At 52.2% G+C, this 271,791-nt stretch overlaps 16 protein-coding genes and 1 long non-coding RNA gene across 35 annotated transcripts; 5 read left to right on the plus strand and 12 right to left on the minus strand.

The window, feature by feature from the left end:
• The first annotated feature begins 1,686 nt into the window (after nt 1-1,686).
• On the plus strand, nt 1,687-31,085 carry EXOC3L2 (exocyst complex component 3 like 2). 3 transcript variants are annotated; one of them, XM_056796354.1, is made up of 12 exons: nt 1,687-1,946; nt 15,039-15,608; nt 17,872-18,508; nt 19,050-19,161; nt 21,488-21,589; nt 22,908-23,008; nt 25,623-25,733; nt 26,788-26,923; nt 27,331-27,453; nt 28,719-28,874; nt 29,459-29,580; nt 30,228-31,085. In XM_056796354.1, exons 2-12 carry the CDS (start codon nt 15,053-15,055, stop codon nt 30,514-30,516), a joined length of 2,445 nt encoding a protein of 814 aa, XP_056652332.1. In that variant the 5' UTR covers nt 1,687-1,946; nt 15,039-15,052; the 3' UTR covers nt 30,517-31,085. The 3 variants fall into 3 exon arrangements, with proteins under 3 accessions (XP_056652332.1, XP_056652331.1, XP_056652333.1); XM_056796353.1 differs by having other exon boundaries at nt 1,688-1,880; XM_056796355.1 differs by lacking the exon at nt 1,687-1,946 and having other exon boundaries at nt 15,152-15,262.
• A 907-nt stretch (nt 31,086-31,992) lies between these two features.
• LOC103102202 (very-long-chain 3-oxoacyl-CoA reductase-like) lies at nt 31,993-44,862 on the minus strand. Its single transcript, XM_056796363.1, has 11 exons — nt 44,555-44,862; nt 43,981-44,027; nt 43,563-43,638; nt 43,062-43,172; nt 42,916-42,983; nt 42,754-42,798; nt 42,635-42,669; nt 42,460-42,541; nt 32,926-32,991; nt 32,693-32,842; nt 31,993-32,235 (listed from the first exon to the last, which is right to left on the minus strand). The coding sequence occupies exons 1-11, from the start codon at nt 44,730-44,732 to the stop codon at nt 32,128-32,130; spliced, it is 966 nt and encodes a 321-aa protein (XP_056652341.1). The 5' UTR covers nt 44,733-44,862; the 3' UTR covers nt 31,993-32,127.
• Nucleotides 44,863-44,981: 119 nt separating this feature from the next.
• BLOC1S3 (biogenesis of lysosomal organelles complex 1 subunit 3) lies at nt 44,982-46,721 on the minus strand. The gene is made up of 2 exons (XM_056796364.1): nt 46,586-46,721; nt 44,982-45,667 (listed from the first exon to the last, which is right to left on the minus strand). Exon 2 carries the CDS (start codon nt 45,661-45,663, stop codon nt 45,073-45,075), a length of 591 nt encoding a protein of 196 aa, XP_056652342.1. The 5' UTR covers nt 45,664-45,667; nt 46,586-46,721; the 3' UTR covers nt 44,982-45,072.
• Nucleotides 46,722-46,723: 2 nt separating this feature from the next.
• Nucleotides 46,724-54,480, plus strand: TRAPPC6A (trafficking protein particle complex subunit 6A). 2 transcript variants are annotated; one of them, XR_008911632.1, is made up of 6 exons: nt 46,724-47,197; nt 51,296-51,363; nt 51,582-51,699; nt 52,114-52,301; nt 52,959-53,042; nt 53,273-53,299. XR_008911632.1 is itself a non-coding variant. In XM_056796365.1 (6 exons), exons 1-6 carry the CDS (start codon nt 47,114-47,116, stop codon nt 53,902-53,904), a joined length of 480 nt encoding a protein of 159 aa, XP_056652343.1. In that variant the 5' UTR covers nt 46,724-47,113; the 3' UTR covers nt 53,905-54,480. The 2 variants fall into 2 exon arrangements, 1 of the variants encoding a protein (XP_056652343.1); XM_056796365.1 differs by lacking the exon at nt 52,114-52,301 and adding an exon at nt 53,873-54,480 and having other exon boundaries at nt 53,273-53,366.
• Nucleotides 54,481-55,849: 1,369 nt separating this feature from the next.
• Nucleotides 55,850-62,767, plus strand: NKPD1 (NTPase KAP family P-loop domain containing 1). Of its 3 annotated transcripts, XM_056796356.1 has the most exons (5): nt 55,850-56,438; nt 56,761-56,879; nt 57,762-58,184; nt 59,799-59,930; nt 60,706-62,767. In XM_056796356.1, the coding sequence occupies exons 2-5, from the start codon at nt 56,810-56,812 to the stop codon at nt 62,454-62,456; spliced, it is 2,376 nt and encodes a 791-aa protein (XP_056652334.1). In that variant the 5' UTR covers nt 55,850-56,438; nt 56,761-56,809; the 3' UTR covers nt 62,457-62,767. The 3 variants fall into 3 exon arrangements, with proteins under 3 accessions (XP_056652334.1, XP_056652336.1, XP_056652335.1); XM_056796358.1 differs by lacking the exon at nt 57,762-58,184; XM_056796357.1 differs by lacking the exon at nt 55,850-56,438 and having other exon boundaries at nt 56,458-56,879; nt 57,762-57,837.
• Nucleotides 62,768-63,094: 327 nt separating this feature from the next.
• PPP1R37 (protein phosphatase 1 regulatory subunit 37) lies at nt 63,095-103,965 on the minus strand. Its single transcript, XM_056796361.1, has 13 exons — nt 103,508-103,965; nt 74,899-74,996; nt 74,097-74,142; nt 73,089-73,189; nt 72,659-72,778; nt 71,837-71,987; nt 71,162-71,317; nt 70,694-70,806; nt 66,206-66,347; nt 65,730-65,896; nt 64,935-65,625; nt 64,374-64,464; nt 63,095-64,293 (listed from the first exon to the last, which is right to left on the minus strand). Exons 1-12 carry the CDS (start codon nt 103,707-103,709, stop codon nt 64,382-64,384), a joined length of 2,070 nt encoding a protein of 689 aa, XP_056652339.1. The 5' UTR covers nt 103,710-103,965; the 3' UTR covers nt 63,095-64,293; nt 64,374-64,381.
• A 1,817-nt stretch (nt 103,966-105,782) lies between these two features.
• GEMIN7 (gem nuclear organelle associated protein 7) lies at nt 105,783-112,227 on the minus strand. Its single transcript, XM_001375319.3, has 2 exons — nt 111,444-112,227; nt 105,783-106,481 (listed from the first exon to the last, which is right to left on the minus strand). The coding sequence occupies exons 1-2, from the start codon at nt 111,526-111,528 to the stop codon at nt 106,123-106,125; spliced, it is 444 nt and encodes a 147-aa protein (XP_001375356.1). The 5' UTR covers nt 111,529-112,227; the 3' UTR covers nt 105,783-106,122.
• A 78-nt stretch (nt 112,228-112,305) lies between these two features.
• On the plus strand, nt 112,306-114,627 carry ZNF296 (zinc finger protein 296). Its single transcript, XM_007491578.3, has 2 exons — nt 112,306-113,157; nt 113,742-114,627. The coding sequence occupies exons 1-2, from the start codon at nt 112,536-112,538 to the stop codon at nt 114,590-114,592; spliced, it is 1,473 nt and encodes a 490-aa protein (XP_007491640.1). The 5' UTR covers nt 112,306-112,535; the 3' UTR covers nt 114,593-114,627.
• A 712-nt stretch (nt 114,628-115,339) lies between these two features.
• On the minus strand, nt 115,340-138,347 carry CLASRP (CLK4 associating serine/arginine rich protein). 3 transcript variants are annotated; one of them, XM_001375266.4, is made up of 21 exons: nt 134,489-138,347; nt 127,440-127,552; nt 125,683-125,780; nt 125,150-125,251; nt 124,985-125,064; nt 124,669-124,753; nt 124,433-124,581; nt 123,812-123,908; nt 122,207-122,285; nt 122,032-122,105; nt 121,422-121,463; nt 120,970-121,200; nt 120,501-120,752; nt 117,084-117,287; nt 116,939-116,978; nt 116,507-116,567; nt 116,336-116,394; nt 115,941-115,987; nt 115,765-115,847; nt 115,655-115,679; nt 115,340-115,484 (listed from the first exon to the last, which is right to left on the minus strand). In XM_001375266.4, the coding sequence occupies exons 2-21, from the start codon at nt 127,536-127,538 to the stop codon at nt 115,442-115,444; spliced, it is 1,950 nt and encodes a 649-aa protein (XP_001375303.1). In that variant the 5' UTR covers nt 127,539-127,552; nt 134,489-138,347; the 3' UTR covers nt 115,340-115,441. The 3 variants fall into 3 exon arrangements, 2 of the variants coding, with proteins under 2 accessions (XP_001375303.1, XP_056652340.1); XM_056796362.1 differs by lacking the exon at nt 134,489-138,347 and adding an exon at nt 131,367-133,549; XR_008911631.1 differs by lacking the exons at nt 115,340-115,484; nt 115,655-115,679 and having other exon boundaries at nt 116,935-116,978.
• Nucleotides 138,348-144,122: 5,775 nt separating this feature from the next.
• RELB (RELB proto-oncogene, NF-kB subunit) lies at nt 144,123-159,396 on the minus strand (the record flags this gene model as incomplete). The annotated part of the gene is made up of 11 exons (XM_056826214.1): nt 144,123-145,040; nt 149,524-149,601; nt 150,272-150,340; nt 151,188-151,403; nt 152,940-153,044; nt 154,799-154,930; nt 155,127-155,218; nt 156,239-156,396; nt 156,471-156,769; nt 158,432-158,483; nt 159,094-159,396. Coding segments are annotated over 11 exons (1,878 nt in total), but the record flags the coding sequence as incomplete, so codon positions are not given.
• Nucleotides 159,397-160,522: 1,126 nt separating this feature from the next.
• On the minus strand, nt 160,523-188,049 carry CLPTM1 (CLPTM1 regulator of GABA type A receptor forward trafficking). Of its 2 annotated transcripts, none has more exons than XM_001375220.5 (14): nt 186,022-188,049; nt 180,942-181,054; nt 173,895-174,018; nt 172,852-173,010; nt 172,007-172,124; nt 170,929-171,014; nt 166,216-166,336; nt 165,222-165,466; nt 164,343-164,436; nt 163,664-163,854; nt 162,950-163,045; nt 162,610-162,745; nt 161,646-161,813; nt 160,523-161,145 (listed from the first exon to the last, which is right to left on the minus strand). In XM_001375220.5, exons 1-14 carry the CDS (start codon nt 186,100-186,102, stop codon nt 160,943-160,945), a joined length of 1,935 nt encoding a protein of 644 aa, XP_001375257.2. In that variant the 5' UTR covers nt 186,103-188,049; the 3' UTR covers nt 160,523-160,942. The 2 variants fall into 2 exon arrangements, with proteins under 2 accessions (XP_001375257.2, XP_007491636.3); XM_007491574.3 differs by lacking the exon at nt 186,022-188,049 and adding an exon at nt 181,569-183,803.
• On the plus strand, nt 186,817-188,636 carry LOC130453956 (uncharacterized). The gene is made up of 2 exons (XR_008911633.1): nt 186,817-186,955; nt 187,505-188,636. It is a non-coding gene; the product is annotated as an uncharacterized LOC130453956 (long non-coding RNA).
• An 18,944-nt stretch (nt 188,637-207,580) lies between these two features.
• On the minus strand, nt 207,581-209,433 carry APOC2 (apolipoprotein C2). Of its 4 annotated transcripts, none has more exons than XM_056796373.1 (4): nt 209,288-209,433; nt 208,631-208,708; nt 208,083-208,236; nt 207,581-207,783 (listed from the first exon to the last, which is right to left on the minus strand). In XM_056796373.1, the coding sequence occupies exons 1-4, from the start codon at nt 209,313-209,315 to the stop codon at nt 207,693-207,695; spliced, it is 351 nt and encodes a 116-aa protein (XP_056652351.1). In that variant the 5' UTR covers nt 209,316-209,433; the 3' UTR covers nt 207,581-207,692. The 4 variants fall into 4 exon arrangements, with proteins under 4 accessions (XP_056652351.1, XP_007491646.2, XP_056652352.1 ...); XM_007491584.3 differs by having other exon boundaries at nt 208,083-208,239; XM_056796374.1 differs by having other exon boundaries at nt 208,083-208,239; nt 208,631-208,764; nt 209,288-209,369.
• Nucleotides 209,434-227,639: 18,206 nt separating this feature from the next.
• On the minus strand, nt 227,640-231,885 carry LOC103100706 (apolipoprotein C-I). 6 transcript variants are annotated; one of them, XR_008911635.1, is made up of 5 exons: nt 231,355-231,885; nt 229,573-229,646; nt 229,197-229,270; nt 228,738-228,888; nt 227,640-227,855 (listed from the first exon to the last, which is right to left on the minus strand). XR_008911635.1 is itself a non-coding variant. In XM_056796371.1 (5 exons), exons 1-5 carry the CDS (start codon nt 231,247-231,249, stop codon nt 227,789-227,791), a joined length of 405 nt encoding a protein of 134 aa, XP_056652349.1. In that variant the 5' UTR covers nt 231,250-231,264; the 3' UTR covers nt 227,640-227,788. The 6 variants fall into 6 exon arrangements, 4 of the variants coding, with proteins under 4 accessions (XP_056652349.1, XP_056652348.1, XP_056652347.1 ...); XR_008911636.1 differs by lacking the exon at nt 231,355-231,885 and adding an exon at nt 231,169-231,236; XM_056796371.1 differs by lacking the exon at nt 231,355-231,885 and adding an exon at nt 231,191-231,264 and having other exon boundaries at nt 228,738-228,885; nt 229,573-229,629.
• A 269-nt stretch (nt 231,886-232,154) lies between these two features.
• On the minus strand, nt 232,155-234,909 carry APOE (apolipoprotein E). 2 transcript variants are annotated; one of them, XM_007491572.2, is made up of 4 exons: nt 234,355-234,909; nt 233,428-233,499; nt 233,092-233,281; nt 232,155-232,934 (listed from the first exon to the last, which is right to left on the minus strand). In XM_007491572.2, the coding sequence occupies exons 2-4, from the start codon at nt 233,468-233,470 to the stop codon at nt 232,268-232,270; spliced, it is 900 nt and encodes a 299-aa protein (XP_007491634.1). In that variant the 5' UTR covers nt 233,471-233,499; nt 234,355-234,909; the 3' UTR covers nt 232,155-232,267. The 2 variants fall into 2 exon arrangements, with proteins under 2 accessions (XP_007491634.1, XP_007491633.1); XM_007491571.2 differs by having other exon boundaries at nt 233,428-233,503; nt 234,355-234,850.
• A 995-nt stretch (nt 234,910-235,904) lies between these two features.
• On the minus strand, nt 235,905-240,618 carry TOMM40 (translocase of outer mitochondrial membrane 40). Its single transcript, XM_001365508.4, has 10 exons — nt 240,491-240,618; nt 240,103-240,376; nt 238,514-238,581; nt 238,279-238,371; nt 237,995-238,096; nt 237,782-237,887; nt 237,285-237,407; nt 237,119-237,195; nt 236,935-237,037; nt 235,905-236,789 (listed from the first exon to the last, which is right to left on the minus strand). Exons 2-10 carry the CDS (start codon nt 240,368-240,370, stop codon nt 236,650-236,652), a joined length of 1,080 nt encoding a protein of 359 aa, XP_001365545.1. The 5' UTR covers nt 240,371-240,376; nt 240,491-240,618; the 3' UTR covers nt 235,905-236,649.
• Nucleotides 240,619-241,726: 1,108 nt separating this feature from the next.
• On the minus strand, nt 241,727-268,275 carry NECTIN2 (nectin cell adhesion molecule 2). 2 transcript variants are annotated; one of them, XM_007491570.3, is made up of 4 exons: nt 266,400-268,275; nt 242,911-242,974; nt 242,656-242,742; nt 241,727-242,491 (listed from the first exon to the last, which is right to left on the minus strand). In XM_007491570.3, the coding sequence occupies exons 2-4, from the start codon at nt 242,932-242,934 to the stop codon at nt 242,267-242,269; spliced, it is 336 nt and encodes a 111-aa protein (XP_007491632.1). In that variant the 5' UTR covers nt 242,935-242,974; nt 266,400-268,275; the 3' UTR covers nt 241,727-242,266. The 2 variants fall into 2 exon arrangements, with proteins under 2 accessions (XP_007491632.1, XP_007491631.1); XM_007491569.3 differs by having other exon boundaries at nt 242,656-242,796; nt 266,400-267,318.
• Nucleotides 268,276-271,791: the final 3,516 nt, after the last annotated feature.

Genomic DNA, 271,791 nt, shown 5'->3' on the forward strand with positions numbered 1-271,791 from the left:
GGTGTCAAGCCTCCACTCCCGGCTCTGGGATCCGAATTCTCGTACAATCCACCAGGGGGCAGCAGAAAATGAGAGAACGGAGAGCACACCGCAGCCGCCCCCCAGCCCCCTTCTAGAGGACACCCTCTCTTCTTCCCTCCACAGCCTGGTTTTTTAAAGCCCCTACGGGCTGGCTAAGTTTCAAAACTGTGTATTGGTTCCCAGGCAGGAGATCGGTAAGGGCTAGGCAGTGGGGGTTAAGTGACTTGGCCAGGGGCATCCAGCCAAAAGGCATCTGAGGTCACACTTGAACCCAGGTCCTCCCATTTCTGGACCTGATACTCTACCCACTGAGCCACCTGACTGCCTTTCCTCTCTTGTTAATCCTTTTTACTTCCCCATTCTTTCCTTTAGATTAAGACCTTGTCTCAGAAACTTTAAAAGTTCTACTGAAGTCATAGGCTGAGAACGAAGAACCTCAAGTTCCCAAGATAATAGAATATGGATTACAGAGAATATCAGAGCTAGGAGAACTCCTTGAACAGGGAATATCAGAGCTGGCAGGGCCTTAGAACAGGGAATGTCAGAGCTGGGAGGGATCTTAGATGTCCAGCCTAGGACAGACCAGAGGCCTGAAAAGATCGGACCTGGGAGGGGCCTTAGAACAGGGAATGTCAGAGCCGGACCACACCTCAGCCAACGGTAGGAACAGGAAAGTCACCAGGAAGCATCTCGTTCATTTTACAGAAGGGGACACTGAGGCACAACAAAGGGAATGGGAAGTCACCCATCTCAGTGAGTCAGTGGCAGACCTAGGCTTGTGCATCAGAAAAACAGTGAGGAAAAGAGAGGGGGGCGTGGGGTCTCTGGCTCTTCCGGCACCAGGCCATTGTCTCAGGATGGGAACCCTGACCTCTGGCCTCCTGAGAAATGTGCCCTTTAACCCAACCTCAGCTGCCCACAGGACTGGCCAGGCTGGAGCCAGGGAAGAGTCGGCATACACACAAAGGCATCTCTAAGCCTGTGTCTGAGCTCTGTCTGCCCCCAGCCTCCACCTCCATTCCATCCACTACAAAGATTTAGAAACATTTGAATTTTAATACTGAAGTTCCTGCACTTTTGAAGTCTGAAAAAGGCTTTAAACAAACCATTTCCCACAGCTGCAGACTCTATTCTGCCCATTTTCTAGGGAAGGAAATTGAGGTTACTCCTCCCCTTCATCACAGCGGTATGAAGACTGAATCTGGAGCTGGAGGACCTGGGCAAATCACTTCCCCTCAGCAGGCCTCAGTTTCCCCATCAGTAAAATGAGGGTGTTGTCTCTCAGCTGGTTCTGAAATTGAAAATCATGGATCCTGTGAGATCTCTCAGTCCCTTGATGTTTGGGGCCCCCAGGCTACAGAGAAGGCTCTGAGGGGCAGCAGGAGCCAGTCCCTTCATTTTACAGGAAAGCCAAAGCTCCCAGAAGACTACATGATTTGTCCCTTGTCACTCAGAGGGCTGGTGGCAGATCCAGGAATAGAACTCAGAGCTCTGGACACCAAGCCCAGAGTTCTCTCTTCACTAAGTAGAGCCAGGGGGAGGTGTCTGTGAACTGGAGGGAAAGGGATGTGGCTGGAAAAGACCCTTAAGGGGGAGCATGGCCAAGAAGGGGGTGGGGGCCAGCCCCAGGCCAGATCTCAGGCAGGGAGGAGCCAGGTTCTAATCACAGCTCAGCCTTGGAGGGCAGACAGATAATGAGTCCCTCCCGGCCCCCCTGGCCCCAGAGAGGGAGGGGTTTCCTGACAGGAAATTGACCCAGATCCGTCCCCCCACCCCGGTGGGGCTCCACTCCCCTCAGCCAGCAGTGCCCACTTGGAGCTTCCAGACCGAGGCTGGGACCAGCGGTCAGAGGGACTCAGGTGAGGGCCCTTCCCCTAGGGACCCCGGCTTCCCAGGCCCCAGCTCCTGGAAAGGGTTGGCAGGAGGTAGGATGGCCATAAGGAGTGGGGGGTCTTTTCTGTCCAACAACCTGGGAAAGCCCGGGGCTAGGAAGGAGTCGGGCATGGGATCTTCCATCTTTGGGAAGCCTGGGGCAGGAAGGAGACATCATGGGAACCAGAGGGAGGGAGTTCTAAGGAGAAGGGGCCAGGGACCCTCCAAGTCATTGGCTCATTGTCCAGAGGGTAAAACTGAGTCCCAGAGTTAGTCCTTGCCAAAGGCGCCCACCCGGTGAGGCAGAGATTACAAATCCAGCGTTCTGCTTCGGATTTTTTAGATGAGGGATGGAGGGATGGGGAGATGGAGGGATGGGGGGGAGGGAGGCCAGAGGGCAAAGTGAGAAGGCACAGGGTGGAGGGAGGGATGAAGAAATGAAGGGTGAAAAGAAGACCTGGAGGGGTGGGAGAGGGAGAGCTGGAGGCAGGATAGAGAGATGGGAGGCAGGAGAAGTGCCCCTTGGGAAAGAGGGAGGGATGGGCCATCTGCCAGTCCGAATTCAGGTAGGGAGGACAGCTGAGACCAGGGAGAGCCTGAGGATAATGGCTAAAGTGAGAAGGAGGAAGAAGAGGCAGAAGAGAAGGGCAAAGGGGGAAGGGCAGACCCTAGGGAAGAAAAAAGCTCTGGCAGACACATCCTGCAGGAGAGGGCAAGAGAGACGTCTGGGAAGTGAGTCAGGCTGGGACCTGGAGCAGTGGGCGCCTGGTGGGGGCAGTGGGGGGGGTTGTCTGACGAGGAGGTGGGAAGGGGTGGGATTAGGAATCTGGGAAAAATAGGTTCGGTGATACTCGAGCTGGGCAGAGCTTGGGAACAGGTAATGAGTCCTGTTATGAAACCAAAAACTCAATTGATTCTAATTTGTCTTCTACCCCTTCCTCACTGTGGGACCTTATATAAGCTCCTTCCCCTTCCTGCGCCTCAGTTTCTCCATTTAGAAATGAAGGGATTGTGTTCAAAGAGTCTCTAAGGATGAGCTCTGACGCTCTGTGGTCTGAGGACCATTTCCTGATCTCAGGGCTCTGCCATTCTGTGTTTGAAGCCCCCCTGCACGGTCTACGTTCTCTGTTCTAAGGCCCCTCCCAGCTCTGCCCCTCTGCACTCTAAGATGCCTTTTAGCTTTGAACATCTTCTGTCCGGATGGTTTTCCCAGCTCTCGTGTTCTTGGCTCTAATGGTTTTCACAGCTCTTAATCTTGGTGATTTTGACTGAGGAGACCTTAGGGATTTGGGGGAGTTTGGCTCTCCCCTCCCCCCACCATGATGGATCTCCAGGTTAAGAAGAGCCCCCCCCCCCCCAACCTCCAAGGATGAAAGACATCCGAAGGACTAGGCTACTGGAAGAATTAGCAAATCTAAGATCACCTGACTCCTTATCCCTTAAGGATAGGAGATAGGCATCCTAGCTGTGTGACCCTGGCCAAGTCACTTAACCTTCATTGCTTAGCCCTAACCACTCTTCTGCCTTAGAGCCAATACACAATATTGATTCTAGGGCAGAAGGTGAAGGTTTAAAAAAAGGAAAGGAAAGGAGATAGGAGGGGCAGATGGGATTCGTCCTTCATCTTGAATCCACAGGAGAGAGGGAGTATAGAAAGGGAGAGGGAGGACCAAATGCCTGGAGTGGGGGCTCTGAGTTGAGAACTAAAAGCTAAGCTCAGTGGTCTTGAGGGTGGTACTATCTATCAGTGGTTCCTTTAGAAGTAGACCTTCAGAGGCAAATGGAGGGATGATGGATTAGACAATGAATGAGAGGGCCAGATGGGCTCAGAGAAGGAGGTCTCCAGAGCTCTTCCACATTTTGATCAGTGACTTAGATAAAGGTGTTGACAGGAGGCTCCTGCAGTTCACAGGTGAGAGCGAGCTGAGAGGGCCATCAGGAGCAGGCCAATGGAGTTGTGGGTGAGGTTAATGACAGCCAACAGTCGTGAATGTTAAGTCTTGTGCTTGGGTACAAAAAATCAACATTACACTTATAAAATGATGGCGGCCCAGCTAGGCAGTGATCTTTTTGGGGTGCTTTAATGCATGTCAAGCTCATTTTGAGGCAGAAGGGTGATATGGCAGCAGACAAACGGGATATGGTCTGTCTCAGGAAGAAGGGCATGGCTTCCAGGAATAGGGACATGATTAGTCTTCCATGGACTCTGGTTGCCCTTGTCAGAGCTCATCTGGATGTTGTGTTCAGTTCTGGGCACCAGGAAGGACAGTGATGAGCTAGAGAGTGTCCAAAGAAGGGCAGCCAGGATGGTGAAAAACTCTGGGTCTGTGGCACAGGAGGAATGGTTGAAAGAATTAAGAGAGGTAACTAATTCCAGGCCTGGAGACTCAAGGTCCTGGGTTCAAATTTGACCTTAAACACTTCCTCCATGTATGACCCTGGGCAATTCACTTAACCCCAATTATTTAGCCCTTACCACTCTTTGGCTTTGGGACTCGATGTTTAGAATTGATTCTAAGACAAAAGATAAGGAAGGAAGGAAGGAAGGAAGGAAGGAAGGAAGGAAGGAAGGAAGGAAGGAAGGAAGGAAGGAAGGAAGGAAGGAAGGAAGGAAGGAGAGAGAACTAGTTAGTCTAAATAAAAGAAGGCTGGAGGAAAGAAGTGGAGTGGGTGGGGTGTCTGTTGTGAGCTGTCTTCAAAGATTCGAAAGACTGCCTCTGGCAGAGATATTAGATTTATTTGGCTCCAGACTGCAGAACCACCAGCACTGGGTAGAAGATAGGAAGATGCCAACTGATACTGGGAAAACTTCCTTACAAAGCTGTCTCAAAGTGGAATGAGATGTCTGGAGAAGTAGCAGGTGGATGAATATTGTCTAGTCCAGCTTCTTTTTGGGTATGGGTTGGATTAGATGGACTATTGATTGGTCCCTTCTTTGCTGCTCTCACATTCAGTGACTCTGAGTTGGTTTTTTCCTCCATTGGCACCATGACTACGGTCACAGACTTGGTAAGCTCTACCCCAAAATTGGGGAGCAGTACAGTCAGTCAGACAACAGGTTTTAATTCCCTATTGTAAGCCAGCTTGTGTGCTAATAGATAAGCTTACATCTAGTATGCGTAATTAGAGAACAGGTTTAGCTCGAAGCCCCCACTCACTCATTTTGGGCAGCTAGTTGATACAGTAGCTATAAAATGTTGGATGTGGAGTCAGTAAGACTCAAGTTTAAATCCTGCCTTATAGAGATACTGTGTGATCCTGGACAAGTCACTTATTCTCTGCCTTGGTTTCCTAACCCGTATGTAAAATGGAGATAATTAAGAGTACTTCTTTCTCTCGCTGTGTTCTAGCTATTATTATTGTTTTGTATAAAAATACAATAATTAAATAATGCATAAAAGGGGGGCAATTCAAGCATGTGCAGTGGACTGGGAATTAAGAGAAATGCATGTGAGCCTCAGTTTTCCAGAGCTCCCATTCCAGGTTCTGTCCCCTATTAGACCTAGAGCTTCTAGAGAGCTTTTCTTTGTGTCCTCAGAACTTAGCATAGTGGGGGGAGGGGGGGAGGTAACAACTGATTTATTAAGCATCTCTATGTTCTAGGCACTGGGGATACAAAAAAAAAAAAAAGAGGCAAAAGACAGTCTTTGCCCTAAAGAGGCTTCCAATCTAATGGAGGAAACCACAACAGAAATATACAAAGCAAGCTATATCAATCAATGGGATCAATAGGGACTAATGCAGAGGGAAGAAATCAGAAGAGGAGTGATTCAGTGGATAGAGAGAGCTGGGCCTAGAGACAAGAGGTCCTGGGTTCAAATGTGACCTCAGACACTTCTCAGCTGAGTGACCCTGGGCAAGTCACTTAACCCCTATTGCCTAGCCCTTACCACTCCTCTGCCTTGGAACCAATACATAATATTGACTCCAAGACAGAAGTTAAGGGTTTAAATTAAAAATAAAATAAAATAAAATGGAAGGGAAGAGTTGAAAGAAAGAAAGAAAAGGAGGAAGAGGAGGAATTGGGGGAAGGCTTCCTGTAGAAGATGGGAACAAGCAATTATGAAGTACCTGTTATGTGTCTGGCACTGAGCTAATTGCCTGGCTATAATAATAAATGTTTATTTTTTTTATCTTAAAATAAAATGTTTATTGACTGACTCAAGATTAGGGTAAACCAAGATAGGAGATCGCTAATGGTTAATTAGTCAAAAAAGCATCAAATCCTGTTTAGATTTTGATCCCTTTAAGTCTTTATCTAAATGGTTCAGCTTCCAAGCAATATAAATGCAAATTGAGCTAACTGGGAATGACCTTATCTTGGGGAGACAGTTCCCCGGCGGGGGCTGCGGTTTCCTTATCTTGTTTATGCTTCTCTGTGAAAGTGTCTTTATCCCTGGGAGAAAGGAAGCTTCTTGAGGGCAGACACTTTCACTTCCATTTGAGCACAGCACCATGTGCCTGCTTCTAAGGCATTTGATAAATATTCTTTCATTCATTCATTCATTCATTCCCTGGAGTCAGAAGATTTAAGTTCGAATCTCTGCTCTGCCACTTATCAAGTATATAACCTCGGGCCTCAGTTTCCCCTTTTGTACAGTGAAGGGGTAGACTTGATTATGCCAGAAGCTGAAAGTCGCCTTTTGCTCTGAAACCTACATCACTATTAGCATTTCTCATTCTCTCTCTTTCGTTTTCTCTTTCTCTCTTTTCTTTCTTTTTCTCTTTCTCTGTCTTTCTAATCTTTCTTTTTTTTTCTTTTTAAACCCTTTACCTAATAAATGTCCCCCCCCCCCTCCTCCAACCCTGGACAGCTATAATGTGTGGCCCTGAGGTGGTCTCATGCATTGAAATTTACCCTCTTCAAAGTTATGATTATGGAAAACAGAGAAATTTGTTCCAGCCCAATGGAAGCCCGCTGTGTGAATTTCAATACTGTGGCCACCTGAGGGGCGCTGCATTATTGGCAGTTAAGTGGGACCCATCAGTGGCTTTTTTGTTCACTAAAAACCTATTATTCACTGTAATTGGGGCAGCTCACAGAGAGACATAGAAAGCATTGGCCTTCTCCGAATGGAGCTGGAAGGAATGTTGGAGGTCATTTAGTCCTCCACTTCCTCATTTTACAGATGGGGAAACTGAGGTGCAGAGGTGAAATGACTTGTCTAAGATCATCTATGCAGCTTCTTTCTAGACAAGCCAAGGTGCCAGATTCAGAGCTGAGAGTGTCCAGCTTAGCTCCAAGCCTTCCCTTGGTTGGGCTGACTAGCTTTCTCCCTCTTCCTGAGTTGTGTCCTGCCTATTATGGGACCAAAGATTTAGAACTAGAAGGAAACTTCCTGGCCACCATTTTACAAGAGGAGGAAACAGGTCTCAGAAGTTTTCTCAAGACCACACAGGGAACAAGCAACAGAGCCACTGAGTCCCATGGGAACATCAGAGAAACTAGGGCTGAGAGAGGTGAGAAGCAGGAAAGCAGAGAATGCTAGAGTACTAATTAGTAGGCAGAAGGGGAGGATGATGATGGAGTGAGGAGTGGAATGTTGGGAATGAAGATGATAGCATGGTATAGTGGGGATAGTGATGGGGGGGGGGTTCGATAGGTAGAATGCTGGAGTCAAGGAGACCTGAGTTCAAATCCAGCCTCCAACAGGTATTTGCTATGTGACCTGGGGCAAGTCACTTAACCCTGTTTGCCTCAGTTTCCTCATCAGTAAAACGAACTAGAGAAAGAAATAGCAAACCATTCCAATATCTTTGCCAAGAAAAATCCAAATGGGATCATGAAGAATCTAGCACGACTGAACAACAACAAAAGTGTATAGTGAATAGAGCTTCTAATCAGAATGATCTGAGTTCAAATCCCACCTCAAACACATTAGCTGTGACTCTGGGCAAGTAATTTGGCCTCTCATAGACCCAGTTTCTTCATGTGTACAACAGTACAAATGCCTGCAAAATCAACCTTATTGCTTGTTTTCCTATTATGATTCTCTCCTTATCAAGTGGATTTCTCCTAAAGTAAGTAATACAAATATTGTTGACTGTTTCATAGCTAAAGAATCTGGGGCTCAGAAAGGGGAAGTTATTTGCCCAACTAGGAAGTGGCAGGAGCTGGAGCTTAAAACTGAGGCCCTTTCTTTGGCATCATGCCAGCTCTCATGATGGTGAGATCCTTAAAGCAGGACTCTTTGCCGTTGGCTTTTTTTATATGTGTAATTTATATCAGGATTCCAAGAAACACAAACGCCTTGATACATTTATGTGCCTTCGTGAATAAACGTCTGTTGTCACTCCCAGCTTGACTTAATCCTAGCTTTACTTGCTTTTATGATTTTCTGATATCCCTAAACCTCCAATATTCACTTGTTTACTATGCCCTTATAGTTGGCAAGCCACAAATGAATCTACCCTGGGACCTGGTTATGTTCAGTCCCAGGAAATCTAAATAGATTAAATCCTAAAGAACAGCCTAAGACAGGGGGCAGCTGGGGAGCTCAGGGGATTGAGAGCCAGGGCCAGAGATGGGAGGTCCTGGGTTCAAATCTAACCTCAGACACTTCCCAGCTATGTGACCCTGGACAAGTCACTTACCCCCATTGTCTAGTCATTACCTCTCTTCTGTCTTAGAACCAATACATAGTATTGATTCTAAGGCAGGAGGTAAGGGTTTAAAAAAACAAAACAAAACATCCTGACACCCTGTGCTCCTGGCTCAGGAGAGAAGAATGTTCCAATCCACATTGATCTCTCTCCTCAGTGTAGCTCTTTAGTAGCTGGCAATAGAGGAATGGTCATAATGACAGCTCTAATTCCTCTAGCACTAAGGTGGTGGTAGTGGGTGGTTTGTCCTTTTTATTTTGTTTTTGGCATTTCATAAGTGTTTTTTGACTGGCTAGGAAATGATTGCACCATAAAAAATCATAGAAATAATTAATAGAAACTTTAGAAGATTTCTATAAACCGATACAGAGCAAAGAAAACAGAACCAAGAACACAATTTATACAATGACCACAATGTAAAGGAAAATAATTTTTGTAAGCCATCAGAACTCTGATCAATGCAATGGTCAATAATTTTACTACCACCACTACCACCACCACCACCACCACTACTACTACTACTACTACTACTACTACTCTACTACTACTACTACTATTTTTTCTTCCTTCCTCTTCCTCCTCCTCCTTCTCTTCTTCTCCTTCTTTCTTCTTCCTTCTCCTTTCTCCTTTCTCCTTCTCCTCCTCCTCCTCTTCCTCCTCCTCCTCTTCTCCTTCTTTCTTCTTCTTCCTTCTCCTTTCTCCTTCTCCTCCTCCTCCTCCTCCTCCTTCTCCTCCTCCTCCTCTTTCTCCTCCTCCTCCTCCTCCTTCTTCTTCTTCTCTTCTTCTTCTTCTTCTTCTTCTTCTTCTTCTTCTTCTTCTTCTTCTTCTTCTTCTTCTTCTTCTTCTTCTTCTTCTTCTTCTTCTTCTTCTTCTTCTTCTTCTTCTTCTTCTTCTTCTTCTTCTTCTTCTTCTTCTTCTTCTTCTTCTTCTTCTTCTTCTTCTTCTTCTTCTTCTTCTTCTTCTTCCTCTCCTCCTCTTTCTTCCCATATCCTCATGCCACAGCACTATGGTTTTAAATTCATTTCACTAATGACTTATGAGTTGCCTACTCTGTACTAGGCACTCTATTAGGTTCTGGGAATACCAAGACAAAACTATAATAGTTGCTGCCCTCAAGGAGCTCACATTCTATTTGGCTATATGTACATGGATTCGCATGTACAAAAAATTATCCACAAATACAGAAAAGTACTTGGGAAGGGTCCCTAACAACTGGCACGATCAGGAAAGGCTGCTTACAGCAGGTGGCACTTGAGTTGAACCATGAAGGGAGTTCGAGGCTCTAAGAAGGAGGTAAAGAAAGAAGGTTTTCTAGGAAGAGATCCTAGCTTGTTTGAAGGCTATGCAAAAGGTAGATGTGATGTTGTTAGCAAAAACAGTGGCTAGAGTGCCTGAATGGGGAATAAAAGTGTGATCCTCCTAGAGTCAGATCATGGTTGGACTTTAAATGTAAACATACCTTTCCAGTGAGGCATGATACTCCTCTTTTTTAGAGAGGGAAACTGAGGCTCATCTAGGGGAAAGGATCCTAGGGAATCAATGGGTGATCGAACAAAGTAAATATACGGAAGCTCTTTGCAAAGCTTGCTGTATAATGGTGTGTGTTCTTTTTATGATTATTAAGAAGTTAGATGGGCATTTAGGTGACTCATTGTGCCTGGAGTCAGAAAGACCTGAGTTCAAATCCAACTTTAAACACTAGTTTTATAACCCTAGGCAAGTCACTTCACCCTGCTTGCCTCAGTTTCCTCATCTGTAAAATGAACTGGAGAAGGAAATGGCAGACCATTCCAGTATCTCTGCCAAGAAAACCAGCTGGGCCACAAAGAGTTGGACACAATGGAACAGCAATAAAAGTTTTGGAGAGGGAATTTGAACCCAGGTCTTCAGTCTCTAAGATCAATAATCCTCCTTGTCTCTCAGAGTTGGAGAAGTCAGATGTTTGGCAGTGCTGGTCTCCTTGCTTCTGCCTAATTCCTTGCCCTTGGAAGCCAATCAGTGGCCAGCAGTAGCTCAACCCCTGTATGTCAGCCATCAGTGCTTAGATGTTAAAGACCAGAGGCCAGCTTAATGTACACTAACTTCAAGGGTTCTCACAGCTTTCTCCATTGGCCTCTGCAGCTAGCTTGTTCTTAATTCAATCTCCAGAACCAGAGGGGACCTCAGAGGCTCTCTAGTCCACCTTTTTCATTTTGCACATGACAAAACTGAGAGCCAGGAAGTAGGTAAGTGGGAAGGGCAGGATTTGAACTCAGGTCCTTTGACTGCACAGCTAGTGATTTTTCTTCTGTACCCATGGACCCCGCCCTCAAAGGGGGACCGGATCATATAGTGTGATTAGTGGTGGTATCCGAGGGGAGGGGAAGGATGAGTGATGAGTGAAGGAACGCTGGTGTCAAGCCGCAACGGCTCAGAAGAGGGATGGAGTCATATCTGACTTGGTGGAGAGAGAGAGGAGAAAAAAATGCCCATTGCCTCAGCTCATAATAAGCAGAGGCTAGCCAAGAAAATTAAGGACAACAAAAAGGAGGGTTTTTAAAGCCATTGAGTTAAGGAGAAGATCAAAGAAGGAAGAGTCAGGGAAAGCTAGGAGCCTCAGTGGATAGAGAGCCAGGCCTGGAGATGGGAAGCTCTGGGTTCAAATTTGGTATCAGATACTTCCTAGCTGTGTGACCCTGGAGAAGTCACTTAGCTCCCATGGCCTAGCCCTTCCTGCTCTTCTGCCTTGGAATCAATACATGGCATTGATTCTAAGTCGGAAGGTGAGGGTTTTAAAAAAAATGAACAGTTCCATTGCCTCAGTTTATCTTGTTTGTGTCTTCTTGACCAAAGAGAATGATTTTTTTAAAATTCTTACCTTCCATCTTGGAGTCAATACTGTGTATTGATTCTAAGGCAGAAGAATGGTAAGGGCTAGGCAATGGGGGTCAAGTGACTTGCCCAGGGTCACACAGCTGGGAAGTATCTGAGGCCAGATTTGAACCCAGGACCTCCCATTTCTAGGTCTGGCTCTCCATCCATTGAGCCACCCAGCTGCCCCCCAAAGAGAATGATTTTTAAACTGAAGACAAAACCAGAATGGTTACTAGAGAGTCCATATCCAGGCTAAGAGGGCATAGAACTGTTTGGGTGGTCCAGATGAGCTCTATTCCAGAGTCCTGGAAAACTAGCTGGTGTGACTGTTGATCATAGAGAATGGAAAAGGGGCCCAAGGAGTGGAGAAGGGAAAAGGAAGAAAGTGGTGCCTGCAAACCATAGTCCAGTGAGCCTCACTTGCATTCCTAGTAAAATTCCAGAATGTATCATCAGGTAGCTGGTGAGTGAATATCCCTAAAAGGAATCCATGAGCACAAAAGGTTACCGTGGCTCTGTCAAAAACAAGTCACGCCAGCTTAACCTTATTTCCTTCTCTGAGAGGGTTACTAGACTGGTCAATCAGGGAAGGCGGTGGGTATAATTTACCTAGATTATATCAAAGAAATTGAAAAAAAAAAGTCTCCCAAACTATGCTTGTAGACAAGATGGAGAGGTGTGTCTAGACTCTCACAAGCTATGTTTTGGGACAAGATAGAGAGGTGGGTCTAGAGGACGAGACAAATAAATGGTTTTGGAATAGATTGAATGGCCACACCCAAAGAATAGACAGGAAATATTCTACACAGTTTATTTATTATGTTTGTTTATTAATTTTAAACCCTCACCTTCTGTCTTGGAATCAATACTGTGTATTGGTTCCAAGGCAGAAAAATGGTAAGGGCTAGGCAATGGGGGTTAAGTGACTTGTCCAGGGTCACACAGCTGGGAAGTGTCTGAGGCCAGATTTGAACCCAGCTTCTCCCATCTCTAGGCCTGGCTCTCAGTCTACTGAGTCACCTATCCACTCTCTCTTTTAAACCGTCTCTTTCCTTCTTAGACTCCATACTGTATATGGTTCCAAGGCAGAAAAATAGAAAAGGCTAGTCAATGGGGGTTAAGTGACTTGCCCAGGGTCACACAGCTGGGAAGTGTCTGAGGCCAGATTTGAACCTAGGACCTCCCATCTCTAGGCCTGACTCTCAATCCACTGCCCTCTACACAGTTTAAAGAAGGGCTTTCTAATGGAGTTACCAATGGATTTGCACTCAGCCCTATGATGTTGAATATTTTCTCAAAGACTTGGACAAAGGCGTAAATGGCACATGGCAAGGGGTCAGAGGAATAGCCACAATGGTGGAAGACATTTGGAATTCATGAGAACCTCACACTGCCCTGAAAGACCTGGATTCAAAAACTCAACTTGATAATTCAAGATGGCGGAAGCCTGGTTCTATGGAAGTTTGTCTGAGAAGATCTGGGGGTGGGAAGGTCTTAGTGTACCAGAAGTTGAATAGGAATCTAGCTGCAGTCAAGAAAGAAATACAATTTTTGGTCATGATCAGAGTGCATCTGGATTATCGAGCTCAGTTCTGGGTGCCATATTTTAGAAAGAACACAGACATTGGAGAGCATCCAGGAAATGGGCAAGCAGATGGCTGAAGGGTCTCGAGCTGGTCTGGGTAGGCGGGTATGGTTAGCCTGGAGAAGAGAGGGCTTGAGGGAGACCTGAGAACTGCCCCCAAGCCACCGAAGGACCATTCTGGGAAGGAGAGAATAGTGTCGTTCTGCTGCCCCCACCCCTACCCCGAAGGGCAAAACCAGGAGCAAGGGGGGGAGCTAGAGTTAGAGCTGCCCCAAAGTAGTGGGTTCTCCCTCCCTGGAGGGGGGTTCATGGGAAGTTGCCCTCTTGCCAAGTGTAGGAGAAAGGATTCTTGTTTGGGGACAGAGTAGAGTAGATGACCCCAACGGTCACTAGTCAATCAACAAGCATATATTAAATGCTTACTGCATGCACCGTGGGAAGGGCTGGGGGTGGGGGAGGGATGGCAAAGACAGAAAGCAAAAACAGTGTCTGCTCTCAAGAGGCTCCTGGTCTCATTCGGAAATCCCTTTCAACCCTGAGATGCTGTGAGTCATGTACTCAGGATGAGCTGTTGAAAGGAGGCACCACTTGAGAGAGGCCTTGAAGGCTGATTTTTGGGAGGGGATGGGGCCTGGGCAGGCCGGCTGGCTTCTCCTTTGGTCAGAACCAGACAAAGTGCAGGGGGCTGAGGTGGGGCTCGTCTGGGGCCAGTTCCACAGCCCCACCCAAAATGGCGCATCACTCTGGGAGCAATATTCTAGACAGGTCCCTGCAAGAAATGCAGAGTTCCAAGAGGCCCTGAGTGTGGGAGCCCAGGGGCCCACGGGAATGATTCAGGGAGTCTCTGAGCCTGGGGTTCGAAGAATCAAGGCTTCTTGAATTCAGTCAGGATTCCCAGAATTCTGAAATACTGAGATTCCGGGAGTCCAAGGGTTTGGTCTAAGACTCTAGAATGCTGCATCTGGGAGCTGAGGAGGAGGAGGAGGAGGAGGAAGAGGAGGAAGAGGAGGAGGAGGAAGAGGAGGAGGAAGAGGAAAAGGAGGAGAAGGAGGAGGAGGAGGAGGAGGAAGAGGAGGAGGAAGAGGAGGAGGAGGAAGGGGAGGAGGAAGAGGAAAAGGAGGAGAAGGAGGAGGAGGAAGAGGAGGAGGAGGAAGAGGAGAAGGAAGAGGAAGAGGAGGAGGAAGAGGAGGAGGAGGAAGAGGAGGAAGAGGAGAAGGAAGAGGAGGAGGAAGAGGAGGAGGAAGAGGAAAAGGAGGAGAAGGAGGAGGAAGAGGAGGAGGAAGAGGAGGAGGAAGAGGAAAAGGAGGAGAAGGAGGAGGAAGAGGAGGAGGAGGAGGAATAATGACCACTTATGCCACACAAACTGTGTGCTTGACAAATAGTATCTCACTTGAGACTCACAACAATGCTGGGAAGTAGATGCTTTTATCATCCCCATTTTACAGTTGAGGAAACGGAGGCAGGCAGTGGTGAAGTGACTTGCCCAGGGTTACACAACTATTAAGTGTCTAAGGCTAGATTTGAACTCGGGTCTTTCTGACCTAGCATTCTATCCATTGCACCAACTAGCTGTCTAAGATGAGATTGCGATCCTGAAACTCTACAAGTTAAGGATTTTCTAAATGCAGAATTCTAGGGGTCTGTGATTCAAGAATTCAAATATTCTAAGATTCCGTGAACCAAAAATTCCTGAAAGAATATAAGCCTGGGGGCAGCAGGGTGGCTCAGTGGATGGAGAGCCAGGCCCAGAGACGGGAGGTCCTGGGTTCAAATCTGGCTTCAGACACTTCCCAGCTGTGTGACCCTGGGCAAGTCACTTGACCCCCATGGCCTAGCCCTGACCACTCTTCTGCCTTGGAGCCAATACCCAGTATTGAGTCTGAGACAGAAGGTGAGGGTTTAAAGAAGAAGGGAAAAAAGGATGTAAGCCTGAGGTTTGAGGATTCTCCCAGGTTCTTCGAGTCTGAGATTTCGGGGCTCCGGAGCCCCAAGCTTTGGCTTCCCCGAGACGAGGCACGAAGAGTCCAAGAGATCCGGGACTGGAAAGGGGGCCAGGACGCTCAGTGTCCGATGTGCGGTGTTAAGACGCTGGTTCTGCTTGTAGGTCCCGGCGCCACAATGCCTATCCTGAAGAGCCTTCGCATGCCAGACCCAAAGGGGAGCCGCGCCAACACCCTGCCCCTGACGCCTTCCAGGAACCCCTTTGAGTCCTCGTCGGGGGCAGAGGACGAGGAGGAGAAGGGGGGGCTGGATGCCTTCCGCAGGGAGTCAGCCCCTACCCTGCCCAATGGGGCCTCGTGCCACCGCCGGGCCACCCTGGAGAAGCTGGTGGGCCTGTCACCCTTCAGGCTGGGCAGGGGAGGGGGCCGAAGGGTGGGCAGCCCTGGAGACGGGGAGTCGCGCTCCTTCCTGGGCCGGGTGCTGGGCCCTGGGGTCCGGCGGAGCTCTGCCGACTTTGGCCTCTTGGCCAGGCTCAACGGGGCCCGACAGGGTGGATCAGGGGATGCTGAGGCTGCAGGAGAGGCAGCCCGGAGGCTGGCCTTCTTGAGGCTGGGACGAGGGCCAAAGCCCCGGCGGGGCTCCCTGGCAGAAAGGCTGATGCCCTCAGGGGAGCCAGCCCTGGGGACGCCACCCCCAGCCCCAGCGCCACCCAAGGCGAAGGAGCCGCTGTCTGGTGAGTGGGGCGGGTAAAGAAATGTGAGATGGCCATGAGCCAGGGAGAGAGGGAGCCCGCCAGGGCCTCGACGCTAAGCCCTTTGGCCCCCCACTCTAATCCCAAAGCCAGCCGAGGCCCCAGGCTCATCCTAACCCCAACGCTGGCCCTGACCCCAAATGGAACCCCGCCTCAGACCCTGGCTCTGATCCGACTCCAACCCCACCCCCGAGCCCAGGCCCAAGAGCTCTGGAGGCAGTAAACCCCACCTCCCCTGCTTGCTGTCTCCGTGACCTTGGACAAGTCATCTACCCGTCCTGGGCCTGCATCCTTTCATCGTAGGAGAGGGTTGGCCTCCAGGGATTCTGAAATCCCTTCCAGCTTTCATTCTGGGATCTGCCGTCTTGGGACTCCAAGCCTAACTCGGGACTCAGCCCCAAGCCCGGTTCTGACCCAGCTCTACCTCCCGTTCTGACCCTCTGGTCCCAGGCTGCTCTGGGGCCCCAGGTCCGTCCCCAACCTCAGCTCTGGGTCTCGAGGTGGCCCCCAGAGGCAAAGGCAGCATTTGTTCCAAGCTCAACTCCAAACCCAAGTCCAAACTCAGCTCTAGCCCGACCCTGGCCTGTGAGTTTAGCCCCTTAACTCTGACCATGGAGGCCACTGGGTGGCTCAGTGGATGGAGAGCCAGGCCTAGAAATGGGCGGTCCTGGGTTCAAATGTGACCTCAGCCACTTTCTAGCTTTGTGACCCTGGGCAAGTCACTCCACCCCATTGCCCAGCCCATAGGGCTCTTCTGCCTTGGAACCAATACACGATATTGAATCTAAGATGGAAGGGAAGGGCTCAAAAAGAACAAAAACACTCGAACCCTGACCCTGAGAGTCATTCCAACCTGGATTCCGACCCTCACTCCATTATTCCTTCTCTCCCCCAGCCCTGGCCCCATTCCCCAGCCTGATCCCCACTCTAGCTCCGGCCCCTAGTACTGACCCTGCTCCAACCCCAGAGCTCTGCTCAGCTCAGAGGCCACAATGGAGCCAGGGCCTGGCCCAGACCCCGAGGGAGGGGGCCAGGAGGGAGAGGGAGGAGAGTGCTGGGAGCTGGGGGAACCCACCTCCCCTCCCCACCTTCTGGAAGCGGATGGGCAGAAATAGCTCCTGGACAGGAAACGGCTTATCTGCAAGTAGGAAGCAGAAGCGGGGGAGGGTCAAGGGGAGCCCCTGGGCCCCTAGAGGGCTTCAACCACCCCCTGGGCCTTTTCCAGCTATCCCCCGCTGACCTCTGTCCCTACCCCAAATGGCCCTCTCTATCCCCTCACTGCTGGAGCCCATGACCTGCTCTGTACATCCTAGACAGTTTCCCCAAATCCTTCCAACCGCTTCCTCCCAACAGCCTCTGTGCCCCTCATCCCACCCCTATTCTCACCTCCCCTGACCCCTTTCTCTCTCCCCCTCTCCTTCTCTCTCTCTCCTCCCTCTCTCTCTGTCTGTCTCTCTGCCTCTCTCTCCTCCCCCTCTCTTCTCCTCCCTCCTTTTCTCTCTCTCCCTCTTTCTCTCCTCTGTCTCTGTCTGCCTCTCTGTCTTTCTCTTTGTCTGTCTCTCTCTCTCTCTGTTGATTTGCCTCTCTCTCCTCCCTCTCTTCTCCTCCCTCCTTTTCTCTCTCTCCCTCTTTCTCTCCTTTTCTCTCTGCCTCTCTCTCTCCCCCTCTCCTCCCTCTATCTGTCTCTCTGCCTCTCTCTCTCCCTCTCCTCCCTCTATCTGTCTCTCTGCATCTCTCTCCTTCCTCTCTTCTCCCTCCTTTTCTCTCTCTCCCTCTTTCTCTCCTCTCTCTGTCTCTCTGTCTCTGTCTCTCTCTGTCTCTCTCTCGCCTCTCTCTCTGTCTCTCTCCCCCTCTCCTCCCTCTATCTGTCTCTCTGCCTCTCTCTCCTTCCTCTCTTCTCCCTCCTTTTCTTTCTCTCCCTCTTTCTCTCCGCTCTCTCTTCCCCTCTCCTCCCTCTCTCCCCCTCTCCTCCCTCTATCTGTCTCTCTGCCTCTCTCTCCTTCCTCTCTTCTCCCTCCTTTTCTCTCTCTCCCTCTCTCTCTCTCTGTCTGTCTCTCTGTCTCTCTGTCTCTCTCTCTCTCTCGCTCTCTTTCTCTCTCCTCTCTGTCTCTCTCCCTCTCTTTCTCCTTCTCTCTCTTGCCTCTCCTGCCCCACTCTTCTCCCTCCACCTCCATCTCTGCTCTGTCCGGCCTCCCACCTCCCGGCCCCCTGTGACCCTGGTCCCCCACGGTGTTTGTCCCCATAGTCCTAGAGATCCTCAGTTTGATCCAGAAGCGGGAATTGGCACGGGCAGATGAGCACATCCTGGAGTTGGAGGCTGAAGAGAAGCTGATGACCTCGGGCTCCAGCCCTAGCAGCCTAGAGGGTGGCCGGGGTCTCCCTGAGGGTCGCCGGGCCCGAGATGTGACCCTCCTCTATGAGGCCCTGCAGCGAGAGCTCTGGGCACTGGTCAGGGAGACCCTGGCAGACCCTGGGGCCACTGGGGGGCCTGGAGGGGCTCCCCTGACCCAGCTGGGCCAGGTCCTGGCCCAGGAAGAGGAGGCCGATGGGCGCCGGGGACCAGGAGCAGCCCGAAGGTTCCGGGCTCGCTGGGCTGAGGCTGTGGCCCAGGTGGCTGGGGAGCGACTGGAGGAGGCTGCCAGGACAGAGGCCGAGGCCATGGCCGGGAGGCTGGAAGCCCTGAGATCTAGGCTTCGAGAAGACATGGGAGCTGTTCGGACCCGCCTGGCACCCGCTTACCCACCGAGCCTGGGAGCCTTCGGAGTCTATCTTCGAGGCTATCATGGGGCGCTCTCTGACTGGCTGAGGAAGGCCACCTACCACTGGCTCCCTCTGGCTGACCGCTATGCCCTTCTGTATTGGCACAACCAAGTTTATCCAAGGTGAGATCCCGAAGGGGACAGAGACTAAGGGGTTGGGGTCATGGAGCAGGTCCCTCCTTCCCTCCTCTGAGCCTCAGTATCCACCCTATAAAATGAGAGAGTCTGAGGTCCCCTTTCAGCTCTGGCCACCTTCTTACCGACACTTAAAGGGTTAACGTCCGAGGTCCCAAGTCCCCGTTTTGCTTTAACAATCTACTTTGTATGTTCTTAGGGCCCTTCTGGCCCTGACATTCTATAAGTTGCTAAACTCCCCTGCTCAAGAGCCTCCCATGACTCCCCAGAGCCCATTAATAAAGATGAGACACTTCAGCCTGGCACTTGCAGCCCTGACAATCTTCCCCACCCTGCACCCTCTGCTTGCTCTGCCTCCAGGAAGGTCGAGGCTGGGGACTCTGTAGTTGATCCTCTAAGGGAGGAGGCCTGGAGGGGCTGCTCAGTGTCTCAGAAGAGCTGGGCTGGGGGAGAAGGACTTTGTCTGCTTTTCCTGGGGCGTTCCCTTCTTTGCCGCGGCCTCACCAGCGCCTTCCTTTCTCTCTCTCAGGGAGATCTCGGGCCTGGTGAACATGGTGGCCCTGGAGAATGGCCAGCTGGGGCCCCTGCTTCCCGCTGAAACTGTTCGGAGCCTAGAGGATGAATGCGTGACTGACGTCAAGGTGAGGGGAGGAAGGGGGCAGGGTCCAAGGAAGTCATCGGAGGTTTTGGGGGTCCCCTGGCCCCCCTGCCTTGGACAGTCCTGTCGTTCCCCAGACTGTGGCTCTGAGAACGATCTTTAGACCAGGAGGGCCACAACAAAAATGGCCAAAGGAGGATCCAGCCCAAGCCTGAAGGGAGACAGGGGGCAGACAGCTGGCAGCATCAGGACCATTATGACTGGTTAGAAGGGGCCCGATCCCCCCTCTGTGCCAAGGGGCCAGAGAGACAGGGGACCCCACTTGGGCAGGAAGTCGGGGGGCAGGGATCAGAGGACTCTGTTCCTGTCCCTCTTCTGCCCCCACCCCAACCATCTGAGCTGGGAGAGCACCCCAACCATGGGGAACCAGGAAAGGAGGAGGAGGTGCCTCACTTTACCCTGGAGGGAAGCTTACCTCGCTTCCCCACGGAGCCTGAAGTCTTCAGAGTACCTTTGAGGCTATCCTAGAGCCCTCTGGGGCTTAGAAAGGGCATGGATGAGGAGTGAGTGCATTCCAGGCACAAAGCGCACAGCCTGGAGAAAGGCAGAGGTGGGACGCTCATTTCTTTCTTTTTAAGTGAAAAATTGGACATTTTCCCAATGACGGGTCATGACAACTTGGACACTCCTCTTTAAACTCTTTGAGTTCCAACTTCTCTCCCTCCCTCCCTCCCCACTTCCCTCTTAGAGAAAGCCAGCCATTGCATATCGATTGTGTATGTGGAGTCAGTCAGGCAAAACCTAAGGGATGCTAATCTCGGGGAAGGACAAGCAGACTGGTCAGGCTAGAATGTAGAGGGCCCAAAGAGGAATCATGGGAAACGAGTGTGGAGGGGAGCTGAGTCACGCCACGTTGTGCCAGCTAGCTGATGTACATCTGTCATTTGTGGGGCTGCCTCTCCATCCATCCACTCTCTCTCTCCATCCACATCTATCTATCGGCTGTGGAGCCATCTGTCTCTTTCTCTTTGTCTATCTGCTGAGTACTTCAGACACTAGGGAGCTACTAATGGTTCTTGAGGTGGGCAGTGACATACTCTTGTGAGAGAATTTTGGGGAATGGACACTGAGCCATTCTAGGAGAAGGGAGAATAAGAAAGGTCACTCACCTGGAGGTGGCCATTGATTTCTTGTTGCTTGGCCAATGAGTCCGGGCTTCTCTTTTAATTACTGCCCTGAAGAAGGTGTATTTGGAAGGGTTCTTGACAGAGTTGGAAGTTAATAGCCCTCAGGGAGAGCTGATATGAAACAGATTCGGATTCTTCCTAGAAATTCTGAGCTGGGGCATGAGCCACGAAGAGTGCCGCTGGTCTTGTTCATTATTCATAAACCCCCAAGATTCATTTGGGGCTCTGCCTAGGCAGAGTGCTTCCCCCGGACTACAGGAGACAGCTGCAAAATCCTAGCATGAGCATTAAAGGGATGGCGGGATCTTGAAGGGGTTAGTATAGAGTCACCAGACAGCTCGTGGAGGTCAGTCAGGCAGTGCAGTAGGTAGTTCTGGCCTCACAATTAGAGAGACCTGGGTTCAAATCTTCCCTGGGCAAATCACCGAACCCTTCCTTGTGCCAGGTAATTCTCCTAGTCCTGAGGGTGTCTATTAGCTGTGACTCTTTTGGTAGTGAGACTCTCCTTACCAGGAGTTCCCTACACAAAGGAACCTGAGATCTAGACCAACCAGGCAACATAGCCCGGTACAGGTGGTTCCAAGACGACCTGGAAGGGCCTGGAAGGAAGCAGGAGGTGCTGTGGAAGGTAGCAGGGGGGTCAGCGTCTCAAGCCATATTAGGATGAGCTGAAGGAACGAGTCAAGAGAAGACTCAGGGAGCATGGAAGTTGTCGTGGAGGGGAAGAATCAAGCTGCTTCTTCTCAGTCTCCCAAGGGGAGAAGTGGGAGCAATGGCAGCCAGGGTGGGAGGAACACCTCCTGCCACTACAGAGGCAGATTTGGGCCTGACGTCCAGGCAAAATTCCGACATTTCGAGTTATTCAGAAGGGGAGGACTTCAGTTAACGTTGGCTACCCATTTGGTCAAGGATATCGTAGACCATTCTCGTTCACTCCCACTCCCAGAGGCCTCAGGGACCACTGAGATCCCTTTGAACTTGATCCCCTAATGGGCTCCCACTAAATCAGTCGAACTCTATAGGTCTCTGGTCCCAAGGCCTGTAGGTCTGTCTAAGGCTCTGCTGGGTGCAGGATGTGGTGCAGGGAGTGAAGGGAATTGTGGGGAAGAGAAGAATTCTTTCTCCCCACCTTGCTGAACTTCTTCTCTAGGTATCACATCATGCCTCCTTCTGTTTTCCCAGGCGCAGACTAGAGCTGCTCTACTCCAAACCCTGCAGGAAGAGGAAGAGCAATGGATCGGGGCTGAGGACCAGCCCAGCAGCCTGGCTCAAGATGTCTGTGAGGTGGGTCCATATGTCTATGTGGCTGGGGAAGAAAAAGGGGGGTGAAGAGACAGAGACAGAGGGAGGGAGGAGGAGAAAGAGAGAAACAGAGACAGAGAGGGAGGGAGGAAGGAGAAAGAGAGAAACAGAGACAGAGAGGGAGGGAGGGAAGAGAAACAGAGACAGACAGACAGACAGACAGACCAACACAGAGAGAGAGATTGTGTGTGTGTGTGTGTGGTCCAGGGGAGGAGGCAATAGTATCAGCTCCCATGAGGAGAGACAAGGCTGGAGGAGAGAGGGATCCTGGGATGCTGGGATACTTCTTGGAGTCCATAATTCTAAGATGAGCAAAGTAGGTATGTTTCCAAGAGCCTCCAGACTCAAAGACTCTTTGGACCCAATTCTCTGATTCTAAGATTCTAATTGAGAGAAGTCCAAGATTCAGCATTTCCAAGATTGAAGAATTCGATGAGACTGCAAGTTAGGAATTCTATGATTCTACAATTATATCATTCTAAGAGTCTAAATTATACACATATTTTATTTTACAATAATATAATAAATAATACAACATAGAATTTATTTTCTAATAAACATGAGGCAACTAGGTAACATAGTGGATAGAGTCCTGGATGAACCTAGAGTCAAGAAGTCCTGAGTTCAAATTTAGAATCAGACTTCAGGGAGGTTCTAGGTTTAAATCTGGCCTCAGACACTTCCCAGCTGTGTGACCCTGGGCAAGTCACTTGACCCCCATGGCCTAGCCCTTACCACTCTTCTGCCTTGGAACCAATACACAGTATTGACTCCAAGAAGGAAGGTAAGGGTTTAAAAAAAAAAGAATCAGACATTTATTAGCTGTGTGGCTCTAAGCAAGTCACCTCATTTCTGCCTGCCTCAGTTTCCTCATATGTAAAATGGAGATAATAATAGTACCTACTTCCCCAGGCTGCTTTGAGGATTAAATGTAATAGCACATGAATAGTGCCTGTCACTGCTTAAAGCCCCAGGTAAGCATTAGCTATAGTTCATCTGATAGTTTATCACTCTAAAACAAAATCATTTTCCAATCTAAGATGTTATAATCCAAGTCCAAGATCCTGTAATGGCAAGAATTAAATTTCTGATTTAATCTAAATTCTAAATCTAACTCTAAAATCTAAATTCTAAGAATTAAAATTCTACACATCCAAAGTTCTACAATTTTAAAGATTTCAAATTCAAAATCTCTAGGGTTCTCTGGGGTTGTGGGGAAGACAAGGAGGAAATATCTCTCGGGTCCCGACAGCGCTGCAAGGGAGGAAAGGGCTCTCACTTCTCCTTGTCTGTCCCACAGCTGCTGGAGGAGCACACAGACCAGGCCCCTCGCATCAGCCAGGAATTTGGGGAACGGATGGCACACTGCTGCCTGGGAGGACTGGCCGAATTCCTGCAGAGGTATGGCATGTGTGGCCTGGGGTCAGCAGGAGAAGGAAGAAGCACCCCTCTACCTTTGGGGGATTGCCCCCCCCCCCGCCAGATTAGAGGAAGCCCAAGTTGGGTGGCTAGGTGGCGAAGTGGTTAGAGAACCGGATGTCCTGGGTTCAAGTTTGACCTCAGACACATGTTAGCTGTGTGATGATCTTGGGCAAATCACTTAACAATTGCTTTACTGGCTGAGAGAGAGAGGAAGGAAGGAAGAGAGGAAGGAAGGAAGGAAGGAAGGAAGGAAGGAAGGAAGGAAGGAAGGAAGGAAGGAAGGAAGGAAGGAAGGAAGGAAGGAAGGAAGGAAGGAAGGAAGAAGAAGAAAGAAAGAAAGAAAGAAAGAAAGAAAGAAAGAAAGAAAGAAAGAAAGAAAGAAAGAAAGAAAGAAAGAAAGAAAAAGGAAGGAAGGAAGGAAGGAAGGAAGGAAGGAAGGAAGGAAGGAAGGAAGGAAGGAAGGGAGAGAAAGAAAGAAAGAGAAAGAGAAAGGGAGAAATAAAGAAAGAAAAAGATAGAGAAAGAAAGAAAGAAAAAAGAGAGAGAAAGAAAAAGAAAGAAGAAAGAAAGAAAGAGAAAGGAAGGAAGGAAGGAAGGAAGGAAGGAAGGAAGGAAGGAAGGAAGGAAGGAAGGAAGGAAGGAAGGAAGGAAGAAAGGAAGGAAGGAAGGAAGGAAGGAAGGAAGGGAGGGAGAGAAAGAGAAAGAAAGGGAGAAAGAAGGAAAGAGAGAAAGAGAAAGGGAGAAAGGAAAGAAAGAAAGAAAGAAAGAAAGAAAGAAAGAAAGAAAGAAAGAAAGAAAGAAAGAAAGAAAGAAAGAAAGAAAGAAAGAAAGAAAGAAAGAAAGAAAGAAAGAAAGAAAGAAAGAAAGAAAGAAAGAAAGAAAGAAAGAAAGAAAGAAGTGAGTGTGGAGGGATTGACTAAAGTGCAAATACTATTTCCTCCAAAAGCATGGAAGCTCCTTGAGGGCAGAGACTATTTGAGCCTTTGGACCCCCCCAGGCTCAGCTCCGTACCCTCCCCAGGACACAGATCATCTCCTATCAACAACTTACTCTATGATTCAATTCATCCCAGCATTGATTAAGCTCCTGCTATTTCAGTCAGTACAGGGGCAGTTAGATGGCACAATGCCTCCGAGTCAGGAAGACCTGAGTTCCAATGTGACCTCAGACTCTCACTCACTGTGTGACCTTGGACTAGTCACTTCACCCCACTGGTCTCAGTTTCCTCATCTGTCAAATGAACCGGAGAAGGCAATGGCTAAGCCACTCCAGTATATTTGCCCCCAAACCCCAAACCCAAATGGAGTCACAAAGTGTCAGACAGGACTGAAAAAATGACTGAACGAGGAAACAAAGTTTCAGCGCGTCAGGCAGTAAGTGTTGCCAAGGGTCTGTGCGGGGCAGGGAAGCTGAAGCTCTCTTAGAGTCCGGGAGCCGTACAAGCCGTGTCCCGAGCAGATGGAAGGCGTGTGTCTTCCTGGGAAGCTGGCAGGATGGGGAGGAGCCTGCGAAGGGCCGCAGGGTGCAGGTCCTCCCCGCAGGCGGTCTCCACTCTGCGAGCTGGCGGTCGAGGATGTCATTTCCGAGTCACTTGAGGAGGGAGAGAGACTGGCCGAGGGAAAGGTCTGTGCTAGGAGGAGGCTCTGAAGGGGGCAGCCCCGGCGTGGGGGAGAGTGGGAAGAGCCAGCGTGGAAGAGGGCCCGAGAGGCCCAGCCGGAAGCCCAAGTCGAGGACGCCGATCTTTCTTTTCTGGGCACTTTGATCTTCCTTTTCTTCTTTGACGCACAAACTTCCTGACAAGCAGTTCCGCTGGGTTGTGGTGTTTGGTGGTTGGGCAATAGAGAGCCACAGAAGGCTGCTGAGCAGTGACAGTCAGGCGTGGCCTTTAAGAGTATTGCTCGGGCAGGCGAGTTGCCTGGCACCGGGGAGATCAGAAGGGAGGCCGGGCGGCCGGACGCTAGGAATAGGGAGAATCGCGAGGCTGGCTGATGGAGCTTACAGCCCGGGGCAGCCAGAAAGATGGAGGCAGGCCTGAGAGAATCGGGAGCTTTGGAGGTGCAAAGTGGGCTCGTGGGCCATCCACGGGGAGATGCCCGGCACGGCAAACGTGGGCTGGATGTGGCAGACGTCTGGGCCGGGAGAGGATCCTGGAACCCTGGCCCTGGGGCAATTGTCTAGAGAGGACCCGGGTCAGAGCCCCGGAGGCCCCCTGCCCACGGGGAGGAACCAGCCAGGGGTCAGGCCAAAGGAGAACCAGAAGGGAGCCCCAGAGGAAGGAGGACTGGGGGAGAGGGGTTTGGACTGGGCCAAAGGCGCGCAGTTGAGGAGGAGGAGGAGGGAGGAAAGGCCCCTGGATTTAGCAATCAGAAGATCCTGGTACCCTGAAGAGGGCGGTTTCAGTCAGGTGGTAAAGATGGAAACCAGATTACCAGGGAGCCGAGAAGTAAGTGGGAGGTGAGAAAGAGATAAGACAGGAGGGTCAGTGAATCCTGGAGGGCTTTCTGGAGGAGGTGAGCTCAGCCTGGTCAGAAAGGAGTTAGGCTGCAAAGGGACATCTGACCTGGCCTCTCCTTAACCTCTCTTGAACTTTCAGCTTCCAGCAGCGGGTAGAGCGCTTCCATGAGAACCCAAGCGTCCGGGAGCTGCCGCCTGACAGCTATATCAGCCGGACAATTACCCTGGTGAACTGTGGTCCCCCTCTCCGGTAAGCCAGACCCTCGAGAGGGGCTCGGGGGAGGCTCCCCGACCAGCTAAGCTTCTCTGCCTCCCCTTGCTGAGTTGGCCCAGTTCTGCAGCTGCTTTTCTCCTGGGTGTTCTGAGGTCCTCTCATTCCTCCTCCAACGTCAGCCCTCTGGGAAAGGGCCACAGAGGGGGCCCCTCTGTGCTTCCTGGGGACACACGAAAAGGAACTCCCATCTGGGCCCCAAGAGAAAATCCTTCCCAGAGACACAGAGATACCACTTGAGACATAGATTAAAAAAAGGCATAGACTTCGTGGAGATCTCCCCCTCCAGAGAGAGTGGCACCCTCAGAGAGGCAAAGATAACTCCAGAGACCACGGGAAATGCCACTAGAAAGACTCTCCAGAAAATGCCAGGCCTAGAGGCGGGAGGTCCTGGGTTCAAATCTGGCCTCTGACACTTCCTAACTGGGTGACCCTGAGCAAGTCACTGGACCTCCATTGCCTAGCCCTTACTGTTCTGCCTTGGAACTGATAGTTAGTATAGATTCTAAGGAGAAGGTAAAGGGTTTAAAAAGAAAAAATGAAGGAAGGAAGGAAAGAAAGATTAGAAAGACAGAGAAAAAAAGAGAAAAAGAAAGAGAGAAAAAAGAAAGAGAAAGAAAAAGAGAGAAAGAAAGAAAGAGAGAAAAGAAAGAAAGAAAGAAAGAAAGAAAGAAAGAAAGAAAGAAAGAAAGAAAGAAAGAAAGAAAGAAAGAAAGAAAGAAAGAAAGAAAGAAAGAAAGAAAGAAAGAAAGAAAGGGAGGAAGGGAGGGAGGGAGGGAGGAAGGGAGGAAGGGAGGGGAGGGAGGAAGACTACCCAGAGATATAGGGGGATCCCTCCAAGAGGCAGAGACGTTCCCCCACCCCCATCAGAGAGGCTTCTCACAGACAGCCCACAGCCATGCCCCCACCCGTCACCCCAGACAGAAACCGACCCTCCCCCGGTCGCCCCTGCCCTCCCTGGTGTGGGGTGAGCCAGTTGGGCCCCAGGCCAGCTGATGGTGATCCGGGTCGTCCCCCCCCCCCCCCCCCGCAGGGCCCTGGCTGAGCGTCTGGCCCGGGTGGGGCCCCCGGAGAGTGAGCCAGCTCGAGAGGCTGCCGCCAACGCTCTGGACCGAGTTACCCGCCTCTGCCACCGGGTCCTGGCCGACCTGCTCTTCCAGGAGCTGCAGGTGGGTCCCCGGAGCATCTGGGCCCTTCCCAAAGGGACCAGGAAGTGGGGGTCTGTGACAAGAGCTGGGCTAGGCCTAGGCCGAGGCCTCAGAGGATTGGACTGAGACAGGGTTTGAGGCAGGGACAGCTGGCTCCACTGGGGGGGGGGCTGGGTCTAAGGCCCCCCCAGCTGCCTTGGCCTGTGGTCGCCGGACCTGTGGTCACCCGGGGAGGGGGCCACATGTGACGTGGCACGTGCTTGTGTCTGGGCCTCTGGGGAATGGCGGGACATTGATTAGGTGCTGCTCTGGGCCTCCCTGTGCTCCCCACCCTGGAGGGCTCCCGGCATGAAGGCGGGCTCAGTGGCCTCTGGGGAGGCGGGGGTCTTGCGGCCTCTGACAGCCTCTCCTTTCTCCCCACCAACCAGCCCCACTTCTCCAAACTGATGCGGCGGAAATGGCTAACCAGCTCCGAGGCCCTGGATGGCATCGTGGGGACCCTGGGGGCTCAGGCCCTGGCCCTGCGAAGAATGCACGACCAGCCTTACCAGGTAGCAGAGGGCACGCCCACAGGTGGAAAGGAGGGCGTCCTTTAGGGAGAGGGAAGGGGGCTGCCGGCCTCCATCCCTGCTCCTTTGTCCTTCCCCAAGCCCCAGCCTCTCTGTCTCCCTCTGTCTCTGTCTCTGTCTCTGTCTGTCTCTCTGTCTGTCTCTGTCTGTCTCTGTCTCTCTCTGTCTGTCTGTCTCTCCCTCTCTGTCTCTCTCTCTCCCTCTCTCTGTCTCTCTGTCTCTCTCTCTCTGTCTCTCTGTCTCTCTCTCTCCCTCTCTGTCTCTCTCTCTCTTCCTCTCTCTGTCTCTGTCTCTGTCTCCCTCTCTCTGTCTCTCTCTGTCCCTCTCTGTCTCTCTCTGTCTCTCTCACTCTCTCTGTCTCTCTGTCTCTCTCTTCCTCTCTCTGTCTCTCTCTCTCTCTGTCTCTCTCTCTGTCTCTCTCTCTCCCTCTCTGTCTCTCTCTCTCTTCCTCTCTCTGTCTCTGTCTCTGTCTCCCTCTCTCTGTCTCTCTCTGTCCCTCTCTGTCTCTCTCTGTCTCTCTCACTCTCTCTGTCTCTCTGTCTGTCTCTCTCTCTTCCTCTCTCTGTCTCTGTCTCTGTCTCCCTCTCTGTGTCTCTCTCTGTCTCTGTCTGTCTGTCTGTCTCTCTCTGTGTCTCTCTCTCTTCCTCTCTGTCTCTCTGTCTCTCTCCCTCTCTGTGTCTCTCTGTGTCTCTCTGTCTCTCTCTCTGTCTCTCTCCCTCTCTCTGTCTCTCTCACTCTGTCTCTGTCTCTGTCTGTCTCTCTCTCTGTCTCTCCCTCTCTCTGTCTCTCTCACTCTGTCTCTGTCTGTCTCTCTCTCTTCCTCTCTCTGTCTCTGTCTCCCTCTCTGTGTCTCTCTCTGTCTCTCTCTCTGTCTCTCCCTCTCTCTGTCTCTCTCACTCTGTCTCTGTCTCTCTCTGTCTCTCCCTCTCTGTCTGTCTCTGTCTCTGTCTGTCTCTGTCTCTCTCTCTCTCTGTCTCTCTCCCTCCCTGTCTCTCTCTGTCCCTCTCTGTCTCTCTCTGTCTCTCTCACTCTCTCTGTCTCTCTCTTCCTCTCTCTCTGTCTCTCTCTCTCTGTCTCTCTGTCTCCCTCACTCTGTCTCTGTCTCTCTGCCTGTCTCTGTCTCACTCTGCGCCCCTCTACATCCCCTTCCTGGACCCTCCCGTGTCCCCTCCATCTTTCCCCTCTTCCATCCTGACGGTCTCTCTCTCCTCCCCGCCTCCCGGCATCTCCCTCTGACTCGCGCCTAGGCCCTGGTGGGGGAGCTGCACCGAAGGGCCCTGGTGGAATACGTGCGGCCCTTGCTGCGGGGACGTCTTCGATGCCGGTCAGCCCGCTCCAGGAGCCGTGTGGCCGGGAGGCTGAGGGATGAGGCTGCCCAGCTCCAGAGACTCTTCAGACGCCTGGTGAGTGCTGGGAAACGGCCTGGGGGCCCCAGAACCCGGGATTTGTAGCCTCTTCTTGGGCCCTGCACAGAACGTGCATCTTCCGGACTCTGAGAATTTTGGAACCTCAGACCCAGGTGGAATGGGCTGCTGGGGAGGTTCGGGGGTCCCCCTTGTTTGAACCCTGTCCTACCCCAGGCGGGCTGGTTTAGAGGACCATCAAGGATGCCTCTAACTGGGACATTCAGACGTGGATTCTAACCTATTGGGATCTTAGAATGCGAGCCCCTTGGGGGCAGCTGGCTGGCTCAGTGGTTAGAGAGCCAGGCCTAGAGATGGGAGGTCCTGGGTTCAAATCTGTCCTCAGACACTTCCTAGCTGGGTGACCCTGGGCAAGTCACTTCACCCCCATGGCCTAGCCCTTGCCGCTCTTCTGCCTTGGAGCCAATACTTGGCCCTGATCAGCCAGAAGACAAAGATGGCTTGAAATGGGTTCGAGCTCCCTTGCTCTGTGCCCAGAGTCCCCCTTCTTCGGGGGGGAGCCTTAGAGGCAGGCCTGGATGTCCCTGGGATCCGGGGCTCAGGGGCTGCTCTGCCGCCCCCAGGAGTCTCAGGCCTCCTGGCTGGATGCTGTGGTGCCACATCTGGCCGAGGTGCTGCATCTGGAGGACACGCCGAGCATCCAGGTGGAAGTTGGGGTCTTGGTGCGGGACTACCCGGACATCAGGTGAGGGGAGGGGGGGTGGGGGGCTGCCACTGGAACCCAGGGCCGGCCTGCTTCCTCCCCGAGGTGCCCTGGGCCCCCGCCAGCTCGGCCCGGCTGCCTGGCCTTCTGGGGCTTTGGCTCAGCTTTCCCCTGTTTCCTGCCCCCGGGGGTGGAGTGAGCGTGTCTGACGGCCGTTTCCTGCCCTGCCGGCCGGGCATTATTATTATTTTCCTCCCGCTCACGGGGCCGCGCCGTGGGCACAGGGGAGGCAAACAGGAGGCCACAGGAAGGGCCTGGAGGTGGAGGGGGGAAGGAGGAGGGAGAGGAAGAGGAGGCGGGAAGGGCCGCAGGGCTCAGGACACGGGCACACGCACAGAGCTGAGTCCGGACCCAGGAAACGGGGCTGGATCAAGGCCTGGGCTGGCCCCCCATTTGGCCCAAGGGGGGCCCTTTCTGGGGCCGATCAGAGCTCGGGTCCCAGGTCTGCGTTGGGGGGCTAAAGGTGCGAGGGAGGAGGGAAGCCGAGGGCCCTGGCTCTGGCCTTGGGGCCCGGCGAGGGCTTTGATGGGCTCCAGATCGGGGGACGAGGGTGGTTCTAGAGCAGGCTGGGGGCGGTGTGGGGAGCGTGGAGGGCACTCCGGCCCACCGACGCCCTCCTCTGGCCCTAGGCGGAAGCACGTGGCCGCCCTCTTGGATGTCCGGGGACTTCGGAGCGCGGCGGCCCGCCACGAGATCCTGGCCGTGGCGCGGGACCTGGAGCAGAGCGCGGAAGGGGCCCCCGCCCCGCCCAGGGACCGAGCCTTTTTCGCCGACATTCCCGTCCCTCGGCCCCCTTTCTGCCTGGGCCTCCCCCTCCCACTTGCCCGACTGCCCCTCGACCGACTGGCCAGGCCCCATCTGGCGTGCCTGCCCCGACCGCGGCCCCGATCCCCGGCGCGGCCCCGGGCCCAGCCCTGAGGGACCAGGACGCCTAGAACCCGCCCTGCGATGCTGCCAGTCTGCTCTGTCCCCACCTCTGCTGCGGCCGGGGAGGGTTCTGGCCCGGCTTGCAAACCGGGTCCTAGACCAGGGGGTGTCAGAGCCGGGAGAGGCCTCGGACCAGAAGGGCCCAGAAGCCCAGGATCGGGACTGGGAGAAGCTCTAGAACCCGGAACGTCGGCGCCAGGACAGAGTGTTGGCGCTGGGAGGGACCTCCAGACCGAAAAGGAAGCTAGGCTGTAGAGCAAGAATCGATCAATCAGCCCATCCGCATTTATTAGGCGCCCACTGTGTGCCAGGCATCGGACCACGAGCCTAGACTGTCCCGGTGGGAAGAGGCTTAGTTCATTTAGTAGTTTCATCCCCGTTTTATGGCTCCCCAGTGGAGGAAGGGACTTGCCCAAGGTCATGCGGGGAGCTGGGGTCCCACAGAAATAAGGGAGGCTGCCCACCCCCCCTCCATCCCTCTTCCCTCTAAATGTCTTCTGGGGCGGCTCCTCGTGTAATAAAGAATGTATGATTATAAAATAAAGATTTCTATTTAACAAGTGGCCGAGTCCTGCCTGGGGAGGCGCCGAGGGCGGGGAGCCCAGACCAGAACCCCCTGCAAGAGAGAGAAGGTCCGCCCCCCAGCCTCGGTGGTACCTGAAGAAGGATAGAGGAAACGAGGGGGGCCCCTCCGTCTCCAGGGTTTGAGAAGCTCTGAGGCTGCAGGATGGACCCGAAGACACGGAACCCCTTTTGACAGATGGGCAAAACAGGGTTCCAGGAGGCTGACCCGAGGTCGCAGAGAATAGGATTTGAACTCGGAGCTCAGAGCTCTTCCCATAAAGGGATTTAATCCCCCCCCACACACACACATCCTTCCGCCGCTTCCGAGAAGCCTTCCTGGGCTGACCTTGCGGGGCGCCGGGTTCAGTGGGCCCTGGGGAGCTGGGGAGCTGCGGCTTTTGGGGTGACGCCCGGCTAGCTCGGCCTCGGGTTCCCGGCCAGCAAGAGGCTCTTGGACAAGGTGACCTCTGCGGCCCCTTCCGGCCTGACACTTCTGGGATTGGCGGCTCCCTCCTGGGTCCCCAGAGGCCCAGCGCGGAGACAGGAATTTGATTTGTTTCTTTGTTTTTCTTCCTCCAGGGGAGGGGGAGGGGAGCCAGCGAAAGGCAGCCAAGGGTGAGGGCCGAATGCTGCCCTCTGGGAGCCACCCTCCCCGCTCCGGGGCCTCTGCTCGTTCCCAGGGAGCGGCCTTGGGCTGCTGGCCACGCTGGGACAGAGAGGGTGCAAAGGCCGACTTTGAACCCAGGACCGCGGGGGAGGGCGCGCCTCCTGCCTCCCCTCGGCCCTCTGGAGGTCCCCTCGGACAAGGCCGCGTGGCTGTGGCTTCACACCAAGCGGGGGTGGGGTGGGGTGGGGGCGGGGAGGCGCTCGGCCGTCCGGTCGTTGACAAGCCGGAGATGGGAATGGCATTAACCCTTTATTAGAGCGAGCAGTGGCCGCGCACCGGAGGCGGGGACGAGCCCGCCAGCTTCTCGCCTTTTAAGCCCACCGGCGCCCCTCCCCCATCACAGCTGGCCCCGCCCCCCGCTCCGGGCTTCTTCAGGCTCTTCCGCATGCCCGGCGGAGGGGCGCCAGCCGAGCCCTCCAGAACGAGGCGGCTTTGATCAGAAAGAGGTAGTGAGCGCAGATGGGCTGCAGCAGCAAGCTCTGCAAAAGGGGGGAGAGGGGCGGCCAGGAGGCGGCCTGAGTGGGGCGGTTTCTTCATTTCACGAAGCCTTCCTCCATGGCCCCGCGTCCCTTCGAAGACAGGCCCGCGGCAAGGCCCGGCTGGTTCTCCGCCCCATGGGGTGTGACACGCTGGGCCTGAAACGCCCCCTGAGGCTCCTCCGCCCCCCCCCCCCAAGCTGCCTCCATTTTTCCTGCCCGTCCATCCAAAAAGCAGAGGTCCCTGCCCTAATGGGGAGGGCCAGGCAGGGCAGAGAGGCTCCAGCCTCCGACACTGACGAGCCGGGTGACTCTGGCCAAGTCATTTAACCGCCGCCGCCGGCCTCACTTTCCCCAACTGGAAAATGGAACCAATAACAGCACTTGCTTTCCCAGAGCCATCTGAGGCTCGAGGGCAGAGCCATGACGGTCTGGATCCCGGCAGCCCCGAGTCACTCACCTGGACAAAGTGCAGGAGGCACCCCGAGGTGTAGTCCCAGACGCCCACGGTGTCCAAGGCCTCCCGGACAAAGTCGTCAGACGACTTGATCAGGAATCTCCTGGGGGGGACGTCACACATGTTGGAGGAGATGGCCAGAGGGGTGATAGTCTGGAAGACGAAGCAGGCCACTCATCTCAGTCCTCGCCACCCCGGGGCCTCCCCCGCCAGCCCCACCAACCCGCTGGCCGCACCTGCACGGTGACTCCCGAAGTCTGATATTCTGCCGCCAGAGCCTGGGAGAAGCAGTTCATGAAGGCCTGCAGGAAGAGGCGGCCCCAGGCTGAGCAGGGAAGAGGATCTCAGGCCACACTGGCCTCCCGGGCTGACCCCTTGGGAGAGCGGCCATCCCCACCCCCTGGACGCTCTCCTCCAAAGAACTCCTGGGAAACCCCCTCTTAGAGCTCAGCCTCGGGCCCAGGCTCCGAGGGGAGAGCCGTCCCCTTCCCTTCCCTCTTAGAATCAATCCTGTGTAACAGTTCCAGAGCAGAAGAGGGCTGGGCAAAGGGGTGAAGTGACTTGCCCAGGGTCACCCAGCTAGGAAGTGTCCCAGGCCACATTTGAACCCAGGACCTCCCGTCTCTAAGGCCTCTTCACACCTTCCACCCACCACCCTCGCATGGGGCAGATTGGGCCTCAGGGAGCTGCCACTCTGGGCCCCTCGGGCCTGTCGGGTTTCACTTTCCTTCCTTCCTGTGTCTGCTGTGTGACTACCAGCCCATCGCTCAAGGCGGAGCCCAGAACTTGGGGAGCAAATATATTGATTATGGATGCATCCCGACGTCATTAGTAGTCACGTGATTACCCATAGTTCCTCCCCATCATACATGTGACCAGAATCACATAGAACCAGCGCTAATTGCATCGATGGGAACTCCATAATGGGCGCCATCAACTACATTGCATTTATCATTGATGATGTTTGTTGTGATATAATTATGCACGCAATTAATGGAATTAGGACCAAGAATCAGCTTATTATGCAATATCTCCTTAATATAATAATAATGACGGGATGCCCCGTTATAACAGAATTATTAGGCATGCTCTAATGGCTCAGAATAATATTCCTGTGATGTATGCTTATGATTGTGTTCATAGTAACCATAGTAACACGTATGGTTGTCATTTATCATATAATTAACCTGAATGTTATGGCTAATAGTTCTTATGATTATTGTGTATTATCATAATATTACTATATAATATTAATTATAATATAAACAATATATAATAAGTAATATCAGTGATTGTATTTCTTGTACTATAATTATATGCTATTATATGGCTAATATTAATAACTTGTATTCTATGTAGATATCATGATTATATATTAATAACTATTATTATAATGTTAATACTTTTATATTAAAATTCTATTTAAATATTTTATTAAAAAGAAACAAGGAGCTTCCATTCCATCCAGAAACCTGTGACTTCCCAGGATACCGCTGGCTGGCACCGGGAGTAGGCAGGACTTGGCTTCCAAGGAATCTGAGCTCCTATAGGGGCCTTAGTCACGCGCTGGCAGTGTGACTCTGGGTAAGTCCCTGAACCTCTGCCTCCAATTCCACATCTGTAAAATGGGCGCACTAAGAGCCCCTACCTGGCAAGACTGTTAGGAGGATTCTGGGGATCTGTGGGAAGCACTTGACCAACCTCTGAGTGTTTGTACTAAATTCCAGCTCACTGACTGGGGAAGTGCTGGTCTGGGGCAGGGGCTAGTCAGAGAAGGCTTCCTGGAGGCGATGACTTTTAGAAGAACAACAATCCTTCCTTCCTGTCTCAGTGTTGGCTCTAAGACAGAAGGCCAGGAAGAGCAGGGTGACCAGGGTTAGGGGACTCACCCAGGGTCACACAGCTAGGAGGGGTGAAGCCAAAAGGAGTCGACGGCGGTGCTGCTGGAAGGGTTTGGGAGGCGCCTGTCTGAGAGCATCCGGCGTCCCCTCAGCTCCCCTCAGCACCTTCTCCAGCTTGCTGGCATCCCCCCAAACCAGGGCTCAGCCTCTGATGAGCCTCTCCTTCGGGAAGGATTCCAAGAAGGAGGAATTTTTCATCCGCCCCTGAGCATTTCCTGTGTCATTCAAAGCCCAGGTCAGGGTTCTCCCTTCCAGGAAGCCCTTCCAGATCACCCAGGCCCCTCATTCATCTCCGGGCTTCATCTTCTTGGACTCCACCCAGCGCTCCCGCCTGCCAAGACCAGCTCCCCACTGCCCCCTTCCCTGCCCCCATCCAGTGTCATGAAGGGGGCACTGGCTGAGAGAGAACCAGCCTGGAGGCAGGGAAACCTCCCCGCTGCCTGCCTCAGTTTCCTCATCTGTAAAATAGGCGTCCTGAGAGACCCATCTCTGAGCTTGTGGTGAGAGATGAATCGGGATCATATTTGTAGGGTGTTTAACGTGGCACCCAGAGCTCGCCCAGACAAATCCGGGCCTCCTTTCCTGCCCCTCCCAGCTTTGGGCCAACCATATGTTTATAGCAACATTTCATCGGGGGCCTCTATCCAAATGGAGGATAACAGGCACGAGGCAAGGCCCCCTCCAAGCGGCCATCAAGCCATAAGTACTTCGCTCTGATTCTGGCCCATTTATGTCACACCTACTGTGTGTCAGGCACAGTGCCAAACACTTTACCATCTCATTGGATCCTGAAGACAACCCTTGGAGGAAGATCTATTATTAGGCCCATTTTACAGATGAGGAAACCCAGCAAGATGGAGATGAAGTGATTCGCCCAGGGTCACACGGTCAATAAGACTGCGAGGCTGCATTTGAAATGAGTCCTCCTTTCATCCATCCATCCATCCATCCTTCCTTCCATCCATCCATCTATCCTACCATCCTTCCATGTATCTCTCCATCCATCCATCCATCCATCCTTCCATCTATCTATCCATCTATCCATCCTTCCTTCCATCCATCCATCCTTCCTTCAACCCATCCATCCTTCCATCCATTCAACCATCCATCCATCCAACCATCCATCCATCTATCCATCCTTCCTTCCATCCATCTATCCATCCTTCCTTCCATCCATCCTTCCTTCAACCCATCCATCCTTCCATCCATTCAGCCATCCATCCACCCATCCATCCATTCATCTATCCATCCTTCCTTCTATCCATCCTTCCTTCCATCCATCCATCCTTCCTTCTATCCATCCTTCCTTCCATCCATCCATCCTTCCATCTATCTAGTCACCCATCCATCCTTTCATCCATCCATTCATCCATCCATCTATCCATCCAATCTATTGACAGAACAATTGAATACCCTCAGTGGACAAAGTACCAGGCTTGGAATCAGAAAGAACTGAATTCAAATCTGACCTCAGTCACAGATTAGCTGTGTGACTCTGGGCAAGTCACTTAACTCCGCTTCAGTTTTGTCTTCTATAAAACGAGCTGGCAAAGGAAACAGCAAAGCCACTCTAGTATCTTTGCCAAGAAAACCCCAGATGGGGTCACAAACAGTTGGAAATGACTGAAACGAATGAACATGATCACCAACCCAAAAAGGAAATAAAGGTTATTTTGGCAAGACCTGGCCTCGTTGAGTTCCTGCTGGCTCTCCGGGAATAATAGGCTGCTGCTTCTGGGCTCACCTTCTCTTAAATCACAGATTCTAGGAATCTGCCTTCTCTGAATCCCCCAAAGCTTGGAGCCTTGGGACAAGCCTAGCCATGCGTTCCAGCTTCCTTCCCTCCCAGGACCCATTTCCCTTTTCCTGGAGTGACAAGCAAGGCTTTTAGGCAAAGGAATTGTGGAACCGGAGGATATGCTAGAGTGGGCGGTCTCGGGGGGCCAGGTCAGAGCTCGGAACTGAAAGGATCAGAGCTGGGCACCACTTTGGAGCAGAACAGGTCAGGGATAAGAAGGGCCTTAAAGCACAGAACGTCAGAACTAGGAAGGTGGAGGCTGGACTCTCCCAACGCTCCCCTCCAAACAGCTGAAAGTAATGCCTCAAATCAAAGTCTTGAGCAGCAAAGCAGAAAGAAGGCCAGAAGGAGGCATTTCCCCTCCACAGACACCCCAGGAGGTCAGCAGGAACCGTCTGTAAGCCTGGGGTGGCCACAGCCCTGGAGCGGGGCAGGAGCCCCAGCAGTGCGCCTTGGAGGCAGCTGCGATGACAGCAATGGTGGCGGCTTCGGTAGCTCTCAGCCTTGACAGGGCGGGGGGATCCGCCGACTGGGCAGACCCTTGGCTGGCACTCCCTGACCACCCTACGGCCCATGAGCCGTTCTGGGTCCCGCAGAGGAGCAGGGGATCTGGTCAGAATTTCAGAGTCAAAAGGAAGAGTCAGCCCTTCCTAGGTAAAGGCCAGCGCGCTGACCAGGAGAGCAGCGGTCACTCCCCTCCCTGGATCACATGTTAGAAGCACCAAAAACTTGTAGATTCCCAGAACTAGCTCTGAAAACATTAGCCCCCAAAAGCCTGAAGGTTGGGACAGTGACCCCTCACCTCAAGGTAAGGAGAGCTCAACTTTAAATAAAGTTCAAGAGGGGCCGCAGGGTGGCTCAGTGGATTAAGAGCCTGGCCTCAGACACTTCCTAGCTGGGTGACCCTGGGCCAGTCACTTAACTCCGATTGCCTAGACCTTACCACTCTTCTGCCTTGGAACCAATACATAGTTTTTATTCTAAGAGGGAAGGAAAGGGCTTTTTAAAAATAAATAAAGTTCAAAGTCAAGAAACAGCCTAGGAGAATGAACAAACAACAATAACCCCCCAAAAGACTAAAAATCTGTTACAGTGGCAGGGAAGACCAAGATACAAACTCAGAGGCAGACAATATAAAAATAGCTACAAGCAAAGCCTCAAAGAAAAATGTTCATTGAATCCAAGGCCAGAAAGAATTCCTAGAAGAGTTAAAGAAAAAGATGAGTGGTAGAGAAAAAATTGGGGGGAAAATGAGTGATGCAAGAAAATAATGTAAAGAGAGTCAATAGCTTGGTAAAAGGCACAAAAAATATTGAAGAAAATAATATCTTTTTTTTTTTAAACCCTCACCTTCTGTCTTATAGTCAATACTGTGTATTGGCTCCAAGGCAGAAGAGTGGTCAGGGCGAGGCAATGGGGGTCAAGTGACTTGCCCAGGGTCACACAGCTGGCAAGTGTCTGAGGCCAGATTTGAACCTAGGACTTCCCATCTCTAGGACTGGCTCTCAATCCACTGAGCCACCCAGCTGCCCCCTTAAGTATTAAAAAAAAAAAAACTACTTGAAGATCCTAGAAACAGAGGGTAAAATAGAAATGGAAAGAATCTGTTGATCACCTCCTGCAGGAGATCTCAAAATAAAAATTCCCAGGAATATTGTAGTCAAATTTCAGAGTTCCTAAGTCAAGGAGAAAATATCGCTAACAGCCAGAAAGAAAGAATTCAAATATTGCAGAGCTGCAATCAGGATCTCATAAGATTTAGCAGTTACCACAGTAAAGGAGTGGAGAGCTTGGAATATGATATTCTGGAAGGCAAAAGAGGTAGGAGTAAAATAAAAAACAACCTACTCAGCAAAAAGGGAGTATAAGCCTTTTGGGGGCGGGGGGAGGGGGGGAGAAATGGATATTTAATGAAATTGAAGACTTCCAAGCGTTCCTGATGAAAAGGCCACAATCAAACAAAAATATAGGGCAAGAACAGAATCTATTATGTTTCTCCTGAAGCAAAAAAAAAGGCAGAGGTTGCATTCATGAAGTCAGGCAAAACAAGAGTAAAAATAGACCTAATTAAAAGAGAGAAGCAAGGAAACCACATTTTGCCAAAAAGTACCACAATGAAATAATATCAAAAATTTTACAGCAAATTTCTCTGATAAAGGCCTTGTTTCTCAAACATATATAGGGATCTGAATCAAATTTGTAAAAACATTAGATTTTCCCAAATAGATATAGTCAAATAGATAGAGTCCCAAATAGTCAAGGGATGTGAAAAGGACAGACGGCACCATGGATAGAGCTCTGGGCCTGGAGTCATCTTCCCGAGTTCAAATCTGGCCTCAGACACTTACTGGCTATGGGACCCTGGGCAAGTCACTTAACCATGTTGGTCTCAGTTTCTTTATCTGTAAAGTGTGCTGGAAAAGGAAATGGCAGACCAGTCTAGTGTCTTAGTCAAGAAAATCCCAGATGAGGTCACGAAGAGTCAGATGTGACTGAACAACACCAAAGGACAGGACTAGGTAGTTTTCAGAAGAACCCAAAGCCATCTGTAGTCATTTGAAAAAATCCACTTCACTATTGATTAGAGGCAGGCAAATGAAAACAACTCTGAGGCACCACCTCACACCTATTTAAAATGACAAATGTTTGAAAGAGATCTATTCGTGAGCTGCTGGTCAAGTAGTGGATGGGTCCAACCATTTTGAAGAATAATCTGGAACTACATCCAAAGAGTTATAAAACTGTGCATATCCTCTGGTCCAGAATATCACTCCAAAGTGACCCAAGGTGGGGTGGGAAAGGACCTCTCTGTTTGGCAAGCTTTAGAGCAGCTCTTTTTATGGTGGCAAAGAATTGAGCACTGAAGGGATGGATCTCATCAGTTGAGCGGTATGTGGTTGTAGTGGAACACGACGGCGCAAGAAAAGACAAGGGGATGGTTCCAGAAAAGCATGGTCGGGCCTATATAAAGTGAAGGAAGAAGAACCAGGACAGGAGATCATTGCAACACAATGATCCAAGACAATTGCAAAGGACTCATGATGAAATAAAATAACTTTATCCACCTCCAGAGAAATATTTGACAAACTCTGAGTGCAGCTTAAAGTACAATTCGCTCTTCTTTCTTTCTTTCCCTCTGTGATAGCTATCACACCTCCTTCCTTCCTTTCTTGCTTTCTTTCTCTCTCTTTTTCTTTCTTTCTCTCTCTTTTTCTCCTTCCTTCCTTCCTTCCTTCCTTCCTTCCTTCCTTCCTTCCTTCCTTCCTTCCTTCCTTCCTTCCTTTCTTTTCTTTCTCCCTTTCTCTTTCTCTCTTTCCTTCTTTCTCCCTTTCTTTCTCTTTTTCTCTCTTCCTTCCTTCCTTCCTTCCTTCCTTCCTTTCTCTTTCTTTCTTTCTTCTTTCTTTTTCTTTCTCTCTCTTTTTTCTTTCTTTCTTTCTCTATCTTTTTCTTTCTCTTTCTTTCTCCCTTTCTCTTTCTCTCTTTCTTCCTTCCTTTCTTTCTTTCTCTCCCTCCCTCCCTCCCTCCCTTCCTTCCTTCCTGCCTTCCTTCCTTCCTTTTTCTTTCTGTCTTTTTTCTTTCTCTCTTTCTTTCCTCTCTTTTTCTTTTTCTTTCTTTCTCCCTTTCCCTTTCTCTCTTTCTTTTTTCTCCCTTCCTTCCTTCCTCTCTTCCTTCCTCTCTTCTTTCTTTCTTTCTTTCTTTTTTGTTCTTTCTTTCTCTCTCTTTCTTTCTTTTTCTTTCTCTCTACCTTTTTCTTTCTCCCTTTCTTTCTCTCCCTTCCTTCCTTCCTTCCTTCCTTCTTTCCTTCCTTTCTCTTTCTCTCTTTTCTTTCTTCTTTCTTTTTCTTTCTCTCTCTTTTTTCTTTCTTTCTCTATCTCTTTCTTTCTCTCTCTTTCTTTTTCTCTCTTTCTCTCTTTCACTTTCTTTCTTTCTTTCTTTCTTTTTCTTTCTTTCCCTTCCCTCCTTCTTCTCTTCCCTCCTTCCTCTCTTCCCTCCTTCCTCCCTTCCTCCCTCCCTTCCTTCCTTCCTTCCTCTCTTCCTTTCTTCCTTCCTTCCTTTCTTTCTTTCTTTCTTTCTTTCTTTCTTTCTTTCTTTCTTTCTTTCTTTCTTTCTTTCTTTCTTTCTTTCTTTCTTTTTTTCTCTCTCTCTTTCTTTTTTCTCTCTCTCTTTCTCTCTCTCTCTTTCTCTTTCTTTCTCCCTTTCTCTTTCTCTCTTTCTTTCTCCCTTTCTTTCTCTTTCTCTCTCTCCCTTCCTTCCTTCCTCCCTTCCTCCCTTCCTTCCTTCCTTCCTTCCTTCCTTCCTTCCTTCCTTCCTTCTTCCCTTCCTTCCTTCCTTCCTGCTTTCTTGGAGTAATATAAATAATATGGAAATATGTTTTACATGATTTCACTGGATAATTGACATTATAATGTTTGCCTTTTCAGTGGGTGAGGAAGGCTGGGAGGGAGAGATAGAATCTGGAACTTAGAATTTAAAAAGAAAAGAATGCCATAAATAAATGAATTTTAAAAAATAAAAAGTCACCAAAATATACCATCAGTTCAATATACAAGAACAGGAATAATGATTATATTTGAATGGTGAATTTTCTTTCTCTACAGTTTTTTAAAAAGCATCTATGCTAAATCTGACAAAGGGGAAAACAAAGACTAGGAGGGGCTTTAGCGCATGCAAAGTCAGGGCCTGAGGACCTTGGAACACAGAATGTCAGGGCTTAGAATAGAAGGACAGAAAATCTCAGTACTAGAAGGATGCTTAGAAGAGAGAATAGCAGACCAGGGAGAGGCCTGGGAACAGAAAGGATCTGGGATGAGAGGCCTCAGGACACAGCAAGTCTGAAAGCGGGAGAGTCTTCAGAGAAGGGAATGCCAAGTTGGATGGGGAGAGCGCAGGGGCCTCAGAGGGCCAAACGTCTGAGCTGGGTGTGTTTGGGGGTCTTCGAACCGAGAATGTCAGAGCCGGCTATGTCTAAGCGGAGCGAACGCCTCTTCCGCATGACCCGCTTCTACGTGTGTGAAGACGCCGGATGTGCCCCTTCTGCCAACCTGCCAAGACTTTCCCAGCATCCCCCAGTTCCTTCCAGGAATCCACAGGCTCCCAGAGTGTCTCCCTCCCTTCCTCGCCCTGTTCCTAAGCTTCTGGACTTGGAAAGCTTGCCTCGACTCGCTGCCTCCTCTGAGACGCTCCTCAGCCTGGGGCCTCCTTCCGCCCCTCTCTCCAGCTGGAGCCTCCATTTGGTGAGGCTGTCTAGGCCGAGTTGCCTCTGTTTCACTCGCGGCCCTTTTCAGGACCGTCTGCAAGCCGAGGCGATGGCCCTGAGCCTGGGGCAAAGGCCGCCCGGGTGTTCCTGGGGCACGGCTAGTAACCGCACGTGCCCTGCCCTTTCAGGTGAGCTGGCGATGCCAAGAGAGGCCCAGAGTTCTCTGGCGGAGTGTGTCGGGAATTCTCACAGCAGCTCCCGACCTCGGAGAGCCCAGGCAAGGCGGGGAGGCCCCGTTCCTCCCCACAGCCTCCAACGCACACCTGGGGAGCCCCGGGGGTGGCAGATGCCCCTCCTCCCCCAACTGCCCCCAGAAGACCCTTGTCCGGCTGGCTTGTTCATCCTTCTCAAAGTTATGGTTGGCCCCTCGGCCCGGCCCTCTCCTCCAAGCTGCCAACAGGGCACCCAAACCTGGATTGGCTTCAGGTTACTCCACAAGGCTTTCAAGGAAATGAGTGCTGGGCCTATAGGGGAGTGGGCGGATGAGAATGAAGGGCACGGCTCTCAGAAAGGAACCTTAAGGGGGCTTCAGTGGATGGAGAGCCAGGCCTGGCAACGGGAGGTCCTGGGTTCAAATCTGACCTCAGACACTTCCTATCTGCGTGACCCTGGGCCAGTCACTTGACCCCCATTGCCTAGCCCTGACCACTCTTTGGCCTCAGAACCAATTCCCAGTATGGATTCCAAGACGGAAGGGAAAGGTTTAAAAGGAAAAGGGCTTTGGGGGGATCTCTGGGGCAGCCCGGGGCTCTCCGCTCTCCGGCCCTCCTCGAGGTCCGGTCTGGCCTGGGCGGTTGAGGAAGGCCGCACTTACCTTGGTGGCCCCGTAGAGAGCCAGGGCTGGGAATGGCTGTTTGCCGGCCTCCGAGGAGACGTTGATGATCACTCCGCGGCCCCTGCAGCGTGCGAGAAGGAACCGAGGACAGGGAAGTGCAAGGCTGCGGAGCGCGGGCCGTGCGCAGAGGGGACGAGGGGCGACGGGCCCTCACCTGGCCACCATGGGAGGCAGGACGATGCGGGTCATCTGAGGACAGAGGCAGGCCTGACGCTCGGCTCCCGGCCCTCTCTGCCCGCCTCTCCAGCCCTCCCTTCCGCCCGCCCGCCTCACCTGCAGCATCGACAGCACGTTACAGTTCAGCATGTCCGTCAAGTCCTGGGGAGACCGAAAGCGCGCCTTATGTGCTGCCCCCCCGCCAGCGGGCAGCTAGGGAGGAGGATGGCGGCTGGGGAGAGCGGAGGGCCCGGGTGCCACGAGCCTGCCCTGCCCTACCTTGCTCAGGTTCTCCGAAATCAGGAGCTTCCCCATGGTCTTTTGGTAAAATCTGCCCACGTTGTTGACTGCAAGAAAGCAAGCGAGTCCTGAAAGCGGGGTCACTGGGGGATTCTGGGGTGAGCTGGGGAGGGAAGAGGGGCTACCTAGGACGCCGACATCTAGGCCCTCCAGGGCAGTCTCGACGGCCTCGTAGATCTCTGGGCCTCCACTGAAGTCCACCTGGACGATCCTTGTTTCCTGACCGTGGCATCTCTCTAGAGGAAAACGCGGGCCCTTTGGACGTGGAATCACCCAGACCCCCTCCTCGTTTTACAAATGAGGGCAGGCTCGGAGAAGGCATAGCACGGACTGGTCACCCAGCCACAGTGGTAAGAGGCCAAGTTGTGGCTCCGTGGATGGAGAGCCAGGAGGTCCTGGGTTCAAATGTGGCCTCACACTTAGCTGGGTGACCCTGGGCAAGTCCCTTAACTGCCTTTGCCTAGCCCTTCCTGCTCGTCTGCCTCGGGACCAATAAATAGTATCTAAGAGAGAAGGGAAGGGTTAAAGAAAAGAGGCCACGTGGAGTTCTGCCCAGGCCGGGTTCCCAATGCCATCATGGCGCCTTGCCCAACCCCGGGGGTGCCCTGTGCCTCTCGTGCCCTCACCGATCTCCTCTGCCTCCCGACGTAACTTGTTCAGGTCCCTGCTGACTAGTACGATGTTGAGGCCTCTCCGGGCCAGCTGTGGCAGGAGAAAGGGGAATCGGAGGGAATGGGCACTGGCCCCACCCACAGGAGGTTCCAGGGGACCCACCCAAAAAAGCAGAGGCCTATGGGGCAAAGGGCGATATGGGGGAGGTCAGAGGAAGCCAGTGCAAAAATGGGTGTCTCCACACACTTTAATCATTACATTTTTAGATGTTTACTTGGAAATCCCTGTGCAAACGTATGGCCCGAGGGGCCAGGACATGAGCAGGACACACATACGGAGGTGGGAAATGCCAAATGCAGGGGGCCACACATGTGGATGGAACCCGCCTACAGGCGGGCCACGGCCAGGGACCTCAGAGCAGACCCTCCTTACCTCATGAGCATAGCTTCGGCCGATTCCACTTGTAGCCCCGGTGACCACTGTGGGAGGACAGAGGCTGGGAGTGGGGACTTCTGGGGGATCCGTCAAATTAGAGGCCCCAGGAAGGGAGCCTGTACTCTCCCCCTCCCCTGGACCAGGAATTGGAAAGGCCCTGGCACGATCCAGGGGGGCCCGGGGAGGAAATGGCGTCCTGCCCACGGGTGCGAGGGGCCATGCCGACCACTCGGGCACCCACGTACAGCACGCAGCCTCAGAAAGCAGAAAGCTCGGGAGCGAATGCTTGAAAGGACTTTGGAGTCATCGTCCAGGCCCAGCCCCCTTTCCACCCACCAAAAACCCGCCTGTGGCCCAGAGAGTGGAGGAGCTCCTTGGGGTCACCCTGGGGATTGGGGCGGCCAGCCGGGGGAACCCAGGGTGCACCAGTAACTTGCCCGGGGGTCACAAAGTCAGCAGAATGACAGCTTCCAATCCCGTCCTCCACGTGGGGTCCAGGACTCTTCGGAGGCAGCCCCTTGAGCCCTGTGTGCAAACCCCATCCCTTCCCCTCCCTCCCTTCCCCACATACCAGCCCAAGCCCCTTGCTTCCTGAGGGAGATCCCAAGGCCCAGGCCAAGCCGGGGCAGCCCATAGACTAGGAGGACGTGGCCGAGCCACAAGGTCCCCCGCAGGAGCCACCAGGCTGCGGCGAGGGCACCCAGCACTTCCAGGGCAGAGCCCCCTGGCACCTGCTCCCAGGGCACCATCTTCAACTGGCAGGACTGCAGAACCCAGAGGGAGGTCACCTGAACACCTGGGTCCTAAGGTCCTTCTGAGATGGGAGGCTTCCGGCCCACAGATATTGTGGCCCCGCAAATGGGCTAGTAAGCCAAAAGCAGGGCTCAGATGGGTGGTGGAAACCGGCGGAGAAGAGCCACAGCGCCCCCTGGCGACTAGAACAGGTCGGGCAGGTCGTCCCTCCCTCTCATGCCCCAGACCCAGGACACTGAGCCAGCTTTGCGCAAACACACTTTATTGAACCCTGGTGATGCGGCTCCCGGCTCCCCGCCCTCAAAGCCCGAATCCCCAGCGCCCTTTGGCCAGAACCTAGGCCCGAGGGCTGGGGCCCGGCTCGACGGGAGCTCTAATGTCAGGCAGCAGGCGGCAGCCAGCCACGATGTCCAGGCGCTCAGCCAGGGTGCATAGGTCACTTCGGGCCAAGCGGATGCTGTGTGCTGCCGCCATGCCCACAGCCTGCGCAGCGGCCAGGCGAGTGGCCAGGCCGGCCACATCGCGGCTGGCCCGCCGGTACACCCCACGCACGGCGGAGCTCACGTCGTGGCCCAGGCGGGCCTGGCTCTCAGCCAGCCGGTGCTGCAGCAGGGAGGCCCGTGATGAGAGCGCAGGGGCTGCGGGAGTCTCCTCTGCTGCCCACTCTGGGCCCCGGAGCACCACGAGTGGGGGAAGATCTGCGTGGGCCACTAGGGTCGCAGGCTCCTCCTCATCCTCTGAGTCTGTCTCGGCTGCCTCCCCGGCCACGCGCAGCCCGGTGGGGCGACCCCGGCAGAGCGGAGCTGAGCCCAGGTATAGCTCCTCTTCTTCTGACGACGATGCCCCCGAGTCTGTCTCAATCGCCTCCCCAGGCACCATGGTCCCTGGGCGCCGACCCCTCGATCCCCCGACCTTCCGTGTAGCCATTGTGCTGTTGGGGAGAGGGAGCATGGAGCGTCACTCCAGGAGGGAGTCATGGGGGAAAGGAGGGGAGGGGTCAGGCCAGGGGCCCCACTAGAGAAGAGACATAGGGTGGGCTGGGGGGACGGGCCAGGCTGAGGGGGTCTCTGGAGGGCCCTGGTGGAAGGCACTCCAGCAAGCACAAGGACATCGACACACTGGCACAGAAGTCATGTGGGGAGACCTCTAAGGAGGGAGGTCCCCAGCCCCCATCCAGGAACCAGAAAGGGGCTCTGCACCAAAGGGGAGAAAGCAAAGGAGTCACCCAACTAGTGCAGCTCCTAGCATCTAAGGAGGCTTTGGAGCAGAAGGCTGGGTAGCAGTGGCCGAGTCACTGCAAAAAGTGACCAAGGGAGACTGTGGTGGGAGGAGAGATGGAACTGCAGCGTTCCCAGAGGAGGAAGGTCCCTAAAGAAGGAGAGGTGGGATGTACCAGGGCCCATAAAGAATGGGAGGGGGAAACGGAGGGTGGGGGTGGGGAATGGCAAAAGGGAGGCTCATGGGAGAGCGAGAGGTAAAGAAACAGATGGGTGAATAGGGAGAACGGTAAGGGGAGACTCGGAGCCGGGAGCTTTATAGAGGGAAGGGAAAGAATCAGAGATAGGGCGAGGAATTAGGAAGGGGATGTCATAGGGGGAGAATCAGGGGCGGGGTGTCTTGGGGAAGAAAATCAGGGAAGGGGTGACGGGGGTGGGGGTGGGAAGAATCCAAGGGTGGGTATGGGGAGGCGAGCGTCCTGGGAGGACGAACAGAATTAGGTAAGGAGATGGTTTTGGGGTGGGGGAGCCCTTTCTCCCTCCCCCCACAGAGGTTTATAGACAGAGAAGGGTGGGTGCACAAGAGACTGGTTTCTGGCAGAATCCCGTCAATCTCCGCGAGAGGTAGGTACCGGGAAACTGGAGCTCCAAGCCGGCGTTTTCCCCACTTGCAGCCTTCCGGGATTGGAAGGGAGGGGCAGTCACGTGGGGGCAGGTCGGGAAGGGACTTTTCGGATTCTGCCAATGAACAAGGCGGAACTGCCGCTTCAGTTAATGACGTGTAAAGGATTGGTGGATGGAAATCCAATTGACCAATAGGGACACAGAGAGGAGCCATTTAACCCCGCCCAGCATCGGCCATGTGACGATAGTGGAACAGTGGAACAGTTGCTAACGATCACGTGGGAGATGACTTGTCCTATGAGCATTAGCTGGGCAGGCCGGAAGGGAGGAAGACGAGGCCGGGATTCACGTGGAAATCGCCCTGGACCAATAGAAGCGTGTAGAGGGCTCTGAACCTGGAGCAAAAGAGTTGCGTATGTCACGTGGTTCTGTCTTGAACCAATGGAAGCATAGGATGCTGCTACGGTGGGCGTGACCTGAGCAACCGCAAGGGGGGGTGGAGCTATCAGTGACAGCTGGAAACGGAAGCGCTGGCGATGGCGGACGAGATTCTTTTCCAGCTCTTGCACACTGAAGTGGTAGCGGCCGCGTATGGCGGGGGCCGCGGCTCGGGAGACGAGGTGAAGCCAGGAGGGCCTCTCTCTCTCGTGTCCTCTCCACCTTCGCTCCCCTTCCCTTTTCTTCCTTTCCTTTCTCCCCCTTCTCTCTTCCCTTTCCTCTCCTCCTTCCCTCTCGCCTCCTCTCTCCTCCAAGTTTCTCTTCTCTTCTCACCCTTTCTTTCCCTTTTGCCCTTCTTCCCTCCCTCCGCGTCCCCCCTCCTTCATTTTTTACACTTCCCTCTTTCCCCTTTTATTTTCCTCCTCCCCCTTCTCCCTCCTTTTATCCTGCTTCCAGTCTCCCTCCCCTCCTTCACATCTCCCCCTCTTCCTAATTCTTCCTCCCTCTTACCCTTTCCCAGCATACCCTGTTCTCTCTCTTCTTCCAATCTATCAGTCAGCCAGTGCATTTTTTATTAAGATCTCTTGAACACTTGATGTTAGAGATAGGTGTCATGGAGGTTGGGAAAAAGAAAGCATGCACATAGAGCACATTGTGTCCGATGAACATATATATGCATATAGCAGCAAGGTAGCAAAGTAGATAGAGAGCCAGGCCTGGAGTCAGAAGATCCTGGATTCAAATACAACCTCAGATACTTCCTAGCTGTGTGACCCTGGGCAAGTCACTTCACCCTGTTGGCCTCAGTTTGCTCATCTGTCAAATGAGCTGGAGAAGTTTGTAACAAACCACTCTAGGATCTTTGCCAAGAAAACCTCAAAAGAGACCCCTGAAAAGTCAGACAGACTGATAAAAATAACAACAATATGAAGAAAGGCTCTAGAAAGGAAAGGCATTTGAGCTTGGGAAGTTAGGGGTGAGGAAAGAGTCACCTGCAGTCTTTGAGGGGTCAGCCTGTACAGGAACAGGAGATGGTCTGTCTTGGGCAGGTCACTAAGCAGGCCAGTTGAGCTGAAGTGCAGAGTGCTTGAAGAGAGGAGCAAAGTGTAAGCATCCTGGAAGGAGGTGGGACCTGGCTTGTGAAGAAGGGCTTTCATTGCCAAAATGCGGTTTCTGTTTCATCCTGAGATAGCAGGCCATGTGACACCCAGCAGAGGGAAGCTTTGGGGACAGAACAGTGACCTAGTCTTGTGCTTAGAGTATCTGCTTGACAACTGTGTGGAGGAAGAGGGATAGAAAGATGTAGAGAGACCAATGAGAAGAGTTCAGACAAGAGGTGAAAAGAAGCTGGCCTAGGGTGCTTGGAGTTGGGGAGATGTCCATGTAGAATCTAAGGCTTGGCAGCTGCTTGGCCAGAAGGGAGGTAGGAGAGATCAGGAAGCCTGGTTGACTCCCAGATTGTGAACTTGGCTTGATGGTGCCTTTCACAGAAATAGGGAAGTGAGGATGAAGGGTAAGGTTAGGGAGAAAGGCTGAATTCGGTTTGGCATATTTGGGGTTCCAGATGGCTATGGGTCGAGATGTCCAGTAGACATTTTGGAGAGATAGGAGTTGGCCAAGAGATAAGGACTGGCAATGGAGACTTAGAAATCTGGTTTACAGGTGATAGTGGTGTCTGTGGGAGCTAATGACATTCCCAGGATTAGAGAAAAGGCCCAGGATAAAACCTAAGGACCCTGGCTGGCCCAAAATCAGGAAGGAGGGGAGTACCCAGGAGGTGGTCAGCAGTGCCTCCTGTGCAAAGGATTGAGGGCTAAGAAAAGACCAGTGGATTGCTACTGAAGAGATCACTGATGATCATTATTTACATGTTAGAAACAAATTAAGAGGAATTGAGTCGCCAGAACTTCTCCATCAAGTGTCCATTTTGAATATGCTTGGGTAGGCCCATGTGCTCTCCCCTGTTTAGACCATGAGCTTCTTGAAGGCAGAGACTGTTTTAACTTTACCTTTGTAGCCCTCCTCCCCAGTGCCTGGCACATAATAAGAGACTGAATGCTTGCTGATAGACTGAGGCCAGTATTCAGAAGCACCAAAAGCAGGTAGATCACTGTTTCCAGAGTTCGGCTGGAAAAGGGCAGGCAGATCTATTGGACAGTAGCTTCACGGAGCAGTGGGCCTAGTGAGGGATGAAGTATGGAGGAGATGGAGAAGCGTTTGTAAGAAACAAAGAAGGAACAAGGAGAAGAGATTGAAAATTAGAGGTGGGGGAGGTGGACCTGCTGGAAGAGATGAAGGGAGGTGGGATCAGGGCAGGAGTGGAAGGGGCAGTGGGAAAGAAAGAAGGCCTGACAGCCTCTGAATGTGGAGCAAAGGTTGTTGAATGAACCAGAGGGGATTGGAAAGATTTGGAACAGACACTGGGTGTTTTAGCAGGGCAGAGTCTGAGGCCTGAACGTGGCAGGAGATCTGAGGGTCGAAGTTTTGTAACAAGCTAAAGAGGAAATGATTGAGGAAACAAAGGTTCGATCTTTGGAGCATAGCAATTTATTAAGTAGCGCATACCAATTGCCCAACCAATCAAGCCCAGGCCCCTTCCTCAGCTTAGGACCAGACTCAAAATACAGGGGGAGACAGAACTTTAATACAGGTGAAACAGTTAATCAAATAAAGCCAATCGGCCTTAAGTAATCTGATTTCTACTTGGATGAAAGAACTTTGCAAGTTGGGAAGGGGAAGAGTGGACAGATGCAATTCCCTGAATTCAGGGAAAGAAGTGTCATGCCTCCCCAAGTGTCAGTGACCAGGCAAAGGAACACAGAAGCAGTAACTGGTCAGTTTGGGGCCAGTTTTCAGGTAAGACATGGATTGCTTGAGACTTGAGATTCATTGTGAGAAAAGTCCTCGCGCGGTCTTGGGCTGTGTCTCTGGTCAGCAGCAGCCGGGTTCTTGGTGAAGGGTCTCTCAGCAGCAGGCACAAGCAGTCCAGCTTCCCAGCCACAAAGGGCTGCAGTGCTCAAACGCTGCAATCAGCTTTTCTCCCAATTCCCACAACTGAGTAAACTTTTCTCACAGGACAGAATTTGGATCAGGCTCACAATTGACTAGGAAAGAGACCTGAGCTAGTTGCAGAATTGAGTCACAAGATGGAGTCAGTGGAGGTCACCCCATGCTGTCCCGATCCCCTCCATTTTCTCAGCCTGGAATGACTCCAGCTGCCCAGCAGGTTCTGCCCACTCCTTCCAGGCCTTCCAACTTCCCTCGGCTGGGGGCCGCATGGCCCGGTGGCAGGTCCCTGCAAGGGAATAAAAGAGGAAGGTAAGCCAGCTGAGCTGGAAGGCCCCCTCCAGCTCTGGCTCCTCTCTCTCAAATGGAAGCTTCCTCCTAGGAGGATGTGTTTGGATGCCCAGGGTGCACTGCCACCCACTGGATGGGCTTGATGGCTGCTGCTTCTTCCTTCCTCCTCTTCCCCTCCGTCCTGACCTGCCATCCTTCCCTTTCTCCTGGGCTCCTGCTTCTCCCCTCCACCTGACCCTATTTTCCTCAGACCCTGGCCCTTGCCTTTTCTTGTCCCACCTCTGTCTGCCCCTTCCCGATTTGGGCATTCACCGCTAAGAGGGTGCCAGAGATGGGTGGGATGATCTGAGCCCAGGCGAGCACATCCCTGATAGGTGGGGAGAGGAAGCCTGTTCCTGCCCCTGGTACCTTCCCAGGCCCACTCAAAGTACACTGAGCTCTAGGGTGTCACCAACAGCCCTGCAGTTAGCTGGGTGCTGCCTAGTATCCAGCCGGGGCCACCCCCTGCATCTCAGGACTGACTAGTGTGTTTGGGGATTGGATTGGGTGCCTGTGAAGGGTTTATGGGAGGAAGGAAGGGTTGGCAGAGAGAGGAGTCCAGGGTCCAGCTGAGGGTGGACTTACCAGCCTGTGTCTCCCCGATTTGACTCCCTCACAGAACACTGGGAGCCCCTAGAGCAGAGCAAGAGGGCAGGGATTATCAGCCAAGCCTTTTTCTGGGAGGTGAGAGTCTTGGATTCTCCCTCTGGCCTGCTGTGTGACCTCTGGTGCCTCCCTTGCCCTCTCTGGCAGTTTGCCAGTCTGTGAAATGAGGGGGTGGAATTAAAGGTGCCTCAAGGCCCTTCCAGCTCTAGGCGAGTCCTTTTCCTTTCTTCACTCATCCTTCATTTCTTCTTTTGGGGGGTGGGAGGAACAGTGGGGAGGGGAGGCGCCCAGAGTTGGTGGCTCCAACTGAGCCCCCTTCTCCCCACTCCCTCTCCTAGGGACAGAGGACAGGCCTGACAGTCCTAGAGGGCATGGGCTTCCGCGTGGGCCAGGGCCTGGCTGAGAGGTGAGAGTCAGGGCTGGCTTTGAGAGGTTTGGGGCTCCTTCTCCCGTGTGTTTCTCCTTCTACAAGGGTAAAGCTCCCCAATTAGTGGTTACTGGCAGCCCCCAGGGGACGAGGAGCCAAAGTGGGTGGTGGAATGAGGCCTCCTTTCCCCTCCCTGAAAACTCCGGGGGCTGGGCTGGATTCCCATTCCAGAATCAGAAAGCCTGTATTTCACCCAGGCTGCCCCGAGGGGCCCTGGCCTTCAGGGAGGAGCTAGATACCATCAAATTCCTTTGCCGGGACCTGTGGGGGGCCGTGTTCCGGAAGCAGACGGACAACCTCCGGACCAACCACCAGGTAGGTGCTGGGCAGTCAGAGGTGCGCCTCAGCTCCGGCCTTTCCCTGTTCTTCATTGCCTTCAAGAACTATCCGTCCCAGCATACTATCTCGAAAGGTTCTCGGCTTCAAATGGAGACCCTGAATGAGTCCTTTTCCATCTGAGGCAGTGGAGAAAGTGCTGGGCTGGCAGCCAGGGTGGGCCCAAGTCCAAATCTAGTCTCAGACACTTCCTGGCTATATGACCTTGGACAAGTCCCTTAGTCATCCCTTTAGTTTTTTCTTCTTTAAATGGGAATAATAACAGCACCTGCCTCTCCGGATTTGCTGTGAACATAAATGAAATCACATTGGAAAAGTGCCTAGCACAGAGCCTAGAGCATAGTAGGGGCTTAATAAATTCTTATGTCTTCCCTTTCCTTCCTTCTTTGTCAGCTTCTCCTTTGTAAAGTCGGGATAACAGCCTCTTCTGTGCCCCCGCATGGGGCGCCTTCCCTGCCCCAGCCCCAGCTCCAGGACCAGGGGGCATCACGAGCGCCCTGGGGCCAGGCAGGGCCCGAGGACCACCTGGGAAGGGTTCCGTGGGCGTATTGATGCCAGGCCGGCCTGGATTGCTCGTTTTGGTGATTGTCTAGATCCAGAAAGGGGCGAGGGAAATGCGAATGGCCCTCACGGCGTCGGGCAGCTGGCTTAGACACGCGGTGGCAGGGGGGCAGTCTGCTGCCCATTAGAGGCCTGGGCTGCCAGCCTGTGCCCCACCGGAGGAGGGAGGGGAGCCGGGACGCCAGATCTAGCGAGAGGGAAGTCATTTGTAGTCACCAGATGGGAGGAACGAGGCGGGCTGGGCCTGGGGTTGCTTCTTCCAAGAGCCGATGTCCCTCTGCACTGACTGGGGTCATCCCCTGGAAGCCTGGCGAGTGTGCGGCGGGGTGGGGGAGTGACAAGCCTTACTTGGAGGGCTTGGGGGAGGCGGCGGCAGCAGGAACTCTGGGTGACACAAGGTGGGCACCTCAAGGCGGCAGGTGGCCTTTATCGGGGCGATGGAAGAGCAGGATCTGAGGCGGCCTGGGGGGCCTCTGAGGGCACTACGTGCCCGGCGTCTGGGATTCCGGATCACGGCCTAAATGGGCAAATGGGGTCCCAGGGGGCTGGCTGAGAACTGGGACTCAGTGAGGAAAGTTCTCCCAACGACCCTTGCCACTGCCCGCCATTAGGGTTGGGGATGGGCAGAGGAAGGCGGGAGGAGGAGCCCAACTCCAGCCCCATTTCCTCCCCTCCAGGGGACCTATGTCTTGCAGGACAACAACTTTCCCCTGCTCACGCAGATGGCCTGGGGCCAGCAGTATTTGGAAGAAACACCCAAGGTTAGGAGGGCTGGGGTGGCGGGGAGCTTGGGCCCCCCTTCCCTTCTCTGCCTCCTCTCTCGCTACCCCATGGACCTCAGTGGCTTTCCCTTTTCACCGATGGCAGGCCTGGCCTCCACGAGACAAGAGTGGAGCGCCAGGGGCATCCCCCTGCCCCACTGAGTCACTTGGAGTGCCAGGAGGCCCCTGGGCTTCCCGCAGGGCTCCTAGCCATCTGTCTCCCCCTTCAGTTTCTCGCCTTCACCTGTGGCCTTCTTCGGGGTACCCTCAGCGCCCTGGGCATCGAGAGCTCCGTCACGGCCAGCGTGGCCTCCCTGCCTGCCTGTGAGTCTCGTGGGGAGGATGAGGAGGATGGGGACAGATGGGAAGCAGGCAGAGAGTCCGCCAGCCTGGAGCGGGTTTGGGACAGGGCCCCAGGGCGCTCCTGAAGCCGCCAAGAGCTCCGAGCGCCCAGCCTCTGGTTTCCTGCTTTCCAAGTCAGGCTGAATTGTCATTGGGCCACAGAGGCCCGACTCCGGGCTCCCTCCACTGCCCAGAAGGGAAGCAGGGCCGGGCCAAGGCCGCCCCACTTCCCGGGCGTAGGGCTTCAAGGCATCGTTTTGAGATGAAACCAGAGCCCAGAGAGGTTCAGTCACCTGGGAAGGAGTCAGTGGGCACAAGGACTCGAACCCCAGGCCTCTGAGGGCACATCCAGGGCTGCTGCTCCTGGGCCAGACTGGGCAGCCCCTTGACCCCCCAGCATCAGAGATGGGAAATGGCTTGGCTCATCCCCCACCCCCCAGTCACCCCTTCTGCCTCCCCTCCTGACCAGCTGCCTTTCTTCGTTCTAGGTAAGTTCCAGGTGGTGATTCAGAAGGCTTGAAAGGCCCCAGGCCCGAGCATCGGCCCTTCCCCACCTGCCGAGGCAGGTTCTGGGTCCCGGCTCAGGGCCGGAAGAGCGGGGTTAGGGTTAGCGGGAGTCACCCCGTCTTCAGTGCTTCCTGTTTCAAATAGAGAGTTTACAGGGCTTTCCCTGGATGCACAACAGCTCTGGAAATCAGTTAGGCAAATGCACTTCTCCCCATTATACGGAGAAAAAACCGAGGCTAATGGAAGGGGAAGGGTTCTGCTGCCAGGAAATGTCGCGGGTCAGAGCCAGGGAAGAAGACGGTGAAAGGGGGAGAGCTGGGCGCAGTCTTGAGGAGGTTGGGGGGGGCTCGAGGCCTCCGTCGCAGCCTGCGTCCCTCCCAAGTGGGCCTCCACAAGGAGGTCGGGGCCTTCCTGCCTCCTGGAGCGGCCCAGCTGTCGGAGAGTCGGTTTTTAGGATCTCCTCCTTCGGGGACCAAGTGGAACAGCTCCGCGTGAGCCGGGGTGTGATCTGCGGCCTCTGCCCCCTTCTGAGGGAGGGGGCAACGGCCTCCCCCAGCGAATAAAGCCAGAGCTTCGGCCTGCCTCGGGACCTTTTTCCGGCCTGGTTTTTCACGCGCTGGGAGGGGCCGCGGGCGAGGGCAGAGCCGCCCCCACCCACAGACACAATAGGGAGCCAGCTGGGTGTCACCAGAACAATGGGACAGAGTGTGACCCAGCAGGTGGCCCCACGCAGGCCAGGCTGGGGTGGCCAGTTTCTGGGCCAGGGAGGCGGCGGAGGATCTGGGGAGCCCCTCGGGAGCCCAGGGGTCGGCGGCCAGAGCCGAGGGGCCGAGGAGGGAGAGCCCGCCTGGCTCCTTATCTGAGGGGCACCACGGGCGGGCGGCGGGCTCGGGAGGAAGGGACGCTCCCCGGGGCCGGGGCGGCCTGCTCTGGGCACGCGCGGGCACTCGATGCTTTTTGCCCGTGTGCTGAGCAGTCCGGAGGGGTCCCTTGGCAAGGGGGGGAGCGCAGGGGTGCCCGTCGGAGGTTTTGTGGGAAGGGGGGACACAGGGCTGGGAGGAGCCTGGAGCATGTCCTCCCTGGGCGTTCTGGGGAGTCGGGGAGGGCCTCCTGGAGGAGGCGAGACCCCAGGCCGGCTCCACTCCTGAAGGGTGGGGAGGAATGTTAAAATTAGTCATTGTGGGGCGGATGGGGGGCTCCGTGGATGGAGAGCCAAGCCCGGACGTGGGGGAAGTCCTGGGTTCAAATGTGGCCGCAGACCCTTCCTAGCTGGGTGACCCTGGGCCAGTCCCTTCCCGCTCTTCTTCCTGGGGGCTGTGACCCAGGAGTGATGCTAGAACAAGAGGAGGGTTTGAAAAGGCTGGTTTCAAGGCCCCCCTTGGCTACACAGGGACCCCTCCCACTGCGGCCAGGAAGAAAGCTTCCAGGCGAGGGATGTGGGGCCGGGCGGCCCGGGAAGGTGGGCGCTTCACCCAAAGGGAGGGCTTCGGCGAGGAGGCAGCACCCCTCTTGGGGCCAAGACAGGACCCCCAAGGCCTCAGCCTACGGCCTGAGCACCCGCTGTAAGGAGGAGCCTCTGGGAGCAATCTTGCGCCCATCACCCAGGACGGCCTATTCCCCCTTGCTGGGGAGCGGCCCCAGGAGTGGGAGTCCGGAGAAGGAAGTGAATCAGGGAAGTCTTCCTGGAGGTGGTGTCGCCTAGAGCCAGGTGGAAATAGAGATTGGGAAACTCGGGCATCAGAGATGGGCCAGGGCAAGGCGGGGGCTGAGGGTGGCCTGAATTCAAGGAACGGTGAGTCAGCCTGACTGGCTGTCCCAAGGCTGACCGAGGGGGCATCGGAGAGGAACGGAGCCCGGCCGTGGGGGATCCGGCCCCCGAGAAGGGTCGGGCTTTCGTCCTGCCCAGCCGCGGAGGGACGAAGGAGGCTTCGTGCAGTCCTGACCGCGTGCCGAGCCCCACGGGGGGCCGAGTCACGGGCAGGACCTCGAGGTGCCCTCGCCAGCCTCGGGGCCCCGGGCCAAAGAGCGGCTTCTTTCCCGTCCCCTTCACCCACCGTCCTCCCCTGGGAAGGCAGAGCGAATCCCTGCCGGCCTCGGCTCTCCCGGGCCCTCCGCGGCTCCTTCCCTCTCCCCGAGCGAGGCCACTCGGAGCCGCAAAAGAAAGGCCGAAAGCGGCCCTGGAGGGGCTCCGAAGGGGCCGGAGGGTCCCAGGGCGGCCCGACCCTTCCCGGCGGCCTCCTCGCAGAAGAGGTGCCACACAGAGGCTGCCCCGCGGCCCAAGGGGGCAGCCCAGCCTCCGTCTCCCGCTCTGGGGCGCCCCGGCCGGCTTGGTGCTCCCCAAGGAGAGGTGGGCGTGCCCAGGACGGCCTGGCTCGGGGCAGGGGCGGGAAGGAAACATCCCGGTCGGGAGGCGGAGGTGGAGGCGGGCAGACCGGTCGGGTCGGGTTTTTTAGGGCTTCCCTGGGCCCAGCCGCAGTCCGGCGGGGCCCAGGAGGCGGCTGGCACCAGGAGGGAGCGGAGGGCCCTGCTGAAGCTGCCCACCACCAGGTACGGCCAGGGCCCGGGGGAGGGGAAGGAGGGCCCCCAGCCTCAATCACCGTCCTTAGCCTCCGCCCGGGGGAGCCGGGAGGCGTCTCGTCTCCCCCCAGCGCCGAGGAGAAGGTCCGTCTGTACGTTTCCCCCATTTTATAGACAGGAAAACCAAGGCTCAGCGGGGGAATGATTTGCCTGGCGTCGGTCCGCTGCAGCGAGGGCTCCAGACTGACACCCTTAGGGGAGCCCCCCCCTCCCCCGCCCTCTCGGGGCCCCCAGACTGGGGGGGCAGGTCCCGCCTCCACGTCTTCACCTCCCCGCTCTGTCTCGTTCCCAGGGAGGGGGCCGACCGGACAAGGCCCTCGGCTGCGGGCGCTGCTGGGACGATGCCCTCCAAGGGCCACGCTCGCTTCCGGCCAGATCACTCTGTCGACCCCGAGACGTGTCCGGGGAAAGGTAGAGACGGTCCCCCTGGGGCCGTGCCCGCCTGGCCCCATCCTTCCCCGGGGGGCAGACTGGCTGGCCTCGCGGGGCCTGGGCCGGGGGCACCGTGTTAGCCTCCCTGGGAGGAGGGGTGCAGGGGGTGCTGGAAGGGGGAAAGGTGCAGCCCGCGGGGGTGGGGGGTGCTATGCACCTTCTGGGGGCCCCGGGGGCAAAAGAAAAGGGTGCTGGGGAGAGGGAGAGGGGAATGAGAAGGGCAAACAGCAGGTGGGAGGAGGGAGGAAGGGCTCTGGGGGGCCCTTTACTCCCCTAATTGTGCCTTCATTCCCCCAGCCCCTGGGGTGAGGGAGTGGGGGGCAGCTACCCCTCTTCACCGCCTCCCACCGTTCAGGCCTTCTTTGTGGCAGCCACGCCGGGGTGCCGGGCCTTCGTCCGAGGCCACACTCCTTCCTCGGCCCCCTCTTCCCGTAGGGAGTGGAGGGAAGGCTGCTCTGCCAAGCCAGCCCGTCAGGAGGGCCCGCGGAGGGGGTTAGCCACCTCTCCCCTAGCCCAGGCCCCCAGCTTCAGCCATTACCCCACCCCGGTTCTCCGCTTGGCGCTTCCCCCCCGTTGTCTAAACAGAAATCGGCTCAGGAGAGATGTGGCCGCCACGGCGACTCTCGCCTCCTTCCGTCCTCCAGTGTTTTATAGCTGAAAGGACCCCAGACAGAGGGACAACGGGGGGCTGAACCCTAAAAACAAGGCAGTCGGGGGGAGGCCTCCCAGCCCAGGCCCTCGTCTCCCTCCCAGATGTGGGAAACATCTCCGCCTCACCTACTGCCAGGTGCCCGGGCGCCCTGTGCCGCCCCTCCGGCCTGCGCTCCTGCCTGGTCATCCCACCCCCTTCCTTCTTTCTAGGAGTCCATCACCAGCGGCGCCAGGATGTCTCATCTTCTCGGCCTCCGGCTCCGGCCTCTGCCCATCATACCCACAGGTCATGCCCAGGGAATCCCCGGGCCAGGCCGCCTTCCTTCCAGGCCCCCAGAAATGGAGGCTATTGGCTTAGGCAGCCAAGTACCGCCTCCCCGCCCCCCAAGGCAGCGCCCCTGCGGCACCGGCACTGTCTGGGTGAAGACCGTGCCCAGGGCTGCCCGGTGGGCAAAGGCCACAAGACAGCACGCGGCCGTCCGCCACCGGAAAGCGCTCCCCCTCCTGCTGCCGTCTCGAACCCAGGCTTGCCCCCATATCCGAAGGCTGACGGCGTCCCAGAAGCCCCGGGGCCCAGCCTTGCCCGGCCCTTCCCGGCCCTCGGAGCCTGTAGCTCTGGCTCCTTCTCTGGTGGTAGTTCTCCCCCTTGGACGCTTCTCCTGGGCTCTTGGCTGTTTGTGCCTCTGGGAAGCTCTCGTCGGTCCTCTCGGGCAGGGGGTCTCCCTCCTCTAGCCCCCATCTTTGTCACGGCCCCTCCGGGCTCTGGGCACCGGCTCTCCCGTCCTTCCTTCTGGGGCCTCTCACTTCCCGAGTCCCTCCTCTCGGCCCAGGCCAGGCTGCAGCTCACTCCAAGGCAGCTGCTGGTTGGGCTCGGAACGTGGACGTGCACGTGGTTTCTTGACCTCCTGCCCACCCCGCCTGGCCTGGCGGTGCTCTATCCACCGGCCGACCCTGCCTCTCCTCGTGGTCTCCCGCCTGGGAGGAGAGCAGGGCGGCCGCGGCTGCCAGGCCCCTCATCCCTGCTTGTGGGCTGGCCTGGGTGGACGAGCGGGCAGCTCTGCCCGGAGTCCTAGTTGAGGCTCAAGTCTGGGGCAGGCAGGATTTGGGGAACCCGGTGGGAAGAAGAGGGGCTCTGGGTAGACTCTGCTTCCCCTCCACTCCCCTCGCACCCGGGCTCTCTGCTGGAGGGCCTCCCTAGCCGCTCCTCTGGGTAGATGGGGCCGCTCTTGTGCCCACGGTCTGGGGGCACAGGCTTGGCGTTGTGCCGAGCCCTCGAGGTCCTCCGCGACCTGGCATCACTCTCTGTTTCGTGCTTCTTCCACTTTCTCGGCTCCAGTCAAAATGGGCAGCTCTGGCCACAAACTCGTCCTCTGCTTGCCTACCTCGATGCCTTTGGGTACGCGGTGCCTAGACCTGGAGTGCCCTCCCTCGAGGTCCTGGCCGCTCTTTCCAACCCAACTCTTTGTTGGGTTGCTACTTTGTCCAGGAAGCCTGCCCCGACGTCCTGTTGGCACGTTCCCATAACGCTGTGCGAGTTACACGTTGGTGCTCGGCCCAGGCCTTGTGAGGGCTTGCTCTCCACTCAAGTGTCAGGGTCCGGGGACCCTCGGCCGCAATTCTCCTCACTTAAGCTTAGGCTCCGGTACGAGGAGAAATGGCCTGGCTCGCCTGCCATCCCAGAGGATATGATTAAGGCTTAAGCGGGGCAGCTCAGTGGATAGAGCACTGAGGTCCCGAGTTCAAATCTGCCTTCAGATACTTCCTGGCAGCCAGTCACTTATCCCCATTGCCTAGCCCTTGCCGCTCTCCTGCCTTGACACCAGTACTTAGTATCGATTCTAAGACAGAACACAAGGTTAAAAAAATGGAAACGATAATTTGGGTTCGAATCTGGCTTCAAACACTTCCCAACTGTGACTGGGCACGTCACTTCACCCGGTGCCTCAGGGATTTGTTACCCAGCAGTCAGGGAGGGCTTGGGTCGAGGAACTGGGGCGAAGGGTTCGGGGAAGAGTGGGGTCTCTGGGCTTCCTGGCACCATGGTTCTTCCACCTTCGCTGCATCTAGGGAACAGGGAAGGGTCCGGGTGTCGCCCACTCTTGGTAGCGTTTTCTAGGTTGCACACCGAGGACTGCTTCTGGGGGATGAGGGTCGCCTTCTTGCTCTGGTTGGTGGGAGGGGGTGTGGGGGGGCGGGGGAGGGGGAGAGCCTCAGCCCTGGCCTCACTGCCCACCATCTTGTTTGCAGACATAGTGACGGAGGATGACATCTACTGCAACTGCCTGTCAAAGACGCTGTGCCACGTGCCCACGCCTGTGACCGTGGGTTTCTACGCCCCCTTCGGCTGTCGGCTGCACATGATGCTGGATAAGATCACAGGTAGCCGGGACACACCCGAGGCCCCCACCCTGGAGCCTCTTTCCTTCTCCTGCGCCAGCCCCGACCCTAAAACTCTCAGGCCTAAATGCCGTCCTATCAGGTGGCCCAGGCTGCTGCCTCCAGGCAACGTAGTGGGCCTACAGGAGCCAGCCCTCCTCCTGGGGCGGATTCCACGCTGTGGCTAATCCAGCACCAGCTCCCCCTGCCCCAGCCCACTCCTCAGAAGCCTCACCGCAGAGCTGTTCATAACTCCCCTCTAACTCGAACCCTGACCGTCGGTCCCCAACAGCCCTCTCCCAAGTTCAAAATTCAAACCTCAATGGGACCCAAAGCCGACACCAGCCAACTCGAACCCAATTCTTTCCAAACTCACCTTCTGTCTTCGACTCAAGCCTGTGTATTAGTTCCAAGGTAGTACAGTAAAAGGCAGGCAATGGGGTGAAGTGACTTGCCCGGGGTCACACGGCCGGGAGGAGTCTGAGGCCAGATTGGAGGCCAGGCCTGGCTCTCCATCCATCCATTGAGCCACCTCTGCCCCCTGTAACCCAGTTCTTAGCAAAGGCTGGCACGGCTCCAGCTCTGCCCTTCAGCCCATATCCCTGCCCCAGCCCTAACCCAATTCCAAGCCCTAATCTGGAGCTCCAACCATTCATTTAACAAACATTTATTGAGCACGGGCTCCTCAGGCCGGGGTCGTGGGGCGGGGCGGGGCGGGGCAGCGGCCTGCCCCGCCCCTCCCGGCTGACTCCGCCCCGCCCCGCCCCGTGCCCCCAAGCTCTCATGCAGAAGGAGGCGGCCCAGCAGGAGGCGGAGCTGCTGCAGCAGGTGCAGTGGAAGCCGCGGCCGGTGCGGGGCTGGGGCTTCCCGCGCCTGCTCTGGTACCTGGTCTTCTACCAGCCCGTCATCACGGAGCTGCACCTGCGCCGGAAGAACGTGCAGTTCCTGTTCGTCCGCTTCAGCGCCTGGCAGTACGCGGGCACCGACAAGCTGTGGGCCGGGCTCGTGACCACCCTGTGCGAAGGCATCCGCACCCACTACGGGGCGCTGCCCTTCAGCCTCTACACGGTGCTGGGCAACAAGCCGGCCGTGGCCCCGGACTTCTGCCAGCGCGAGTGGCACTGCCGCCGCCGCGTGTGCCTCATCATCTTGGCGCTGGCGGCGGCGCTGGCGCTGGGCATCGGCCTCCTCTACCTGTCCTTCAGCGGCAGGGGCCCCGGGCGCGAGGCGGCCGCCCACGGCAGCCTGCTCAAGGCGTTCGGCGGGGCGGCCACCACGCTGTCGGGCTCCGGGCTGCTCATGGCGCTCTACCAGGTGGGCAAGCACGTGTTCGTGAGCCAGCGCAAGAAGATCGAGCGGCTGGTGAGCCGCGAGAAGTTCGGCAGCCAGCTGGGCTTCATGTGCGAGGTCAAGAAGGAGGTGGAGCTGCTCTGCGACTACCTGCGCTTCCTGGAGGTGTTCCAGCGGCGGCGCCTGCGCATCGTGCTCGAGGTCACGGGCCTGGACACGTGCTACCCCGAGCGCGTGGTGGGCGTGCTCAACGCCATCAACACGCTGCTGTCCGACAGCCACGCGCCCTTCATCTTCATCCTCGTCGTGGACCCGCACATCCTGGCCTCGTGCCTCGAGAGCGCGGGCTCCATGAAGGGCGTGGCCGACAACGGCTACCTCTTTCTCAACCGCACCGTCACGCTGCCCTTCTCGGTGCCCATCATGGGCCGCCGCACCAAGCTGCGCTTCCTGGAGGATGCCGTGCAGAGCCGTGACGACCTGCTCTACCGGGCCATCACCCGGCAGCTGAGGGGCAGCCAGAAGGGGCCTCCCGAGGCCGAGGCCATCGAACTGCTCGGGGTGGAGGTGGCGGCCGCGGGTGGGGCCGGGCCGGGAGCCGGGGGGCAGGAGCAGGGTGGCATCGAAGCCGAGGCCAGCCAGCGGATCCAGGAAGCCCTGTTCTGCCTGCACAATGAGCAGGACTGCCTGTACGAATACATCCCCGACAACGTGGTGTCCATGCGGCGCATCGTGAACACGGTGCCCATCACTGTGAGGCTGCTGCATGAGCACCAGGCCCGGGGTGGTGTCATGAGGCCCACGCCCAGGCAGGCTGTGGCCTGGGTGGTCCTGGCCAACCAGTGGCCCTGCAGGCTCAGCTGGGCCCTCCAGTGCTTGGAAGACAGGCAGCAGGTGGAGGGCGGGCCGGACCCACAGGCCCAGCTGTGGGGCATCTTCCAGGACAATTCCCGGGAGCTCCACACCATGACCAAGGCTTTGCAGAACGTGGTGGACCTGGACGGGGACCCAGAACTCTTTGCCCGCTTCCTGGGTGTAGACTTCCCTTTTACTGTGGCAGAGGCTCAAAGCCTGCTCTACTGTACGGTCAACCTGGACCACTCCATCCGGCGCCGGATGGGGCTCATCCGGAGTGTCCGGGCCCTCAACCCGCCAGGCGACCCTCACAACTCTGAGAAGCCGCCCTCCCACCCTCGGGACGGGGCCAACCACACTGGCAAGCCTAGTGCGGTCTCTTGAATTTGGGGAGGTGGAGGCAGGAGGAAGGTGGAAGGAGTGTCTCCAATGCTGCCAAGAACTGCAGTCAGGGCCCTTCAGCCACAGGCAGCGGTCGGGGACCCTCTGTCCCGCCTCCTTCCTGTGAGGGGCAGGCTCTGGCCGCCCCAGGCAATCGGAGTTTGGCCACAGGACTCGGGCAGCCACTGGGCTCCCATCCAAACCCTTGAAGCAGTGTTATCCCAATCCTAGCTCAGGCGAGGCAGCATGTGTGCATGCGCCTGTGCATCCCGGCAAGCGGCTAATCTCAGTGCAATAAAGACGTGTCCCAGTCAGCTTGCTCCCAGGGGCCAGCTTCCTTGTCGTGGGGCCCAGTCTGTGGTTGGGCAACGGGGCTTGTGGGGTGGGAGGTATGGGCTGACGCACGTGCACCCAGGCCCCACGCCCTCCTGTCTCACTCAGCCGGATCATCCCTTCCCAGGGCTAAGTTGGCATTTCCGGAGGATGCCCCTGCCCCAGTATGTGATGAGTTCACCTTGGCACCTCCCAGGCTGCCCCATCATGCTAATTAGGGCTCTGCCACCAAGCCCACCTCACCCAAGGGAGAGGAAATAACAGTTTTGGGGAGGGGAGAGGAGGGGGGCCCACTCATTACTCACAGCTCTGGGCCACCTGCCCAACCAGTTTTTTATTCAGTCTCAGAAAGGGCAGGGCATGTGGGGACAGGGCATGACAGGCGCCCAGCAAGTGAGGGGAAGACTGGGCCACCTATCACAGCCAGCCACTTCTGTGCAGCTTAGAGCTCCTGGGAAACCAGCTCCTCGACTTCCCTCAAATCGAATGGACTCTAGACTGGCTCAGCAATGAGTTCTTCCCGTCTGTCTGTCCCCATTCCCAGAGCTGTGGCCCAGAGAGCCTGGCATGATCACAGGTCAGCCGGCTCCCAGGAAGGGCCTGATGCTTCAGGACATGGCTGTCTCCCGCTGACCTCGGAGGGCTAACACACAGCTTCCTTGACCAGGTCCACAGGTCCAGGTTACCAGCAATGGCAAACTGGCCTTTGACAAATGGCAAACGTTTCCAATACCCCACTGGACAACAGAGGAAGTTAGGAATAAGAAGGACTCGGGGCTCCCCATGCTGGCGACGGAGGCATTTAATAGAAAAAGTCTGACCAGAGATGTGTGCCACAGGGAGAGAGGAGAGCCCCACTGGGGCCTGCTCCCTGCCCTTCACCCCATTCCCTCTCCCTCGGAGGCCTAGCTCCAGGTGGAGTGCCCAGGAGTGGGCTCCCTGCCTCTGCGAGGGTGCCCATCTGACCTGGGGGGGGGGGGGGGGGACACACCCGCCCGGACACCCCTTCGCTCCCTGATAAATGTATTGCACTTGGGTAGAGAGCTGACTTTTGGCCTCTCGGTCGCCCCCAAGCCCTCTGGTTGTCCCCCCTCCCAGCAGGGCTCTGTTCTGCAGCCCGTCTCCGATCTACTGCTGTCAGCCACATCCCAGATCAGTGCCACTCACCACCACCGCCCCGGGGCTCACCTCCCTCCCGTGCCTCCCTGAGAGAACCTGCCTCCTTCCACTCCCTGGGCCTGCCTGCCTGGCCTCTGGGCCTTCCTCAGAGAGGGGAGGGGGAAATAAATAGAGGTGCTTAGATGGGGATGGGGGGACCAGGGAAGGAAGGGGGCCTGATCCGCTTCCCCAGGGTCCCTCGGAGCGTTTCCTCAGGTGCCTGCTTCCCCCGGCCCCATGGGCCACACTGGCCCGGGACAGCCCCATCCTGGAGAGCTGGCATGGAGTTCAGTCTGGATCCAGGGCCCAGGCGGGGTCTCAGATCATTGAAGCCTGACCAGAGAGAGATCTGGGGAGAGGAAGAGGAGAGGCAGCCGGTCAGGCCTCGTTCCCACCCCCCACCCTGTCCCCCGCCTCAAGTCCTCTCACCTCAAGTGTCACAGTGTCTCCTGCCCCGAATCCTGACTGGCTTCCAGAAGTAGCTCTTCGAGCACCTTCTCATTCTTGGGGCAGCTGAGTTCTGTGGGTTCAGAAAGGAGAGGTGAGTGACCCCAGCATCCTGCCGGCAGGGAGGCTTCTGGGCTGAGAGATGGGCCTCCCCACCTCCTTGGCCCCTCCAGGCTCCCCTGGCAGCTTAACAGGGCAAGGGGCTGCCTTAGCCTAAGCTTCAGTCGGCTGGCCCTACCCCCGGCCCCTTCTCAATGTGCCAAGGAAGAGCAGATTCTCGAACGCCCACTGCAGCGCCTGAGACCGCACAGGGAGGCTCGTCAGAGCACTCTCAGAATCTGGCCCTGACTGGGCAAAGGTCTCGAGCTGGGCTTCAGGCTCTTTGTGGCAAACGAGGGGCCTGGGCCAGAGCTGTCAGACTCCTTCCCCCTCCCCCCTAAAGTCACTGTGTGCCTCTGGGGCCAGGGCTGGGGGGGGGGGGGGGGGAGAGAGTAGGAGAGCAGGGAACTCTTGCGGCCCCGCTGCCTCAGGGCCCAAGCTCACCATGCTCTAGGCCACAGCCTCCACCCTTGCCCTCTGGTCCTCCGTGTCCAGTGGGGGAATCAGGAAGTACACGAGCAAACTCTGGCTTCAGCCCATTGGGCAGTGGTGGGTCCGGAGCGCCAGGGCTGACCCCTGACCTGGTGGCCGGGGGCTCGCCCACCTTTTCTGGGGGGCTTTCTACCCGAGTTACCACGAACACTTTGTGTCCACGGCCAGGGCTGGACACGGAGATGCGCTTTTCGGCACCCGGCACCTCCTGCCTGGGCCCACTAGGGCTCTCGGGGGCAGCCTCTGGGGCTGAGGGGGCTGGACTGCCCGGAGGGGTCCTATCCCCGGAGCTCAGAGAGTTCCCAGGCACAGAGGAAAGCTGACCCTCGGGGCCACGCATTGTCTGAACCTCTCGGCCCCCATCGTCCTCGTCCTCGGTGTCAGAATCCGAGTCCTCGGCCGGCCCCGGGGCCTTGGGCCTGGCCCCTCCAACCTCCCCGTTCTCCTGGGCCTCGTCTGCCAGCTCTCCCAGCAACGTGGCCTCCTCCGGGGCTGGCTCAGTGACCGTGATCTCAGGCATGGAGGCTGAGAGCTGTAGTTGCTGTTCCTTTTCCTCCTCCTCTCGGGCCAGGACAAAGTTGCGCTTGCACCCATTCTGGATCTCGGCCAGGAGGGCTTTCTGGGTTTCAATGAAGCTCTTTACCTGCCAAGTGTGCAGAGAGAGCTGTTGCAGGAAGGGCCTTGGCCGGCCCCGCGCCCCCGCCTCCGCCTGGCCCCAGCTCAGGTCTAGGGGAGGCCCCCACTTACTGCCTCTTTCTTGGGCTCCCGGTCTAAGTCAAGGCGCAGCAGCGACTGGTTGACTTTGAGGGCCAAGGACAGGGCCATGAGGCCTCCAGTTTTGATCTCGTTCTCCCGAAGGTCCAGCCGAAGCAGGCGAGGGCTCTCGGCGATGAATTCTGCTACTGCCACAGCTCCTGGGGAGGAGGCCGAGCCCACCCAGGGCCCCCAGTGAGAAGAGAGGCCCCTGAGCCAGGCCGAAGGCCCAAAGAGACCATGGCACCAAAGCTCCCCAGGGTCTGTCCTGGCCTCTGCCCGTCCCTTGGGCCATCGGCTGCCTGTGCTCAGCACCCCTCCTCCAGCCCCCCACCCCCCAGCCTCAGGTTCCTTTTCTCCATCCTCTTCTTCCTCTCCCTCCTGGCCCCCAGGGCCTTCACTCCCCACTCCGCCTTGGACCTCTCCCAGCTTCCCTCCGAGGCTCAGCCCCACGCGGCCTGTCTTCTCACCCTCGCAGGTGAGTTTGGTGGATGCTAGTCCCAGGCGCAGCACACTGCGGTTCCCAATCAGTCCGTTTTTGAGGTTCCGGACACCTTCATTTCCAATAGGGTTGTGGCCCAGATTCAGTGTCTCCAGGCTCTGGGTATGGGGCTGAGGACAAGAGAAATTGGGGAGACACACCCAAGGGCAGGGGGAGTCCAGCTGAGAGAGGAGCTGGCGCTCCTGGCCTGGCCATCATCACGGGCGAAGCTAAGCCCAGGGAAACGCTTGAGAAACGGAGGGGTCTCCAAGCCCTGCGGTAGCGGCAGGAGACAAGAGAGCAACAAGAACCTCAGGCCTGCAGTCCAGGTCTGAGCTCCACCCCATCCCAGGAGCTCTGAGGGAGGCGACTTGGGAGGCCTTGGCTGGTCTCTCTCTCGTCCTTATCTTCTGACACCTCCTAACCATCCCTCCCCACCAGGAGGCAGGCCACAGCCAGACAAGAGGTCCATGGTCCATGGCCAATCCTAAACTGGCTTACAGGAGCCAATCCACAGGGGCCGAATCCAAGCAATAGGGCAGACCCTCTGGGCCTGGCTTCTTCAATTGCCTAATGAGGGCCTTGAACTAAATAATCTCCAAGGGGGTCTTCTATGATTTACTTCCTAGTAGTCAGATCTTGGGAAACGAGGGGGTTGGTGCCCTGGTGAAGGGAGCTCAATGAGGACTAAAGCCAACTCCTCCTCCAGCTTCCGTCTTCCCCATTCTACCTTCTGGGAGCTGAGAGATGTCTGATGTTGACTTATTAGACCTCAAGTAAGTCTCTTTCTTGGTTCCAAATTACTTCTCTATCTGTAAAATCCGAGGCTAGGGACAGGTCTGGATTTCCTGACACCCCAAGTTCTAAGCTCCTTTTTGATGCGAAATGAGCTAGCCTCAGAAATGCAAAGGCTCTATAGGGGATAGGCAGAGCCAAAATGGCACAGTAAAGGCAGGAGGGTCTGAATCTCTCTGAAAACTCCCTCCAACCAACCTCAAAATAAAGCTTCAGAATAAATATTAGAGGGCCAATAGCAAAAAGTGGAAGGTGTCAGACAATTTTCCTGCAAAAGATAATTTGGAAAGTGGGGACAGAAGGTCTCTTTCACTGGGGTAAGAGGGGAGCTCAGGTGAGGTTCCCTCCCCTCCCCTCAACTCCAAAGGTTCTGAACCCAGGTCTAAGCAAGCGAGACCCTTGCCTAATCCAACAGCAGAGCATCCTGACAGTTTGCCTGACTGACACAAGCCCACAGTGAGGCCCAGGGCCCAGAAAGTCCAGAAGGTATGCCTGGCCTCACAAACCCACAGGAGGCCTTAAGGGAGACTGAATCAGCAATGGGAGGCAGCTTCCAGAGCTCTCAGCTCACAAGCCTTCATACCACCTCAGAAGATCTGAAACTTGCAGACACCCAGAATTAGAGCTGAGAGGAGCTGCAAGAAAATACTGACATTCAAAAGAGTTTACCCTGGGAACAGAGCCCACCTTTAAAATAAAAATAAAAGTCAAGTAAAAGGCTAGGAAAATGAACAAACATAAAAACAAAAACAAACCAAAAAAACAAAAAACAAAAAAAAAAACCTAACCATTTCAAGAATTATTTCGGAGGGAAGCTAGGTAGGTGGATTGAGGGACAGACTTGGAGTCAGGAGATCCTGGGTTCAAATCTGACCCCAGACACTTCCTGGATGTGTGACCCTGGGCAAGTCACTTAAACTCAATTGCCTATCCCTTACTGCTCTTCTGCCTTGGAAGCGATATTTGGTATTGATTCTAAGACAGAAAGCAAGGGTTTTTTTGTTTTTAAAGAAAGAAAATTATTACTGAAACAAGGTAGAGCAAGGCACAAACTCAGAATAAGATCAAAGAAGCAAAACTAAGAAAACTGAGAATTGATCTCTAAGCTCTTTCTTTGATTTTTAAAAATCAAACAAGAGAGATAAAGGAAAAATAAGGAAAAGAAATGAAAATGATGCGAGAAGTAAAGTAACATATTTAAAAAAGAATTGACCAAATAGTAAAGGAGGCACAAAAATCCACTGAAGAGAAGAATTCTTTAAGAAGCAGAAATGGCCAAATGGAAAGAGGTTCAAGGGCCTAATAAAGAAAAAAACTCCTTAAAAACCAGAATTAGCAAATGGAAAAGGAGGTTCAAAAGATCATGGAAAAAAATTGTTCTTTAAAAATCAGAACTGGGAAAATGAAAGCTAATGACTTCATGAGACATCAGGAAATAATACAATAAAATCAAAAGCATGAAAAAAATACCAGAAAATATGAACGATCTCATTGGAAAAACAACGGACCTAGAAAACAGATCCAGAAAAATGATCATTTACAGAATTATTGGACTACCTGAATGCTATGATTTAAAAAAAGTCAGCATATCATATTACAAGAAATTATCAAAGAAAACTTCCCTGATATTCTTGAACCAGATGGTAAAATAGAAATTGAAAGAAACTACCTATCACTTCTTGAAAATGATCTTCAAAGTAAAACGCCTAGGAATATTATGGCCAACTTCCAGAGCTCCCAAGCCAAGGAGAAAATACTGCAAGCAGCCAGAAAGAAATAATCTAAATATCATCATAGAACCACAGTCAGGATTAAACAGGTCTTAGAAGTTTCTACATAAATGGATTAGAGCACTTAGAATATGATATTACAGACGGCAAAGAAACTAAGTCTTCAACCAAGAATCAACTACTCAGCAAAACTGAGCATATCCTATCAAGAGAAAAAATGATTATTTAATTAAATAGAAGATTTCCAAGTATTCCTCATGAAAATTCAGGTCTCAAGAGAAGCATAAAAAGGTAAATAGGAAAAAATTTAAAAGAGATTAATAAAGTCAAACTGTTTACATTGCTTTATGGGAAGATGATACTTGTAACTCAAAGAATTTTATCATTCTTAGGGCAGTTAGAAGGACTATACATAAAGATGTAGAAATAACTTGATTATGACATGATATCAAAAAATAAAATCTAAGAGTAAAAAAGAGGATTGTACTGAGAGAAGAGGGAGGGAAAAGGTTGGATGGGGTAAATGTTCTTACCTGAAAAGGTGTGAAAAAGCTATTATGGTGGAGGGGAAGATGAGTGCAACACTCCTGGGCAACACTTAAAACTTACTCTCATTGGAATTGGCTTAGAGAGAGAATAACATCCACACTCAGGTAGAGAAATCTAGCTTAGCCTATGGGGAAGTAGGAAGAGAATAAGATGCTAAGGGGAAAGGAAGACTAATTAGAAGAATAAGTTGGAGGAGGCAATGGTTAGAACTAAACTCTTGTGAGGGACAGACTGAAAGGAGAGAGAAAAAACAAGGGGAAAATGGAAAATAAGAGAGAATAAACAATACAAGATGTAACATTAATTACTCTGAATATATATTAAAAAGGTTTTGTACAAACTAAACTAATGCAACCAAGATAAGAGGGGAAACACCAACTGGGAAAAAAATTTTACAACAAATTTCTCTGGTAAAGGTCTCATTTCTCAAATCTATAGAGAACCAAGTCAAATTTATAAGGATACAAAAGTCATTCCCCAATTGACAAATTGTCAAAGGATATGAACAGTTTTCAGATGAAAAAAATCAGTTATCTATAGTCATGAAAAAAATGTAAATGAAAACAATTCTGAGGTACCATCTCCCACCTATCAGACTGGTTAATATGACAGAAAAGAACAAAGATAAATGTTAAGAGGGGATGGGGCAAAATTGGGACACTGCTGCATTGTTGGTAGTGTTGTGAATGGATGACAATTTGGATCTATGTTCAAAGGGCTATAAAACTGCACACCCTTTGGTCCAGTAATACCTATACTAAGTTTGTACACCAAAGAAATTTTTTAAAAAGGGAGAAGGACTCATCTGTACAAGGTTTATATAGCACCAGTTTTTGTGGCAAAGAATTGGAAACTGAGGGAATGGTCGTCACTCAGGGAATGGCTGAACAAATTGTGGTAGATGATAGTGATGGAACACTATGGGGTTTATAAGAAATGATGTACAGGATAATCTCAGAAAAACTTGGAAAGACTTTCATGGACTGATGCAAAGTAAAACAAGCTGAACCAGAGGAACATGTTACACAGCAACAGCTACTCTCAGCAATACAATGATCCAGGACAACCCTGAGGGATTTATGACAAAGAATACTATCCATCCTCTAGAGAAAGAAACTGTCAGAATCTGAATGCAGATTCTCTTTATTTATGCTTTTATTTTTGGATTTTGGTTATTCTTTCACTACGTGACCAATATGGAAGTATTTTTTTCATGATAAGACATGTATAATCCAGATCAAATTGCTTACATATCAGGGAGAGGAGAGGATTTCAGAAATAATTTCAGAAAACTCATGTAAAAGATTATATATAATTGGAAAAATAAAATATTAAATTAAAAAATAAACAAAAATAAAAATAAATAACTTCAAGGGCTTTTTGGGTTTCTGCATTTAACTCACCAGTGTCATTCCCAGGAAAGCCATGCCCGTGTGTGTCAGCTGATTGTTCCAAAGAACAAGGGTTGCCAACCCCTTCCTCTGCTCCTTCAGGCCCTCACAGATGTAGGCCAGACCTGGGGGAACAAGCTAGAAGCTGGTCTATGGGGTGCTCTTGGGCCCTCCCTCTCCCCAAGTGTCCTACTTACAGCCTGAAAAGCGAGAGGGGAGGGGGAAGGTCAGGCACTTGGGACCCTCTCACTGCCCTTCTTCACAGATGGAGAATCTGAGGGTAAGGCAGAGACAAGCCCAAGGTCTCACATCAAGCCAGGGAGTTCAGGTTACTGATCTCCTAATGATCTTCCCATCAAATTGGGCTAGGAAGCTTTCTTTTCACCTGGTTTCTGTCAAGGAAGACATGCTTCTCTCTCTCCAGTTTGGCTGAATCTACAACCCCCCACCCCCCCAGGGGAAATGGCTGCCCCTACCCACCTGAGTCCAGAACATGGTTGTTTCGAAGGTCCAGAATCTGGATGGAGCAGTTGAATTTGAGAAGGTTCCCAAGCTGGGCTGAGTCTTGTAGCCCATTGAGTTTATTGTCTGCCAGGTAGAGCTCCCGAAGATTCATGTTCATCTTGAGGGCTGTGGCTGCCAGGGACAGCCCAAGGGGATGGGTCAGCCCAGCCACCTTCTTTCTCCTCTCGTCTGCCACCCCTCTGGCCCTTCTACTGCAGAGCCCCATTTCTTTAGCAATGGAGGGGCCCCTGGACTATACCTCCCCAAGCAACCCTGCTATACGGGGTCATCGCTCTGAATGTGGAAGCCATTAAACCATGAATTATTGGCCTAGTAAATACCCAAGGAAGGGCTGTCTCCACCTTTTATCCACAAACACAGTGAGGAGTCAGTCTGTAAGACTGTGAGAACCCCAGAACACCAAAGCTTGAAAGGAACTAAGAAACCACCCAGCGGGTCCAAGTCTCCTTTTCGGAGAGGGCGGCTGAAGCCCCAAGCCACACTGCCTGTCGGGTAGAAGCAGAATCTGCTCCCAGAAGGCTTGGATTGATTGCCTCTATAGCCGATTCCTGCAGGACACTCAATGTCCCCCTAGGGTCACACAGGAAGGGAACGTGTCCTGGAAGTCTCTGGGTCCGAGTTGCTACTCACCCAGAAGCACAAGTGGGCGCCCTGACAGGCTGGCATTCTCCAAGTGCAGCACCGTGAGGCTGCTGCTTATCCGCAGGGCCCGCGCCACAAAGGGGGCAGAGTGATCGAGCAGGGGAGTGTTGTGGGCATCCAGGTACTGCAGGCAGTTCGTCTATGAGGGCCAGAGGAGCATCTGGTCAGATGGAAACCACCCTGGCTGGCAGGCATCATAGAGCCTCCTCTCCTCGGGACCTCCCTGGCCCGGGGCTTGCAGAAGTCTCCAGGCCCACCTCCGTGTTCCGAGCCTTCCTGAAATCTCCACCCATATAACACATCAAGCAAATCCTAAGAGTTCATATGGCCAATCCTCAGAGCCCTCTGCCCACTCTGTAACCCCACCCAAACCCCGGGCTTATGGCTGAGGGGAGGGATCCATCCCCTCTGCTCTGCTCTCCCAACAGACCGCCAGCTCCTGGCATGGGTCCCTCTCACTCAAGAGGCCTGCTGCTCCCCTGAGGGTTCTCAGATCTGTGGATGATTCCGTCCTCAAGTACTAGGGAGGCTGGGGGAAAGGCAGGCCCAGGTTTTCCATAGGTTCCATGGGAACATGCTATGCTTCTGAAGACTAGGGTGGGCCTGAAGGGGCATCCCGCCATTTCCCATGGGAGCAGGTCCCCTGCGTAGTCCTCTGGCCCCAAATCCACCTCCACGCTGGAGAGCTGGGCGGGAAGCCCAGGCCTTCTTCCCTCAGACACCTGACAGAAGGTGGACTGGGGCCTCCCAATGCCTGGAGGGGGGACCTGGGACCAAACAGGGGGAGATATAGCAGAGCTGGACACCGACCTTCCGCATCATGTGGGCAGCAGCCTGCCAGCCTCTCGTACCAATGTGCTTATTGAAGGAGATGTTGAGATGGGTGGCCGACTCGTAGTACTCTATCATGTCAAACAATGCAGAAGCCCCCTGAGGGAAGAAAGAAGAGAGAGCCCTTCCTCGTACAGCGAAGCCCTGGGCTAGGAGTCGTCAGGCCCGATTTGGCCCACTCCCCACCTCCAAGCCTCAGTCAACCACACACAGCTATAACTTCACTGGATCCTCTAACCCAATCCCTTGCCTGCCTGCCCAACCAATAAGCTTTTCTTCAGCAGCTACCCAGTACCAGGCACGGGCAGTGTCAAGACAAAGTGAGCCAGAGGTGGGCCCCAGAGCTCCTTCCCACCTCTGTTCCCTCCTGGAATGTTAGGCAGCTCCCTCAGGCTCAGGCCCCACTCACATCCTCATCCAGGCTCGTCTGCTCCAAGTCGACCACCTTGAACTGCAGCCTCTTGAAGATTTCCTCCAGAGCCTCGCAGGCCTTGTAGTCAAGCTTCTCTCCTGGAAGAAGAGGCAGCAGGAGATGAGGGTCTTGGGCCACGAGCAGAAAGACCTCCCTGGCTCTGCCTGGGGCTCAGACTTGTTACAAGATGGGGCCAGCCATCCCAAATGCTCATAGCCGCCATCTGTGCCCAACCCGAGGTACATGCCGAGCTCTACTGGTCTGAGCGGCCACCCTTGCACACGCTGGACGATGACCCTGATGTGGTGGCGTCATTTTGGCCCTCTTCAGGTACAAAGGACAACAATGAACCACTGGGGGGTGAATTCTGGCCCTTGCTGTGGGGCTGAGTCAGGGGTCTGTTTCAGGCTATGATGCAATCTTCCATCAGTCAGCAAGGATGTAAGACATTGTGGCCTGGTTTTGACAGAGCAGGGACCCTGACCCCCAAGGAGGATATTCCTCTGAAACAAAGAGGGCCCATGAGCCATGGCAGCCAGAGCGGTCAACGGCTTCCACGTCTCAGCTACGTTTTGTGTCCCGTCCTTGAGTCACTCCCGTTCTACTTTTTAGTTCTCCCAGGTTTTCCCTTGACCTCTCGCTCTGGCCTTCTGACTTCTAGGCTCCCTGGTCCAAACTATTGCTTGGTCTAACCTCTCTAGACCCCTGGACACCTAACTAGCCACGATTCCAGCAAACTTATACACTCTGGTCCACAGGTCCGGACTTCTCCTGGCCTCTTCTGATACCAAGATCTAGAGCTGGAAGGACCTCCGAGATCCCTGAGCCTTTTCCATAGATGAAATCATTGAGGTCCAGGGAGTTTCAACCACATTCCCAGTGCTGCCAGTGTGGGGGGCAAAACTAGGACCGGCACCTCGGCCTCTACCTGCCCCAACCCTCTTCTGTGCCAGCTCTCCCCCCTACCCCCACCTTGGTCCCTGCCCATCTAATCTGGACACCAACCTTTCAGATCAAGGCAGTCGATTCGGTGTGCCAAGTCAGTAAACTCCTGCAGAGAATAAAGGCAGGTGGTGAGAAGGCCCAGGGTTGGGAGAATCAGAGCCTCCTGGGACCTGGCCCAAGGAGATCCGTGGTCACAGCTAGTTGGGGGCTGAGGAGTCCCCTGCTGCCCTCATCTTACCAACAGGGATTGTGAGCCCTGCAGTGGGGAAAGGACATGCCATAGCATCAAGGAAGAGCAGAGATCTCAAACGTGGAGTCATAAGCGAGGAGCTCGAACCCCAGCCCTGTGATCCTGGGCCAGGACCTAACAATGTCTCAGAACTAGTTTCTGCCCTGAACAAAGAGGGGCCTCAAGCTCCAAGTTATGTGGCGTGAGCTGCAGAGTTGGTCTAATCCAGGCCTCCTGCATCATCGCTGTTGGAAACAAAGGACTCTTCGAGTCTGAACTCTTTCACAACTGGCACTGCAGCAGAGACAAGCTGCCCCACAAGGTTCAGGGGAGGAAACGGAGGAGAGCATTCTGAGGCTGCTCTGGACTCAGAAAGTAGGGCCAGACGCAGCAGGGAATCCTCATCTAGTGTGTGTCACACCTCCACGTTACCAGGGAAGAAAACAGAAATGAGTCAAGGCATGGCCTGACACGGGAAGAGTACTTTGTGGGCTTTACTAAAGAAAATCAGAGCCAGACGCATTGAAGAAGGCCCTGAGAACAGGGGACATCGGAGCTGGGAAGGGCCTTAGCCTGGAGCCTTCGGGAAGAACTAAAGTGGATCCTCGCCCTCCCCCGTAACTGCCCGGGTACCTGGATCTGCTTGATGAGCTTGGGGATCTGCTTGCAGTTCAGTTTCTGGCAGGCCTGCTGGTAGGCGCCAATGATCTCCTCCACTGTCACATTCTGGGCTGAGGTCAAGAGAAGGGTGAGTCAGGAGTGGAGAAAGGGGAAAGTGGGGGAGAGAAGGCGGCCAGGTTCATCTTTTCCCCAGCTGATCTTCAGCCTCTCAAAGCTAGTGCGGGCCAGGGGAGGCCGGCCTTTCACACCTCCAGGCCCAGGCAGGTAGGCAGCGCCTGGGAACTGTACTCATCTCTTCCTCTTGGTCCTAACAGCCTTGCTGCAGGCCTGCCAACCCCAAACGGCCCCCTTTGCTGCCAGTGGAGGGGCCCAGGGCACCCCCTAGAATCTGAGCCCACTCAACGTGGAAGAGAATTTCCGTGGTCTCAGCTTGTCTAAGTCTCCATTTTATAGAGGAAGAGATGTATCGGCAGGGGAGACGCTCGAGGCCACACGGTGGTTAGGCGCGTGGAAACTGCACAGAGACGACGGAACAGCTCCCGTACGTTTAAGAATCTCTTTATTCCCAAGACCGTGAGGCGGGCATTGCAAATGCAACGGGCAAACTAAGCCACAGGGGCACGACGCAGCTTGCCTCTGAGCTGAGGCGCAAACTTCAATCGGCCCCAAGGCTGGCCCCCGGGCCCCCGTTTCTCCTGTCCGGCTCTCTCCTCCTTGCCAGGGTCGGGGCTCCCAAGGAACCAGCGCTGTTCAGCCTGAGCAGGAGGCAAAGATGGCGGATCTCTATTTCCCCTCCAGCGAGTGTGGCCCAGCCCCTCCTCCCCCTCACTGAGCACTGCCGTGGCTCACACAAGGGCAGCCCAGGAGGACGCCACCTGGCCGTGCCACGCTGGCACTGGTCTGGGCACAGGCCAGGGGCTGCACTCCGTGCCGGCCCCTCTGGAGGGGAAGGGCAGAACGGACGGCCCTTCTGGGAAGTACTCTGAGGATTCCCCAAGATCGGAGGCGCCCAGAGCAGGCAGCGATTTGAGATGGGCCACGAGGCCTTCGTGTAGGGCTTGAGCTTTCCATTTGGTATCTCATCGCATCCTCAAGAGCTCTGTGAGGTAGCTGCTGACGGAATAGAAGGAAGTGTCCAGACGAAGATGCTGAAGCTTGGACAGGTTAACTGACTGGCCCAGGGTAAGCGGAGCCTGGACTGTCCTTTCACTGTCATCAGCACAGTGTAAGCCCCACACCTTGGGGGCGGGGGGAGCCTGAGCACCCAAAGGGGCAGGAGAGAGCCCACGGGGTGACGGGGTGGGCGGGCAGCGACGCTCCCGGCTCTGCCCCACGGAGTGCGCCGTGACACTGCGGGCCGCTGGGGCAGGGAAGCTGACCCCTGCCGGCGGGCTCCAAGGTACATCCGAAACCATCCTCGCACTCCGGCCGTCTAGGCCGGGGTAACCGGAGCTGGGCATCAGATTACTGAGGGCTCCGCAGGGTCAGGCCCTCCCCCGGCGGGGACGCTGGAGGCTGGCTCGGCCTCCTCTCTTCTCCAAAGCCGCTCCCTCTGCCTCTGGAGGTCTGGGCACGAGGGCCCCGGACCTGGTTCTGAACGTTCCCGTGCCTGGGAAGCGCCATTCTGCAGGGGGAGATGGGAACTACTTGGGGCGCACAGCCAAGGCCAGAATCCCCCAGCAGTCAGTCAGTTCTGTCTGTAATGGTGGGAAATGGGGGAAGACGGGACCAAAGATCTGACACTAGGTGGAGGGAAAGAGCACTGGCGTGGGAGGCTGGAGCCTGGATTCAGATCCTGGCTGTGACACTGGCTTGCTGGTGGCCTCGGGGGTCCCTCTCACACCATAGGGGAGGGTCCTTTCCAGGCCTCGGCCCCAGGGCTACGGGGAGGCTCCTGGTGGCAGGCCGGGTAGGAGCTCCCCATCTGGAGCTGGCCACAAGAGGGACATCTTGCCTGGATATGCACCAGCAGACGCCAGATGACTCCTAGTTGACAAGGCTGGGTGGTACCTGAGTTCATGGAGTCACAAACCCCGAGTTCAAATCCAGCTGGCTCTGCCCCTGGCATGCATAACTACTCATTTTGGCTCCTGAAGCCTCAATAAAAGGAGGGGCTCGGCCTGGATTCAGAGGATGAGGGTTCACATCCCAACTGAAACAGATCCTGAGAACGTCTCTTAAACCTCTGCTCCTGCCAAAGGGAGAAAAGGGGAGAGGAGGGAAGGTGTGCCACCAGGCTACCTCAGGGGAGGCTGGCAAGCAAGGGCACTGGGCCTCCGGAGGGCCGCCGGGCTTCCGGTCTGGACAATGTAGGGAGAGCCAGGCCGGACGAGCAGGAGGTCTGCCTCCAAGGTCACTTCTGGCTCTCCGGGTGGGCCCCCGCCGGCCATTCTAGGCGCCTGTGTGAGATGAGCCCCAGAGGGCTGCCTCCTCCACGGGGAGAAAGAGAAAGTTAGGGGGCGCTGGTCCCCAAGTCCTGGGCTGCCCTTCCCCTTGGGCGGTGAGTGCCCCGAACACCCTCCTGTCCTTTGGTCATCTTTCCAGCCTTTGCTTAATGGTCTTCACACAGAGCTCCCTGGGCTCCAGCCAGGCCACGGGCCCAGAAAGGCCTCGTCTCCTTCAGAAGCAGTTGGACCAGCTTCTTCCTGAAGGCTTCCCTGAGCTCTTCTCCCCGCCCCACGCGTCCCTCCCCCAAAGGGCCGCTGATTGTGGTGTGTGTCTGTCTGTATTTACACTATCTGTGCTCCGGTCCTTAATGAATGCACGTTGACTGCCTGGGTGACAGGAAGCAAGCCAGATTCCCCTTCTGCCCAGTGGGGCCTTACGGAGCCGTTTGTTCCCTCCCCTCCTCCGGGCATGCACGTCATGGACAAGCTGCCCTCACCAGGGACAGGAAAGGGGCCGCTCACATGACCCTGGGCAGGCTCGGTGGGGCTCTCTGCCTGCTCTGACAGCCTGGAGTGTCACTCAGCGACCCCATCCCTGCCTGTTTTGTCGGCGCCTCCCCAGGCCCGCCTGATTCCCAATCTATGACCTCATGACCCTCCCCTGCACTCCCCCCTGCTATGGGGTCAAACTGAGGGAGGAGCTCCAGGACAAGAGGGCCTTTACGGAGCCACAATGTGTCGAGGGCACGCAGAGCGTAGAATGGAATCCGATCACTAAGCACAGAAGAGGCCCAAGGCGTCCCAGAGGCAGTGCCTGCTGGGCCTTGAACGGAGAACAGAACGGCAACCAAAGCGGAGGGGAAGAAAGACGTGCCGGCCAGGGATGCCCGACTGCTCAGGAATGGTGAGGAGTCCAGTTAGGAAGGGGAGCCAGGGATAAAGACCTGAAAAGCCAGGCTGGGGCCAAAATGGAGAAGACTGAAAGCCAGGCTGGGGTCAGATTTTATTCTGTCGGAGAGGGGAAGCCGCTGACAAACTTCCAGGGGAGGAAGGGATAAGAGCAAAGAACAGCCCCTGCTGGGTTTGGGCAACATCCATCTGGCAGAAGGACGAAGTGGGGAGGGAGAAGAGGAAGAGAGCCTGTGTCAAGTGCCTACTGTGTGCCAGGCCCTGTGCTCTGCTCCAGGGGACCCTCCTCGTGTGGTCTGGCCCAAGTGTGGGCACTAGGTGCTAACAGGGACCTAGGGCCTGGGCCTCTGGCCATGGGGCTCCCACCAGGACCATTCTGGAAGGGTAACTAGACACCCCCCCCCACTCAGCTGCAGGTGACTGGCTCAATAAGACCAATTAATTTAATCAGTATTCGCTGCTGTCTGACACTGTGTCCAGCCCTAGGCTAAGATGTGTGGGGACAGAAAACCCAGAGAATATGGAAAGACAGCCAGAAGGAACTTTGGAGCATAGAAAATAAGAGCTCTACAGGCCTTAGAGATGGTGAGTCTGTCTACCTAAAACCCACAAGGGAAAAACAAAGCCCAGAGCCAGGAAAGAACCTGCCTAAGGTAAAATAAGTCGGTGACAAATGGGGGGGGGGGGGGGGACGGGACAGGAGGGGGACGATTCTGATTTTTCTACCTGTTGGATATGGGCAGTCAGGGAGGGAGAGAGGGAGGGAGGGAGGGGGGATAAAGAGCTCCTCCCAGGGCAAGCTGCTTGCTGTGTCTGTAACCAGAGACACAGAGCCAGTTGAAATCATCCTTTGTCACCAGGCCTCAGAGGAATGCTCCTAGGAACACTCCCTGCCTGCTGAACAATCAATGTATTCCTAACCTGGAAACTGCTTCACCTGGAAGGCAGTTTGTCAAACCCCATGGCTGGGAGAGAGTCAACACGTCTAAAACAGACCTCATCAGCTTTCCCCCTAAACTCCATCCACTCCTGCGTTCCCTGTTAGTGCAGGGAGAACGTGGCCTCGTCCTCCCGGGCCCTCAGGATTCTTTCTCATTGACTTTGTGTTTATCCTGTTTACATCTTGTTTCAATTCAATATGATGTTTGTACAAATGTGTTTGCTTGTTCTCTCCACCATTCGAGATTGTGAGCTCCTTGAGGGCAAGGAATGTCTTTTACATCGTTCTGGATCCCCAGGGCTTAGCACAGCGTCTGGCACAGAGAAGGCACTTAAACATGTTTACTGCCTGACTGACAAAGTAAGTGGAAAGTACTCCCAGGAGCAAATCATGCCACTTGCTTCCTCACTTAGAATTGGGCAACTGGGCCAGTTCCCAATAGTTTAAAGGAAAAAAGAAAAAAAAAGGTCCTTCCCAACCCATGGAAATGGCAGGACCACAAGCTGAGCAGGTCCAGATAGTGATCATCCTTGGCCACCTCCAAGTCTCCGGCATCTCCTTCAAGCAGCCACTGCAGCTAGGGCAAAGGAGGCCAAAGAGGAGAGATGATGAAATGGCCAAAGGCAGGCGACTTGGTGGCTGCTCCCTCCTGGTCTGTCTGGGTAGGATATCTTCCCAAGTAAGCAGTAAATGGATGATTTACTCTTCATAGTCCCATCCTTCGATCAAGATCAAAATATAGAAGTTGCCTCTAAGAAGCTGGAGAAACAGGAGAAAGAATTCTAGGAAGAGAGAGTATAAAGGAGGACCAAGATTACTATCAGGTCAAGGTTAAAGATGAAAGTTGACACCAGCAACAAATTAGAAGAGAAAAATAAGAAAAAGATTGTTTTCAATGACAACAGTTCTATCAAGTCATATTGAGACAAACTGAAAAATGGGAAACAGATAAAAGTAAAAATATTTATTGTGATGATCATGATTGTGTGGTGAATGTCAGTGGATGTCAGGCAGTCATCACAATGAGGAGGCTAAGGAGTCCAGAAACCACTTCAACCAAGTAAACCTACTCTGGAAGCAACACAATTTTAAAGCAACAAAGTTTCTAAGATAACTCCGATAGAAGATACTAAAAGGGTGGGAAAGGAAAAAATCACCAACATGTTTATTACCAAAAAAGCCAAGCCAGAAGACTTCCGCCATTACCAAGCCAAATGCTTATTTTTTCCATCTCCATACCATCTACGTACACACATCACCTTCATAAAAATGTGAAGGGAACAGAGAAGCTCACCAACAATTTCCTATAGCAGATGAGACATCCTTACAGCCATACAGATGACTAAAAGATGAAGAAAATGCAGGCTCCCCCTGTACTCCCTGTCTGCAGGTAACTAAAAAAAAACATAGAACACCACCAAGTACCTCTGCCAACAGAAGCAATTAAGTGGCCAAGTGGATGGACTACAATGGGCCTGAGGTCAAGAAGACCTGAGTTCAAATATGGCCTTAGGGATTTACTAGCTGTGAAAGTAACTGGGTCCAATTTGCCTCAATTTCCTCATTTGCAAAATGGAGACAACGGACCTACTTCCCAGGGTTGTCATGAGAACTTAGCATTGTATCTAGTATGTAATAGGCACCTACTAAACACTTGTTTTATTCCTTCCAACAAAGCCTTCCATGCAGAAATTAAGATTTCTCTAGATATGTGATAACAGAATTCAATGATGGCAATTTACCAAAATCAAACGAGGCATTTGATATGCTCCAAGTGTTCACCGTTGAAATGGAAGCTATCTTATAGAAAGTCCAGGTGAATAAGGGACTACCTTCCTGAAAGTGGGATTCCCAGATATTCTTGTTTGTGGATAATGCTATGTGAACTACAAGTTCCAGAATATGATCTCTAGACCTGCCTCTACTCAAAAGAGCTCAGGCAAACATTGCACCTGGGATTGTGCTTCATAGGTGAATGAATGAATGAATACAAACTCATCAATCTCTTGCTGGTCCCACAAATCCATCCACACTCTTGAGATACCTTGCTATTTGCCACAGTGGGTTCATGCCCCATTCCCCTTCTTGAGAAAAATACTCAATATCCCCAATGCTTCTGGGAAAGAGTATGATATTCAGTTGTCATTCCTATATTAAAAATCGCCTTACTTAGCCCTCACTCCTCTATTCCTTGTTGACTTTCCCCATTAAACCATAAGCTCCAAAAGGCAGGGATCGAATCCTGAGGGCTTAGAATAGTGCCTGGCATAAAGGCACCAAGATGCTTTTTCATTCATTCATCAATACACAGGAAAAATCAAGTGGAAGAGAAATGCATACTGTCTAGATGATGGCATGCAGCTGGATGTTCCCACCCACAAACAGAGAGGAACTACCTCCAGATGGAGCAATAAGCTGGGAGTGTGAGATGGACTGCATTTGGGAAACTACATCCAGTGATCCCCAAGTGCTCTGTGTACATGGAAATGCCTGTTTTATTTGGTGTCAAAACTTAAACTGATTAGAAATGTCTTAAGAAAGGCAAAGTGTTTATTATGGAGCAGGTGAGAGCCCCACATTCCGCAAAGAAGGGAGGAAGATGATCTGTTCATGTTTCCTTTCTTTTTGGGACCCCAAATTGTTCTCATGTTTCACACCCATTGTTTCTTTTACACTGCTGCTGCTGCCATGGCAACAGTTTTCCTACAGCTTACTTCACTTTGCTTCAGTTCGTGTAAGTCTTTCTATGCTTCTCTGAACTCATCACAACTGCTGACAGTAGAGTGATAGTTCCATTATCCACATACCATAATTTAGCTATTTCCCATTAATGGGCATCGACTTTGTTCCCAATCTTTGGCACCACAAAAAGTGCTGCTATTAACATTTTGGTGTATATGTATCTTCTGTGCATTTTTAAAGAAAACATTCAATGACCCTTTCTCTTTTTGGGAAGGCAAGGATGGCAAGCCCTGTCCCTGTCCCCTCTCTCCATCTCACACATCCCCATTGGAGAGGAAAAAAAAGAAAAGAAAAAAATTTTTGCAACAATATGCCTAATCGAGCATAACAAATTGTCCGTGACTAAAAATGTACCTTGCTCTGCAACTTGAGTCTGTCAATCTCTGGCACAAACTCTCACTCACCTTTTACCTCATCCTGTACTCAACTCAGACTTGGCTCCCTGTTGCTGATACTGCTTCTCTCCCCACTCTTATCAGCCACCACCCACACTCCCTACTCCCAGATGGAAGCTACCAATGCTCCGTTGTCACCTCTGGACTTTCTAGAAAACCTTCCTCAGGATCTCTCTTTGAGGTTCACACTCCCCTAACTTGATCCCCTGATCCTGATTTTAAAGGCCATTATGACTTACCTCCTCCCTGCTCTAATTCTTCAATCTACCTCCATTAATACCCCCAACCTAACCTCTGGCTTACTGTCAATATCCCTCTAATAGCTTTTTAATTGTTCTATGAGCAAAGGAGAATGGCAATGGCTCAAAAGAAACTGGAACTGCACAATTTAGAGCCATCTCCATCCCAAATATTCGCATGGCTATCTGTGCTAGATTTAGAGCCTTTTGTGCTCATATTGGTCTGATTAGCCACACTGTTGGACACAATGTACAAAGTGACACCATTTTGGTCTGAAGGACACTAACCAACATGCCCAAGTCTCTCCTATCCTTAAACTCTTCATTTGCTCCTATTAACCCGTGTTGCTTGTCTCCTTGCTAAAATCCAAGAGAAAGGGGTCTGCATTAGGTCCCTCTGCTTCCTCTACTTTCCCTCAATCTTAAATCCATGGCAATCAGACTTCTGACATCATTGTTCACCTGACACTGCTTCACAGTCAAATTTAATAACTTTGCTCAATCCTGGTCTTTCTTGACCTCCCTGCAGCATTTGACAATGTAGTTTACCTCCTTCTGGGTATCATCAGGCACTGTTTTCCTGGTTCTCCTCCACTCTGATGATTCTTTCTCAGTCTCTTTGGCTATTCTTCATGTATGCTATTCCTCACTTATCTTAAGGGTTTCCCCAACCCCTACCCCATGGCTCTTTAAGGGCCCTCTTCTTTTATTTGCTGATCTTATCAGCTTCCTTGGGATAATCATTTAGATGCAGATGACTTCCACAATATAGTTCTGGTCTCTCCCATGCTAGTCCTGAATCATCAAATGCCTTTTGGATATCTCCAACTATACTGCCTGCAGACATCTCAAAATCTATGTTAAAACCAAACTCATTATTTCTTCCCCCTAAACAGTCCTCCTATATTTTCCAAACTTGCCCATTTTTAATTAAAAAAAAAATTTACACAACCAAAATTGTCTTTTCTTTTTCCTTTCTATCCCCCACCCTTCACTGACAAAGAAGAAATCTCTTTGAAATATGTATGACCAAGCAAAACAAACTGCCTCACTGGCCATATTTTTTTTAAAAGAAGCATCAATCTACACAGTGATTCTACCACCCACCTCTCTCTCTCAGGAGGTGGGTGGAATTTTCATCATGAATCCTCTGGAATCCTGTTTGATCACTGTGTCAATCAGAGATCCTAAGTCTTTCAAAATTATTTGTCCTTTTTTTTTTTAAAAGCAATTCACCAAATAATGGGTACCACCTTCAGTTTCCAAACTTTGTCAATACAAAAAAAGCTAATATCAGCATTATAATTTATACATATGGGTCCCTTTGTTTTTTCTTCCTTCTTTTTTTAAATAATCCTTTGGCAATAAGGTGGTACAGTGGATAGACTGCAGTAAGGATAGCCTGAGTTCAAATCCAGTCTCAGATATTTACTGTGTGACCTTGGGCAAGTCACTTAACCTTGCCTGCCCTGGTTTCCCCATCTATAAAATGGGAATAACTATTCCTACCTTCTAGGGTTATGAAGGATCAAATGACATCATATATATAAAAAGCTCTGCAAATCTTAAAGTGCATATTAAAGTTAATTATTATTATTATGGGTATAGACTTAGTAGTGGTACCACCAGTCAAAAGTAGTTTAATGACTTTTGGGTCACATCTGCTTTCCATATTAGCTAGGCCACTTCACAGCTCCTCCAACAGGGCCACCTCTACTATTTGTGATTTTCTAGTTTTCTCAATTTGGTCAATCTGATGAGTATAAGGCAGATTCTTAGAGCTATTTTAATTTGTACTTCTCTAATTATCAGTGATTTTAGAGCATATTTTTTAAAATATGGCTGGGTATTGGTGGCTTCATTTTCTTCCTCTGGAAATGGGCCACTCACATTCTTTGACTGGTTTTTAAAGGTTTTTATTCTTATAATTTATGATGTTACCCTATGCCTAAACCATGTTTCCATTGGGAGTTTATATTGGTATATGGCATAAGATGCTGGTCTAATTCTAGTTTCTGCAAAGACCAAATTCCAGTTTTACTAATGAGTGAGTTCCTAGTGCAATAGCTGAGATCTTTGGATTTATCAGACACTAGGTTATCAGCCTCATTTGTTCCACTGACCAACTTCTCTATTTCTTAATGAGTATCAAATCATTTTGAGGACTACTGCTTCGTAATATTAGCACAGTGTCTGGGGACATTAAGTAGGTCTTTCAAGAAATATTTATAGATTGGCTGGTACTCCTAGGGTCCCTTCCTTCCCACCTGTAAACCTCAAAATTTCTTAGACTTATAAATGTTGGAAATTTCACCATTGGGAAATTTCATACTTGAAAAATTCCCTATTGATAGTGGGAACTCTATTGGAATGTGAATCCCATTGGCATGGGAGGTTCCTTCTCCTACCTTCTTAAGATTACTTTAGGACAGGAACCCTTTGCTGAACAATGGAAAGGACTTTGACCTATGCTTAAGCATAGAACAGGAATTTCTTTGAGTCATGATTGATTTTAGAATTGATACAATGGAGATACTTGGAATCAATCTCCACCCTATTCAGTCCTAACAGGATTGAGGAAGGGCTGCAGCCTAGATCAAAATTTAATTATTCCAATCTCTACCCTACTCAGGTTAACAGGATTTAGAAAGGGCTGTAGCAAAGGATCAAAGATTTAATTATTTGAAAATATGACCTTCAACAGACATGTGCAAAAGCCAGAGACCTCTGGGCGGTCCTGGGTTAAGCTAGAACCTCCATTGGCACAGGGAAATTGATGAACAGGTGATTGGTAGATGTGAGGACTGAGGGGAGGGAACTTGGATGGTTTCCTTAAGGATAGGGGGGTCTGAAGACTCGGGGGGTGGTTGAGGAGTTTGGTGGAGTGGTTGCGGTGTGCTCTGAGAAGCTTGCTCTGAAGGAAGCTGAAGGTGGGGGCCTCTGAGGCTGTTTCTCCATTTTGGTCACGTGAGTAATAGGGACTGATCTCTTTTCTTTGCCCCAGCTATCTAAGGGCTTGGGCCTTTTGGCCCAGCCTAAACAGAAGGGGTATTTAAGCCCTATTCCCTTCTCTCCCTTTTCTCTCTATCTCTAATTCCTTTCTTCCTCCTATTGTAATTAAACTCCATAAAAGATTGACTGCTGACTTGAGTTTTCATTAAGGAATTACATAGCTGAATTCCTTGGCGACCTTAAAAGTCTTTTAAAGTGACTTCCTTGTCACACACCAACCCCTATTCTTTCTTTCTTTTTTTTTTTTAAACCCTTACCTTCAATCTTAGAATCAATACTGTTGGTCCTAAGGCAGAGGAGTGGTAAGGGTTAGGCAATGGGGGTCAAGTGACTTGCCCAGTGTCACACAGCTGGGAAGTGTCTGAGTCCAGATTTGAACCCAGGACCTCCTGCCTCTGGGCCTGGTTCCACTGAGCCACCCAGCTGCCTCCCGCACCACCCCCCATTATTTCTGTTCATATTCTTGACCTCTTAATCCTATACATAAATTTTAATTTTAGTTCTATGAAGTAATCCTTTGATGGTTTGAATGGAATGGTCCTGGTTTAGGTAATATTTCTACCATATTGGTCTAGCCTACTCACAGGCAATTTGTATTTTTCCAATTATTAAGATAATGTCTTTATTTGCTCAGAATGTTTTGTAGTTGTATTCATTTTGGCCCTGTGTATGTATTGTGGCAAGCAGGCCCCCAAAGATTTTCGACTTTCTGTTGTTATTTTCAATGGAATTTATCCATTTTCCTGCTGGATTCTGACAGTAATATAAAGAAATGCTGGTGATTTATGTGGATTTATTTTATACATTCTACAACTCTGCCAATGTTAATGGTTTCAAAGAATTTTCTCGATCATCCTCTAGATTTCCTTAAGTAAGCTATTATAGCAATAATTTTGTTTCCTCTTATCTATGCTTATTTCCTCAATTTATTTTTTGTTTTCTTGGTAACACCAGCATTTCTAGTACTATATTGAACATTAATGGTGATAGCAGACATTCTTGCTTTATTTACCCCACTACAGAGAATGCTGGGTCTTAGCTTTAGAGATACTACTTGTAAAACTAAGGAAAGATCCACTTGTTCCTATGCCTTCTAGTGTTCATTTTTGTTTTTTACCAGAATGGTTGTCATATCTTGTCAAAAGCTTTTTCTGTGTCTACTGATAAACATGTGATTTTTGACATTCTTGTTATTAAATGATGTTTATAGTTAATCTAATGTTGAACCCACCCTGTACTCTTAGTACAAATCCAACGTGGCCATAGTACATGGTCCCTGTGATATAATGCTGCAGTCTCTTTGCTAATACTAAAATATTTTTGCATTGATAAGCAATACAGATATTGGTCTGTAGTCTTCTTTCTGTTTTTACTCCCTCAGTTTAGTTTTAAAACTATGTTTGCTTCATTGAAGAAATCTAGTAGGACTGTTTCAGTTTACGTAGAATTGGCATTAACTGGGCTTTAAATATTTACTAGAATTTGCTTGTAATTTTGGCTGATCTTAGGGCTTGTTTCCCTTTCATTAAGAGTTCAATTTCTTTTTCTGAGATTGAGTTCAGTATATTTCTTTTTCTGTTAATCTGGGCATTTTTACATTTTTGTAAATATTCACTAATCCAATTCATATTCCTAGTTTTTTTGCTACATACATCATAATTTCTTTTATTCCTTTATTGGCCGTAAATTCACCTTTTTCACTTTTGACAGTTGTAATTTGATTTTCTTTAGAAAAAAGTCAGTTAATGGTTTATTATTATTTTTAAAAATAATTTCCCCCACTTCAAGAAACTAGCTCCTGGCCAGACTTCCTTATCATTCTCTCTCTCATCCAGGCTAAAAACTTCATTATCCTGGAGTTCTCATGTTCTCTCTCTGCACATCCCAGCTGTTTAGATCATCTCTGTACTATGTCCCCTTCTCTCCCAGCCCTCATTGCCTCATCCTTGGATTTCTTTGACAGCCTCTGCACAGGTGCCAGAGTGATCTTCCTGACTGGTACCTCTCCTTACTCATGGAACTTCAGGGGCTGAAAAATGCATAGAAAACCTTCCCGGCTTTTCAAGTCCTTCACAACCTGGCACCTTGTTTCCTCCCTCCTCCCCTCTACAGGGTCTGTCTATCTGTCTGTCTCTCCAACCTTTACAATTCCCTCAGATGCTAATGCTCTCTACTCTGACAATTCCTTCCATCTAGTCTGTATCTCATATGGGCCTAGTTACTCCTGTGTTGTCTCCTCTGTTAGAGCATGAGCTTCATGAAGGCAGGGTCTGTTTGGTTTCTTTATCCTCGGTGCTATATCAGACACTGATGATTTTGTCAGTGGAAATGACATTTAAAGAGTCATTACCATCTGCTCACCTTATCATGAGCTGTATTCCAAGAGCTCAGGACGACACTTTACAATTAAGTGCTTAATAAACACTTGGTGCCTTCATTCATTCATTCGTTTGTTCAGAATGCCTAGCACACAACAAACATGCTTGCTAACTGGCTCAATGACTTTCCAAGGCAGGTCCATTGTGCTTTTAGACAACATGAATTTTAAGCATGTTCCACCCAGCTATTGGGCCCAACTCACCTCTTGGGCACTTCTACTCACTGCGTCTAGGACTGCTTTCTGGGGACAAATAGAACCTTCCAATGACAGCCCTTCTGATACTGACGTTGGCTCTCCTCATGTCCTTCCCGAGTCTTCTCCAGGCTCAACAACCCCAGGGACTTCAACCAATCCTCCTTATATAAACCAAAGGCTCTTCCTCAACCTAGCTCCTCTGCTTTGTACCAGCTTCCTGACATCCTTTTTAAAGCCTGGTGCCTCGAGCCACACTCAAGGAAGAGTGTGGAGGATGAGCACCTCCATCCACTCTGCCTGTACCTCAGGATTGGCTGTTGCATCCTACTAAAGGTCTAGATCTTCTTGAGAATAAAGAACTTCTATCTAATAACCAAGTGTCACCCCAACTGAGCATCATCTTACAAAATTCTGCCCAATCCTTGAGTGCCTGTCAATTATCATTCTGGATCCTGGCTCTGTCAGCCGATGTGCCAGCTAGCCCACCCAGTTTGGAGTCCTCTGCAGATGTGATGGGCATGTCATTTATACATCTATCCAAGCCAATGCTAAGAATGTTCAAAAGCACAAGGTCCAGCACAGATTGATGGAGCCCTCCAGCCCCAAAGATCCCCTGACAATAAGCCACCACCAGTTCCTCTCTGAGAAGGCCATCCACTCTTTCCGGAAGGCCTGGGTTTCCATACCAGCTTCACATGAGATACTTGATCAAAAGCTCTACTAACCCTCTAAATTGGACCTGTGCCCTCCCCTTCTCTATGTGATGGGAGCCTGTCACAAAAGGAAATAATATTTAGTCTCACCTGACCTGTACTGGAAGGAGCCACACTGGCTCTTTGTAAGCATGCTTCCTGTTCCAGAACACTGCCAACTTGAACTGTCTATTCTAGAACTTTCCCAGTAATGGAAATGGGGAGTCTACAGACCATTCTCTTCCCTTTCTTGAAAATTGGGCCATCTGCCCATCTTCTATCTCATAGGGCCTCTTCCATTTTCCATGATCTTCCAAATGTCAACAACTGTGGCCCCTTGATCCCATGAGCCAGTTCTTTCAGTCCCTAAGGACATAGTTCTTCAGAGCTGGGTGAGTAGAATTTAGCAAGGACAAGCCAGGTGCCTACTTTCTCTTATCTCTTATCATGGGCAGCTCCCTGCTAGTCATTTCTGTTCAGTCATTTCCAGCTAGGAAGGTCACTCCTCCTTTGCAGAGCAAACAGAAACAACTCAAAAACAGAGCAGCACTGTCTTCTCTCTGTGGTCATCACTGTAATCTCCTGTCACCCCCATCCCCAAAGAAAGGTCCAACCCCATCTCTGATATTCTTTTTTCTCCCAAAGGGTGTGGTGGTGGCTTCAAGTACATGACGGTATCTGTCCAATGAGTACTTGCTTAAAACAACATAAAAATGTTATCAAAGGAGTAATGGTCCCAGACCTCATAGGTCCTGATTCTCCCAGCTGCTAGTGCTCCCTGGCCCCCTCCCCCATTTCTTTTTGTGTTGACTTTACATACTTTGCACTGACTTACATATAAGATAGCACCAGAGGGCAGGGATTATTTTATGCATGTCCTTGTTCCTTGAGTGCCTAGTCCAGGGCCTGGAAAATAAATGCCTGTTGACTAATTAGGAGAGGAGTTATTCTGGAAGCAAGAATTAAAGATCCAGATGGGCTGACTGCTACTTCTCTGGGTTGGGCAGAAACCCTATGGAGAGCTGATGAGAAAATGAGTAAAACTCAGCCAGGATGAGAAGGGAGTGAAGGAGCCATGTCTGATATGAGGCAATACCCACCACTAGAACTACCAAAGTGCTAAAGGCAGGCAGTACTGAAGGAAGGCGACATCTCCCTGACCTGGCTAGTCAAGGAGGGTGTCCAGAAGTGGGCTAGGGGATGAGCCTTGGTCAGAGACCATCAGACTTGGCAGAAACAGAGACCCTCTGGTCCAGAAAAAAGACCCACCTGATATTTCATTTGGTTCTCACAAATTTATCAGAGACTGACTTGTACTCTCTACTTGACAAATGAGGAAATTGAGGCCTTGAGAAGTAAGGGCCTTGCCAAAAGTCACAAGTAGGATATGGATCTGGCCCAGGCCAGCTTCTTGGAGACCTCCTCTTGACCATGACAATAACAATGACAAGAACAGCCTTTAGAGTAGTGCTAGCAAACCTTTTAGAAACTGTCTGCCATACCTCCTCCCTTACCCCACACAGGGGAGGGAGAAAGCTCTCCCATTGGGCTGCTGGGCAGAGAGCTGGGTGATGTAAAAAAAAGTCCTCAGGCATAGTGGAGAGGGGAAAGGGAACAGCTCCACCAGAGTCCCTCTTTCTAGTAATGAACGGGAAGAGGGGAGCAGCAAGCATGTCCACAGAGGGTGCTCTGCATGTCATCTCTAGAACCTGTGCCAAAGTTTGCCATCACTGCTTTAGAAGATCACTGATTTTTAAAACCAGGAGGAGTCCCTTCATTTTATAGTTAGGAAACTCAGGCCCATAGAGGAAAGTGAATAGTAGTTCTGGCTTTCACCGGGGTTAAGAGGCAGAACTGGGATTCAAACTCAGGCCTCTGGCCTCCTCCAGGCAAGCTACCACAAAGCCTTTTACCTAAAATACTGTGTCTGATTCTCACAACAATCCTAGGAAGTAGAGAGAAAATGTTTTATAGATAAGGCCAGTGAGGCCCACAAGTCAAATAACTGAAAGTCATAAAGCTAATATGTAGGAAAGCTAGAATCTGGCCTAAAAATAATGAAAACGAGGCTTCTTTCGAAGCACCCCACTCACTGCCTCCATCATACCTGAATACCCATCAGGGACCTGCTGACTGGAGAAGGGTGGGCAGGAGGAGGAATGGGAGGGAGGTAGACCCGGTAAAAGGACAGGCCAAGCCCCAATCCAACTTTTGTCCTCTGGAGCCAAAGCAGAACAAGCCTATCTAATGCCTCTTCCAAAGGGAAGGGACCTTGGCAATCGACCAGTCTGACTCTCTCATCTGACAGAGAAGGAAACTGGCACAAAGAGAAGGGCCCAGCTGCCCTAAGTGACCCAGGCAAGAAGCAGAAGAGCTGGTATCTTAACCAGACCTCTGACTCCCTGATCCAGCATCTTGTCATCCCCTGACAATCCAAATCAAGTCCCTATTTCAGGCCCCTGCCTTAGGAACCAGCATCCATTCACTCCTAGAGAAGTGACTAGCCCTGGGTGGGTGTGATAGGGACCCATGTGCAGGGAAGGCTGGGTCAGGTCCCTCCACAGCATTGTATGGTCGCTAGTAAGTCAGTCAACTTGGAGTTAGGAGCCTGAATGTAGTTGTGGGAGGCCCGAGTGAGCCCTGCACTGTCTGCCTCACATGATTACCTTCTGCAGCAGCAAAGGCAAAGAGAGTTTGGGGTTTGGCATCTGTTTTGCTCAGATGAGAAAACAACTAGGGAGGAAAGACTTAGCCATGGTTCCAGGTGTTTAGGAGCAGAGGTGTGACTCAAAACTAGGTCTGACCCCAGAGTTGGGGCTTTTAACACTATCCCATACTTGAACTGAGAGTCAAAAGACCCAGACGCAGCTCTGTTTGGGCCTGGATCCTCCACTAGCCTCTCTATAAAATAAGGCTCCTCTCAGCCCTGGCATTCTATGTACTCTGACATCCCAAGTCCCAACATCTTTTCCAGCTCAGTCAGTCACTGCTGACTCTGGCCAACCCACCCAGCCAAAAGAACCAACTCCAGAAGAGCTAGTGGACAAGCCAGCAACCAGAGGGCGTGTGTCTGATTACAGAAGTCCCCGGAAACGCAGCCTGAAGCCCTGGCAGCCAGCTGGCACTTGGGAGTGGCTGTGCACACTCAGCAGAGGGAAATAGCTCAGTCTATTCTGAGGAAGTTGTTTATCCACAACAACGAGACCACTTGGAGTCCTAAGAGGTGAGGTGGAAGGGACTCCTAGAACACCGAGATACTTCTTAAGGACTTGAGAATAGAGAACACAGAATGGCCTTGATGAGGTGACCTTTGTCAGTCAATCAACCAGCATTTATTATCAATTATATGCCAGGTGCTAGATACAAAATGAGGTAAAAGACAGTCCCTGTCCTCAAGGAGCTTACAATCTAACAGCAGGTACAACAAGCAGGCAAATACATACAAATAAGCTAGAGGCAGGATAAATAGTAAATAATTAACAGAGGAAAGGCTTCCAATAAAAGATGTGATTTTAGTTGGGGCTTAAAGGGAAATCAGTAAATGGAGCAGAGGAGGGAGAGCATTCCAGTGTTCCAGGGGGCCAGACTCACTGGATTGAAGAGGATGTGGCAGGGGATAAGTAAGGTACAAGAAGACTCGAAAGTCAGGGTCTGGGAGAGGTTATGATGAGCTTTGAAAGAGAGAAACCTTAGAGCTCTCTCTCTCTGTGCATATTGATTCCTGACTGCAGAGGTACACAGGGATACCCTCCTTGTTGTTTGCCTGCCCTCGCTGTGTGGGTCTGTATCTCACACTCCCTCTCGGTTCTCTCTGAGCCCTCTCACAGCTCCCGTGCCTCTTCTGTCCTCCTCCTCCTCCTTTCTCACCTCCCAGCTCACTACCAGATTCTCTTCCCTTCCCACTCTCCCTCCCCCACCTCCCTTCTCACCTCTTCTCACACTAATGCTGCTGGCTTTGCTCCTCTGCTTTTGTTTTCATCCAATGCTCACCAGCCCCCTACTCTCCCAGGGCAGCAGAGCTAGGTCACAAGGGCAGGCCTTCTCCTCCTCTAGGCTGCTGGGATAGAAGCCCCTGCCTATCCTGGAGAGGCAGGCACGTGGCACCGCAGCTCTGCAAAAGTCGTGATGTGTCTCTCTAAAGAAGGCAGAAACTGCCAGAGGCAGAGAAAACAGAAGGAATCAGGAGTACCCAGTGTGAGGCCTGGCCCTGAGCCAAGTGTCTTCACTACAAGAGTTCCTGCAGATCCTCAGAAAAGTTTGAAATGTCTGCCTGCAGTGGAGAAATGTGGTGGAATGGGGGTTGGGAATGGGAAGAGCTGGCTTTGAAATCCTGGCTTTGCTACTTTTTAGCCATGTGGAACCTTAGACAAGTCACTTCCCTGCTGGGGCCTCAAGCTCTCCACCAGTGATTTCTAAGGTTCTTTTCAGCTCTGAACCCAGAATGTCAGCACCAAAGGTTATAGACTACAACATGTGCCGGCTAGAATGGACCAGAACCAACAAGGTCCACCAAGCCCTCATTTATCTCACCAATGAGAAAGGTGAGGCCCAAAAAGGAGTGAGTGACCTAATGCCAGAAACTAGTTAATGTCAGAGCTGGAGCCTCACAGGCCTCCTCCTACACTTTAGTCAAGGGCTCTGCTGTACCCAGCATTGAGGCAGCTGGTGGTGCCGTGGAGAGCTCACTGGACCTGGAGTCTGGGAGACCTGAGTTCAAATTCTGATTCTGTCCCTTACTAGCTCCTTGAGCCTGAGCAAGTGACTTACCTTCTGTTCGCCTTGGTTTCCTCAACTGCAAAATGGGGATAACCATCCCTACCTCACAAAGCTTTAGGAGACTCAAATGAGATAATGTGTGTAAAGTGCTTAGCACAGGGCCTAATACACAGTAGGCACGTAATCAATGCTTGTTTTTTCCCTGGCTCTCTCCAGTCTGGTTTGAATGCATATTTTCAACCTTCTTTTCTATTCACTGGCCATTCCTTGACTCCAGACTCCATCTCTCTCCTTGCACTCAAGCTGGTCCCTAGGCCAGTGCAATCCTTGGTCATCTCTACTTCCCAGACTTGCCTTGAAACTGAGAAGTGGAGGGGAGAGGGCCTCCCACCCCATTCACACAGTGGCTGGCTCTATCACAATCCTCCTAGTATTCTGTTTATCTGTGTATGCTGTGTGGTTTGCCTTTCTATCCCCAGGGGCCATGCCCGTGCTTTGCCCATGGCAATGATAATAAACAAGTAATAAATGCTTGTTGACTTGAATTGAATGTCCAAGTTCCTCAAAGAAGCCCAGTTTCCACAAAGCAGCGGTCGGAGGGCCAGGAGGCTGAGGAGCGACATGATGCCGGGACAGGCAGAGGAAGGACTGCCAGCTCAGAGAAAACCAAAAGCCCAGCAGCAGAGGCCTGGGGCCAGGGCCCACAGCCCCAACATCTGCCACCGAGGGAGCCGGGGCAGGTTTTTAAAATGAGGGGAGTGTGGACCATAAGATCTCTCTGGCCTCTTCTACTTCTACGTGTGAGGAGCCTCTGATTAGGTTACTCTCCTCTCGTTCTGGTGACATCTCAGCAGCGAGAGCTCCTGTGGCGCTGGGCCAGGCTCCCAAGGAAGGAGCCCCTCCAAGGGGTCGGCAGGCAGGCTCCGTCTAGCAGACTACAGGCTCCAAAAGGCTCTGCCTATTGTCAGGCAGGTGAGCTGGGCCCGAGCCAGAGGCAGAGTGCCGAGGGAGCTTTGGCTGCAGAGGCCCCTAGCCACGTGGCTCCCTTCTCATCTCTGCTCTGCAGCGTCTGGGACTCTGGACACAGACTCTGCCAAACCATACGGGCGCTGGGCTAGAGCTCTGAAGGCAGTTCCAGGGCTGACACCGGTTTCTGGATTCTCTAGAGACCGTGCCTGCTCTAAGTTCTAGGAGTTCCTATAAATGACGGAAAAGGTGGTCACGGCGGGGGTTGGCTAGGTCAGGGGCCAGCTCCTCTGTCCCTCAACTCCTCCAGGAAGGAGTCGCCAGGAGGGCAGAAACAGGTGGTAAAAAAGACAAAAGAATGCCACCATTTCCTAGGAGTCTTCCTCTTGACCTGATATCTCTCTCCTAGGGATTCAGGATCTTGGGATCTTTGCTGAGTTTTACCTCTGAAGCAGCACCTCCCCCCCCCCCCCCATCATCTCTATCACCCACTTGCCCCCATCCACCCCTGTAGCCTCCCACCAAACCTCACTCTCTGTCCCTGGGGCAGGAGTTTACCTAGAGGCTTTGATCCCATCCCTGCCCAGGCCCTTTCAGTGACTCTCACCTGCCAAGGATCAAATCCAACTTCCTTCCCTGGCCTTTATGTCCTGCACATTCTGCCTTCAACTCACTGTTCCAGCTTCTCCCACATGACTCTCTACCTCCTGGCTTCTTTCAGGTCCCAGCCAAAGCCCCACCTTCTACAGGAATGCTCACCCAAACCCCCTTAACTCCAGAACCTTCCCTGAGACTCTCTCCATCTACCACATGATTGCTTGTATGTCTTCTTTCCCATTACACTGTGAGCTCCTGAAGGGCAGGAACTGTCTTTTGCCCTTTTTGTATCTCCAGAGTGTACGTAACACAGAGCTTGGCAGCACATGGCAGGCTCTCTCGAGTTCTAGCCTTATATACGTTTCCTTCCTTGTCTCTGCTCTTCTTATTCTGTCCTTCAAACATCTTTCTAGATCCTACTTTGAACTGCCGACATTATATATATATATATATATATATATATATATATATATATTCAATTCTGTTTTCCTTTCTAAATTCTCTCCCTCCAACCTCCCTTCTCCACCCACTATGAAGGCAAGAAAAAACAAAACCTGTTAAAAATGTTCACTCAAGCTAAACAAATTCCTGCATGAGCCATGTCAAAAAATGTGAAAGAAAAGGAAGAAAATATGCTTCAATCTGTCACTCTCTATCTGGAATTGTGATGGGTCATTGTGTGGATCAGTCAATAAGTCTTTCAAAGTTGCTTGTTATTATTCTATGCAATGTTCTCCTGGTCCTGCTCACTTTCCTCCAATCAGTTACATACAATGTCTCTCCAGGTTTCTATGAAACCATCCACCTCACCATTTCTTAGGGCATAATAGCATTCCATTCCATACCTATACCACAACTTGTTCAGCCATTCTCTATTTGACGGCCATAGTTTCTTTGCCACTATGAAAAGAGCTGCTATAAATATTCTTGTACATGTGGATGCTTTTCCTATTTCTTTCATCTCTCTGGGGTTAAGATTTAGTGGGTTAAAAAGTATACATTTCAAAGCTTCTGAGGCACAGTTCTACCAACAATGCATCAATATGCCTTTTTCCTCACATTCCCTCCAGCATGTCATTTCCCTTTTGTCCACTTTGCCAACCTAGGGGAACAAACTGCAATTGGAGTTGTTTTAGTTTGCATTTCTCTAATTCTTAACAGAATTTAGAGCCTTTTTTTACTTGCTTATTGATAGCCTGGAGTTTCTGACCAAGAGTTGGTATAGTAAATAGTTGGAGGATTTGGCCTAGAGCCAAGAAGAACCGAGCTCAAATCTAGCCTCGGACACTTATTAGCTGTGTGACCCTAGGCAAGTCTATTCCTCTAACCTCTGTTTGTCTGTTTCCTCATCTGCAAAATGAGGATAACATTCCCAACAACTCACAGGGTTATCATGAGGATTGAGTGAGATACTATTTGTAAAGTGCCTGAAAAATTATAGGGATACTTGATAAATTATTATTCCCTTCCTTTCCCTCCCATCTTCCTCTGAAAATTGACTATATTCTGTGATCACTTATCACACTTATCACCTCTCATTCTGACAAGTTTGACTCAGTTTCTTAGAAATGAAACTTTTATCAGAAAAATTTGCTTCAAAGATTCCCCCACATTTCAACATTCTGCTTCTCTTCTAAACATTGCTGACCTGATTTTGTTTATGCATCCCCTTTTTAATTTGATGAAATGAAAATGTATTTATTTTACCTCCTGATCACAAATTCTTCCCCTACCCATAGAACTAAGAAGCAATTTCTTTGACACTCCACTAATTTGCTCATGATGTCACCCTTTATGTCTAAATAAATCATGTATCTACTTAAGGCTTATCTTGGTATACTATGTGAAATGCTGCTCTATGCCTAATTTCTGCTAGTTTATTTTCCAGCAATTTCTGTTAAATAGTGAGGTCTTGCCTGACAGCCAACAAACCTTGGATTTATCAAACATGAAGTTACTAAACTCATTCTTCTGCACACTGTGTACCTAATCTGTGGTGCTGGCCAACCTCTATTTTACCCTCTACTAAATTATTTTGATGACTATGGCTTTGTAGTATATTGTGAGATCCGATAATGCTAGATCCCATCCTTTCTACTTTGTTCCCTAAATTCCCTTGATATTCTTGACCTTTTGTTCCTTCAGAAGAATTCTACAGGGGGCATCTGGGTAGCTGAGTGGATTGAGAGCCAGGCCTAGAGATGGGAGGTCCTGGGTTCAAATCTGAACTCAGATACTTTCTAGCTATGTGACCCTGGGCAAGTCACTTCACCCCATTGCCTAGCCCTCACCACTCTTCTACCTTGGAACCAATACAGGGTATGGATTCCAAGACAGAAGGTAAAGGTTTAAAAAAAATCTATAATCTTTTACTTTATAAAGTACAATTATATATACCTACATACACATAAAACTATAGAGTTTGAAACATTACTATACGGTCTACATATATAGTATCATATAGTTTGGTATGGCACAGGATAAATACATTCAATTAGTTAGTATTATCATCTTGGGGCAGCTAGATGGCACAGTGGATAGAATGCTGGGCCTGGAATCAAGAAGAACCATCTTTCTGAGTTCAAATCTGGCCTTAGACACTTAATAGCTGTGTGATACTGGGCAAGTCACTTAAACCCTGTTTGCCTCAGTTTTCTCATCTGTCAAATGAGCTAGGGAAGAAAATGACAAACCAAATGTCAAAAAAGTGCCAAAAGAGGTCTAGAAGAATTGGATACAACCAAAACAATGATTATCATTTTTATTATACTGGCTCGGCCTACTCATGGACAATTAATATTTCTCCACTGTTCAGATCTGTCTTTGAGTCAAGAGTATTATGTAATTGTATCCTGTGTTTGTCTTAGCGGATAGATTCCCAAGTATTTCCTAGTTATTTTCAGTGAAATGTCTTTCTATCTCTTCCTGCTGAGTTCTGTTAGTGATATCAAAAACATAGATTATTTGTGTAGCTTTATTCCACACTTTACAGTTTTGTTGAAGTAGTTAATTGTTCTAACTAGTTTTTTATTGACTCTCTAAGGAATCTATGTCACCTGCAAAAGGTGATAGTTTTATCTCCTCTTCACCTCTGCTTGTTCCTGAAATTTCCTTTTTTTTTTCTTGTCTTATTGCCATAATTAGTGCATCTAGTACAACATAGTGATGATGGGCAAAGGGAGAAAGGGAAAAGGGGATGAGCATTTACATAGCACCTACTATGCCCTAGGCACTTTACAAACATTATTTCATTTGAGCCTCACAACAATCTTGAGAGACAGATGCTGTCATTATCCTCATTTTATAGCTGAGCAAACTCAGACAAAAAAGGTGGTATCATTTGCCCAGAATCACACTGCCGTTAAAACATCTGTGGCTGAATTTGAAGTCAGGTCTTCCTGACTCCTGGCCTGACTCTATCCACTGTGCCATCTAGCTGCCTCTGATGGCATCCTTGCTTTACCTCTATCTTCCTGGAAAGCTGTTACAGACAATGGTGCCTGCTGGTTTTAGATAAATGCTACTTATGATTTTAAAGAAAGCTCTGACTGTTCCTATAAACGGAATTGTTGTTGTTGTTGTTGTTTGTTTAGCAGGAAGGGGTGTCACATTTTGTCAAAAGCTTTTTATGCATCTAATGAAAGAATCATATAATTTTTGTTGTTTTTGTTATGAATATGGCCAATTATGCTGATAGTTTTCTTAATATTGAACCAGTCCTGCATTCTTGGTATAAATCCTATCTGATCATAACATATGAACTTTGTGCTATATTGCTGTAGTCTCCTGGTTAATATTTAAAATGTGTACATCAATATTTATTAGGGATATTGGTCTATGGTTTTCTTTCTCTATTTTAACTCCCTGAATTAGGTATCCAGACCCTTTTTGTTATAGGAGAAATTTGGAAGGATTCCTTTTTTTATTGTTTCAAACAGTTTATGTATGATTAGAATTTAATGTCCTTTAAACATATAGTAAAATTAACTTGTCAATCCATCTGGCATTGGAATTTTTTCCTTTGTAAGTCCATTTATGATTTATCCAATTTATTATTCTAAGATAGGTCAAGTGCCCCAGAAAAAAGAAAGCTCGGGGTCTCAAAGGCAGTACAGCAGAGCCAAAATTCAAAGCAAGGCCCAAGGACTCAAGGTCCTTTTCACCATGCCATTCATTCTTCAAAAGTGATCCCTCCCCCCTTTATGGTTCCATTATACACCTCGAACATTGTATTTGTTTTAGCCTATACCTTAACCCCCCTATTATACTGCAATTCCCTTGAGGACAGAATCCAGATCAAATTTTAGCCTGAATCTCCTCTAGGACCCAGAGCTGCAAACCTAGTCTCCAGTCTTTCACCACCTGAAACATACACCCCATTAAACTTCTTGGCTGGGAAGAGGCAAGGGCCTTGCAGTGAGGCCAAGAGAAGGAATCAGGTTACCATCAAGTCATGTTCCCCCTCCTATAAGGTTCTTCTTGGCCTCTCAACACTACCTGTGAATGGAGAGCCAGGTGTGGCTTCTGGCTCCCCTATCCATACCTTGGTCAAGTTAGTTCTGTTCTCTGAGTTTTAGCTTCCTCTTCTGTGGCCTAGAGGTTCCTTGCAGCTCTGCCATTCCTTGATTCTAGGAGCACTCAGTCTTGTGGAACCAAAGAGGAAAGTGTAGCTGAGCCCCCCAACTTGTATCCACTTGGAGTATGTGCATTATTGTGAGTGGAGGGACTGGATGGACTGTTAAGACACCTCATCTTGAGATAATGGATGTCCAAAGTTGTTTGATTCTATTCTTGGTTTTATAGAAGTGCAGGAACTAGCCCAAGATCAGACAGGAACTAAAGAATTGGAATCTTGGCCTGGGAGAAGCACAGGTTGCAGAAGGGGCAGGAGGTTCCTGAAGTTAAATATGACTCATGTTTTCAAACCAAAAAGTGAAGGAGTGAACAGAATCACACGAAGGGCTTCAAGACAGTCCTTCAGGCGCTAAGCCAAACAGGCCTTCATTAAGCAAGGAAAGGCTGACATATGGTGCTAAAGAGGAAGACATCTCAGGTTCCGTACTCCCCGGGCCACAGGTTCCCTTGTCCAAGAGTCATATCAATCAAAACTGACAAGCATTTATTGAGGTGCTACCACACACAGTCAAAGAATGGAATAATCCCTCCCAGGAAACTTACATTCTAGCCGTTGAGACAAGCACCATTACAAATCACAGACCACAATACACATATCACCGATATAAGGTGAAGATATATTCAGGTAATTTGGGAGGTCCAGGAAAGGCCGCCCACAGAGAAGAGTGCTTGAGCTGCTTCTTCAAGAGAGGACTCTAAAGGCATGAGGGAAAGGTATGGAAATGGAGTACTGAGTGTGAGGGGCAGAAAGGGCTAGAGATGGGGAGATGGCTCAGTGGGCTCAGGCCCCCTTATTCTTAGAGACAGAAGCAGATAGTATGGTAGGAGAAGGCCTAGAAATCAAGTTCACCTCCTAGTTCTGGCTCACCATGAGAACTGAACCCTTCGGGTAAATCCCCCTTTACTTTCTGAGCCTCAAGCGTGATTCTTCCATGCCGTTATGGGAACAGGTCTTTGGGAAAGGCGGATTGGGAAGCTCTGACCCCCTGCCTTTCAGCTCGGATATTCTCTTTTCTAAAAATGCTGTTGTTAAATTGTATCTTCTGTGTCATACTATGAAGTTGGTTTCAAGCAAAACAAACTCTCTGAAACATCACCCTAATGCTTCAATGGTTCCCTTGATTGCCTAAGGGAGCAATTCTTGTTCTAGTCTATTCCCTGACCATGGGCACTCCTGAGTCCACCTTTTCCATAAACTGAGGAAGATAAACTATTATCTTTTGACTCCCTTATTGCTGAGTCCTGGAGTCACTGGCAGGACCAAAGGAGGGGAGGAGCAGGGAAGCCTCTCCTGTCACAGCCCAGTGGCATCATATGCTCAGCATCATCACATGACCCTTGCTTCCTCTTGCTCACCCAGACAAACCAGCCATCCCTTTTCCCTAAAGTTTGCTGAAGTCTGGCCTCCCGCACTCTGCTTCTAGGGCCTTTCAAGTAAAAATACTCTTTAGGTTCCATGGGCCCATCCTGGCTTTTATTAAGGGCCTGCTATGTGCCCAACTGTGTCAAGCACCCCTGCCCTCTAGCAGTTCTCTTGCCTCCTTGTAAAATGTGGAGGTTGGATTAAGTTCTCTGAGCCCTGACTTCTCATACTATATAGAATGGCTATGTGAACCTCAGTCACTAGCTTGCCCTCTCTGGGGTTCACCCAGAATTAGGACCCAAGTCACCTCTCCTAAGGGAATCAGAATCCTGCCTAGAAAGCTCTCCTGTACCAAGCATGCTGGAGAGAAATGCCCAGAACATCCTGGCTGCAGAGAAGGGGGAGGCTGACATTGAGGTCATAGAAATGGGGACCTGTTTCCTAGAGAAAATAATCTGCATTTTGGCCTCCTCCATCTCTTACTTCCACTACCTTCTTTAGAGATCCCTTTAGTTCCTGAAGTTGACCCAGGTTTGCCAGTCTAGACACTTTGATGTCACCTCTAAATTCAATAAATTCCAGTGGCTCTGTATCACCTTCAAGATCAAATGTGACCCTCTCCTAACCTTACTCCCCAAAACGTCCTCTGCCATCCAGTGACACTGACCTTTTGGCCAATCCTCCCATCTCCCAATTCCAAGCATTCTCTCTGGCTGTCCCCCAATCCTGGGATGCTTTCGCTCCTCTGATCTCCCTTCTGACCTCCCTGGCTTCCATCTAAGTTCCAAATATACTCCCATCTTCTACAGGAAGTCAGTCTTTCCTCTGTTAATATAAACTATTTGTCCTCTATGGAGCTTGCTTGTACCTTGACATTTGCTTAGTGCCTCCCTTGTTGGAGTGTAAGCATCTTGAGGGCAGGCACTCTCTTCCACTTAGCAGTACAGTGCCTGGCAGACAGTGGGCACTTAATGGAAGCGTACTGGCTGACTGCTTGCTGGCTTCTGTTCCCCAGCTCACACCTTCTGCCAAACCGTCTCTGGTGACCCCTCTACATCCACTGAGTTCCTGTTGCTGCTTGTGTGACCACACCACCTCTGACCCCTAAAGCCTTCACTTACTCCATTGCTCTCAGCCACAGCCACAACAGGAAGACCCCCCCCCCCCCCAGCTTTCTTCTAGGCCCCATTCCAACTGACCTGCTTTCTTCACTCTTCCTTGATATCTCTTCCTCCTCCTCAGCCCCACCCCCCACATCAAGATTAATCTTTCCCCTGCTCCCTCCTTGGGACCATACCAAGCCCTGCCCCAGCCCCCAATCTCGGCACTGAGGGGGAGGTGGAAAACATGGGTGAATGGCAGCTCTACTACTTCTATCTGTTGGGTGACCTGAGGTCAGCCACTGACCCTCAGGTGCCCCACCCCCAAGCAATCTTCTACCTAAAGACTACCACCACCCTGGAGGTCCCCAAACCCAAAGAGCCAGTTCCTTCCTTCCTCTATCCATCCCCTAGTTACTGCAGGTCAATCCCTGGGGACTGCCCAGCTTCTCCCTCTTCCCCAGCAGAGTCAGGCCCTCCTGGCTGCCCCCCAAAAGTCCAAGGACCAGAGCTTCAGCTTCTCTCCCCTCTGTCCCTCAAGGTCCCCTCTGTGCCAGCAAGAACCAACTTTTCTTAACACCCCCCCACCCCAGGCACTCCTGCTGGCTTCTGCAGGTTCACTGACCCCTGCCCTGCAATCACTGCCCCATATACCAAAGCCTCAAGGCACCTCTAAGGCCACAGTCCAGCTTCCTACAGGGACCACTGATTTTCTCCACAAAGACACCCCACCCCTAGCTGCCCATCAGGCTCCCCCAACCCATTCTTCCCCCTTCTACCACTGCCTCCCCTAGAATGTCTCCTAGAATGAACCAACTTCCTTCAGAATGCACCCCACCTTGGGAGCAACTTCTCCCCCAACTCCCACAAGGACCCCCAAGTTCCCTCCTGCTATACTGCCCCAGAATTGACTTCAAGCCCCATTTCAGGCCCAGGCTGCTTTCCTGTTCTCCAGAGCTCCCTCCTGGTATACCCCAACCTACTTCTCTGGGGAGGCCCCTAGCAGCTCCTAAAGCGGAGCACCTGGACGAGCCAGGCTGGCCCATCAACCCCTCCTGGCTACAGCCTCCTCCGGGCAGTCTTCAGGAGCTGCCTTCGTGGTGGGACTGCAGCCTCCTCCTCCAGGAAGCTCTTTGAACTTATTTCTGCCTCCCCACTCCTTCAGAGTTCCAAGTACGTCCCCCTAGGAAGGCCTCCTCCAGGCTGCTGTCCGGGGCTGACCACCGTGAGTTCTTTTCTACTCTGGGACTGACCACTGTAATCCTTCCCTCCTCCGGGCTAACCACCACCACTTCTCCTCCTCCTCCGAGATGCCCCGGGCCGTGCTCCCGCTCCCTATCCCAGTCATGGTACCGTGTCTCCAGGGGTCCTTGGGCTCCACAGCTCCGGACACGATGTCCTCGTCCGAAGGGAAGGTGACGCGCTTGGCGGCGGCCTTAAGAACGGCGGCGGCGTCTCCCGCTCCGGACGGGGCCTGCTCCGGGACCGGCGCCTCCTCGTCGACCGGGCCCAGCGCAGCGCCGGCCGCCTCAGCACCCACGGGGACGTCCGCCATGGCCTGTTCGGCGCGGCTCGGGCTCAGCGGGGCCCCGGGCCCAGCCCCCGCCGGCCCATGGCCCCGGCCGCGACGCCGGTGCCTCTCGCGTCCCGAGCCTCCGACTTGGAGTCCGGCTACGCCGAGCCTGAGGCGGAGCCTGAGCGCGAGGGACCGACGTCGTCCCGCCGCCGCTGCTGCTGCTGCCGCCGCCGCCGCCACCACCTCCTCCTTCTCCTCCTCCTCCTCCTCCTCCGCCGCCGCCTCCTCCTCCTCGTTTGACGTTGACGTTGACGTCGACGTCGCCGCCCGGGAGCCCAACTGCGCGCCCCCGCCCCAGCGCGCGCTGCACGCACGCTGGCGCCCGACCGGCGGAGCGCGTCCGCAGTGGCACTTTCGCCATCGCCCCCACCCCCCCCCCCCCAACACCGAAAGCTATGGATGGCCGAGATGGCCGCAAAGATGGAAGAGGAAAAATAAAATACAAATAAATGCGGCAGAGGTTTTGGAAGCGGAAAGAAGCGGGAACTGTGATGAATTTGTCGGGGAGAAAAGGAAGATGGACAGAGGCATTGCCGCCGCCAGCACTACAAGGACACGCCCCCGTGCCATATTAGTCCCGCCCATGTGAAGGCGGATTCACTCGCACTTTGGTCAGAGCCGCTTTTGCTAGAATACTTTCCCTACAGATATCCTTTTAAATGCGAAGGGACAAGCTTTAGAAAAAATGCAGAACGAAGGAAAAAGTTGGATACACTGGAAATCAAGGAATACAAAGATAAAGCATAAACTTAATAGGAAGAAAAATAGTTTATGAGGCGAATGTGCAAATGCAGAGAAGCGGACAACTGAGGAGAGGGCGGGGCTGAAAAGCCGTAGCCAATCCAGCCCACGCTCCTGTTGTTGATACTGTATGGAATTGCCGCTCTGAGCTTAAAGGAAAGAAGAGACCGCCAAAACAAAACCGAGGAGACGCAAAATGCTGTGAATAGCACTTCATTTCTAGTGAACGGAATGAAATTTGTGAATGTGGGAATGAAAATACAACTGCGAATGTGCGGAATCGGAAGGCAAGCAGATGGCTGCATCAGTTCCTTCGCCACACCTCCCGTTATGTTTCTCCGCATTCGTGGCATCCGAATCCGCACTTTCGTCACAGTCGACTTGAAGGGATAGAATTGATCCTGTTAAAAAATACCCAGAGGGCGGAAACTCAGGATTCAGATGAACGACGAAGGGAAGGCCGGAGTCTTCTGAGGAAAAAGGAGGGGAAAGCAAGTCAAATGTGATGTTTTGTAGATAGATGAGAGGCCGAAGAAAAAAGAGCCGAGAAGCTGAGCCCCGCCCTCCTTGCGTTCGCTCTTTCAACAAGCACTACATTCGGGACTGGCCTTTCGTCGCAACCACTAAGCAGACTAACTTCGATCAAAAACGCCGGAGGCCACGGACCTTTATACTGGACAGAATGTAAACAAAAAGATCATAGAGGAAAAGAGAGCTCAGGAAGTTTAGGGAAAGTGCTGAAGCGAAAAGGTACCACCTAGACAAGCTTCTTCCGGGCGCAAGCCCCGCCCTCCGCCTTTGGGGGCTGAGCATTTTACGCCATTCGCCGGAGCACTTTCGCCACGATTGCCCCCAGTTCGGGGAAAAGACCCTACCAGAAGCCCTCCGTCTTTCTTACCTCACGGCATCGAGGGAACTGCGGGAATTCATGAAAAGCAAAAAGGGTGGGATGGAGGAAAGAGCGATTCCCGCTGTGCAGTCATAGATCTTGTTTCCAGAAAATACGCCCCGCCCCGGCTCCTCCTCCAGAGAGCTCCCCAGGACCCACCCCCAGAAACCGGCTAGACCTAAACTGCTAACTTCGGGAAGACATCCTCTCTGGCCCTCAAGGCGATGTCATTCCTCCCACAGCGCCTTGCTCCCTCTGGGCTTTCAGACTCCCTCGACTTTTTCCCTTCCTTTCTTCCACCTCTTGGCACAGTTCCTGGCACTAGATAAATGTTTAATGAATTAATGAATGAGGCTGCTGCCTTCCCATATTTGAGAAGAAACAAGGAGATCCCGGGTGAACATGCAAAGAATTAGGCAGTGTCAGTGGCTAGGGACGGCTTTATTGGTGGTCCCCTCAAAGGGGTGATGGACTCCAGTTCATTCCCCTGAAGCCTCAGTCCTGTCAAGGCCTCCTCCTCCTCCTCGCACCAGCGGGGGGGGGGGGGGGGGCGGGGCCTCGGAGCTGGGAAGATTCCTCCCAGTTGTCACTGGTATCCTCCAGTGTCTGAGCCATGGGGCTACTGCAGTCCTTGCATCCCAGGTTGGGACCAGCCTCCCTCTCTGGTCTTCAGGGTTCTTTGTTTACAAGAGAGGTCTGCAGTCAGAGGGCTCAGCTTGAGTGAGGGGATGCCAGGAAGGGGGGGGGGGGGGGGAAGGAGGCTCACAGCTGGAAAGAGTAAGAGATGATGTCAGCACAGCGTAGCAGGGCCTCCCCCTGCACCCCAAGGGGTGTCTGCAGCTGAGACACATGGAAGTTGGCCACGTCAAGGTCAGTGGCCCCAAACTGGGCATCCACCTGGACACGCTCATGCAGGGTAAAGTGGACAGGACGCCCCACCATGGCAAGGATGCTCCGGAGATAGCGCTCCCGAAGGGCAGCTCGTACCCGTTGCTCAGCCACCTCTGCCAATGAACCAGCCCTGTCCTGGCCCCGGACAGCACTGAAGCCCCGGCTGGTGCCATCTGGGCCTCGGGGAAGGCGGATCACAGGGACTGGAGTTGGGATCTGTCTGGTCTCACCTGGGAGAGGAGAGGGAGAGAGAAAGTAGAGGGAGAAAGGGGTAAAGAGAGAAAGAAAAAGGAAGGGAGGGGAGGGGAAGAAAGTACATGAGATGGAGAGGGAAAAGGGAAGAGGGAAAAGAGAGACAGAGAAAGGGAGGGAGGGAAAGAGAGGGAGAAAGAAAAATGAGAGGTCAGTGAGGGATAGGGAGGTAAAGAGGCCACTGTGGGTTAAAATCCTTGATTTCAGCTCTGTAATAAGCCCCTCAGTCTGCAAAAGAAGGATTGGATGAGTTTAGGGATGTATGAGAGGAGCCTAGAAGGAAACTGAGGCTTGGACTGAGCAGGAAGGCCAAGTTCTGACCAGATGTGACCTTGGGCAAGCCTCTTATGGCTGGACTCTAAGATCGTGAATTGTCATTGCCATATTTATAAAGCCCTTAGCATAATGCCCTGCACACAGGAGATGCTTAATGCTTGTTTTCCCACCTCTAAAAAATGTGAGGGATTTCATGGGCTTTTTTTTTTAACTCTTACCTTCCATCTTAGCATCAGCACTGGGTATTGGTTCCAAGGCAGAAAAACAGTGTAAGGGTTAGGCATTGTAAGTTAAGTGACTTGCCCAGAGTCACCTAGCTAGGAAGTGTCTAAGGCCACATTTGAACCCAGGACTTCCCATCTCTAGGCCTGACTCTCAATCCTCTAAGCCCCTCGGTTTTCATTGACTCATTTAAGGGTCAATCCTATGATCTGGTAACTGGCCCACAAGCCTTCACAAAATTCCTCTTAAGTTCTGAGTATAGGGGAGGCAGACAAAACTACAGGGGTCCCTCAGAACATCATACATACCAAAAGATACAAAGCATTCCAAAGCATCCCCAGCAAGGATGGCATGCTCTGACCCAGTGCCTACATGCCAAAGAAATGGAGGCGGGAAAGGAACCATGCCACAGGAACACAACTATTTCCAGCAGCTCTTTTCCTGGGGGCAAAAAAGCAGGATACTAAGGGCGTCGGGGAGGTGCCTACTTCTGAGGGAATGCCTGGATGAATCAGTAGAATATGAGTGTGAAAATTATGCCAGAATTGGCAGCTAGATGGCACAGTGAGCCTTGTTGAGTTCAAATTCTGACGGGAGGACCCTGGGCCAGTGGGACCCGTTTGTCTCAGTCTCAACTATAAAAAGGAGATCAAAACACCCTCAACCTCTCAGGGCCTGTTGTGAAGATCAAATGGACTTTCATCAAGCTTTAGCGCAGGGCCTGGCACCCAGTGGGCACTAGACAAATGCTTGTCAGCCTTGCCAGTAGGAAAGGAAGAAATGGGCTGTTTTGGAGGACAATGGAAAGATTCAGCATGAATCAACAGAGCAGGTCCAGAAGACAGCCAGATTCTGCTGGGCAGCACTCTGGCTTCCTCCCGGGGACTCTGAGCCTTGGGGAATTCAAAGAAGGAGGATTCCTAGAACTCCCCATTCAAGAAGTGGCAGCCATCTAGGCAGTCTTGGCTTCATCGGCCATAGGCCCTGCCAGCTTGGCCTCACTCCTCTTTAGGCCAGTCCACAAGGGTTATCCAAGTGTTAGTAAAGCCCCTCAGGCATACATACTGGGCTGGGGGATCAGACAGCCGTCCAGTTCTGGGCTAGGCCAGGGGATGGAAGGTTTCCCCCTCCGTGCTCTTCATCTGGCGGTTCAGGATCCTCAAGGGACAGCAAGGCAGTGGCCAAAGAGCTGGCCTCTCAGCCAGGATGGGTGGCCCTAGGCAAGCCACTTAATCTGAACCTACTTAATGCTAGCACCTTCCCTCTGGGAATTATCACCAAGTTATCCTGTCTATAGCGTGTTCACACCTGGCAGTTGGCACACGATCTCCTCTGTTGACTGGGAGCTCTTTGAGGGCAAAGACTAACACTTGGCACATGGGGCAGCTAGGTGGTGTCACAGTGTATAAAGCGCCAGGCCTAGAGTCAAGAAGACTCATCTTCTCGAGTTCAAATATGGCCTCAGACACACACTAGCTGGGTGACCCTGGGCAAGTCACTTCCTCTTTTGGCCTCAGTTTCCTCATTCGTAAAATGAGCCAGAGAAGGAAATGGCCAACCATTCTAGGATCTCTGCCAAGAAAGCTCCCAATGGGGTCACCAAGCTCAGACATGGCTGAAAAACAACTATACTATGTTTTTAATAAATGCTTAGTGAATCTTGACTTACTCTTAGGGTTCTATGCAACTGTGTATGGTGCAGAAAGTGGCTGCCAATCTACACTGGTTGTTCCTTTTCGCAAAAGTCTGCTCTAGTCCTTCTCCCTCTCTGCAGGACACCGTAGGACTCTCCTGGAGTGCCCCCCAAATCCCTGCTTGGTCGTATCCTGCTTCTCACTTCTGCCCCTGACTCGGATAAAGAGATGTTTTCCCCCAAAGAGACCCAACACGTTGGGGTCAGGGTAGGGTCAGAAACCAAGCAGGGCAAAGCTTCTTTGGATCAGCAGTGAGGCAGTCTGGGCCTGGGAGTTGGCCAATGAACTTCCAGGTGAGATAAGGGAAGAAGGAGGTAAGGCAAACGGGGGGAGAAGAATGGGAAAAGATCTGGTGTTCCTAGTGGCCTGCAAGCTACAGCAGTCCCAATGTCCTCTGCCCTCAGGAGATCATCCAAGAGAGAGTACTACATTCAGCTCTGGGCACCAACATGATCAGCCCAAGAGAATCCAGAGGAGAGCGAGGAGAAAAGTGAAGGGCCCCAAGTGCTGGAAAAGGGAAGGCTGACCTGAAGGGCTGTGAAGGAAGATGAGATTCAGCCGGGGAAGGAGGGGGTGAGCTGAGGTCACTGAGGGGGGCCAAGGAGCTCCCCTCCTATGTCCCATGGCCCTGCCAGAAAAGTGGCCGCTGTCACCAGACAACACTAGAGGTTCAGTATAAAGGGGGCTCGTCCCCCCTTCTAGGGGCCTCATGAAGCCAGCCTGAGAGGCGGTTAGTGGCGAGAAAAGACCCGGCACTGTTGCGCCCAGACACGAGGAGTTCTTCATGATAACAAAGACTCCAAACAAGGTTATGTGCGCAAAGGCGAGGCAACGGCCAAGCAGAGCAGAAGTGAGGAGGATGGACGCTGGGAAAGGAAGGAGAAACAGAAATGTGACCAATCAGAAACCCGGACGCGTGCCAGGGATCCAGCGCTCCTGGGGGCAGGGACTGTCTGCCTGAGGGCAAGGACTGGAGCCCGGACATCCACCTTCAAGCCCGGCAGGCCCCTCTGGGGTGTTTTTTCTCAGGAAACCTATTTGGCTCGATGGGGCACTGGCTGGTGAGTCTGTTGTCAAAAGACCAAAGTATCCGATTACCGTCTTCCAGCAGGGGAAGCAAAGATGCGGTGGGGAGCTTGTGAGCGCTGAGGGTTCTGGGTACCTTCCATCCCTTTAGAGGTGGCCCCCGGTGCCACAGGAGCGGCGATTCCCCCTTCCCCTCGGCCACCACTGAGCTTGGAAATGAGCCGGCCCGGTCGGAGGCACTTCCAGCCCTCAGAGTTCGGGGCATTTACTCATGGGCTCCTTTGGGCGCTCTCACGCCCCCAGGAGGGAGATGCCATTGCTATCCCCATTTTCCAGATGAGGAAAGGGGAGTGAAGTAGGGTTGGAAACCCCCAATATGAGGCAAGAACTAGCCTCACACACTGCCTAGCAGGGCCACAAATCACTCAATCTCTGCTTGCCTCAGTTTCCTCATCTGTAAAGTGAGCTGAAGGACAAGGCCAACCCCAAATGGGGTCACATGACTGAAAGCCAGCAGGGAAGAGGCTCCCACCCAGAGGAGGTGCTGAGGTGGGGAGACCTGAAAGCTCCTTTGGGCGAGGGACTGAGCATTAGGAGGGGCAAAGTACAGGCTTTAGGAACAAAAGGAGACATCCCCGCCCTCAATCAAGAGGCAAAGCCCAGAAGGGGAAGGGAGGGAGCAGCGGTCAGCGCCCTGATTATATTACCAGGCCTCCAGCTGGGCCCAGACTGAGCAGATACCTCCATGGGCCTCTCCGCCTCCCTTCTGGACTCTCCAGGCCTCGTGCCTGCCCGAGTTGGGGCCCAGCTCAGCCCTGGCCAGCTGGGGTCTCGTTCTGCAGGCCGAAGGGGCCTTTTCCTGCCTTTTCTGCCCAGGGTGGCTAATTTGGAAACAGGTTTTGGCCAATCCCGCCGGGATGATTCGTGTCCTCCGGAGGAGGGGCCAGAAAGAGGGACAGAATTTACAACTCAAAATGTTCTAAAAAGGATGTTGGAGCAAGTTTATTTTGAAAATAAAACAATTGTAACTAAAAAGACGAGCTCGTTGGATTCCTCGGAGACATTTCTAACTCCCCGGCCCCCCCCAACAGCCCCACTTTTGAGGGGGGGCTCCCATCCTTCCAGCCTGCCCCCCCCCCCCCCCCATTCAGGCTAGTTCAGGAATTCCTGACACTTGACCCTTGGCTCCAGAGCTGAAAAGAGGCTTTCACACTGCCTGGCTATGTGACCCTGGGCAAGTCACTTAACTCCCACTGCCGGCCCAGCCCTTGAGGCAGATACTGAAGGTAAGGGTGTGTCTGTTAGAAATTGTGTATGTGTGTGTCTGTGACTTGTCCCCTTCTCTGCTCCAAGAAGAAACTGAAGCTCGGAGGAGGCTAGACGCTGTTTGGGGTTTTCTTGGCAGAGATATTTCTTGGAGCGGTTGGCCAGATGGCCCTCTCCAGTATGTTCCCATTTTACAGAAGGGGAAACTGAAGCTAACAGGGTGAAGTGACTTGTCCAGAGTCACATAAGCAGGAAGGGTCTGAGACCAAATTTGAACTCAGGTCTCTGCCTACAGGCCCTGCGCTCTAGAAAAAAAACAAAACGAACCCCCCACCCCTACCCCAGTCCTCTAGGAGTTCCCAATCTAGTGAAGGGAGAGAAGACGATCTGGGGGTCGGAGAGAACCCCAGGGAGCCCTATTTCCTTAGCCCTTCCTTCCCCGCCCCCAGGGCTCACCAGCGAACGGCGGCGCCTCTCTCCGGTAGCCGGCGCCTCGAGTTTTGGAGGCGGGCTCGGGACCGGGTAATTCCTTCTCGGGCATGGTCCCAAAGCACGAAGAAGGCGAATGAGCAAGCACACGGAACAGCAGGTGAGCAGCGGCGAGAAGCTCAGGGCCGCAGGGTTCTGAACCGGGCGAGCATGCGCTGTTCGGGGACACTTGTTCGTGCGCGCCTGCGCCGTCTGGGACAGCCCGCCGGCCTCGTGTACGCCTGCGCCTTTCGAGGAAGCCCTTAGGGACGCGCGCACGCAGCCGAGTACTTGTAAAGCGCGCCTCGGGGTAGGGGACAGATATTTGTCTCCAGCCGACCGCTGAACCCTGGTCGCATTATGGAGCTCAAAACCTCCCCATCTCCTGGCGGTTCCCATCCAGGGCAGCCCTGTCTTTTCCCTTCAAGCCTTTTCCCCGTCTCTCCGTAACTTGTTGGCACCCATTTGTCCGCACTTCGTCTCCCCGCTGGCCTCTAAGCTCCTGGGGAGACGAGGACAGGCTTTTGTCCCTCTTCGGATGCCCAGTCTCCGCACAAGGCCCGGCACCCAGCATGCATCTAATAGAAGCTTCTTGGAGTAACTTGGCCTTCCCAATCACTGCCGGGGTCTCTACTATCCCCATTTGGCTGAAGGGAAAACTGAAGCCCCGAGGGACTCAAAGGCTTGCCCGGAGACCCTGTAGCCGGAGGCGAGATCCGAACTATAACGAACTAGACTAGGGGGCGGGAAGCGCCCGCCCCCGGACGTTTGGGCGCTAGGGAGTTAGGCGGGGCGGCAGCCAGACCCCAGAGGGAGGAACGCAGATATCCCGCCCATATCACGCCCCCAGGGGCGGGGCGCCGGGTCGCGAGCCCATCGACCCTCCCTGGGGGCGGGGATCTAGCTTGTTCCGCCTCTGTACCGCCCCTGGGGGCGGGGTCCGCTCCCGCCGCCGGCCCCCACGTGCGGCCGTCCCGCCCCGCCAGGTGGCCAGCCCGGGTCACTTCACCTGCAGCGTCTCTCGACCTCGCGGCGGTGGCGGCGGCGACTCCAGCTCGGCGTCCAGCTGCGGCGTGCGCCATGTCCCGGAGGAAGCTCGGCAGCGTTCCCCGCCGGGGACCCCGAGCCGATGAGGCGGAGCCGCGGGCCCTCGACGAGCACAATCTCGCGGGTGGCCCCGCGGCCTCTCCCTTACCCTCCTCGCCATCCCGGCTCCTGCCTCTGCCCCTGCCCGGGCCGGACTGCCCCGACGGTGGGCCGGCGCCGGCGCCGGCGCCCGCCACATCCCGGAGGAAGCTGGGCAGCGCACCCCGCCGCGGGCCCCGGAAAGAGGCCGAGGACCCCATCCAGCTCGGACTACCCCGTGGCCGGGCCTCGCCATTCTCCTCCTCCTCCTCGCCGTCTTCCTCCTCGCCTTCCTCCTCCTCGCCTTCCTCCTCCACGCCGCCCCTGCCCTTCCCGGTCTCCCCTAGCGCGGGCGGCGCCGGCGAGTGGCCTCCGGCCGCGGCCCCAGGTCGGCCAGCTCCCCCTCTCGGGGGCCGCCTCCTCCCCGCAGTCCTCCGGACGTGCCCCGACCTGCTGACGTGCGGCCGCTGCCTACTCACCTTCCCGCTGAGCCAGATCGTCGCCTTCATCGAGCACAAGAAGGGTCGCTGCCAGAGGCCCGCCTGGGGCCAGCGCCCAGACCCCGACGGGGATGCCGGTGAGTACAGCGGGGTCCGGCCGGCCGCGCCCCGGACTTCCCCTTTCGGCCTTGGCCCACACTTGGCCGCAAGGCTGGGGGAGGTGTCGGGGTGGCCCGGACTTGTGGGGAAGAGGGCGGGCGGCGGCGGCGGTAGCGAGGCCCGCCCTGGCTGGCTGGGTTTCACTTCTCTGTGGGCCCCTGGGTCCGCCAGGTGCTGGCCTGCCGGGGAGGGGGAGGGCGAGGGCGAGGGCGCGGGCTGGTTTCCCGGACGGGGCCCTCCACCCCACCCCGGCCTGCCTCTCCCCACCCGGCTTTGCTGCCTCGATGGGCTGGGAGAGGTGACCAGAGGCGCCTGGGGCGGGGGGAGGGATGCGGGCAAGGGGAGCAGCTCCTCCTGGAAACTCCCTTCTCAGTAGCCTGGGAAGCCCCTGGCTGAGCCCAGTGAGCCCGGGTGGGGGTGGATGGCAAGGAGTCCCCTGGCACACGCCTTCCCCGCGGTGGAAAGCAGGCCCGGCCTCGGCCCATTTGACAGATGGGCACCCTGGGCAGCTTCCGGCCGGGTTAACTGCCTCACCAGCGCTTCCTGCCTTCCTTCCACCTAGGGTCCCCCGAGCCCTCAGCCTTCTCCTGCAGCAGCTGTGGCAGCTGGTTCATGGGTGCCTGGGCCCTCCTGCGCCACGCCCAGGAGCACCACGGCCTGGCCATCTACCAGAGCCGGCCTGCCGCGGCAGCCCTAGACAGAGACCCCCCTGGGGCAGCGGCGGCGGCGGCTGCAGCGGCCACGGCCACAGTCCGGACCCGGAGTCACTCCTGCGATTTCTGCGGCAAAGCCTTCCGTTCCCACAGCAACCTGACGGTGCATCGACGCACGCACACGGGGGAGCGCCCCTACCGCTGCCCCCGCTGCCCCTACGCCTGTGCCCAGAGCAGCAAGCTGACCCGGCATCTGCGCACCCACCAACGGGTGGAGCCAGGCGCCGCCCCGGCCCCTCCGGAGCCAGCCGACCACGCTGCGGCCCCCTCGGGCCTAGTCCCACCCCCAGGGCCGGCCAGCGGCGGCAGTGGGGAGGAGGGGGGCGGTGGGGAGCCTGGCTCTCCGGGGGCACCGCCAGCTGGCCCGGGGGAAGATGCTGATGGAGGAGGCCGGCGAAGGGGAGACACATGCGAGTTCTGCGGCAAAGTCTTCCGAAACAGCAGCAACCTGACCGTCCATCGGCGCTCCCACACGGGGGAGCGGCCCTACGCCTGCCCCCTCTGCCCCTATGCCTGTGCCCAGAGCAGCAAGCTGACCCGGCACCTGCGCACCCACGGCCCTGCGCCCGGCCCCCCCCCTTTCCAGTGCCCCCACTGTCTGGTGCCCTTTGGCCTCCGGGCAACCCTGGACAAACACCTGAAGCGACAACACGGGGAGCCCGGCAGTGCTGGGGCACCCCAGCCCCCGCCCCACCCGTGACCCACTCTTTTTGGAATAAATGCTTTTAGTTTTTACCGCCAGCCTCTTTTGTCATGGCAGCCTGGCCAAGGGAGGTGGGCAGGGGCAGTTTCACCCCCCCCAACCATGGCTGGCCAGACCGGTTTGGGGGGGAGGCCAGTAGCGCTCCCACCACCACTGGCGCACCGCTGCCCGGGGCAGGGCCAGGCTGGCACGGAAAGCGGTGGGCCCGGTTCCGGCGTGGGCGAGGCTTGGGCAAGAGAAGAGGGAAGGGGCCTGGGCCTGCAAAGGGCCCCCAGGGCAGAGGTCCCCCTGGCTGCGCTCCCTGTTGTGGGGCTGGGGCAGGGGGGCTCCGGGGACCAGGCCAGCCGGCTAGCTGGAGGACCCACACAAGGGTCTGTTGGGTGGCCGCCTCCAGGGGAACACGGCCCAGACTCTGGGTGTGTGCGTAAGTGGCCCTGTTTGGGGAGGACACCTGGGGCAGCACCTGCCCGTGCCCAGAGAAGGGTAAACAGGCAGGCTCCGGGAGGGGAGGCTTCGGCTGGCCTCGTTCCCTGCTGCAGACCTGGGAGCCGGGCTCCCGTCGCAGGGCGGCCCGCGGGGCACAGCTCCCCCAGGGACAGGCACTGACCTGCCCGGGCCAGGGAGGACAGCGCTGTGAAGATCACGGACTGCAGACTGGGTTCCACTTACTGCTGTCCCAGTGGGCTCCATCCTGTGCCTCCCTCCCTCCCCGTCCAGCCCAGGACACAGAACAGCAAGGCCAGGGGAAGTAAATACCCTTCTAATTTATTCCACAAACAAGTGGTAAAACCAGCAGCACCGACCCCAACAGGGGCTCCAGCCCCTCCCCCAACCCCCCATCCCCAACTAGTGGCGGTAATGAGGGCTTCGAGACCGGGACCGTGAGCGCCTAGGACAGAGGAAGAGAGACATTGCGTGAGTGCCAAGGGGGGAGGCCCTGGCGACCTGCCCAGATGGCTGACGAGGGGGCAGGCTGAACCCTGGCCATGGCCATGCAGGGGAGACCAGGGAGGGGGGAAGGGGGGACGGGGGGACGGACAGACAGGGAGGGGAGCTTACCTCCTGGAAGAGCTGTATTCACGACCTGGAAGAGAAGGGCAGGGGGCTCAGTCCCCACCCCACAGAGAGCTTAAGCTGCCCCCTGCCCACCACCCAGCCAAGAGACTCACTGTATCGGGGGGACGGGGATCGGCTCTGTCGGCTGTACTGACGCTCCCATTCTTCTCTCTCCTTCTCTCTCCGTTCCCGCTCCCTAAGGGGGAAGGTGGGGGACACAAGTGAGGAAACCCAGGTGTGGCATTAGGCGAGGGGCAGGCAGGCTGTGGGCACAGAGGGGGGATCTTACTTCATTCGGATCTTGCGGGCCATGGCACGGAGTTCATCCTCGCGCTCCTGAAACACAGACCCCTCTCAGGGTGGTGCCCGCCTCCCGGATCCCCAACAACAGCCACTAGCCACATCCCCCTCTTCATCTCCCCCCTGGCTCGGGCTAAGTCCTCACACACAGGCGCTGAGAGCCCAAGCTATGCCCTCTGCCAGCAGGGCACTCCCTCTTATAACTACTGGGCCATCCTTTCCCCCTCAGCTGTCAACATCTCCCAAAGTCCATATATTTGCTACGGCCTTGGATGCGCACACGCACTGCTCCCCAGCGCTCCGGGCCCTGCCACTTGTCTGGGGAGCCCTGTGGCCAGCCATGGGGCCCACCCAAGGGGAAGAGGGCCATTTTCTCCCACTCACCTGCCGCTCATGCTCCTGCTGAATCATCTTCTCCTGAGCTGCCTTCTTATCCGCCTTGACTGCAGCAAAAAAGATACACAAGGAGGCCCGGGGGTCAGAGGCCGGTGGTCAGCCTCTTCCTCCCTGGTGGAGCCCCTCCACAAGGGTCGTAGTGCTAGGAACCTCACTTACACTGTCTGTTGAGGGCCTTCTGCATCCTCAGTTTTAACTTCTCTTGGGGGGTCAGTTTGGGCTGTGGGGAAATGAGAGAAGGGAGGGGTGGTGGGTGCTCCCGCCTCCTCCTCCAGCCTCATCATAGAGCTCCTGGCTTTTGAAGGAGGAAGAGAATGGGAGGGGGAGGCCCTCAGGAGAGGTTACCCCCCAAAGCGGGGCCAGGGCCCAAGGGTCTGCACCACCCCTTGTCCTAGAGGTACCTGAGCCAGGGGCTGGAAGCTTCCTTGGACTACCCCCAACACCCCTTTGGGTTCCTGCCCTAGGGGCACCCCCATCTTAGTCCCAGCCATCCCAAATGCTCTGCCCCCTCCCCAGTCCCACTGTAGGCGCTTGGCTCTGGGTGGTGCCGCCGCTGGGAATTAGACGGGCGAGTTCCAAATTCTTACTGACTTTGGCAGCTCCTGTCTCTTTACCCGAAGCTGTGTCGGCCCTGAGGGAGGAAAAGATGGGTTGTGGGTTCAGGCTCTCCCGGACACCCAGGCCCTTTGGGCCAGGGGCTTTGGGGACCCCCATCCCGCCCTGTTCCCAGGCTCACTTTTTCAACTTCTCCCCCACGGCCGGGGATGCCGCCGGCCTCGTCAGCTTCTCCCTCAGGGGAGATGGGGAGTGGGTGCGGCTACGGCTGTGGCTTCGACTTCGGCTGCGGGACAAGCTGGGCGACCAGCTACTGCGGCTGCTGCTCCGGTGCCGTGGGGCCCGGCCCCCTCGGCGGTACCGCTCCCCTGACCGAGAGCGGCTCCTGGGGGAGACAAAGCGCCTAGGTGCCATGGGGGCCTGGCCCAGCTTAGGCGCCCCGTGCCCACCTGGAAATGGGGGTGCTCGTGCTGGCTTTGAGAAGAAAGCATTTCTGGACGTGTATTATCAGCACGAGGTGCAGACTGAGCTGCTGCCCAGCCAGAGCCCCTCAGCCCCAAGGCCAGCTCCGTCCTTGACTTCCCTTCTTGGGCTCTTGTCATTTTGGATCAGTATTTCAGTATAACTGACTTCCTTTGTTATCCTACATCCTTTATTTACACATTTCAGCAGGATGGAAAGAAAGGTTCTAGGCTTCACCAAACCGACTGCCCCATGAACACAGAGTTCAGCTCCCCTGCTCAAGGCCAATTCTCTCATTCTGCAACCAGAAAAACCAAAATTATCCCAGGACCTTTGACTTGCTAACTCCTAAAATCCTAAGCTTGAGTGCTAGAAGGGGTCATCCGGTCCGGAACATCTAGGTCCCTCAAACAGGTGCTACACTACAGTGGTAGAATTTGAACCCAGGCACAGACTCCCAAGTGCCTCCCATCTTTTCCCTCTTTTGCATTCCAGCACATCTATGGCCTCATCGCTCCCAGCATCCTCTGCTCCCCAGGCACAAGCTGGGTTAGATGAGGAAGATCAGGGGCACAAAGCCGGCCACCGACTTGTACCCTAGCCTAAGGCCTCCACCCTAGCCTTAAGGCCTCCAGACAGAGCGAGCCCCACTTCCTCTCAGACCTCCTCCTTTTGGAGGACTAAACCTTAGCACTTGAGCATGCCTCAGGGGACAGAGAAGCAGACCCAGAGTCTGAAAGACCAGAGTTGGAATTCTGCCTCAGTTTCCTCAGCTATAAACCAGCTCTTGAGGGCCTTTGCTTCCCACAGTTTCTGTGAGAATCCATTTCAGTCATGCAAGTACTGACTCAGAGGTACCATCCAAATGCCATCTGTAATGCCCAGGGCCAGGCCTCCTGGCCACCTCCCCTCTCTGGCGCCAACCCCCTTGGGCCTGACCATCCTAACCTGTGGGTACTCCATCCACATCACCTACATCCTTGTGAGCAGGAGGGACAGAGACCCCGTTCCCCTCAGGCTGCTGTTGAGAGCCAAGCTCCAGGGGGCCCAGGAGCCCCCCACGCGGTCACCACGGTGTGGCTGTGGGCGTCCCATTCCACACGCATGCTCTGGAAGCCTACCCCAAAGGCTTTCTCTTGGCCAGACTGAAGGGCTTTTCAGTCTGGGAGATGCCGCCTGCCCAGATCTTCTGGGACACTAACGGGCACCCAGATAAAGAGCTTGTCTCGGCGTTGGGAACCTACAGTCCTACTCTGCCAGTGCGCGTGCATGTACACACACACTCACGCCATCTGTGCTGTTTTCACTGGGGCCAATGATCAGTCTCCCAGCAGAGGCCCAGGACAGAGGCCCCGGCCCTAGCCCAGAGACCCAGCACCAGTTGGCATCTCACATGGTCCTTCCTCTGGCACCCACAGACCCTCTCAGAGCCTGGACCTCTCACTTCCAAGCTAAGTTCTAAGGCAGCATATTTCCCTCCTCTCGTGCCCTGTCTCACTCAGTGAGACTACTGGGGGGCTGTCCTTGTATGGCGTGAACCTCCACAAGGACCCCTGGCTGCCTGGCGGGCTGCCTGGCTGTCCAGGAAAGGCCTAAGGCATGTCAGAGTCAGGATTGGTACATGGATCCTCCTGACTCTGAACGCAGTCAGAGGCTCTCGCAGAAACCCACCTGGTGACTGTCAAAAAGGAAACGAGGCTAATCTGGCAGGACCCACCCCAACGTGGCTGAGCGGTCATTAGCCATCTGTCCCTTCAGAGATGTTCTGGCCTAAAGGCTGCCCTGCCTTTCCTGGCCTCACGCTGGCCGGCTCAAAGTGCCCACTGCTCTTGGCCAAGCCTTCAGGGGAGCAGTTTCTCAGTGACCTTCCCAAGTGCCCCCCCTCCCCTGGGAAATGCCAGTGTGGGTCAGACCAACAGCACAAATCTCTACCCCACCACATGATGTTACAAGGAAACAGAAGCTAAAAGGAGAAAGGATTTGCCCTGGTCGCCCAAGAACTAAGGCCAGTCCTCTCTCTGTCAGCCTAAACCCTGCCTTCTTCCATGCTAAGCTAGCCCCTACCCAGCCACCCCTTGCTCAAAGACCTTGATTGGTCCCCCAAAGGCTAAGGATTCAGAGCTGGATAGGACCTCAGCTGGGGCTCCACTAGACCTTGCCCTATTATTCTGCAGATGGAGAGGAGGCCAACAGGGACGAAGAAACTTCGCCAGTTCATATTTCTGGCTGGGAGCAAAGCCAGGATCTGAACACAGGTCCTGTCCCACCCCCATCTCTGTATACCACTTCAACAATTCTCTCAGGGGTTGACAATGCTGACGGCCCACCAGCCAGTTCCCTCTAACACCACCTCTTCCTCTCCCTCTGTCTCCCCCCCGCCTCTGACGGTGTGTGTCTCTCTCTCCCTGTCTAGGGCCGGAGGCTTTCCCTTTCTCGAGCTCCCCTGAAAGCTGTCCTGGCTCCCCTCAGGCCCCACATTCGTCTACCCCGTACCCATGGGTCCTGTCTCTGCTTTCCTTTCTCTTCTGAGGTCCTGTTGGCCCTCCCGAATCCTGCAGAAGCGAGGTGTCTCTCTCATCTCTCCTCTTGGCATCCTCAGACCTACACCCTCCTGAGCCTGAAGCTCCTCTCCTCCCAACTGTCCTCGGTCCTCCCTCTCCTCTGTTTGGCCTCCTTCCTCTGAGTCACCCAAATATTAGCTTTCTTGGGGCCCCTGAAACCCGCTGTAGTCTCGAGCCTCTTCTCGAGTCCCAGATGCCGCCTTCTTCCTCCGTCCGGCCCTGAAGCCCTCTCCATGCTATCTTGCTCTGCCCCTCGGCCAAGGAGCTGGCTAGCCTTCTGGCTCAGACCCACTTGCGCCAGAGAAACAATCAAGCCTCACCCTCTCCAAGACACTGCTAACAGACTGACCCCCGACAAGTTCTCTGGGGCTCCCGCTGAGGCATGGCCGGAGGCCCTCACTCCCATCCCCTTCCTCTGCTGAGCCCTCGCATGTCACGTGTGGCTCCATCATTAGGGGCTCCGTCTCTCATCAAGGGCTGGGACGAGGTCTGTGACACCCCGGGACAGCATTCGGAGCTGTGGTCCTCACCCCGCACTTAGAGCTGGCCGTCTGCCCCCCTCAGCTGACCGATACCTGGATCGTCGCCGGGCCCCGTAGCCACGTCGGGTGGGTGAGCGTGAGTAGCGGCGTCCGTCTCTGGAGCCGCCTCCAGAGTGACGCCGGCCCCGACTCCGGGAGCGCGAGTAGCGCCGGGAGCGCGATCGGGAGCGGGAGCGCATGTGTCGGCCCGGCCGATAGTGGCCCCCCCGGCGAGAGCGGGAACTCGACCGGGAGCTAGACGTAGGGGTGCTGGAGGTGCTGGAGGAAGAGGAGCTGGAGCGGCGACTGTAGGGGTGGAACAGACGGGAGGGAGGGCCGGTCACTGGCAGAGCGGCGCCCAGGGAGTCGGAGCCCCTAGGGGTGCGGGACGCAGGGGAGAGCGTCGCGGGTACCACTGGAGAGAAGGCCTGTCCCCACCCACCACGGCCACGGCAGGGGCAGGGGCACAGGCAGACGGACATCGGGACACAGCAAAGGTCAGGCGAAAGCCAACGTTACCGACCGGGAGCCGGCGTTCCGACCTGGCGCGGGGCCACTGCCCGGCTGCGGGGCCGTCGGGGGCTGGCCGGCCCGAGGCTTCCCCGGAGCTGCCCCTGCGCCCGCAGCAGCTGCCGCCGCCGCCGCCTCCTCATCACTGCCCCCGAAGCTCGTGATAAAGGTGATCTTTTCCTCACGGCCTGGTGTCGGTGACCGGGAGCGCGACCGCGATTCGGAACTGGACTCAGAGGGTGACCTGGGGAGAGGGGGAAAGAGGGGGCACGTGGGTGAGGAGAGGCCATCACTGAACCCTAGGAGGGCCCCAAGGAGCATCTTCACTTCATGTCTTCTCAAAACCCCAAAGAAGTCTCCATCTGTGCACACCACGTGGTGCCTAATAAACTCGGGGACCTGAGACTCCCTACTCCCCCCCGTCCCATCCCCCCCCAAAGAAGGCTACAATCTTCCAGGACTTACCGCTTGTACGGGTCATAGGTGGGGCTGTCTCTGCGGGCATAGCTACAGAAAGAGAACAGAGCGCAGCCCATGACGAGGGGTGCAAGCACCAGCCAGCAGCCCCTGGTCTCCCCCCCAGAAGAGATGCCCTTGGAAGGACCCAGTTACACACTTGGCTCACTCTCAATACCCATCCTCTGGCCAGCTCTGCTGTCTGTGGGAAGGTTCTCTGGGCCACTCCAAACCCTCTCAAGGTTCAAGCCCCCTCCTCTAGGGAGCCCTCCCATACCCTCCGAATCCCTAGGGTTCCAAGATCATTGAGCCTTGGGCAATAACAGTCCTCTCCTGGAACTCCTTCTTTTCCCTTCTCTTTCCAGATGAAGAAGAGGAGCCCCAGGGCTTAGGGGACCTGCCCTACCAGGGACACAAGGCCCCTACAATGCTGGAATCATACCTGGGTCCTCAGACTAGTGCCTTTCCCTGTCTCCTCATCACCAGGCCCATTCTCGGGGTCCAGTTCGAGGCCCGGCCTCAACCAGGGCTCTTGTCCCTAGTCCCAGGCTGGCCTCAGGAGAAGCTCAAGACCTACAGTCCCTTCCCCAACAGGAGGGTCTGGAAGGCAGGGGCCTACCTTGGGGGGCTGATCTTCCGGCCCTTCAGCCTCTTTTCCCGGAATTCCCTCCTTTGTCGCCGGGATCGGCGGCCCTGGGAGGAAGGCAGGTTTGAAGGGAAGGGATCGGTGATAGAGGTAGAGCCCCAGCCCCCTCCCCAGCAGTTCTGCTCCTGGGCAGCCATGACCCTCTTACCGAATACATGGCTTTCTCCTCCTCCAGGGCCTTGGCATGTTTAATGGCCTCAGCCTCCTCTTTGTCCTTTCGCAGCATCCTAAGGGAGGGGAGGAGGGTACAGGGGTTACAGGTAGGGGCACCCAGTCCCCTAGGGGTCTAAATGGCTCAGGCTACTGCCAGGAGAGGGGCTGTAACGGTCCGGCAATGTTCATTCTTCAGGTGAGAAATGAGGGTAGCCCAGAGAGAGAAGCAAGTGTGGCCCAAGGCCACAGAGGTTTGGTAGCAAAGACAGTATTTGAACCCAGATCTCCTGAGCACTAGCACCATGCCTTCCCACTATCACAATGCTGAACATCTTCCCCAAGACTGCGATGGCTACGTCCCGTTTTGCCTTTGTTCCATGTGTCCCCTCCCCGCTCTCTCCTCATTTCTTTCTTCCTTGCTCTGTCCTCAAACCCATTCAATGCTGCCCTCTCCAAAAAGTCTTCCGTGCTTAGCACTCCCACAGTGATAATGGACAATCCCATAGGCCTCGGCAGTAAGTCCCACAGCATCCCTGGGAGGACGGGATAGGGGGACAGAGCTGAGACGGTGCCCACCCTCAGGGTCTCAGACTCACACTTGGGGTTCTCTGGACTCTGGACTGCACTGGGCAGCTGAAGAAACTGAGGCCAGCTGCAGAGGGCAGCTCACTTGCACAGATCACACAAAGCAGCAGGTGGCAGACCAAAGGGCTAAAGCCAGCCCTCGGGTCCTTCCACCCTATGCTAATGCCTCCGCACTGGGGATCCATCTACACTCCTCTCCCTGTTACACCAATAGCTCCGGAAGGGAACTCCTGAGAACCTCTGCAGGCTGGACCATGGCACTGGCCTCCTACAACTGCAGACAGGTTCTCACAGAGGAAGGGAAGGGACTTACCCAAGATCCCCAAACTGTGTCCTGGACAAGCCAGGCCTGGGAAAGATTCCTGGTTCAAAAGGGAAGATGGGGGGGAGGGGGGGGCAGGGAGCAGAACCTCATGAGGAGGCAGAACCATCCCAGCATCACAAGGGCAAGAGATCAGTGGGATGACACGCCAATAAGACTTAGTGCTGAAAAGGGCTGTAGGACTCGTGGTTGCATTCTAGATGAGGGAATTATGGCCCACAGAGGGAGGCAGGGCCCGGGGCACTAGGCAGAGGCCCACTCCAGGGCCTCCCAGGCAGCCTCATGGCCAAGGGCACAGCTCTGGTGTTTGAGCACAAGGTCCTGGCGGGGTCCCAACGTCATCTGGCCAAGCAGACGTCGGGACTAACACTACGAGTTCTTCTAACCCTGAGCCTGGTTTGCTAGACAAGGAGGCAGAAACTCATCCAAGGACACAAAACTGGCTGTCTAAGGCCATGGCCTTCCTCTAGCTCCTTTCCATGACATTCTATGCCCCCTGGGCAGCTTCCGGGCAGTCACTGCAGGGAGGAGAGTGGCAGGGCCCTGGGCTAAGGGGAGGCCCATATGCCTAAGCACAGGAGAACAGAGGTCATCCCAGTCCCCTGTGGAAAGGGGAGGAGGGGAAGGGGAGGGTGGGCGCCAGGCCTGCTGGGCCCCTGGGCGCTCTCAGGCCAGCTCCAGGCCTCGCCTCACCTCACAAAGTCCCCGTCCGCCATGCCGTACGTCGTGGCCTGCTTGTTCAGGTCGGCCACCTGTTCTTGGTTTAGCTCGTCCACATCCACTTCCACATCTGTGCCCAGAGAGCACCCATCAGGTCAGGAGAGGCCAGGACAGTGAGGAGGCTGCCCCAGGGAGAGGGAAAGTGGGGGGAGAGCAGGGGCCTAGGGAATGAGTGAGAGCGCCCCATCCTCACCTGGGTCTCTGGGCAGCAGAGACTCACTACCAAGCTGAGCCTCTGCAGGGCACCCTGCCTGAGCTCAGGAACAGCCTGCTCTTGACTCTAAAGGAATCTTGGGGTGGTACCAGATACATGTGTGTACATGCATGCGCATTCTGCATGTGTGCTCCATTCCCAAGTGGCTAAGCATGGATGTTCCCGGCATGAGCAGCGCATGTATGCATGCTCGCATACATTCTAGGTGCGGCTGCATGTCCTAGGTGTGGATGCCGTGTGCATTTCTCTGGCGTTGCATGTGAGCGCCCTGAAGGTGAGGGACACGTGGGTGCGCCGGCAGCCCGCCGGCATTCAGCCTGAGCCGAGGGCAGAGAGCAGGGCCCCAGCAGGAAGAGGACGAGGGGCCCAGGCAGACCCACCGATGTCAGGGATGACCTCATCTTCATCGGAGTTGCTCTCCTCCTCCCCGGGGGACTCCTCGTCCTCGGGCTTCTCCAGGGCCTTCTCCACCTCAGCCACAGTGCTGTCCTCGTAAGTGTAGCCAATGGACGCCTTCTTCTCCGCCAGCCTGGGCCGCCAAAGAGAAGAGGCCCATCAGGCCCGCCCCCCCTCCTGGCCAGAAGCTCAGTGCCTGGCTGCCCCCACCACGACTCACTTCTTCTTCTCCTCCTCATTGGGTTTCTGCAGGCCCCCATAGAGCTCGTCAATGTAGATCTGGTACAGACACTGCTCCTCTGAGACTGGGAAGGCCCAGGCATGGTCGCCAAGGTGGGGAAAAGACACTGGCCATCAGGGGGCCCTCTAGGAAGCCCGGCCTGGCCCCGCCCCCAGCCCCACCTCTCCTTAACCCCTCCCCTAGGTCCCGCCCCCAATTCACCCTAAACCCCTCCCCACATCCCTTCCTCCCTGGGACTCAGGCCAGCCTCCTGGGGCTTGGCCCCTCTCAGGCCATCCCCCTCCCCATCGCTCACTGCCAGCAAAGTCGTTCTGCACCAGGCCTCGGTATCGCTCGTAGTTGCACTTCCGCTCATCGGACTCCTGCTCTGGAGAGCTGGGGGAGAAAAACGCAGGCCTTGGAGGGGGCGCCGCCATGGACCTTCCCAAGCCCCTGGGTGCCCGCGGGGGCAGGGACTCACATGGTGGTCAGCAGCGGTGGGGTGTACTCCGGGATGTAATCCAAGTGCGCGCGGACATCGAAGCGATCGATCATGGTGTTGGTGTCTCCCTGCCACGGCATCCTGCGGGCCACGAGGGGCTCACCAGCCTGGCCTTGGCCGTCCCCCCACCAGCCAGCTCGGGCTCCACACAGAAGGGAGCTCTTCTGATCGCAGCTGCTTCTCTCTCCATCCCAGTCCCCACTGAGGGTCTCCAGCCAGTGTCCCAGCTCGAGCCCCCCCTTGTGCTGGTTCCAAAATGTGTTTTCCCCAATTCTCCCAAGGCTGGTCTCTTTCCTCATCCCAGTGAGGGAGGCTGCCCGCCACCTGCCCTCTAGACTACCCATCCCCATGCTCTGGCCTTACCCAACTTTTCCCTACTTATTCTCCCGGGGTTCCTTTTCCGTGTTCCACACTCCACAAACTGTCCTGGGGCCTGCCTTGGGGCCTTTTACCCAAGCTCCCCAGACCGCACCCCAATATCCCCAACCACGTGTCCCCAGTCCCAGCCTCACATGTTGACGGGGCTCTCAGCAGCCAGGGCCACTGCTGAATCTAGATGCACCTTACAGGCCCGGCCATGCACCTGCAGGAACTGGGCAGGGTCCTTCTTCTGCAGGGACAAAGATGGCTCTGAACCACAGAGGCAGAGAGAACATAGCTCCAGCCCGAAGGGCAGAAGCAGCAGGCCTAGAGGCAGGAAGGGGCGCAGCCCAAACTAGAAGCCAGCTCTGACTGCAAGGACAGCCCCCAGCACACTGCTCGAATGGCGAGAAAGGCCAAACGTGCGAGGAGCTCCAAGCCCGGCTCCAGGGGTGCCCTCTGTGGGCAAGCAGAGTCGGGCATGGCATCGCTGAGGACAGTTACCACGTAAGCCCTGAAGGCTTCTCTCCTCCAGGACAAAGGCTCATTCTGATAAGAGTCTCTCCCACGGCCCAGGTTTTCCAGCCCCTCTTGATGGCCCTTCCAATGGAGGAGTTTCAGTCTGTCAATTCTCTTGGTGAAATACAACCCCCAGACAGACAGAAGCTGATCAGGACTGAGGCTCGGAACACGTCAGCTCCTCTGACAGTCGTACAGCACTGACTTTATGGTCAATTCAGACTTTCATGTTTTTATCAAAAATGTTGACAAAGCCACAGTGCACATTCGAACTCGAAGGCAGAGGCAGGACCCAGAAAGCTCCTAACCCGCTAGAATCAAACTGAGGAGTCACAAAAAACCAAGTCATCAACCTGGACCCCCAAATCCACATTCACGAAGGCCCACCAAAAAAGGAGCCTATATGAGGAAGCTTCCAGGGCTGGGGAGGCTCAAGGACACCCAAGCAGTGGCAGAGACAGTAAATGCACCTGCATCCAGACCTAGGGAAGGATCAGGCTGGCTATCCTCCTTCCTGATCTTCATGTGTCTGGCTCTGAGCCCCAAACCTGAGAGGGCACGAGAGGGCCACAGAACCCAGATGGTTCAAGAGGAGGCTGGCAATGCTTCAAACGACTTGCTCTTACTCTCCCATCTCCATATTTGAACCCCCCAGGACGTAGCCCAGTACCTACACAGGAAAAGGACTTTAAGGCTTCCTGAATTCGCCGATTGATATATTAAGGGCAGTTAGGGGGTGCAGGGCATGGGCGTGGAGGAGTTAAAATCTAGACACTCAGTAGTTTCATAATCCTGAAACAAGTTACCTAACCCTGTTGGCCTCAGTTTCCTTATCTGTAAAATGAGCTGCAAAAGGCATGGCAAACCACTCCAGTATCTTTGCCAAGAAAACCAGATGGGGTCACAACTGAACAACAAAAATTTAAGGAAAAGCAGAGAAAATCGTTGGGCAGATCAACAGCCTCGAGCACATTAAGAATTGCCATGTGAAGAGCAGGTAGGTGGCTCAGTGCTTAGAAGCAGGCCTGGAAACAGGAAGTCCTGGGTTCAAATCTGACCTCAGACCTTTCTAGCTGTATGATCCTGGGCAAGAGACTGAACTCCTATTGCCTAGTCCTCACCTGATGTAAACTTGAGGTCCCCAAAATCCAAATGCACTTTGAATTACACTCCACCATGTGCCCAATTTCTTTTTCCTTCATCTTCAAAACACAGTTCATTTCCACCTCTTCTAGGAAACTTTCCCTGCTTTTTCCCGTCCCTTAAGTAAAAATTAACATGGTCCCCTCTCCTCAGGGTTCCCTGATCCAGCTTTCCGTCCCTAATCAAAGGCCTCACAAACACATTCACCACACGGTCAAAGACACCCCATCCCCCAGGCCTCACTCACAATCTTTTCGTAGTACTCTCGTCGACGCTCGGCACGCTTCTTGTAATCCACCATCATGCCTCGAAGCTTCCGTTCGTGTTTCCGGGCCTCATGCCACATGGTGGCGGCCAAGCCTGCAATGGAAAGCCCAACCTGAGGAAAGGGGCTGGGGAGGATGGGGATGCCACCCTCCTCAAGAAATTAGGGTCAAGACAGCTCTCAAAAATCTTGAGCCCAAGTGTCTCCCTCGAACCTTACAGTAGAGCATGGGAGGCCCAAAGAAGGGAAGGAAGGGCTTGGCTGGCAAGATGAGAAGGGGTCCTTTAGGGCCCACAGACTACCCCGGGGGAAAGGTAGAAAAAGCCAGTCCTGGGATTTCAGAGACCAAACACAAACTGCAAGATCATTAGAATTCAAACTCTGCCCCGTCCCTTTACAGGTGAGGGAACCATGGCCCAGAGAGGAATTTCTCTCAGACTGGAAAGTGCAGAAACAAGAAGGGCTTAGAAAAGCGATAAAAGCATAATGACAGAACCAAAGGCCAGGGAGTTAGGACATCTGGGTGCCAGTTCAACTCCTATTGGCCAATTAGACCTTGAGCAAGTAACTTTCCCTTTCAAATTTACAACACCCCAACCATAAAAAGGCTTTAGCTAGATGCAAAGAGGGAGTGTCCTGAACCAAAGCCCATCCTGGGGAGGTAGCCAGGGAGACTGAGTGAAGGGAGTCAAGGTGAGGATTTCTGAGCTCCAAAGGGCTTTCAAGACCCTTTCCCCCCTTTAATTTGCAGACAAAAAATGTAAAGCCAAGAGTTCACAGATTCAGGGAGTTGCAGATCCAAGAAAGCACCACAGGGAATTCCAGGGAACATGAGGAGGAATAAGGATGCTAAGGCAGCATCATTTAGAAAGTTAGGAGGAATCCTGGGTTCAAACCTGGATACATACACTTCCCAGCTGTGTGACCCTGGGCAAGTCACTTGACCCCCGTTGCCTAGCCCTTACCACTCTTCTGCCTTGGAGCCAATACACAGTATTGATTATAAGGCAGAAGGTGAGGGTTTAGATTTTTTTTTAAAGTTATGGGGGTTGGGGGTCTGAGAGACCACAAGGCTGGGCTTGAAGAAGATCATGGCGGCCTACAATGTGCCATAATAATACCATGCTGGAAGAAAAGATAAAGGCACTGATTTCAGTGACTGGTGGCATGTGGGGTCACACAGTAACATCAATACAGAAAGACAGACGGCTCTGCTGGGCCCAATTCCAGGGAGGGAGCCGATGGGCAGGAGGGGCAAACTGAAGCTTTAGGGGAGACAAGGCTAAGGCGGGGATTTATGGTTTGGTTCTTCTCACTTGCTTGATGAATGGGGGGGGGGGGGGGGTTTGGAGGTGAAAATAAAGTTGATGACTTTTAAAAAGAGAGAAAGGGCACAAGAAGGCCCTGCTCTACTGGAATGGAAGCCCTTTGTCCTCGATTGGCCCTGCCTGTCACAGCCTGAAACTTGACTTTGCCCTGAGGACAGCTGTTTCAGGAGCTACCCGATCCTGGCTTCTCCCAAGGCCAGGAAAAGGAGACAGCAAACTCCTGAACTGACCCAGAGCCCCAGGATCTGACTGACTCAATTCACCCAAGGAGTGACCCGATTGCCCTCTAGCCTCCCACTCTCCAGAAGTGAGTTCAAATTCTGCCTCAGACACTTCCTATATACGTGATAACCACAGAGCAAGCTCCCTTCAGGTTCCTGAGCTTAAAATGGTGGAAACAACACAGAGATGAAACCAGCTGTCCTCCAAGCACACTACAGCTGGCGGGGAGCCCAGGGAGACAGGACTAGTAATGGAGGACTTCACTCGGCGACCTGGACCTGCCCAAAGAAGAATGCTATCCTTCAAAAGCCAAGAGGCGCAAACACTTCCAAGCTGGGTGACCCTGCCCAAGTCACTTAACCCCAATTGCCTTACAGCTCTTCTGATACTTAGTATCCATTCTAAGACAGCAGGAAAGCGTTTGTTTGTGTTTTTTTAAGCCCAGAGGAACCCCTAAGGGGAACTTTGTTCCCAGCCTGATTCTCCTCCAAAAGAAAGAGATGGGGAGGGCTAAGTATACCAGCTAATGGAGCAGCTGAGTCCCTCAGGGCCTGGCCTGGACTCCATACAGAGCTGGGGAACATCAAGGGTTCTAGGAAGGTCTGGTGTTCTCCTGGGGATCAGTGCAGGAACAACAGGAAATCCCACAGAGCAGGTGACCATGGAAAAGGCACTAAAGCCCCCGAGGAGAAAGGCTGGCCTGGGAAAAGGACTCCACTGGGGAGCAGGGAGCAGGGAGGCCCATTGAGGGGCAGGCCTGGTCCGGACGACAGCCGAGGGGCCCGGGAACTCTTCGGCTTCTCTGGACCAGAGCTGGCTGGCTCGCTGCCCTCCATGGCTCTGAGGAATGACATCCCAGGCCTCTGAGGGCCTGGCAGAGGGAAGTGCTGAGTCACCACTGAGAATGACAGATGGGCAAATGTCAACACCTCCAAAACAAGGGAGCAGAATCTGCAGGCTCTGGCCACTGGGCTTCACTGCCATTCCCGTCAAAGTTCTTCCCATAAAGACAGGCTGCTAATGGGGTGGGGAGTGAGGTGAGGGGCAGAAGACAGAGGATGCTGGAAAAAGGTGGTGCAAAAACTGAAGAGGGCTGTAGAACATCCTGCTTTCAAGGACAGGCTGTGCCAGCCTAAGCGTACTTCTTTAGGAGTAATGACCAGAGGGGCCAATCACAAGACTGCTACAGATATAGGCCTGGGTGGGGCTTGGAGTCAGGAAGACCCAAGTCCATGTCCAGCACTAACTGGGTGACCTTGGGCAAGTCACTTAACCTCTATTGACCTGGGCTTCCTCATCAGTACAGCAGGGGTAAAAACAGCACCAACTTCTCAGGCATTCTTAAGGATCTAATAATAAAGGGCTTAGTACAGTGCTGAGCATGTGTTAAGGACCCTATAAAATATTGGTAGTTATCATTATTACTATTATTATTACCAGATGCAAGTCTGCTTAGATTTTAGCATTGCATTTGATTATGTCTCATGCTACCCTTGCAGGAAGATGGACAGGTGTCTGTTCTTGGAACTCTTTAAAGACTCCCAAACCAGTTTTATGCCATCGTGGAAGGACGTCTTCTTGGGAATGCCCCAGAGACCAGTGCCTGGAAGAAGGCAGAGATGGCACACCGATCCCATTTGCAGATGGCACAAAGCTGGGATAAAAAACATCCCAAAGATAGTCAGGATGGAAAAAGGCCCAACAGATTTGAACTGGGGCTACATCTAACAGATGACTGTTTTCTTTGAAGAGGCCTGAGCCTCATCTCTCAACATAGGGAGGGGAACTCCCTCTCCACCAATGGGGTGCCTACTTGGCATCTTCTGATCCAAGAGAGTAGCCTGAAGAGTGAATTTTAAGAAGCATGAAGCAGCTCCACTAACTGGGTTGTAGAACTCTCATCTCCCAAACAAAGGACAGGGCAGGAGTGGCCTCAGTTCCTTTGCAGAAGTCCTGGGCAGGGAAGGGGCCTTCAAGTTTACTAGGAGCTGGCAGTATGACAGAGCCTGTATTCCCTCGGAGGATCGGCATCTGGGGTTGGGTGGGGTGAGGACAGCTCTTGGCATCATGTTGATTTAGGGAAGCCCACCCATACACAGCCAAGGGCCTCAAGAACAACCAGGTCCTGCCATATTTTCTAACAGTTGGAGCTTTTTCCTTGGAAGAAGAGAAAGCTTGAGGAGGCAAGAAAACTGGCTTCAAGGATGTGAAGGGGTACCTCAGAGAAGAGGCCTAGACTTGTGATGCTTCACCACGCTCAGCAGAACTAGGAACAAAGGATAAAAGCTGCAATTAAGCTTGAGTAGCAGGAAAAACTTCCTATGAGAGAAGTCTGATGCCTAGAAGTTAAATGAGCTACCTAGGGTATTCTTCAAGAAAAGGCTGGCCACCCTGAGGATGGCCACTTGTCAGGTATGTGGGGAAGACAATCACTGCTCTGGCATGGTCCAAAAGAGATCGTTTCTAGATCTCCTTCCTATTTAGACACTTCTCCCTTGGCTCTCCTCTTCCATTTCTGGGCACCCTCTCAGGCTCCTTTGGTTCCCTGCTATTTTCTCTGGCTTCCTGTGTGTGTGTGGATACCTCCCAAGGTTGTCCTCATCCAACTATTCCTTTGTGATCTCATCTCCTCCCATGACTTCAATGATCCCCTCTACACAAATGCCTCAGAAACCTAAAGATGCAGCAGAATACCAGCATCTATCTGGAAATACCCATCTCTATGACCTGAAAGCATAAACTAAGACTATCCAAAACTACATTCTTTCTCCCCTTTCTTGGGTCTGTGCTTTTGCATTCCTGAAAACCTGATGTTATACCCCTCGTCCAGCTCCATCTGCTAAAAAGTCCAACTCAGGAACCACCTCCTCCATGAAGCCTTCCCTAGCCATCCTCCCACTCACGAAAACATCACATATTCGCCCCTCTAATTATGCAGATCCTTCCTTGACTCCATCCCCTTAATCATATTCCAAAAGCTAATATGTTTAAGCACATTTCTTCATATTCCTGCAAGGCTATAAACTTAAGGATTTTCTTTAGCTTGGTGTATCCAGCACATGGCAAGTACTTAATAAATATCTGTCAAAACGAAGTGAATTATTGAGAGTTGAGAGAGGTGAAGGAAAGCAGCTAAAGGCTCAGTGGATAGATAGAAAGTAAGACCTAGAGATAGGAGGTCCTGGATTAAAATCTAATGTCAAACACTTCCTAGCTGAGTGATCGTGGGCAAGTCACTTAACCCCCATTGTCTAACCCTTACCATTCTTCTGCCTTGGAACCAATACTTAGTATTGATTATAAGACAGAAGGGAAGGGGTTTTTAAAAAAGAAAAGAGCTGAAGGGGGCAGGGCACTTATCTGAGGTCCCAGTCAGTGAGGATACAGTCATGAGGGACTGGGAAGAATTTGGTGGGAACAAATAGGGAAGAGTATATCTGTTTTCTAAAAAGAGTAATGGAGTACTGGGGGGGGGGGGTGTGATACTGGGGAAAGGCTGGATGCTAGAAAAGAAAAGGTTTAGGGCACTAGGAGAGAGGGTGTGGGAAGGTGAATGAAAGAAGAAAGGAACTGAGGAAGATAAGAGGAAGACTGGTCTCCACAAAAGGGCAGGGACTGGGGAAAAGAGGACCCAGATTAATTAATGGGGGAGAAAGGATACAGAAAGGAAAATGGTGTAAGCAGAGCCGTCAAGCATACCTGGCCGTTGACACAGGTTAAAATGTCATTAGGAAATAGTTAACAAAATCAATTTAGACATAACAAAACCAAGATAGCATTACATTTCAAAATTAAGTCAATATGCTGTCATAGGCCTCTTTTCTATTTGAGTTTGACCCTACAGGTTTGGAGTCTCAGACAAGGATAGGCAGAGTAGGGTCTGGAATTGGGAGGGGAGTATAAGGTATAAGCCACACTAGAGAAAGTATGAAATGAAGAAGGGAAGGAACCAATTTAAAGGAGGAAAGCCTAAGGGAAAAGGGATTTAGGAACCAAAAGAGAAGGGATGAGGTCCTAAGAAATCCCTAATAGAAGGGAGTCTTTGGATCTAGGATATCTTAATGTGACCAAGAAAAGGTGTGTAGAGGAAAGGATTCCTGGTGAGGGGCTCAGAGAATAATTTAGAAATTCAGGAGAAAAGACGGGGCTCAGTGAGAAGAAGGGAGATGAAGGCCTAGGCTTTGCTGGAAAAGGGGAGGGGGTTGCCTCTAGGAAGATGGGATCTCAGCTTAGTGCAAAGCTTTTATAAGTCCAAGAATGGGGAAGGGTGAAGGAGTCTCCTAGAAAGGTGAAAGAATTTTGGAAGAGAGAGCCACAAGGTAAGTGTCTCAAGGAGGGGCAGGGCTCTAAGTAAGGTCTAGGAGAATCTGAGGTTGGGGGATGGGTGAACAAATGGGAAGCTGGAAGTGAGGAGGGAAGCAGACAAGGGACAGGGAAACATGGGGAGGGGCGCACTGACAGGTAGAGAATAGGAGGATGGGGAAGGGAGGCACTACAGGGAGTGGGAGAATGGAGGATGGGGGGTCTAGGGGATGGAGGCACAGTGGGTGAGCTGATGGGGAGGCCATAGATCGGGAAGGATAGGGAGAATGAGAGGACTGCCCAGACAAGGAGGATGGGAGATAGAGGCGGAGGGAGAGGGGCAGGGATATGGAGGGGACAGGAAAGGGAGGTAGGTGGAGCACTAAGAGGGGGCAGGGAGAATGGGGGCAAAGTGGATCTCTGAGAAGGCTGTGCTTCGTGGGGGAGCTGGCCTGGTGAGGGGGCACATAGATCCGGAAGGGGGGATGAGAAGCCTAAGTAGGAAGGGAATATTGACAAGGAGCGGGGAGAATGGGGGCAGGACAGAAGCCAGCAGGAAGCGGGTCTAGCTGAAGGATGTGCTCCGTGGAGCTTGGGCATGAGGAAGGGAGAACATCTGGGAGCGATAAGGATGAGGATGATGGGGGTCCTGGGGACGACGGGAGCACTAAACAGGGGAGGGGAGAATGGGGACACAGTAGGTTTTAGTGGAGGTGCTCCGTGGGGTGGGGTCTGGACGCAGGGTAGAAGCCCAGACAAGCGGATCATTGCTGGAAGCACAGTAGAGGACCAGAGCTGAGGCGCTGGGAGTCTAGGTGAAGGGGGTGCGTGTGATTGGGGGGGGGGGGGCTGGACATGGGGAGGGAGCCCAGACACGGAACGGCGAGAAGGGGGATCACGGTGGGAGGGGGACGCTGCCACAAGGCTGGAGGGGAGCCGCGGGGGCCTGGCGAGGGTGGGGGAGGGGTGGCCCCAGAGTCGGGGGCGCCTTCGCTGGAGGCGGGGACCCAAGCCGCCCCCAGCTCAGGAGAGTGGAGGAGGAGCCCGCGAGGGCGCGGCAACGCCGCTTTCTCCTCCAGGTCGCCCCGCGTCCTCCGGGGACAAGAGTCTGGGGCCTTTTGCCGGCCGGGGGCGGGGACATCACAACCCTGGCCGCGCCACCCTCTCTCCTTCACTCACCGCGTCTCCGCTGCAGCCGCCGGTGCCGGAACCGGAAGCTGGGTGTGCGCTTGCGCGCCGCGCCGGAAGAGGTGGGGCCAGAGTAGCTGGCGGGGCCCGGAGCCACGATTCCGCCCGGACTCGGCCTCCTGCCAGCTCGAGCCCCAGGCCCGGGGAGCACGCAGGCGCACCACCGGGAAGCGCCCGAGGGCGGAAGCCAAGGCGAGGAATGCGTCGACGTCTGGGCTCCACGTGATCAACGCTCCCACCCCTCCTCCAGCCCCTGGTTCCAGCCGCTCGGCTAGCTGCGGCTGGGGTCCCGGAAGTGGGGGGAAGGAAGAAGAGGAAAGGGGCCCGCGGGCCATGTGCTTGCTCGTCGGCCTGAGGCTGCTGGTGGGGCTGTTTTCCCATCTGTAAAATGGCCATGATTGGAGTGACCTCACCTTGCAGGGCTATTGAGAGGCTTTTTATCAGTGCCAGGGAAGCAGCTCCCGGCCAGAGTCAGGAAAGCAAAACTTTTCAGTTTTGTCTAACTCTCCGTGACCCCATTTGGGGCTTTCTTGGCAGAGATCCTGGAGTGTTTGCCATCTCCTTCTCCGGCTTATCTCACTGAGGAGGAAACGGAGAGGAGCAGAGGGAGGTGACCTGTCCAGTGCCATGCAGATAGAAAGTGCTGAGTCTGAATTTGAACTCTGGTCTTCTGGATTCGAAGCTCAGAGCCCTATACCCTGCACTATTTGGCTACCCTTGGAGTCAGGAAACACCTGTGTTCAAAAGTGGCCTCTGGCAGTAGCTTTGTGATCTTGGACAAGTCATTTAACCAACATTTGCTTCAATCCAATGGAGAAAGAAAATGGCAAACTACTCCAGTTTGTCCAGAAAACCCCATGGACAGTATGGTTCACAGGGTCGTGCAGAGTCGGGAGAATCGTGCACAATTAATTGAGCCACAGTAACAGATAAGTGAGGCAAAAGCAGTCTTAAAAAGATTTTGAATCAAGTTTTGATCTAGGTCAGACTTGGCACTCTGCTAGGTCCCCCAAACAGTGGTGATCTCCTGGATTTCTAAACTCTCAAATCAAGATCAGAATATGTGGCCAGTCCAAATGATGGGCCAGGCATAGTGCTAAGTGCTGGGGATACAGAAGTTGGCCAAACAGATAGCTACAAAGCATAATAAATGGGAAATAACAGAGAGAAGGTACTGAGATGAAGAAGAGAGGATTTGGAGGTCCCCTGTAGAAGGTGGGATTTGGGTTGGGACTTAAAGGTATCTTGTAGATCAGGAGTCCAAGAAGGGAACTGTTCCAGTCCTGGGAAACCCAGAAAATTCCCCAAGCTGAAAGTGTTCTATTCTTGGAACAGCCCAGAGGCCAGTGTTACTGGATTGAAGAGAACATGGTAGATAGGTATGACTAGAAAAGTGGGAGGGGATCTGGTCAGGAAGGACTCTAAATACCAATCCTGGAGGCAAGAGGGAGCCTCAGGAATTTACTGGATAGAAATAAATGGAAAAAGTGCTCCCATCCCCCTGAAGCCCATCCTAACCCTTTTTACATGTGGATGCCTCTACCTTAGGCCTTCGGGATACTCATAAAATAAAACTCCATCACATGGATTTGACCTAGGGAGGTTAATTGATGACTATGCCAAATCCAGTTATGAGGAGGGCCATCTAGTGCTGGCTCTGACCCTCTGATGGAGGTAGCTGTGCCTTAGTGGTTAAGAGCACTAAGCCTGCAGTCAGGAAGACCTGAGTTTGAACTTGGCCTTAGATACTTCCTGGCTGTGTGGCCCTAGACAAGTCACTTAATCTCTAATTGCCTCTCTGACAAAAGGATCAACTAGAACCACTGGAAAAGGAAATGGCAAACTACTCCAGTATCCTTGCCAGGAAAACCTCGTGAATAGCTATGGTTATGAGAGAGGGTTATGACTGAATGACTGAAAGACTTACCCTCCTAGCTCCTGAAGGTCTGAGCTCTTAGATCCTACAGGTCTTTAAGTCTCTGGTGTTCCTGGAGATCTGTGACTCATGTAACCTGAGGCCAAGTCCTTCCCCTTCATCAGACTTGTTTCCTACTTTCTAAGATGGGAGTGAGGGAGTGATGGTCCCTGCCTAGCCCCAGACCAGAGCTATTTTGAGGAAAATTCTTTAAAAACTTTATGTTTGTTTACAACAAACAGTGGGGGCTCCCACTCATTAAGACCTTTGGATAGAAGCACTTTCCTCTGAACAGCCTCCTGAGGCGGGGAGTTCATCCATCTCATGATATCCCCAGTTCACACACACACACACACACACACACACCAAATAGGGCTCAGTAAAAGGTATGGCTTTGCCCAGGGTCCTATAGCCAGGAAGGAGCTTGGAGCCAGGACTCAACACCAAGGCTCTGGCTCTCCATTGACCGCCAAACCATCATCTTCCTCAATGGCTACTGCCCATGGGCCAATGATTCTACAGCTAAGGGAAAGCTTTTCTGACACAGTTGATTTTGAGGAACTATCCTTTGGTCTTTCTTCCTCTTTTTTGAAATTCTTTTTCATAAGAGATGACTCTAACAGAGGCCCAGGGAGGGATACAGGGTGAAATATTGGTGATATAAAAACAGAAACAGATTGACAGTCACAACTGCCAGAGATGTTTCAAATGGCAGGTCTATCTATGTTTCTCCTCATTTCTTAACTTCTGTGGCAATTTTTTACCTTTAGGAGGAAGCGTCAACTTCTATGCATGGCATTGAAGACCATTCAGAATCTCACCTTAACCTCCCTTTCCAGGCTAGCTACATATTATGCATCTGTAATACTCTGCAATCCAGTGACACATGTCTCCTGGCTGTTCTTTGAACAGGGCCTCCATCATCCAACTCAGGGCATTTTCATTGGCTATCCTCCATGCCTGGAATTAGTCTCATATCTGCCTCCTGACTTCCCTCATTATTTTCTATTCATGTCCAACTCTTCTTAGGCCCATTTGGAGTTTTCTTGGCAAAGATACTGGAGTGGTTTGCCATTTCCTTCTCAGAGTTCATTGTACAGATGAGGAAACTGCGGTCAAGAGGGTTAAGTGACTTGCCCAGGGACACATAGCTAGTAAGTGTATCAGGGTAGATTTGAACTCAAGAAGATGAATCTTCCTGACTCTATGCTTAGCACCATATCTACTACTCCACTTACCTGCCCTGTGCTTACCTACTTATGCTATCTAAGTTTGAGTCTACTCTTGCCAAGGATCTTGGGTGTGCAAAGGCAGAATATGAATCTTAGGATGTATATAGCTTTAGCTACTTAGTCAATAACCTTTCAAAAAACTAATTGGATGTTTTGGAGTTTTGGTTTTATATGATTATTCACTTACAAAACAAATACTATGGAATTATGTTTTGCATGTATAAGCCAGATCAAATCGCTTGCTGGCTCCAGGAGGTGGGAGGGAAGGAAGAAGTAAGACAATTTGGATCATATAATTTCAGAAAACTTATGCAGAAATATGTTATTTCATGTGATTAGTAAAAAAAAAATTTTAAATCAGAAAACTAATTAAGCTTGGCTGATTATTATTTATAGCAATGTGGGAAACATCACTGGATAGTGGCTCATGAACAACAATACTAGAGAGCTCACCTTAGGGTTACCCCTAGAAACCTGAGGGAAGAAGTAGTCACTCCCTAGGGATCCAGGCCACTCAACACCAGTGTAAATTAGGAGAATAATCCTAAAAGTAGCACATCAAACACCCCCCAAACCTTATCTATCATTAAAAATAAAAATTAAATTGACCCTACAATCCCCTCAAATATCAAATATCCTTTATCTATCATCCTTAATCTCTCCCTCTCTCAGTCAAACTCTTAAAAAACAAACAAACAAAAAAAAAAACACCTCTCTATACTTCATTCTCTACTTCCTCTCCTCTCTCTTGCTTGTCAACCCCATGTAGTCTGGCTTCCAACCTCATCCCTCAACTGAAACTGCCCTCTGCAAAATTACTGATATTTTTTTTTAATTGCCAAATCTGGTGGCTTTTTCTCAATGTTTATCCTTCTTACTCTCTCTGCAGCATTTGATACTGTTGCATGCTCTAGATTATTACCTGCTCTCTCCTGGTTTCCCATCTGTCTAACTGCTACATGTCTCCTCTATAGATTTCTCCTCTTTGCCTTATCCCCACGCATTGGTGTGGCCCAGGGTGCTGTCCTAGACCCTCTTCTCTTCTCTCTCAACACTCTTTCTCTGGTGATCTGAACCATTCCCATGGAATTATCATCTCTCTGCTAGTGACTCCCAGATATATAAATCCATCCCTCAGCTCTCTCTAAGCTCTTCATATACAGTATTGCCAACCATCTGTTGGTAATTTCAAATTCAACATGCTGCAAGCCAAACTCCTTTTTTCAACTCTCCCTACCCACCATTCCATTCTTCCTAACTTCCCTATTCCTGTATTGGACACTACCATGAAGGTTGAGAGATTTTAATGTTGCTCATGCAACAGCCAAAGGTCACTGGCAGTTGGCTGTCATATTTAAGACAATCCACTATAAATACTTGGAGATCCCTGAGCTGGTCAATGCTAGTATGTTCTTACAGTGGCTATATGGGCAGTTGAACACACTCTTCTCCTTTCCAACTCAAGACCCAATTTACTGTCCACCTGTATTCATACCCACTGATAGGGAATTCCTGTGAATTGTCCACCCAAATGTTTGCTGCCATCTCTTTTTTAAACCCTTACCTTTGTTACAGTTAAAAGAGTGATTGCCAGAATAGTATACATGTCAGATCTTTGGGAAGGGAAAGACTTTAAAACCAGGCAAGACATAGAAAGAGTCACAACATGTAAAATAAATAATTTTGACTACATCAAATTAAAAAGTTTTTGTACAAACAAAACCAATGTAACTAAAATCAGAAGGAAAGCAACAAATTGGGAAACAATCTTCATAACAAAAACCTCTGACAAAGGTCTAATTACTCAAATTTATAAAGAGCTAAATCAAATGTACAAAAAATCAAGCCATTCTCCAATTGATAAATGGGCAAGGGACCATGAACAGGCAGTTTTCAGCCAAAGAAATCAAAACTATTAATAAGCACATGAAAAAGTGTTCTAAATCTCTTATAATCAGAGAGATGCAAATCAAAACAACTCTGAGGTATCACCGCACACCTAGCAGATTGGCTAACATGAAGGCAAAGGAAAGTAATGAATGCTGGAGGGGATGTGGCAAAGTAGGGACATTAATTCATTGCTGGTGGAGTTGTGAAATGATCCAACCATTCTGGAGGGCAATTTGAAACTATGCCCAAAGGACAATAAAAGACTGTCTGCCCTTTGATCCAGCCATTGCACTGCTGGGTTTGTACCCCAAAGAGATAATAAGGAAAAAGACTTGTATAAGAATATTCATAGCTGCGCTCTTTGTGGTGGCCAAAAATTGGAAAATGAGGGGATGCCCTTCAATTGGGGAATGGCTGAAGAAATTGTGGTATCTGTTGGTGATGGAATACTATTGTGCTAAAAGGAATAATAAAGTGGAGAAGTTCCATGGAGACTGGAACAACCTCCAGGAAGTGATGCAGAGCGAGAGGAGCAGAACCAGGAGAACATTGTACACAGAGACTGATACATTGTGGTACAATCGAAGGTAATGGACTTCTCCATTAGTGGCGGTGTAATGTCCCTGAACAATCTGCAGGGATCTAGGAGAAAAACACTATCCACAAGCAGAGGACAAACTGTGGGAGTAAAAACACCAAGGAAAAGCAACTGCTTGACTACAGGGGTTGAGGGGACATGTCTGAGGAGAGACTCTAAATGAACACTCTAATGCAAATACCAACAACGTGGAAATGGGTTCGAATCAAGAACATATGTGATACCCAGTGGAATCACGAGTCAGCTATGGGAGAGGTGGGGGGGGGGGAAGAAAATGATCTTTGTCTCTAGTGAATAATGTTTGGAAATGCTCAAATAAAATAAATAAATAAATGAATGAATGAATAAATAAATAAATAAATAAATGAATAAAAGAGTGATTGCCTTAAATGGTGACCACAAAAATATGGTTTCAAGACTTTGAATTGCCAAAACTGTAAATATAATTTTTTGTGTCTTGATTTTATATTAAAAATAAAGTGGTCGCCATGGGAAAATTTCCCAAATATGAAATACCCAAGTAAGCTGGGTTTTTATGGAGATTTTAATTAATACAAATAAAGGAATTAAAGAAAAGGAGAGAGAATACCTAAGCATTAAGAGAGAAAACTAATTCAGTCTTTAATCACTCACCACAAGATCTTCCAAGCAAAACTCTAGTGTTCAGAGACACCCTCCAGTTTAGCTCAGGAAGCTGAACCAAGTTCAGCCACTGAGAGAGTGACCAGCCTCAAATTCAGCTCCAAAGCTGAATTAACCTCAGAAGCCTTTCTGACCTCCTTTTAAAGAGAATTTTCTCCTATGTCACCTCCCCTAAATTTCTACGTCTATCAAGCACAGTAGACATTTTCCAAAGGACTGACCAATCTTAATTCACACCTGAGTAGACTAAAAACTTTTGAGTAATTCACACCTGAGTAGACTAATCTTGTCCTTTGCAAGTTGCCTGATTAATTTGATCTTCATAGGTACTTAGCACCCCTTTGTATTAGATCTAAAAATAGACCTAGCTTAAGGGTTCTTGCTTCACTTTAAGTATGGGTTGAGTATTTTTCATTGTTCAGTAAGGAGTTTACAACTTTATCTTCCCCTAAAGTATGTCTAAGTATGGGTGGAATAATGTTAGAGTTCCCACCTTCCTGACCAAAGTCCCTCCATTGTTTTAAAATGGGGAATGGTCCTAACCTTAACCTTCTAAGGTAGAGTCTGAGAGATTTTAAGATTCACACTTTCCATTATAGAATTAATATGTATATTGGTTCCAAGGCAGGAGTACATAAGGGCTAGACAATAGGGATTAAGTGACTTGTCCAGGGTCACAGAGCCAGGAAGTGTCTGAGATCAGATTTGAATCTGGGATCTCCTGTCTCTAGGCCTGACTCTCTGTCTACTGAACCACCTCAAATTTCCTGTATGCTGTAATCTTGACAGACATTCATCATCCACTTGATCTTTCTTGGGTAGATTGTCAACCCCAAACTCTTTTGAAGGATCCTGTTCTGGGGTTTGATGAGATCGGCAAAATGCCATTGCAGGGAGGTCCTCTTCAACTTGGGTTCTATGTTGGTTTAGCCATCACAGTGGTGAACTCCTTTAGTTAGCAAACACCTTCCTGTCTTAGAACTTGCATGTTGTTTATACTAAAAAGGCTATCAACTAAGGTTACTTTAGGCAGTTAGTGGCACAGTGGATAGAGAGGCTGGAAAGAAGGGGATAGAAGACCAAGCTTCAAATCCAGCCTCAGATACTAGCTGTGTGACCCTGGGAAAGCCACATAAACTTTTGCCTCAGTTTCCTCAATTATAAAATGGGAATAACAATAGCACCTACCTTTGTGCAGAACCAATGAAATAGTTGTAAAGTGCTTAAGACAGTACCTGACACACAGTGGGTGCTTAGTAAATATTTTGGTTATAAAGGACACTTAAATTATTTTGAGGTATGGATGAGAGATACTTTGTTATAAGGTTTCATTTTCTTGAGGACATAAAAACATTTGTTTTTAATGAATCAACACCACACACTATGGGATGATGGTAAAGCTGTAGTCCCCTGTTCAATACTGCTAACAAAAGCTTCCTTGTTCCCTGATAATGCCCCCTTGAGGCTGACCTCCATTCATGGGTGGGAAGCCCTTATGAACATTTTCTAGAGATGAGGCATTAGGTTAGTAGTTATTAGTGTCTTCTCAATTGCTTTCCCCTATATTGACCAAGTCTGAGACTTACCCGAAGCCTGTGTTATCTCAAACTATATTTTCGTGGTCACCGTTTAAGGCAATCACTCTTTTATTTATTTATTTTTTTAATTTGAGTTAACACAAATTTAAGTACCTTACTAGATTGTGAAGACAGGACTAACTCTTCTTTGTCTACCTTTTGATTGAATCAATACAAGCTTGAACTAGGTGGAGGAGCTCAAAAACCACTTAGTGAATTTACACCCTACTTGTTGCTGAGAAGCCAGCAAGATACTTGGAAGAGCTCCACCCTTTTTAAACTCATTCAGAAACTTGTGAACTCTTTTAAGAGTTCACACCCCTCAGAAACTGTGAAGACTTTTGATGAGTATCCACCCCTCCAGAAGGTATGAACTGCTTCCCACAATGCTCTCTGGGCAGTGCCAGATGATTTGGAAGCTGTGATTGGCCCCTGTGAAGAGGGGAGGAGACAGGAGGCCACTATAAAAGGCCCTGAATTTCTGAGGCTAAAAGTAAGTTGACTCCAAGGAAGTCAGCTTAAGGAAGAAAGTTGGCTCAAGGGAAATAGTCAGCTTCAGGAATCACCTTCAACTCTGGTCATTGTCTTGACCTGCCTCTTGGAGGGAACTTGGGTGTATGGAGAGATGGCTTTCCCTTCCTGTCTTCTGGAGAGAGTTTAAGGTCAATAAGTTCTGGCTGAGTCAAGCACTACAGCAATGTTTAGTTAGACAGGCTAAACATCTTCTCTACCTTTTGTATTTCTTTTTTTTTTGTATTTCTCTACTTCCACTCTCCACCTCTTTTGTAAATAAAAGCTATTAAAGATTATTTCAACAAGCAATAATACTTTGAATTATATATTTTAGTCAAACTCTTAATTTTGACCCTTTCAAATCCTTCAGATGTATATATTTGTCCCTCTCCATCCTCAGTTATCACCTCCAGAAGGCTTATTTCACATCACTCCCTTTCACGAAGTATATGGTTTGGCTAAACTAGCCTACTCCCTGTACTTCAAACAATACGCTATCTCTCACCTCCATGCCCTTGCAAAGGCTGTTTCCCATGCCTGGAATGCCCTCCCTTCCCAACTTCTCCTAGAATGCCTTTAGTTCCTATACCAGCCAGTTCTTACTAGCTATCCTTCCTGGTCTCAGCTGCTAGGACCTTTCCTGGTAAGTAACTTTGTATTTACTTAATCTTGTCTGTGTTGTTTCCTCTCCCCTGGATAGAATGTAATCTCCTTAAGGGAGGATTTCATTTTTGACTTTGTATCCACCCTGGCACCAAGAACAGGGTCTGGCATAGTCTCAGGTTAATTGAGTGAATGAGCAGGTCACTCTGGGAAGAAAAGGCGAGAAAGGAGGGTTTGAACCCGGGTAGGAGACAAAGGGCGGGTTCTTAGGGTCCAGGGATGTTTGAAGGGGAGGAAAGGGGAGGTAACCAGGTGGTGGGGTGTGCAGGCCTCTCGACTCGGGCAGGAAGACCTGAATTCAAATCACTCAGTAACTGCCTGACTGTGGGCAAGTTGCTTCACCCGTCCAGCGTTAGTTTCCTTATCTGTAAAATGAGCAGTTATTTCCACCATATCTAACCCCAGGGTTATGTATTTAAAACAATATATAAAGGGAGGGAGGGAGGGAAGAAGAAAGAGGAGGAAAGAAGGAAGAGAGGGAGGAAAGCAAAGAGGAAGAAAACTTAGAGCTGTAACTATATATAGGGTTAGCTATTACCCGAGTTCTACAGGACCTGCCGCCTGCCCTCCCACAGAGAACCCAAGGGCCCAGAAACAAAGTCACACGTTTTTATTGGGAAGAGAAAGGAAGGCGGGGGTTCAGCCTCTTCCCAAAGACCAGGCCAGGTCTGTTCCCTCCCTCCAGCTTCCCGTCCTTCTCCAGGGCTGTGTGAGTGGGAAGAGCCCAGGAAAGGAGGCCGGCGGCCCAGGCGGCCGCTTCCTTGGAGAGGAGCCACGGGCTCGGGCTGGCCTGGGCTGCCTCACCAGAGCAGGCACTTAGGAAGCGCGGAGCTGACTGGTCAGGACGGGGGGAGCCTGCCTGTCCCGGGAGGGGCCATCGTCCTGGACAGGAGGCCTGGCTGGGCAGGGCAGGGCGGCTCAGCAGCCGCTCGAGGCCCAGAGGAGGCCGGGGTAGGCAGTGCAGAGGAAGGTCTGTCTCTGGCAGCTGCTCCAGGTGGGGAACCCGGTTGGGTCGGGGGAGCTTGGCTCGTGCAAGGCCTCCCCCGACGAAGGTGAGGCACCCCGCTGGCCGCAGAGTCTGGGAGAAGAGGAGGCGCTGTGGCTCCCTGGGGAGAGCGGGGAGCCCCTCCTGGGCGCCGCTATGTGGCCTCAGGCCCCGGGGGCAGGAGGCCGCTCCCCCCAAAGGCCCCCTCCCGGTACTGGTTGGGGAACATGTTGCTGCCCACCAGGCTTGCGGTGGCCTCTCCCGCATAGGCCGGGGCCGGGTAGGAGTCCAGGCTCAGCAGTTCCGGGCTGTGGGGCTCTGTCGGGGTCTCCCCCTCGGCCCCAGCCCCGACCCCGGGCCCCGAGAACAGGTCCGGCATGGTGGTGAAGAAGTGCGAGGACTGCTCGTAGGGTAAGCCGTAGTCGTCCAGGGGGTCGGGGCCGCCGGGGGGCTCCAGGCCGGGCAGGCTCACGGGCAGCAAGAAATCGGGCTCCGGCATCAGGGAAGCTGGTGAGAGGAAAGGGAGAGCTGCCGGGACGGCAGGGACAAGGGAGTTAGCTGAGGGCCGGCGTCCCCGCCAGGGCGGCTCCCAGCTGCTCCTTTTAGCCCGGAAATGCCCCCTCCCAGCGCAGGCTGCCCAGCGGGCTCCTGGGAAGCTCCATCTCCTCGACTTCCCTCAACGTTCTTTTTGTTTTTGGAAGGGAAAATCCAAAAGGCACTCTCACTGTCCTAAAAGAAGCAAGTGCTGCCGTGTGAGCCTGGGCAAGTCACTTCACCCCCAGTGCCTGGGAACCAAGTGACAGCGGTGATTCAGACGGAAGGGCCAAGGCGTCCGTCGATCCATAAATGAGGGGTCTGCCCCAGGCGCTGATTTACAGATCTACAGATGAACAGTCAGTCCACGTCGGAGGAGGGAGTTTCCGCACCAGAAGTTCCTCCTAGGGATGACCCCAGATCTGGGCCAGCCATTGAGCTATCGTAGCGTACGTGCTCCACTGATTTACTACACATCGCACTACTGCAGACTCGACATTCTATGTATTCTAGAGCGATAAGGAGCCGCACAGGAGACATGGGGGCAGGGGGGGTAAGAGCCCAGAATCCGGGTCCAAATTCCATCCCTACTACTGACGACCTCGGTGGCCTTGGACAGGGCCCTTCCCCTCTCTTGGCCTCAGTTTCCTCATCTGTCAAATGGGGGAGTTGGACGATTTTTGCCCAAGCCTAGATCCTATTAGCCTCCAATGGCAACCCTGACAGCTAGGCGATGCACTGGATAGTACGCAGGGCCTGAAGTCAAGAAGACCCGAGTTCAAGTTTAGCTTCAAAAATGTATTGCTGTGTGGCCCTGGACAGGTCACTGAATCTGTCTGGGTCCGTCTCCTCAGCTGCAAAATGGGAAGACGACCGCAGGTGCTTGCCAAGGCCGTTTCGAGGAGGAGATGAGCGCGTATTTGCAGGGTTTTGCAAACCCTGAAGGGCCACAGCAATGCCAGCTGCTCTCCTCAGCCTTGGCCCTCTAGCGCTCTGGGGCCACCTCTGACCGCCTTCTGGAGCGGGCACAGGGTCCGAGTCGAGAAAAGCTGGCGGCGCTGAGGGCCAAGGAGGGGCGCAGACAAGGGGGGTCGTCGAGGAGGCTGACGGAAGACAGAGACCAGAAGGGACGGCGGGCTGGGCAAGCCGCTTAGGGGCCTCCCCTTTGGAATGAGCTCTGACTGAAACAACAACAGGGTCCTGTGACCTTGGGCCAGTCACTTGAGCTGAGGGCCAGCTACTTCCTAAGAACAAACGCCGATCCAGGCTGGCAGGAGGAGTTCCCGGCGCTAAGGAACCGCAGGGTCCTGGACCTGGGCCCAGAAGGCATCCGACCCAACCCCCTCATTTTACAGCTGAGGAAACTGAGGTCCAAAGAAGGAGGAAGGATCTGCTGTCGAGGCCGTACAGCTAACAAGAGCTCGTGAGCCAGCGATAAAGAGAACAGAATCACTTCCCTGTAGCCAGCGCCACGCGGGGTCCCTCACTAGCTCTGCGCTCGAAGCCTTTTCAGTTCTGCTCATCGGCCAACCTTGGGGAGTCCAGGCTTTCCCCCACCGGGCCGAGGCCTCTCTAAAGCCACAGAACAATGCTCCGAGGCTCCTTTTAAACCCCTGCACACGGCCTCAGGATCACTACTACGCGCCAGGTCCAGTCAAGTGACTTGCCCAGGATCACACAACGAAGAAGTGTCTAAAGCCAGATTGGAAACCAGGACCTCCCATCGTCAGGCCTGGCTCTCTGCCCACTGAACCACTTAGCGGGTCCTGAAAGGGTTTTTTGAAAAGGAAAAGAGAAGGTCAAGCTGCATCCTTCACCTCTGAAGGGAATTCTCTATTTTCTACCAAGGAGAATGATCTCTGGACTGGGAAGGATGGAACAATAATGGTTACTAGAGTGCCAGGCCTGGAGTCAGGAAGAATTCCCCCTTCCTGAGTTCAAATCCAGACTCGAACACTTGCCAGCCATGTGACCCTGAGCAAGTCATTTAACCCTTTTTTTGCCTCAGTTTCGTCATCTGTAAAATGAGCCGAAGAAGGAAACGGCAAGTCTCTTTGCCAAGAAAACCCCAAATGGAGTCACGAAGAGTCAGACCCGACTGAAATGACTAAACAACACAATGTTGCCCAGATCTGCAAAAATTAAAAAAACAAAAACAAAAACAGCAGCAGACTGTACTTCAATCCTGGGGACATCCTGAGAATACCATTAAAGGGATGATGGGTGAACATTTAGAAAAGGAAGCAGCGACTGCAGAGAACAAGCTTGGCTTCATCAAGAACAGGTCATGCTATTGCCTGAGCAAGGTAAAGATGGAGGAACTAGAAGGATAACAATGAAAAAATGACTGCAATAAGGTGAGCAGGGACAACAGCAAGTACAGGCGGGACGTGCAGGGATAGAGCCGAGCCTAGACTCAGCAAAAAACATGTCAAGACCTAAGTCTGAATCCAGCTTTAAATATTCCCTAGCTATGTGGCCTGGGCCAGGCATCTCATCTCTGCCTGCCTCAGTTTCCTCAACTGTATAATGGGGATGATAACAGCACCTACCTCACAGGGTAGTCCCAGGGATCAAAGGGGATAATGTTTGTAAAAGCACAGTGGCTGGGGCACTAGGCACTATTCAAAGTATCTGAAGGCTCTTTCCCTTCCCTTTTCCTCCCTAGCTAGCCTCAGCCCCTTCTGAGCTTTAGAATCCCTGGTACCACTTAAAGGATCGTGGCACTCCTTTGTTTTCATTCTCAGTAATCTACCTTGGCTCCCATCTTCTGTATGTGTCTCTCTACAACCTAGAGCGACGGAGGATTGTCAGCGACACTCCAGGTGACCTGCTGGGGGTCACACAAGCTTCTGTATCAGAGGATCCCAAATGGGACCTTGATCCATGACGGACTAATTCAGGAACTGTTCTCGATCTCCCACTGTCTAGCATTTGGTGTCAGGAAGACCCAAGTTCAAGTCCTGACTTGGACACATTAGCTGGGCGACTCTGGACAAGTCACTCAATATCTCAGGGGTCCCCAGGCAAGCCTTTCCTCACAGTTACTCCTCCTCCAATGGGTCAGAGAGTTCTTCCCTACTAGGAATTTCCTACCTTGAAGTCACCAATGTACGTAGAAATAGATATGCATCCTTAATACATCTTGAGAAGGAAGAGGGAGAGAGAGATGGAATAAGGAGTGGGGAAGTCTAACATTCCTGACGGGAAGCCCTTCCTGATGTGCCCTCTCACCCAAGTCACCCTGCACCCTTTGTACAGACTGCATTTATTTCCTTCCCGACCTCTGCATTTGCCAAGAGAGGTCCTTTTGTCTTCCACGTGAGAATGTAAGGTTCTCTTGGATCTATCCTATATGTACTCCCCTCACCTAGCACATGTTGGACCCACGACAAATGCTTGCTAACTGATTGATTCTAGTTCTTTTGTTCCTCTAAATTCATCTCTTTATGACTTTTCCATAAGGCATCCTCTTGGTGGTTTGATTAGAATAGCGCTAAATCTGTAAATTAATATATGGAGTATCAACATTGTTTCATGTTGGCATGTCCCAACCATGTGCACTGAACCAACCCCCCTCCAGTTATTTATCTAAGTTGTTCTTTATTTCTTTAAGCAGCACTTTGTAAATGGGCTTCCACAGGTGTCGAATGTACTTAGGTAGATCAACTCCTAGATATTTTTGTTGCATTGTGTAGCTATGGCACGTCCCTGGCTAGAGTTGCGTTCTCTTCTGAGGTAATCTAGTTACTCTGTATATATCTGATATTGCCCAGCTTGTACATGCTGTCTCCTCCCGTTGGAATTCGACTCCCTGAGGGGCAGGGGTTGTGTTTTTGCCTTTTCTTTGTCTACCCAGCTCTTGGCAGGGTGCCCTGCACGTAGTAGGCGTTTCATAAATGCTTGCTACCTTGATATCCCTTTTGTTGCTGCTCCTTGGAAACATTATTGGCGCCTGTGGGCTTATTTTACATTTTGCTACAGTCCTAAAGCTAATCTTCATCTCATTTAGCCTCAGATGGGCAGTTGCTGGGCTGGAAAGGAACACCGGCTAAAACAGGAGGCTATTCCCTTCCCCCTCTCCTTGCCTCAGTTTCCTCCTCTGCCAAATGGGACCAGTAAGTCTCAGACAGGTGAGATGTGAAGAATGCACACAAAGCCCAAGAGAGGGGCGGAGGGTGTCCCTCTTAGCCTCAGCCGGGAGGAGCCCAGGGTTCCAGCTGTCCAGTGTTCCCTCCCCTCCATCCTTTAGTCCTTTTTTTTTTTTTAAACCCTCACCTTCTGTCTTGGAGTCACTACTGTGGATTGGCTCCAAGGCAGAAGAGTGGTCAGGGCTAGGCCATGGGGGTCAAGGGACTTGCCCAGGGTCACCCAGCTGGGAAGTGTCTGAGGCCAGATTGGAACCCAGGACCTCCCGTCTCTAGGCCTGGCTCTCCATCCACTGAGCTACCATCTGCCCCCCATCCTTTAGTCTTACCGGCACTAGACGTGGGGCTGAAATGGTCCAAATAGACCAGCTTCTTTTTCCGACGTTTGCTCTCGATGCCGTGGGGATCTGCGGGAGGAATCGGCACCATCGTCCCCATAGCGGGCCCCATGTCCTCCCAGCACCCCCACATAAGGTGATTATTAATTAGTGACTCGTATCAGTTACTATGAAGAATTTGAGGCGAGAGTTAATGAAGAACATGGCAATAAGAGGTCGCTATTAAGGCTGCTAAGCACCGGGCTGCCAGGCCTCGAGCCCTTGAAGGCTCAGGAGGCCGGCAGCGAAAGTACGCGGAGCCCCAGGAGGCCTGGGTTCGAATTGCGGCTCTGAGGGCTCAGTAGCTAAGGGACCTCAGGCTTTCCCCTCCAGACTCCGAGATCCCTCGTGTGGAAGATCAAGCCCTTGGACCAGACCGTGTCTCAGAGCCCCTCTTCTCGGGTGGAATCGGAGGCTTGGAGAGGCACCAAGCACTGCCCGGCCCAGTTTGGATTTCCCAGCCATCAGCTGCCTCCGGGCGTAACGGCTCCCTTGGGAGGACGTGAGCTCCCTTCCACGCTGACGGCCCCCCGTCTCCCCCGGGCCACCAGCACCCCTCATTCTTCTCCCCGGGGTCCCCGGCTCACATGGGAGTCCCAGAGCAACCATCTGCTCTCGGCGGGTAAAGGGTTGCTTTCCTTTGGGGGGGAGAACAGGCGGAAGGGCCAGGGCGGGGGCAGGAGAAGCGACGGGCTCCCACCTGAGCTGCTCAGCTCTCCCAGGACATCCGGCATCCCTCGCTTCCTCTTCTTGTCCACGCCGTAGCTGTCTGGGGAGGAAGAGGGCAGGCTGGGGAGGGCCCGCGGGGCTGCCCCCAGGACCGTGCGCTCCTCAGCTGCCCGAAGAGACGGGGACGCCCAAGGGGAGGAATCGCGAAGGGAAGGCCCAGGCAGGGCTGCTTAGCCCGAGGAGGCTGGGGACTTCTGGGACAGCGCGCCGGCCCCGCGTGCTCCGGGGGGACGCGGAAAGGGAAAACTGGCCGATCTCTGGAGCGGGAGGGCCCGCTTCTCCTGGAGATCCTCAAGGAAAGGCTGGAGGAGCACTGGCGGCTGGACTCCTCGTCCTTGCCAACATACACCGAATGTGGGGGCAGCTGGGCAGCTCAGCGGACTAAGAGTCGGGTCTAGAGAACGGAAGTCCTGGATGCCAGTCCAGCCCTAGATGCTTCCTAGCTGGGTGACCCCATTGCCCAGCCCTTCCCTCTTCTCCAGCCTTGGGATCGATCCTCACTACGGACTCCAGGAAGGAAGATAAGGGTTCAAAAACAAGGCTAGCCTCACAGACACCCGGTGCCAAGCCCTGTGCCCTGGTCACAAGCGAGTCTGAAGCAAGCGTCCCTGAGTGGAAATGAGCCCCCAAACCATCAGAACTTTCTCATGGCGGAATGGGCTGCCTTAAGAGGGAGTGAGCTCCCCATCACAGAAAGGTTGCAAGTAGAGGCTTGACAAGCGCTTTGGAAGGATTTGCTAGAGGGGGTTTCTGCTGTCCTTGTGTGTGTGATGGAGCAGTCGAGGGGGATGCAGGGAACCTCCGAGATTCTAGTCCTCAGCTGGCCTCGGGAAGGGGGGGGCAGGGAGAGCCCCCCAGGCTGAGGTGGAAGACGGGGAGGGAGTTACCGTGGTCCAGAGGCAGATACGTGAAGGGCAACGGCTCACTGCACACGCCGTCCGTGAGTCGCTGTAAGAACACGTTGACGGTGACTGGCTCGGGGATGGACAAGTCCTCATAGGGCGGAGTCTTGAACACTATGGCAATCTGCCTGTGCACGTCAGCCTGGGAGAAGTCAGCCCGGCCTTCCCAGGAGTCCGTGCTGAACACCACAGAGATGTCCTCTGGGGGGGGAGGGAGGGAGAGTGATGGAGACCAAGGGCAGGCCGGGGCCGGCCCTCCCCTCCCCCCAGGCCTCCAGCGAGGGGGGCCCCCTCCCCCCGACTTCATTGCCTCCGGACTCCCAATCCACCCTGCCTTTCTCTGGCTCTGGCGCTAACCCAAGGATGTGACTTTCGACAATTTCCTTGCCCCTTGCTTAGCCTCAGTTTCCCCAACTCAAGAAGTGATGCTGGCCCGGATGCTCGAGATGTTCCTTTCCACTCTAGAATTCTGTGAGTGGATGCCAAGGCCCCTTTCTACTCGCAACCTCTGGGCGTCCAGGAACTTCTCCAATTCTACTATCCCATGACATTAAAGTCCCTTCCTGCTTTAGAATTCCAAGATTCTAAGGCCCCTTGCGACTCTAGAATTCCTCGAGCCAAAATTTCCCCCGATTCTACACTTCTCTCAGTCCAAGGCTCCTTGTAACTCTAGAATTCTGGGAATTTGAAGTCTCTAGGATTCTGAGTCTAAAGTTCCTTAACTTTAGAATTCTGTGAATTCCTGCTCTAGAATTCCATGACTCTAATCTTTATTTCAATAACAAATTTCTACATAAGTTTTCCAAAGTTATAGGATTCATGCTGTCTCCTTGTCCCTCCTCCTCTAGCAATTCAATCTGGGTTAGAAATATATTATCATGCAAAACTTATTTCCTAGAATTCCATGATTCTAAGGCTTCTCCCAGTTCTAAAAGGCTGAGTCCAAAGCCCCTTGCACCTTGAATTCTGAGGGCTTTCTCACTCTAGAACTCTAAGGTCTCTTCCAACCCTAGAATTCCTTGACTTTAATTAAAGTTCCTTCCCACTTTAGAATTCTATGAGCCTAAAGTCCTTTCCAATCTAGAATTCTAAGTGTCTAAAGTTCTTTCTAATCTAGAATTCCAAAGGTCTAAGAGTCCTTCCCACTCTAGAATTCTGTGAATCTTAGAGCCCTTCCCACTCTAGAATTCTATGAGCTTAAAGTCCTTTCCCATCTAGAATTCTGGGTCCAAGAGCCCTTCCTACTCTAGAATTCTACGCATCTAAAGTTCTTCCCACTCTAGAATTCTGTGAATCTAAGAGCCCTTCCCACTCTAGAATTCTATGTATCAAAAGTCCTTTCCAATCTAGAATTCTGTGAATATAAGAGCCCTCCCCACTCTAGAATTCCAAGGGTCTGAGTCCTTCCCACTCTAGAATTCTATGAATCTAAGAGCCCTTCCCACTCTAGAATTCTATGCATCTAAAGTTCTTTCCACTCTAAAATTCTGTGAATCTAAGAGCCCTCCCCACTCTAGAATTCCAAGGGTCTAAGAGTCCTTCCCCGTCTAGAATTCTGTGAGTCTCAAGTCCCCTTCCAATTCTAGAATTTTTGAGAGCCCAACATTCTTAATGCCAAGGTTCCTTCCAACCGTGCCTTTCGCTGACCATCTCTGGGCCTCTTTTGGGCCCAGGTTCTGACCTCTCAGTCCCACCTCTCTGCTCACCCTTCCCATTCTGGTGAATTCCCTCCCTCACCTTTCTGCACCTTGTCACAGAGCAGGTACAATTCCTCTCCTCCGGTACAGGGGCCGCTCTCCTTATTGATTCGGCAAATCCTTAGTTCTGATGTGTTTGTGGACTCTGGAGGGATGCACAAAGGGGAAAGGCAGCCCATGAATTCAATATCTAAGCCTCTATCCAAGAAAAAGGAGGAGGAAGCGGGCCCTAAGGCTCCCGCTCCCCATTCCATTTCATTAATAACCATAGCTAGCACTTACAGATCACTTTTAGGTTAATAAAACCCTTTCCAGATATGATCTCATTTGAGCCTCACAACAACCCCGGGAAGGAATGGCTAGAATTCTCTCCATTTTACTGAGGCAGAGAGGTTCAATGACTTGTCCAGGGTCACACGCATACTATCCACTATATCACTTAGCTGCCTTTCGATTCCCTTCACACCCGCTAAGCAGCACTCCATACAGCAAATAGGAGATACTCTTGTGGAACAAGCACGGTCAGGACGCCAGGAAGGCTCAGGGAGCCAAGCATGGGGAGAGGCAGGAAGAGGTTGGATTAGGGAGAAACATTTGTTGAGGATTCTGGGAACCCAGGCAACATCCCTGAAGGGAGAGCAGAGCTTGGAGACAGGAAGCTGCTAGAGAAATAAAGGCCATAAAGGAGGGCACGAAGGGTGTCCCGGAGAAGGGCAGGGAGCTCTCCGGGAGGATTCCAGGCATGCGCCTGCCTGAGATGGCAAAGGGAGACCCTGTTGGTCCCAGAGACAGGTCTGAGGCAGTTGGGGGGGGGGGCAGAAGGGCCAGGAGGATGGACCACATCCCAGGAAGGTCCCCAAGAAGGGGGCGTCCTAGGGGTCTGAGACAGCAGTATAGGAAGGGGAATGCAATGGTCTGGCTAAGGGAGCCAGAATTGAAGAGACTGAAGGCAGGACCCAGAGTCTAGGCAGGAAGGGAGGAAACTGAGGCACAAATAGAAGCCATGGGCTTGGAGAGAAAGGAGAGAATGCCCTGACTGTGAAATAGCAGAGAAAGCTTTAGATTTAAAGTCAGAAAACTTGGTTAAAATCCTACAACTGAGTCAAGGATGGGGAGGTAATAAGCCATTATAGCACCTACTAAGTGTCAGGCACTGTGCTAAGTGCTTTCTGATAATCTTATCTGAGCCTCCAAACAACCCTGAGAGGCAGATGCTATTACCTCCCCATTTTACAGTTGAGGAAACTGAGGCAGAGGTTTAGCAACTTGCCCTGGGTCACATGGCTAGTAAGAGGTTGGATTTGAACTCAGGAATCTGAGTCTGCCTGACTTCAGGCACAGCCCTGTCTGTCTACTGTGCTGCCTAGAGGCCTCAGTATCAGGTATCATATTGGGAGAGACATTTCATCTCTAGGCACCTGCTAATCCCTCCTCCTCTAGAAAGTCAGAATCATTGAAATTTCAGGTCCTTGGAGGGGGGAGCACTCCCTGTTCTAAGGCCCCTCCCTTTCTGGTACTACTTGTCTAAGACCCCTCCCCATGGATATTCCCTGTTCTAGGCCCCTCCCCTCAGACACTACCTGTTTTAAGGCCCCTCCCCCATACTACTTGTCTAAGGCCCCTCTCCACTGATATTCCCTGTTCTAGGCCCCTCCCTGCTGATATTCCCTGTTCTAGGCCCCTCCCCACTGATATTCCCTGTTCTAGGCCCCTCCCCACTGATATTCCCTGTTTTAGGCCCCTCCCTGCTGATATTCCCTGTTCTAGGCCCCTCCCCACTGATATTCCTCCCCCTGATATTCCCTGTTCTAGGCTCCTCCCCCTGAGAGTCCCTGTTCTAGGCCCCTCCCCTCGGCCCCTCCCAGCCCGCCCTCCAGGATCAAGCTCTTCCACACTCACTCTTGTCATACACAGGCTCAGAGAGCACGGGATCCAGCCTGCGGAGCTGGCCCTGGGCATCACGGTAGGAGGCCAGGAAGCAGATTCTCACAACATTCATGTCCACTTCCTGATGGTTCTTAAGGGAGCCAGCTGGGGAGTAGGGAGCCAAGGAAAGAAAGCCATGAGGAGGGGATCTGGGTGCCCACCTCCCCCCACTTCCCTGGCAGGGAGCCTGGATGAGAGGGAGGGAAAAGGAAAGACAAGTGGAGGAAGAGGGGCCTGCGGGGGAAGCTGGGGAGCGGGGCAGGGAGCCAGGGGCAGGATAGGGAGAGGGAGGGCCCCTCACCATTGTAGGGGTCAATTCCGAGCTGAATCTTCCTTTCAATGGCAGCTTCAATCTCCCGCTTGCGGACACACTGAATCCCCAAATTGTTGAAGCTCCATTTTTGAGGGGAGGGCAGCAGAGTGCCAGAACAGACAAAGAAAGAAGTCATTTTCCTCCTCCCTGTCTCGGCCCTCCTCCTGTCCTCCACATCTCCGAGGGAAGGGGCCTGGGACACCCCCGGCCCCCTCGGAGGCCTGCAGCGGGGCCCTGCAGCAGGGACCACCGCCACCCCGTGTGGTGTCCGGCCAAGATTCCAGAGGGCCTGGTCTGGAGAAAGTAGTCTCGAACTGGAGAACTGAGGCCTGGGGTCGGGGAGGGGCAGACTGACCTCGACTGGGAACCCTGAGGTCCCAAACCTCCCCCCTGGGCTGAGAAGCAGCCTGGGCCCGGCCCATCAGACTTGGAGGGCCCAGGAGGTGGGGGGGGCCTGAAGCTGGGAAAGCCACTGGCTCGCCAATGCTAAGGTGGGACCAAGGAACGCACGCACAAAGACCCGGCACGTGCTTCCTCCGTGCCGGGCCTAAAGCTGCGGCTCCGCTCTCTGTCACCCAGGGATGAACAGAGAAGCAGCGGGCCTGCCTTCCAGAAACTTCCGTTCTACGGGGGACGGGACACCCAGACAGGAGGGCTGACCAGGGCGGCCTGGTGGTGGGGGAAGCCCGGCCCTCGAGCAGTCGGCGGCCACATCCTTTCTGGGAATTCTGGGAGAGCTGCTTTTACGATTGACTACATAATGCCAACGTCCACCCAAGGAATCGCTTCTGAGTGTCGAAGCAAAACCAGGGCAAAATAGGCCGGAGTGGGTTCAAAGAGGCCCAGAGGACGAGGCGGGAGACTCCCCCGGGATACCTGGACCCTTCGTCTGCGGAGCCCCGGAGGGGACGGCGGGGAGGGTGGTCGTGAAGAGCTGCACGGCCCCCTGGGTCGCTGCACACGTCCCTCAGGCTGGACATCGGAGGCCGCCCCCAGAGGAGGCGCCCGCCGGCCCGGGCAAAGCCAGGCCCCGCTCGGCTAAGCGCCGGGAAGGCGGTGGCAGCCGGGGCTTTATGTGGAGTGGCGCGGGGCACGGGTACCTGTGCCGGGGGCTGATGTGGGGCCGCAGCCGGACGCGGCAGATGCCGTCGGAGCAGTCCTTGCCCACGAGGCCGTGGGGGTGAACCCGGTGGGGCCAGTCCTTCCACACCAGGCACGCCGTGACCTCGGCCTCCCGGATGCCCCCGAAGTCCCGGAGCTGCAGGGCAGGAGGTGACGTGAAGGCCCCTCCCGGGCCTCGCCAGCCCTCCCCCCCTTCCCCCCGGCACCCACCTCGATGGCCGGCAGGGTCTTGCTGGCCTCCGTGCTTTTCTCCCCGAGGATGCTCCCGGCGGAGCGGCCTTCACACTCGTAGCGGAAGCGCATGCCCCTCTGCTTGGGCTGCTCCGTGATGACCAGGTGGGGCCGAGGGCTGGGCCAGGCCGGCGGGAGCGGGGGCGGGGGGGGCGGGCACCCCAGAGTCACGGTGCTCAGGGAGGCCGGGCCGCGCGGGACCAGCCGGAGGCCTCCCTCCCCAGAAGGGGCCCGCTCCAGGCGGAAGCCATTCTCTTTGATGTACTCGTCGATGATGTCTGAGGTCCCGGGACAGCGGAGTCAGTCCTCCCTGTGACCGCTCCGGCCGGCCCCCTCCTCCCCCAGGAGCTGCCAGCCCCCTCCCCGAGGGTCCCGCCTCCCCCAGGCCTGCTCCTCCCGGAGGGTCCCCCCCCCCCACACACACACTTACCCAGCTCATCTGTAGGGGAAGAGAGAGGAGAGAGATCAGAAACCCAGCGGGACCAGGACCCGCCCGCCACCTCCCACCCCCAAGGTGGACCGCAGAACCCGCAGGCCATCCATTAAGGAAGGGTCTGTTCATTCGCTCCGAGATCGAGATCGTAACTGGCATGGAGTGCCTCATCCCCGGAGCTCCCCGAGGCCTGCGGGGGGCCTGGCCCAGGACTGGCATAGGGCAGAGGCAGCCTCTCCCATAAGGCCTCCCTCCTCTCCTGCCCTAGTGGAGTCCCAGGCCTGCCCAGGCCTCCCTCCCCATTCCCCCCTTAGGCCTAATTTTCTTAGGATCATCTGGAGCCAAAGGAGATCTCGGCAGCTATTGGGCAGATGAAGAAGGGGAGGCCCATAGTAATAAAATGATCTACCCAAGGTCACACAGGGGTGGGCCTCCATGGGGAATGTTCTTTGGGGCCCCGTCCAGCAGTCGAGGTCCCCGGGCTTCCTCATCCAATCCCCTCGCCCGAGGCCCAGGCTCTCATCTAAATGGCCTCATCAGGCCTCAAATTCCATTTCCTCCATCCCCAGCTGGCAGGGTCCGGAGCGAGTGCGTCTAAGAGCTGGCAGGCGCTTTCCAGGCCCTGTCCTCCTCCTCCTCCTTTCCTGGGTATCTCTGCCCGCCAGGGTCACCCCTGGGCCTGGACAGAGCTCCTCCCCAGGGTGCCCCGGGAGGGAATGAGCCAGGCCATGGAGAGACACCGAGGGTAGAAGCAGAAAGCAGGCTGGGGGGAGCCACACTCTCAGCCTGACATTCGGGGCCCTCCGGTGCCAGCCCGGGGAGCCACAGGGGTCCCCATAATACAAATCTGCTGGGAGGTGGAAGGGACTTTGGACTCCATGTACCCCAGGCCCCTCGATTTACAGACGGGGAAACTAAGGCGGTCCTGAGCCCTAGAGAGGGCAGAAGACTTCCACAGGAGCAGGGAAGGGGAATCCCAGGCCTGGCTGGTCCAAGGGGCTCCATCCAGGTACCTGCCCAGGGCCGCACACTTCCTGGTTCTTGGGGCGACCTTTCTCCTCCCCACCCAGCTCGAGGCCAGGGAACTGTGTGCTTCCCTTCCAATCAGAAAGAGTGAGAAGGTAAATTCACCGAGCAGCAGCCCAACAAAAATGAAACCACCAAAGGTCAGGGCTGGGAGGGAACTAGAACACGAAATGTCAGAGCGGGGAGAGACCTGAGAAGATCAAAGAAGGCCAGAGCATAGAACAGCAGAGCTAAGAGGGAGCAAGTGGAGGGTCTGAATTCGAATCCCAGGTCTGCCGCTGACCACCCGTGTGACCTTGGGTAAATCACTGGCCCTCCTTGGCCTCCAGTTTACTCCTCTGCACTCCAAGCTAGGAGGGAAGGGAGAAGTCAGGGAATGAAGTCTTTCCATTTACAAAGAGGAGCCTGAGGTCCAAGGTCCAGAAATCCTTTCCTGAACACCTACTATGTGCCAGCGGCCATACTGAGCGCCCGCTTTTACCCACCTGTGGTCCGAGATGTGGGCAGAGCCAAGGCTGGGATGTCAGTGGGTCCTAGGGAGGAGCGGAATTTGGGACTCTGTCAGAGCAGGGCCCGGCCCCTGTGCCTTTCTCTTTCTCCCCCATTGTCTCCTGGGAAGTAACTGCTCCTTCCCTCCTATTTGGGGTGGGGGTTCCCCTCCTGCCCCCCCTTTTCCTGCTCTCCCCCTTCTTTCTTCTCTCTGCCCCCTCTCCTCTGAGAAGGGGAGGAGGAGGCCGAGAGCCTCCCCATCTCTGGCCTGGGGGGGGCTCCCCTCCTCACAGCTGTCTTCATGGGGAGGGGGCCTCTTTTCCTAGTGAGCTCTGCCCCTATTTCCCTCCCCTCGGTTCTGCCTCTGCCTCAGCTTTGCCCGACTGAGGATCTCCCCTTCCCCTCCCCTGCTCCTTCTTCTCCTTTCTGCCCTCTCGTGCCTGTCCTATTCCCTGCCTCTGCCCCATCTCCGCTTCCCGGGGGCCGCCGGCCTTGCCCTCTGCGCGCAACCCCTCCTGCTTCTGCCCCTCCCCCTTGCCTTCCGCTCCCCTTCTCCCCCGCTCCTGCCCCTTCTCCCCTGCCTTCTGTGCCTCCCACCCCCTCCACTGGCCTTCCCGATCTCTGGCCCTCAGTGGCAGCGGGAGAGGCTCTCACCCATGGCGGCCAGCACGGAGGAGGCGGCCGCGGTAGGGGCGCCGTGGGCCGAGCGGGCCGGGCGGCCGCTCCTCCGCATGGCAGGGCCCCGGGGCCCCGGGGCTGGGGGCGCGGAGGGCTCTGAGCTGAGCAGGCTCCCTGCGGGGCCGCAACAGAGCCGAGCCAGTGCCGGAGCCGGAGCCGGAGCCGGGCCGGGCCGGGCCGCGGGGGGCGGGGGAGGCAGCGGGAGGCCTGGGGGGCGGGGCCGCGGAATTCCCCGGCGCCGCGGAGCCCGCCGCCCCCATTGGCCCGGCCCGACCCGTTACGTCACGGCGGGTGGAGCGGGGAAACCCCCGCGCGCCACGTGACTCAGGCCGGCCGCCCGGGCCTGGGGGAGGAGCCGACCGGGAAGAGGGGGCGGGGCCAGACCCAGGGTATTCTGGCACCGAGAAACCAGGCCCATTCTATACAGCGGAATCTGAACTCGGGGCCCATGGCTGCTGAGACGGAACAGGTGGTCTCGGCGGGAGTCGTAAAGGGCTCCTTAAAGGTGGACAAGGGGGAGCTCGGGACATTTTGTGCAGCACAATACGGGTAGAGGTCTGGCAGAAGAGTCAAAAGGCACGCTGACCCAAGCTAGGCCTCCTTTGGGAGCGCAGCCTTCATCTCGGCCAGACACTCCTAGAACTCCCTTCTGGGCCGGAATGATGGGCATCGTTACTGGGGCGCTGGGGATTGACAGCACAAAGGCTAGGACTGCTGGCGGGCCTGAGCAGGAGGGGGTATTCAGCCAGAGCCCCCCCCCCCCAGTCACCACGTAGCTGGGGCCCAGGCTGGCAGCAGGCCAAGAGGGCCCAGACCGGAAGCTCACTGGACAGCCTGGAAGGGCCACACTCTGGAGCCACTTGTCCCCAAGCAGCCTCTGGGCCCCCAAATGTCCCCATTACATCGGCAGGAATGGCGCTCTTGCTGCTGAAGCCCTTCCCTCTCCGCATTCACTGCACCCCCCGTTATCTCACACAGCTAGGGAGAATGGGCCTCCAGCTGCACCCCCACCTGGGGTTCTCCCCTCCTCCTCCAGGCCAGCTCTCCTGCCCCACCCCCAACTTGTGGCCACCCTCCCACTCACAGGCTCCAGCTCAGGAATGCCTTGCCCAAAAGGGGAATGTGCCAGGCTGTGGGCACCATTCTCCCCCAGTCCCCTCAAGGTCCGGGGGGCGTGTGTGCACGGAGGCCCCTGGAGATGAACAGTTGGGAATCTGTGCCAGCTTACGGTGTGGGGGAGAAAGTGGGGACCGTCTGCTCTCTCTTCCCAAGGCTCCCCACAATGCCTCCAGAGGCCCAGATGAGAGCAACCTCCCCCCAGAGCCAAGGGCTGGGTGGGAGGAAAGGGGGCGATGGCTGCAGCTGCCCTGGGGCTGAGCAGGGCGAAGGAGGAGGTGCCCCGGTATAAGTTAAACACCCATATGAATTTATTAAATCCAGAGTCTGTGTCGGGGGCAGGAGGGGCACAGGAAGGGATGAGAGATGGATCTGGGGTTCTGGAGGGAGAGCTCTTGGGGGCCTGGCCCCCCACCCCACCTCCCCGCCATGATGCGATGGCTTCACAATGATTACAGATGGCGCTGGAACTGACATAGGGACAGACAGGCAGGGACGGCCCCCTGCTACCCGCGCTCCCAACAGCACCCTTCCCGCCCCTCCTCTTCCTTCTCTCCCCACATCACAGCAGGGGAGCGGTCCCCCGAGCCCCTCCCTCCCCGTCTGTCCAGGGTAGGGGGGATGGGGAGGCGCTCCCTGCCTCGGGGTCACAGTGAGCTGGGGTGGGGGTGGGAAGAGTGCCCTGGCCAAGGAAACCAGGGGGAAGAGACTAATCCTTTTTCTTGTCCTCGGCCTGTTTAGGGGCGGGCCCCTGGTCTTGTCCCGGGAGGGGGCCATCCCCGCTGGGGGCGGGGGGCGGTGTCAGGGCCGCCAAGGCTGTCTGCGCCTCCCCGCTCATTCCAAACTCGTTCACCCGTGTGGGATCCACTCTGTATATCCAGCGCTGATAAAGATAGATGAAGAAAACCACATCTGGGGAGAGGAAGGAGAGAGTGGTGAGGGGGGGCCGGGCCAGGCTGCCCACCCCCATGCTCAGGGCTAAGGGCCTGAACTCCTCCAGCTATCTCATTTGACAGAGATGGAAACAACTAGAGTGACCAAGGCAGGATTTGAACACCGGTCCTTGACCCCCTCCAGATGCTTAGCAGACCTTGGAATTGTGGGACCCCAGGATCACAGTAGAGCAGGTTCTGGGGGGTGGCTGCCACCTCCACAGGAGACCCCCCGCCAGGGAGGACGGCTCTGTAGCCATCTACAAAGAGGAGGCTGTTCACTAGGCTGAGCCACAGTCTGTCAGCCCATGGTCCATCCCTCGTTCCAGGCCTGCCCTCTGGGCCAACTCCTTCCCTGGGCCGGCATGTACCAGGCATTCAATAAACGTCTGCTGAGCTGGACTGTGCCCGGGAGCCCCAGAGGCCGAGGGGCATCCGGGGCCGTGCTGCAAGGCTCTCCTCTAAGGTGGGGGTGCTCACCGTCCCGAAGACAGCCGATACGGTACATCACCGGCATCTTGATGACGAAGGCGAACAAGTCATCGATGAAGGTGTTCAGGGCTTTGTAAGTCAGCATCCGCCAGGGCAGGTGGGCCACCGACTTGAGCTTGTAATTGATAAAGAGCTGGGGCGTCATGGTGATGAAGCCTGCGGGGCGGACAGGAAGCGGGTCAAAGCGCTGCCCCATCTGCCCCATGACTGGGTTGGGCCAGCAGCCCCCGAGGACTTCCCAGACTGCCCGGTCGACAAGGCCAGCGCCTCCGTGTTACCAATGGGGGAATGAGGCTCCAAGGCCGGGTTGGCATTCCGCAGTGTCCTGGGCTGTTGGTCCAGACCCTCGGTTTTACAGATGGAGAAGCTGAGGCCGGCAGGGAGAATGCTGTGCCCAGTGAGCCTGACCCCCACGTCTGGCCCCAAACAACACTGGCTACCACACTGGGGGGGCACGACTAGGGCACAGCCCGGGGTCCACACAAGGCCCCTTCCCCAGGCCTCCCACTTCTGTCCTTCCTTCCCAGCCCACCTCCAGCTTCCGATCTCAGGGGCCCCCCAATTCTCCCAGAGACCATTTCCTCCAACTCCCCTCTTCTAGCAGACAGGGAAGGGGCCTGGACTGGGGCCGGGCAGCAATTAAAAGACGGGCCTCCCACAGCCGGCCAGGGAGCCCTCAGCCTCAGCCTGTGGCTTCCTGCAGCCCTGGGTCTTGGTCCTGGTCTGCCCCCAGGCTGCACAGTCAGAGGGGGCAGGGCTACCTGGTGCCCTGGGGGCGGTGGTAGGGAGGCATCAGGCCTTCCAGGCCCTCCTGTGCTCCTTGGGTGCTGGAGGAGGATGGACTGAAGGTCCACTGAGACCCTCCCCCAAGACAGGCCTTCTGCCAGCATCGCCAGGTCGTGGGCTCCAAGCAGGCTCACTTCCTTCCTCGTAGGGCCCAGCAGACACTCACCGAAGGTCAGGAGGAAGCCATACAGCATGCTGAGGACCCAGGAGTACCAGCCCTTGTGCTCCATGTACAAGAGGCTGTACACGGCGTAGCAGCCCAAGAGAGGGAAGAGGATCCAGGACAGGTACCTGAACGCCATCTGCAGGGGGGAGCCTGGTCACGGCCTGCTCTGGGCCCCCCTGCCCCCACACTGTCTCCTTGGCTTTCTGGCCCTGCCCAAGGGACTTCCCAGAACACTTCCCAGCAAGCCAGAGGGGCGTGTGTTCCCCAGGGATGCGGACACCCCAATACGCCCAGGGAACAGCCGCCCCCCCAGCTGATGCCCATCCCTGCCCACACTCACATCATCGTAGACCTTGGTGGAGGACTCAATGTAGGTGGACTTATCCTTGAAGGTCAGGCGGGGGAACACGCCGGCCACCTTGTTCTCTCGGTCCAGCTAGGTGGTAGCCAAGAAAGGATTAAGCGGCAGGACGGCGACCTTCCCCTCCTAAGGCCAGCCCCAATGCCCCTCTCTTTCCCACATCCTGAGGGTCTCTTCTTGTCCCAGAAAATCCCCAATACAAATTCCCCAATCCTTGGGGAGGTGTGGCCTTGGAAACTCCCTGAGCCTATACCAGAGGCAGGGGTCAGCGCTCTCCCCAGAGGGGCTGGGGGAAGGGGGTCAGTGCTCTCCCCAGAGGGGCTGGGGGAAGGGGGTCAGCGCTCTCCCCAGAGGAGCTGGGTGGGGTCAGCGCTCTCCCCAGAGGGCCTGGGGGGGGGGTCAGCGCTCTCCCCAGAGGGCCTGGGGGGGGGGGGGGAAGGGGTCAGCGCTCTCCCCAGAGGGGCTGGGTGGGTGGGGTCAGCGCTCTCCCCAGAGGGGCTGGGGGGGGAGGGGTCAGCGCTCTCCCCAGAGGGGCTGGGGGGGGAGGGGTCAGCGCTCTCCCCAGAGGGGTGGGGGGGAAGGGGTCAGCGCTCTCCCCAGAGGGGCTGGGGGGGGAAGGGGTCAGCGCTCTCCCCAGAGGGGCTGGGGGAGGGGAGGGGTCGGAGAGGGAATCAGTGGCTCTGGGATCCTCACCCGGACATCCATGACTTTGGTTATCTTCCACAGGTCAATGAGGACGCCAATGAAGACGCTGACCTGGACCACAAAGTTGGTCTCGTTGTCGAGGATATAGAGAAGGACTACGAGGGACTGGAACACGCCAAAGAAGACAGAACGGACAGAGAGGCCCTCCAGGGACTGCCGGCTGTTCCAGAACTGAATGTCTGTGGGCCCAAGATGAGGATGGGGTTGAAGTGAGGCCAGGGCAAGAGGGGGGCATCTCTCCATCTCAGAGCAGAGGCCAAGGCCCCCATCTCCCTCTCACACCAAGTATGCCCCACGGTGGGGTTTCAGAGGGAAGCTCTGGGGCTCCCCCTGCCGCCAGGACCCTGCCCTGCCAGCCCCAGGGCTGTGGAGTTCCCCTTGGCCCAGGCAGCTGACTCCCTAATCCCCTGAAGCCCCAGGTGGGGGTGGGGGTGGGGTGGGGGCAGGGTGGAGCCTTTCCTGCTCTCTGCCTGGAAGTGCCCGCCTGCCACCCCACCCTTCGGGGATGGCCCTGACCAAGCACCAAGCTCCAAGCAGCCTGGAAGCAGGGGGAGGGGAGCGCAGCTCTTGGCTCAAAGTGGATAGAGGGTTCTGCCCCCACCCCCAGCAATGGGAGCTTGGGCCAAGCAGGGGGGCCCTGGCCTTGCCCTGCAGGGAGGCTCCCTACCATTCTTGAAGGCCAGAAACTCGAAGACACTGTGGACGATGGAGACGATGATGGTGAGAGCCAGGAGGTAGGGGTTCGTCTCCAGCAGTGCCACCTAGGCCAGGCAGAAGAGAGAGGGGGTCCCGGTCAGGGGGGATTTCTTATCGTTTCTTCTCCCAAAGGAGTCCCAGGCCTATCTCCTGGGCTCTGGTCCCCTACGCCGTTCAGGGCACCTGTCTCAGGAAGGATCTCCCATGACCACCACGGTGAGCCCGAGAGGAAGACGTTCAGAGCCAAGAAAGGGATGCAGGGCAGCAAACTTGGGAGGTCAGGGAGGTGAGGAGGGACAGCAGAGGGAAGCGAGAGCAAAGGAGGCAGAAGCTGGGCCAGGGGAATGCGGACCCCAAGGGCAGTGGAGGCTGCCCATCTCCCTGCCTGCATGAGCCTCCAGGGAAGTTCCCAAGAGCAAATGCCTCCTCTCCATGAACTTGGGCCAGCTGCCAACCAAGGAAGGCACAGCTAAGCTAGGTCTCCCCGCTTAGGGACCACCCTAACTCCCCTCACTGGACAGAGGAAGAGACGATACGAGCGAGGGACGAAGGGAAGATTTATTTCTTAAGCACCTGCTGTGTGCTGGGCACCATGCTAAGTGTTTTATCAACATTATCTCATTTGATCTTCAAAACAGCCTTCACAGAGAGGGGCTGCCGTTATCCCCATTTTACAGTTGAGGCAGTCCAAGGGAAAGGTCCCACAGCTGGCACATATATGCACTTGGATTTGAACTCAAGTCTTCTTGAGTATCCACCGCATCAGTGGCAGCTTCACGAAGACCCAGAAAAAGGAGGTGGGGGAGACTGATGGGTCAGTGACCCGAGGTCTGGGAGGGCCTGCACTCACCTTGACCGAGTCCTGCTCCTCATCCGATTGCTCGTACAGGTCCTCACCCAGGAAGTTCCAGGGGGACCGGGTGCTTTGGGCCGCGTAGAGCTGCCAGCGCCACAGGGACAGGGGGCAGAAGGAGAGGCGCAGGGGCAGGCTGGCCAGCGTCTCATTGATGGGGTAATAGTCTCTCTGCAGGTTCCAATAGTCATTGAAGTAGATGATGGGGTAGTAATCACCGCTGACAGCATCAAACTGTACATCTGAGGGGGTTCAAGGGAAGAGCGGAACAAGGTGAAGAGTGGGCCAGAAGCTGAACCCCAAAACCAAAGCCCTAGACCCTGCCATAGGGGCTGAAGACCGCAAGAGATAATGAACACCAGGCTTGGAAACCAAGAGGGAGAGTGCTGCGATCTGGGATTTCATCAGCAGCTACAGCAAACTCCCACGTGAACAAAGGCCCTCTGCCAGTGGCAGGGAAACACTCCAGGGAGCCCGCCTGGAGCTTTGAGGGGTGTGTAGTGGCTTGTCCAGGGTCACAGAGGCAGTATGGATCACAGCCAGGATTCGAACCCAGGGCTTTTGAGCTCCAAGGCCAGCCATCTAGCCACTGGACCACACTGCCCTGCTGCAAATATCAGTTCTTATTCCAAGGCCAAGGTTCGGAGATGCTGATTTAGGATTCTGAGGTATCACCTCCAAGGCAGTGAGAGGCCTATGGGACAGGCCCCTAAGGGTAGCCTCCTGAGACTGGGGGCAGGAAGGAAAGGAAGGTAGCCTGCTGGCACTGGGAGCAGCAGGGGATGGCAGGGGGTGGCAGGAGACACGCAGCTGGCAATGAAAGCAGGAACCACAAGAGGGGAGGACACGAAGGAGTCAGCCTACACTGGCCTCCCCACAGCCTCTTACAGAATGACACAAAGCGCCTTCAGCCTTCAGTCAGCTCCAAGGAGGACAAGAAAGCAGGGAACAGGGGCCAGGAAGAGCCTCCGGGAGAGGGGGAAACACTCACATTGGTCCAATGGCGGAGGCACGCTGCCCTTCACCCAGGGTGTGTGGTCATCTACAATGTTGATGGTGAGGTTGGGGTGCCAGTGGGAGATGACCTCCACGGGGCCAAAGTCTTCCGCTCGCTGTAAGGACAAGAACACAAGGCAGCATGGGAGAGCCCAAACGTGGTGCAGGTGCAGATGGAGACCTGGGAAAATACCCCAAGCTCTCTGGACCCATCTGGGGAGGGCCGACAGGAAGGAACTCAGGCCCCTCCCTGTGAAATGAGGGCAACCTGGGTGATTGTGGGCTGCAGCACAGCCTGGAGAGGCCTTCCCCCGACCCACTGATCTCAGGCCAAGTCCCCTCCACTCTGTCCTGGGGCTGTTCCAAAGCTACTTCTCTCCCTGGGTCTCCAGTCAGGCCAGATCACCCCCTCTACTCAGAATGTGGCAGCAGTGACTGTTCTTGCTGCCCAAATTAGCCTGCCGATGGCCATTTCTACAGGCACGCCTGGTCCTGGGTTGGCCTCTCACTCCCAGCCTTCCCTTTAGCAGCCCAATGTTGTGGGGGAAGTCCTCGCCCTCTCCTATCATTGGGTCATTCAAGGCTTCCTGCCCAACCACCAGAGGTAAGCTAGGCTTTCTCAAAGTCAGTGAGCCACCTGGGCCTGTTGTGTGCCAGGCACTGGGCTAAGCACTGGGGCTACACAGATGGGCAAAAAGAGTATCTGCCCTCAGGGAGCTCCTGGTTTAAGGGAGGGAGATCATTAACATGAGAAGGCACCATGAAAGGCTTCTTGGAGATGGAGGGATTTGAGCTGGGACGGAAGGGAGCCAGGGAAGTCATGAGACAGAGATGAGAGGCCCAGGCATGGGGGACAGTCAGTGCAAAGGCCAGGAGGGGGTAGATGGCAGATGGGCCAGTCCGGAAGCTCAGCCAGGGATACCGAATCCCAGAGGATGTTGGGAGAAGTAAGGAGCAAAAAGAATGGAAAAGGAGGGAGAGGGAACAGAGCACCTTTCCTTTGATCCTGGAGGCAATAGGGAGCCACAGAATTGAGGATGGGGAACATGGCTGGAACTACACTTTGGGAAGAAAGATGCCCTACAGGCAGGAGACACAGGCTCAAGGCAGGAGAACCAAGAGCTGGCTCCTGAGAGTGCAGGCCTAGTAGGACGAGGGCCCAGACTAGAGGAGAGATGCTAAGGAGGTCTGAGTAACAGTTATGGGCGGCAGGTTGGAAGTGATGAAGGGGGAGTGAAAGATTCCCATCGAAGTGTCAGCCCGGGTGACAGTGGCCTGTACAGTAAGGTGTTCTGTCCCTTCTGGACATGCCGAATTTGAGATGTCTCTATGGTAGCTGGGAGGCTAAGCCTGAATGTCAGGAGAGGTCAGCACTGGACGGAGGTCTGAGAAGCGTCCACCTGGAGACAAGCACCAAGTCCCTGAAAGCTCAAGTGGACAGGTGAGAGAGAAAGGAAGGACAGGCAGCCCCTAGCCCTGGCAGGCAGCCATGGTGCAATATGGAAAAGGAGCCAGGAGAGAGAGAAGCAGCAGTTAAGAGAGTAGGAGGAGAGGAGAGAGGGAGAGACAGAGATAGAAGAGTGGGAGGAGGAGGTGTCCTGAGCACCAAGAGAGAAGAAAAGAATATCCAGGAGGGAAGGATGATGGACAGTGTCCAAGATCGAGGAGAAGAAAGCTAGAGAGATCACTGGACGTGCTGAGATCCCTGGCAAGTTTGGAGAGAGCTGCTGTCTGTGGCATGGGGAGATCAGGCTCCACCAGACTGCAGAGAAAGGGAAGAAGGGAAGGAGGCCCTAACTGTGGGCTCCAAAGAGAGGAGGGCTATGGGACTGACCACAGTTAAAAGGGCTGGATGGGGCAAGGGGATGATAGGGGAGACCTGAGCAGCAGAGAAGGAGCCAGTGGGCAGGGAGCGAAGTGAGAGAGGGGCAAGGATAGAGGAAGCCTCCTGCTGGAGTTGGGGCCCCTATGGGTGTGGAGGATCTGGCCTTGGCTAGGAGACGGAGGGAAGGAGGAGAGAGCAGCAGAGCAGCTGAGTGATGGGAGATGAGGAGGAGGGGGAAGAGGGAACTCAGTGAACAAGGCAATTCTCAGCCGAGTCTGCGGTGTGGGGAGCTGTGAGGGATGTAAGGAGTGCAAAGATCCTGAAGAGCAGCCACAGGGAGTGGGAGAGGTAGGAGAGGGAGTCACTGAGAGGCCTCCAAGGACTGCTTTGCTGCCCGGTCAGGCTTGCTGCAGAAGCAGCTAGTGGGATGGTTCAGGGCTGAGACCTGGCAAGCTAAGATCAAAGGTTGTTTAAACTGCAAAAGCTTCTGTGCCCAGATGCCCCTGGCTATTCCCTTGCCCATCTTAACAGCTTCCCCAGCATGGCCCCTTAACATTTGTCCTTCCTCCTCTGCAGCTGCTTGTTTGCTGTCCCTGTGCCTTCTCCCACTGCCTATCCCCCCATAGTCAGGGCCCCAGGGCTCTGTGCCAGACCCTCTGACTCCATTCTCTCTCCTCATTCCCCCAGTCAAGCTATCTCCTGCAGGGAGACTCCCCAGATCCCCAGTGCATAATCCAGCCCCCTTCAGGCTTCTGGGTGCACCTGTCTCAGGCTGCTCTTCTCCTGGCCTATTAATGTTACCAGTCTCCTCCTCCTTCCTCGATGTCTACAATTCTGACATCCTTGAGCAGTCTCTGAGACCCTTTACTGTCCCCAGTGACTCCAAAGTCCCAGAGATCTTACCTCAAGCCCAGGAGAGGGAAAGGTTTTTGGAAGAGACTTTCGGGGAGGGGTCCAGTGAACTTAGATGGGAAAGAAGCCCCGTGTCTTTATCTTCACTAACCTCTAAGTGAAATTTAGAAATTTTCCCAATTATAATGTGAACTATAAACCTGTTGTTTTAGCAAGAGCTGCGGCAGGAGTCACAGCCATTTTTCTCTCAGTTGTTTCAGATTTCAGAATACCATTTGTGGTTGTTGTTCAGTTGTGTCTGACTCTTCATGACCTCACTTGAGATTTTTTTTTTTGCAAAGACAGAGTGGCTGGCCATTTCCAGCTTCTCCAGCACATTTTACAGATAAGGAAACTGAGTGCAGTGACTTAGAAAGGATCATACAGCCTAGAAGTATCTTTGGCCAGATTTGAATCCAGGAGAATGAGTGTCCCTGGTGTTCTAGGCACTGTGCCCCGAGCTGCCCCAACTACAAAATATCATTTATATTCAGCCTTCCTTTGAAAGTGCTAGTCAGTAATCTGCTGGAGTCCACCCCCAACCCCAGAGTGGCTTTTCAATCTCTTGGCACCTGCACTTCAGTAGATCTGGTTTCCCTTCTCATTCTCAGATCTAACTTTATGCTTTTCAAGTCTTTCACTAGCCTGGGAAGAGGGCTGTGACCCTCGGGTGGTGGCAGTCTCCTCTGTCCCCTCCCTCGACATGCCTGAGGCTTCTATTGCATACCTCCCCCCTCAGAAGGTTTCCTTGGCTGCCCTCTCTGACCTCCCCTCTCCAGCCTTCATTCAGCTGCCCAAGGACTGTACTGAAAGCAGAGAGTTTGAAACCTGCCACCTCCTGGCTCCTGAGCCTTTTTGTATCAACACTGGCATAATAAGAGGCAGTGCCTGGGCCTGGGAGCCAGAAGACCTGAGGGCAAGGCCCCTCTCTGAAGGAGGGCCAGAATTGGGGGCCCTGCTCTGCCCCATCTCTCCCTTTCTTTTTCTGTCTCTGGCTCTTTTCTCTGCCAAAGGAGATGGGCGCATGACTGTCTTTACTTCCCTTAGTGATAACATTTCAGAGGTGAAGGGACTAGGGGTGGAAATCCTCACTCCCCTGTAGGAACTGGATGCTTGGGTGGAGAAGCCGAGAATCTTCAGAGGAAGGGAGCACTGGGCCTCTGAAGGGGAGGGGAGAGGAGGAGGCCTGGCATTCTTTTCTGGGGCCTGGGGCTCAGAGTTCAAGCCCATACCATGACCTCCAACTTCAAAGGAAGGTCAGGCAGCAGGGACAGAAGTTCTGGGGACCAGGACTGACCAGAGGGATCCCAGGAGCCTGAGCTCACCTCTGGGCAACTTAGCAAGGATGCCAATGTGCCAAGGAAGTAGGGGCATCTGGGCTGGAGAAGAGAAGCCTCTGGGGCACATGGCAGCTGCCTTCACACACACAGTAAAGGCTGTCTTGGGCAAGAGGGATTCACTTTGTCCTGTACGGTCCAGAGGGTGACAAAAAGTGGCCCTGAAGCTCTGAGGAGGCAGATGAAGGGGTCAGTGGGCTGAACTGGCCCAACACCACCCAGGCAGCCCCTGCTGCTCCTCCTTGGGCCCTTGGGAAGGCTTAGCTACCTGTCATCACTATTCTCCACTTCCCCAGAGCCAAATATACTCTCCCTCCTCAGGAAGCGAAGGGGAGGCACAATCCCGGGCCAGAGACCCAGCTTTCCACTGCTGCTCACCCGAGGCCCACATAAGGCCCATGCCTGGAACCACACAAGGACAAGACAGGGAGGGCAGGAAGCTGGGCCTCACAGGGATGCTAGGTGGCAGTTAATTCCACCTCTTCAATGTCCACAGGCGAGAGGGAAGCTCAGAGGACATGGGCCTCCTTGGTGGCTCAGGGAAGGCTGAGAACAGGAGCTGGCTTCTCCTGAAGGTGTGGGAGAAGCCTGGGCAGAGCCCACCAGAAACCTGCAGGATGAGCACAGGTACCACCTGCCCCTCTTCCCCCATTACCTTAATCATTTCTGGGTCAGCTTCTGTCTCCCCTGTCAGCAGGTTCTTGGTTTTCTGAAAGCGCCTCCGTTTATATTTGTTGATCACTAAGTGGGAGGGAAGGAGGACACCTGTGAGGGCACTGGGACACCCATTGGGAGCACGGCCTTAGCTAGCCCAGTGAGCCCTGAGGAAGCCAGTTTGGGAGTGGGTGCTCGTCCCATCTTTCAGGGGCCGAGAAGGCCCGGCACTGATGCCCAGGGCTCTCTCAGGCCCACCTCCTCCCCAACCCCAGGATTCTGGGGGCCCATGAAATCTGCTTCCCCAACCCATCCACATTGTGCCAAGAGCTTCCAGAACCCCTCCTCCCCTTTTGGCCCCCATGACCCCAGCAGGATCCTTGGCCTCTAGAGACTGGTTCCTCTTGTCTGTGGCCACTATCCAAATTCTTCAGCCTGACATTCAAGGCCTCCAGGGCTGGGGTGGGGGTGGGGGTGTTGTCAATGTCCTTCCCAACCAACTCAAGAATCACTCACTGAATTGAATTCACCCTCAACGACTTTCCCAAGTCTGTCTTTTGAAGTGTTTTATTACAATGAGAAATGTCCTTCCTCTTTCTTCCACCACAACCAAATCTGCACTCAAAACTAACCTCCAGGCAGTCTCCTCAGGCGAAGCCAACCCAAAGCCCCTTTCAGGCCCAACACTAACAGGGCAGTGCTGGCAGCTCCCGGGCTCCCTGTGTCTTGAGCCTCATGTCTCCTCCTCATAATCCAGGAGCTCAGTCTTGCCTCAGATCCCAGAGCTGAGGGGTGCCAGTGCCCAGCACGGTCTCCCTGTCCCTCCCTGTTCTCCCAGCTTGGCTGGTCAAGAGTGTGGGGCTTGGGGGCAGCTGGGTGGCTCAGTGGATTGAGTCAGGCCCAGAGACAGGAGGTCATGGATTCAAGTCTGGCCTCAGACACTTCCCAGCTGTGTGACCCTGGACAAGTCACTTGACCCCCATGGCCTAACCCATACCACTCTTCTGCACTGGAACCAATACACAGTATTGATTCTAAGATGGAAGGTGAAGGTTAAAAAAAAAACTGTGGGGCCTTACTTCGCGACGTATGCACAGTGGCCAGCCGCCTGTACAAAGCCTTGTGTTTGGGGTCTGGGTGGAAGCCGCTCTTGGTGAAGTACACATGGATGTACATGGAGCCATTTTGCTGCACACTCTGAAAGACAGGCAGAGGGCAGACAGTGAGGACCCCTAGAAGCACCCCAGCCTCTCCGGCAGGTCCCTCGCCCAGCCTGAGCCATCTTCTCACCACTAGCCCAGGGCCTGACCAATACTCAGTCTGGAGATACAAGAGATGAACATTGTGGTGCTGGGGGCCCCAGGAGGCTCTGCAGCCACAAACTTCCCCATATGACAGATGGGGACACTCCACCGGACCTGGAGCTCAGAGGGCTTCAGGCCCTCTCCAGGCCCAATTTTCTGTTATGTCCTGGAGGCAGAGCTGGACAGTCCCAGGATCCCCCGGGCCTCCAAAGGTAGGAGCCTCCGTCTCCGCACAGCCGAGTGGAAAGACCCTGTTGACTCAAGTGCTAACTCCACAGGACCATGCAGGCCTGTGGGCTGGGGCTCCCTTCCATCCCACCTTCTCCAAGAAGCCTTTTGGGATCCCCCTTCATTCTGGGGTTGATGATCCCGTCCTCCCCTGAGGGCAGGCCCCCTTAGCACAGCAGACTCTTGGTCAAGGTTCCCAACTTGTACCCCAGGGGCTTGCTCCACTCTGAGAATTCTCCTGGGACAGAGACTGGGTCTGCAATGTGATCAGTAAAGGGGACTCGCAGCACAGGTCAGCACTTCTCTGCAACTCCAAGTCAGGCATCTGCTGAACTGAAATGAACGGGCAAACCAAGGCCCAGGGACAAGAGGGGGCTCGGCTGAGCTCTCACCGGTGGGATGTCCAGCTCGGCGAAGTGCTCGTAGCAGCCGTCCGAGTTCTCCCCACTGGTCCAGTCCCCGTAGACGAGGTCTTGCTGCTCCCAAAAGAGTGCTGAGGTGGTATTGAAGTCTGTAAAGTGCTCATGTTCGGAGATGTACACGTGCAGGTTCTGTGGGGAGAAGGATCTCTGCTCCCCTCTGGGCCAGCCTCTTCAGGCCCCCTCTTGAGCCTCCCCGCTGAAGAGGAAATCAATGGCTGCCCCCCATCCCAGGGGGCGACTCCCAAATCTCTGGCCAGCCCTCCCCCCAGTGTTGCAGGCAGTGGCCTGTCTGACTCATGGGGTTCCCTGCCTCGGGCCTCTTTCCCCACTTCAATCACTGGCCTGAGCCTTCTCTCCATTCCCAGGTCCAGGCCAGGTCCTCCTCACCTCGCCAGGCTTCCACGCTACTGCCAAGTATGGCTCTAACCCTCCGCTCTCCGTGCCCCCAGGTCTTCCGAGTTCGATCAATGGCAGATCTCTGCCCAGCACTTCCGGCCTGTGCCTCTACCTTTCCAGTCTAAGTTCTTGCCCAGCCCAACAGCGGGCCAGCGGCCTGGAACACCCTCCTCCTCAGATGGTCCCCACTGTTTATTTTCTCTCCTTCTCAGATGATGTTTTTGCCAGCCCACTAACCGGACAAAAGGAGCTGCCTACAGACGGGACAGCTTAGGCTTCCATCCCCAAAGTCTGGCTCCCTGAGGTCCGCTAAATTCAATAAAAGGGTTGGTTGGGGGGAGGGGAAGAACCTCCAGGTTCCTCAACAAGCTTCTGAGGGCCAACTTGCGAGTGAGATGCAGAGGAAAGAGCCCTTCCCCAAACCAGGAGAATGGAGTCCAGTCGCCATCCCTGCCCCTGGCCGCCTGCCAAGCTCTGCGGGTCTCAAGTTTCCTCAACAGTAAGAGGAGGGTCCAGCACACTGAATGACCATGACTCCAAGTCCCCCCAGGAAGTCCTCCCCCCTCCAAGTTTGTCCCCAGAATGGCCCACCTCCCTCCTACTCCCAAGCCGCTTACCATTAAAGTATCTTTTGGGAAGAGGTTGCGGCTAGGGACTCGTGGGGCTCCTCCAGGGCTGTTTGGGTCCTGTGGTGCTGGCCCACGACGAAACCAACAGCTAATGGCCCAGATAATGAAGATTCTGAGAGTGTGGGAAAGGAGAGGAGAGATGAGGGAAGGATGAGCGGATCTGGACGCTGGGGGGGGGGGGGGGGTCAGGAAGAGCTGGCCAAGGCACCCACCGTTCTGAACTGCCCTCCCCAAGTTCCTGCGGGATCAGGGAAACCATGGGAAGCACCTGGACAGCCAGCACTGGGAAGGTCACTGGCAGAGAGAACCCCAAAGACACAGCAATGCATAACTGACCTTGGCAGAACTCAAACTCGGGCCCTCCTAGTGCCAGGGTCAGCCAGCTCTCCCGTACACCACACTGCCTGTCAGTCTGGGCAGACTGTTCAGCTGAGCCTCAGAAGGTCAGACAAGATAACCTCGAGATCCCTTTTAGTTCTACGAGCCTGAATCTGACACCTACAAGTTGGGTCACCAACCTCCAGCTCTGAGCCCCTTCCACAGCTGGAGCTACCAGAGGCCCCTGGCTCTGTGGCTTGGGGAGGGGGAGTTGGCCAAGGGACCAGAAGACCCTCTTGCCCACCCCCAGTCTGACAGAGAGCCAGACCCCAGGCTGAAGAGTGAAGCAGTCACTGCCCACCTGGAGCCACCAGGCACAATCAGCAGCTGGCTGGGCTGCCCTCTCTCCATGAGCTGGGCACTCAAGCTGTCCCCCCCCCCTTCAGAACTCAGCCCAAATGCCAGAGATTGCCTGAGGCCTCGCCCTGCCCCCACAGCTATTCTGGACCTTTGTAGGCAGACTAATCCATCCATCAGTCTTTCTATCTGCATCCATCCCTCCCTCCCTCCCCATTTAGCTCGGCTCTCTCTCCCAGGCCCTCGGTATGAGGTTTCCTGCGCCAGGGTTAAGAGGAATTTGTCCAGCAGGACAGCCTGTGTTTGCAATTGGCGGTTTTCTCACTTTCTCACTGAATGGAGGAAAGGAATTTAGAACTGACTGGGGAAAAAATGAGTTTCTGTGCTTAATAAAAATTAAAAGCAAGGGAGCTGGGTGGCTCCGTGGATTGAGAGTCAGGCCTAGAGATGGGAAGTCCTAGGTTCAAATCTGGCCTCTTCCCAGCTGGGTGACCCTGGGCAAGTCACTTGACCCCCATTGCCTAGCCCTGCCCACTCTTCTGCCTTGGAGCCAATCTATAGTATTGACTCCAAGACGGAAGGTGAGGGTTAAAAAAACAAAAAATTAAAAGCACAAAGAATGTAAGCTCTCTGAGGGCAAGGAGGAAGGGAGGGAGGGGCTGGAGAAGAACAAGGGATCAGATGGAAGCAGCCACCCTCATTCTGCCTCGGGCCCCTTGGTTCTAGCCAGGATGCCTTCAGTCCTCAAAGGGCCAGTCCCAAGCGGGAGAGAAAGCTGCTTGACTGCAGAGGCCACAGGCAGTTACAGGAGCAGGCCAGGACCTCCCTGGCAGTGACCAGCTTTGGTCATGGGCAGGGCCTGGTCTCCAGTTGGAGGCCTTCTGGGTGCTCTCCTGCAGGGTTTCTCAGGGACAGAAGGGCTCAAAGTCCCAGTTCTGAGTCCCTTTGCTTTGGAGGCTCCCAGGCAGAGCTCCTGCTGCACAGGGGTGGATAGACTTTGTGGTGACCGTGGCCTCAGGAGGAGCCTCCCTGACAGCCTGCTGATCCCGAGGAAGGCTTCGACTGCCTCACCCAGCTCCTCTGGGGCATGAGAGAATGGAGGAAGAGACTGTGGCCATGAGGCTGAGGAGGGCAACTGGGAAGAACCTGAATAACCCTCCAACCTGAGGATGGTACAGCAGAAAGAGCTCCAAGCATCTGGATTCAAATCCTGCTGCTAACATTGACTGGTTCTGCAATCTTGGACAAGCCCCTGAGCTTCCTCTCTATGAAATGAGAGGCCTGATGGGACCCTGATCCTCTGGAGGAAAAGAGAAAGTGGAGCGAGACAGGGAAGAAAGGAGCGATGGAGAGAGGAAGAAGAGCTATTTCTCTATCACTCTGTGTGGGGCACAGACAGACCACCACACAAGATGGGGGCCTGGCCCAGAGAGGTCTGCGCCCACAGTCCTCCAGCAGGTTTTTGGGGCTCTCACCATGACCCCAAGCAGGGCATGTCTGCTGGGCAGATGGGAAGACCAGAAGATACTGGCTGCTGAGGGCAGAGGCCTGAAGCACCCTTCAGGGTTACTGCAGAGGCCACGAATATTCTTGTAAGTCTTTTCCCTTATTATCTTTTTGGGATACAAACCCAGCAGTGCTATGGCTGGATCAAAGGGCAGACAGTCTTTTATCGCCCTTTGGGCATAGTTCCAAATTGCCCTCCAGAATGGTTGGACCAATTCACAACTCCACCAGCTATGCATTCATGTCCCTACTTTGCTACATCCCCTCCAGCATTTATCATTTTCCTTTACTGCCATATTGGTCACTCTGCTAGGTGTGAGGTGGTGCCTCAGTGTTGTTTTGATTTGCATTTCTCTAATCAGGAGGGCAGAAATTGGCTTTTTTTTTTTAAAGCCCTTCCCTACCATCTTAGAATCAATACTAAGTATCAGTTCCAAGGCAGAAGAGTGGTAAGGGGTTACAATGGGGGTTAAGTGACTTGTCCAGGGTCACACAGCTGGGAAGTGACTGAGGTCAAATCTGAACCCAGGACCTCCCATCTCTAGGCCCGGCTCTCAATCCACTGAACCACCCAGCTGCCCCCAGGGTTACTGCTGAGGGAAAGAGTCAGCATCTCCAGAAGTGGAAGCTGGAAGCCCTTGGAGGCAGGTTATGCCAAGCCTCTGTGGGATGCCCCAGAGGGACAGTAACAGCCATAGCAGCTGGCTTTCCTCTAGGCCTTGCCTTATAGCAAGCCTGGGAGGGTGAGGGTACAAGTGTGCCTTCCTGTCTTACTGGAGATGCCACTGTAGCAGCCAGAGATGAAGGGCCTTAGCCCAGGGCCCTCCAGAGGCCCAGGCTGCTTCCCTCCTTGTCTTGCCTCAAAGGTGCTTCTGTGCCCCCTGAGCTGGATGAGCAAAAACTTCCCCAGGGTCCTGTGGCCCTCGGGGCTCCTTCCTGGGCAGAGGGGCCTGCACAGGACAGCCAGCTGCCTGTCACCTGCCCAAGCTCTCCCCATCCGGGGCCCAGGGCTCCAGTTCATATCCTCATCCTCACCGGGGCCCCTCTGGGCCACCTGCAGCTCATCCAAATAAGGCCTCTGCTCACACTATAAAAATCCTAGCTCGGAGTCCTCACCCCTTTGCAAGACCATAGATCAGAGCTGGCAAGGGCTTTACACTGAGCCCGACTATTTTAAAGCTGAAAAAACTGAGGCTCATTCCAATCTTTTTAGCCTTCTTTCTCATTTTTAGGCAAGTACCAACCTACTCAGCACCCTGGGCCCGAGGCCTCCCCTCTCTTCCCTGGGTCTTTGTTCCCATGATTCCTGGCCCCCCTCCACCTCCATGTTTGGCTGAAACAGTTGTCTTCCTTCAGGACCCAGCTCTAAAGCTTTCTTACATGAGCAGCTTTCCTGAACCCTGACTTCAAAGCAAGAATCCCCTGCTTCAAACTTGTCACAGACAGGGCAGCTGGGTGACTCAGTGGATTGGGAGCCAAGCCTAGAGACAGGAGGTCCTGGTTCAAACCTGGTCAGACACTTCCTGGCTGGGTGGCCCTGGGCAAGTCATTCACCCACACGGTCTGGCCCTTTGGAACCAATACTTAGTATACATTCTAAGACAGAAAGTAAGGGTTTAAACAAAAAACATCCTCGTAGCATTTGCTCCCTGATTTGTCTGTTTAATCCTTTACCCCCCAATGCTGAATGTGAGCTCTCTGACAACAGGTCTCCCCTCTGGGTCACAGGTGCCTATCACAGGGCCCTACCGAAAACTTCAACCAATGGCGGCTGAATTTCCCTCTCGCCTCAACTGCTGCAATAGTTGCTGCCAGGGCTCTCCACCGGCCCTCTCAGGCTTCCCCCCTGTCCCGGGAACCACTGGCACATCTGAGGCCACCAATCGGGTAACCAGGCTAATCGGTTACAGTCACCTGCTGTTCTGACCCCCCCACGAGGCGTGAGCTCACAGGGCGCAGACCACGAACCAACGACAAGAGCACTGGACACCCCACGAGAGGGTGCCTAGGAAGTACTGGCTGACGGCCGAGAGCCGCCCCAGGGAGCTGGAAGCACGACGTGCCTCAGGATTCAAAAAGAAGAGCAGAGCAGCTCTCCCTCTCCTAGTTCCCATTTTAAGGCAGATCAGTGGAGGGTCCAGAGCAGAAAACTAAGTGAGGGCCAGTGCTGCAGCCCTCCCCAGAGTTGGTCCCGCTCAGAACCACAAGCTGTCCACCAGAAACTGCTGCCCTCTGCTTTTAAAGGGAGGGACCAGAGGCACAGGGATGGCCACTGCCAGGGTCAAGGGGGGAGCTGGAGAGCACTGGGGGTCAGAGCTATAAGCATCCTTGAGCCTAGCTACTCAATCACCTCAACTAAAGGGGGAAACGGAGGCTCAGGAAGAAAAGACTTAGCCCAAAGTCCCCAAAATGGGTCTAGAGGCAGCTTTGGAACCCTAGGCTCTCCAGCTGTGCCTTGAGTGGACTAATTGGAGTGAGATGAGGCCCCAGCTGAGGCCATCATGAACCTCCTGGATGACTCTGGGCAAATCCTTCCCTTCTGAGTCTTCATGTCCTCATCAGAGCACCAGGCTGGAGTCAAGACGACCAGAGTTCAAATCTAGCCTCAAACATTACATGCTGTGTGACCCTGGGCAAGTCACTTCATGTCTGCCTGCCTCAGTTTCCTTATCTGTTAAGTGAGGACCATAAGATTGAGGTTGAGGACCACATGAGGCCCTATTTGTAAATGTCTTAGCCCAGTGCCTGATACACCGCAGGTGCTCTAGACCTTCTGTCCTCCCTTTGTACCAACTGATCTTTAAGACCCTCAGCAGTTGCTGGTTTTAAAAAACAATATCCGCCTTCTCTGATGATCCGTGACAGCTACAGGGGCCACAGCTTCACCTTCCCCAGAAGGAAGAGGTTGGCCCAGGCAGTTTCCAAAGTCCCGAGACCCTGCTAAAGGACGGTTCGTTCCATGCTCCATGACACCCCCCCTGAGCCTGGCAGCTCCTGAGCGGTCCTTTTATTCCTCCAGGGCCCAAAGGCCATGGGCAGTGCTAGAAAGAGGCCTTGTCCCAGCAGGCCCTGGGGACCTTGGGGGTCATGAAGGCCAGCCCTGCTACGGAGCAAAAGAGGAAACAGAAGGGTAGCAGTGGGAGGAACTGACTTTGAAATCAAGGCTCTTCCCACTGAGTCGCTGAATCTAATTAATCTCCTCACCTGTCAATTGGGGTTGAGCAGACTCATCCCTAAACCATAGTTTGCCCCTTTGGAAAGGAACTAAATAGATGGGGTCCAAGTGCTCTTCCAAAGGCAAACCCCCTACATCAGAGACTTGCTCTAGTCCAAGGCACCAAGGACGGGGCTGGCCACATCCAATCAGGGGACACATGTTCAGTGCCGGAGAGGCCTCTGTTTCCAAGACATACAAAGTAGGACAGGACTAGCTGTTTCCTAAGGTCCAATCTAGACTCCATTCTAGAGATTTGGACCCCCATGGTCCTACCCCAAGAGTTCCTTGGGGGTGAGGGTCTTGTCAGAAACGCCCAGCCTGGTTCCCCCCCCTCTGGTGATCTCATTGGCTCCCCATGGCTAACAACTCTCCTATTTGCAGTGGCAGCCCCAACTCCTCTCCAGAACTCTGGTCTCACATCACCAAAGGCCTACTGGGCGTCTCTAACTGGCTCCCAAGTCTTGAGCCTCAGGGTCAGCCTCGGATGAGCCCCAGTATCTGTCTCCTCCTGATACAAGGCCTCTCCCTCTCCTGCCTGGACTAACCCAGTCCTTTTCATCTCCTTGTCTCTAGTTCAAGGCTTCTTGACCTGGGTTCTGGGAACTCTCCCAGGAAACCAATCACACGGGGCCTCTGGCTGAAGGGGAGCATTTCCTTCAGGCTTCGGCGGCCTGTCCAAGGGGTCTTGGTGCAAAAGCTCTGCTCGGGCCTCCTCCTTTCTCCAATCCCCTGGCTCCACTTGGCCTACCAAAGGGATTCTCCACCAGCATGGGCTCCCTTCCTAGGATCACGGAACTCCAGGGGGAGCTTCCCATCACCTTCAAGATCACAACACACCAACTCTGCTGGGTCCTTCTTGCATACTACGGCTCTCCTCTCCTGTCATCCAGTCCAACGAACTTTCTCTCCATTTGCAACAGCACACTCTCCCCACTTCTTACCTCTCCAGGGAATCCTCCCCACCTTTCCTTCAGGCCTGCACTCCAGGGCCACCTTATACAAGAAGTCTTCCTGGACCTTCCTCCCCTCTCCCTTCTCCTGCTCACTTGGCCAGGCCCTGGAGAGTTCCCTGAGGGCCGGGGATAGTCTCCACTGCCTCACTCTGGATCTTTGGCCCTCTACAGGGTGCCTGGCAGAGGAGGCACATCAATGTTTGCTGACTGGCCAGATAAAGCCAGGTAGGTGACAGTCTAGACAAAGACACTGGGCACTACAAACTCAGTCTGAGTCAAGAGTAGGACAAGACAGCAAAAATGCTAACTGCCTCTCAGGATCCATTAAGCCAGGACAAGCATCTGGGGCAACAGAGGCGGCTGCTCCACTGTGCCCTATGCCGGCCAAATGCCATCTGGAAACCTGGGTTAAACTTTTTAGTGAGGGACCCTGAAAGGCTGGAGCACCGCTTGGAGAGTGATCAGGATGACGGGGGAAACAGGAAGTTGGGACAGAAACTGAGAGGGATGAGGCCTGCTCTGTGTGGGCCCTGATGAGGGGCGGACGAGCTCCCCATCACTGGAAGAAAGTTCAAACAATCACAACAATCCCCGTTGGGAATGTGCTCGAGGACTAGGTGCCCGCTGGGTTCCCTTCCCCACTGTTTCTCTGGAAAGTGGTCACCAGCCTGGCGGCCCCCCTACCTAAACAAGACGCCTTTGATGACCTGCCAGGCGTTCGGAGCAGCCTGTGGGGCTCTGATCTGTGGCTGGGTTTCTGTGGCTGGGTCCCCTCCAACACTGCCATTGCTGGTCACCTGTGGGCAGCAGGGAGAAAGAGGTTAGGCCTAGAGCATCCCACCCCACTCCTTTCTGGGTTTCTCTTGCTCTCTGTGGTCCCTGGCATGAGAGATGTGCTTGGTCTAGGAGGGGACGCAGGATGCTGAGAAGTTAAACTTGGGCTCTTTCTGGCTCTGAAGCCTGCTCCCTAACCTCTCTGCCCAGGCTGTTGTGCACTGTGAATAGAGCCAGAAGCTCAACAACAAATCACCAGACCAGGCCTATCTACAGGTTGGTCATCCCTTGTTTGGTCCCCCCACAAAACTGAGAAGCAACGAGCATGTTAATATAATCTGCATCTCACTGAACTGAAGTGCAGGAGGCCAGAAGCTCACTGGGGAGGGGTAGGCCAGCTCCTGCCTGTCCTCCCTCCCAGAACCCGCTCTGCAATGGCCTCTTCCCTCCCATTCTGTCAGGCCCTGCCTGTGGGCACCCCTGGGACAATCAGTCACCACCTTGTGACATAATGGACCAAAGACATTCCCAACTTACCGCTCCTTTCATTCCCAGGGTCCATGGAAGAGCCCAGGCTGGAGAAGGCAGAAGATCCACCCACCAGGTCTTCCCCTGCCCCATCACCAGGCCCCTTCCCTTCACCCTTGCAGACATGCCACCAGCTGAGCTCCCCTCAACACAGTAGGTCTGAGTTTTGTAGAATTTGGAGATCATCAATCCAAATCTCATTTTACAGATGTGGAAACTGAGGCCCAGGAAGGAAAGGACTCACTCTGCCCCTGCACTCCAATGCCTCTCGGTTCTTCTCTGCACCCTTATACCAAGTGACTTGTCATGACCTTGAACAAGTGGCGGCTCTTAGGGTCTCCCTTTCCTCCAGCCCGTTCCCCAGCTAGCTCAGGGTTCCTGTCTAGCCATCCCCCACAGAAGCAGGCCCCAGGCAGTGGATATCAAAACAGTCCCCTTGGCTGAAGGCTCTGGGGAAGCCAATCTCTCATTTCTACAAAGGGCTGACCAGGGAGGGTCTCAGGGCAGGTTTAAAGAACAAATTACCCCAACCTGGATTTGGGACATGATACAGCTGGAAGTCATTGGCTCCTTAGAGAGAGTACAGTGAGCCCGACTCTCCCTGGACCCAGGAAGCCCAAGCCAAGCAGGAAGGGAAATGACTTGCTCAAAGTCACCCCACCAAGGAATGGCAGACAAGGCTGTGAATTCAAGGCCCTTACTGGTATCTGCTCAGGCCTCAGCAGGAGCTCTATGACCTTCATGCTTACATCAGGTCAAAGCTCAGAGAGACCTACTGACCAGTGGTCTTTGACAGACAGACCTACTGAGGCCTGGGCAAGGTCACCCAGCATGTCACGTCACATCCTTGTCCCCTTTCCCCCCTCTTTCTCTTATTGTTACATTTTTTAAAACTTTTTCAAAACTGAAATTTTCCAAAAAATTTTCAGGGAAAAAAATCATTTCGAATTGTCCAGAGAAACCTGGTGGAGATCATTCTGAAATGGAGATTTCCTTGAAGACTTGCTGTGTTCTCAGTCTAAGTCAGGAAAAGTAGGAGCACGCTCCTCCATCCCAGCTCTACTCCTCCAGGCACTCAGCCCTTTCTTGCCCCCGTTCTGATAGCACCCAGATTCTGCTCCCCCTCAACACACCACATGGCTGTCTTCAACCAGCTAATCCTGCATTCTGCTCCCATGATGCTTTGTCATTTATGGGGTGGGGTGGGAAGAAGGCTATGGTCTTAAACATGCCAGGCTGGCCACCTCCTGCTAGAGCTCCAGTTAAGCACGAGGATATGGACCTCCATCAGTGGCCCTTTGCTCCATCCAGCCTCAGCCTTCAGGAAGCCTTCCCTGACTACTCTAGGTCCAGGAATTTCTCCCTGCTCAGGGGAGGGAGTCCTTTAGGCCCCAGTTCAGATCCAGCAGGAGCCATTTCCTTATCACCCTCCCATTCCCCTCAGGGCCTGGATGGAATCTCCCCTGACCCCTCCTGGGAGCTGCCTAAGCCTCATCACTGTCTCCCTCCTACTGAAGGGAGAGCTCCTGGTCTCCCTGGCCTACAGGGCAGGGACTCTCCTCCCCAGCCTGTCCTCCCTCGTGGCTTCCTGATTCCTCTGCACCACACTCCCCCACCATCCCCCATCCCCTCTGGTGCTTGAGAACAGAGAAAGGAAGACTGACCCCAGGAGGGCTCCAGTGGTATTCCCCACAACAGACTGACCTGATATTTCTAGAACCACCACAGGGAGGAGGGGAGGGTTCTGGACTTGAATCCAACTCACTAACTTGAGGAGGGCCTTGGGCAAGACACATTCTAGGCCTCAGTTTCCCTATGGGTAAAATGAGGGGCCTGGCCTGGATAGGGCACAATGAGCACAGGCTTCTGGGAAACCTGCTACTTGACCTTGGCCAAGTTACTCAAGTTAGTAGGGTCTGTTTTCCCCTCTCTAAAATAAATGGGTTGGACAAGAAGCCCTTTCCTTCCAGCTGAGATGTCTTTGAGGGTCCTGCTAGCACCAGAACATGGCAGATTGACTCTCAGGATTACCAAGCTCCCTCCTCCTCCCCAGCACCCTGGGAGCACAGGATTCCCCCCTCCTTTGGAGCAGACACTAGAAAGCCCAGCACATCACTAACTGATGTCAGTGACTCCCCAAGCTAAAGGGGCTCAGGATCACTGCACCAGCTTTGGCCTGGGCTTACATAGGGGTCTTGTGAAAGAGCATGGGGGGGAGGGGGGTGCTGGAAACACACACTCAGCTACCCAAACAGAAGCATCTCTGTGGAGTAGCCAAGGTGCAAAGTTATCTGTTTATGACCAGGGGTTTCTGGGACTCAGCTGGCAGGTGGCCTGACCTCCAAGGAGAAAGCCTTCACCAAGCTTAGCAATGGTAGCCAAACCCTAGCCCCCCCCCCCCAACCAGAAGGATGGGGGAGTCAGGAGCTGGCTCCAAAGGGCCCCTGATTATACCAACAAATCTACTATTAGCCTCCTCTTCCAAAAGCCCCAAATAACCCAACTTCCTGGCCTGCCTTTGGAAGCTTCTCTGGCTGGTCTGAATCCACTAGATTCTGGTCACATTCATCAACCAGGAATTAGAGACTTCCAGAGCCTAAGTCTTACCCTTGATGTGGCTGACCCATATGTTTTCTCCTACCCTGCTGCCTGCCTCAGTTTTCTAAGGCTTAGCATGCTTCTCCCTCCCTCCTGTCTCTCTCCATCTCTCCTCTCCTCTCCTCTCTCCCATCTCTGTTAGCTTGTGTGTGTCTGTCCATCCTCCTCTCTCTTTCACTTATCTCTCCTCTCTCACCATCCTTAGCCTTCCCTTTGTCTCTCCATTTCTCCAACCTTTCTCCTACTTTCTCCATCTCCCTCTCTTTCCCATCTCTCCATCCTCCTCCCTCTCTCCCCTGTCTCCATCTCTCTCTTTCCTTCTCTCCTCTCCATTCTTCCTTCCTTGTCTCCATTCTTTGAGCTCCTCTGGCCCTCAGTAGGGAAGGCCCCTCACTGGATCCTGATCTCACTTAGCCTGGGGGGGGGGGGGGGGGGGGAGTTGTCCCCTTGCCCTTGGAAGGTGTCATTCAGTCTACCCAGACTAGGAGCTGCCCCCTCCTTCTTGAGCATTGACTGAATCTTCCTGCACAAGAGCTGGGCCCACATGGGGCTTAGTATCTCTGGCTGTTACAAGGCCACAGTGTCACAGTGAGATCAAAAGCACAGAATCTAAGGTCAACAAAGGTTACTGACTCCCTAGAGCCCACCTCACTCTGGACCTCAGTTATCCCCATTTTGTAAACTGAAGGGATATGAACCAGAAAATCTCAAAGCCACCATCCTGCCTTAATTCTAAATGTGGGAGTGTTTTCTAAAATCAAAGAAAGGTTGAGGCCTGGGAGGACTCTCCATTCCCATTTGACTGAGAACCACCTCAGGGCAGCTTCTTCATTGGAGCAGCCAGGGGGAAAGGGAAATGGAGGCAGCTCGTAAGAAGTGGGAGAAGAGGTGTGGGTGTCCTTCCCACCCCAGTCTTTAAATTAGGGAAAAGGAGACTTGGAAGGTAAGGCAGGGTTCCTACATCTGATGATAAGAATGTTAGGGGAAGGGGGAGGTGTCAAATCATGTCCTTAGGAGGGAGCACGAGGGCCAGAGTCAGGATCATTAGGAAAGGGTGAAGATTCTGGCTTTAGGATAGACCTCAGCATCCAGGCTAGTGATCATCGGCGATGCCCAGGAGGAGCAGGGAGGGTCGTCCCTCGAGTAAGAGGAGGGAAGGGGGGAACACAGGACATAGAGAGCTATCCAAAGTCCCTTAGGCTCTTCTGTCCTGCAGGCCTCATGTTACCCAGGAGGGAATCGAAGCCTCCTAGGCGGAAGAGAAGGAGGGCAAGGGCCCGAAGGAACCAAAGAATGAACTTTGACCCAGGCCAGCTCGAGTAGCCTTCCACGGCTGCCAGGAACTAGCTGGGTGACTCTGACCGAGTCACTGGTGTCTATTAGCCTCAGTTTCTTCACGTGTACAAGACAGAAGTCTGCACCCTAGGCTCTGTGGGTCCACCCCTCCCTCCCGGGCCAGAGACCAGCCAGGCCCACCCGCGGCGCATCTGGGAGGAGAGGGTTAGGAACTGGAGGGTTCTCTCCCTAAAGCAAGACGCCTGGGGGGCGGGGTGGAGAAGGGAGCCCGAGGGCAAGGCCGGGCACTAGCCCAGGGCAAAAGCAGGTGGGAGTCTAGAGTCAGGGTAAAGGGAGAAAGAGGAGGAGGCTGGGGGAGAGATCCAGTGGCTGGGGTGAGGCGGAGGCGCAGCGGCGGGGCGCGCTCCGGGAGGGGAGTCGGGAAGACCCCAGAGGAGGTGGTGGTCCGTGGGGCTCGGGCCCGGCGCGGGAGGGGCCGCGGCAGAGAGACCGCGTCGTACCGCGCCAGGCCTGGGCCTCCCGCCGCCAGCCTTCCGCCACCCGGCCCACCTCTCTCCCGCCCGCGTACCTGCCCGGAGCCGCCTCCGGTCACAGTCGCCGCCGCCGCCACTTCGCCCGGGTTCCCGTCCGCCTCCTGCGCAGCCGCCATCTTCCTGCTCCGTGTCCCCGCCCCCCCACAGGCCCCGCCCCGCCGCGCCCAATCTCGCGAGAACTGCCCCGGGCCGCCGGAGCCCGTAGTGAGGGCCAACGGGCCACCGTACCCGGCTCAGAGAGTCGCCACCCGGCACGAGCGCGTTCTCTTCAGAGGCCGTTCCCCAGTGCCCGGGGGCCAAGGCCGCAGCCGGCCGCCACCCGAGATCTCCGTTGTCAAGCGCCCTTGCACCGACCCCCCATTCCCGAGGCCCAGCTTCTCTCGGCCCCAGTCCGGCCGCCCCCTCCCCTACTCGGCCACCGTCCCCTAGACCCTCTCGGCCACGCCCCCAACCGTTATGAGTCGCGCTCCCCGCCCCCAGGGGAAGGGGCCGATCTGTTCTCGGGCCCCTGGCTCTAATCTGCCCATCCGCCACCACCCCGCTCCCTTCGTGCGAGAGTCGCGGCCCACTCCCCGCACAGCAAGACTCCTCCACAGCCGCCGGCCGATGCGCCCTGCGCTAACCCCCCGCTGGTGGTCACGACCATTCTCTCGCCTCGCGGCTCCTCTCCCCTCCCCCCGGCGTTGAGTCCTTTCGCGGCCACCGTCCCGCCTTTCGCCTTGCCCCTGCCCGTCCCACGTGCCCGTTCCCTTCTCGGCCACCGTACCAAACTCGGCTGCCCGTGGCAATCTACAGATTGGGTTCACAGGTTCTTTACTCCCCTCCCAGCATACACTCCCCTCTTGTTACCATCCCGGCCCCCGTGCTCTCATTCTGCCCCTGTTGGTCTTAGGGGTGCGCACGCGTGTAAAGACCGTCACCCGCTTGGGCCTCCTTCCTGAGCTGACTTCCTAGACGTCCCTGAAAGAGGTTGGTGGGTCACTCTCACATTGCAATCCTTGGAGGAAGCGACATTTCTCCACGCTGAGCCTTTTGAAATGAAAGGGAAATGGATAGCCCCTTGGACAGTACCAGGAAAAAAAAGGAACCGCTTTCCTGTCCCCCCACCCCCATCCAGGCTCTTGATGTGTGGCTTTGAATAACCCCCCTTTCTTGTCGTATATTGGATCCAATATTCTGATTAGCTTCAAATTCACTGATTCTGCACTGTTCAGTACGCTTACAAAGGGTAGAGGATAAAGGAACAATTAAAAGACATTTTATTTCTTCCTACCCCCCCAACCCACCTCATTTCACCCATCTCTGGGCAGAAGAGGGGAAGGCCATACAGCAGAACAGATTGGGTGATGGGGAACTACTCCCTCCCCCAAGCCTTTGGAACCCAAACACTACTGAGGTGTGCCAGCCCCATTCCCACAAACACCCCTTGCAAGAGCTGAGAAAGAATCCTTTTGTAGAAGAAGCTGGGAAAAGGTTTTCCCGGGGTTGCTCAAGCCCATGTTATTTTTGTTTCCCCAGTAAACAGGATGATTATATTTTGGGCCTCCGTGGGAAAAGAAGCAAGAGATTGGGATCTACAGGAGTTGAGCCAAGAGAAGCCAAGGAAAATGTGTGAATTCCCTTAGCTGTATCCTAGATTAGGAAGTATGGGGTAGCCCTTAGCTAAAACTTGATTCCTGGACAGCTTTAGTGGAAATGAGACTGGCAGACTAAGCTTTTACTGCCACCTGGTGGTATCTATCCTAAAATGGCTCATGCTTGTTGGACTTGGGGGATGGGGGGGTTCCTGCCTACCCAGTTCTGGGGCAGGAGATGGGGCACACCTAGACTACTGCTCTGGGCTAGCACTTTAAAATATTCTTGCCTATTTGGAATTATGCCCAAAGGGCTTTAAAAGACAATGCCCTTTGATCCATCCATACCACTGATAGGTTTGTACTCCCAAAGAGATAATAAGGAAAAATACTTGTACAAAAATATTCGTAGTGGCACTCATTGTGGTGGCAAAAAAAAAATGGAAAATGAGAGGATGCCCTTCATTTGGGGAATGGCTGAACAAATTGTATCTGTTGGTGATAGAATACTATTATGCTTAAAGGAATAATGAATTGGAGGGATTCCATGTGAACTGGAAGAACCTCCAGGAACTGATGCAGAGTGAGAGGAGCAGAACCAGGAGAACATTGTACGCAGACACAGATACACTGTGGTACAGTTGAATGTAATGGACTTGTCTACTAGGAGCAATGCAAGGATCCAGGACAATTCTGAGGAACTTGTGAGAAAGAATGCTACCCACATTCAGAGGAAGAACTGTGGGAGCAGAAACAGAAGAAAAAACAACTGCTTGATCACATGGGTCAATGGGGATATGATTGGGGATGTAGACTCTAAATGATCACTATTGTAAATATTAATAATATGGAAATAGATATTGATCAATGATACATGTGAAACTCACTGGAATTGCTTGTTGGCTACAGGAGGGGGAAAGGAGGGGAGGGAAAGAACATGAATCATGTAACCATGGAAAAATATTCTAAATTAATTAAATTAAAAAAAAGAAAAATATTCTTGCCTGCCAGGCTAATAGTTAACTTCATGGTCCTACCGTCAGAATAAAAGGTGGAAATAATCCTTTACAAATCTCATTTCGCAGTTTTGTGATGTCTGAAAGCTTAAAAATATTTCCTTCAAGGTGAATCTTAAATTTTTTTTACCTTTTAAAAAGAAAATTAAACCGTTACCTTCCATCTTAGAATCAATACTGTGTATTGGTTCCAAGGCAGAAAAGCTATAACATCTAGGCAGTGGGGTTTAAGGGACTTGTTCAAGATCACACAGCTAGGAAATACCTGAGGTAAAATTCAATCTCAGGACCACCCATCTTTAGGCCTGGCTCTCAAGCCACCAAGCCACCTTGTTGCCCCTTTTGCCTTTCTTTTTTCACATTTCCTGATAGGATTTCCCCCCACTGTTCATTTAGGGTTTGCTGTTTTTTGTTCTTAGGAGGCCAAGATTGAGAAGTCAGGAACCATGTGGTAGGGTAGTACAGCAATAGTAGCATTCAGATTTCAGAAAAGACAAAACAAGGGCCCAGTGCAACAGAGGGCATAGAAGTCTAAACTGAAGAACCAAGTTTGGAGACAACCAAGAGGTAATTCTGAATACAGTATATACCATGGATTGAAAGACACATCCAAGAGGGGAAAAGCACAAGAAAATAATTCCATCATAAATTTTAGAACTCCCCAGGAAAAAGAATCCCTTGACTACAGGTCTCTGAAAGTGGCTGGAAAAAAAGGAAAAAGAAGAAAATAAATGAGATTACAAGCAAAATTAAAGCTATTGAATATATGGCATAGAAGAGAAGATGAAAAACTTTGCTTAAATACTAGGTTTCTTGAAAAAACGGAATGGAGTAAAGATTCAATGATTAAATGAGGCAACAGGAATATAGGTTGAGGAGAGAAAACTTGGAAATCATTCTATGAAAACTGAGTCAACCCAAAAAACCGGAATCCCTTATTTTGATAAATCATAAAAGAAAACTGGCCAGAAAAACAGAGGACAAAGTGAATGAAAATAATTATATTTTGCTGGTCACCTCCTGAAAGAATCTACTTGAAAACACTGAGGAATATATCCAAAATAAAGAGCTTCCAGTCCAAAGAAAGAGAATGAATGCTGAAAGTAGCTAGAAAAAAAAAAGTTCAAGTACTAAGAAACCAGAGTGAGGATTCCACAAGACCATGCTATAGCTCCTTTATTTTTAAAAAGGCCTTGGAGGACTTGCCTTTGGACCTGCATGCAGTTCCAAGTCTGTAAAGCTTGAGGTCACATTGCAGGAATGCTGCAAAGGTGAGGTTCACTCTGGCAAGTGTAAGATGGCTCAATTGTATGTGAAAACTTTAATACATAAAAGAAGCCCTCTGTGATGTGTTGGGAGGCACAGGCTGACAGAGAAAGGGGGCATCAAGACCTTAGCAAATGAGCAGGGTCCATCCAGTTGGCATAAGTGGGCAAAAATTCCCCTTCCCAGTCTGAGAAAGACAAGGAACTGCATTATAAATAGCAGCCCCAGAAAGTGAGCTCATACAGGAAAATCCAATGTCTGCTGGGTTCCGAACATCTCTTGTGGGCCCCAAGAATAAGGCAAGAGACTTTTTACCAGTCACCCAGGCTCAGAGACAACAGCATACTGAAAACCTACTTAGAAATGGAATCCTTTGGGGGCAGTTGGGTAGCTCAGTGTATTGAAAGCCAGGCCTAGAGATGGGAGGTCCTGGGTTTAAATGTGGCCTCAGACACTTCCCAGCTGTGTGACCCTGGGCAAGTCACTTGACCCCCATTGCCTAGCCCTTACTGCTCTTCTGCCTTGAAACCAATACCCAGTAGGGAAGGTGAGGGGTTAAAAAAAATAGTAACTAGGTTATCACTTGTAACACCTATGAAGAACAGGGTAAATTTTTTTTAAACCCCAATAAAACAAAATATAGGGGGCAGCTGGGTAGCTCAATAGATTGAGAGTCAGACCCAGAGATGGGATGTCCTAGTGACATGGGCACTGTACCCCAGAAACCCAGGCGAACTATTATCAGGGAAACTCCCTTGCTTTGCCTCCTCCTGACTCTTAACCTAGAAACACCCAATGACCCCACCCAGGGTCCTGAGATGTTTATCCTCCTTAATTGTCCTCTAGATGGAAGATGGACAAAGAGATGAATCTTTATGCCTCCAGGCAGACCCCAGTCAGATGACCACCCCACCCCACCCCACCAAACGCCTGAGGGACTAATACTCTAGGTCATGTCCACACCAGGACCTAGCATCTGTTGTAAAGAGTATAAAATCCCCAGAACTGATGTCATCTGGGGGACAGCCTCTCCATCCATGCAAATTCAACTTCAGATACTTCCTAGCTGTGTGACCCTGAGCAAGTCACTTAATCCCCCATTGCCTCGACCTTACTGCTCATCTGCCTTGGAACCAGTAACAATTGTGAAGAGAGAATTGAACTCTCTTAGTTTATTTTTAAATGTAATCAATCAGCAACCTTTAATCAAATCAAGAATTTAAAGTACCCCTACTTCTCAGCTCTCTTACCTAGTGACTTACCCAGTGCTAAGTAGGGTTTGAATGTGTTTCCTATGGTATCTTTTAAAAGTATGGATTGTGGGCAGCTGGGTAGCTCAGTGGATTGAGAGCCAGGCCTAGAGACGGGAGTTTTTGGGTTTAAATCTGGCCTCAGACACTTCCTAGCTGTGTGACCCTGGGCAAGTCACTTGACCCCCACTGCCTAGCCCTTACCACTCTTCGGCCTTGGAACCAATACACAGTATTGACTCTAAGATAGAATGTAAGGGTTAAAAAATGTAAAATAAATATGGATTAAATTGAACATGGCAGTCATAACACTGCATTGCTTCTGCTGAGTCCCCTTCTGAGTTTCCTTCTCTTTTCTGTGTTTAAAGATTTCACTGCTACCCTTTGCCTTCTCCCTCTATCTCTCTTGCCTCACTGGCCCCTACATTCTTCCCTCCTCACCAAAGAGAACAGCCCACCTTCCAACACCGGAGACTTGAGCAGATCAGTTCTCCCTGCTGCCTGAGTCTGGTAATGGATGTTTCCCACCACCAAGAAGTAGGAAATGCTGCATCAGTCTATGAGCTGGACTTAGTTAGCCACAGCCCTCATAGAGGAAAAGAGTTCCCCGTATAATTTGCTGGATGGGTCATTCAGCTCTACCTTAAATACTTCTAAGGAGACAGAACCAGCTGCCAGCCAAAGCAGCCCATTCCACTTTTGGACAGTTAGTTAGTTATCAGGAACCTTTTGTTGACATCAAGCATCAATCTGGCAGCTCAGAGTAGCTAGGTGGCACAGTGGATAGACCACTGGGTTTAGAATTTGGAAGACTCATCTTCACAAGTTCAAACTCCACTTCAGACACTAGCTACATGATCCTGGACAAGTCACGTAACCCTGTTGGCCTCCGTTTCCCCATCTCTAAAATGAGCTGGAGAAAGAAATGGCAAACCACTCCACTATCTTGGCCAAAAAATCAGAATGTCAAAAATGACTGAATAAAATCTATTCTTAACTTTGTCATTTCTAACTACTGCTTCTGGTCCTGCCCTTTGGGACCCCATGGGACAAATGTATCCCCTCTTCTTTTTTATTTTATTTTTTTAATTTGGAAAATTTTAATTAATTAAGAATATTTTTCCTTGGTTACAAGAGTCAAGTTCTTTCCCTCCCTTCCCCCAACCCCCTCCTGTAGCCAATGCGCAATTCCACTGGGTTTTACTTGTGCCACTGATCAAGACCTATTTCCATATTATTGACATTTGCACTAGAATGATCTCTTAGAGTCTACATCCCCAATCATATCCCCATCGAACCATGTGATCGGAACTTCTGAGTTTCCGCTCCCACAGTTCTTTCTCTGGATGTGGATAGCATCTTTCTCATAAGACCCTCAGAATTGTCTTGGATCATTGCATTGCTGCTAGTAGAGAAGTCCATTACCCTTGATTGTGCCACAGTGTATCAGTCTCTGTACAATGTTCTCCTTGTTCTGCTCTGTGGAGATGCTCTTAAAGTCTGTCTGTCACCAGCTGGATTAGCTCTCCATCTAAGCTTTACTGTCCTCTGTGAACTGGCAGAATAGAACATTCACCCCTTTATCCAAACCATCCTTAAAGTGATACACAGCATGGAACCAAGCCCAGATCCACCAGGAGGGTACGTACACGCTGACCATCTGCCACCAACATTGAATTGTAACAATGACTCTGATTTTCATCATACAACCATGTCTGAATATGGTTAGAAGGAGGCAGTATTGGAGCACCAGAACTGGATTCAGGAAGACCTGAGTTAAAATCTAGCCTCAAGCACTTACAAGCTGTGTGATCCAGGACAGCTTCCTGTTCTCAGTCTCATTTCCTTATTCATCTGTAAAATGAGCATAATAATAGCACCTCCCTCCCTGGGCTTTTGTGAAGATAACATAAGGAAAATACAGGTAGCCCTTCCATATCCTGAGTTTCCCCACTGCCATTTTGATATTTTGCAGATCAGCATAAGAAATTAAGTGAGAATTCAGGGGGAGTTTTTTGGAAATAGCAGATGACACGTGAAAGGCCAGCAGGCAACACAGAAAAAGTTTAGGACCTCAAAAATGCATAACATATATGTATAGCTTATAATATCAATCTATTATTTCTTTGGATATCATAAATGTGCACAATTTCTTTTTTAAAGTTCAAATAAATAATTTAAAGTTTGCAAAAAGAATGCAAAAGCCAGCAGAGGACACACAAAGGCTAGAAATGTTAACACTGAACTTACATATAGCCAATGGCCAAATACTTAACCCACATTTTACAATAAGGAACTGTAAATGGCCCATAAAACAAAAAGAAAAAATTCAGACTTTTCTGGGATGAAGGGAGAACCAAAAGAGTTTATATAGATTTTCCAGACAGATGGCTTGTGCCTAAAACTGCCCCCCCCTCCATCCAGATGTGGAAGTGATACCTGTATTTGTCACGTGCTGTGCAAACCTTAGCATCCTATATAAATATTAACTTATTATTATAGTCTAATCTAGAAGTGTCCAACCCATAATCCTCCTCATGGCTGTCTAATCTAGAATAAAATATAATTGGAAAATAATAAAATACATAGAAATGCAATAAAACATAATATTAAATTTGAAAACTAAGTGGAATAAAAAAAATCTAATCTGATAATATAAAAAAAAAAACTAAGTTGATAGGTGGCCTATTAGGGTTTTTATAATTGGGTTAGTGATTCAAGTTTCTCTTTTTTAAAAAAAAATTATTCAGATCATTAAATATTTCCCAAATGCCTATAATAAACATTTAACATTTCTTAAATAAAATTTTTTTTGAGTTCCAAATTCTCTCCCTGCTACCTCTCCCCCTTCCTTGAGAAGGCAGGCAATTTTGTTTCAATTATATATGTGAAGTCATGCAAAATATATTTCCATATAGTCATGTTGCAAAAGAAAAAGACCAAAACAAAACAAAACAAAACAAAACCCAACCCAACAACATGAAAAGTAAAGAAATGAAAAGGTGCCTGCTTCCACATCTGCCTGTGAATTTGTCAGTTCTCTCTCTCTCTCTCTCTCTCTCTCTCTCTCTCTCTCTCTCTCTCTCTCTCTCTCTCTCTCTCTCTCGGTGGACAGCATTTTCCTTTAGAATTAGATCTAAATCCAATCTGGATCAGTCTTCAGCAGAGTAGTTAAGTCTTTTGCAGTTGATCATTGTTACAATATTGCTGTTACTTTGTACATTTTCCTGTTTAGCTTTCTTCACTTTGTATCAGTTCATATAACTCTTCTCAAGTTTTTCTGAAACTGTCCTGTTGTCATTCCTTATGGCACAATAGTATTCCATCACAATCATTCAGCACAACTTGTTCAGCTATTTCCCAACTCTGGGGCATCCCCTCATTTCCCAATTCTCTGCCACCTCAAAAAGAGCTGCTATAATAATTTTTGTATAAGTAGGTCCTTTCCCCTTTGCAACTCCTATTTCTATTTGAGACAATCCCCACCAATGTAATCCATAGTTCTTCATCATCTGCACAAGAAGGGTCTCCCTATACTTTATCAAAAGCTTTGCTAGGAGGCCTAGAGGTTCTGGGTTTAAATCTGTCCTCAGACACTTCCAAGCTGTGTGACCCTGGGCAAGTCACTTGACCCCCATTACCCAGCCCTTACTGCTCTTTTGTCTTGGAGCCAATACACAATATTGATTATAAGATGGAAGGTAAGGGTTTAAAAAAAATAGTCTAGTTAGGGGACAGCTGGGTGGTTCAGTGGATTGAGAGCCAGGGCTAGCGAGAGGAGGTCCTGGATTCAGATATGACCTCAGATCCTCCTTAGCTACATGACCTTGGGCAAGTCACTCAACCCCCATTGCCCAGCCCTTACCACTCTTCTGTCTTGGAACCTATACACAGTTATAAAGTCTTTTTTAAAAAAGCTTTACTAAAATCAAGACTGAACTGTGTTAACATTTCTCTTATCAGTTAGAGTAATCCCACAGAAAAAAGAAAACCCATGACCCATTCTTGGCAAAACCAAGTCGGTAATTGCTGCAAACCCAATTGAGTGAACTGGCGTAATTTGATCCTAGAGCGCCCCCTGGTGGATTTCCCAGACATAGCCACCAAAGCAGCTACCTCAGGCCCAATGGAGACGTACCACACACCCTGCCTAGAAACAGTAGGAGCATTGAATAGCATTAAAAACGTTTTTAATGGCTTATTTTCTTCCAGTTGCCTGCAAAAACAATGTAGACTGATTTCTCTCTCCTCTCATTGAGAGGGTAAACGACTGGATAGAAGTTATACATTGCAGTCATGCACAAGATCCCCATATTAATCATGTTGTGAAAGAAAACAAAGTAAAAAACCAGTATGGGGGGCAGCTGGGTGGCTCAGTGGATGGAGAACCAGGCCTAGAGATGAGAGGTCCTGGGTTCAAATCTGGCCTCAGATACTTCCTAGCTGTGTGACCCTGGGCAAGTCACTTCACTCCCATTGCCTAGCCTCACCACACAGTATTGATTCTAAGACAAAAAGTAAAGGTTTAAAACAAACACACAAACAACAACAACATAAAACCCAGCTTTCTCCAGTCTGCATTCAGACTCCGTGAGCTCTTTTTCTGTTTGTTTGTTTTTTTTCCATCACGAATCCTTTGGAATGATCTTGGATCATTATATTGCTGAGAAGAGCTAAGTCATTCCCTGCTGATCATCATACTTTATTGCTATTACTGAATATAGGGTTCTCCTGGCTCTGTTCACTCACTTTGCATCAGTTCTTTTAAGTCTTTCCAGGTTTTTGTGAAAGCATCTTGGCCGAGCATAGTTTTTCATTACCACTTCCAATCATGGAATACTTTCAGGAAAAGTGTTCTTCACTTTTGTTCCTGCTGCTACCCAGAGTCGTTGGCTGGAAAGTAACTATCATTCTCAGATCCTCCCCCTTGAGTAAATCCCTTCCCTTCTCCAGGCCTCCATTACTTCATTTGGAAGAGATGTCTCCGAGAAGCCTATCCAGTTCTATTACCCTAGGACCATGTTGGTGAACCTATGGCACATGTTCCAGAGGGAGCTCCCTTCTCCCTCTCCATGCACACCTGAGGACATTTCTCACATCACCCACCCTCTGCTCAGAAGCCCAATGGGAGCACTTTCTCCTTCTCCTGTCTGGGGGAGAAGGGGGCTCACATGTGGTGCAAGGATTACAGTTTTGGCACTCTTTCTCTAAGAGGTTCACCATCACTGACCTAAGATCTCAAAATTCTCTGATTTTGTGGCTTGCTGATCTCTCTCACTTTCTCTTTAGGTTTTTCCCCACTGGCTTTCTGGGTGCCAATTAGTCATTCAGGATCCTCTATTATTACTTCCAAACACTCTTTCATTTCATTGGTTCCTTTCTCTGGGGCTCTAGATATCTGCCTACCCTAGGTCAGGGAAGCTGTGCTAGTCTCAGCTCTTCTTTTCTTTCCCAATTTCATACCCCCCTCCACTTTTTTTTAACCCTTACCTTCCATCTTGGAATCAATACTGTGTATTGGTTCCAAGGCAGAAGAATGGTAAGGGCTAGGCAATGAGGGTTAAGTGACTTGCCCAGGGTCACACAGCTGGGAAGTGTCTGAGATCAGATTTGAACCTAGGACCTCCCATCTCTAGGCCTGGCTCTCAATCCACTGAGCTACCCAATTGCCCCTCCTCCCTTTCAATACCCATTGTGACTTTAGACTCCCCCTCAGTTTCAGGAACTCTACCTGTGCAATGAAATTGCATTAATGATGTCTAGAATCCTAAGGAATTAGGAGAATGTTAAGCTTCACAATGGAATTTGCAGCAATCTAGTCAATACCTTTCTAGTGTAAAGAGGGGCTAACACTTGCCAACAGAGTCACAGAACATTATAGTTGGAAGTTATTGGATCTATGGATGGATGAGTCCTTTTCTTTCTCTGTACCTCAGCTTATGGAGGGGTTGGGGGAGCCTAACACTTCTGATGTGAGGGCTTTTCAAGACTGTTCACCCACTTTGGGTATCTATCTGTTACCCAACTCCTTGGGTAGCTCGGTGATCCAGGGAATAGATGGAGTCAGGAAGACATATCTTCCTGAGTTCAAATCCAGACTCAGACACTTGCTAGCTGTGCAACTCTGGGCAAGTCACTGAATACTTTTATCTCAGTTTCCTCATCTGTAAAAAAAAAAAAAAAGCTGGAGTTAATAGCTAACCACTCCAGTATCGTTGCCAAGAAAACCACATGTGGGCTCACAGAGTCGGACAAAACTGAACAACTACGAAATGTCAACCAGCTCTCACCTGTGGCTCCAAGAGCTGTAGCATGTGAAGTAACAGCACCCTGGTAAACCAAGATGAGGGCAACCAACAGGTGTCAAAGCCATCGGTGACTTAAGGAGATGTCTGACTTCCCTCTGAGGATGGGAAAATGAGGACAATTTCTTCCAAAAGCCATGATGCCTTGGACGGCTGGCACCATGGAGTGGTTGAAGCTTGGTCAGACGTGGAAGACACCACGGCCATCCACTGCATCCTGGGCCTTCTCTGGTCATCCTGACTTCCGTCCTGCCATTGGACTTCCGTGACTCTGGAAGAGAGGGAGGCTGAGGACTTTGTGCGACTCTGCCTCCCTGAAATCCAACTCGTGTTCCAGTCAAGACGTTTCTCATTCTCGGTGTCATCGATCTGCTTCGGATAGGAAGGATGGGATGAAGAGCAAGAACCTCAGCTTGTGTCTGCAGTAGCCATTCCTACTGAAGTAGGAGATAAGGGACATTTCTAGAACTCTCCAAGGTACTTCAAATGCGTTATCACAACTGATCCATAAAGGGACTTTAGTAGCCATCCAACACCATCGAAGAGCCAAATGGTGCAGTGATAGAGGGATGGGCCTAGGGTCAGGAAGACCTTAGTTCAAATCTGACTTTAGACACTTCCTTAATTGTGGCCAAGTCACTTCACCTCTGTCTGCCTTCACCTCCCCACCTGTAAAATGGGAATAATAATAAGCGCTACTTCTAGGGCTGCTGTGAGGATAAATTGAGATGATATTTGTATTCTGCAAACCTTACAGCACCATAAGAATGTTGTTGTTTCTATTCTTTGTGATGCCACATGTGGTTTTCTTGGCCAAGACACTAGAGTAGTTTGCCATTTTCTTCACCAGCTCATTTTTTTTTTTACAGATGAGGAAATTGAAGCCAAGAAGGTTGGGTGACCCAAGGTCATGTAGCTAATGTTTCTGAGGTCAGATTTGAACTCAGGAAGATGTCTTCCTGACTCCAGGCCCAGTTCTCTATCCACTGTGCTACCCAGCTGCACCTAAGAATGCTAGCTATCATTATTATTACCTAGTCCCCAATATATAGGGGGCAGCTGGGTAGCTCAGTAGATTGAGAGTCAGACCCAGAGATGGGAGATCGGAGATCCTAGGTTCAAATCTGTCCTCAGACACTTCCCAGCTGTGTGACCCTGGGCAAGTCACTTAACCCCCATTGCCTAGCCCTTACCACCCTTCTGCCTTGGAACCAATACACAGTATTGATTCTAAGATGGAAGGGAAGGGTTAAAAAAACAAGCTATAGACCAGGTGAAGAGATTATCTCTGAAAGAAAGCACTAGAATTAAGGGGGATTAGAAAAACTGCCTTGTTGAAGGTCAGGCTTCAAGGAAGCCAGGCGGTGGCCATGAGGAGGGAGTGAGTTCTGGAGATAAGGGATAGCAAGTGAAAATTCAGGGAATCAGGAAGATGGAGTATTTTGTTCAACAAACAGCAAGAAAGCCATTCACTGGATGGTGGAGAATGTGAAGGTTGGGTGTAAGATTTAAGAAAATTGGAAAGGAAAGCAGCTGGATAGCTCAGTGGATTGAGAGTCAGGCCCAGAGAGGAGAGGTCTTGGGTTCCAATCTGACCTCAGACACTTCTTTTTTTTTTTTTAACTTAATGAGTTTATTTAGAATATTTTTCCATAGTTACATGAATCATGCTATTTCCCTCCCCTCCTCCCACCCCGCTCCCATAGCCAAGGAGCAATTCCATTGGGTTTTACATGTGTCATTGATCAAACCTATTTCCATATTATTGATGTTTGCACCAGGGTGATCATTTAGAGCTCAGACACTTCTTAGCTGTGTGACCCTAGACAAGTCACTTAACCCCCATTGCCCAGCCCTTATCACTCTTCTGCCTTGGAACCAATACATAGTATTGATACTAAGGTGGAAGGTAAGGATTTTAAACAAACAAACTAGAAAGGTAGAGGAAGGGAGCAGGTTGTGAAGGACTTTCCCCCACTCTAAACTCTTACCTTCTGTGTTAGAATAAATACTATGTTTTGATTCTAAAGCAGAAGAGCAGTAAAAGCTAGAAAATAGGGGTTAAGTGACTTGCCCAGGGTCACCCATCTAGTGTGTAATTAGAATTTTCTCCCCAGGGACTCTCCCAGAATCTCAGTTATATATCTATGTTACCTAACTAAGGTAGGGAAGATATAAGTTTTGTGAGCCTCCACCCTCACTCTCTGCTCCGGAGAAATGTGGCTGTGGTAGTTGGGTGAGAGCCAGGCAGGAGAATTTTACTCACGTGGCTTTACTCAGGCTTTTACTTTTGTTCTTGTATTTCTTCTACTTCAGTGATTATTAATAAATCTTATAAAATGTAATACTTGGAGTTATTAGATATTAATTTAAATCTTATACTAAGAAGTGACTGAGGTCAGATTTAAACCCCAGAACTCCTAATTTGGGTCTGGCTTTTTATCCATCGAGTCACTTAGCTGGCTTTCTTTTTCTTCTTCTTTCCTTCTTTCTCTATTTCCTATTCTTCCTTCCTTCTTTTCTCTTCCTCCCTCCCTCCCTCCCTCCCTCCCTCCCTCCCTTCCTTCCTTCCTTCCTTCCTTCCTTCCTTCCTTCCTTCCTTCCTTCCTTCCTTCCTTCCTTCCTTCCTTCCTTCCTTCCTTCCTTCTGTCTTAGTATTAATTCAAAGACAGAAGAGTGGCAAGGGCTAGGCAGTTGGGATTAAGTGACTTGGCCAGAGTCACATAGCTAGGAAACATCTGAGGCTACATTTGAACCCAGATCCTCCGAACTATAGGCCCTGCTCTCTATCCATTATGTTACCTAGCTGCCCCTATAAAAGATTTCAAAGTCCTTCTATATTTGATCTTGGAAATAATAGGAAACCATTGATGTTTATTAATTGGAGAGTATTGTGCAGATGTGACCTTTAGAAAGAACACTTTGATCAACAACCCAATCGCCATAGAAAGGCTGAGTTACTTGCTCAGGGAAATAGTATTAATAAGTATCTGAAGGAGAATTTGAACTCAGGTCTTCCTGACTTCACGTCCAAGACCCCACCTACTGTCACCTAGCTGCTGTTGTACGGGTGTGGTGGATATTATTTCCCTTATTCCTGTCATACCCTATTCAAGAAAAGTTAACAAAACTTTTAACTTTTTTTAAGTTTTGTTCATTTTTTTTCCAAGATTACACATCAGTACAATTTTCATTATTTTTATTTTTAAAAAATTTCTATTAAATGCATATTTCCACATTCATCATATCATGTGAAAAAGGACAAATATCAGGGCTGCTATGTGATTCAGAGAACAGAATACCAGTCCCCGAGTTGGGAGGACCTGGGATCAAATCTAACCTGCTGCACTTTCTAGCTATATAACCCTAGGCAAGTCACTTAACCCCAATTGCCTAGTCCTTATTGCTTTTCTGCCTTAGGACTGATACTTGTATCAATTCTAAGACAGACTGTAAAGGTTTACAAAAAAAAAAGATACATATTGCTTATACTAGAGAATAATTCATGGAAGAAATAAAGTGAAGAATGACATGCTTCAATCTACATTCAGCAAGCCTCCATATGTTCCTTCTGTGGTGGTGGATAGCCCTTTTTTTTTTCCTTTAAACCCTTACCTTCTGTCTTGGAATCAATACTGTGTATTGGTTCCAAAGCAGAAGAGGGGTAAGGACTAGGCAATAGGGGTTAAAGGACTTGCCCAGGGTTGCACAGCTGGGAAGTATCTGAGATCAGATTTGAACCCAGGACCTCCCATGGATTTTTGATTTTTTTTGTTTGAGATTGTATTTTTATAAATAAACTGTAACATTTTAAAAAGAGTGGTTGCCTTAAACTGTGACTGCGGAAATATGGTTTCAAGACATTGTCTTGAGTTAAATCAAATATAAAGTGGTCGCCAGGGAAAAATTCCCAAATATGAAATATACCCAAGTCAGCTGGGTTTTTATGGAGATTTTAATTAATAAAAATAAGGAATTAATGAGAGAGAGAGAGAGAGTAAGAGGAAACAATGAGAAAAGGTCTAGGCCAGCCTAGATCCAAGCCCTAAGAGAGAGATCAGTCAGTCTTTAATCCACTCACTACAAGATTTGTCCCAAGCAAGATTCTAGTGTTCAGAGAGAGACCCTCCAGTTTAGCTCAGGAAGCTCCACTTCAGCTTCCAAGGCTGCATTTTCTTCTCAGAGGCCTTCTGATTCTCCTTTTAAAGAAAATTTTCTCCCATGTCACCTCCCCTAAGTTCTCAAATCTACCAATCATAGCAGACATTTTCACAGGACTGACCATTTTTAATTCACACCTTCTTTAGTTCTCAACTTCTCTGGGTAGACTAAAACTTCTGAGTAAGTTCACACCTCTTTGCCCCTTGCAAGTTTGCAAGTTGCCTGGCCTTTATAGGTACTTAGCACCTTTTTGTATTAGATCTAAAAATAGACTTAGCTTAAGGTTTTTTAGCTTTACTTTAAGTATGGGTTAAGTACTTTTCATTGTTCAGTAAAGAGTTTACAACTTTATCTTCCCCTAAAGTATGCTTAAGTATGGGTGGAGTAGAGTTCTCACATTCCTGATCAAGTACCTTCATTGTTTAAAATGGGGAATGGTCTTAACCAAATCTTCTGAAGTAGGGTCTGAGAATTTTTAAGATTCACAAGTCTGAGAGATTTTAAGATTCACAATCTCTAGGCCTGGCTCTCAATCCACTGAGACAACCAACTGCCCCCTGGATAGCCTTTTTCATGAGTCCTTTGGAGCATTGCTGATAATGGTTAAGTCATTTACAGTTGGTCATCACATATCATTGTTGTTACTGGGTACAACCTTCTCCTGGTTCTACTCACTTCATTTTTCATCACTTCATAGGAGTCTTTCTAGGTTTTTTGTGTGATCATATTGTTCATAATTTCTTCTGGTGAAATAGATTTCCTTTATAATCAGTCTGAGATCAGAATTGTTACCCCTGCTTTTTAAACTTTGGCTAAAGAGTAGTAGATTCTGTTCCAGCCCTTTACTTTTACTCTGTGTGTGTTCCTCTGCTTTAAATGTGGCATATTGTGAGATAATGGCTTTTAATCTACTCTGCTTATCTCTTCCATTTCCTGGGAGAGTTCATATCTGCAGTTGATTACTGCATATTTCCCTCCATCTTATTTTCCCCATTTAGTCTACTCTTTCCTTCCTTTCTACCTTTCCCTGTTCACAAATATTTTTGTTTCTGACTACAGACTCCCCAAATTCTCCCTCCCTTTTCTTATTTCCTGCTCCCTTTCTTACTTAGGATGAGTTTCTATAACCAACTGCAAGTGGATGTTATTCCTATCTTTCAACAATTCTGATGAAAGTTTCAAGAATTGCCTGCCCTCCCCCATCTCATCTTCCCCTCCACTGTATTGATTCTTACTTGCCTCCTCCTGTAAGATAATTTCCCCTCATTTTTTCTCTCCTTTTCACTTTCCCCAGTGTATTCCTCTTTCTTATCCCTTGATTTTCTTTTGCTTTTTCTGAGGGATATCATCCCATCATAGTCAATTTATTCTCTGCTCTCTGTCCATGTATAATTTAGGTTCACTGTCTCAATAGTGATAAAGTTCTTGAGTATCTTCCATACCTTAAGTATCCTAAGTAATTTAGATACCTTGAGTATTTCAAATATCACTGATATCTTAAGTATCTTGTCACATATTGTCAACTTGAAAAAACACAGAACTACTAACATAGTCATAAAAACCAAGTCTTTAATATATATGGGACACTATCACAGAGCCAAATGCCAAAAACTGGGACAGGATCCCTGGGAGGGCCACTGGATGATTCTCCAAAGAACAATAGAACCTGGGGATGTTTTATACGCTTTGGGGAACTCAGGACATCAAACCTACACTGACAGATTGCAAGCAGGCTTGGAAAAGAGGCCATAGCCAGAGGCTGGGGTATCAAGGCATAGTGGTCTGGGACTTCCCCTCCGGGGAGTTCTCAGGGGACAAGGGCAGAATTGGCGTCTTCAGATTTCAAGTTGACAATATATAGTAAAGCAATCAGTTTAACCCTATTGTTTCCCTTGATTACCTTAAGTTTCTAAAGTACTTTAAGTAACTCATGTATCCTACATATCTTAAGTGTCCTGGTGCTTTTACTTTTAAAGAGGCTCCTTGGAAGAGAAATGCTTTACTTTTAACTTCCTCCAATTTTTTTGACATTCTGTTATTACATTTTACAAATGAGTAAACGGAGGCTCACAATAGTTTCCTTTCGGTCATTAGGGCAGCAAATGTCAGAATCCGGATTCGATCTCACTCTGAACCCAAGGCGCAAGCTGCAGCACAGGAAAGCCAAAGGACTTTGGAGCGCAGGGATCAGGAAAGCAAAGTAGGTTTCTCCGCGGGGTCCCCCTTCTGGCTATCTCGGGAAAGTCCTCTTTGGAATCAGTTTTCTGGTCACGTGTAGGGACCGGCAGGGAACCGGCTCTGGCCAGACAAACAGTCCCTCTTCATTCTGGGTAGGAGCACCCTGCCGCCCCGCAGCCCTCCATCTGCGCATGCTCTACCCAGTCAGCGTCCTTGGAGCCAGGGCGAGACAGATTGGTCAGTACCATGACCAATCAGAGGAAAGACTTGGAAGGCGGTGTTCCCTCCACCCCCTGCTCCCTCCTAAATTCTTGGCCAGTCGGCGAGGGTCCAGGGCCGCAGGGACCAATCAGCGGAGAGGGGCGTGGCCTCCAGTCCTTGCTCAGAAATTCTGTTAAAGGTCTTTTGATGCGGAGAGGGAGATGGAGGGGGATGGGGGAAATTTAGACTGGGGGCATTTCGAATTCCTTCTCCCTCCCCCTCTCTCTGGGTCCCTCTCCAAGAATCCTTTACTCTATTTGGGGACTCTTTTCTTCCCATCCGTAAAATCAGGGGGTCGTACTGAGGTTCTGCTCAGGAATCTTGTGTGGCTCCCCAATTCCCGCAAGCTTCCCTCCGGAATCTTTCCCCCATCCCTTTCTCTCTTTCACCTTTCCCTGAAACCCTCCTCTTCTCCACAGAGATATCAGCTTTAGAGCCGAGAAAACAGTTCTTCACATGGAGAATATGAACTTGCTCTTAAGAATTCGCTTACTGTAGCTCAATGGAATTGGTTTCCTTGGTAATCCTCTGTATGTACTTAAAAGACAAGAGGCAAGCTCAGCAAGAGAGTGAAAGATGCCCATTATACCAAGATAGGAACCCGTGGTCTGGATGGGATCCCAGAGGCCATCTCCTCATTTTATATGTAATAAGTTTAAAGTTTGCAAAGCCCCTTAAAACATCTCAAAAATAGTCTCATCCTCACAACACTCCCCAGAGGCAGATGATATCACTGTCCCCATTTTACAGATCAGGAGACCCAGGCACTTAACCGACCTTAAGTAACTTGCCTAGAGTCACATAGCTAGTGTGTGTCTTTGGCTGGATTCAAATTCGTCCCTACTCCAGATCCAGCCCTCTAGCCACTGTGCCACCTAGCTACCCTTGATCAGGAAACTGAGGCCCAAGGACCTTGTGGCTTGACCCACGTCCCCCAGGTTCTCCTTTGACTCCAGAATCAGTGCTCATTCCACTGCCTTCCCTCTTTCCATCCTCTTGCTCTTCCCCTTTTTGCTGCATTCCACCCTCCTCTTCCAGGAAGCTCTCCTGGTCCCACCCTACATATTAATTGACATGTTTCATATAGACATCAATGTGCACTCATTTGTGTTTGGGATAGAATCTTAAATCCTTGAAGGCAGAACTTTCTCAGTTGTGCCTTTGTCTCCCCAGGACATAGCTTGTTGACAGATTTACTGAGGAGTTATGCAAGTTCCTTCACCCTTAGCCTGTGAGCTCCTTGAGAGCAGGGCTGTACCCCACTTTTTTTGGATCCCCAGCCCTCGCCCCAGTGCCTGGCACAGAGCGGGTTGTCTGCCTGAATGTAGAGTCCTGTACAAGTTTAATGGTCACAAGTCTGAGCCTCTTTTCCGAAGAAAAGGCAGCAATGGACTTAAATGCTCACTGAGGGCTCCTGATGTTTTCCTTTTCTCTTCCTTCATAGCAGAGGGTGCAAAGAGGATATGGAATAGGGAGACTCCCAGTTTTAGATCAGCAAACTAGTGGAGAAGATTTCTTTGCATCCTTTTCTCTAGCCTGGCTGCTTCCTCCTGGCTTCTTTTGGGTTCCAGGGCAGATCTCACCTCCTCCAGGAAGCCCTTAATTCTAGCACCTTCCCTCAGACTGGAGAATGCTTCCAATTTATCCAGCCTCTGGCTTGTTTGTTTGTCTCTTTAGATCATGAGCCCCTTGAGGGCAGGGACTGTCTTTTGCACTTTTTTTTTTGTATCATCAGCACTTAGAGCCATTGCCTGGCACCCAGCTGGTGCTTAATAGATGCTTACTGCCCGATCTGATGACAGAATGACAGCCCTGAGAAGAGACGCCAAAGCACAGGCTAAAGGAGAGAAGTAGGGCTGGCTGGCAGTCCCCATACCCGAGCCCCCATCCATCAAGTAGATCAGGGCTCTGAAGCAGCTGGGTAACAGATCCAGATATCTGGGGTCCTGGTGTGGGAGAGCTCTGGGGAGATCTGGGCTTCTGGGTCCCTGAGGAGGAGGGGCCTGGGGACTAGATGCCTGAGCCTGGGTAGGGAGGAGGGGGCTGAGATCTTAGCTTTCTGAATTCTGGGGCACGAGGGACTCCTGGGGCTTGGGAAGGGACAGAGCCAGGCAGGAAGCTGCCTGGGGTGTTTACTTTGGCCACAGGACAGGGGGCTGGCCGAGAGAGGACACAAGAAAGATTTATTGTTCATCCTGCAAAATCCCCACCCCCTTCTCAGGCTGGGAACTTGGGGACCTTCCGAGTACACACTCAGATCTCCCTCCTGGGGCCCCCTGCCCTTCGCAGAACCACACTGCTCTGTCCTCCTAGAGAGGGGAGGCCACAGCCCAACCCCCTCTCTCTTCCAAGTAGAGCAGCCCCCCTGCTGGGATTTCTAGGGGAGAGGCTGGAGATTAATGTTAAAAGGATTAGAAAGAGAGAAATCTGGCTTCAGTTTGCAGAGGATGTGGAAAGCAGCCTCCAGGAAGCCCACCCCTTCCAGGGAGTCAGTAATCCTGTCCCCCCAGTGAGGTCTAAACCAGGCACCCAAAGAATCCTATCCCCAGCAAAACCCATTTAGGGAGTCAGGAATCCTGTCCCCCCAGCAGGGTCCAAATCAGGCACCCAAAGGGTCCTACCCCTGGCAGACCCAGAAATCCCATCTCCCAGCACTTTCCAAGTGAGGGCCCCAGGAACGTGTTGATCCAGAAACTTCCCCTTTGGGAATCTGCACCCCAACCACAACATTTCCTCTCAGGGCACCCCTGCCCCCCAGGAGCCCATTCAATTGACCAGTCTCTAGTCCCTTAGTTTCCACTTCAGCTAAGAACCTAGAGAACCTCCCCTCCCATCTCCTATCTCCATTAGGTGTCTGGGCCTCCTGTTCTGAGTTCTAGTGTCTAGTCTTCTCCAGGAAGCCTTGTCAGATCCCTCCAAATGCAAGGGTTCTCTTCCTTTTCAAATTTCCCCAATGAGGCTCTCCATCTGCTTCTTTCCTGCCCCTCTAATGTGTATCCACCTTCCTTCCCTCATTCTTTCCTACCAGGAAACCAGGCAGCTCCTCTTCCAGACTGGGCCTCCCCAGCATTCCACCTCGGAGCCCAGGAGCCCCTGCGCTCACTCTTTTCGGGTCCGGCTGTGATTTTATCATCGTGAGGAGTTCCCAGTGAAATGGGAAGGTTTGGGATCCAGTTGGTGTTCTCTGCTATTTGCTACCCATAGAGATGGAGCAGGCCCTCAAACTCTCTGGATCTGCTTCCCAACCTTGTCCCTCTCAGTTCTAGATCAATGGTTGTGAAATTCTCTTCCCTTCTGGTGTGTAACCAGAACCTTCACTAGCTGCCTAGAGCACAGAGACATTTTAAAGGACCTGCCCAGGCTCACAGAGTCAGAAGCCTCTCTCCACTGGCAGGAGATGCTTAATGAAGCACATTCAGTGAACGTGAGACGGGGCCCTACCTCCTCTGGCATCCCTCGGCCAGACCTTCACGCTGCTCCAGGACTCGGTGATCTGAAGCCCCTGGCCCACCCAGATGAAGGACAGTCTGGCTCTCCCAGCCCCTTGGTACCCATCCCCACCCCCCAGAAGAAGCCACTGGAGTCTCTTTTGTAGACAGTTTTATTAGGGGAAAGTTTGGGAGTGATGCCTCAGGCTGGAGCTACCTGGGTTGGGGGAAAGACAGAGGAGAGCAGTGGGACCCAGCATCGGTTCTTCACTGGTCCCCCTTGAGCAGGTGAATGATCTGATCTGTCAGAATCCCAGTGTATGTGGTCATGGCCTCGGAGCCTTTGTTATAGGCATGCCTGTGGGGAAGAGAGGGACGAGGCTGAGGGAGGAGAATGCTGAGGGCCCTCACAGCTACTTGGACCTGTGGCCTCTATGCCCAAGTTTCTGAAGGAAGAAGAGCCTAGGGAGGAGGGGAAGATTTGGGGCCCAGAAGGCTGGATTACCTCCAAAAGGGGAGGGACACGGGGGGGGGGGGGGGGGCTGGGACTGGGATGCCTCTGTCCCTGGGTGGCTAAAAGCCCTGTTGGCAAAAGGCCAGAGATGGCATCTCAAGGGATGTCTGATGTCTGTTGGGCTGGCTGAGGGAAGTGCTTACCTGATATTCTGATCCATTGCAGGTATCTGCACTTTCTCATAGATTTGATGGGCTTTCGCTTTGGCAGACTCCCAGTAGCCATAGAGTTGGCTCTGGAACTTACTCAGCATGGTAGGGCTTTCTTCCCGTCGAAATCGGGGCCTGGCAGCCTGGGCTGCTGGGAGGAAAGACCGAGGAGAGACGGCAGTGGGGCTGTGGCCTAATGGCATCAGGCCACCAGGTCAAAGGAGAATTGGACAGAAAACCAGGGCTGGGAATCGGCAGGGAATGAGGAACGATGGGGGAAGTTGAGTAAGGAGACAGGCTAGGGACGAAGGGAGAATTAGAGGAAGGGAAGAACTGGGCCACCGGAGACCTGGAGAGATGAAGGACAGTTGGGGAGAGAGTCCATTCAGCAGAGAATTTGGGGCAGAGAGAAAATGGAGAATGTAGAGAATTAGGGCCAACGGAGGCGGGGGGGGGGGGGGGGGGTGGGTCCAGAGAGCTGAGCGTGCTCCATCCCACACTGAGCCAGCCCATCCTCAGCTCCTAAAGCCATCCCTACTCACCTGAGCCCAGCAGCAGCACCAGCAGCAGGCAGAAGGTAAGGACTGGGAGGCTCTTGGCACCCATGATGGCAGGAAGAACTGGCCAAATTAGTGGAAGGAGTGAGATTTGAGGAAGTGTCCGGGACCCTCTTACCCTGGAATCGATTCATTCCCGAAGGAGCATTTTCTCCCATCTCTCTCCTGGGTCCCTCCCATTCCTGGTTTCTCCCTGGCATTTCCCACTTCTCTCCCTGGGGCCCCTTCTGCCCCCTCTCCCCCACCCCCCTTTTGCCACATCTCCCATCAGGCTCCCTTTTCTTCTCAATCTCCTTCCCCTGGATTAAAGAGCTCTTCATTGGCTTCCCAGCACCCACCAGACCCCTTTCCTCCTTCGGTAAAGGGAAGGAGTTGGCTTTGGCTTTCCCTAAAGTCACTTCTGGCGTTGATGCTCTTTGTTCTATGGCTTGCCCTCCTAGGCCCATGCCAAATAAGAGGCTATTGAATTAACCGATTATCCAGAAGGCCCAGCCCAGAATGGGCCAGTTTCCCTCTTTAGTCCTTGGTTTCCTCATCTGTAAAACTGGAGGGACTTAGACTCCATAGGTCAGACCGTTCCAGCCTGGAGATCTAGAATCCCATCCTCCTCTGCCCAACCCAAGGCAACCCAACAGGCCTCACCTGAAGCCCCAGATGTGTGTCTGCTCATCAGCCCAGTACAAGGGTCAGTCCCTTTATAGGTAGCCAGCCTCCTGTTCCCCCCTCCCTACCACCCCCAAGAATGGCTCAAAGTCCAGGCCAACACAACAGAGCTTTGTCGGAGTTGGGGGCGGGAATGGAAGACCCAAATTAGGACAACTCAGGGGGACCTTCTCATTCCTGGGAATGCACTCAAGAGGAGGAGCTACTGGGGCCACTGAAGGACCAGGATTCCCAGGTCTCAGAGGGGCTGGCTGGCTGGACTAGGGGACTGGACGCCGGAGCTCTTTCAAGGATCCTGTGGGCCAGAAACTTGTCCTGTTCCCTAAACCCCCACAACTTACCCAGGGCCCTCCCTGAGATTGCTTCTCCCCCTCTTCCAGAGTCCACCTGACTCCTCAGGGATTTGGGGCTGGAGGGAGACCCTAGAGATGCCCATCCATTTCTGGATGGATATTCTAGAGCTGGGCTAGCACTGCCCAACTCCTTAGACTTCTGTCCATTAATTCGATAGGGTGGGGTGGCCAACCAAACCTGAAGAGGAGGCTCATGGGAGGAAACAAAGAGAGTAGACTTTATTGTGGACACTGGGCAGGAGGGAGGGAGGACTGATTGTCTTACAGATAGTTAACAGTTGGTTATTGAATGTCCTAGCTGTGAAGGCTCTTTGACAGCCATGTTTTAGAGCACAGAACCAAGAATATCCGGGCAAAAAGGACGCTTGAGGAACGGAGAATGTTAAAACTGGAAGGGGCACAGCTGGGAGGTCATGTAGAACCGAATATCAGAACGAGGAAGGGTCTTAGAACAGACAATGTCAGAGCTGGGAGGGAGCTTAGAACAAAGAACTCCCCAATGTGTCTCCCAATCACTGGATAGTGGAGGGAGCCGGAGCCCAGAGAGGGGAAGTTGTTGGTTCCAATCTGGCGGCGTCTGGAGATCATGGCACGTTGTGGTCTCTTGCTCCTTGGCCCGGGCTCTAAGGATTTCCACAGAACCTCGAGGGGCAGAGCCTTTGGACTTTCTGCCGTGATGTGTGGAGCCAGTTCTGGGCTCGGAGGGCCAGGCCATTGACATGGTCTTCATAATAAGTCTGCAGATAGCCTCGCACAGGTCCGGGTGTCCTGGGGGGGGGGGGGTGAGGAGGTCATGGCAGGGCTCATTCCCACTTGGGCCCATCCTGACCCCCAAGCCGGCTCTGTCCGGGATGTGAGCTGGACTTACCTCCCTCAGGAATCCAGAACCAATGGGAGGTTCCCTCTCAGAGAGGCCCCCGTGGGAGGGATCCCGGCCCACTCACCGGATCCAGTTCCAGCTCTCCGTGGCCTTGGTCAGCAAGGGCTCCACTGCCTTCCAGAAGAAACGGGACACCTTCCAGCCTTCCTCCGTGCCCTCCTCCAGGTGCTGGCTGTCCAGGACATCCTCCCCATGACCCACTGAAAGCCGAGTGAACCACGGGTGGGAGCCCTGGTCATTGTCCACTCTGGCAGCCCGTCACTCCCTTCTGGCACCCCAGGGTCCCTGAGTATCCCCCCACCCCCACCCCAGGCCTAAAAGATGGCTTTTTGGGTTTTGCTTAAAGCAGGGAGCATATTCAAGGTCAGTGATGCTGAGTCTAAATTTTGAATCAGAAGTTCAAAACTCCATTCTGTGTAACATTGAGTAGCTTTTTCATGCTTTAGGACCTTCATTTCCTCCTCTATAAAATGGGTTTGGAATTGCCAAAAAAAAAAAAAAGCACGTGCATCCCTCAAGTCAGCGGGCATTTATTAAGTACCTGCTGTGTACCAGGTACAGTGCTAAGCCCTGGAGAGCAGAGAAAGGCAGAAGACATCTCCTGCCCTCAAGGAGCTCACCAGCTAATGACTGACCAGGGAGGTAATATGTCTACAACTGTGGACAAACAAACTGTAGACAGGTTACAAAGAACAAACGAGGAAAGCCCCGGAGTCACACACATGTTAAGTGTCAGACACACCTGGAGATAGGAAGTCCTGAGTTCAAATGTGACCTCAAACATTTCCTAGTTGTGTGACCCTGGGACAGTCACTTCACCCCACCTGCCTAGCCCTTCTTGCTCTTCTGTCTTGGAACTGATACTTGGTATTGATGTTAAGAGAGAAAGTAAGAGTTTAAAAAAGGTGTCAGAGACTGGTTTTGAATTCAGGTCCTCTTGACTCATTGCTCTGTGCTCTTTCTATACCCCCTCCCTTTTTTTTAACCCTTGCTTTCTGTGCTACTTAAAACTCTACAACATAAGGGCAAGGGCTAGGCAAAAGGGGTTAAGTGACTTACCCAGGGTCACACAGCTAGGACGTATCTGAGGTCGGATTTGAACCCAGGACCTCCCATCTCCAGGAATAGTGCTCTATCCACCGTGCCACTTAACGGCCCCAACTCCTACCCTATTTGTCTATATGCCCAGAGTTATCTGGTCCAAGCAGTGGCCTAAACATGCCCATGCCTGTGGAGGCACCCAGAGGGAAGTTTCCTCTGACCCAGGTACAGCCTTGCACGTATGCACTAACACCCTTTACACACACACACACATCTACGAGGATCCAGGCACCAACCTGCACATTTGCTCCTTCACATGCAGGGATCCCCTCTCCGGCCTCCCACCCCCCAGAGGCTTACCTGTGGCCCAGGCCAGGACCAGAACCCAAAGCAAGATGGAGGATCCCCTTGGACAGGTCAATCGAGGGGAAACCATGGCTAAGGGCTTTCTAGCTTTCAGCTGTTCAGGGTTCCCCTGAGAGGAAGTAAGGATGTGTGTGTGGGGGGACAAACTCAGTGGAGCCCCTCCCCCCTAGGGCCAGCACCGCCCCTTGGCACCAACTGGCTCAAGCCGCCATGTTCCCTGCCACTGGCCTGTCCCTCTCAGTGTCTCACCTTTGTCCTCGATCTTCTCTCTCCACTCCCCTGTCCTCAGTTTCCCCCCCTATCCTGACCCAGGTTTAAGGCCCATCTCTGTCCTGATTGACTGCCCTGAGTAGCCTTGGATCCGTCTCTTGTCTTCCTGGGCCTCAGTATCCCCACTTGGGAAATAAGTTGGTTTGATTCAATGATCTGAACCATGGCTTACAGTTCAGCTCCTCAGCAGTCTGATTTCTCTCCCTTTCACTCTGAACTACAAAGAAGTAAACACTTGGTCACAGATTTAGATAAAATTGACTCTGGTCAAGGGCCCAAAGATCTACCAGCCGATTCTCCTCTCCAGGCCTTGCTTTAATTATCTGTAAAATGAGAAGATGGCCTCGAAGGTATTGAAGGATCCCCCCTCCCAAGATTCCTTGCTCCAAGGTCTCTTCTAGCTCTGATATTCTTGGACTCATCCCATTATGCAGCCCCCAGCCTTTGGTCTCATCCCAAGGACAGGAAGAGGGAAGCAGGGAGGAGGAGGCACCAAGCGGGTCACTGATCCCCTGTCCAGGGCCCAAGGCCACAGTGGGGATAGCAGAGTTTGGAATGTTTGTTCAGGTTTGTTCAAAGGTCATCCTCTGACCACAAACTTCCTGTCTCCTATCCCCTTCTCTGACCCACAGATGTGGAGAAGAGAAAAAAACATGTCACAAAATCAGGGGTCATCCCCATATTCTGTGTCCTAAGCTTCCTTCTAACTCAGATAGTCCATGTTCTAAGGTTCTTCCTAGTGCCAATATTCCATGGTCTATGGTCCTTCTACATTCCGTGTTCTAAGGTTCTCCCCAACATTGCCATTCTTTGTTCTAAGGAGGTCCCTCTTACTTCCAATATTCCATGTTCTAAGGTTCTCCCCAACATTGCCATTCTTTGTTCTAAGGAAGGCCCTCTCACTTCCAATATTCTGTGTTCTAAGGTTCTCCCCAACAGTGCCATTCTTTGTTCTAAAGAGGTCCCTCTCACTTCCAATATTCTGTGTTCTAAGGTTCTCCCCAACATTGCCATTCTTTGTTCTAAGGAGGTTCCTCTCACTTCCAATAATTCTGTGTTCTAAGGTTCTCCCCAATAGTGCCATTCTTTGTTCTAAAGAGGTCCCTCTCACTTCCAATATTCTGTGTTCTAAGGTTCTCCCCAACATTGCCATTCTTTGTTCTAAGGAGGTTCCTCTCACTTCCAATAATTCTGTGTTCTAAGGTTCTCCCCAATAGTGCCATTCTTTGTTCTAAGAAGGTCCCTCTCACTTCCAATATTCTGTGTTCTAAGGTTCTCCCCAACATTGCCATTCTTTGTTTTAAGGAAGGCCCTCTCACTTCCAATATTCTGTGTTCTAAGGTTCTCCCCAACATTGCCATTCTTTGTTCTAAGGAGGTTCCTCTCACTTCCAATAATTCTGTGTTCTAAGGTTCTCCCCAATAGTGACATTCTTTGTTCTAAGGAGGTTCCTCTCACTTCCAATAATTCTGTGTTCTAAGGTTCTCCCCAATAGTGACATTCTTTGTTCTAAGAAGGTCCCTCTCACTTCCAATATTCTGTATTCTAAGGTTCTCCCCAACATTGCCATTCTTTGTTCTAAGGAGGTTCCTCTCACTTCCAATAATTCTGTGTTCTAAGGTTCTCCCCAATAGTGACATTCTTTGTTCTAAGAAGGTCCCTCTCACTTCCAATATTCTGTGTTCTAAGGTGCTCTCCAACATTGCCATTCTTTGTTTTAAGGAGGTCCCTCTCATTTCCAATATTCCGTGTTCTAAGGTTCTCCCCAAACAGTGCCATTCTTTGTTCTAAGGAGATCCCTCTCAGTTTTAATATTCCATGTTCTAAGGTCCTTCCTGATATTCCATGTTCTAAGGTTCCTCCCAGCCCAAACAGTTCACAATCTGTGATTCCAACTAGTTCTGGTATGGTCTCTTCTATGTTCTCAGGGCCTGTGGCATCTTCTAAGCCTGATTCTGTGGTAGGTAACAGCAAGGGCACTGGGGAGGATTGAATGCTGGAGAAGGGGGTTCAGCAGAGGCCAGGACATTTTTTTTTAACTTTTACCTTCTGTCTAGGAGTCAATACTGTGTATTGGCTCCAAGGCAGAAGAGTGGTAAGGACTAAGCAATGGGGGTCAAGTGACTTGCCCAGGGTCACACAGCTGGGAAGTGTCTGAGGCCAGATTTGAACCTAGGACCTCCCGTCTCTAGGCCTGGCTCTCAATCCACTGAACTACCCAGCTGCCCCCGCCAGGACATTTTTGAGGCATAGGAGGTCAGAGAGGAAGGGAAGGGAGAGTTGGTATAGAGGGTGTAGATGGGATCAGGATGTCTGAGATGGGAGTTGGCTATGACTGAGGCTGCAGAAAGAAGATGGTGCTGACATGGAATTGCTTGGGAAAGGGGAAAATGAGGAAAAGCTCCTTTATACCCTCCTCCCCCTGAAAAGGGACAGAGCATTCAATAAAGAATGGACTATATGACCTCTGGGGTCCCCTCTCCTTCTAAAGCTATGATCTTAAGAATGATGGTGCTTGAGCAGTGAGAGAGCACACTGGATAGAATGCTAGGCCTGGAATTAGGAGGACCTGGGGTCAAATTTGCCCTCAGACATTTCCTAGATGTGTGACCCTGGGCAAGTCATTTAACTTCAGTTGCCTAGTCTTTACCACTCTTCTGCCTTAGAATTGATACTAAGACAGAAAGTAAGAGAGGAAGAGGAGATAGAAGAAGAAGAAGGACGAGGTGGAGGAGGAGGAAGAGAGGAAGGAAGAAAGAAATAGAGAAAAGACAAAGAGAAAGAGACAAAGATAGAAGAAAGATAAAAGAGAAATAAAGAAGAAAGGGAAAGAAAGAAAAGGAGGAACGAGAAGGGAAAGGAAAGGAAAGGAAAAGAGAGAAAGGAAGGAAGGAAGGAAGAAAGAAAGAAAGAAAGAAAGAAAGAAAGAAAGAAAGAAAGAAAGAAAGAGAGAAAGAGAGAAAGAAAAAGAGAAAGAAAGAAAGAAACAAGGTAAGAGAGAGAGAAACAAAGTAAGCAAGAAAGAGAGAGAGAGAAAGAAAATTATTCTGGAGCTCCACCTTGCCTGGAATTCTCCCTCTTTCCCAAGCCTAGGAACCTGGAGCCCTCAGTTTTCCTGGAGTAGCAGGAGGGCACAGGGGTGAGTTTGTCTCATCACTCTTCTTCTGGGGAGCATCCTGAGGAACTGGGGTGAGGCAGGGTGTGGGAGGAACTCTGGTCACTCTCTCCTCTTGTCCAAGTGTATGTTGAGGTGGAAGGATATAGACTTTCAGCTTCTGATAGGTGGGATGGGGAAGGGGGAAGGTTCTCTGAGGTAGGGGTACAGGGAGAGGAAGGCCAATGAGGAAAGACTGACTGTAGCCAATGGGGGCAATGAGAAGAATACTTTGAGATGGCCAGTTGAGGGGTGAGTGGGCAAGGGTGAGAATAGGGTATAGGATAGGGAGGGGACAGCTGTCTTTTACTCTCTGAAGGATTTCCCATAGAAGACAAATGAGCTTTTCTATTCCATGGCCTCAAGGACAGAACTTGGAACAATTTTTTAGGAGCATTGAGGTGGTGAGGATGTAGGAGGGAGTGAGATCCCCATCACTGGAAGTATTCAAACTGGAAAGTCACTCTCCTTTTTGGAAAATTCAATTTTATTTTATTTTCAATATCAAATATTCTCCCTTCCCCATTCCCCCACCACTGAGAAGGCAAGAAAAACAAGAGTCATGGCCAGTCAAACAAATGCTCACCTTGGCCATGTTCAAAAAAGAAGACAACAATATGCCTCAAACTCTCTAGCTTGAGGTGAATAACATGTTTCAGAATAAAGGCTTTGTAATCGTGGTGGGTCACTGTGTTGATCAGTTACTAAGTCTTTCTCAGCTGCTTATTTTTACTTTATTGCTGTTACTGTGTAAACTCTTCTCCTGGTTTGGCTCATTTCACTTTGTATCAGTTCATACAAATCTTCTTCAGTTTTTTCTGAAACCAACTCCTTTATCATTTCTTACAGAACAATATATTCCATTACACTCCTGAAGCATAATTTATTTGTCCAGTTATATCCCTATTGGATATTTGACGGTATCCCCTCTGTTTCTAATTCTTTGCTGCCACAAATAGAACCGCTAGAAATATTTTTATTTATATGAGTCCTTTTCCTCTTTCTTTTATCTATTAAGGGTATAGATCTAATAGCAATATCTCTGGGTCAAAGTGAATGCAAAGTTTAATAGCTTCAGGGGCAGTTCCCAATACTTTATAGAATGATTGGATTAGTTTACAGTTCCACCAATGATGTATGAGTATACCATTTTTCTCACAATCCTCCTGGTATTTCCCAATTTGTATTTTTGTTCTTTTAGTCAACCAGATGGGTGTGAAGTGGTATCTAAGAGTTGTCTTCATTTGTATTTTGCATAATATTTGTGATTTAGAACATTTAAAAAAACATGCTTATCTTTAACTTGTATTTCTTCCTCTGAAAACTACCTGTTCCTAACTTTTCGTCATTTATCATCAGGAGAATGGCAGGAAGACTTTTCAAAGCAATTCAGTCAGTTAACAAGCATTTATTAAGTGGTTACAATGTTCCAAGCATTCATTAAACACCTACTGTATGCAGACTTCTCTGCCAGGCCTAGGAGGAGCTACTTAAAAATGTTGGGAAAAGGCAAGGTGAAGTGGGGTAGGAGTTAGGGTTAGACATCTCTGAGATCCCTGAGATTTTCTGACTTGGCAGTTCCCAGGCATGAAAGCAAGCAGCAGAAGTAAAGGAAGAGGCAGGGAGCCGGCCTAGGCTGGGCCATCAGGGGCTTTTCTCACCCCTGCCAGACCCAGGCCTGGTCAGCCACTGTCCTAGGTTAGATATTCTGTTGCAATCTACTGGATTCAGTCTTGTCTAAGAAATCAAGTGACTCTGGTCTGGTGAGCTGGAGATTGAGGGAGGGACTGGGAGCAAAAAGAGGAAATGGTTTAAATTTAGTAGGACCCTGGACTTCTTCACTCTGATACCAAGCAACAGAACAAGGAACAATGAGGGGAAGTTCCCAGGAGGCAGATTTAATATCTATAGAAGGAAAAACTTCCTAATACTAATATTAACACAAATAAATAGTGACCACTCGTATTTCCACAGCACTTTAAGCTTTGCAAAATGTATTCGCTCTAATAACCTGTGAAGCAAGTATTATTTCCTTTCATTTAACAGATAGGGAAACTGAGGCACTGAGCAGTTAAGTGATTTACTCAAGATGATACAACTAATAAGTCATATTTCAATAGTCTCTAAGGTCTTTGAAATTCTTTTCTTCCTAATTACTCCCTAAATTCCCATTTTATAGGTGAAAAAAATAGAGGTTCAGAGGTAAAGTGATTTGACTAGGGTCACACAGCTAATAATGATTTGGTGGAAGTGAATTTGAACTGAAGTCTCCTAAACTACAAGCCCAATGACATCTCTTCTGGGTTCAAGCACCATGGTAGAGGGGGGAAAGCACTGGTTCTGAAGTCAGAGGACTTGGGTTTGAATCTGACCTCTGGAAAACACTTAAGCTCTTTGGGCCTCATTTTCCTTAGTTGCAAAATGGGAGAATTAAATGACATGCTGGTCATGAGCAGGTCCCTGCTCATTCCTGGCAATGGGAGTTGCCCCAAGGTGGAAAATCCTGCTTTTGGAGGTAGAGAGCTTCCAGTCACCAGAAGTCTTCAGAGGGAAAGCCTGTTTAATTCTCAAAGGAGATATCTTAGAGCAGTGATGGTGAACCTTTTAGAGGGATGGGTAATGTGAGAAATGTCCTCAGGCACATGTGGAGAGGGGAAAGGGAGCAGTCCTGCCCCTGGTCCCTCTGGCTTTCTAGTAATGAATTCTGGCAAACTCTGTGCTGAAGCTACAGTGCACATGCCCACAGAGAGGGCTCTGAGTGCTCCCTTTGGCATGTGTGCTATGAGTTTGCCACTATGGTCTTAGAGGGTATTACTACTATTGATAATCATAATAATTCATACATACAATGCTTTAAAGTTGCCATCTATAAAGTACTTTATAGATATTAGCTCACAGGCCTCATAATAGCTCCATATAGGGAGGATCTCCAGGTTTTATTACTCTTCCCCTTATGTTTACAGATGAGGAAACTGAGACCCAGAGGTGGAGTGACTTGGCCAAGGTTACACAGCTGTTAAATGTCAGAGGCAGAATTTGAATCCAGATCTCACTGACTCCAAGTCCATTTGGACATAGATTAGACAAGATAACCACTAAAGTCCTTTATAGTTCAGAGATCTTAGGATTCTCTGAGCCCCACTCAGGTGCCTTACTGTGCCATGGGAGGGCTCTCAGGCCCTCAGATGAACAAGTTCAAGCTTTGGCAGGCCTTAGCCAGCTAGAAAGGCTTTGAAGACAGTCTAGCAACAGACTCTATGTCTATCTATGGTCAAAGGGCAGCTACATGGTACAGTGGGCAGAGCTCTGGACTTGGAATCAGGAAGACCCGAGTTCAAATTCTGCCTCAGACACTTAATAGTGGTATGATCCTGGACACGTCACCCAACCTCTGTTATCCTCAGTATCCTCATTGACAAAACCGGAATATCAGTAGCACCTGCACTCACTTATCAATGTTGTTGTGAAGACCAAATGAGACAACGAATGTAAAGTGCTTCTGAGAACCATACCAGGCTTTGGAAATGCTAGGAATGACGATGATGGGGATGGGGATGATGCTGTAACTCCAGAAATGTGTCCAATCTGCAATCAAACAGCTAATACGTATTTCTTGGAGGCGCCGGGCTTCTTCACCAATAGGATCCCAGACCTTCCTCCCGGGCTGAGATGCCCCCTTGTTCCGAGGGACAGCATCCATAGTCTTTAAGTTGAAACCAATCCCTTCTGGGCTGGCCCAACTCAAAAGAGACATTCTCATTGGTGGATGGAAACTAGACAGGAGCAGGGGTGACCAAAGGGCCCTCAGGGTGGGAACATGTGACGATAGACCCTTGTCCAGAGGTTGACGAGGTTGTGTTCTTCCCAAGGCTCGCCCATTGGGCGAAGAGGGCTCCCCAAAGAGCCAAGGACTTTCCGTCCACCCTCATGAGACGCTGTAACCTTGTGACAGACACCCTGGGCCACGAGGAACTTCCCCCTAGGAGGGGGCCCCTTTAGCTGTGCTTGAGCAAAGAAGCTTCCTGAGCTAAATGAGGAAAACCTACGCAGCCAGATCATTACTGGCCATCATGATGGCGAAATTGGGCTTGGTTGTTTTTCTTGACTCACTGAATTGACAGCGAATCAGTTAATACAAAGGAACCAGGCCCTGCTTCTAGGGAATCACATTAACTGAATGATGCTGAGTGGAACTTAACGGGGATAAAACCAGTGATTCGGGGTGGGCAGGGGCCCATTCAGAGGTCAGAGGTCGAACGATTCCTCACCATGGTGAGGAGAAGAAGGACTAATGGGGATGGCAAAACTTGGAAAGCAGGGAAGAGTGTGGTGAAGGAGCAAAGAAGCAAATCTGTACGCCACTGGTCAGGTAAATCATGAAGGACTTCCACCAATGATGGCCACGAAATGAAGACACTGGAGAGGACGAGTCCAAATTCTTGTGCAGAATTGTTTGTTTTGGGGGCAGCTGGGTAGCTCAGTGGATGGAGAGTCAGGCCCAGAGACAGGAGGTCCTGGGTTCAAATTTGACCTCAGACACTTCCCAGCTGTGTGACCCTGGGCAAGTCACTTGACCCACATTGCCCAGCCTTTACCACTCTTCTGCCTTGGAACCGATACACAGTATTGACTCCAAGATGGAAGGTAAGGGCTTAAAAAATAAAAACAACATAGAACAGGAAGGATAGGGAGGGATGAATAGAGGCGGCTGTGCTGGTTCCACCTATTCTGGAATTTCAGAAAGGGTTAGAGGAAAGACTATCTTTATGTCTGTGTAAACTGGACCACCACAACATAACTTTGCACCCATTTTTAGCTTGAAATTCACTTCTCCTTATTCAGTTAGTAAAGTTGTGTCTTGGGAGGATTCGGAGATCTCAAGCAACCACGCTGATTATAGAGAGAAACGGGCCGGTAACTTGACTTGTTCTGTGGGGTCTCAGCCAACAATCGGAGGAGCAAAGGGTGGGAATTGCAGAGGGGCACCTCTGGGCTCAGGGTAAGGGGAAACCTTAGCCATCCTTGTCCCCACCCTCCCATCCGTCACTGCTCCTGGTCTACCCTTGGCTCAAAAGGCCGCCCAAGTGGAACTTTCTCCTCATTGGTGGAGATTGGCTACTCCATCCTTCTGCCCATGGGATGGAGTAGGGAGAGCTAAGGAGAAAATCCTTCTCTTCCTTCTGTTCTTCTAGCTTCCTTTCTACAGTTATACCACCCCAACCTCTATTTAGGTTGAGAAAGACACGGAGAAGCTGACCTGTAGAGTAGCTGGCAAGAATTTTCATGTCCTTATTCCCAGCTTGCTCCTTTGGGTGAGATCAGAGACTCTCACCCTTGGTTGAGCTGAGTATCTCCCCTCTGAGACCTCTGTGTATTGTCTGCTATATATTCTCATGTGCTTACTTTCCCTGATTTCCTGTTTGCTATATGTTCAAAGGTCCGCCCATGTTCTAAGGTTCCAACATTGACATTTTACATTCTAAGGTTCCACCTAGTTCTGCCATTCTTTGTAAGGTAAGGGTTAAAAAAAAATCTGACCTTAGACACTTCCTAGTTGTGTGACCTTGGGCAAGTCACTGAACCCCAATTACTCAGACCTCATTGCTCTTCTGCCTTGGAATCAATATTCCAAGACAGAAGGTGAGGGTTTAAAAAAAACATGAGCCAATAGAGGAGATTTATAGTTTCCTAAAACAATCCATCTAACACTCCTCTTTCTCTTGAGTTCTGGGCCCAATTCTTCATTGGTAATATCTGTCCCATATATATATGTCCCATATATATGGGGGGAGAGAGAGAGAGAGAGAGAGAGAGAGAGAGAGAGAGAGAGAGAGACTCATGAACAACTCTATTCTGATGACATATGCTGCATGGATATTTTTCATCCACTTGGTTTTTCTTGTGATGATGGTTAGGTCAAACTCCTTTCAGTCGTTCCAGATCTCTTCCAGGAGGTTCTGCAGTGTTCTGGTGTTGATGCAATCAGCACAATGTCTTCTGCAAAGAGGAACATGGGTAGGAATTCACTTCCATGGGGAATCCCTCTTCAATGTTTGGGATGGATTCTGGGCTGTATGTCTTCTATGTCAATGCTAGAGCCCACTGAGGAGCAAAACTGTGACTGTCTTACATTTTTCCTGATCTGTATGTTTGGAGGGTTGTTGAACAAGGCTATTTGTGTTAAGAGATTCTGAATAATGTTGATGTATGGCTAGAAGATACTTTGCTGGAAAAGTGCCTTTAAGGGGGCATTTTGAGTTGCTGAAGCAAATTGTTGTTTTTTTTAATTTTTTTTTAAACCCTCATCTTCCATCTTGGAGTCAATACTGTGTATTGGTTCTAAGGCAGAAGAGTGGTAAGGGCTGGGCAATGGGGGTCAAGTGACTTGCCCAGGGTCACCCAGCTGGGAAGTGTCTGAGGTCAAATTTGAACCCAGGACCTCCTGTCTCTGGGCCTGACTCTCCATCCACTGAGCCACCCAGCTGTCCCCAAATTGTTTTATTGTTTTAAAAATGTTCAAACATTAGACACAGAGGGAGCTTATCTTTTATCAGACCTTTCAGTCAGTTGGGTGATCATGAAGATGTGGTCTATTATGAATTGTTGCTTCTGAAAGTCTAGCTGTTCCTTGCATTGAGGATGCTTTCAATTTGTATGGTTGATTCATATAAACATTTTATATGGATAGGAAAATGGGCATTAAATTAGTAGTTGCTGATATTCTCCCAATTGTGTTTCTTGGGGTGGGGGTTGGGGAGCAGTGCTGAGATTGGTTTCCCATTCTTTCACTATCTTCTCCTTCAAGCCCCTTTTGAATCCCTTCACTGTCCTTTCCCATTGTGCCGTCTCCTCCATGGAACTCTTTCATGTATTTGATCCAATCTTTGCTCACTGTAATGCCATTTCTACCTTTTCTAGAGCCCATCTATCTTTAAAAAACAAACAAACAAACCCTTTTCTTTCTATCTTAGTATCAATTCTAAGACATGAGTGGTAAGGGTTAGGCAATGGGGGTGAAGTGACTCGCCCAGGGTCACACAGCTAGGAAGTGTCTGAGTCTAGATTTGAACCCAGGACCTTCCATCTCTAGGCCTGGCTCTATCCACTGAGCCACCTAGATGCCCCAGACCTAATAAAAACCCATTGTAGAGACGTTATTATCCATGATGATGAACCAAAGTTTGTTGTAAAAAGATTTGCAGATCTTTTCCATTTTTCTTCTGTTTGTTGTCCTTTCTTTTCATTCATAAATGCCCTCAGAGTGATTGCTTAATTTGCTTCCTTTCTCATCAAGCTTTCTTTAAAAAAATTTTTTTTTACCTCTCCAACTTTTTCTTTTTAATAAAGTGTATTGTTCATTTATTTTAAACTGGCATTACCTTTGGCTGCCATTTCTCTCCAAAAGCAAGTAAGTTTAATGTTTGCTGACTAGGATTTTTTCAGATTCTTGTGATCTCTCTCTGTCTCTCTCCTCTCTCTGTCTCTCATATAGAAATTGACGTACATCTGTTAAACTTCTGTATGAAATTATTACAGACTGTGTCTATGTTGTGTCTTTTGTCTAAATCCTATTTTTCATCACTAAAAAGGGAACAGGTCAGGATTGAGACATTGGATTGCAAGCTGAGTCCCATGAGTGATGTGATTGCTGTCTGCTGTGTCTGAGTATTGTGAATGGGGGAGGCCATACCAGAGATTCCAGAGCCCAGCTGGGGAGTTCTCGAGCTATAGATTCTGTATCATTGACATTCCATTTCATCTTTTTGCTTAAATTCTGAGCCTGGTCAGCGCCACCTTGACATCCATGGAGGAGGCTGCTAGAGATGGTCCAGGCACTCGCAGCTTGAGCGTCCTCTGGCGACCAGTAGGGGTGCTGCAACCTTTTGGAAGGATCTCCCTCACACATGCTCCGGGGAGGATCCGAAGCAGCGATTCTTAATTCAGGGTCTTCCAGGGGCCTATGGGAAGATTTCAGGGAGGTTGTGAACTTAGGTGGCAAAAGTGACATCGTGATTTTTCAATAACTTCGAACTGAAATCGAGCATTTCCTTCAATTCCTCCCGGTTAAAACGATAGCCGCTAAATTGACAGCTTAGGGAGAGCGCCACCTGGTGGCCAACTCGGCCCTTGCAACCCCCATTGGAATGGTTGATGCCATGAGTGACTTTCTGTAGGCTGGAGGCTCCTGGAAGCTGCTGATTGGGGCTGCTACAACCATCCCAGGGTATTGTGGGTAGGACACACACGTGCCTCACCTTTATAGGAGGGCATCAAGCCTAATTTGGTCCCTGGGCAGAGATTCTCAGAATTTAGGAGACACGTGGCTGTATTAAAAGTCCAAAGAGAATGTTTTTATTTTTTAAGCTCCAACGCTCCTCCATCTTAGAATCAGTACTGTGTATTGGCTCCAAGGCAGAAGAGCCATGAGGGCCAGGCAGTGGGGTTAAGGGACTTGCTCAGGATCATACAGCCAGGAAGTGTCTGAGGTCGGATTCGAACCCAGGACCTCCCATTTCTAAGCAAAAGAGTATTGTTCTTGGCCAGCCAGTCCCCTGGGGTGGTGTCCCAGGAGCCATGTTAAGCTCGCCCTTTCTGCCTCTCTCCTTTTTCTGCTTCTCTGCCAGCATCACAGCCAGTCAGTCAGCAAGCATTCCTTAAACCCCTACTGTGTGCTAAAGAGAGGCAAAGATAGCTGGTGTCCTCTAGGAGGTCATCGTCTAGAAGATGCCAGCAGAAGCAGGAATGGGGACAAGACGGCCTGAGAACGGAGCTGTGGCTTTCTCTAGGGGGTAGCCTGGGCCTTTGGTGGGCCTCCATTCTCTCCTCTGGCAAAGGAGGAGAGCAGGTGAAACGGCCTCCGAGATTTCCTGAAGTCTCTCCCAGCCTTAACATTTCACTTCTCAGACACCCCGGCTGGGAAATTCCATGTTGCGAAGGCCCTCCTGGCTCGAGCATTCTTGGACTCTTCCCATAACATGGTCCGGCTCTTGGTCTCATCCCAAGGACAGAGACGGATGGGGGGGGGAGGCAGGAGGCAGGACGCTGACCCCTTGCCCAAGGCCCAAGGCCAGAGTGTGTACAGAAGAGTTTGCAATGTTTGTCCAGCTTTGGAATGGGTGAAGGCCAGAAAGCCCCTATTCCCTCCCCCCTTCTCTGCCCCAGAGATGTACAGGGAAGAGAAAAAGGCAGGCCAGCATGCCACAGTATTGCAGGGGTCCTGAAGCGTGGGGTAAGCAAAGGAGCCAGATCGCCTGGGTTCCTCTCCTTCTCTGTGATGCCACTCACACAAGGGGCATGTGTGTGTGTGTGTGTGTGTGTGTGTGTGTGTGTGTGTGTGCATGCATTAGCGTGGAAGAGACAGAAACTTGGGTGGCTCTGGATTAATCACTTCTTGATGGGCCTCGATTCTCTCCTTTTCTAGATAGTTGGATGAGCTGGCTTCTGAGGGACTCTAAGGGCCCTCCCAACTCCCATAGTCTCTGTTCTAAAATCTCCTCCCACATCTGACATTCTCTCTTCCAAGGTTTCCTCCAATTCTGACAGTCCCTGTTCTAAAGCTACTCCTAGCTCTGACAGTCCCTGTTCTAAGGTTCCCCCCCAATTCTGACAGTCCCTGTTCTAAGGTTCCCCCCAATTCTGACAGTCCCTGTTCTAAAGCTACTCCTAGCTCTGACAGTCCCTGTTCTAAGGTTCCCCCCAATTCTGACAGTCCCTGTTCTAAAGCTACTCCTAGCTCTGACAGTCCTTGTTCTAAGGTTCCTCCCAATTCTGACAGTCCCTGTTCTAAAGCTACTCCTAGCTCTGACAGTCCCTGTTCTAAGGTTCCTCCCAATTCTGGCATTCCCTGTTCTAAAGCTACTCCTAGCTCTGACAGTCCCTGTTCTAAGGTTCCTCCCAATTCTGACAGTCCCTGTTCTAAAGCTACTCCTAGCTCTGACAGTCCTTGTTCTAAGGTTCCTCCCAATTCTGACAGTCCCTGTTCTAAAGCTACTCCTAGCTCTGACAGTCCCTGTTCTAAGGTTCCCCCCAATTCTGACAGTCCCTGTTCTAAAGCTACTCCTAGCTCTGACAGTCCTTGTTCTAAGGTTCCTCCCAATTCTGGCATTCCCTGTTCTAAAGCTACTCCTAGCTCTGACAGTCCCTGTTCTAAGGTTCCTCCCAATTCTGACAGTCCCTGTTCTAAAGCTACTCCTAGCTCTGACAGTCCCTGTTCTAAGGTTCCTCCCAATTCTGGCATTCCCTGTTCTAAAGCTACTCCTAGCTCTGACAGTCCTTGTTCTAAGGTTCCTCCCAATTCTGGCATTCCCTGTTCTAAAGCTACTCCTAGCTCTGACAGTCCCTGTTCTAAGGTTCCTCCCAATTCTGACAGTTCCTGTTCTAAAGCTACTCCTAGCTCTGACAGTCCCTGTTCTAAGGCCTCCCCTAGCTCTGACAGTCTCTGTTCTGAGATCCCTCCTCTAATTGTACTTCACAGGACCTCAGAGATGGCAGGCCTCCCAGGAGCCTCTAGTCCAACTTGTAATTGCAGACCTCCAGTGAGGGGGAACATTTGGCCCCCAAGTCATGATTCTGAGGCCCTTCCCCACCTTGGCTGCCCTCCTGGGGAGACTCTCCAGTTCCTCCTCAGAGACGTTCCTACACATGGTAGCCACAACTGCCCAAGCCGTGACATCAATGACGATGGACTTCCCTTTGCCTCGTCTTGGATTTGGGTCCTTCCTTCCTAGCACCCAGGAACATCCTGGGTTTCTTGACTGCTGCTGAATCATCTCGTTGACTCATCTTGAGGTGGATTTCTTAGGCAGGCTCGCCATGCTTCCAGTTGTGCAGGTTTGCAAGCCTGGAGTCAGCCTTAACTCCTTACTCTCCTCTTGATCCCCCAGATCCAATCCGTGACCATCCCAGTCCATTATACTCCCCCAATCTCTTGCATCAGTCTCCTCTCCTCTCAAGCAGTCACACCCTAGTTCTGGCTGTCACTGCCCACGGACAGCCTGGGACCATTGCAATAACCCTCTCCAAATGATTCTCCCAAACCTCAGCTCTGGCCCTGGCACTCCCCTCCTCTCTAAATTCCTGTGGCTCCCTATTACTTTAGGTCTGAAAAGAAGCTTCCCTGTTTGACCCTAAAAACCCTGCAGAACTGGACTCGAACCGATCTTGTCAGCTTCATGACACACTCCTCGTTCCCATTCAAACACTTCTGTGGGCCAGACGGTCCTCGTTGTCCCTTGGACAGTCCCTGTTCCTGGGAGACCCCTTCGAGGCTCCACTCTGCTCAGTGACCACAGTTTTCTTTCATCCAGCTGCTGGTGCTTCCTCCTCTCCCGGTTACCTTCCACGCACTTGGAAGTGGGATGGCATCTCCCTCCTGGAGGAGTCATCCCTCCTACACGATTCTCTCACACTGAGATAGCACCCTCTCAAGCCTCCACACCTTTTCCCAGGGAACTGTGGCCAAGCCAAACTTCCGCCATCTTGGAAGGGGTGGGGTGGGGAGTGGTTCCCTTACTGGGAATCACACTTGACATTTGCTTTCATCAATTTCCCCAGGGTGCTAGCCTGTGGACATCCTTTTGGATTCTGCCCATCAGCATTCCCACGGAATGCTGGGAACCTGCAAACCACCTCCAGGTACCCAGAATCAAGGAGCCCTGGGCTAGAAAATGGGCCCAATCACCGGATGCCAGCTGTGTGCCCCTCGGCAAACCCCACTCCACTCATCCAACCCTGTCTCCCTAGCTATAAAATGGCACCTACCTCAAAAGGTTATTGTGAGGAGGGGGCAGCCAGGTGGCTCAGTGGACAGAGCCAGGCCTAGTGATGGGAGGTCCTGGGTTCAAATCTGACTCCCCCAATGCCTATCCCTTACTGCTCTTCTGTCTTGGAACTGATCCATAGTATTGATGCTAAGACAGAAGGCAAGGGGCGAAAAAAATATTTAAGAGTGTGTGTGTATGTGTGGCAGCTAAGTGGCTCAGTGGTTGGGGACTCAGGCTTAGAGATGGGGGTCCTGGGTTCAAATGTGACCTCAGATACTTCCCAGCTGGGTGACCCTGGGCAAGTCACTTGACCCTCATTGCCCAGCCCTGACCACTCTTCTGCCTTGGATCCAGTACACAGCATTGATTCCAAGATGGAAGGGAAGGGGTGAAAAAGAAAAAGGTTACTGAGGCTCAGCTTGAGTCTCTCCAACACTTTGCCAATCGGGAGGCCGAGGCGTGCCCAGGACCCTCTTGTCTAGTGACACAAACACACACGCAGCAGTGACTGCAAAACATTTATTGCAGGGAACAGAGGGTCAGGGGGCTCCCTGAGTGTGGCTGGGGGGAAGGGAGGACATTTCAGAGGCCCCTTTCTTCCGATGGGGAAGGGATTGGCTCCTGGGAGGCCAGAGCCCAGCCAGGGAGAACGTGCTAATGTTTCTTGAAGGTAGACTCCACTTTATCCTTGACTTTCTGTATATTCTCTGTGATCCAGGTCCTGTGGAGTAAAGGGGTGCCGTGATGTTAGTGGGGGCTGGGGAGAACACCTAGTACACCCTCGGAGACTCCCACTGGGCAGCAGCCTTCCTGAAGGCCTGGGGCCATTTCTGGGACTCAGTTTCCTCATCTGTAAAATGGGGCTGGGACCAGAGCTGAGGTTCTTACCTTGGAGTCTCTGAACTTTCTTCTTTTTTTATTTAACAAAAATACAGCAAGTGACCTGTGACTGGCTTCCCGTGTCATCCCATCTGCTTTGTTTCATGCACCCAGAAAGCAGCGAGACTGTCTGAGGGCCCCCCAGCCAAGTGGGCTGCCCCATGGCCTCTAACCAAGCTCAGTCAGAAATACTCCCCCTTTCTTCCTCTTTGTGCTTCAAGGCTCAGTGGGACTGGTGTGGCCCCCCCCTTGCTGCTTCTCTTCCTTTCCTTCAAGGCTCAGTAGGACTGGTGTGGCCCCCCTTGCTGCCTCTCTTCCTCCCCTTTCCTGTCCTTCAAGGCTCAGTGGGACTGGTGTGGCCCCCCTTGCTGCCTCTCTTCCTTTCCTTCAAGGCTCAGTGGGACTGGTGTGGCCCCCCCTGCTGCCTCTCTTCCTCCCCTTTCCTGTCCTTCAAGGCTCAGTGGGACTGGTGTGGCCCCCCTTGCTGCCTCTCTTCCTCCCCTTTCCTGTCCTTCAAGGCTCAGTGGGACTGGTGTGGCCCCCCTTGCTGCCTCTCTTCCTCCCCTTTCCTGTCCTTCAAGGCTCAGTGGGACTGGTGCTGCCTCTCTTGCTCCCATCAGTGAGGCCCTCAAGAGGAAAGCTGAGCAGCCTCCCTCCCCACCCTGGATGCTGGGAGAGGGGAGGAGGAGGAGGAGGAGGAGGAGGAGGAGGAGGAGTGGCACACCTAGTTTTGCTGGGGAGATCACTGTGCTTGATCTGGGTGATGGCGGCCTTGGTCTTCTCCACCACAGTTTCTGTAAACTCCTTCACCTTCTTCTGGAACTGTTCAAAGCTCTGGGCCAGACTCGAGGAGGCCTGGGCCGGCCTGGGGCCTTCTAGGAGGGAAGGAGCCCAGAGTGCCCTGGGGCTGGGCGGCGGCAGGGGGCTTGGGGCTTGGAGCCAGGCATGGGAAGGGGGTACCCGGGGCCCAGGTGGCACCCCAGAGGGAGGACGGCTAAAACTGACAGGCAGGGAGAACGGAGGGAAAAGGGGCATTAGAACGTAGCAGGTGAGGGGCTCGGAACCCTGGAGGTGGAGTGGGGGAAACAACTCTAGAACCTGGGGGAGGGATGGAAGGAGGCATGGAACCTGGGGTGCAGGTAGAGGTCCTCAGAAGTCGAACCCAAACCCTCCCCCCAAATACCTGCCAAAAAAACCAGCAGGACGACCAGCACGGCGAAGGGCAGAAAGGACTTCATGATGGGGCTGGAGGGGGCTCTGCCGACATGTTGTATGGGGGAGTAGGTGACCCCAGACCCAGGGAGGAGCCCCCACCCCTCCCTCTGCCTTCCCCCCTCTTCTGTGAGGTCTGGGACCCTCCCTTCCCTGTGGGTTCTCCAGCCTAGCAAGGCCCCTCTGCCTTCAGAGCTCTGGGGGCCCCCTGCCCCCTCCAGGGAGTCCCACTCCCCCACTCAAAGACAACCCCACCCCTTCCTCTGGGCTTCCCGGCCTCCTGCCCCCCAGGAGCCTTCTCCAGGGAGTCCTCCCCCCCAATCCTCTCCTCTTGGGGCAACACTCACAGATCGGCCCAGGGTCCAGGCAGGCAGGACTGGGTGTGGGTGGGAGGGTCCAGGGGCCTGCAGTTATAAGAGGGCTGGGGGAGGGGCGGGGAGAGCTTAAAGCCTCACCTTTCTGCCCCCCCCTTCCCGCCCCTTCTTCCTCCTCCTCCCGGTTGGCTCCCAGATGCTTTCCTCCCTCCCCTGAGGCAGGAGGTGGGACCTCTTCAGCTCCCACTGGGAACCCCAAAGCCGCAGCCTCAAGTCCCTTCTGCTCTCTCTCCCCACCCCACAGCTTCAGCTCAAGAGTCCTATTCGTCCTCTCCTACCCCGGTCCTCGATCCCTCAGCAGCCCCCCACCCCGCCCCTACAAAAGGAAGGGCCCAAGTTGGCCTAGTGCCGGCCCACTGAGTTCAAATCTGGCCTCCGACATTTAATTTAGCTGTGTGACCTTAGCCAAGTCACTTAACCCGTCTGCCTCGGGTTCCTCCCTGTAAGGTGAGCTGCAGGAGGAAATGGCCCACTCCTCCAGTCTCTGGTTCAAGAAAACCCCAAAGGGGTCATGACGGGTGGGACGGACAGGAAAGAACAACTAGACCCGGGGCCTCCCAACTCGGCCGGGGGCGGGCGCCCGAGAATCTCCCGAGAGGCTCCCGTATTTCCCCGGGGGGGGCACCCCTCATCTCTACATTCCCAGCACTTTTGGACCCTGGATTTTCCTTGGGGGGGGGGGCGGGGAGGGCGAAGGTTCCGTCAGCCCCCCCTTCCCCCCCTCCGTTCCTTAATGTTCTGAGAGGAGGGAGTTTTCTCACTCTCCCTAGGGGGAGGGGTCCTTAGCCGCCTCCCTCTCTCCTCCTCCTCCTCCTCCCCTGGCGCGAATACATTCCCTTCAAAGGGGTTCAAGTTTCTCCCTCCCCTCCCCTCCCCCAGCTCCGTCTCTGCCCCCTTTCATCTAGAATTCCCTCTCCGCGTGCTCCCTCCCCCACGCCTCAAAGTCCCCGTTTCGTCCCATTCGTGCCCCAATCTCTTCGTGGGGGAGGGGAGGCTAGGACCCAGGGGCCGGAGGAAATGAGGCCCAGCGGCTTAGCGGGCTCCCGCCAATCTCTTCGTTTTCTCCCTCCCGGGGCACCGTCCCCGGTTCTGCTTCCGCGGCCACAGGTGTGCCCAGACGTATCCCTCCCTTTCCCTTCGGACTCCTGGGATGCTGACCCCTCTTCCCCAGCCCGGCCCCGAGTTCGAGTCCCCCCGATCCCTGAAACCCTTTCCCCGGGCCCCCGCCCCTGTCTTTCGGGAGCCCAGGCAGGCGGGGTTTCGGGCGGGCATCCCCCACCCCCACTCCCCTGCCGCTGACCCCTGGCGACCCAGGGAGGGGGCGGCCGCGAGCCCAGGCTCCCGGTTGGCTGAGGTCTCCTCCCCTCCCCTCCCCCGCCCCGGCCCAGGGAGAAGAGGGGGTGGGAAGTTCTGCAGAGAAGGGTGCGCACCCATCGTCGAAGGAACGTAGCCGGCTTCCGGGCGGCCTGTGCCACCCCCGCCCCTCCCAGCCTTGGCCTCCGTGGGGGCCCTCCATCCCCAGGGCCAACCTCAGTTTCCCCTCCTTGCCCCTTCGTCCTCCACTCCTACCCCCGCGCAGGACTCGGTCTACCTTCCCGACTGCCCAAAGGCTTCTGCCCCCTTGGCGCTCCAGCCAGGCATTAAGTACATTCGGCCAGCAAGGGAGCCATCCTTGCCCGCGCAGCGCTGGGAGGGAGGAGCCCCTGTTCGCCCCACACGGCTCCTGACAAATGCCACCCGGCTGCCCTGCACAACCTTCGGGCCACTTGGCAGCCTCGCCGAGATGACTGGCCTTCAGGACTCCAAGCCTTGAATTCCGGCCGGCCTCGGCTCCTCTCGGGAAAGGCAGCCGGGGCTCCGTCACGGAGGGACGGCAGGGGGAATGAGGCCACGGGGCACGAAGCCCTAGAAACCCTCAGTTTGCCCATCTGTAAATGGGGTGGTGGTGCGCTGGGTCACCTCGGAGGGCTTCCCGGCTTCCTGGACCGGTTCTCTTGAGGCCGAGGCTCTCTGGGGTTCCCGGGGACTCCTCAGCCCCACCCCCACCCGCCTGGCTCCCCAGGGGAAGGGCTCGGGAGGTAGCGGCTCCGGGCTGGGGGAGGGGAAGGGAGGGAAAAGTTGAGCAAGCCACCGGGAGGGGGGCCACGTTCACCCCTCCCGCGCCTGGACTCTTCTTCCTGGATTCCCACGTCTTGGTCTCCCGGCCCCAGATCCGCCGAGGCTTCCACCTTGCTCCGCCCCCAGCCCCTGCTTCCCTCGGGCCGGAGTCCAGGGACCAGACTTAGAGAAACGGGAGACCCAGAGAGGGGGGAGAAAGTAGGAGCCGAGATGGGGGGGGGGGGCGGCGCGGTAGGGGAGAGAACCAGAAGGGGGAGGGGGAGGGGGGAGAGGGAAAGTGATGGAGGCAGAAGGCGGCGGAGAGCGAAGGGGACAGGGCTACCTTGAGAAGCCAGTGAAATCTGGAGCCAGGGACACGGAGATCCCGCCCCTCCCTCTCCTCCCCCAGGGCCCCTTCGGGGAGGGAGAGATAAAGTCAGACTCTGGCTGAATCCGCAGCCGGTACACAAGCAAGCTTTCTGTTTATTGTCGGCCTAGTCTACACCGGCCCCCCATTTTCCTGAGGGTAGTAGAGGCAGGAGCTGGGGTTCTGGGGGGGCAGAGGGTCCCTTCAGCGGGCCCCCGCCGGGGTCTCTGGCAGCTGCGCGCCGGGCTTCACGGCCTCCTGCACCTTCTCCACCAGCGCCGCCCACTGGCGCTGCAGGTCGCTGGCCAGGGGCTCGAACCAGGCCTTGAGGCGGTCGTGAAAGCCCTGCAGCTGGGCCTCGAGCAGGGCCGTCTGCTCCTCCACCTTGGCCTTGGCCTCCTCGATCTGGCTGCGCACCTGGTCCAGGTGGCCCTGCAGCCGCTCCCCGGCCGCGGCGCCCAGGCTGGCCATCCTCCGCTTGCTCTGCTGCTGCGCCCGCTCGAGCAGGGGCACCAGGCCGCGCAGGGAGCCGAGCCCCCGCTCCACGCCTTCCCGGGCCCCGGCCTGGTAGGTGGCCAGGCGGCTCTGCAGCTCCTCGTAGTCACGGCCGATCCGCTTCCTCATTTTCCGCAGGTAGGCGGACACGCGGTTCCGGACCTCGTCTATGTTGTGGTTGACCACGGCGTGGAACTCGCGGTGGTACTGGGACAGCCGGGCCCCCACGTCCTCCATGTCGGCGCCCAGGCGGGCCTGGGCGGCCGCCAGCTCCTTGGCCAGCCGGGCGCGGGTCTCCTCGGCCGCGGGGTTCAGCTCCTGGTCCATCTCGGCCTTGTAGGCGTTCAGCTCGGTCATGGTGTCCGTCATGAGGCCCCTGCGGGGAGCAGAGCCAGGCGGGCTGGACCCTGGAGGCCTCGCCTACCATGGGGAAGCCAGGGCCCTCCCAAAGCCGGGAGGTGGGGAGGGAAGGGCCGGAGGGGAGCAAGAAGCAGAAAGGGAGCCGGGGACCCGGCCGGGGTGGGGGCGCTCACCTCAGGTCCTTCACGATCTGGGAGCTCTGCACCTCACTCTGCAGATCCTCGGCCCGGGCTTGCAGCTGGTCCAGGTAGCTTCGGAATCGGCCCATGGCTGCCTCCCAGGCCCGGGCTGGTTCTGAGTCCCAGGGCTCTGGGCCTGCATCCTGCTCCTCCAGAGAGACCTTGGCCTCCTCCCCCTGGCAGCCTGAGGGGGAGACAGATGGACATGAGAGCCGGGAGAAGCTGGGACAAGGAGGGCTGGATCCCAGAGGCTTCTGGGGAAGACCGGGGGGGGGGGGGGGGGGGGCTGGGGCCAGAGGAGAGGAAAGTCAGAGGTGCCAGGACACGTACCCGTCAGGAGGGCCAGGGCCCACAAGGCCCACAGGAGCTTCATCTTCAGAGCGCGGCTGGCTGGCGATGGGCCTGGCTAGGGCACAGAGGGACGTCTGGTCGCTGGGGATGCCCACCTCCCTTTTCTATTATCCCCCCTAATCCCATTGGCTAACTTCCCCCAAGCCTAATGGGGCTGGGGGCAGGGGCATTCTCCATCCCAATCTCTCCCCTTGGTGTGGTCTTTCTTCCATTCCAAAGTTCGATCCCTCCCACTTCCTGAATTCCTTTCTTCCCTTCCACATTCTTATCTCTTCCATTGTCCTGGGAGGGGGGCAGCAGGACAAACCGGAGCTCATCTCTTAATCTGAGGGCATCAGGAATTGCCCAACCTCACCCAAGCTTCAAAAGAAGCCTCCAGAGGACCCCCCCACCCCCCAGCCCTGTATTGTACAGATAAAGGGTGCTCTGGTGCCGGCTATACGGAGGAGGCATCCTCTGAACCCAGAGCCTCTGGACACCAGTGGAAGTTAGGATTCCAATCCAGACTTTCCCCCGGGATGCGCCGGCCCCATTTTTCACTCCCAGGACCCAGGCATCCCTTCCTGCTGCCCTGCTCTTTGTGCCCAGACTCCTTTAGTGTCTAGCGTGGTCCCCTCCTGAAGACTGTCTCCCCCATAAGGCCTGCAACAGCGCTACACCTATTGGGCTGGAAGGGGCCATCTGGGCCAACCCTTCATCCTCCAGAGTGGTTACCAGCCCAAAGTCCCCAAGTCAGAATCTGAACCCAAGATCTGACTCCAAAGTCAGCCCTTTCCACCATACTGTGCCCTTAATCTTACAGATGGGAACCCTGAGGGGTGACTTGCCCCAACACTGGGAGCCCAAGGCTCCCTAAGCTCAGACTTGACCCCCACATCCCGTGGCCCACCCCCTGGGCATCTCTACCTTGGTCCTGGCTTGCTCAGTGGGGCTCCCTCAGTGCTGCTCGGAGGTCCTCTCCTGGGCGAGTAGGACCCTGGCTCAGGGGCCTCTCCCAGTTATAGGGCTCCAACCCCCGCCCCCTCCTCCAAGGCCAGGGCGGACCGTCACGAGGAGAACATGGCCCTCCTCCATGCCACCCCCCTCAAGCTTTGGGGGCGGTGCACCGGGCAGTTCCCCGCTTCAGCCTCCATCTCCTCCGGGGGGTGGGAAGCTGACCTCTCACCGCCTAACCTGACCTGATCCAACTCCAATGGGGGGGCCAGGCGGGAGCCCTAGGGGCTGGGGGGTGGAATTCTGGGGCCCGGGCGAGCTGCTGCCAGGGAAATGCTGGCCCTTGCTCAGGGGTCCCTCTTTAGGGGCGGCCCAGGAAATGGCACCTGGTTCTAGGAATTTAGGAAGGCTGGCCTTCTGGATACTCAAACCAGGGACCATCCTGTCCCGTCCCGTGGAGGGTTTCCCGAGTCTGTCAGGAACTTCTCAGCCCAGAAAACAGGGCTGCAGGAAGGCAGAGAGCCTGGTTCTCTGAAAGGTTGTTTTGTGTGGGGGCAGATCGCTGGATAAGGGGTCACTGACACTCCAGGAGAACACTGGCTTCAGGCCCAGAAGCCCAAGTGTGTTTTTGGAGATGGGGTGGGGGCAGGGAGATGACTCAGATGCCTGGATCAGTGGGGGGTCATTGTGTGAACCCTAGAGGAGTCCAGCATAAAGGGATGGAGGCGGGCGGCCAGATCCCCACAGCCCAGTCTCCCAAGATTATTCAGGGAAGGGAGCGGAAGCTGGGCGCGGGTGTTAGTTATCAGACAGTCAGCTTTTCTGGGTGCTGGTGGCCTTTCTGCCGGCACCCAGAGGGTCCCTCTCCCTACACCCCACAGGATGTCCTGCAGACTCATCCTTCCCCACCACCAGATCCAGACAGAGGAACAGAAAGCCTGCTGTCTGTTCCCACTTCCCCTGCTGGGAAAGGGGTGAAGGGCCACGAACCAGGGTGACCTCTGGAGGGTGGGCATGAGCTGGGATTCTAGCCCCCGGAGTGTGTGCACGTGTCACCCAAGCGGGAGAAGGGGCACTTTCCGGGTGGGGTCTCGAGGCCCCCTCAGCTCCCCCGTCCAGGTCAGGCTTCCACCTCGTCTCTTCCCAAACACCAGAGCCCACAATCCAGCTTTCCAGGACCTAAGGCCAGAGCATTGCTCTCCGGCCCTCAATGACCAGGCGGCCTCAGTGGCCTGGACTGTAACGTTAGGCCGAAGTCCATCTATCTCCATCAGGTGTGTCATCACTGGGCAAGAGATCATAGCCAAGTGGGGATCTCCTCCCACCGCCACAGGGAGATGGAGGTAGGAGGGGGATCGGAAATCAGAATGCTCAGGGCAGAACAGAGCTGAGGAGGCAGGCATTTCAAGCTGGAGGGGCTCTCCGAGGCCACGGAGCACAGCACCCCGCCTGACAAGAGGAGGAAACTGAGGCCTAGGCTCAAAGTGGAGGGCTGGGATTTGAACACGGGTCCTCAGGCTCCATCCAGCTGCAGCAGCTTTATTTATCTGGGCCATGCGGAAGGAAGACAAGGGCAAGAGTGGACGGGAGCACACAGAAAGCCCAGGATACAAATGAGGGGGCAGAGCGAGGCCATTCTAGCCTGAAGCCTGAAGGAGGGGACAGACAGACAGCAGGAGAGAATGGAGGCTCCCCACCCCCCGCACAGAAGGCACCTCCTCCCTGGTACTCACTTTTTTAGTCATGTATTTTTGTGAGTTTTTTTTTTCTGTAAAATGTTCTGTTTTTTTTTTCCATAACTTATAAACATGATTTACACCGAGGGGGTGGCGGCAGAAGGGCTCATGGGGAGAAGGGAGGGAGAGGCCACAGGGAATGGACGGAACTGGGGGCTAGGATGATGGGGGCCCCCTCTAGTGGCCAGCAGTGAGGCAGGGCAGGGATGCCCACCCCACATTGCACTCTCAGCAGCCTGGCTCCACCACATACGTGGGGAGGGGGACAGGCCCCATCCTGAGGACCCTCCCCCATAGTCTCTCCCTCTTAGGTCCTGGGGTCCCCTCCAGGAATGGGGAGAGGGGCAGGGGATTGGTCTTCCAGTACGCTGAAGTCCCTCTCCAAAAGCCTGAAGTCTCCCTGGTCAAGCCCAAGGTCTCCCCACATCCTGGGGTCTCCCTCTCCCAGCCCCCGGGAGCCTCAGCTGCCCTTCCTCCCCAGCCTTGGAGCGGAGGGAGGGAAGGATGGGCGGGACAAGGCGGTGTCATGGGCTCAGCCAATAGTGAGGCCAAAACCGCACTGGAACTTGTTCTTTCGATGATTGAGGAAGGCACCCAGGGCCAGCGTCAGGGGCAAGGGGGGCAGCTTCTTCTCCAGGGTCGCACCCACGATCCAGTTACTGTCCAAGGAGCCTGGGGGAGATGACCAAGAGTCAGGCACCGGAGGTGAAGAGGACGGGGGGCTGGGGAATCGCGTGGGGAGGGTCTTGGGAGACTGAGTGGGGTAACAAGTCAGAGGTGGGATGGGCACCAGAACCAGGGCAGAGGAAGGGGCTACCTTTGAAGAGGAGGTTGGCCTTGGGGAGGTCCAGTTGGTAGCCAAAGGAGACTGTGGTATCCTGCATTCTAGTGCTCGCCTCAAACTCTACCCCGACCTGAAGCTGAGGAAAGCCACGAGGCCCGAGTCAGCCCCTCCTGGAACCCCAGGGGGGCCCCTTCCCCTGCTCCCACCACGCCCTCACCTGGTCACTGGCTTTGTGGTAATATGTGGCGTGGGCCCCGGCCTGACCCACCGTCAAGGTTGCTAGCCAGTTAGGTGCTGAGGGGCCAAAGACAAGAGGTTACAAGAGGAGCAGAGCCCCCCCAGGCTTCCTGCCTCCCTGCCCCGGACCGAGCCCAGCTTCATACCTGTGTACTTCCCTGCCAGAGACATGACGGTGCCTTCCTCTCCTGGCCTTCGGTGATAAACCAGCTCCCCACCCAAGGCCAGGCACGGAGTGATACTCTGAAGGTAGTGAGCCACCAGGATCCCTGGGGACAGGGTAAGAGGGAGCAGTCACCCTCCTTCCCCCCCCTGCTGAATCAGCACCCAGAGACCCAGGCACCAGGTGGGATGATGACAGAAGAATCCAGGGCAAGAGAAGGGCACTGCAGCACCCCTGTCCTCCGGGGATGGGGCAGAAAGACACAGAGGTTCCAAGAGGAGGAGGCGCTGAGGCAGAGAGAAGCCCTGGGTCCCTGCTGTTACAAAGGGGCAGCCAGATGCAGGTCAGACGGGGCAGGAAGGGCCTAGCCACCATCCTGGGAGGAGACACCTGGGGCCTGTCGCCTTAGAGAAGGCAGGTTGTTGGCCAGGGTCATCGGGGAAAAAGGGGTGCCGGGGGGGGGGGGGGGGGGGGGCTTACCTGAGCCCACCAGTACATCGGGGTTCCCCAGGGTCACTGCTGCTGTGAAGTCGGAACCCCGGTACTCTCCGTCCATCTGCCAGTTCACAAACTTTGACTGCTGGGTCTAGGGAGAAGGGTGATATGGAGCTCACTCCTTGTTCAGGAGCCTGGGGCTCCCGTGAAGACAAACTATGAAAAGCAGCTCTGGTCTAAGGGGTCTCCCCATCTTACCTGCACAGCCATCTTGGAGCGCAGACCAGGCCCCAACTGGTGGATCACCTGGGCATTGAGGCTTCCACAGTTGTCCATGTCTCCCACCAGCACAGGGAATGCCTGCAGGGTCAAAGATGGGTAATAGGGGAGGACGTGCCTGGTCAGTGGGAGCTGTTCCAGGGAGGGAGGTCAGGAAGGGGCTTGGACTTCTCCCCCACCAGGTCACCAGTCGGATGACACATAGCCACAGGGCGAGAAGGAAGAGCCAGAAATCAGGCTGGACATTTGGGGGAACCTCTTACCTCTGTGGGACTGAGCTGTTTGGTTCCTACGTATGTGACCCCAAAGTGGTAGTTGGAGTCTCCAATGGTGCTGAGGGCAACCGTGTGATTTACCTGGGGAAGGGAGGGGGGACCTGAGTGTGACTCAGGCCTAGCCTCAGCCCCACCCCAGTAACCCCTCAAAGCCCTGAGCCCTCCCTCTGAGGTCTGGTCTGGGTTCTTTGGGCCCCAGGCCCTTGGGTGCCCAGAAGCTCACCTGGAAGTGGTTACTGAGACCTTTGTTCACTGTGAGCTTCACTCCCTCCATCTGCACCGGGAACAGCTCTGCAGGGAGAAGGCCCCCAATGTCACCTCTTTCTGCACCCCTGCTCCCCCTAGGAACGGCTGACATTTGTGGAGGGCATGAGGGTAGAAAGCCTTTCACCAACATGAGCCTCAGCCTCTCTGGAACCCAGGGAAGTGTTGACGTAGCTCCCAGAGCCTCTACTTTACAGTTGAGGAAACAGAGGCTCCTAGGGCTGGCCAAAGGCTACATCTCCAGGCTCCAGCCCTAGGGCTGAAGTTCAAGTTCAGTTCAAGTTCACCAATCATCTCTGGGTTAAGGGCTGAGGTTTTTAAGACTCATTTGTCTCTTGCTGAGGGCTGCCAGTCTCCCATGGCTGCTCCAAGCCACCCAGGATTTCCCTTTTCAATATGACACCCACCTGCTGGGTGACCTAAGGCTTCCCCTGCCTGCCTCAGCTTCCTCAACTGCAAAATGAGGCTCAGAAAAGCCCCTCCCTTCAGGAATCCCTGAGGCCCAACAGAAAGAAATGTCCAGAGCTGCAGTGGGCAAAGGCCCTGGGAGACCACCCTTGGGTCCCCACTCCAGTTGCCCCTGCTCTACATCCCATCATTCCCTGGGTGTCCCTCCCCATTTTATGTCCTCATTGGACAACCTGTGCTCTAGGGTCACTCTTGAGCAGAACTAGGACCTAAGGGAAGGACCAACTCAACCCATCCCAACCTCTGTTTTACAAATGAGGAAACTGAAGACAGAAGTCAGGAGACCTTTCCAAGGTCACCAGGAGCCAGGTTTGGTCCCAGGTGCTCTGATCACAAAGCAAAGAGCTTTGGGGAACAGGGGAGAATGAGGCACTTGGGACACTCCCCCCAGCTCGGGGGAAAAGCAGTGGTTGGAGTACCCTCTCATCTATGCTCATCCATGCTCAAAGCCTCCTCCAGGGGATGAAGACCCTGGGACCTCAGCTGCTTGGGAAAGAGTATGGGGATCCAGGCTCCTCTCCCCATGCTCTAGGACTTCCCTCCTCCACCCCTGTCAGCACCAGTAGGTGGGTTCAGGGCCCTTCCTCCTCCCCCAGAACTTGCAGACCCTAGAACAGACCTCCCCTACTCAACCCTGTCAATACCAGCAGGGGAGGAGTGGCTGGATCCAGGATCTTCCCCCCTCCCCCAGGGGATTCGGACTCAGGGACCCCCGCCCTGGCCACGGTTAGGTCAGCATCAGCTTACCCCATACTATAAGGCCTCTCTACCACACCCTGTCAATACCAGCGGAGTAGGGATGGGTGGGTGAGTCCAGAACCCACCCTCCTCCCAGATGCTCTAAACCACCCACAAGGGAATCGGATCCGGAGACCTGTCCTTGCCCTGGACTGGGTCAGCATTAGCTGGCGAAGAGGTACAGGGGTCCAGGACCCCCAACCCCACAGATACTCTAAGTTCCTTGCTCCAAGCCGCCAGGGGGCGCCTCCGTGCCCAGAGCCAGCGGCCCCGAATTCGGATCCAACCGCGGACAGTGCCTACCTTCTACTTGCCTCGGGGCCCCCTGGCGGTGGCACTCACCCTTGCACTTGCGGTGGCATTCCTCGAACGTGCCCGGGTTGGGGAGGCAGCAGGAGGCCTCGTCCTCTGGCGCCGGGGCTCCGCCCGCGAGGCCTCCCGGGACTCCTCCGCGGCCGCCGGGCCCTGCGCTCAGGCCACCAATGGGGGGCAGCGTGAAGCCCGGCGGCGGCGGCGGCAGTGGCGGCGGCGGCGGTGCGGCCACGAGGCCAGGGCCGGACGGGGGAGGCGGCCCCGCCGGCGGCGAGCTGGCGGCCAACACGTTGCCCATGATCACCTGCAGGGAACCGGGGGGAAAGGTCAGGGGTCGCCGCTGTCTCCACGTGACCACGCTCCCCTGCGCCTCGACCCCGTCGCAGGCCACGTGACCCCGACCCCCAGCGCTGCTCACTTCGAGGGCTCCGGCTCCTCCCGGCTTCCGCTCCGTACCCGAACCCCCGTGCGGGAGGCGGCGCCAAGCGCGCAGACGCAGCCCCCAGCCCCTGTGAAGCCGGGGCCCACCATTGGTCCGACTGGGTCTCTTTATCATTGGTCGAACTGTCCCGCCCCACCCCTTCTCCATTATTATAGGCAGCCCGCCAACAGGTCCCGCCTTTCTCGTACTTCTATTGGTGCACTCAAGGAACTCCTTCTCTGATTGGACTAGGGTTGTTCGTCCCTAGTGCTCGGTACGGCGTTTACCCTGCCAGCCCGCTATCTTCTTGCGTTTTCATTGGTCATTATCCCCGAAGGGCGCACCTTCGTCGAGCACCCACTGACCTTCCCAGGGAATGTCTTTTTTCATTGGTTTATTTCACCGCTTTTACTCTCCCAAACATCATGAGGTTAAACGTTCGCTTCCCCCACTCCCGACGTTTTCACAGGTTTATGGCTTCACAAGTCCCACCCTCTCTGCTTTCCTATTGGCGAGTCATCAGAGCGCCTTCTTTACATCGGTTACGTTTCTCTCCACCTCTTACCACCTCCCCTTTGGAGCGGGCGGATTGGTCTGAGGGTGAGATGAGGTACTGGTGATTGGAGGGCGCCGGCGAGGTGGCTATACCGTAAAGGATGGGGGCTGGCAAGGTCAGAGGCGGATTCCCAGAAGGCACCGCGGGTCCGGACTCGCTGAGGACCCGTACTCCCTCCCCTTTCCCCGCCCATCAGCCGTGACCCAGAATGCTCTGATACGGGGTCTGTGACCCTGACCTGCACCTTAGAACGCCATTACTTTTACGCCGTGTACTGGGTTGTCCTTTCTCTCCTACTAGTTATCCACGCTCCCTCTCTGGGGGACAGCCCCAGGGTGTGACAGGTAGCGGGGACTCACCCCCTCCCCCTCCCCGGTTAAAGGCCACGAATTAAATCCAGTTCACTTTAACGTGCGTATCTATTGAGTTGCCTACAGGGTACCGAGTTGTGCCCCAGGGATACAGACATAGGGAAGACAGTCCCTGCCTTCCTGGAGTTTCAATTCCAGAGGGTCAAGCTGGAAGCGGATAAGTAAAACTTCGTCCTGGAGGAGGTGGAACCAGAGCTAGCCAGGAAGGAAGGTGGGTGGGGAAGCTGAGAGGACCCCGTGGACTACGACTTGAAGGTGGGAAATGGCTAGAAGGTAGATGGGGAAGCATAAGGCAGTACACACAGGTGGAGACATCAAAAGTCGTATTTATTAGGAAACATTTGTTTATAAAACCCTTGGCCCCCACCAGGGCCAACCCATGGGCTCCCAGGGAGAAGGAGCCTGGCAGCCTCTCCCGCCAGCAGGAAGGGCAGGAGGACTAGGCACGTGTGCTCAGGGGGGAGAGGGTTCTGATGCCCAGGGCTCAAGTCTGGGTGCAGGGGTGTGTGTGTGTGCGTGTGTGGGGGGAATGGAGGTGTGTGAAGAGATCATGAGAGAGGACGGTGGAGAGGCTGGCTCTCTGAGGGTAGGGGCAATGAGGGTTCCTAAGCCAGAGGTCAGAGGAGTGGAAAGCTTCTGCCCTAAGGCTAGGTTAGAGGTCATGGTGGTCACAGTCATGGCAGCAAGTTAGAGGTCTTCCTCCTGGGCCAGACTTGGGGTCAGAGGTCATGGTGGCCTAGGACCCCTCCTGTCCAGCCTCCAAGTTAAGGATCAGTCCCTTTTATCGAGGTCCAGCTGGGAGGACTGGGGGACAGCAGCCAGGCTCCTGTGTTTGGAGGCCAAAACTCACACGTACATGGCCCGGGACATGACGAAACCCTTTCCTTGATAGGCCTCAGCTGTATTGTAAGCCAAAGTGTCATAGATGGGGTTGACCTTATCCAAGTAGTCTTCGTCATCCTCCAGGGGCAGCCCTTCTTCTCCAGCAGCATCACTGGGCTCCTCCAGGTGCAAGGGCAGGGCAGCTGCCCGCTCTTCCAGGGTGGGCAGCTCATGGTATCTGGGCATTTCCTGGGGAAGGGGCAAGGGCAATAGGAGATCTTCCTCCTTTTTCTGAGCCCCATACTCCACAAAACCACCAGAGGACCTTCAGACCTCCCCATTGCCTCCAGATGGGGAAAGGAACATTCTGGAGGTCCTGTCCCATCAGCCCCTTGGGGCCTCAGGTGCCTTACCTGTTCAGGGGCCGAGATACTATGCTCCACAAATGGGGTCTTCAGAGGGATGTGCTCCGAGCTACCTAGGGTGAAGAGCTGAGAGGGCTGGGGGCAGAGAGAAGGGGTGGGGTGGGGATAGGTCAGGGAAGATTCAGGGGACTGGAGCCAGGGGGAGGGAACAGGGTACATGGGAGGGTGAGTGTGTCATGGTAGTCAGGACTGTTTGGGGGAATGGAAGGATGGAGAAAAAAGGGGTGGAGAGGAGAATCTTACCATTTCCTGCTCTTCTAGTTTCATCTTGGGAGGTGGAGGCTTGTATGCAGGAGGGCCTTCAAGCCTGTGGGGCCAGAATAAAAGGGGAAAATACTAGTCTTTCATTCCCTGAGACTCTGCCAGTAGCTTGATAATTCAATGAGTTCCCCTCAATTCCCCTTGCATGTTGTAACATATTCTGTGCGAGACATCAGGGCTATAAGATTAAAGCCAAAAGAATTCCTGCCTTCAAAGAGCTTACATTCTTTTGGGGTAGGGGTAGGGGATAGCACATGGCACTGGATATTTGAAGGTCCAGCACTAGAAAGGGTTTGAATTTGGTCCAAAGCAGCAGACCATGCTGGACCACAGAATAATCTGAGACTACATCCTATAGCACTCCTCCCTTTCATGGCCAAACTAATAGAAAAAGCACTTTGTGTTTTCTCACAAGACATTCACATGGCAAATCCTTGCATATTTGTTTCAGACCACACCAATTAACTGAAACTGTACCCGCTAGAGTTTCCAGATGATGCCTTGATGGCTAGATACAGTCAAATGTTCTTTCTCTCTAATGAAACTATTCACCAACTCTTTCCCCTCCTGGAAATACTCCCTTCCCTAGAGTTTATGACACTGCTCTTACAAATGTTGAATAAAGACACTAAGAAAGAGGATGAAGAAAACGTTTCTTGGGATAGAGCTGGCTTAACTCTTGTGTCTGAAGAAACAGTACTCTTTCCCAAGGATTGCATGCGTAGAGACCGTTAGTAGTGATGGGGTGACAAGTTAGAGACAATTTTCCTATCATGATTGGAGACGACGTGGAGAAGCCAGAGAGAACGAAGGTAGGGAGGGAGGCCTTCTTCCTTGATGGAATTGCTTTAACTTTTAGCTATCTTACAAAGGGGATGAAGAGAATTCTCTTCCCCCATCCCCCCAGCTTCAATGTCTCTTTTAGTGTGATCTATAAACAAACCTCTAAAGTGTTTCTTTGAAGCTACGAAATATATGGCTTAGTTTATAGGAAAAAAAATTTTCATCAACAACTTAAGAGTTCTAAAAGAGCATATATTTTGATTAGCTGTGCCCCCATTTGCACAATTTCAATTCCTCAAAATAAATACAGGCACTTTAATATATTTTTTTAAACCCTCACCTTCTGTCTTGGAGTCAATACTGTGTATTGGCTCCAAGGCAGAAGAGTGTTAAGGGCTAGTCAATGGGGGTTAAGTGACTTGCCCAGGGTCACACAGCTAGGAAGTGTCTGAAGCCAGATTTGAACCTAGGACCTCCCATCTCTAGGACTGGTTCTCAACCCAGCTGCCCACACAGGCACTTTAATATTAAGGGATATTTGTATTCCCTTAGAAATGGTAGCAGATGACCTCTGAAGCTATGCTTCAGATCTTTTTAAGCTCCCAAAAAAATGCATTACAGTTTGCTCTGGGCAAGGAGTGCTAAAGAGAATTCTTAAAAAGAAAAGTTGCTTGGAATCTTGAGTGAACTGAATAATGGGACTAGTTTCAGAAAAAGTCACAATGTTCTTTCTCATGGGGCTAATGGCTAAACCATTGCAAAGAATTTTCTCCTGTTGTTGCTATTAAATTGCCATTACCAGTAATAAATCAGTAACAATAGCAATTACTCACATGGAAAGGATTTTCAACTAAGTCTCCAGCAGCTGTCAGAAGAGCATGAGGCGGGGGCAATGCTATGTAGCCCTCTGACTTGTATAGCCTGTGTCTTCTTTCTCATTATGAGGAATAACTTTCTCCCTCTCCTCAGGCTCCCTCCTTTCTGCCTGGGAGTCAAGTCATCTTTTCATCCCACCCCAAACACTAGAGGGAGCTTCCTTAACTTCTGGGAGCCATCCAAGTGCCAGTGTCCTTCAAGGCCCTTTCCCTAGATGAGTTTCTTCTTATATTTTATACTTCTTCAATTCAATTGTCATCTTGCGTATCTATATATTCAGCATATCTCTCCTCCTCAAGGGCCTACTAATAATGCCTTATTATGGCTTGAGAGTGACCTTAAGAGGCCGAAGGTTAGTGCAATGCAAGCTGTGACAAGTTCTAACATGCCAGAAAGGCTTTCAACCATAAAGTTTAAGAGTTAGGGAGCCCTCAATGACCATTTCGTCCAACCCATTCATAACAAAAAATCCTTACTTTAACACATCCAGGAAGTGATCAGACCTATAAATTCTGCTTGAGGATGGACCTCCAAGGAGTGGGAACCTACTACTTCCCTCTCAAGGCAACCCACTTCAAAGGGAGAGCTTTTGGCAGCTCTAATCACTAATAAATTATATATAGATAACAACTGAAATAAATAATCATTAATAAAATTTTCCTGGTGTCTGTATTTTCCTCTTTGCAGCGACTCACTAGATTGCATGGGGGAGCTGGCTTCTTTGGGACCATAAAACAAGTCTGATTTCTTCTTTAGATACTCAAAGATGGCTTTCACGTTATTTCCTGAGTCTTGATTTCTCCATGCTAAACATGCTAAGTTCCCTCAGTTGAGCCTCTTATGTCATGAACTCAAGGCCCTTCCTCTTTTCTCTAGAGTCAAGAGCTTTTTTTGCTGTTGCTTATTCCTTTTGCTACTGGTGGATTGGGGGTTCTTGCATGTTGGTGGTCATTGCCTTCTTAGCTTCTGTCTCCCAGGCCTTTGCCTTGATAGTATCTTCCCTTCCCAGTCAAAAGCTTGAGAGAGGGCAGGTAGATTTAAAGGGTTTAAAGAGCTTTGCCCTGAAGCCATCTTTCTAGCCCCTGCTGCCTCACAGTAGTGTCTGAGGTCAACCACTTTTATTAGTGACTTAGAGACATAGATTGGGAGGAAGACACTACTGTGTGACCTTAAGCAAGTCACTTAACCTAGTTGGTCTCAGTTTTCTCATCTGTAAAATGAGCTGGAGAAGGAAATGACAAACCCCTTTGGTGTCTTTGCTGCAGAAACACCAAATGGGGTCAGGAAGAGTCCAGCAGGACTAAACAACAGTGAAAGTGTTAATTAGCACAGGCCATGCACAGATCTCTAGGACACTGCCCTAGAGACCTCTTAAAATGCTGACATTGAACACTTAGCAACTTCTCTTAAAAAGTCTGGCCATGCCAATTCTATTGTGCAATAAGAAATGATAAATAGGATGATATCAGAAAGAGCTGGAAAGATCTACGTGAACTGACGCAGAGTGAAATAAGCAGAACCGGGAAAACATTGTGGAAGGGTGGACTGTGAAAGACTCAGCTACTCTCAGCAATACAATGATCCAGGGCAGTTCTGAGGGACTTCTGACAAAGAATGCTTCCTACCTCCAGAGAAAGATCTTTTGGAGTGAGAATGCAGATGAAAGCATGTGTATTTTTCACCTTAGTTTATTTGGGCGTTTTGGTTTTATATGATTATCCTCTTACAGAAATGAACAATATGGAAATATATTTTGCATGATAATACACGTACAATTCAGATCAAATTGCGTACTATTTCTGGGAAGGAAAGGAAAGAGGCAATTTGGATCATATAACTTAGAAAACTTATGTGGAAAATTATTATCTGTAATTGATAAAATAAAATGTCTTTATTTAAAAAAAAAAGTCTGGCCATCCACCAGTCCAGTCTGGAATCATTTGATGATGTTATTATCAGCTCCATATCTCTCCATTTTCTCCACGAGAAGAGGCAGTCCAAATCCTATTCTCTAAGCACTAATGCCAGACCCTTAACTTGGTCTCAAGCAATAGACTGACCTAATTTCCAAGGACTAGCCTTGTTGCAACAGACTAACCTACTTTCCAAGGACTAGCCTCCTTAAGTATGGAAAGGATCATTATCACATGATCAGGTACTTGGTGCAATATCCTGTGGCCAAAGCAATCCATGAAGCAAAGCAAACTACAAACTGTCCCTCTTTCCTGGCCGGTCCCTGCTAGTCTTTAGAGACGGGGACTGAAAAGGAGGCCAAGGGTACTGAGAATCAATTTTTAGATTGTAGAAATTGAGCTGTTGGGGCCTTACATGTGAGATCCTCACAAAGGGACTAATGAGTAGACTGACTAGAGGAAATGAATCATCAAGCTTGACATTCCTGTTGTACGTAAAGCCAAACCTTGGAAGGAAGCTGGTGATGTGGAGGGACAGCTGGCTCTTTAGTTCTCGGAGAGGAAAATCAAGGAGCTGGCAGGGTTCAGAAACATGATTTCATTGGTTGGATCATTTCTTACTGCCTTGTGCCCTTCTTGGAATTTCATTGGCAACAAAGAATCGCAAGAAGAGAATTGTACCTTATGCACCACTATCTGATGTGGAGGATGGAGGAGCTAGTGAAATTCTACCAGGACCTCAATGTTTTTGAGTTATTTCAGCCGAGTCTGAGTCTGCGACCCCTTTTGAGATTTTCTTAGCATAGATCCTAGAGTGGTTTGCCATTTCCTTTGCCAGATGTCAACATGGAATCTAGAAGCCCCCAAACTTGTAGCCTAGAAAGATGAAATGAACCCCAGTTTACCCAGGAGCCAGTGAGGGCTCCTGATTTGCCTTGTCACTGGGGTGAGGGGGGGGGGGGGAAGTCCTACTTCACTGCCTCTTAGACTAACAATAGAAGTTAGGATGTTGAATATCTCTTTTGTCCCCTTAGACCAAAGTCCTTTACCAAGGTGGGCCTTTCCCTTTTGTGTCCATTGTAAAGTATCAGCCCCTCACTGTAATTCCTGTCTGGAACTCCTCATTTTCCTTTATTACCTTTGTCAAGTCAATCCACTGCCCCTCACATCCTTAGCTCCCAGGTTTCACCTAGAAAGGTGTTTAAGCTCCCCAACTTTAATGGCTCCTTTAGTGGCACTCCCAGGGATAACATCCCCAGAGTCCAGGGTGTAGACCCTGTAAAAGTTGTGGTGCCAGACTGAGTAAAGAATCAAATACTGGGGGGGGGGGGGGGGGGGGCAGCTGGGTAGCTCAGTGGATTGAGAGCCAGGCCTAGAGATGGGAGGTCCTAGGTTCAAATGTGACCTCAGACACGTCCCAGCTGTGTGACCCTGGGCAAGTCACTTCACCCCCATTGCCTAGTCCTTACCACTCTTTCTGCCTTGGAGCCAATACACAGTATTGACTCCAAGACGGAAGGTAAGAGTTTAAAAAAAGAAAAAAAAAAGAATCCAATACTGGACGTAGCCCTCTCCTGATTAGAGACTTGGTTTTTCTGACTACTTGATAGTTCTGGGTTATTTCCAAGTTAACACAGACGAGTAATGGGGCCACAGCTAGTAGTAGTCTGAGGCCAGATCTGAACTCTGGAAGATGAGTCAACTGGGCTTCCAGCCACCTAACTGCCCCATAAGACTGTAATAAGACTCTCCAAATGAAATCAGCATGAGCTGAACTGGAAAAAGAGCAAAAGATGGGAATAGTCAGTGTTGGAGGGGTCAGGGAAGACGGGCAAGCCAATCCACTTTTGGAAGAGCTGTGACTTGGAATTATGATGAGGAAAAAAGGCAACTAAACTATTCGTGTCCTTTGACTCAGCAATTTCACATGCTGCAATGAGGTCAGACAGAAATAAAGGTCCCATAGACACTCTACTGCCCATAGCAGCATCTTTTGTGTTTGCCAAAGAACTGGAAACAGATTTAATGCCCATCAGTTGGTAATGGCTAAACGGTTTATGGTGAGTGAACGTACTACACCACAGGGAAAAAACACATGAAGAATTCCGAGAAGCATGAAGGACATCTATAAACTGATACAGAGAGGAGTCAGCAGAACCAGAAAAAAACAAGCTATATAATGACTACAAGAGTGGATGAAACCAAATCTGACTATCATAGATACAGTATCACTGAGGTTGGCCTCTGAAGAGTTGTAGATGGGAGCAGCTGGGTAGCTCAGTGGATTGAGAGCCAGGCCTAGAGATGGGAGGTCCTGGCCTCAGACACTTCCTAGCTGTGTGACCCTGGCCAAGTCACTTGACCCCCATTGCCTAGCCCTTACCACTCTTCTGCCTTGGAGCCAATACACAGTATTGACTCCAAGATGGAAGGATTAAAAAAAAAAGTAAATAGAGATGGGAGGTCCTAGGTTCAAATCTGGCCTCAGACACTTGCCAGCTGTGTGACCCTGGGCAAGTCACTTAACCCCCATTGCCTAGCCCTTACCACTCTTCTGCCTTGGAGCCAGTACACAGCATTGATTCCAAGATGGAAGGTAAGGGTTTAAAAAAGAAAAGTTGTAGATCATGCAAAAGCTTTCAAATATCCCTGGACCCCAAAGGAGGGTCAAGACGAACGGGTGATGTGAGGTGATGTCTTATATCTTTGTGAAACTGATTCTATCAGAATCACAAGATCTTGGAGGCCAATTAGTGCAACTGACCCAGGATGCCTGGAACATCATCCATACCAACACGTGATCATTCAGCCTGAGCTTGAAGATCTCTAAGAAGGGGAAGCCTACTAGCTTCTGAGACTGCTCATTCACCTTTAGGAAAGCAGACATTTGTAAAGAGTTTTTCCTGACATCAAAACTAAATCTACCCCTTTTCAAGCACCCATCTTTTGCTACTAATTTTGCTTGCTAGGGCCAAACAGCTAATAACGACTCCTTTAAATCTTTCTTTTCTCCGCCAGGCTAACTAAGCACACCCACTTCTTTCAGCTGCTCCATATATGCCACCCTCTTCTTCACCATCCTGGTCTGGATGCTCTTTAGCTTATCAGTGTCCTTATTACACCATGGTAACCATAAGGAAACTCAATCCTGCAGGTGCATTCTGTTCAGAGGAGGGTTTCCACCACCCTAACACACACATTCTCTCTCTCTCCCTCTCTTTCTCTCCCTCTCTTTCTTTCTCTCTCTCCCCCCTCTCTCTTTCTCCCTCCCCTTCTCTCTCTCTTTCTCACTGTCTCTCTCTCCCTCTCTTTCTTTCTCTCTCTCCCCTCTCTCTTCCTCTCTCCTGTTCTCTCTCCCTTTCTCTCTCTCTCTCCCTCTCTTTCTTTCTCTCTCTCCCCCCTCTCTCTTTCTCCCTCCCCTTCTCTCTCTCTTTCTCACTGTCTCTCTCTCCCTCTCTTTCTTTCTCTCTCCCCCCTCTCTCTTCCTCTCTCCTGTTCTCTCTCCCTTTCTCTCTCTCTCTGTCTCTCTCTCTCTCTCCTTCTCTTTCTTTCTCTCTCTCTTCCTCTCTCCCGTTCTCTCTCTCTCTGTCTGTCTCTCTTTCTTGCTGTCTCTCTCCCTCCCTCTTTCTCTCTCTCTCCCTCTCTTTCTTTCTCTCTCTCCCCCCTCTCTCTTTCTCCCTCCCCTTCTCTCTCTCTTTCTCACTGTCTCTCTCTCCCTCTCTTTCTTTCTCTCTCCCCTCTCTCTCTTCCTCTCTACTGTTCTCTCTCTCCCTTTCTCTCTCTCTCTCTGTCTCTCTCTTTTTCTCGCTGTCTCTCTCTCTCCCTCTCTTTTTTTCTCTCTTCCTCTCTCCCGTTCTCTCTCTCTCTCTCTCTCTTTCTGTCTCTCTCTTTTTCTCGCTGTCTCTCTCTCTCTCCCTCTCTTTCTTTCTCTTTCTCTCTCTCTTCCTCTCTCCTGTTCTCTCTCTCTCTCTCTCTCTCTCTCTCTCTCTCTCTCTCTCTCTCTCTCTCTCTCTCTCTGTCTGTCTCTCTCTCTTTCAAACCCTTCCATCTTAGAATCAATACTGTGTTTTGGTTCTATCAACATGGAATCTAGACGCCCCCAAACTTGTAGCCTAGAAAGATTTAGTGATTCCCCAGTGGTATTTAGCTCGGAGGTGAAAGCCTCAGGTTTGAGCCTGGTCCTGTGAGAATCCACAATCCACTTCAGATGGGGGCTAAGCCCAAGCTGAAGCCAAGTGACTCTGGTGCAGTAGGCAGCCCATCAGTCTCGAAAGCTGAAGGTCCTGAGTTCGATCCTTGGAAGGAGGGTGATATACTGGGAGAGGCTTCTCTAGAAGAGTCATTCAACTTCCAGCTTGGGCGCAGCCCCCATCTGAAGTGGATTGTGGATTCTCACAGGACTAGGCTCAAACCTGAGGCTTTCACCTCTGAGCTAAATAAAACTGGGGAATCACTAAATCTTTCTAGGCTACAAGTTTGGGGGCTTTTAGATTCCACGTTGACAGTTCTAAGACAGAAGAGGTGTATGGTCTAGGGTTTAAGTGACTTGCCCAAGGCCACACAACTAGGAAGTTTGAGGTCAAATTTGAACCCATGGTTTCCTGTCTCAGGGTCTGACTCAATTCACTGAGCCACCCAGCTGCCCCCATCACACTTCTCTTAAAGTGACTTAAGATCCCATTAGCCTTTTTAGCCACAGTGTACACAGTTGTCTCGTTGGATTCGAATTCTACTAAGACTCCCAGAGATGTTTCCGAGTTGCTGTCTAGCCATTTCTCTTAGACTTTTCAAGCTAATTTTTTGAAGTCAGGTGAGAGAGTAAATACAGCGTCCCAAGAGTAAAAAACAAACAAAAAATCCCAGAAAGCTTAAACTGCCCCAAGACTTTTGGGAAGGATTTTGAACTCGCACCCTGCTAGCCAGTTGGTTTACTATGTATCCTCTCCTGCTTAATGAAATCTGGGAATACAAGCATTCCTCTGCCTAAATGATTGACAGATTTATTCAGTACTCCCCGGGGTGTCACACTGGAACCACCCACCCAAGCCTGCTTTTAGGATCATCATTCAGTTGCCCCCTTATCCAGGCCACTCTCTTCCTCCTTCCCAAGAGACTATCAAAGGCTTTGCTAAAATCCAGTTAAAGGATATCTAAGGTAATTTCCTGAACAAGTTTAGTAACCAAGTCAACAAAGGAAATAAGGTTTGTCTGATAACCCTTTCTTAATGAAATCATGCTGGCTGGCTCAAATTCAGTCTCAGGCACTAGCAGTGTCTGGGCCAACCATTTAACCTCTGCCTCAGTTTCCCCAGCCATAAAATGCAGTAGCATAAAAAATAGTAGCACCCACTATCCAGCGATGTTGTAAGGATGATATAAGCTAATATCTGTAAAGCATTTGGTATAAGGTGGCCCAGGTGACAGAATTCCAGGCTTGGAGTAGGGAAGACCTGGGTTCAAATCTGACCACAGACATCCTAGCTGTGTGACCCAGTGCAAGTCATTTAATGCTGTTTGCCTAGAGTTGTTACTAAGACAGAAAATAAGGGTTTAATAAAAACATTTTAAAGCATTTGGTAGGGTATCTTGCCCATAGCTGGCGCTTAATAATTGTCCTCCTTCTCCTCCGTGGCCCAGTGATTTTGGACACTCCATCCTCTGGCTTCTGAAACACCAGGCAGGCCTTCTCTAGTCTGGCTAATCATCTCTAAGATCTTCCCAGCCATCACCGTTATCACTTCCTTCAGGAAGTGGCTCTTCTGGGAAGGTGACCTCATTATCTGTGGCCTGACTTATTATCTTGGCTCTCCCCTCCCATTCCCAGTAGCTGTGTTTGTTTCCCGTTCAAAGATCATTCTCCTGGGCAGATAAAACAGAAACCAAATAAGGACGGACAGTCCGCGCTAACCCCTGGTCCGCACCCCCTCAGAGCAGCTGCCCTCTTTGATCCTTAATCCTTCTTGCCCCAACAAAGCTTAAAAAACCAGCCGACCCTCTATTGTCTTTAGGTCTTTACCACCTTTTATATTCAGCCTGCTTATTACTTGTCTTTGCTTCCATCTTCTGTACAACTTGTTGGTTCTCTATGAATCTACTTCCTCAAAATGGTTTCTTTTTATGCCTTCAATATTTGGTTTTTGACAGCCTTCTATCCCTCCTGGACTTCCCCTAGAGAGGTTGCTCAGTGGATGGAGAGCCAGGCCTAGAGATGGGAGGTCCTGGGTTCAAATCTAGCTTCAGATACTTCCCAGCTGTGTGACCCTGGGCAAGTCACTTGACTCCCATTGACTAGCCCTTACCACCCTTCTGCCTTGGAACCAATACATGGTATTAATTCCAAGATGGAAGGTGAGGGCTTAAAAAAAAAAGAAGAGAAGAGAATTTAATCCACAGGTCCCTCCTGTCAACGCGGAATCTAGAAGTCCCCAAACTTGTAGCTTGGAGGGGTTTGGTGACCCCCAGTTTCTTTAGTTGGGAGGCAGAAACCCCAGGTTTTGACCTTGTCAGAGGAGAGCTTCTCCCTGAGGGAAGGTCCTACTTCACTGGTCTCAGGCTAACAACAGACCTTGAGTTATAGCGCAGTAGGTAGTCAGTCTCATAAGTCCAAGGTCCTGAGTTCGATCCTCAAAAGGGGGATGTGATCCAATGGGAGAATCTTCTAAGGCAAAAAGAGGCATCTGATGGGATAGCCATCCCCACTCTGAACTAACTCAAGGTCTATTGTTAGCCTGAGACCAGTGAAGTAGGACCTTCCCTCAGGGAGAAGCTCTCCCATGACAAGGTCAAAACCTGGGGTTTCTGCCTCCCAACTAAAGAAACTGGGGGTCACCAAACCCCTCCAAGCTACAAGTTTGGGGACGTCTAGACCCCACGTTGACACTCCCAATCCTTCCTCAAAACTCTTTGGAATCTCACTGATCTCTGGTGTACTTCTGCCTCTGCCTCGATTTCCTGTCACAGACTCCAAAAGGGAGGGCTAGTTCCCTCCTAAGATCCTGACGTCTCGAACCCAGAAACCAGCTTTTTCTTACCGTGAAAATCAGATCCATGGCAGAATTTCCCCACGTCTGTTCCCTTGCCTTCAAATGGACTGTTAGACCAAATCAGAGCAGGAGCACTGGTAGATTCTTCTATCGCCCTGCAGTATTCCGTTGATATTCTTGTACTACCTCCGGCATCCCGACCCTCACCCAAAGGCTTCCCCTGTTGGTCCCTGCAGCATTTCTACATTCCTCTCTAACCTTTTCCCCTTTTGATTTATTGATTTAAAAAAATTTTTTTTAAATTACATCCTTACCCTCTGTTTTGGAATCAAGATTGTGTATTGGTTTGTAAAAAATAGACTCGAATACAGGACTACAATTTCAATGTCACAGGTTCCAAGACATAAGAGCAGCAAGGGCTGGGCAATTGGGGTTAAATGACTTGCCCAGGGTCACATGGCTAGGAAATGGCTAAAACCAAGATCCGAACTCAGGACCTCCCAGATTCTATCCACTGTGCTACTTAGCTGTTCCTAACCCATAAGAAATTCTTAATCTTTTTTTGTGTCTTGGACCTTTTGGGGCAGTCTGGTGCCACCTATGCTGCACCCCATCCGCCATGTTTCAAGTGCATGAAATGAATAAGAACCCCAGCTCTGCAGCATCCAATGGTGTGGCTCTTTGGGCATCCTTTCCTTTCCCTCTCATTTCCAGTTTACTGCTTTTTGGGTTAAGCTGACCAAGGGATGGGGAAAGGGACTGTACCTTGATTTCCCTAATAAGAATTTCCCTTTATCAGCACTGGCTGGCATCTTCTCTGCAACTTAATGTTCCTAGAGAGCTGCCTGGAACTGAAGGAAGGAATTTAAGTGACTTGAGATAGGTCAGATGGAATCCTCGAACTCGGGTCCTCTGGGAAGAGTGTAGCCACTTCGCCAGGCTGCCGTTCTACAAACTTAACTCTCGTTCCTGTATTTTAAGTTGTGATCCAGGATTCCATAATCCCCTTTTCCAGTACCACCTTCTTAGCTGCTATCCCTAACCGAACTTCCTCAAAGGCCTTTCTTGATCGTTTGCTTTGGCTGGTCAGCACTAAGAGGAACCAGCTGGGTCTAGGAAGTCTTGGGGCTCTTCCCCAAGGAGTGAGGCGGACTTCTTTGACCTGGGGCCAGTCCTTTGGAGGTTCTGCCTTGTCTTGGGGAGTACAGCAAGCCCCTCTGCTGCTGTCATCAGGAGATAGCGCCATCGATGCGAGTCTTCTCTTCCTCTGACATGTCCTAAGAGATCTTTACTTGCCTGCCTCGGTGGGTCGACTTTTAGCCTTTCCTGGAGCATCTGAAGCTCCTTCTTTCTCAGATCGCTGTCCCTCCTCTTGAGGAAGGAGCTCACGGTTGATTCTTCAGATTTCTTCCTCCCGAGGCGGGTCAGGATTCAGCTCCGCCTCGGTAGAGCCCGCTTTCTTTTCTGGTGCCCAATACCAGCCCTGAGGCCCTTATCTTCTCTCACCTCTGCCCTTGTGGAAGGCCTCCCTCCCCAGCCCATCTAGTTGATATTCCTCAGCTGCTCTGGCCCTTAGTGCCTCTACAAGGGTACACACTGTCCTACTGAGCACGGAATCTCCTTGTAACGTGCCTTCAGCCTGCTTTCCCCGCGGATCTCCGGTCAGACTCCCTGGGCACTGTGTTCCAGCTGACCCAGCCTTCCAGCTCTCAGCTCTGGGCCTTTCTAGGAGTCTCAAGTCCATCGGCGCCCTTTCTAAGAGGGAGTTCATGTGCACTAAGAGCTGGAGACAGGAGCAAAAACAGTGCCTTCCCTCGAGGAGACACTAAACATAAGCCAACGTTCTCTGTGTACCAGATGGCTACCATGTATAGAAACACACAAGATACAGCTGACCTGATGGGAGATAGCCGGAGAGAGCAGACGGGACCAGACCAGGGAAGGCTCTCCTAGAGGGAGGTTAAAGGAAGCCCGGCCCAGGGGACAGCCTGAGAGAGAGAGAAGGTCCTCTACAGAAGCCCCAGAGCACAGAGACCTGGGGGAAGGGGAAAGGCAAGCGGGAGAGCCCTGGACCAGGAGGGAGGAAGTGCTTTCCTCTCAAGTTATTGACCTTCCGTGTTTCTGTCAAAGGCCTCCTAGCACCAAGAGCGGGCAGGACTCCCCACCTGCCTGGCTTTGGCTCTTTTTTGTATCTACAAAGTGTTTACACATTGTTCCCCACATGGATCCCCAACTCCTTGCAGGCTAAGGCAGGGACTGGCTCCTCGGGGCCAAGCACAAGTACTTACCGAGTGAAATCCTTCCTGTTTTTTTTTTTTAAACCCTCACCTTCTATCTTGGAGTCGATACTGTGTATTGGCTCCAAGGCAGAAGAGTGGTCAGGGCTAGGCAATGGGGGTCAAGTGACTTGCCCAGGGTCACCCAGCTGGGAAGTGTCTGAGACCAGATTTGAACCCCTTCCTGTTTTTTAAAGAAGTGCTTCACTGTCCCCGATTCCCCGGAGAGTGAAGACTATTCCCCAGGATCCTTCACCTTCCCTTGCAGGAAGGAGAACAGCCTGCCCTTTGCCCACTTGTTTACAATGTGTGTGTGGCCCTAGCAGAAACAACATCCTTGGTACACTGGGAAGTCACTGCAAAATTGCCACCTAAGGGGGCACCTTTGACGACCTCTCAGGTAACTCGGGAATAGCTGAACAAAGAGCAGCCCAGGAATGCGTGGGAGCATTGTTGTACTTCAAGAAATGATCCCAGGGCATTGTGGGTAATAGGAACCACTCCAGAGAAACATCACCCAGGGCCGGGCAACAGACAGATCAAAGGAAGGCCCAACCCTGCCCAGATGAACACGCACTGACCTCTTGACAGAGCGAGTTAATTAAGGAGAACTGAGGGGTGGGCAATGATGGGGAAAAACGTGACCCCCAAGTTCCCAAAAGAGCTCAGAAGGAAGCCCAGAGGAGCAGGACTGCTTTGAAAGTAATATACTTAAGATGGAAATGCACGATTTCCGAGAGAATCTAACGTTTGTGTTTAGCTGGGTCTATGGAGATGCCCTTTTTGGGTATAACCTATAAAATGGAGATTTGAACCTCAGACTTCCATTCCCAGAAGTCCTTGGTAGTTCCCAGAATGCCCTAAAATCTCACCTGAGCCGAGAACAAAAGGGGTATTTAAACTGACTGTACTGCCTACTCCCTGACCACTCTTCTGCCTCGGAACCAATACTTGGCATCGATTCCAAGATGGAAGGTGAGGGTTAAAAAAAAGAAAGAACCGATGGAGTCTGAGAGCGAGCGGTCGCGCGTGTGAGCTGGTCCTTTGCAGAGAGGGGAGGCCTGTGTTTTCTCTCACAACATCACTAATATGGAAATGGTTTGCACGACTGCACATGTATAACATGTCAACTTGCTCCCGGTCTCAGGGAGGGGGAGGGAAAGGAGAGCGAGATTACGAAACCCAAAACAGAAACTCAAAACATTTGAAGATCACTTTTACGTGTTAATTGGAAAAAAAAAACCCATAAAAAAAAAGGTGCTGTTTTCACTTTCTCCCTCTCCCAGATTATCTGCCTTTTTTTTTTCCGGTCAGACAAGAACCTACTCTAGATAAGGCGCTGTGATAAGAACTAGGGTTACAGAGGCAAAATCTGGAGCTGGAGGGGAGGGAAAAGTCATGCCAAATTAGACTAGAATGGAAGGGGATTGGGAGAGGATTCCAACAGAGAGTGGGATGGAAGCCAGGTTTTCAAGGAACCCAGAGAAGCCGAAATGAGGAAGGGGAGGGGTGGACTGAAACTCCCCGGAACCAGGAGATGCAGGGAGGGCTGTGTTAGTGCACTCTAGAACATAGGATGAGGAAAGACCAACAAAGAGGATTTTAATATGTATTTTGGTCCAGGAGATGACAGAGAGCCTCTGGAATTGGTTCGGTGGTGGGGTGGGTGGACATGCCTGGGGAGGATCATTTTCAGAATTCCAAAGCCCTTCAGTCACCAGGGAAATTCCCCTTTTTAATTCATGCTAAACCTCCTTTCTCTCCACCACTGAACTGGTTCCCAGTCTGGGAGCCATTCTGAATCGCCTCTCTGGGTACAATCGGACCGTTAACATTTTACAGCCAAGATGAAAACCCACAGGTGAGAAGAATAAAGGCAGAGTTATTCTGGCACCGGCGCTGTACCCCCAAACTATAGAAATGTTTCGGGCAAATTCTTTTGCTTCTTTACATCCTTGTGACTGCTACCTCCCAGAAGACCCTCAGAGGATTGTCCTCCTTGGATGGTCCCGTAGATGGACAAAGAGATATCATCAATTGTATCTCAGACACCCATCTATCCTCTCAACTATGAGGGTCACCCCCATGTCTTCAGGCCAACCTCCACTCTGGCCATACCTCAGCCCATAGCACTCTAGAGTCCTGCCTTCACTGTTGTAAAGAGTATAAAGAGGGGGCAGCTGGGTGGCTCAGTGGAGGGAGAGTCAGACCTAGAGATGGGAGGTCCTGGGTTCAAATTTGGCCTCAGACACTTCCCAGCTGGGTGACCCTGGGCAAGTCACTTGACCCCCATTGCCTAGCCCTTACTGCTCTTCTGCCTTAGAACCAATACCCAGTATTGATTCTAAGATGGAAGGTCAGAGTTTAAAAAAAAAAAAGCATAAAGACCCCAGAACTGAGTTATCTAGAGAACAGCTTTCTATCTATGCTGTTCCACCTAGGAGGTAGGCTTCCACCTATGCTGTCCTCCTGGCAGATTCAACCTTACCTTTTTTTTTTTTTAATAAAACCCTTGGAATCAGTACTGTGAATTGGTTCTAAGGCAGAAGAGTGGTAAGGGCTAGGCTAGGTGACTTTCCCAGGGTCACCCAGCTGGGAAGTGTCTGAGACCAAATTTGAACCCAGAACCTCCTGTCTCTGGGCTTGACTCTCAATCCATTGAGCTACCCAGCTGCACCCCCCCACTACCTCATCTTGACCCTCTTTCTGTTGCCAATGACTTCTCCTCCTTGGAAAAATCCCTCTTTTGGTCAATATTTGTTTTAATTTTTTTTAAAACTCTTACCTTCCCTCTTGGATTCAGTACTGTGTATTGGTTCCAAGACAGAAGAGTGGTAAGGGCTAGGCAGTGGTGGTTAGGTGACTTGCCCAGGGTCACCCAGCTGGGAAGTGTCTGAGACCAAATTTGAACCCAGGACCTCCTATCTCTGGGCCTAACTCTCAATCCACTGAGCTACCCAGTTGCCCCTTCAACATTACCTTCTAAATGAATAAATTTCTCCTTTTATTTTTAAGCTGTTTCAGTCTTGCAAAAGATACCCTTCCTAAGCCCGGGGATTCACCTCAAGCCCCGCACAACAATACAACTGAACCAAGTTCTACAATTTAAATAGGCTAAAAAGTCAATGCCAAAGTTAAGAAAAAAAGTTAATCAAATGATTACTATTTCCTAAAAAAAAAAGAATGAACTGATTTGGCAGTTAATTGGCAAGGAGGAGACTAAAGGACTAGTGACTTCAGCCACCAAAGGATCTCGTGGCAAAATGGAGACATGTGACCAAGGAGACAACGGGTTAGGATGTAAAATCATAGAAGAGAGTGGAAGACTAGGAATGAATGGCAGCACCACCTCATAAAAAAGCAAGAACAAATTAAAAAACAACAGCCCAGAATAATGAAATTATGACATTTTAAAATAAATTTTCGTAGAAAACTTGGCGAGAAACCCAATGAAATCATGTCCTAGTGAAGGAATTTAAGGCTGAAACTGGAGAGCTAAAAAAAAGGAAAAGATCTGTAAAGATTTCTATAAACAAACTCCTTCCCACTGGAATCACATTGGAACTTGACATCCATCACAGTCCTGAATATACTACAGGAGGAAAAAGTGACAATGAAGAACTCCTCCCCAAATCAGAATAATTGAACTGGAACAAATATACAGAGCAAATATAGTTTGGAGGAGATGCAGCTTTTATAGCATGGAGGGATTTTTCAGTTGTTTGACTCCTTGTGGCCCTATCTGAGTTTTCCTTTTTTTTTAAATTTTCATTTCTTTATTTATTTGTTTTTAAAGACTTATCTTCTGTCTTAGAATCAATGCTGAGTATTGGATCTGAGGCAGGAGAGTGGTAAGCGCTAGGCAATGGGGGTTAAGTGACTTGCCCAGGGTCACCCAGCTAGGAAGTGTCTGAGATCAGATTTGAACTCAGGACTTCTTGTCTCTGAACCTGACTCTCAACCCATTGAGCCACCCAGCTGTCACCCACATTTGAGGTTTTCTTGGCAAAGATACCAGTGATTTGCCATTTCCTTCTCTAGCTCATTGGACAGATGAGGAAACTGAGGCAAACAAAATTAAATGACTTGCCAATGGTCACTGTGTGGAGTGAGAAATTAGTGTGTTATTCTCAAGTTATTAATATCCAAAGGTCGGTGTGTCCTGCCCCCCCTTCTTACCAAAGCTTTGCAGCTTTAAGGAAGTCTGGAAATTGCCCCAGGCAGGAGAATGAGGTAGTGGGAGCAAATCTTAAAAAACAATCTTGAGTATCCCTTTGTCCTAGAGATTCTCCTATCATATCTTTGTATTTGGATTATGGACTCTTCTAAGAGAAGGTCAAGCCCAATGGCTGGAAGGATCCTCCCTCAGCCCCTCCTAGAGAACCCAGGCCTGAACCACTCCCCTCTTTGTGTCCGGCTCCAACACCCAGATAGATCACTCCTATGAAATATTGATTTGCTGATGGATCCACTGTGAAGCTATTCTAATTCTTGAAGATGTAAATAAGCTTGAAGGTGTTCATTGTAAAGCCAACAAAAAACTATTTGGCACTCTTGTACCAGGTTATAATCCCTTCTGGGAGCCTTGATCACATCAAGTTTCTCCTATATAAAAAAGGGATTTTTCTGTGAATTTTGGGGTGCTTGTCTTGGGTCCCAGTTTGAGGCAGCACCCCCCACTTTCTCCATAGTCCCTTGAGTCTTCACCTGAGACAATGCCCCTCCCTCACCATCTCTTCTCTCTCAATAAAGCCTCATGTTTTATTTTGAGTTTATTAATTTAATTGATTTAAAATATCTTTCCATAGTTATCGGATTCATGGTCCTCCCCTCCCATAGCCAAGGAGCAATTCCACTGTGCCATTGATCAAGGTCTATTTCCCTATTATTGATATTTACACGAGGATGATCATTTAGAGTCTACATCCCCAATCATATCCCCATCGGACCATGTGATCAAGCAGTTGTTTTTCTTCTGTGTGTTTGCTCCCACAGTTCTTTCTTTTTTCCTTTGTTTAATTAATTAATTAATTTAGACTATTTTTCCATGCTTATAAGACTCATGTTCTTTTTCTCCCCTCCTCCCACTTCCCTCTGGTAGCCAACAAGCAATTCCACTGTGTCATAGATCCAGACCTATTTCCATATTATTAGTATTTGCACCAGGGGGATCGTTTAGCGTCTCCATCCCCCAAAGCCTTATATTTTAAATGATTGACATTCACGGTCATCTCTTTTTAAATGAGTGGTAAAAGAGGGTGAGCTTTGGAATTTCCAAGGCCCCTCCATTTCCACCCTGCTAGTAAGTGTCGGAGGCTGGATTTGAACTTGGGAAGATCAGTCTTTCTTACTCAAGGCCCAGCATTTTATGCACTGTGGTGCTGTTGAGGGATAGGTGCTTTAAAGAAATACCTGAAAAGGGGGAAGGCGAGCAACTATTCCACTCCTTTAAAAGTTATTTTATTCAGGAGAACTAAAGGGCTATTTCTAGCATCTTGGATGTGGAGGTAGAAAAGGCAATCATGAGAACTGATGAGAAAGTTGGGGAAAGGATATATGTTAGATACATGGGGTATGTACAGAAGATCTGTGTTGGATGTGATCCAGCTATCAGGAAGTCTGGGGTTTGATTCACAAGCTAGGTGAAGGAAGAGGAGACTGGGAAAACAAATTCACGTACTAATAATAGCAGACCCCATCTTTTTTCATCATACAATTTGAACTAGAGGTGCTGAATAGAGGCCTTGTGCCAGGTCTAGGCACCGAGTCACTTGGGCCTGGCTCAGGACAACTGGGTTCCTGCACTGACCTCCACCTCCCTGATCTTCGAGGGTCTGACATCACAAAACAGTGTGCTTAGGGGCCTCGGAGTCCCTGGGCATGGGGCGTCTTGGTCTGAGTGCTGACATGCTGCCCGATGGTCTGCCACCCCTCCTTTGGCACCTCCAAGGTTCCCACCTTTTCCCTTCCTCCTTCCCAGGGACCCGTGTCTCTGGCAACCTCTGGTTGCACTGGGAGCCCATCATGTTGACCCTTAGGGGGCCACCCTTCTAGTTTCCCTTGGATTTCTGGCTCACTTCTCGTGTTGTTCTGGGGCCAAAGTTGCTTCTGCTTCCTTTACAGAACTCATGGATAACTATTGGGTTTCTCCATCACTGTTGGGTCTGGCATGAACTTCAGGGTATTGCTGGGGTTTGCTTATGGAAGCTGGGTGGTTGATCTGCCTCCCAATGAAGCCATCAAAATGTTGAGGATACAAGTTCTCACTGTGAGACCCTTCCTAGCTGTGTGACTTTGGGCAAGTCACTTAACCCCAATTGCCTAGCCCTCAGCACACTCTGCCTTGGAGTCTTGGAACCAATACTCAGTACTGATTCCAAGAGGCAAGATAAGATTAAAAAAAAAAAAGGAACTCTGCATTTTATTAAGAAGACTATGAAGATTTTAGGAGTGGTGGAGCCAAATGCCCACTCAAAGACTCTCCCAAGTAAATACAAACACGTGAGAGTCCTTTGAGTGGCTGCCCATTATCACCAGGTGAAGCCTATCAAGGGGAGACTTTCTTTCTAGATCTTATCACCGAAACCACCCAAGGTAGAGCAGATAGCCCTGCTTCCCGATAACATTGTATTGGTTGGCTAAGCCAAGAAGGTGGCAGAAAAGCTAAGGGATGCTGAGATCCGCAAAGGAAGTGAAGTCTACAAAATAAGCCCTCAAAAGCCAACAGTGTTTCTATAAAAAGGTAGATGAACAACTAGACCTCGAACTTACTATAAAGGAAAGGTCATTGCAATCGCCAGATAATGATGCTTTAAAAATAGAGGTAGATAAGTGGAAGAGAACTTCCTAATCCCATGTTTAATAAATGATGGATGAAAGAAGTCCCCATCTGATAAGAACTGCTGGGAAGGCAGTCTGGCAGAAATTATGCTTACGACAACACCTATATTCCACAATAAATGGGTATGTGACCTCAATATCCACGATCATAGCATTAAAATAAGACAAGAGAGACAGAACAGACGGATCATGTTGCTTTTCCTAGCTATGGATAGAAGACGTATTCATAACCAAAGGATAAAGAAATTACCCAAGATAAATGAGATGCTTTGGATTCCATAAAACTTAAAAAGCTCTTGCACAAATTTTAACATACTTAGGATAAGAGAAAGGGCAGAATGGGGGGAAATTTGTGTTCCATTTTTATAAGGGCTTCCTAAACAAGATCTATAAATACAACAGAACAAAAGCAGAGTTGTCAGAGGATAGGAACAAACTGTTCTTCAAAGAATTGTGAACCATTAACCTCTGTACTAATAATAAGGGAAATGCAAGTTAAAATAAGCCGGAGGCTTTACCGTACTCTCTTCAAATTGTTAGATTTAAAAGTTGGGAAGAGTCAATATTGGAGGGGTTGTGAGAAGGTAGATACACTTACACATTGTTGGTGGAGCTATGCATACAAGTATAAGTATTTTGGAAAGCGAATGGAAATTATTTAAAGAAAATGACTTAAATGTTCATCTCTTACAACCCAGAGATTCTACTACTATGTTTACTCTCCAAATTATTTAAAGAAAATGACTTAAATATTCATCTCTTACATCCCAGAGACTATACTACTATGTTTATACTCCAAATTATTTAAAGAAAATGACTTAAATGTTCATCTCCTACATCCCAGAGATTACACTACTATGTTTATACTCCAAATTATTTAAAGAAAATGACTTAAATGTTCATCTCCTACATCCCAGAGATTACACTACTATGTTTATACTCCAAATGATTTAAAGAAAATGACTTAAATGTTCATCTCCTACATCCCAGAGATTACACTACTATGTTTATACTCCAAATTATTTAAAGAAAATGACTTAAATGTTCATCTCTTACATCCCAGAGATTACACTACTATGTTTATACTCCAAATTATTTAAAGAAAATGACTTAAATGTTCATCTCCTACATCCCAGAGATTCCACTACTATGTTTATACTCCAAATTATTTAAAGAAAATGACTTAAATGTTCATCTCTTACAACCCAGAGATTCCACTATGTTTATACTCCAAATTATTTAAAGAAAGTGACTTAAATATTCATCTCTTACAACCCAGAGATTCCACTACTATGTTTATACTCCAAATTATTTAAAGAAAATGACTTAAATGTTCATCTCTTACAACCCAGAGATTCCACTACTACGTTTATTCTCCAAGGAGGTCATTGATAAGAAAGTTCCTATGTACCAAAATATTTCAAGCAATATTTTGTAACAGCAAAGAATTGGAAAATAGATTGGAGAACGGCTAATTAAATCGTGGTACGTGAATATAATGGCATATTATAGCATATAAGCTGAACAAAGAAAGCAATATATGACATGACTAGGACAGAGCAAATGGAAGAACTACTACTTTATGCCTTTAAAAATATTTTTTGTTAAATGGGCTATTTCCTTGGAAGAGGGGCAGAAGAGATACTGGGAGAAGTTTGGGTGATGTAAGAAACCACAAAAGGAAGCTTTTGAATAGGGAAAAAAAAAGAATTCTTGCAGAAACCGCTAGATGGGATCAATAATACCTCAAAAGAATTTGGCTTCACTGTCCTCACAGGAAGAGGGAAGTAAAAAAGTTCATTTTCAAGGCTGTGAGAGGCACCTGCATGGACAACCCAAGAAGTGTGCTTGGTAGCAGCTAGATCTTGGACAGACGCAGAAAACGGACAATGATTTGGATCTAGATTATGTGTTATTAAGCGAATCTGTTAGGAAATTATTACACTGCTTTTCCAATCCCAGATTTCTCCTTGACATAAAGATCCATCTTTTCGATGCCAGTATTCTAGTGGTGGTCATGGGTGGCTACAGGCCATGTTATTGACCTTCAAAAACAAGGACTAGCACTAGCCAGGTGGCTCAGTGGATAGAGAGCCAAGCCTGGAGTCTGGAGGACCTGGATTCGAAAGTGGCCTCAGGCACTTCCTGGTGGTGGGACCCTGGGCAAGTCACTTAACCCTAGTTGCTTAAGACTGTATCACTCTTCTGCCTTGGAACCGATACTCAGTATTGATTCCAAGACAGAAGGTAAGAGTTTTTAAAAAATGAAACAAAACAAAACAAAGGGTAACAACAATAGCACAGCAGCCACAGTCGGTGACCACATTAAAATGTAACTGGGGAATATTTAACAATATTCTTTAAAAGTACAAGAAAACAGATAGTATTACATTTTAAAACCACAGCTTTCTGTTTAAATTTGACGCCCTACGATAAACTATCCAAAGAATGAAAAGGAGGACTTCTGGGAGAAGAATGGAATAGAGGGTGTCAAAGAATGTTGGCTAAGTATAACAGGAGGGAGGCTGAGGGCCACACTGATAAGATACTAGCCCAGGTTATTTAGAGAATGCTTCAAAGTCTGAGTAGCCCTGACATTCCCTCCATGTTGCTACTTAGGAAACTGGGTTTCAGAGAGGTCAGATCTAGAGTTCCACAGCTAGTAAGCATCGGAGGCAGAATTTGAATGAAAGTCTAGTGGGCTCAATGGATGGAGCCAGGCCTAGAGACAAGAATCCTGGATTCAAATCTGGCCTTGGAGACTTCCTAGCTGTGTCTCTTAATGCCCATTACCTAGCCCTGACTCCTCTTCTGCCCTGGAACCAACCCATCAATCCACAGTGTGGATTCTAAGATGGAAAGTAAAGGTTTGAATTTAAGGAAAAACCCAACAAGCTAGCAGCCAGCCAGCCTACTTGCTCTGTTGCTACCCTTGCCGATGGACCCTAGAGAGGAGGCTCTGCACAAGAGGGTCATGGGAGGAGAAACTGAACAGGAATGAAGATCCCCAATGGGGAGACCCATCAAAGCCCAGAATGCTCCCAATTCAGCATGGCCATCTTCAATTCAGCCCCTCCAGGAGAATTCGCTTTGCTCCTCCTCCCCCCTCTGAATTTGCCCTTTCCTCTAAGCTTTCCTGCTTCCAGAGGCACCATGAGGATATCCTCCTTCCCACCCAGTCTCCACCATGACGAGTAGGCTCTGGTTCTTCCCTTTCTCTCGCCCCCAGCAGAAGCACCGATTTCTCAAGTCTCGTCAAGAGTCGCCACATCTGTAACATCTGTTCTCTTCTCCCTACTCTCTCTGCTGAAGCCTGGATCTCTTGGCGTCCACACTAGTCCAGAAGAGTTTCCTCCCTGCTTCCAGACTCTCCTCTGTCCAAGCCGTACTCCACAGAGCTGACAGAAGTCTTTGTAAGGCCCCCATTCTAAAACCTCAACGACTTCTAGCATAAAACACAAACTCTCGAGTCTGGTTCTCCGCTGTCTCCTCTATCTACTTTTTTTTTTTAAACCTTTACCTTCTGTCTTAGAAGAATCGATACTGAGTAAGGCAACAGGTTAAGTGACTGGCCTAGGGTCACACAGCTAGTGAATATCTAAGACCTTCCCTGCACTTAGATCTTCCTGGCTCTAGGCTCAGTGCTTTGTCCACTGGACCATTCCATACTGGGGAAACCAGAGACCACAGAGAAGAAAGGACTTGCCTGAAGTCACCAAGGTTGTCCCTATTATCACTGAGACTCAAAACCAAACCAGGGCTCTTTAGACCACCCTTCACTTTCCCTTGGAAGCACTCACTCATCTTCCTCTTCTTCAGGTCTTCCCCGGAGCTCTTCCTCCTTCCGCTGCTGCCGGCAGATCAGGATAGCGGTGGCAGCCACGGCCAGAGCAATGATTGCCGCAATGATGCCACCAATGATGCCACCCGTGGCACCAGCACCCGCTGTGTCGGGAGACTCTGCCAGAAGGAGAGGAGTGGGGTGAGGCGGCTGTGGGGGAGAGGGGGCACCGAGGAAGGCTCAGTCCTCCTCTCCCCCAGTGCAGGCATCTCCTCTTCCTAGTGGTGTCCTGGCTCACTGGGTGACCTGAGGGACATCACCTACTGTCTCTGGTCCTTGTTTTCTCCATTGCTAAGGTAGCCTGGGCCATGACTGCCACTCCCAGCTCTGACATTTGATAGGGAACCAGGAGACCTAGATTTCCCCCTCCCGCTCCCCCAGCTGCCTGTGTAACTCACCTCCGGTGACCGGGGCCCTTGGGGGCTTGGGCTCTGCCCAATCCCCTCCCTTCATGTTTTCCTTCTCCTTGAAGGCTAAGGTCCTAAAAGGTAGATCCTGCCCCCCCCCCCCCCAATCCCAAGAGCTTGAGCTAACAAGAACTTCCTTTCCTGAGGTGAATCACTGAAAACACTCTTGTTGCTGCCACCCTGTCATGCCTCAGGAGACAGAAAGACAGACAAAGGAGGGAGAGGCTGAGTGTGTTTGGAGAAGGGGAGGGAGGAAAGGAAGCCGCCACCCTTCTGAGGGGTTCAGGCCTCTGCCCTCACCTCCCTCAGGGCCCCAGGGCCTGGATCCCTCCCCGGCCTCCCCAGGCTGCACTCCTTCGGGGTGTCAGCCATCCAGCCACCCTCCTCTTCCCAGCAGGGTCCATTTTCTTAGGGCCTCCTGTTCCCCCTTAGGACAGCAGCTTGGCTCCCCCCAAACCTCTAGTCCCACAACAGCCCACCCTGCTTGGGGCTGCCTCCCCACCCCATGAGTCTAGCACCACCCACCCACCCCTCCTTCAGGGACCTGGGAATCTGGCCCCTCCCAATACCTGCTTCCCACTTGGGAATGGGACAAATCACAGAACTCCCTTTTGTCTTCCTCAAAGGTCCTTTATTGAACCCTTGGGGTGGGTCGGATTGGGGAGGGAGGGAACCCTATATGAAAATATAGTCTCTTTGTGTCTCCTCCCCAGGCTTCCCCGGGGAGACAGAACAGAAAGGGCCACCTGCAGCTCCCTTTCGTATCCTATTTTGTTTGAGGGCACAGGAGGTAGAGAAGACAAGTCCAGTGTATTAAATGTGCCCCCTCCACCCTCTCCCCTACTTTCCCAGGTCCCAGGCAGTGCCCGCCTCAAATTCCAGGAACCAGGGGTAGCCGATGAGCTCCCACGTCTTTCCAGTCTGACCAGCCCATCCGGTGTTTCCCTCAGGTTGAGAATCCCTGAGGGAGGCAGGAGGAGGAGAGGTGTATGTGTGGTTACTTGGCCCCAGTCCAAGAGGGTGTGCATGATGGCTCGAGCCAAACTCGGATCTCTCGGGGCTGGGAAATAGGGATGTCCTGGGGTCACACGTAGACTGCCCTCCGGGAGATGAGGGAGCCATCCAGCTGGGACTCCATGTCATCCTCCGCCCCTGGATGGGGCAGCATGAGCCTGCCCTCCTCCTCCTCCTCTTCCACATCCTTGGTTGGGCCAGGGGCTATAGGGGCCCAGAGGACTGGCCCCCCATTGCCGAACACCTGGGTCTTGGGGTCATAGGATCCCCCAGCTCCTCCTCCAGGGCTCTTCCTTCTCCGTCTCCTCAGCAGAACGAAGGCCATGGCCCCCCCGGCCAAGAGCAGCAGCAGCAGGATCCCCCCCACGGCCCCCCACACCACTGGACCTATATCTCTTGCCGAGGCCCGAGGGGTGTCTGGGGAGAGAGAAGCAATGGACAGGGGAGGGGAGAGAGAGAAAAAAAGGAGACAGGGTCAGGAGGGGGAGACGACGAACGGGACGGGGAGCACATGAAGGGGAGGACATGGGGCCCTGGGGACCAAAGAGAAAGGAGATGACTGAGGCCCAGAGGAAGGGAAAGCAGAGAACACTGCATGGAAGGGCCAAGAGAGCAAACCAAAGAAATAGCAGAAGAGGCAGAAGAGAAGAGGGGGAAGGAGGGAGGGAGGTCTGAAGGGAAGCAAGTGTCAAAGGAGGGTGAGAGAGGGAGAGGAAGAGTAGAGGGGCCCAGTCAAGGGGGAGAAAGGGTGCAGGAGAGGATAGAGATGGGAAGAGAGAAGGGAGACAAGGAGGAGGAAGAAGAGAGAAGAGACAAGGAGGAGGAAGAAGAGAGAAGGGAGACAAGAAGGAAGAAGAGAGAAGGGACGCAAGGAGGGGGGGGGAAGAAGAGAGAAGGGAGATAAGGAGGAGGAAGAAGAGAGAAGGGAGATAAGAAGGAGGAAGAAGAGAGAAGGGAGATAAGAAGGAGGAAGAAGAGAGAAGGGAGATAAGAAGGAGGAAGAAGAGAAGGGAGATAAGAAGGAGGAAGAAGAGAAGGGAGATAAGAAGGAGGAAGAAGAGAAGGGAGAGAAGGAGGAGGAAGAAGAGAGAAGGGAGACAAGGAGGAGGAAGAAGAGAGAAGGGAGATAAGAAGGAGGAAGAGAAGGGAGACAAGGAGGAGGAAGAAGAGAGAAGGGAGACAAGGAGGAGGAAGAAGAGAGAAGGGACACAAGGAGGAGGAAGAAGAGAGGAGGGAGACAAGGAGGAGGAAGAAGAGAGATGGGAGATAAGAAGGAGGAAGAAGAGAAGGGAGATAAGAAGGAGGAAGAAGAGAAGGGAGAGAAGGAGGAGAAGAGAGAAGAGAGACAAGGAGGAGGAAGAAGAGAGAAGAGAGACAAGGAGGAGGAAGAAGAGAGGAAAGAGATAAGAAGGAGGAAGAAGAGAAGGGAGATAAGAAGGAGGAAAAAGAGAAGGGAGAGAAGGAGGAGGAAGAAGAGAAGGGAGACAAGGAGGAGGAAGAAGAGAGAAGGAGATAAGAAGGAGGAAGAGAAGGGAGAGAAGGAGGAGGAAGAAGAGAGAAGGGAGACAAGGAGGAGGAAGAAGAGAGAAGGGAGATAAGAAGGAGGAAGAGAAGGGAGATAAGAAGGAGGAAGAAGAGAGAAGGGAGACAAGGAGGAGGAAGAAGAGAGAAGGGAGACAAGAAGGAGGAAGAAGAGAGAAGGGAGATAAGAAGGAGGAAGAGAAGGGAGATAAGAAGGAGGAAGAAGAGAAGGGAGATAAGAAGGAGGAAGAAGAGAAGGGAGAGAAGGAGGAGGAAGAAGAGAGAAGGGAGATAAGGAGGAGGAAGAAGAGAGAAGGGAGATAAGAAGGAGGAAGAAGATAGAAGGGAGATAAGAAGGAGGAAGAAGAGAAGGGAGATAAGGAGGAGGAAGAAGAGAGAAGAGAGATAAGAAGGAGGAAGAAGAGAGGAAAGAGATAAGAAGGAGGAAGAAGAGAGAAGGGACACAAGGAGAGGAAGAAGAGAGAAGGGAGACAAGGAGGAGGAAGAAGAGAGAAGGGAGACAAGGAGGAGGAAGAAGAGAGAAGGGAGATAAGAAGGAGGAAGAGAAGGGAGATAAGAAGGAGGAAGAAGAGAGAAGGGAGACAAGGAGGAGGAAGAAGAGAGAAGAGAGACAAGGAGGAGGAAGAAGAGAGGAGGGAGATAAGAAGGAGGAAGAAGAGAAGGGAGATAAGAAAGAGGAAGAAGAGAAGGGAGAGGAGGAGGAAGAAGAGAGAAGGGACACAAGGAGGAGGAAGAAGAGAGAAGGGAGACAAGGAGGAGGAAGAAGAGAGAAGGGAGATAAGAAGGAGGAAGAGAAGGGAGATAAGAAGGAGGAAGAAGAGAGAAGGGAGATAAGAAGGAGGAAGAAGAGAGAAGGGAGATAAGAAGGAGGAAGAGAAGGGAGAGGAGGAGGAAGAAGAGAAGGGAGACAAGGAGGAGGAAGAAGAGAGAAGAGAGACAAGGAGGAGGAAGAAGAGAGGAGGGAGACAAGGAAGAGGAAGAAGAGAGAAGAGAAGGGAGAGGAGGAGGAAGAGGAAGAAGAGAGAAGAGAGACAAGGAGGAGGAAGAAGAGAGGAGGGAGACAAGGAGGAGGAAGAAGAGAGAAGGGAGACAAGGAGGAGGAAGAGAGAAGGGAGACGGGGTTGGGGCAGACAATGGGATGGCTCCATGCGGGTGAGGGGACAGGAAAGAGAGGAAGACCCCACGGCCATCTCCTTCTCCCAAAGCACCTTGGGAGCCCCTAGCAGGGAGTCAACAGCACAGCACAGCGCCGCAGTGGCAGCTGGCGCAATCACAGCCACCACCATGCCTGGGGGCCCTCAGGGAGGAGGGGAGCTTTCCTGAATTGACACAGGAAGGCAGGGTCAGGTCAGTGGGATTAGAACCCAGGCTTGTAAGTCCAGGCCCCCTTCTGCAGCCCTGGTGACGGGAAATATACACAAGCGCTAATAGAGGGAAGGGGCGAAGGGACCAGGGATAGCAGGCAGGATAAAACCAGGGAAAGAATGGGATGCGATGGAGAAGCATCATGGATCCCAATCTGGGCCAGAGGCAGGAGGGGAGCCGGCGATCGGAACTGGGGCCCCTCCCCCACAACATGCACCCCAGGAGCCCCCGGACCCCCCCCCCAACTCCCCATCCCGCCCTCATTCAGGGAGGCCACCTAATCTGCCGAGGAAAGCCTCACACAGTGGGCCGGGGCTGGCCTGGCTTCGGGCAACAAAGCATGAGGAAGGGGATGAGTGTTTGTGTGTGTGTCCTGGCTTGTCTCCCCTGCCTGCTCCTGCCCACGGAGCCCACCTCTTTGGGCACGCCTCCCTCTGGCTGGGCCTGCATCTAAGAGGAAAGGGCCGCAGACACATGCCTCTGATGGGATCTCTAAGCAGTTTTTGCCCCCTTCGCCTCCTGAAGTCTCAGCGGCCGACAAAACCGTAAATCAAACCAGCCCCAACGTGTAGCCTTGGCCAGGACGCCTGAGCCGGCGGGGCTCCCCTTGCTGGGAGGGGTGTCTGCTGGGGAGCTGCCTTTTCTGTCTATCGGGGTGCCCGGCCCGGCCGCTTCTACAGCTGCCTGCCTTTGGAAGAGCTCAAGCTCTTCTCGGTCTGTCTCTGGATGGCAGGTGAGGTCCGTGTGACGCAGTTTGGGCGGGAGGCCCAGCCAAGGTCAGTCTCGTGGCGGTGCTGGCCTGGCTTCACTGCCTTCCTGCTGCTCAGGAAAGTTCTGCGCTACATGCTGGAGCCCTTAGAGCGCTGTAAGCTCCCCGAGGGGGGCTCCGGTGCCAGGGAACATGGGAGAGCACCTAGGGAGAGGGCCTGGTTCGCTGATTCCTATCAGCAGTCTGCGCGGGCCAACAAGAAGCCCTTGTTTGGAAAGGAAAGTCTAGGATGGAGAATTTGAGCCTTCCTGCTC

Source organism: Monodelphis domestica, chromosome 4 (assembly GCF_027887165.1).
Source record: "Monodelphis domestica isolate mMonDom1 chromosome 4, mMonDom1.pri, whole genome shotgun sequence".
NCBI classification, from domain to species: Eukaryota; Metazoa; Chordata; class Mammalia; order Didelphimorphia; family Didelphidae; genus Monodelphis; species Monodelphis domestica.

Excerpts from the sequence above, each read along its gene's own strand:
- EXOC3L2 (XM_056796354.1), top strand. The coding sequence starts at position 15,053 with ATGCCTATCCTGAAGAGCCTTCGCATGCCAGACCCAAAGGGGAGCCGC. Across the intron at positions 26,924-27,330 it reads TGCTCTTCCAGGAGCTGCAG|CCCCACTTCTCCAAACTGAT; the intron begins GTGGGTCCCCGG and ends CCCACCAACCAG. Across the intron at positions 29,581-30,227 it reads CGGGACTACCCGGACATCAG|GCGGAAGCACGTGGCCGCCC; the intron begins GTGAGGGGAGGG and ends CTCTGGCCCTAG.
- LOC103102202 (XM_056796363.1), bottom strand. The coding sequence starts at position 44,732 with ATGGTGCCCTGGGAGCAGGTGCCAGGGGGCTCTGCCCTGGAAGTGCTG. Across the intron at positions 43,173-43,562 it reads TCGGGAGGCAGAGGAGATCG|AGAGATGCCACGGTCAGGAA; the intron begins GTGAGGGCACGA and ends GTTTTCCTCTAG. Across the intron at positions 42,984-43,061 it reads CCTAGATGTCGGCGTCCTAG|TCAACAACGTGGGCAGATTT; the intron begins GTAGCCCCTCTT and ends GCTTTCTTGCAG.
- BLOC1S3 (XM_056796364.1), bottom strand. The coding sequence starts at position 45,663 with ATGGCTACACGGAAGGTCGGGGGATCGAGGGGTCGGCGCCCAGGGACC.
- TRAPPC6A (XM_056796365.1), top strand. The coding sequence starts at position 47,114 with ATGGCGGACGAGATTCTTTTCCAGCTCTTGCACACTGAAGTGGTAGCG. Across the intron at positions 51,700-52,958 it reads ACCTCCGGACCAACCACCAG|GGGACCTATGTCTTGCAGGA; the intron begins GTAGGTGCTGGG and ends CCTCCCCTCCAG. Across the intron at positions 53,043-53,272 it reads ATTTGGAAGAAACACCCAAG|TTTCTCGCCTTCACCTGTGG; the intron begins GTTAGGAGGGCT and ends CTCCCCCTTCAG.
- NKPD1 (XM_056796356.1), top strand. The coding sequence starts at position 56,810 with ATGCCCTCCAAGGGCCACGCTCGCTTCCGGCCAGATCACTCTGTCGAC. Across the intron at positions 56,880-57,761 it reads CGAGACGTGTCCGGGGAAAG|GAGTCCATCACCAGCGGCGC; the intron begins GTAGAGACGGTC and ends CCTTCTTTCTAG. Across the intron at positions 58,185-59,798 it reads CTCTGGCTCCTTCTCTGGTG|ACATAGTGACGGAGGATGAC; the intron begins GTAGTTCTCCCC and ends TCTTGTTTGCAG.
- PPP1R37 (XM_056796361.1), bottom strand. The coding sequence starts at position 103,709 with ATGGCGGACGTCCCCGTGGGTGCTGAGGCGGCCGGCGCTGCGCTGGGC. Across the intron at positions 71,318-71,836 it reads GCGCCCACTTGTGCTTCTGG|CCACAGCCCTCAAGATGAAC; the intron begins GTGAGTAGCAAC and ends TGTCCCTGGCAG. Across the intron at positions 70,807-71,161 it reads CAACCATGTTCTGGACTCAG|GTCTGGCCTACATCTGTGAG; the intron begins GTGGGTAGGGGC and ends TTGTTCCCCCAG.
- GEMIN7 (XM_001375319.3), bottom strand. The coding sequence starts at position 111,528 with ATGCCCGAGAAGGAATTACCCGGTCCCGAGCCCGCCTCCAAAACTCGA. Across the intron at positions 106,482-111,443 it reads AGAGGCGCCGCCGTTCGCTG|GTGAGACCAGACAGATCCCA; the intron begins GTGAGCCCTGGG and ends CTCCTCTCCCAG.
- ZNF296 (XM_007491578.3), top strand. The coding sequence starts at position 112,536 with ATGTCCCGGAGGAAGCTCGGCAGCGTTCCCCGCCGGGGACCCCGAGCC. Across the intron at positions 113,158-113,741 it reads AGACCCCGACGGGGATGCCG|GGTCCCCCGAGCCCTCAGCC; the intron begins GTGAGTACAGCG and ends CCTTCCACCTAG.
- CLASRP (XM_001375266.4), bottom strand. The coding sequence starts at position 127,538 with ATGTGGCATGAGGCCCGGAAACACGAACGGAAGCTTCGAGGCATGATG. Across the intron at positions 122,286-123,811 it reads GCGGACGGGGACTTTGTGAG|GATGCTGCGAAAGGACAAAG; the intron begins GTGAGGCGAGGC and ends CCCCTCCCTTAG. Across the intron at positions 116,395-116,506 it reads GAAGGCCCTCAACAGACAGT|TCAAGGCGGATAAGAAGGCA; the intron begins GTAAGTGAGGTT and ends TTTTTGCTGCAG.
- CLPTM1 (XM_007491574.3), bottom strand. The coding sequence starts at position 181,760 with ATGAGATTTGGATTGATGATCTCCAAATTCTACAAAACTCAGACCTAC. Across the intron at positions 171,015-172,006 it reads CACTGTGCATACGTCGCGAA|TGATCAACAAATATAAACGG; the intron begins GTAAGGCCCCAC and ends CCTCCCACTTAG. Across the intron at positions 161,146-161,645 it reads TATCGGCTGTCTTCGGGACG|ATGTGGTTTTCTTCATCTAT; the intron begins GTGAGCACCCCC and ends TCCTCTCCCCAG.
- APOC2 (XM_007491584.3), bottom strand. The coding sequence starts at position 209,315 with ATGAGCAGACACACATCTGGGGCTTCAG. Across the intron at positions 208,709-209,287 it reads ACACACATCTGGGGCTTCAG|TTCTTCCTGCCATCATGGGT; the intron begins GTGAGGCCTGTT and ends TAATTTGGCCAG. Across the intron at positions 207,784-208,082 it reads GCAATGGATCAGAATATCAG|GCATGCCTATAACAAAGGCT; the intron begins GTAAGCACTTCC and ends TCTTCCCCACAG.
- LOC103100706 (XM_056796369.1), bottom strand. The coding sequence starts at position 231,527 with ATGGGCAAACTGAGGGTTTCTAGGGCTTCGTGCCCCGTGGCCTCATTC. Across the intron at positions 229,647-231,354 it reads GGCTGCCAAGTGGCCCGAAG|CCCTCTTATAACTGCAGGCC; the intron begins GTTGTGCAGGGC and ends CCCCTCCCCCAG. Across the intron at positions 228,886-229,572 it reads CCTGGACCCTGGGCCGATCT|GCCCCAGGCCGGCCCAGGCC; the intron begins GTGAGTGTTGCC and ends CCCTCCTAGAAG.
- APOE (XM_007491572.2), bottom strand. The coding sequence starts at position 233,470 with ATGAAGCTCCTGTGGGCCTTGTGGGCCCTGGCCCTCCTGACGG. Across the intron at positions 233,282-233,427 it reads GGCCCTGGCCCTCCTGACGG|GCTGCCAGGGGGAGGAGGCC; the intron begins GTACGTGTCCTG and ends TCTCCCCCTCAG. Across the intron at positions 232,935-233,091 it reads CAGATCGTGAAGGACCTGAG|GGGCCTCATGACGGACACCA; the intron begins GTGAGCGCCCCC and ends TGCTCCCCGCAG.
- TOMM40 (XM_001365508.4), bottom strand. The coding sequence starts at position 240,370 with ATGGGCAACGTGTTGGCCGCCAGCTCGCCGCCGGCGGGGCCGCCTCCC. Across the intron at positions 237,888-237,994 it reads GCTCCAAGATGGCTGTGCAG|ACCCAGCAGTCAAAGTTTGT; the intron begins GTAAGATGGGGA and ends CCTTCTCCCTAG. Across the intron at positions 236,790-236,934 it reads GGCCAACCTCCTCTTCAAAG|GCTCCTTGGACAGTAACTGG; the intron begins GTAGCCCCTTCC and ends CATCTCCCCCAG.
- NECTIN2 (XM_007491569.3), bottom strand. The coding sequence starts at position 242,934 with ATGAAACTAGAAGAGCAGGAAATG. Across the intron at positions 242,797-242,910 it reads AACTAGAAGAGCAGGAAATG|TCCCCTGAATCTTCCCTGAC; the intron begins GTAAGATTCTCC and ends CCCTGGCTCCAG. Across the intron at positions 242,492-242,655 it reads GTATCTCGGCCCCTGAACAG|GAAATGCCCAGATACCATGA; the intron begins GTAAGGCACCTG and ends CCCCTTCCCCAG.